This window comes from Dipodomys merriami, unplaced genomic scaffold (genome assembly GCF_024711535.1).
Source record: "Dipodomys merriami isolate MVZ:Mamm:240054 unplaced genomic scaffold, mDipMer1.0.p SCAF_3, whole genome shotgun sequence".
NCBI classification, from domain to species: domain Eukaryota; kingdom Metazoa; phylum Chordata; class Mammalia; order Rodentia; family Heteromyidae; genus Dipodomys; species Dipodomys merriami.
The window spans coordinates 110,395,363-110,668,813 of NW_027204492.1; the positions used below are offsets into that span (position 1 = coordinate 110,395,363).

The window sequence follows — 273,451 nt, forward strand, 5'->3', positions numbered from 1 at the left end:
ATCAAATATGGAAGCTTAGAAAACAATTTAAGACATACAGTTCATCTGCTAACCCTTCAAAGGGATTCTCTTGGATTACAAGAAACCCCACATTTAGTCTAGGCAGAAAAAAATATGTGGTAAGGGCATCGGTCAACAAGAAGTTTTCTATCCCTTGAAATGCCAGGATACTTCCTGGCTTTCCCAAGTTCACCAGAGATTGCACTAAAGCTGGAATGTAAGGGGGGGAAACTGGCAAGAATTTCTTCTTCCTCAATGGCACACTCTGTCCATTCTCACACAAGACCTGTGGGGAGTAGCAATCCCTAAGGAACTCCTGTGGCTCTAAGATCCCTGACTAGCATTTGTGGCTGTGAGGAGCCAAATGGCTCCACACATACAATATTGCACACACCTTCATAAAGCTGAAAATACTGGCTTACTACCCTGGCCCAGCCCATTCCCTAGCCCACCCACACCCTCCCTTCCCACCTGGCATATTACCCTTCCCCCCAGCACAAATTACAAGGCTGTCTCTTTTAAATCATTCAGATTTGGCATTCTTGAGCGATTCGTTCGGTTATAAGGGTGCCCATTTGGCCCACTCTTGGCACTCAGCTGTTCAGAATAGGAAGGCCCCTCTGTGGCACTCCTGGTCACAGAGGACACATGCCAACCAGGATCCATCTGACCTGGCAGCTGGAGAGCTGGCCTGCCCTTTGGTGTGGGCTCTTGCCGGATGTTGCTGCTCCCCCCAGAAGCCTGACTCAAGGGGTGAATCCGAATTTCCGCAAAGGAATTTTTGGTTTGTTGAGCTGTTAAGGGCTGGAAGCGGGGATCTGAGGAACCCGGGTGATTTGAAGATGAAGAGAGATGTAATAGCTTGCGCAGTGATTTTAATGGCTGGCTCTGAAAGGATAAGACACATAGAGAATTTAATTTAGACTACACAAGGGATCTAGGAGGATATGAAACTCAGATGAGAGACGATGATGCAGCCAGAGAGCGCAATCATTAGGTTAGAGAGGCTCGTCCACCTTTATCTGTTCTATGGATTTCTTCAAACAAGATTGCATTGACTGTCCCTTTCATATGAGAGCCTAGAAATTTACAGAAGATAACTAGTGTTAATGGGGTGCTGCTCTAAGGCCTAAATTTCTTCAATCTGGCTGCCACCTATCTTTATTCCAGTTTGCATACTTCAATCCCAGGAAAGAGAAAAAAAGAAGGGATATGCCTCTTCCTTTCTAATAAGACTTCCCCAAGCTGGGCATTGATGGCTCACACCTGTAATCCTAGCTACTCAGGAGGCTGAGATCTGAGGATCGTGGTTCAAAGCCAGCCTAGGGAGGAAAAGCCGTGAAACTCTTATCTCCAATAAACCACCAGAAAACCAGAAGTGGTGCTGTGGCTCAAATGGTAGAACACTAGCCTTGAGCTGAAGAGCTGAGGGACAGCACTTAGGTCCAGAGTTCAAGCCCCATGACCCACACAAAAAAAGACTTCCCCAAGGCTCCATATAATGCTTCTAGTTAGGCACATAGCCATATCCATCTGTAAAAGAAGTTTAAAAAATATAATGTTTCATTTAGGCAGCAATGCACTGAACTAAAAACTATATAGATCTTTTTGTTATATCTCTTACTTTCTCCTCTCCTTTTCTTCTTTCCTTCCTTTTCTTTTTTTTTCCTTATGTTTCTGGGGATTGAACCCAGGCCCTTGCATATGCTGAGCAAATATTCTACCACAAAGCTATATCCCTAACTCTCTTTTATTTTTTATTAAATATTGCAAAGCCTTAACATTCTTAGCTTTCTTTAGATGGGGTGGAGTAGTAAAATTTGGGCATTAAAACGTACCGCACAGACAAATATACAAAAGTTCTATAGAATCGAATATAATACAAACCAAAGCCAGGCATTGGTGGCTCACGCCTGTAATCCTAGCTACTTGGGAGGCTGAGATCTGATGCTCATGGTTCAAAGCCAGCCCCAGAAGGAAAGTTCGTGAGACTCTTATCTCTAATAAACCACTCAGAAAACCAGAAGTGGAGCTGTGGCTCAAGTGGTAGAGCACTAGCCTTGAGCTGAAGGGCTGAGGGACAGTGACCAGGCCCACAGTTCAAGCCCCATGACCACACACACAAAAAATACTAATCTAATACTCCTATAGAATCTACTCATAGAAGGCCTTCAACTCCTGACATGGGCTCATAAAAACCCTGCTTGCTTGTGTTCCTGTCTATGGACTAACTGCTGGCCTAAGGTATTGCACTATGGAGAGAGCCTGGTATCAAGCATAAGGAATGTCCTAGTTGGGGTCTGTCCCTCAATGGCCAATGACTGTTAGGCAATTCAGCCTCAGGCTTCTCAATGGTGAAAGGCAGCTCAAATCCCTCTTCCTTCACTTTTACTATGGGGTACATGATGATCACCATCAGAAGAGGCAGAGGAAACTCTGTGGGTATACACTGTTATCCTAGGCAGAGGCAGGAAGATCACAAGTTTTAGGCCAACCTAGGCAATTTAGTGAAAACCTGTCTGAAGAAAAAGTGAAAAAAAAAACAAGGCTGGGAAGGTGGCTCAGTGGTAGAGTGCTTGCCTTGCATGCATGAGGCCCTGGGTTCAATTCCTCAGCACCACATAAGCAGAAAAAGCCAGAAGTAGCACTGTGGCTCTAGTGGTAGAGTGCTAGCCTTGAGCTGAAGAGCTGAGGGATAGCGCCCAGGCCCAGAGTTCAGGCCCCATGACCACCACCAACAACAACAAAAAAGTGAAAAAAAGGCTGGGAATATACCTCAGTGGCAGATTATTTGCTTAGCTTGTGAGACCCAGAAACCCCTAGTACCACAAAAAAAAAGAAGAGGTATAGAAAGCACTTGGAAATACATAGCCAATTACTGCAGCCAGTTGTTGTCACTTAGGAAAAAACCCTAATCTTGGAGTGACATACATTTTAGGTTTTAGTAAAGTTTGAGCAATATAATGATCTCTAGGAACACTACAAGATTTGTAGGAACAGAACAATGGAAGCTTGAGGATCAACTCAAAGAAAGCTCCAGGGAGGGGTCTTCCATCATTATTCTAAAACCTTCCCAAGAAAGCTGTGGGGTCCCCCACAGGATGCAGCATAGGAACCTGCATACTGTATGTGCTCAAAAGTGTCTTCTTTATTAAAAAACGAAAATTATCATGATAACACCATGGTATATCTGGTATTTTATAGCCCCATTGGGCAAATATCAGTTATCCAGAATTAACTAGAAATGTGGTTACTTGAAAAGAGTTTCTTGGTAGGAAAAAAAGTTTCAGCAAAGCGGTTTTAAACATGAGATTCTCACAGTCTTGTGTTGTTAGTTTGGATACATATTTAATAAACATTAGATGTCTGGTTCTCTATGCTCCCCACCAGCCCACAGCCTGTATTATGTTAGAAGAGACAATGTAAAAGTTCAGCAAAAAGAATGGGAGTTTTAGAAACTGTTGTCCACAGCTTTGACTAACAGCTTACAATTAAAGAAAGCATATAGAAAACCTATTAAAAAGTCAAGCCTCTATACCACCAAATACCAGAAATTTTTGATATGGTTAATACCAACATGATTGACAAATGTCACTATTCTCATTATGGGATACTGAAAAGAAGTAACAATGAAACATTCCCAATCAAAATCGCTAAAACAAGTCTTGGGTCTTGAACTCAGGGCCTGTCTCTGAGCTCTTTTGCTCAAGGCCAGCACTCTACCACTTTGAGCCAAAATGCCACTTCCATTTTACTGCTGCTTAATTGGAGATAAGAGTCTCACAGACTTTCCTGTCTGGGCTGGCTTTGAACTGGGATCCTCAGATCTAAGCCTCCTGAGTAGCTAGGATTATAGGCATGAGCCACCAGCACCTAGCTCCTAGGTGTTTTTTTTGTTTTTGTTTTTGTTTTTGTTGGTCATGGAGCCTGAACTCTGGGTCTGTACACTGTCCCTCAGCTCTTCAGCTCAAGGCTACAGCTCTACCATTTAAGCCACAGCACCACTTCGGGCTTTTTCTGCTTATATGGTGCTGAGGAATCGAACCCAGGGACTCATGCATTCAAGGCAAGCATTATACCACTGAGCCACCTTCCCAGCACCTGCTCCTAGGTCTTTTTACTAAGATGTTTATGGATCTTTTTCCCCCTGGGTTGTAGACTACTTGTTGGTTACCATTACTTCTTGTTACCCCAAACATCCCTGCCGCCCTCTCAGCCAGGTAAGGGCTAATAGAAGCTCACTTTTTTCCTAATGGGACATGAATCACTGAAGCAAGATTCATTTGACCCCCAAGATGCATCTGGCTATAGTGAGGGTCTATCTGGAGGCATTTTCAGCCTTTTTTTTTTTTTTGTAACAGTGAAAAGCAAGGTTTGGTCTCCTATGCACACCCCCCAGGATTTGTTACAGACAGAAAATTTAGGAGTATAATAAGTTCCACTCACATGGATCTGCGGATCTGAAAGTTTCTCAGGGCGCCATTCCTTTGGTCTGCTGATTGAAGTGCTACCAGAGTGAAGGGCTTTCTGTAAGGTCAGCAGATCCGGGCCATCAGAATTGGGCACCTAGAGCAAAAGATGAACCAGGATTCAATAAGCACATCGATAAACTTAATTAAGATATGCAACCACACCCAAGAGGAGAATCAAATCAAAAAGCAAATCAAAACAAACCAAAACTCAAAAAAGGACCCAATAAAGAAAGAAACCAAACTCTCCCAATGTTCATAATGCATGTGATGCTAGTTAAAATTCTGCTGCCCTCTTAATAATTTTCCCTGCATTAGGAAAAATTGGCAGATGTCATGCAGCTTGGTTAAAAACTTCAACCCTTAAAGCATTCCCATGCTGTTAGTTTTAGTCGCTGTAAGAAAGAGCAGTTAAATGGGCTATACCAGGAACTGCTGTCGTATCCTCATTCCATATTGCAGTTAGGTTATGAACCAGTTCAATAAAACAAAACAAAAATCCTGCTGGGAAAATGATCCAAACATTGTATTTTATGATGTCAAAGAAGTCTAATTGTCTTTCAAGGACAGGGAAGTGACAAAGTATGGTTTGAATCATATTCCCAAACCACTGCCCAGTAAACTGGGTCCAGCAACATATATAAGGAAAACTTCTAGAAATTTGTGCCACAAATTTCAAATGAACGCAACCGGTCTGTCTATTCATCAATTTTGGTGAACTAAGCATAATTATGCCAAATGCCAAGCAAGAGACGTGGCTTTCAAATAAGTGACCAGCAAAAACTAAAGCCAGGCAAGGAAAAACAAATCACCAAGTACTGAAGCTTTTTTTTTTTCATAGAGCCTGTTAGCTCACTTAATTAGGCCAATTTAAACTTGGTTTCAAAGAATCAAACTGTCAACCAAATGTTAACAAACTTTTTGAGCCAAATGCAAAGATACTTGTTAACTGAAAAGGTTAAAACAAATTCTTTATAGAAGTAAGAGAATTTATGAATGGCTTCTAGCAATCCAAATTCATTTTTCATTTCATAGTTTAATAGGCTTTATGCTTTAATATCCTCAACAGATTTAGAAAACCCAAATAGAAAAAGAATTTATATCCCAGTCAATTTATGGAACTGGCTCAGGTGCTTAACTAGCATAAAGAGAATATGACCCCAGGAAAATAAGACATGCTGTTGCCATCAGTAAAACAAGTTTACTGGATCAGTTTTCAGGGCTACTATATGCAAAGATGGGTACCATGGGTGGAGAGACTACAGGAAGCTTTTTCAAAGAAGAACTAGGCTTTAAATGATTCTTTGAATTAAAAAGAGGAAAGAGGGATTTCTTGATGCTTGGATTCTCCCCGTTGGTGGAATCTGTCTGTAATATAAGATACAAATAAACTAATTGCAAAAAAGGTGCTTTAATAGAAATTACTAGCCATTGGCAGCCCTCAAATTACTATTTAACAGTCATGGAAAGAATATGTGGGCTGTGTGTCTCAAGAGGTTCTGTGTCATTTCTTACCTAGACACAATGAGGTTAATAAGGTAAACTCAAGATAAGCACAAACTTCTAAGTATGTAATATAGTTATGACCAATGACTATAGTAGGAATGCCTGGAGACCTATAAACATCCAATCACAGCTTATGAAATACATAAGAACCTATAATCATAAATATTACTATTATGAAGAATTATGTTTAGTGAGCTATTGATAAACTTCGATTGCTTCCTAATTGCTACAGGAGACATCAGCAACTAAATCTACCATGTGATTTGTTTATTAGTAGAGAAAAGACTACAAATACTCTTGAACTTGGTCAAGTCTTGATCTAGAACATAAAACTTGAAGAGGACTAGAAAGAACTGTTGTAGAATACTAATGTTAAGTAAGAAGTCTTGTCCTATACTGCTAGAAATATGTACCTGACTGAAAATATCTGGTACAATTCAGAATTCTGGTTTTCAAGCAAAGAAATAGGAAGTTTACTCTTTCATCTTTAAACTGAAACATCATTGCAAGTTGAGTTCCTAAGAAGGATACAATTACCAAGCTGGCAAAGTCACCATATGCTTTGAGGGCTTATGTAATTTCCCAGATATGCAACTGAAGCCAGATTCCAAGGCGGATTCCAGATTTTCTTGAGACACCTTTGTAACACAGAATTATTTGTGGCAACTCTAACCCTTTTCTCTCCTTTGGTTATCTCAATTATCAGAGAACTAGAGTGTATATATAAAGAATTCAAACCATCTTTTTTATTTATGTGTATGAAGAATTAGTGTAACATATCCCATGAATTTCCTTGTTCTAGTGAGGAAACCCCAGGGAGGAATTAAACTTGCATTACTTCTAAGGAAGCAAGAAGAAAGCTCTCAGAGGCTGTCAAGGGCCGGGGTGGGAGACCAGCTTCTTATTCTCCTAATTGATTGTGTGACTTTGGGCAGGTCACAACTTGCTTGGGCTGAATTCCTATACTAGTGACCTCGACTTAGGATTTGCCTCAGCCTTAAAATGTCCCATTTCTCTGTGTAATGGGAATCAGATTTCCGTTTCTTTAAATCTTATGCAAAAGCTTATTCAATGCCTTAAAATTTGTTTCATCTAATTTCCTTTTTCTGAGTTCTAGAAAGTGAAAACAAATTAGCTTTAATTATATTTGAATGCTTATTCAAAGGCTGAGTTAACACAAAGCCAGACCTACAAGCCCGAGTTCTGGCTGGCTCAATAGAGGACTCTTTGGATATTATTCTTAATTCCAAAGCCCTTATTTGTTACAGTTTAGCTAAAAAAATTCAGAGGAATAATTCTTTTTTTTTGGGGGGGGGGTGGAAAGCTTAAAGCATTTAGCCTATGGAAAGATACTTTGCAGTTACTTCAAATATCTGAAAGAGTAATTTTAAGTGGAGAGATTAATAAATTTTTATTTACCCTAACCAATATGATTTGTGTGTGTGGTATGTGTGCTGGTCCTGGAGCTTTAACTCAGGGTCTGGGCACTGTACTTGCGTTTCTTTTTTCCTCAAGGCTCTACCACTTGAGCCACAGCTCCACTTTTGGCTTTTATTCGGGGGAGGGGGTAGTTTATTGGGGATACGAGTATCATAAACTTTTCTCACTGGACTGGCTTTGAACTGCAACCCTCAGATCTCAGCCTTGTGAGTAGCTAGAATTATAGGCATCAGCCACCAGCGCTCAGCCAACCTATACTATTTAATTATTTAAAATCTGAACTGAATTCTGACTAATAAAGTCAGTTAATATGTATATACTCCATTTACTCACAATGAGCCAGGAACTTTTTGTTTAGTGTTGGTCTACCACAGACAGATGTAAAAATCTAAATGTATACACAAACACCTTCAATTCCTTGGTGTTTACTATTTTCTACCATGTAATCATCCACAATAGCTGTAGACCTGTAGTTAATAACAAGAATCCCAAAAATTTAAAAAGAAAAAAACTGGTCAGAGGCAGCAAATGTTTAATGCTCTTGATAGATAATATATTATATAGACAGTGGTAAAAGTTTTATTTATTTAGTAATGGACACATTTTAAGCATCCCTATGCTGAGTCATATTATTTGTTCACCCATTCTTAGTAATATGTATAGTAATATTTGAAAGAGTACCCTTTTCATTCGACACTGTCAAAAAATACAAAGGCAGAGAAAATTTCAACAATCTTTTGCAGGCCTTAAAATGAAGATAGTAAAGTTTGTGTAGCGAAGTGTCTATGTAGAAAAAGATACACTGTTAAAAGCCAGAATTTTAAACTGTACTAGAATGACTGCTATTTAAAACAGACTTCACATACTCACATATACCTTTTAAACTGTACTAGAATGACTGCTATTTAAAACAGACTTCACATACTCACATATACCTTTCTTCCAGAAATATATGCACAGGATTAAAATGATTTGGGGCAATATACCAAAATCCTAATGTTATAAGTAGAAGGGTGGCAAGATTAAGCATGATCTTTTCCGTTTTCACAATTTTTTTTAATGAGGTCATCTATTTTATAATGAGATACACAGGTTTAACAAGTGAGCAGGTAAAAAAATGGTCTAGAAAGGATGAGATCTAGTGTGTGTGTGTGTGTGTGTGTGTGTGTGTGTGTGTGTGTGTGTGTGTGTGTGTGTGTGTGTGTGTGTGTGTGTGTGTGTGTGTGTGTGTGTGTGTGTGTGTGTGTGTGTGTGTGTGTGTGTGTGTGTGTGTGTGTGTGTGTGTGTGTGTGTGTGTGTGTGTGTGTGTGTGTGTGTGTGTGTGTGTGTGTGTGTGTGTGTGTGTGTGTTGATCCTGGGGCTTGAACTCAGGGCCTGGGCACCATTCCTGAGATTTTATGTTCAAGGCTAGAGCTCTACCACTTGAGCCACAGTTCTGCTTTTGGCTTTTTTGGTAGTTTTAGTGGAGATAAAGAGTCTCAAAGACTTTCCTGCCCAGGTTGGCTTTGAACCATGATCCTTATATCTTGGCTTCCTGAGTAGCTAGGATTCTAGGTGTGAGCCACCAGTGCCGGGCTAGAGAGATTTTTTTTTTTGTTAAGTATTTTAAACATATCTCAAACATCATGAGACAAAAATCCTTATTTCAGGTTGTGTACTTTGCTACTTTCATCTATCTTAACTTACCACTGAGTCATAATTCTAGAATTTTTATGATGGAAGGGGCCTTAGAAGCATTGAGTCCAATCTACTCATCTTACATATGAACTAAATGAAGACCATTTGTACAGGCCATTTTAATTAAGTTGCTTTTCCTCTTCAAATAAATGAAGAATATATCATGCATGAAGTAAAACTAGAAACAAAACTATTCAAGATAACTAAATCAACATCATCTAGTTGTCAAGGTATAATGGAGCAACAGGGAAAAAGCATGCCTCATTTGGGTAAAGAACCACTCTTGATGCTATCCTGAAGGCCTGGTTCCTCTACCTTTTCTCATGTCACTAGTTAGCAGAATACTCAGTTGGGTGTTGCAGTTAAGTGATTGCTCTTGTGAGGCCAAGCCTTTGCTCCAGCTAAGGGTTCCTAGGAGCTAAGGCACAGTCTGACTTGTAGTGCAACTGCATGGAAAACCATGCCCCAAAATGTCAGGTGGGATCTCTCTATGATTATACAGACCAGGAACATAGTTGTCAACATGGGAATTCTACCACCATACAGGGGAGGATAAGGAAAGATGGTTATTTACAAATTTCAAGATTGAAACATAAACCAAAACTATTCCCTAAGTTTTTGCCCATTTTTGTGCCCCCAGAAAGAAACAAATTCTGCATCTTCATAATTTTTACAGGAATATGGATCTACATGGATAAGAAGTTTATTGAGGAGCTTATTAAACTGTTCTATCTCACCCAAATTAAAACATCTTCTACTCTTGGGAGATTTTACTAACTCTAGTAAAGGTACTGTGAATATAGAATCTTTGAAAGAGACATCTACTACATATGCATGTCAATTCTCAGTAAGAAATTAACTTTGATTGCCACAGTGTATAAAATGTAGACTAATGCAGAAACCTATGACATTATAGGTAGAAATTGGCTATGTACTTACTGTTTGAGATTTCTTCTTTTTCTTTTTCATTGACCTGAAAAAACCTTGCTTCTCCTTTTCTTTGAGCGGATCAGAATGACTGATATTTTCAGGACTTTTCCTAAATGGGAAGACATTATTTTCATATTGGTCTTTCAACCATTCTCTTAACATTGTGTGACAAACATAATGCATGACACCAGGTTCAAAGCCATGAACAATCAAACACATAGGTAAAAGTTCTCTAAAATCACAGGAGGAACTGAATCTAATCAGCATGGTTAATGGCTATCTTTTGGCACAGGCATACACACTAGCAATTTGAACACTATTATCCATGATCTGTAACTGTGCTAAAGGACCATGTCATGCTGTTGAAAGCCTCAGAATCAGAGATTCTGAAAAGTGCATGGCCTGGAGGATTGCTTTTCTGTAATTCTCCAATGGTAAGATCAGAAACAATTTCAATACCTTCATTTTTCCATTTACCTATTAAAAACCAACTCAATAAGTTTATTAGTAGTAAGCCAAGATATTGAACATAAAGTCAATGCCACCATAGAAATATTATAAAATTATAAAAAATTGCCAGAAAAATGGGAAATTCTTAATTATAACTTTCAACTATTTCTCAAAACTAAATAAAACATACTTTAAAATATAGGCATGATGAATTCTTTAATACAAAGCATTCATGCAAAAAACATAACTAAAATGCTGATATTAAGCTTAGTACCATATATACCATCAATTTAATTAACTTCATGAATTCTGAATTAATGAAATGAAGTGAATTTAGGACGTAGGCACTGTCCCTTAGCTTTTTTCCTCAAGCCTAATGCTCTATCCCTTGAGAGAGCTACACCTCCACTTTGGGCTTTTTGGTGGTTAACTGGAGATGAGTCTCATGGACTTTTCCTGCCTATAGTGGCTCTGAATGGTAATCCTCAGATTTCAGCATCCTGAGTAGCTAGGATTGTAAGTGTGAGCCCCTAGCACCAAAGCCACTACTAGGTATTTTAATAAAAATAGAAGATATTCAAAGATGGGAAACCATATCTTGGCAACAACAAGATGTTTGTATTTGCTTGTTAAAAGAAGATCTACATTATTTTACAATCCTTAAAAAGCAACTCAGTTGGCATCATTATTGAAAAATTCATTCCATAGACTTTCCTTTAAATACCAATTATCTATAATGATTGGGAAAGCCATTTCCTCAAATGATTGGATTTCATCTATAAGCTATTTCCTAAAAGCAAGAGCGGAATTATTAAAAGTGATAGTTCATTTATATTCATTGCTTTAGAATATCTAACAGTGATGTAGTGATTAAAACATGTAAGAAAATATGAGCAAAGTAACAGCCTGCTTTTATTTTATTAAACTGTGTGAAGGAATAAAGCATCTAAATAAACTGATTTGAATGACAGAAAACACCATGAATATTCAAAATAAAACACATCTTCAAAGAATATTCACTAAAATATTAAGCAAAATAATTAAGATTCAAAATTTTCTACATGGGATAAGTCCAATTGTACTTAATAAAATATATAGGTGTACATAATAATGCATTTTTAAAGGACAGGAAGAAATTAAAATTAAAAACACATGCCTGTAATCCCACTTACTAAGGGGACTGATGCAAGATAACCATTTCAGAAGAGTTCAACAGTTTGAAACTATCCTATCTAATATAGTGAGACCCCTATCTCAAAAATAACAAAACAAGCTGGGTGCCGGTGGCTCAAGCCTATAATCCTAGCTACTCAGGAGGCTGAGATCTGAGGATCATGGTTCAAGCCAGCTGGGGCAGAAAAGTCTGTGAGACTCTTATCTCCAATTAACCACTAGAAAACTGGAAGTGGCACTGTGGCTCAAGCGGTAGAGAGCTCACCTTGAGCTGAAGAGCGCAGAGATAGCACCCAAGCCCAGAGTTCAAGCCCCATGACCGACAAAAAAAAAAAAAAAAAAGAAAGAAAGAAAATCCTTCAATAGCTATCATGTTTAGATAGAATTATTGATAGCTTCTTTGTTTTAATTTTTAACAACAAACATGCACACAGATAAAAGAAAGGTTTTCTTTTCTTTTTTTGGGGGGGTGGGGGGGTCCGGTTGTGGTGCCTGAACTCTGGGCCTGGGCGCTGTCCCTCAGCTCTTCAGCTGAAGGCTAGCACTCTACCACTTGAGCCACAGTGCCACTTCCGGCTTTTTTCTTTTTGCTTATGTGGTGCTGAGGAATCGAACCCAGGGCCTCACGCATGCAAGGCAAGCACTCTACCACTGAGCCACCTTCCCAGCCCCAAAAGAAAGGTTCTCTAAATCATGGAATATTGATTTTAAAGAACAAAATCTGAATATCAAAGACAAAGAGGAGGGATGGACAGTGAGAAAGAGAGAAAATAATAGAGGGACGGAAGGAGAGATAAGTAAACCCATGTCTGCTTGAAGACCTAAGGAGCATTTTATAAGTGTTAAGCCTAAAACTTAATGGGAAGTAAAATCTTCTGCCATCGTCCAAATGTTTGTGTTGTTAACTCTTAGGTCTTAAGATTTTAAACATCACTGAGAGAGATCCCAGTTCTAAAGTAAACATTTACAATTCAACACAGCCATAACATAACTAGCTTTGGAACTCAGAACAATGCATTTATCCTTCTGGACTAGAAAACTTCAGACATGCTAGAAATGGTGCAAATGAGGTGGCAGACAGTGAAAAGATTCTATAGCTGGACTGTTGTAGAAATGACTCTTCTGATGAATGCAGTCTCAGAGGGGGAACTGAATTCTGGCAGAATTTTAGCACTGGTAGAAGAGGAAAGAAATCCTGCGACTGCACTCCTAAGAGGAAGCACGATTTTACCTGAGAAGAGGAGAGTACATCCAGGATGAAATAGAATGAATATGAAAGTGAGAGCCCAGAGAAGGGGATTGTAATAGGAAGAGAAGGAAAAAAAAACAGACAAAAGAGTTTTTTTAGTTTGGTGTTGTAGGAACTTTTTTTGTTGGATCCCTAAAGCACAGGGATAACAAAGATAATCTGCACTAGGTCTTCAGAGACATTGGATATACTACAGTGCAGGTAAAGCAGGCCAAATGTGAGGAAACATTTTTAAGCTGAAGCTGAGCAGGTAGTGGGGCTAAGATCTAGGCAGAGTGAGATCTCAAGGCCCCAAAGAAAAAGGAAATACATTGCCCTTGAACTAGATGAAAGCTAGGAGTGATATGTGAGTGTTTGATCATAAAAGAGAGGAAATGCTATCTGAGTGGAAAGAAGGGAAACGGGGAAAAGGGGAAGAAACAAAGCAAAGGAAAGGCTACACAGAAACATACCAGTTGGGAAAAAAACCTGAGAGACTGAGAGACAGAGAAAGCCAGGGACAAAGAGAGCACTGCTTAGAACAAGGCCTATGAAAAGCTGTTTCAGTGTACAATGGAAAGAAGTGGCCTTGGGCATGGACAAGGATCACTGAGCCAAAGGTTATTTCCCTTATCTGTGCATGATGGCTACTGGGGTTTCAGCTGGTATAGTCACTAGCTTTGTGCTGTATAGGGCAGCAAGAAGCAACACAGAAAGATAAGCAGGGGCTCACATCAGTTTGGAGGAACAAAGATTTTAGAAAGACTATCCATCCAGTCATTGGCGCATCATCTAGAGCAACAGCTCTGGTCAAATGTGTGTGTGTGTGTGGGGGGGACAATTGATTTAAAGTCAACCAAGATTTACTGAGTAGTTGATATATGACAGGCCTTGTATTAGACATTGGCCATACAAGAGATGAATTAAGTGTGTGTGTGTGTGTGTGTGTGTGTGTGTGTGTGTGTGTGTGTGTTGGGGGACAATTGATTTAAAGTCAACCAAGATTTACTGAGTAGTTGATATATGACAGGCCTTGTAGTGTGTGTGTGTGTGTGTGTGTGTGTGTGTGTGTCTGTGTGTGTGTGTGTGTGTGTGTGTTGGGGGACAATTGATTTAAAGTCAACCAAGATTTACTGAGTAGTTGATATATGACAGGCCTTGTATTAGACATTGGCCATACAAGAGATGAATTAAATAAGGAGCCTGACCTTACTTAAGGTGCTCCTGGATGTACAAGGGACAGGTATGGGATCAGGCAGCAGTGTCCAGACTTTGGGGTTTTAGTATAATCTCTATGGGAGTAGCATGGAAAATGAGAAGAGGTGAGGGGAATTTCTCTGTGCCACTTTCCCTACCACATCCCTCCTCTGGCAGCATGACTCAGCTGGTCAGTTAACAGGTGAGATGAGAAATTCAACAAATGAAACTCCAAGAGTAATTCTATGAGACAGGGTGACAAGTTATAATGAATGCAATATATTCATAACTATGTTAAGAGGAATAAGATTGGTATTATGCAACTGCGTCACACAATTATCTGAACTAGTGGGACTTCAAATTAATTTAGTTCATAGTATAAATGTCAACTTTAAACCCAATTTTATGGTCATCTTTCTAAACATATTTCAATTCTTTGAGAAAACATCTGCTTTTCCCCACAGCTATTGCTAGGGATCCTTCTCCCTCTGCACATTGTGTAGTTACTGGAGACTATTTCTTGTCCTGATGACCTTAGACCCAATTGCTAGAATCAGGCTCTGAGTAAGGGTACAGGTATCATGCTATTAGTAAGAGATGATGAATCTGGGCTGCATTAACTATTTTTCTTACTCAGATATATTTTGGCTTTTCTCCCAGGTCTTAAATGGGTTTGTGACAGCTGAGGTGGCTCTTGGTATTAAACTACAGTGTCTGTTTGCTGATTTAAAATATGACATAGTAGCCTGATTTTTCCATTGCAGGAAATAAGCACACTGCATAAATATTTTCTATCCAAAAAAATTTAAAGTACTACTGTTAAGGAGATACAGATTGCCCTTCAGCTACTTCGTAGTTTAATAGTGTTGCATCATCTTTGCTAACAAAGCCTTTTTCTAAATTTTCAAATGTACACTTCTTTCAACTATAAAGAACATGAAAAGCAAACAGAGCTTATGAAAAAAAATCAATACAAGTATAATGAATGATTGGATCACGTTAGAGGCATGAAAGGAGACATGTCATAGAAGTATTGTCAAAGGGCTAGGGAGCAAAAGAAGAGAGCCAATCTACCACAGACAATTCTGGAACCTTCTCAAGCCTAATACCAGCATTATGTTGGGATAACTTGATGAAGAATTAGCTAAAGTTCAATGTCCTGAAACAACCAACTTCATTTTCCATACAGATCCAGGTAAAAAATTCCACTCAAATAGATAAGCCAAAAGACATAAACATAGACCTAGGGTTATAGTTCAACAGAGCACAATTAGCATATGTGAGGCTTTATGTTCAATCCCCAGCACCAAACTAAACGAAACCTCTAGAATCAAAAAAGAGGGGCTGGGAAGGAGGCTCAGTGGTAGAGTGCTTGCCTCACATGCATGAGGCCCTGGGTTCAATTCCTCAGCACCACATAAGCAGAAAAAGCTGGAAGTGGTGCTGTGGCTTCAGTGGTAGAGCGCTAGCCTTGAGCTGAAGAGCTGAGGGACAGTGCCCAGGCCCAGAGTTCAGGCCCCATGACCGGCCAAAAAAAAAAAAAAAAAAAAAAAAGAGCTAGGTGCCTGTGGCTTATACCTGTAATCCTAGCTACTCAGGAGGTTGAGATCTGAGAATCACAGTTTGAAGCCAGCCCGGGCAGGAAAGTATGTGAGACGCCTATCTCCAATTAACCACCAGAAAACCTGAAGTGTTGTTGTGGCTCAAGGAGTAGAGCTGAAGAGGTCAGGGAGAATGCTCAGGCCCACAGTTCAAGCCCCATGACTGACCAAAAAAATAAAAAAAGATTAAAACAATAGATTATATATAACCTACATTTTTTTAAATTGTTTTTTGAGACAGGGTCTGGCTATGTAGGCCAGGCTGACTTCAACTCACAATCTTTCTGCCTCAGAATCCTGAGTATTGGGATTACAGTGCCCCTCCACATTTGCATTTAATTTTGATCAGATCGACTTAATTTTCATAGGACTGTGGTAATCAATAATTCATGCTCTTTTAATTCATCACCATTTCATTATGCAAGTACCAGAAGGAAACACCAATTACTTTCCTATTTATATATTCTTTTTAAAATTTTCTGTTGGATGTGGGGCTTGAACTCAGGGACTGAATGCTGTCCCTAAGCTCTTCTGCTCCAGGCTAGTACTCTACCACTTTAAGCCACAGTTCCACTTTTGGTTTTCTGGTGTTATTTGGAGATAAGAGTCTCACGGACTTTCCTGCCCAGGCTGGCCTCAAACCACGATTCTCAGATCTCAGCCTCCTGAGTAGCTAGGATTACAGCTGTGAGTCTATGGCTTATTTGTATTCTTAGACATTAGATACTATTCTCAGGGCTTGTCAAATCTATACCTGGAAACAGTCAGCACCACCAACTGAAAATGTACAGTGGATCTTACATACTGGGAGCAAAAACCCATCACAAGGATTTATCAATATAAGAAATTTATCAGCAAAGTTAGATGGAGAGGAAGACACTTGATAAATCAGAGGTTAATTGCATTAAAGATAATAACCATAGTAAATAATATTAATAAGCCCTTACAATCCCAGACCCTGTTCTAGTTCTTTTTGTGTATTGCCTCAGGTAAATACTAGATGATCCCATGAATGAAGTGCTATTTCTTCCTCCTTGCTCACATAGCTAAGGATCAAACTCGGACCTTGTGAATGCTGAGCAGGCATTATAAAATAACCATATTTTACTACTTTTTAAAGAATAAGTAATTTTCACCATAACTTACAACACTGAAACTTTGCTGTAATGTTTCCAAATAGAGCCCAAATTGTGAAGCCCTAAGGGTTAGGAGCACTGATACAAAGTCCTCACCAGAGATGGATTCTATGTCATCCTTGTCCTTGTTTAAATTTGGTATCTTATAGTGGTGTCCCTTTTCACTCCCTTGTTGGAGAGTGTAGTAAAATTCTATGGACACATTTTTTAAAAATACTCTTCACATCTCAATTCTGAGCAGTCTTTACTTGGCAGCTGAGAATAAAAATTATTTTTAAATGGGTCTTATTCCCCAGACAGACCTACTAATTCTTTCCCTAAACTTTTATTACACATGATACAAAAAGATAAAAGGGTAAGAAACTTGCCATATCCTTTGAACCTCTGACTACCATTATGCTTCCATGATAGCATAAAAGGCTATTCTCTTACTTCTGTCTTTTTCTGCAAATTAAAGGTAGAAACCACAAACTCTGGAGTAAAACCTTGAGGTCTAATCTTGGCACCTTCTACATGTTACCAGCCATCCAGCTCCAGGTAAGTTCCTCAACTTCCAAGCTTCACAGTATATCAAATGGGAGTAGCTTTACTATAAGTGCAGTTGTGAGAACTGAGACAATGAATGTAAAGGGCTATGCAAGGTGTCAGTGCTGGATTCAATGGCAATGAAAGGAGGCTCTAAAACCATCACTCATATCACAAAAATACAGTGAAAGACTTAGCAGGGAAGTGGTGCTGTGGCTCAAGTGGTAGAGCACTAGCCTTGAACTAAAGAGCTGAGGGACGGTGCCCTGGCCCCGAGTTCAAGTCCCGGGACTGACAAAAAAAAAAAAAAAAGACTTAGCAGGTACTTATTTTTCCAGAAAAGTTTTTATTTTCTTTTTTTCTTATTTTTTTTAATTGTCAGTTGTGGGGCTTGAACTCTGGGCCTGGGCCCTCTCCATCAGCTGTTTATCCCTCAAGGTGGGTACTCTACCGCTTGAGCCACAGCACTACTTCTGGTTTTCTGGTGGTTTATTGGAGATAAGAGGCTCACAGACTTTCCTGCCCAGACTGGCTTTGAACCACGATCTTCAGATCTCAGCCTCCTGAGTAGCTAGGATTATAGGCGTGAGCCACCGGCACCCAGCTTATTGTCTTTTATATGATACTGAATTGTTGAAACTTGAGAATTACAATACTGGGTTTTTTTGTTCTTTTTTGCTTTTTTGCTTATGTGGTGCTGAGGAATCGAACCCAGGGCCTCATGCATGCAAGGCAAGCACTCTACCACTGAGCCACCTTCCCAGCCCCAATATTGGGGTTTTAACTCAGGGCTTAGGCAGGCACTCTACCACTCCAACCATAAGTGTTGAAACTTGACAAAAAAAATCTTTACCAAAAAATGACAACAAGCATCTCAATAATTTCCCGAGAGAACATTAATAGGAGAAACAATGTTAAAAATTTACACAGAATTTCTCTGGATTCCTAAATTAACCATTAGAATAAAGAGGGATAAAAACCAAACACTCACCAGGGATCAAATCCTGGTTGTCTTTTCGAGTGATTGGTTCCAGAACTGCTCTCAGACGGTAAAGAAGAAACTCTTGTGGACACATTATTTTCATGAAAAGAATTGTCTGGTCGTGGAGATGGCACTGAATGAAGAAAAAGTAAGTTACTATTGTATATTTAGGTCAAAATAGTTATCAAATTATCCTACTGCATTATTCTATTGCATTGTTCTTTCAGAACAAACAAATAAAAATTCTTATTTGCCTCTCAAATAACTTGAGTTTTCTAAGAGTAGATTCATACCAGGGAATATTCATGCTTTGCAAACCTTACAATAGGAACCTGTAAAGCTCAGTTAACAGAAAGCAAGAAAGCTGAGAAATTGCAAAGCACTGTAGAATATTTTTAGTATGAATATCACAGTCTTCTCCCAACTGCTTCAATATTTTTGAACTTAAGGCTTTCTCATCATCGATCCAATTGTGTAGTATCTATTCTTAGTCTGAAATCATTCTTAACAATGTATACACTATGGTTTAAGTCTTGACACTTGGAAGGCAGTGTCATTCATGTACTTTTAACTAAATTACAAAGAAATTTATTTATTTATATAGAATATTTTTCTATACATTTTCAAGAGTGAACAGAAAAACAAACTATAATGTATGTAAGTATTCTTCTATTTTGGGAAAAAGGGTGGTTATTAACTTTTTCTGTCAATTTTTTAAACTTAAGTTATAAATTAAAACACACTATAAATTTCATCACAAAAGCAATATAAAGGTCATATATCAACCGACATCATTTCACTTGATTCTCAATCAGTAGGAATGGAAACAAAGTTCTTCTGGAAATATTTATCTTTTCAATAATACCACATTGAAATGAGAGATATCTCCAGGTGTTTCATTTAGTTGAACCTTTTCCTTCTGTTTCTGAACTTTTGTTTTTTGTTTTTTGGTTGGTCACAGGGTTTGAACTCAGGGCCTGGATGGGGCTTTTTTGCTCAAGGCTAGCAATCTACCACTTTAAGCCACTGCTCCACTTCCAGTTTTCTGGTGATTAATTAGAGATAAGAGTCTCACAACTTTCCTGCCTGGGATGGCTTGGAACCCTGATCCTCACATCTCAGCCTCCTGAGTAGCTAGGATTATAGGCATGAGCCACTGGCGCCTGGCTTATTTCTGAACTTTAAAAATTGAACATTTAAATTAAAATGCTCTACTGGCAAAATCCTAAAATGTATTACGAAGCAGACAAATGAAGCATTTCTTTGTTGTTAATGAATTTAATCCATTCACAATCAAAATAAAACTGCGTGCCTGGAGGCCAAATACTAACTTACTGACTTATAGCTCTACTAACATTTCATATTACAGAATTTTCTCTGGACATATAGAAACACTTCATCTATTGTACATTTTGGAAGTAAAATTCTCATTGGGAGAAAAAAAGGCTTTTGCTCATGTACAAAATAAAACTTAGCTTTTGTTTGAACTAAAAACTTAGCTCTGTAAGATTTTTTTCATTTGTTATTTTTAGTTTTCTTGATAATGGACATTCTAACTGGGGTAAGGTGGAATATCAATGCTGTTTTGATTTGCATTTTTTTATGGCCAGAGGTGTTGAACATTTCTTCAAGTATCTATTGACCATTCTCACTACTTCTTCTGAGAAATCTCTCTTTAAGTCTTTAGCCCATGTATTAATTGGGTAACTGTTTCTTTGAGAGTTTATTTTAAGGAGGTGTAATTTTTTGTTGTTGTTGTTGGTCGTGGGGCTTGAACTCTGGGCCTGAGCTCTTCAGCTCAAGGCACGCGCTCTACCACTTGAGCTACAACGCCACTTCCAGTTTTCTGGTGGTTTATTGGAGATAGGAGTCTCAATGTCTTTCCTGCCCGGGCTGGCTTTGAACTGTGATCCTCAGATCTCAGCCTCCTGAGTAGCTAGGAGTACAGGCGTGAGCCACCAGTGCCCGGCTAGGAGGTGTAATTTTATGAGCTATAAGTATATTTTAGATATAAGGCCTATGTCTAAAGCATAGCTAGTAAAACTTTTCCTCTTTCTCTGAGCTTTTGTGTTTTTCTTGCTTGCTGTGTCCTTTGATTTTTTTTTGTTTGTTGTTTGTTTTTGTGCTGTTCTTGGGGTTGAACTCAGGGACTGAGCACTGTCCCTGAGCTTTTTTGTACTCAAGGCTAACACTCTACCACTTGAGCCACAACTACACTTCTGGCTTTTTAGTGTTTAATTGGAGATAAGAATCTCACAGACTTTCTTGTCCAGGCTGGCTTGAAACTGTAACTAGGATTATAGGAGTATGCAACTGGTGCCTAGACAAAATATATTGCTAAGGCTTATTGCAAGTTCAATTAATAAATATTTGTGAAACTGTGCCACTCAGTGCTCTAGTTAAGAGAGGAAAAGATAAAGAATGGAACACAGGACTTTGCATGTACTAGGCGAGCACTCTTAACATGGAGCTACACTGGCAGCCCAAGAACTGGGAATCTGTGAGGGACTCACAAACTTGAAGAAAAAATGCACACTGAGAACCAGTTAAATATGGTCTATATTATTTCAGAGGCACTGACAAGGTACTCTGAGAGAAATAGAGGAAATACTTCATTTCTTCTGGGGTGAGCAGGGAAGATTTCATGCTGGAGAGGATCAAAGGACAAGGACACAAATAAGATGCACCAACAGGAAGAAATGAATATGTTTCAGGTCATTTTAGAGAGGCTTGTCTGGCTGGGTATCAGAAAGATAGGGCAGGGAGTTGGGTAGGGTACAGCTGGAGTGGATAGCAAGGGTCAGACTATGGACAATTGGAAATACCATCTTAAGTAATTCAGATTTTGCCCTGATATCACTGGAAAGCTACCAAGGGTCTCTCAACAAGAAGAAAGAAAGATATTGGTGTGGGGTGGTGGGGGATAATGGGTTGGTTGCCTTGCTTTGTTTTTTCTCACCAGTAACACCATTACCTTTGGCTGCCCTATAAAAACATTATATTTACAGATAATGTCTCTCTTCTGCTAAGAGAGTGAGGTCCATGACAGTGGAGATTTTTACATGCCTGTCCAAGATGTTCTAAGCCAAACATTATCAGGCACACATGTGACATTGGGAAGTATTTTATTTAATAAATAAATGTATGACCAATGGGCAGCTTCAGAATAATGATCCCAGGGACAATGGATGCCTTGAGAAATAAAGTAGGAAGCAATCCAAAGAGCCCAGGCATAGGCCAGGAGGGCCTGAAGATGGTAATAGGATCAGTGGCAGAGAGAAATGCTGGAAGGTGACAAAGCAGGCAAGAACACCATAGATCTGATATTTGTAAGGGAGTAAAAGTGGAGTCCAAGGCATGGGATGCAGATGCCTTCAGCAGCGAGAGGACGCTAGCGAATGAAAGAAGGTGGCTTACCTCTATAAAAGCTACCAACTCTCCTTGGGACAGGATCATTGTACAGATGTCTGTTTTCTTTGGGGGCTGTGCCATCATCAGAGTGTGGGTCATGATACACTCCACCCTAAGATAGGAAACAAGTTTGCAAAAGTTAAGCCATGGATTAATAATGATGCCACCTACAAAGTCTGAATCTTTACTCAGTGATATTTTTGAAAGAAAACTCAAAATGAGTTCATGAGGAAGACCTTACTTTACAAGCTAGTGTGACTTATTTGTGGGAGATTGGGGATGCATAAAGTTAAAAAGCTAGGCTGTACTCTCTCTCTCTCTGTTCTTTTCTTGCTCTGTCTGCTCTTTTCTAGCTCTTTCCTCTCTCTTTCCCAGCTCTCTCTCTAGCCCAAGCCCAGACTCTCTCTTTCTCTGTTCTTTTCTGCTCTCTCTCTGCTCTCTTGGTGCTCCTTTCTAGCTCTCTCTGCTTTCTCTCTGCTCTAGCTCTTTCCTCTCTCTTTCCCCTCTTTGCCAGCTCTCTCTCATTCCCAGCAGGTCTACTGAATAAACCTACCCCTTACCTGAAAAAAAAAAAGCTAGGCTGTAGTGATATTGAGCAAGTAATTCTTACAGACCATTTCATAATAAGCAATTCTGAATTCAGACCTCAGACTTCTGGCGAGTGTGGAATGAAGAAGTGCCTTCTCTAGAGGGTTCTTTAACAGAGGGTCTTGCCACAGTCATCTCCGGTGGGAGCTGTTCTCCAGGCTAGAAGTCAAATTTAAAAGGGTTGATGAGAGCATACTATTTCCAGAGATGAAAATCCTCATGTTCTCTACTTAATATAACTAGTACAATAGCTAGCCAACATTAAAAAAAAACTTGTCCTATAAATAAGTGAATTTCCTAATGAATGTAATATAAGTCAAACGTATTTCAAGAGATGGAGAGTGAAACTCTCATTGAAGTTAAAGCAAGGAAGAAATAAATTATTTCAAAAATAGTTCAATAAATTATTAAAAACAAAAAATTCAAATATCTAGACAGTCATGGTTTCTGAGCAGCATTCTGGTTGGAGGTTCTATCTAGCAGAATTTAAGATGAGTTTCCCTAAAAAGAACTGTGCAGAACCAAAATTGTTCTTGTGAGGATTTATACGACAGATGAAAATAAATGTTTCTTGAGTGCATTAAAGAATATTTTTCTTAAAATTGTAAATCCTACAACCTATGCACTTCAAATTCTCTTCTTTAATGCTCTTCAAGGTAGCAGTATTTTTGTTCCAAGTATTTCTTAGCCATAATTATGATGACGTGCATCTCCAGAGATGTTACTGCTACCTAGCTCTCTCAAGGAAGTGAGTCACAGCCCCAACACAACTTTCAATCCACAATGATGCCCAAGGGAGGAGAAATGGCACATTTTTCTATTCTTGGGGGGAAAAAAAGATGAAGGAAAATAATTATCAAGTCATTAGGGGGAGTTTGTTGTTTTGAGTATCTACGTATTACACAAGAAAGAGTTTTACCTAAAGTCTAGATGATATATAAAAAATGTTTTACTTAAAATTTAAAATGTCATTCTCTCCTCACTCCCCAGTGAATCCAGAGAATCCAGAGAATCAGGAATTCATCCAGTGAGGTACTTTCTTCAATTTCGTAATAAGGTCTCATTTGACTTTTACTACCTGTACTGTTTGTTCACAAAGACCTCCAGAAAAGTCTTTTAGAAAACAAATGACTTACATCTAACCAAAGCTCAGCAAAACTCCTCGTGTTTTTGAAGGGTCTGTAATACTATGTATGACAATATGCCCCATGATTCATTCACAGTTCTCTTACTACTAGTCTCTGGCTACCTTGGCACCTTTAAATGTGACATTGTGTGCCTGACATTGTAATTCTTGAGCTGAACTTCACTAACAGTTGGATCTGTGCTTAGCCCACAACAGTTGCTTATAATTAGCTAAGACCATCATTGTTTACACACATCCTCTTTTTGAATTCTCAGAGCAAGTCATTTTTCCTTTTTCTAAATGACACTGCTTTTTGAATTTTTACTTCTCTCTATCACACTATGATTAATGCTACACATTACCTGATTTTGCCCTCTATCTTATATGAGCAGCTACCAGGTCCCAGAGATCTTTGTAGACTCTCGATGTTCTTTTCTCTCTACAGTGAGTCTTCAGGGCCTCCTTTGATCTTTCCTGACTCTATTTCTGACCTCTGCAGATACTTAACTATTGCCCTTTCTGGTGTCTCTCCTCACTACCAGGCCACCACTTTTCCAGTCTCTTATGGGACACCTGGGCGGATCTGGAAACTAAAAAAATCCCAGCTTTCTCCATGTTAAACTAGTTGGGTAAACTTGAGCAACTCACCCTCCTTCTCTGAGCTTCAACATGATCATCTGTGAGATGAAAAGGTTAAAATTCAGGAGCTTAAAAAAAATCCCTTCTTCTACCAGGAAAAGGAATTCCAAGAAAAGAAACTCTGAAGGTTTTTTTTCTACACTTAACACTGCAGCTCACAAGTTCTATTGCTCCTACTTTTGAGCAGTCCTTGAGATCCATCGTTTTCCCACTGGTACTCAGTCTGGAACACATTCTCCTGACCTCATGCATGGATTAATGCAAAAGCCACTCCAACTCTTGGAACTTTCAGTCCAACAACATGGAACCTGTTGCAATCCTGGAAGATACCATGCTCTGTCAAGTCTATATTACTTTCCTTTTTCTTGGAATGTTCTTTCCTTCTTTCCTTTCAAGCCACTTTCTGACTGGTGCTATCACTTTCCTTCCCAAGTGAAATCCCTACCCACTTGGAAGTCCCTGCTTAGATGCCATCTCCTCTGTGAGTCTCCCACAATGCCTAGTCTGGACGGGCATTGTTCCTGCTCCCTTTGGCATACCTGCACACCTCTGCATAGCTGCAGGAATATGGCCTCATGATATCATAGTGACTGATCTGTTGGCAAGTGTCCCTAGCCAATTTCCTCCAAGGGGAATGGGATTCTGTCTCTCTAATGACACCTAGCTCAGGATATGCCTGAACACAGCTTCACTCTTTAGCCACATAGTGCTTGTCTACATACCCTTTTCCAGAACAAAACCTCCAGCTGCTCCTGAAGCCATTTCTCACTATTTCTGCTCACCATGATCACTCCCTGTTTTCAACGCCTATTTACAGCCAGTGCCCTATGAGTATAGGTCTTGATTATTTCATTGCTGTCATTTATAACTTACTCTCTGACAGAAACTAAGTTACTCAGGGACTGGAACCAACCTTATCTCAGCCTGTCCCATGTGCCTAAGAATACTCAATGGAGAAGGTACTCACTGTCTAAATAATAGCATCATCACTACAAATGCAGCAGCAAAAACTAAAACATTAGACCCTTGCTCAGTGCCATACACTGGTCACTGGGTTTTATACATGAAATCATGAAAATATGATCTAAGAATGCTATTTCTTCTCAGTAGTAGTCAATAAGATGAAGTATTATTCTAAAAACATAGCCTGAAGACTTCCAAGTAACCCCATATGCTCAAAATCAACATTTTGTCTGGCCTGAAGGTAAATTTACCTATAGTCCCCATAAATCAAAAACCATTCAATTCAGTTAAGATACTGAGGAATGTAGTTGAGAGAGATTAGAGAAGATGCCAGTAAATTCACTCTAACTGTTGAGAAACCATATAGCTGATAACTTCCATAATAAATCAGAATAGAACACTCTCAACAAAATATGCCCCAAAAGAATCCTTAAGAAGCAACTGGGTACAGTGGCTTATGCCAGTAATACCAGTTATGATTAGAGGGCAGGACAGGCAAAAAGTTAGCAAGACCCATCTCAGCCAATATGCCAGGAAAGGCAGAACATGTCTGTGGGTCCCACCTGAGGAGGGTAAGAGGATCCTAGTCCAGGTGGACCATAGGCAATAAAAACAAGGCCTTATGTAAATAATAACTTGAAGCCCAAGGGGCTAAAAGTATGAGTTATATAGTAGAATGACTGCCTAGCAAGCACAAGGCCTTGAGTGCAAATCCTAGTATTACCAAATTGTTTTTTTAAAAAACAAACAGCTTATATTGTTTCTTCTTGTTCACTCTATGAAGGAGAGCATGACCTATTACAGTAGGGAAAATTGCAATGACCCCATAAACACCCCCCTGTACCACCTTCCCAAGAGGAGCCATTAGATTGGGTCAAGGGGCTAAGCTATACCTGGGGTGATAAAAGTTGCAGGCTGTTGGCTCTGGCTGCCATCCCTTGCCCTATGCTCAAGCTTCCATCCAAGCCTTTGGCTCTCACTTTGTCCCGGGTCACATACATGGAATGTCTGTGAGGACGCTGCTGAGAGGAAAAGGGGCTGGTGTAGCCCAGCCCATAAGAAAACGATTCATGAGGTGTGGACAGTGAATGGGAATGGCTGCTGTCCATGTGTTCTGGCAGCTTCAACTCCTCCATGGTTTTTGAGTGCCTAGTGGTGGTTCGGCGGGAGTCCAGAGTGCCGTCGTTTCGATTATTTCTCCCCAAAGGGCTGAGCAAAGTTCTAGTGTCACTATGTCTGGTTGGGGTAGGGCTAGTGGGAGAGTTCAAGTCCAAGCAGCTGGATGGGAAGTACCTACTAGAATTAGTCTCTGGGATTTGAGCCCTGGTTTCAGAAAGGTTGCTCACAGACTTAGAGTCGCTCAATGCCCCATGGCTTTTGGCCTTGGTCCTGTAGGAGGGACTCCGAGACGACTGGGGAATGGTGTCAATATAGCTGTGCCGAGTCTGCTTCTCACTAGGCTGTAGCGTCCCAGCTTTGCTCTGAGAGCTTTCCATGAATGAGTGTCGGGTCTGTTGAGATCTGCTGCTGGACTTGAGGTACTTTGTGCCTGGACCTTCCGAGGGCTTTGAGTCCATGTTAAAATCAAACTCTGTTTTGGACTTGGCTTCTTTTGGGCTGAGAAGGTGAGGCATGTTGTTGTTGGTGAGATCTTTGCTGGTAGACCCAGGCTGGGTGCCTGCTTGGTAGGTTTTGGTGTGCATTGGACTAAGTGTAGCTCCAGCAAGGTTTCCATTCAGGAAGCTTTCATTGGCAGGAAGGCCTTCATCAGCTCGTGGCAGACCCACACTTAGGTTCTGAATGTCCTTGCTGTTGGATCTGTGGTGAGACTGTAAAGCAGCACCTTTGCTGGCTTGGGTTCTATGTTAAAAAAAAAAAAGGATGAGATTACTAAAGAATGCAGGCTGAAAAGAAAAAACAACACATGAAGAGTTCACAGAAAAAAAATAAATGAAAACAAAAGTTTCCCTCAATAGTAGGCACAAAGAAAAAGAGAATACATACTTAACACACTTCAGTGACTAAAAGGATTAACTATCTTAAATGTGTGACAGCCAATAACAAGGAACCTATTAGTCCCAACTACTCAGGATGCTGAGATGCAAGAATCTTGATTTGAAGCTAGACTGGGTAGAAAAGTCCATGAGACTATCTACAATTAACAAAACAATAACAACAAACATGGGACTGGAGGTATGATTCAAGTGGTAAAGCACCATCCATGAATGAAAAAGCTGAGCAAGGGCACAAAGCCCTGAGTTCAAGCCCCAGGAACACACCTACACAGACACACATGTACATATATGCACATGTATGCTCATGTGTATACATGCACACATGTATACATGCACACATATGTATACAAACAACACAAAGTTTCTCAGATTAAGTTGCTATGTATTTAAATGCATGGCTTAACTTGCTATTAACATAGTTTCTAACTGATAATCTAGTAAAATATAGTTCACTTCTGTGACTGTCCCAGAATATCTGCTAAAAAGAAGAGAGCTGATGTTCAAGAGGTGTGGTTCAAGGGATATTGAATTTGCCTAGAAAATTTGAGGCCTTAAGTTCAAACCCCAGGACCACCAAAAAAGAAGAGCTTCTGCTACACACACATACACCAATGAATCTTTTGTCTTTAGCCTATATAGTTAAGGAATGAGAATTTTAGTGATGTATTCATTAAAAAATACGACACTTGCTAGGCATGGGTGGCTCATGCCTGTAATCCGAGCTACTCAAGACTGCTAAAATTTGAGGATCATAGTTCAAAGGCAGTTGGGGCAGGAAAGTCCATGAGACTCTTATCTCCAATAAACTCAAAAAAGCCAGAAGTGGCACTGTGGCTCAAGTGTTAGCGTGCTAGCCTTGAGCACAGAGAGGCTCAGGGATAGCACCCAGGCCCTGACTTCAAGCCCCAGGACTGGCAAAACAAACAAACAAACAAAAAAAACCACCCAACACTTTAAAACAAATATAAACTGTGTGGTAAGACTTGTTGGAAAACATAATGATCTACGTTTCTGTTTTGGAGGCAATTGAGGATCTTCAAATATATGCTTGTACACTAATCAGGAATGTGTCACTACCTTTCAGGTACCTCTGTGCACACCAAAGAAAAAAATGTCAGGCTTATGAAAGTGATAATTGCTTTACAAAAGACACAATTTGTTCTCTTCTTCTTTTTTTTTTTGGTCATGGGGCTTGAACTCTGCCTGGGCGCTGTCCCTCAGCTCTTCAGCTCAAGGCGAGTGTTCTGTCACTTGAGCCACAGTGCCACTTCTGGTTTACTGGTGGTTAATTGGAGAGAAGAGTCTTAGGGACTTTCCTGCCTGGGCTGGCTTTGAACCACAATCTTCAGATCTCAGCCTCCTGAGTAGCTAGGATTACAGGCATGAGCCACCAGTGCCTGGCTTGTTCTCTTATTTCAAACTTTATTATTCCAAATGGACTGAGTATTCTTTAGGACTCAAAGCTTCATTTCCTACCTAGTTTAATTCACAGCTATTAATCCAAAGGAAAACCTTGCTCTTTATTTTAAAGTTGAAACTGACATCATAACAAAGTCTGCTTTTCTTTTCTTTTCTTTTTTCTTTTGGGTCTGGTCATGGGGCCTGAACTCTGGGCCTGGGCACTGTCCCTCAGCTCTTCAGCTCAAGGCTAGCACTCTACCACTTAAGCCACAGTGCCACTTCCGGCTTTTTTTCCCCTGCTTATATGGTGCTGAGGAATCGAACCCAGGGCCTCATGCATGCAAGGCAAGCGCTCTACCACTGAGCCACCTTCCCGAGCCCCAAAGTCTGTTTTCCTACTGTAACTAAAGGACTTAATTGTGTCTTAGAATACGCTAGGATGCTTGAAAATTAACATTTAATAATCCCATTATACTATATGCTCAGAAAATTTTGTAAATATTACTATTGCTAAAGATGATTTGATTTTGAAAAGTTTTATTCCATTATACACTACATGGAAGAAAAGTCTCCTCTTTCTCATGAATAATTGTAGTCCATGAAACTATGCCTTCTCATCTTCCCTGGGACACCGTACATGCTCAGCCATAAAATATAAGAGCTGCTTTCCTATTGGACCATTCAGATAGTAATCTTGCAAGAAATCTGCAAGAAATTTTGTTTTGTTAAAACAAAAACACCCAACGGATATTAAGCAAGCCCGCAACACCACAGAAAGCTTTATACCATAAATGCACTCCTTATCTTTCCCAGTTAGGTAACAAGAATTGCAATATTAAATATGAACTTAAGTTTGAGCTAACTTAATTTTTGAGCTAAATTTAGCAGATCCCAGATCTAGAAAGACATTACAAAAAAAAGGAAAGCTGAATTTCACTTTATGTAGATGGTATACTGAATCTATCTTCAGATTAATAAAGAACATTGTCAGCATCCTAAAGGTATCAGGCTTTAAAACCTTTAAAATGGTCAACTTACATCTTTGAAACTAAACTATCTCAGAACAATGCTTCAAAGACTCAACAATGATAGGCCATTTCATGTACAAATAGATCTCACTAAGCATGTTCATTTCATTCCACTAGTGCTATTCCCAATCCATTCTCTATGCCCAGGGTCCCAATGTGGGAGAATGTGGCCCCTTGGCAGGGGCTGAACAAGGGAGGACATTGCAAGACAAGAAGAAACAAAGGCTGGAAGTCTCTGCTCCTTCCTTGCATCAGCAATCTGAGTGTGATCCCTTCAAATGACAGCTTGCATGGGGTGGCTCCTAATGTCTAGCTCCAGCTCTATCTGGGCCCTTTGAATGCTATTTTCCCCCCTTTCTCTTTCAGATCTAGAGATAGTACTGGAAGAGAGGTAATATATGCAGATATTGGGAAATGCCTAAAGCTTAAAAGAGAACCAGAAGGGGATAGAGAACAGTGAAGACAACTGCCAGAGCTTCTGAAATCTTAGAATCTGTGCTATTGATGTTATGCACAGGCCTATACATATTCATGGCAATGTAAACTACAATTTCTAATATAAAAAGAGAAGCTGTAAAGTTAAGGTAGGAACATTTTTCAAAATTTTAGGTTTTTCCATAGATGTGTGAAGAGGCAAAATCACTATTCTGAGTATTTCTGCCTCAGGATTAATTGGAAGCCACTGAACTTTGTACATATAATAATTCCTATATAGAAAGGGTATCATACTATCTTCAAATTGTAGCTCTCCCAAAGCATAACAATAAAGAACAGTTTTGATATTTCCATAGGTCTCGGACACACAATTATAAAGAAGCTGTGTTAAAATGAAAACCACTGGAGATTTTACATATAAATTACTCTTAAATGGTTGGCAAGATATATAATGGATGGATAGTCAATACACTAACTTAAACTTTAAAAGGAAAGATTAGAGGCCCAAAGCTACATTTGTAGGGAAAGGCTGGTATAGCAGGACTGGTGAGAGTACAGTGTAGGCAGCTGAAGCATCATCATGCCATGCCCAGAGTGACAGGAATTTCAGAAGAGCCTGGAGCAACTTGCAGGAGGGTGAGTAATACCTAAGTCCACTGCCTCCTACAGAGAAAAGAATTTGAAAGACGGTGACATTGTGTCTCCAGGCACAGGGCAGGGGGTGCCTATAGTGGAAAACAATGGATATAGTGCTGTGAGTAGATCTAAATGGTCCTGGGAGGGCCAAGAGAGCCACCGTTTGTGTTATAAACTATAGTTGATATCCTGACAAGAAGAGCTTCCATGGAGTAACTATAGACCATAGATAAGAGTTTGGGAGGAAAGCCCTCAAAATCTTGCAAGATAAGGTAAGATTCCTAAAAGAGAAACCGCTTGGTACTTTTTCTTTAATATATTTAATACAGTGCTGAGAACTGAAAATCAGCTCTTCCAGAGATTTTTTTAAAAAAATTATTTATAATTTCTATTGTTATCTACTACAAAAGAGGCTGGAGGAATACTCAAAGATCCATACAAATCATCTCCTTTGTACTTCCTGAAAATACAACCATATATCCTCATTAAGAGATTATCCTAAAGAGACTTCCCAAAGGACAGCTTTGTGTCTTTGTGTCCCTGCTGGTTAACTGCAAGAACTCTCTCAAGGGAATCATTATAAGAAAAAACACAGGTCACATTTCATGATATGGATTATATCACTGGCTACAGAACAAATTTATCATCTACCATACTTTGTATCATTAAGGTAATTTTCTTTGTAAACATAAAATAGAAGAGCCAAATGCCATCTCAGGTAGAGGGGAGACCAAAGAATCTGAACTGAGAATGACTCCAGAGAAGCCACAGGAATCTGAACCAGCCAAATGCAAAGGAGTAGCCAAATAGTAGTAAACTCTCATGGAAACAAACAACAAATAAACCAGCTAAGGATGATCTGAAAGATGTGAAGGGAAACAATAACTAAAACCAGTAATTTTAAAGAATAAACAGCTCTGAACCACAATCAAATTTTCACAGCTAAGCAGAGCTAATAAAGAACCAATGATTATCACGAATTTAGGCCTAAATTGTACCAGGCTGTGAGTTTTCAGAATTCAAATCTATTAGAAACAATGTTCTATATAGAGGAAAAAATGGGGGGAGATTTAAATTTTCTTTTGCCAGTCCTGGGACTTGAACTCAGGCTTGGGCACTGTCCCTGAGCTTCTTTTGCTCAAGGTTAGCACTCTACCACTTGGGCCACAGCACCACTTCCGGCTTTTTCTGTGTATGTGGTACTAAGGAATCAAACCCAGGGCTTCATGCATGCTAGGCAAGCACTCTACCACTAAGCCTACACTCCCAGACCAAGATTTAAATTTTGCTTCATATTAAGAATCACTGTTTTCTATTTGTCTTCTTAAACTAGATAAAAAGAAACTATTTCTATTTCCCATATCTAAAAATCTCAGATGCTAGACCAGTCCTTGGGCGATGAAGGAAGATGACAAGGTTGTACCTATAAAATTGACTTACTGCAAATGAAGCCAAAATAATTAAAGAATGGGGTTGGGAATGTGGCTTAGTGGTAGAGTGCTTGCTTAATATGCATGAAGCCCTAGGTTCAGTTTCTCAGTACCACATACACAGAAAAAGCCAGAAGTGGCACTGTGGCTCAAGTGGTAGTTGCTTGCCTTGAGCAAAAGGAGCTCAGGGACAGTGCCCAGGCCCTGAGTTCAAGCCCCAGGACTGGCAAAAATGTCAGGTGTGTGTGTGTGTGTGTGTGTGTGCAAAAATGTCAGGGGTGTGTGTGTGTGTGTGTGAGATACGTGTGTGTGTGTGCAAAAATGTCAGGGGTGTGTGTGTGTGTGTGTGAGATACATTTTACCAAGACTGTGGAAAATAGGGAAGCACTGCTTTTAAGCATTGACCTTACAATTAACATATTCTTATTTTTATGTAAAATTAATTTCTCAACTGAATGATGAAAAGGCAAGAACAATGAACACACAAGGTCCTTCTCAAAGCTAGATACAGTGGTTCACATATAGCATCTCAGCTACTCATGAGGCTGAGATTGGGAGGATTACAGTTTGAGGCCATGCTGAGCAAAAAAAAAAAACCTTACCAGACCCCATTGCAGGAGAAAAATTGGTATAGTAGTACATGCCTGTTACCCCAGTTATAGAGGGAAAATGTAAATAGGAGTGTCATAGTTTAGGCCAGCCCCAGTAAAAAGCAGGACCCTATCTCAAAAATAACCAGAGCAAAAAGGGCTGAAGGTATGTCTTTATGAGTAGAGCACTTGCCTAGCAATTGTTAAGACCATGAGTTAAAATGCCAGCACCTCCAAAATAAAAGTGACCCTTGTAAAGACCTGGCTCATTTGGTTCAGTTGCAAAGACTGTCTCATCCACAGTTTTGTCATCTTTTTCTTCCAGGATTCCCTTTGTCCCCGTTTATCCCTCATCCTCCAAACATTACTCCTGGGTGCCATTTATGCAGAACCTGCTATCTCGCTAATTCAATGCTACCTTTCCAAGGGAATATATAGGTTTCCATAATACACTTGTTAAAGATATGAAAGTCTTTAAGACCCACACAATTCTTTAATTATAGTTCTGAATCATGTAATAAGCATAAGGAAGATATTTTTGAATTAAAGAGGGCTTTCCTTCTTTTTTTTTCTAATTGCATAATTTTAGCATCCACCTCTTCCACCTACTTGTAAGACCAATAGTACATCTGTATTTCCTTAAAAGGGAATATTTACCTATTAGACAATGTGCTGCTTTCCACGTGATAAGGTTTCCTTTTTGTTGACCTTGAAGGGGAACGATCCAAAAGTCTCTGGGTTTGAAATGTAGGGTGATTCAAACACTGTTCTGTCAAGTATCTGTCAGCTGGATCCAACTTCAGTAAATTCTTAGGAAATAAAAGTTTAGAAATGGAAAGGACTTAAAATGTCAAATTTAAACTCTGGGGAAAAATTCATTTTTGTTTCATAGAAAAGAAATACATGGTTAATGCAGAATATCTAGCCAACACAGTTCAGGGAGAAAAAGACTAAATCACCTTCTACTATAAAATCTAGGTAATATTATACATGTAAGTTTTATATTCTGTACTTTTTACTTATCAAAACATTTTTTGTAGCTGGATGCTGACGGCTGTAATCCTAGTTACTCAGGAGGCAAGATCTGAGGATCACGATTTGAAGCCAGCAGGAAGTCCATGAGACTCATATCTCTAATAAACTACTCAGAAAAAGCTGAAAGTACCAATGTACTCGAGTGGTAGAGCACTAGCCTTGAGCAAAAGAAGCTCAGGGATGGTACTCAGGACTGGAAAAAAAAGTAAAATACTTTAAATATCTTTTAAATAAGTATATATGCATTTTTCATCTTTCCTCTGTCCCCTAGATATCAGTAATTTTCTCTGAGGGCAGCTCAGGTGACCAGTTTCTTGTGCAAATTTCTGCAGGTATATTCTACACATATATCTCTAATTGATCTTTTAATTTTACCCAATGTGTACACTTTCCACTTGACATACAATTGTGTGTGTGTGTGTGTGTGTGTGTGTGTGTGTGTGCGCGCGCGCGCGCTGATACTAAGGCTTTAACTCAGTCTCAACATAACACCTGGCTTTCTTGCTCACTTGAGACATGCTTCCAGTATGGTATTTTGCTAGTTAATTGGAGACTTGCAAACTTCTTTGCCCACGCTGACTTCAAACTGCGACTTCCAGGTATCAGCCTCTCCAGCAGTTAGTATTATAGGCATGAGCCACGGGCATCTGGCTTGACATTCAATCTTAAGAGATCGTTCCATATTAATTCCACGAATGTCCTTTAGTTTGTTCTTAGCAATTCCCAAATGACAAACACTCAGGTTGTTTCCCTTTTAATGAACAATATGGCAACATATAATTTTACAACATTTTTGTTTTTATTTTGTTTTGTGATAGCCTTCTGCATGCTAGCTGGTGTGTTCTAACAGCATGCTACATCTCCAGCTCTTACATGTACATAGAAGTTTATGGTATGGATATATCATGATTTGTTTAGAGAGCATCCTACTGTTGGACATTTAGGTGGCAGCCACTTTCCACTATTATAATTAATGCCGTGACAAACACCTGAAATCTTCCCTAGGATAAATTCCTAAAGATGGAACTGCTAGGTATGGAAACTCTTAATGATTCTTTTTTGTGTGTTGCCAAATGACAGCCTAGGAAGAGTATACTCCTCTAAGCAATTTCTTGGTAACTTCACTAACAACAGGCTCGCTCATTCTTTTTAGTTGTTGTAAGATGAACATTTTTCCATGTTTATTGATTACTTATGTTTTCTTATTTTTCTATTTCTGTATCTATTTAGTTATTTGTAAAGGTTCTTTATCAAAGCACTAAACCTTTGTTTTAGGTTGCATACATTAGATTCTTTACAACTAAGATGTTTTCTTCCAATATTATTATTTAACTTAGTGAGCTGTCACACTTTTAATAGGTAAATCATAATTGTGACTGACTTACTCATACATGAAGCAAATACCTAACAAATCTATGTAGCCTACATGAAGCAAATACCTAACAAATCTATGTAGCCTAATACAGCAAAATGAAACCTATATAGACTAATACAACCTAAAGGGGAAATTTAATATGCACCTAAACTTGACCTCGAAATGACCATAATTTTCCCCTAGACATATAAAATCTCAGGATTCACAAATCCAGCTCTAGCTTACTTTTGGTTTTGTGCATAATTAATCTCTTTGCGGCTATTAAAATAAGAGCAAATTTGCTCCCAAATCAGCCAGATTTCAATCTCAGACAACCACCTTCGATCTAGTACCATAGAAAATTTGAATTTTGATACTACAATAATACTAAATACTTCTGGCCAAAAGATATTATTAAAACCCAAGCCACTAATTACATGCAAATATATTTATAACAATATTGATTCAAACACATCTCTGAAATTATCTCAGTCATTTCTTCTTCCTTATTATAGAACCGAAACTTTGGGAGCATATAAAATGATTTTGAACCAGCAGTTCAGATAGTTACCATAAAAAAGTATGAACTATAAGTTACTAGGTAAAAACAAAGGAGTCTGGGCAAGGAGGTGCATGGCTGTGATCCCAGCACTTGGTAAACAATATAGGACTCTGTCTCAAAAAGAAACCCACAATCAAGCAAATAAAAACCAAAAATGGAAAATCAGTCTTTAAGCAATCTTTTAAATTCAAAGATTTATTTTTTTTTCTACACATGGCAATTCAGAAGCCAAAGATCTATGAGCTTTAGAATTATTTAGGGCTTGAGGTGGGGTGCAAGTGGGAGAATACTTGACTTGCAAGTACAAGACCCAGAGTTTAAACCCCCGTACTATAAAAATTATAAACTATTACTTTATTTGATATCAAGGAAAAATTACTGTATCCAAAAAACTGTATTTATATGTATGAATATAGATATTAATTCCAAATTACTTAAAAGGATGAGGTCTTTATGAGGAAAGTATGAAATCTGTCCAGTTAATAGATTTAAATTCAGTATGTAGGGAAACATCCTCATCATCATATTTTTAAACTAAATCAGAGCTAATATAATTACTGTAGCTATTCTCTATATTGCTAAGCACATGAATTAATTTTGATTATTTACATTCCCATTAAAATGGAAAATATAGACAGATTCGAGATGAACATTTTAGTTATTTAATATATGTGGACATAATTACCAACACAGCTTTATAGAATGTCAAAGAGATTGTTTCTTTATGAAAGAATAATTGATGTTTTCACTTATAATTTATTTGTTTTTGTTTTGAGACGGTCTTGCTATGTAGCTCAGACTGGCCTCCAACAGGAGAACATCCAGCTTCAGCCTCTCAAGTCCTGGCATTACTGATGTGTGATACCAGGTTCAGTTATAATGTGTACCAATATGCCTATTATTTTTCTGTGGTGTGTGTGTGTGTGTGTGCAATTCAGAACTTCACACTTGTTAGGGTTCTAAAACTTCTTGACCCACGTCCCCATTCCTTTTGCCTTTTAGTTTGATTTACTGATAGGGAGGGTATCATGTTTTGACCTGGACTAGCCTCAGACTACAATCCTATCTGTGAATCTTTAGTAACTGGGATTACAGACATGTGCCACTATATCTGTTGGTTTTTTTTTTTTTTGAGGTAGGATCTGGCTAACTTTTTGCCCTCTGGCCTCAAATGGAGATCCTCCTACCTCTGCCTTTCAAGTAGTTGAGATTACAAGTGTGAGCCACCACACACAGCCTTATAATTGGTGTTTTTCATTATTAAAATTCATTTTCAAAAACAAGAGAGTCAAAAGGAATGACCCTATGTATATAACATTTAACAATAACAAGGCAATATTCATCAGTGACAGACATCAGCATTATGACTTCTGAGGCAGTGTAGAATAGAGGTATATAGCCTAAGCAGGATCATAATTTCATGTTTCTTGGCTTTTGTGTTATTTTAGTTAGAAAGAACTAAATGTTTGAGATTCCTGGGGTATTAATAATTTTCTGTCTCAAAATAGGTAACAGGCTATAATTACATTGTAAAAACTAAATGTGATATATATATATATAACTTGAACACTTTCTGAATATACATTTCAAAAAATATTTACTATTAGAAATTTGACTGTAAGCATGTTAAATAAATAGGAATTAGAATGTTTTACTCTCAAACTGGTAGTAGTGAATAAAGATTCAGGGTACTTTTTAACTTTTATCTGTGCTGGCATGTATTTAGTACTCAATTTTATTCAGGCACTATACTGATGACTGACAGTTACATTTAATAATTATATTCAAAAGTTTAATTATTTTTAACTAAAAAATACAAAAGGTAAGAAATATGAAATTGTATTTAATTCCATTTTCCTACCTTATTCTATTTACATCTTAAAAGTCACCAAACAACTAAGGCCAGATCAATAAGTATTGACTGTATGAAAGAATGTATTGACAAAACCCAAGTGATTTAAGTGATTACTTATACCTAATTAAACTGAAAGAGATTTGAAGGTTCTTTTTTGAAATTGTATTTCTCGATGTATGTTCGTTCAGAACATTGGTGCTTTCTTAAGAGTTTCATAAAATCAGTATTCAGTATTTAATTAAATTTGGGAACTGCTGAGACAGAAATACTTCTTTACTGTGAGATTTCTGAACGCCTCTGTATGTTAATGAATCTTGTGAATCTTTACTTAAGGTTATATGGTATGTGGCCTTTCCTAAAGGCCACACCTCCCTCCCCCACTTCTGCCCCCACGCCTGTTTACATTGTGTTCCCTTGAACACAGATTAATGTAGGTTAAAGCACAGCAAAGTTCTAAGAATGCAGCTTAGCAACTTCCAACTGTGCTAAATGTGTCTTTGAAGGCTATGTGCAATGTAGTCTCCACTGATTGTGATGGCTGACTGAAGGAATATAAAACAAAACTGATCCATTAACAAACCGTGCTTTTTGAAGACCTACTATCAAGCAACTAACACTTGTTTGAGCACTTGCTGAATGCAATGAAAGCTGGGGAAGTATGAAAAATAGTTCTCAAATAGCTAACTACCAGCTACTAGAAGATAAACATGAATAAAGAAATCTGAAGATGATTTTAATAGTCCAGAGCAGGCCTCTTCTAGAAAGAAGGGCTAGCATGAGGAACACTGAGGCCATAGTAGTGGTAGTGACCCTGATACATCTTAAGTGTCAGAAAGAGTCTTCTATTTGGGAAAGAAAACAGGTCAGAAAAAGAGAATTAGCTTCAAGGTTTCAACCTGTATAGGTTATCAGAAATCTTATAAATCATTTTGTAAAAATTATAGAATCTCTTTTCCTTCAATATTCACTTCTAAGATTTGTTTGAAAAACCTATACCTGTACAGCTCTTGAATGTCCACAGGTTGTGTTTTGTTTTTTTTTATTCTGCTCCTGTTAGGGAAATAATTTAGGAATCCCAAGTTCCTTGATAGATGGACTATGACAACACCAGATTCTGGTTACAATTGTAAATATGTCTTTTTACATGACATAGTTACCCCCCTTCCCCATTATTTACCACTATATGTCTACTAGCAGGCCATGGTCACATGTAGACAAAGAAAATCCATTAACTTTTGGTACAGACATCATCAACATCTCTTACCTTCATTAGGTCAAGTAATACACTATTTAAAATTCCAAGGTATCTTCTTTCCAATGACTGAGGATGGTTAACAGCAGGAAACTGTAAGGACAACATTAACAGCGATGTTAGCATTTGGGAAGGACATGCATGATCAAGTGAGCACTGCAAAAGTTATTGCTCCAGTGACAATCCAAACCAAATTCATATTTGTATATTACTTTTGGTATCTATGTATTTAAGTATGAATTAATAGGACTGGATGTTAAGTAACTTCTAGGAACTTGGAAGATAATATTAAGGCTTGTAAGATAAACTAAACTATAAAATATGATTTTGTATGTACACAGATTTATAGAATATTGTCTGCTTATACAATTCAGGTCTAAAACTATCTAGACGGAATTTGTCTACTTGTACTGACAACTTTGTGTGTGTGTGTGTGTGTGTGTGTGTGTGTGTGTGTGTGTGTGTGTGTGTATATGTGTGTGTATGCGGGTGTACATGCACGTGCATGCCAGTCCTGAGGCTTGAATACAGAGAGTGGATGTTGTCCCTGAGCTTTTTTTAACTTAAGGCTAGCATTCTACCATTTGAGCCACAGTTTTGCTTCTAGCTTTTTTAGTAGTTCATTTGGAGATTAAGCGTCTCACAGACTTTCCTGCCCAGGCTGCCTTTGAACTGTGATCCTAAGATCTCAGCCTCCTGAGTAGCTATGATTACTGGCACGAGCCAACAGCACCCAGCTTATACTGACAACTCTTAAGTGCTAACAGTAATTTGGGGCCTAAAAGAAAAGACATGATATGGTATCATGTAATATTTGTATTCCTTTTTCATAAGAACAAATAATACACTTCTAAAAATAGAGAAGTAAAAAAAGAAGAGGGCAGCAAGAGGCCCGAACCTGAAAAGTGACAAAAGTACAAATAGCATATTCAGACACATTTTTTTATTGCTCTTAATGTGCTCTTTAAGCAAACTATTTTCAAATTCCCACTTATTGTAGGCTGGAAAAAAGGGCAAATATAACCACCTAGATCAATAGTTTTTAAAAAACAAAATCAGAGGAAGGGTGAAGCTTATTTTGACATTTTATCCTTTCCTTTGCCAATTTACACGTGGAAGTATCTGAGCAGATATTGATGATACTGGGTAAGATGCTGGCAGAGTCCATTATTATGTACTCTCTTCTAAATGTGAGGGCCCATAGTATGTGTTTCCTTTAAACCAACATAAAAACAGTTCAAAGTACAGAAATCCCTCAACATGAGAAACAAGGACTAGTTTTGTAGTAAAATTCAAACAAAGTATTTAATTAAAGAATAATTATAATATTATCCCTGTGTGCTTGGTCAGGCAGCAGACACAGGATATAGTTAAGACTTAAACCCTGAACTTGGCAAATCTGAACATTCTACTGGAAGCTCAAAACAAAAAGTGAACAAAAGACAGGTATGGTAGGACATGCTTGTAATCACTTAGAAGGGAGAAGCAAGAGGATGTTGTCCTGGGCTACATAGCAAGTCACTGTCTTAAAAAACTGAAAATGATAAACAAGAGACCCACATGGTTTGTGACTATCTAAAGAAGTTGCAGGTAATATTTTAACTAGATTTGGAAAGAACATGAAAAGAAGGATAGCATCTTCCACACAATCAAAAACCCACAACTTATTTCTGAGGGAAGTGATGCTATTCAGGGCATTTCAGGCATTATTCTTACTTTAGAGATGAAGATGATGATCAGAAAGTTCAAATAACTGGTTCAAGGAAAGTTATATAATTAGTTATATAATTAAAAAGCAGAATAAGAGGATTTGCTCCTAGGCCCACTATCCAAGCCCATACTCTTTCTAATCTGAAGCACTTCTCCTAAGGCAGGTATAGAAGTTCCTTTTGATGTAAATGGAACATTAAATATCAGCCCCAAGTGAAAGAAAGACACCCGCCATGCTATGATAAAAGACCCTACACCAGTACACTTTAATTAGTACTTTAATTCTGTGATCTACCTTATACTAGTAGATATCCTCTCCTTTTCTTTCCCTAGAAATGACATTTAATTGAAAAGAAAATCCTGAAAGGCAAAAGTTAAGCTAATTTAGATTTTTAAAAGTTTAACAAATTCAGTTAAAATAGTACAATCACTCTCAGACTAAACTGTTTAGAAATATTATAATAAAAGGATCTCTGGATGCCAGTGGCTCATGTCTGTAAACCTAGCTACTTAGAAGATAGAGATAGGAGGATCTAGGTTCAAGGCCAGCTCTGGCAGGAAAGTCTGCTAGAGCCAATCTCTAAAAGAACCAGCAAAAAAAAGCAGGGCTAGAGGCATGCCTCAAGTGGTAGAGCTTCAGCAGAACAAATTCAAGACTTTGAATTCAAACTCCAGTATATAGTTGCAAAGAACTACTTAAAAGAGAATTAATGGGCAGTACAGACAAGATGTCAGCAGAATGTTATAGTTGCTCCAGAGAGGGATTTGCCTGTCTACTCGAAGGGTTTTATGGAGGAAGAAGACTGATTTGAGATAGATAGGAAATGCAGCACTACAGAAACTACGAGTTAAGGACTTGGCTGGAGGTTCCCGGTGGCACTCAAAAATAGAGAGGGTATAGGGAAGGCTAAGAACAAAGGATCTTTAATTTTACCCTAAGGAATTTAAACTTCAACAATCCTGTAGATGTTTTTAAGCAAAGAGGAGATAAAATGTATGATTTGAGAAATGTTAAGACAAGTGAAAAGAGAAAGTTCAAGGTATCGTTTCTGTATTTCAAGTAAATGTGACAAGGCAAAAGAAGCATGAGGGAGAGAGAGAAAGGAAATAAGCTTAGTTTGAGTGCTGATAGTAGACTGGTACTATTAATAACTCAGGTATTTAGTGAGTATCCACTAAATAAGCTAGTTTCTTTGTTCAACACAAGTGATGGAAAATGACAAACTGAAAACAGTCACCTTCCCCCTCCTGCCCCCCCGACAGCCATATCTTAGAACTGTCCTTCATGATAAATTATACAGGACTCTAGGCATTCACACATAGTGAGACTAAAGGAGGATACTCTCAGGGGCAGAATGCAAAGGCACAACGCCTATGTGGTTCTAATTATATAAAATAATATTTATCGAAATAAACTCCAGGAAATGGAAACAAAAAAGAAAAAGAAAAAGAACTGTCCTTGCTGCCAACTCCATTGAATTCTCTTTCCTCCTCTTTCCCCCTGAACAAACACATCTGGTGGTTTTGGAAGAAAGCCTGAGATCAAGGCCATGTCTGCTGCTGACGCCCCTAGTGGACACAGATGCTGTTGAAACCTTGAAACTCTACTCAAGAAAAGATTGGGTCCTGCCCACGTAATTGTAACTCCTCTGTACAGTATGTTCACAAATAAAATTAAATTAAATTAAAAGAAAAAAGAAAAGTTTGGGGGGGCGAGAGGGGGGAGTGATGGGAAGGAATAGGAAGGGGAAACAAAGGAGGAGGCAACAATGCTTGGTAAGAAATGTACTCCTTACCTTGCCTATGTAATTGTAACCCCTCTGTACGGTATGTTCACACACACACACACAAAAAGAACAAAAGCAAAAAAAGAAAAAGACTGTACTCCAACCCTGCCTTCTTCTTCTCACCTGGCTTCCATCTGCCCCACCTGACTTCATTTTTTCTGCCTAATATTTAAAGGAACCCTAGTTGAAAGGGGATGTGCCATTTCCCCTTCAGCCAGACTGAAGGACAAAGCCTGACTGAGACCAGGCTTTCCTCCTGAATAAAATCTGCGGGACTCTTGATGTTCGCCTTTCTGCTCTTTTTCTTTTCTCATAGAAAGTATAATGGTAACACAGATGATTTCTGTTCTTGGGGGCACTTCTATGCTACTGGTGGAGAATTAGACACTAATAATTAAAAAGTGCCATGTGCAGGTTGGCTCTTGCTTATAATCCTAGCTATAAAGCAGGCTGAGATCTACACAAGACTCCATGTCTGAAATAACCAGCAAAAAGTAGGGCTGGAGGAAAGGTCCATATTGTAGACTATCAGTTTAGCAAGTAAAACGAGGAAGCGCCAGGCCCTGAATTTAAGCTCCACTTTTGCCATAAAATGTGTTTGTTTCTCTCTTCCATCACTGTTTTTGATTTCTGAACCTCTGGTCTTGTATGTAAGCTTATCTGTTTTGGGAAGGTTAAGGAGGAACACAGAAATGGTGGGACAAAGGGTGAAAAAACAGCAGTTATACTCACTAGACACTATGTTGAAAATGAACTATACAACTTGTGTGGGGGAAGGGAGGTCAGGAGGGAAAAAGTAGGAGAAAATGAGGGAAGAGGTGACACAGTCTAAAAGAAATGTACTCATTACCTGACTTATATAACTGCAACCCTTCTATAGCACCTTTACAATAAAAATGTAAATAATAATCTATGTACATATGACCATATAAAATGATATTAAATGAGATGAATCCCAAGATAGGGACAAAACGTTTTTTTCTTTCTTGCTATTGCTTTAAAAGTATCTAAAATGTACTATGTAATTTTTTTGTTTCTCTTGTATGTTCTTCCCCCACGGTATAACCCCTGTTTTTATTGTATTTGATATTGGTACCCTGCATCTTGTATATATATCTTTCAAATTTGGGGAGGAGAAGGGAAATAACAAAATGCTGAAACAAGGATATAGGTTGATCCATTGTAACAATGAGATGTACAAGACACTATGTGGAAGAGGAACTTTACAACTTGGGGGGGAGGGAGACTTGGGGAGGTAGGGAGGGAAGGGATGATAGGGGAAAAACAAAGGAGGAGGTAACAATGCTCAACAGGAAATGTACTCATTACCTTACTCGTGTAACTGTAAACCCTCTGTACACTATTTTTACAATAAAAAAATTAAAAAAGGTTCCAACATAAATTTAACAAAATTCAAAAACAACAAAACCAAACAAAACAAGAAAGCCTGGTGCCAGTGGCTCACATCTGTAATCCTAGCTACTCAGGAGGCTGAGATCTGAGGATGGAGGTTTGAGGCCAGCCTGGGCAGGAAAGTCCGTAAGACTCTTACCTCCAATTAATTACAGAAAAAGCTGGAAGTGGAGCAGTGGCTCAAGTGGTAGAGTGCTATCCTTGAAAAGAAGAAGCTCAAAGATGGTACCCAAGCCCCGAGTTCAAGCCCCAGGACCAGCACAAAACAAGAACAACCACAAGGAAACAGATGAAATCATTCCATACTGTGGCAAGAAGTATAATGGGGGAAAAAAGCTATGTTAGAGAGGAGGAGGAAGTATGGAGCGTAGCTAGAGAGAGGAGACATTTCTTTTTGGTTGGTCGTGGGGCTTGAACTCTGGGCCTGGGCGCTGTCCTTCAGCTCTTCAGCTCAAGGCGAGAGCTCTACCACTTGAGCCACAATGCCACTTCCGGTTTTCTAGTGGTTTATTGGAGATAAGAGTCTCACAGACTTTCCTGCCCAGGCTGGCTTTGAACTGTGATCCTCAGATCTCAGCCTCCTGAGTAGCTAGGAGTACAGACATGAGCCACCGGCACCCGGCTAGAGGAGGCATTCTTTAGTTACAATTTACCAAATGACAAAGGGCCATGCAAGGGAAGAGCCTTCCCAGGAGAAGGTCCCAAATCTGTGAAGCAGAAAAACCTTTGAATGTTCATGGAGGATAAATAGCAGGCAAGTGTGATGAGAATTCAGAGGGAGAGGAAAATGAAATATGGCCAGTGAACCGGAGTCCGGATCAGGTAAGGAATCACAAAATGTAGGATGGAGTTTAGATGGATTCTCTGTAAAATAGAAATTCAGGAATTATGATTAACCTTATATTATTTGTGACTATGACAGATATTGCTTTCTGCTATACTATTGGTAAATCCTATTTATTGGTCACATTTTCAGCAGCTACTATGACAAATGTTCAAAATCCATAAAGCTAACCTGTTTAACCACATGCGCTATTTGCAACGTAACTAGTTACCATAATCTAGCTAACAAAGACCAAAACTAAAGGAAAAGAAAACTTATCTGAGGTAACACATTTGGAAGAGAAAGAAAAAGAGGGAAGGCGATGAAAGAGAAACTATGTGTACCGCTGCTTGTTCATTTCTTACACTTCCACTGAGCCCAGCAAGAGCTGAGGTTGTGTTGGGTACTTGTGTGTGAGCAAGAACATTCTCCAAAAGGAAATTAACTGAGGTCCAGAAAGTCAAAGGAAAAAAATCAAAGTGCTTTACAGATGGCAAGATAATATTGTTTTTAGAATTATCCTTTCAGAGAAAGAAAAGAAGTGATACTGATATTATTCTATTATTTCCACAATGACTATAAATTGACATGTTGGTCCAAAAGTGAGTTTAAAAATCTTATGAAGTTGCTTTTAGAGTACATGGAAGAGAGAAGCAGCCTATAATTCACTAGCCACTCCAATGAGCTATCTGCAGGCTAGATAATCCTCACTTGGGGGAAAGTTTATACTTGACAAGATGCTTTTTTTTTTCTTTTGTGCCAGTCCTGGGGCTTGAACTCAGGACACCATTCCTGACCTTTTATGATCAAAGGTAGCACTCTACTTCTTGAGCCATGGCTCCACTTCTGGCTTTTTGGTGGTTAACTGGAGATAAGTGTCTTATGGACTTCCCTGCCCAGGCTGGGTTGGAACCATGATCCTCAGATATCAACTTCCCAAGTAGCTAGGAATACAGGCATGAGCCACAGCTCTAAGATGCTTTTTATAATTGTATCAGAAAACAGGTTTCATACAAAGGTAGGAAAGCTAGGAAAGGCTGACAAATATAACACTTTGGCTTGAAAGGATTTAAGGTTTCATTGTCAGTTGGGAAGAAATATTTGCTGAAACAAGACCTTTTGAATCTGCAGAATGCAGGTATTCATGGCCTTCCTCAAAGAACTACAAATGCATTTGCTTAAGCAAGCAGCAGACATTAATATTCTAAATATTTTGGATAGACAATCTAAGATAATGATGATTTTGAATTATTAAAATATATATGGCAAAAAATTTTTGACTACTTTTTATTCACAAATACTGTGTAAGACTCGGGAATAAAATGAAGATAATACACATTATGATGGGAAAGGGAATTCAGAATATACCTTCACATTTCATTTGTAGCAAAAAAAATGAATTAAATACGACCATCTTGATAAATTTTGGGTTTTAATAAAACCTCTTACCCGGAGCCCATGGAAGCGAGGATTACTGTAGAAAAGCTTCATCTGCTCAGACGGAAGTGGTCCTAGCACCTTCTGAATAGTAAAAAGTTGGTCAATTTCACTTTCTCCAGGAAATAAGGGCTGTCCATCGCTAAGCTCACCAAGAATACAACCCACTGACCACATGTCTACAGACTTCCCATAGGGAGCTCTGAAAAGCAAATGGAAAGATTACCTTGGCAATTGAATAAACACAACAGTTTAACAAGTTCTAAACTATTTTGCTTACGTTCATGATTTAAAGCAAATTGTGCATTTAAGGGACTAAAGGACATTAGAAAAAATGAGATTAAAATAAGGAGCTACAGTTATTCCAGTAAATGTTCAGAATACAAGTAAACAACCATACACTCATACAGGTAGCAGTTTAATAACAACTTAGTTAATATACACTAATATGATATCTGGGTATAAGTTGAATATGATTGGCTTAATGAACCCTAATAGAGTACACAAGTTTGATGAGTAACATTTCACTTGTGAATGAAATGTTCCCAAGAAACATATTTTCTAAGTAATTTATACTTTAGCTCTCTAAATGTCATTTAGAGACCTTCTATCCATTTTAAAAATCTGGTTTAATAAAATGTACTAATGACTGTATTTTTTTTTCTCCCCGGTGGTATTAATCTTTTGACTTATTGTCACAATTTCTGATAATTAAGGTTATATTATTTACTTGAATATAATTGACCTCTTCATATAAGTTCAAAGTACATTTTTTAAGTTTACTTAGGGGTTTCTAGCTATCTTTTGGGACCTGAGGTTACCAGAGGGCTTTAGGAGGAGGAAAAGAGTTGCTGTTAAAATTGAGGCTATAAAGGAAAATCTAGGTATCTCTAAAGCAGTTTTAAATCTGTACTCTACACTCTAGTGTCAAATAAAAATTATTTCATTAATTAAGAAGGCATATATGCATACATACATGTATAAAATGTTTCAAACATAAATAATCTAAGCTTAAAGAAAGGAAAACAAAATAAAAATAGAATATCTGAAAAACAAAATGGAAGAAAATCCTAGAATATTATAACCCTATAATAGAAATATTAAAACGTTTACACTAAAGTACTATTAACATACAAAATGTTTCTAACATAATAAATCAATGCAACAATATGTCAGTATTTGTTATCTCATTTTCATCCCACAAAAACCTATATGAGAGAACCTTATAAAGATCTTTTTTGGTAGTTTATTAAGGAAGGAATGATTCTGATCTTCCCTTCATATGTGTTTGAGAGAAAGAAAAACATGTTTTGTGGTGTAAGATGGAGAAACCTGTGGAAAATGTCCATATAGCCACAACAAACTAATTTTCTTCAGCCATCTGTTCAAATATTTTAATGGAGCTCCAACTATCTTGAATATCAACAACAAAGTCCTGAGAATTTATGAAACATGTAGATTCTTAATGTAAAACCAAATATTGATTTTAGTGTATTTTTTATACAAATAGTGTGGTTCCTTAACTAGTACTTGAGAATCTTTTAATTAGCAATGTTCCACTTAGCTCAAGTTCATTGCACTGTTCTCATCTGGTATTGGCAGCTACCAAATATCCTTAAGCAGAACCTCAGTTTCTTGCTGGGTATTAATTAGGCAGCAAATACTCTCAGAAGGCTCAGTATATTAAGACTGCCTAAGAAGACATTTCCTCAGTGTGATCCCATAGACAAAAATCTTACAGTAATGAGTCTTTGTAACTTACATGAGAATTTGGATATGGTTCTAAGAATGATCTACTTCATGTTCCTTTCTCCCTCCCTCATCCTCTTCTCTTGCAATACTGGGATTGAACTCAGGGCTTCATGCGTGGTTGGCAAGCACTCTACCACATGAACCATTTCCCAAATCACTTTCTTTTGCTTTTCTGTCTTTCAGATGATGTCTGTCATTAACTTTTCTGGGACTGGCATTAAATGTGATCATCTTATATCCATTTCCTGAGCAGCTGAGATTACAGGTATGTGCCACTACTTAGCCCATACTCATTTCAACATTCAAACCCCAATCTCAAGAGGGGCATAGGGAGAAAGAAAAATAGACTCTGTAGGTGTGTGGGGATTAGTGATAGGGGATGGGTTGGCAGGGAGGGTAAAGGAGGTTGAATACTGTCAAAATAGATAATTTACAACTAGGCAAATGAAACAAGAAAACCTGTTGGGGATACCATTTTGGAGGGGGGAAACAGGTAGTATGATAGAGAAAGATTGATTGGAATACAATGTAAACACATATGAAGGAATAATAATGAAATCTTCCCCTGTGTAACTAATATAAACCAACAAAAATAAATCCCAATCTCCCCTGCTCCAAAGAATAATAACTACACATTCCAGTGAGCCCAGAAAGGTACCTTAAAAACATAGATAGACACAAAGAAAATTAATCTATTGTTGAGTAGTCTGAAAGCAAATACAACCTAATGGAAACAATTTTAAGAATACTACAACTTAAATAGTTAGAGCATGTCGGGCACCAGTGGCTCACACCTGTAATCCTAGCTACTGAGGAGGCTGAGATCTGAGGATCATGGTTCAAAGCCAGCTAGGGCAAGAAAGTCCATAAGACTCATCTCTAATTAACCACCAGAAAACCAGAAGTGATGCTGTGGCTCAAGTGGTAGAGCGCTAGCCTTGAGCTGAAGAGCTGAGGGACAGTGCCAGGCCCCGAATTCAAACCCCACGACCCCCCCCCAAAAAAATAGGTAGAGTATTATTTATTTTGCAAGTACTAGGATTTGAATTCTAGCCTTGGCACTTGCATGGCTTACTTGCTTAGCTGTTGCTCTACCACTAGAGCCATGTCTCCAGTCTGGCTTTTTGCTGATTGTTTTGGAGCTAGAGTCTCTGACTTTTCTGCTTGGTTTGGTTGGGTTCGAACTAAAATCCTCTAAATCTTAGCCTCCTGAGTATCTAGGATTACAAGTATGAGGCACCAGCACCTAGCTGGTAATAACTAATTATCTGGGAGAGAGGATGATTACAGGCCACTCCTTAGGCTCTAAAGTTAAATGCATTACAAAGAAAAGAACCTATCACAAGACTGCTGGTGTTAACAGAAAAATGACAGAACACTGAAAGTTTTAATAGTAAACATAAAGTGGATAGATAGGAAGATGTTGCCAAAAATAAAATCATGAGTGCAGTGCTAATTTGAATAGCCATTCACCACTAAATAGGACTTACACTCACTGTTCAGAAAAAAAAATGATAATTGGTTCCATGTGTCTAGATACTTAGTATTTGTTGAATAAGTGAAAAAAAGATGCAAGATGCAAGAACAGATAAGCCAGAATGCTAAACTATATGGATAGTCACATTCTAAATGTGGAATATTTTTAGCAAACATGTCTACAAAAATTCCTTTCATTTCTGTAATGCATGTCCCTTTTCTAATTTGACTCTTTAATTTTTCCCATCCAGGGGAAGGACTTATTTCTCCACACTTGGAATAAGAGCGTGGCAATGAAACATGTTTCAGCCAATAAAGCAAAATAGAGGCTTGGAAAGCACCTTTGCTTTGGGGCAGACCTTGTTGCTGCAGCTAGAACACTTAGAAAATTGAACTAGCCTACTGAAAGATAAGTCCCTGTGGATTAAAGATGGTCTGTTCCACCTGAAGTCCCCTATACAAACCAATCCCTAGGGGGGACACTTAACCTACCCAAATGTCCCCAAGAAAGACAATCATTCAGTTGAACTCAAATTACTGACACACAGAATCATGAGTAAATAATGGAGCTGGTTTCATAACATTTAAGTTTTCAGGTAGTATATTACAGTAAATACCTAATTAACATTTAGTTAAGTAAAATTCTTATTTTCCATAGGTAATTGCAAAGTCAAAGATCAAGAGATACGTAGAGGCCACTCTACTTTGGGAAAGTAACTTACCCAAGGAGAAGTTCTGGGGATCGATACCATCTGGTGGCCACATACTCTGTGTAGTTAGCATTATTGCCTTCTGAGAGATTCCGAGCAAAACCTGAAATAGTAAATTCATGTTGGCAAAATATTTCAGTGCTAATAGACTTTAAAAGAACATCGGGGCTGGCAAGGTGGCTCAGTGGTAGAGCGCTTGCCTTGTATACATGAGGCCCTAGGTTTGATTCCTCAGCACCACATAAGCAAAAAGAAAAAAAAGCCGGAATTGGCACTGTGGCTCAAGTGGTAGAGCACTAGCCTTGAGCTGAAGAGCTGAGGGACAGCACCCAGGCCAAGAGTTCAAGCCCCACGACCAGACCCCCTCCCAAAAAAAAGAACATCAAAAGAACATAATGACTGATATTGAATGGGTTGTTTATTATTAATGTCCTTGTTATCTAAAAAAAATTACTAGCTTTCATGTCAATTAAAATTTGCTCTCTTGCCAGGTACCAGTGGCTCATGCCTGTAATCCTAGCTACTGAGAAGGCTGAGAATGAGGATCGCAGTTCAAAGCCAGCCAAGGCAAGCAAGTCCGTGAGACTCTTATCTTCAATAAAGCACCAGAAAACCAGCAGTGGCACAGCACCACTAGCATCACTAGGGCTCTAATGGTAGAGCGCCAGCCATGAGCTGAAGAGCTGAGGGACAGTTCCCAGGCCGCGAGTTCAAGCCCCATGACGGAAAAAAAATTACTCTCTTCCCTATGCTAGAGAAATCCATGTCACTCTATCCAAAGTCAACCTATCCAAGTCCCTCCATAGTTTTCTAAGCATTCAAAGCTTAATTTCAAATTAGTTTTTCTAAAAAGGCAAATATTAGAAACAAAATTAAGAATCCACTAAAACCAAAAGTCAAAATTAAATAACATTTTGTAGACAGTTATTAATTCTGCTACCTGAAACATGAATTGTATTTGTACATCTCTTGGTGCTGATCAGTTTTAGCTATTATGTAAACAAATCAATGGCAGTACTAGAAACAAGGCAGACCAAAAATTACTTTCATTCCCTGATGTCTCAGAAAGCATGTTACAGTAATCTTAATGACTTTATAGACCCCACCATAACTTCTGTCTCTCTTCCTTTCAAAAGGTTTTGGAGCCACATCAAAGTCACAAAATTGAGGCAGCAGAATAAATTCATTACCTAGCTAACTCACCAAATGCGGTATAGTTTAATGATCAGTAGTTACAGAACTAAAACATTAAAATTAGGAGTAAAAATTAGATGTTACATTTGAAAAGCATATAATACTGTTTCTTAAAATGAAACAGTAAAAAATAAAACAACCACAGCAAAAAAATCCCAAACTTCAGCCACTCAATAGGTCTTTGTAAGACATTTTGTAGCATTTGTAGCATTTGTCTTTGTGAATGGGGTTCTTGAAGCCAAAGGAAGTGCCAGCTCTGGGAGGGAGAGCAATTAGGAAGTCCTTGTTAGGGTTGCACAGGGTACAGATCACCTCATATGGTGCCACTAGGAGGAACTTTCTGAGCATTTAAAAGTCTTCTCTTAAAGAAATAATGTTAACCCAAGAGTGTTTTTTCCTATTATTAGCCATTCTACAGTATTTCTTTTGTATTTCTAACTTGTTTTATAATTTCAGCTGCCTTAGAGATTTAAGCAGAAGAGTGGCCCATAGAATCATAGAGGCAGAGTAAATGGTGTATAAGGTGCGGACTCAGTGTTGGGTGGTAATCACAATTACCAACAGGAATTTGTTAGAGACACTGTTTCTTAAAAGCATAATGTCAAAGAAATGCTAAAATAAACATATTTTGGTATTCAATATTCCTTTTCATTTTTCTAAACTATTGTATAAAAATTGAAGGTATCTCAAGGCTCTTCTTAAAAAGTTACAAAGAACATTTAAAACATTTTCCCCTCAAGAGCTCAAGATCATAATTTCCAAATACTGAGTAAAATTGCTGAATTAGTTATATATGTCTCAAAATGTCTGAACAAAATGGGTCATTCTACAGAGTGAATTCTTACAACAGTCTACTATAAGATGCAATCTATCTAAAAGAACCCAACTTTTGCTTAAGATAAATAGAGGCTTATGTAGAGGGTTACATTGTATTTGTGATTGTAGTTGAATATATAAAAAGGGGGCTGAGTGTGTTATAATTTTAAAATAACTAAAAACTCTTCCAGACACATTTAATCAAGAACTGGCATATCATACATCAGTTATCAGATTTATTTATTGAACACACAATAGGAATAAGTGTTCTAGATATGGTTCTAGAACTGAACCTAGAGCAATTTCTATCAACATCTAAAATATTTTATCTTATTCATACTAGGAACCCATAGTGAGAGTTCCAAACAAACCCTTTCCTGGGATCATTAGGTGCTGGGCTTATTCATATATGCATATACATGTATTTACTTTGAATAAATTCTCATTAAGTCACATTTGCTAGGCTTTCTCCCACTTGAGCTGTGTCACCAGTCACTTTTCAGATAGGGTCTGTTTTTGTCCTGGGCAGGCTCTGAACCATAATCTTCCTATCTATACCTCTATCCTTCATCTGGTTTCTTGATTGAGCTGGGGTCTCAACAACTTTTTGCTGGACTGGCCTGGAACCATAAAGTTCTAAATCTTCTCTTCCAGAATATGTGTCACACACATGGCCAAATTACTTTTGATATGCATTTAAAAGCTATGTGCGAATTACATTAATTGTTTAAGTACTGAGATTTGATTTCTTTTTAACTTACCAAAGTCACATAATTTTAGAACCTCATTGTGGCTGATTAGTAGATTTTCTGGCTTTATATCTAGAGTATCAAGATTAGAAAACAATTAGTAAAAAATGTTCTAAGTTCTGCTGATTGACACATGGTATCTAATTAGAAATCTAGCATAATTTGAATAGATAACTGTAGTGAAAAGCAGAGTAACACACTTCATGCTGGTATGTAAAATTTCAATTTCTTTCTTCTTAAAACCATGCAGACCACAATTTCAATAATTCAGACAAGAAGTACATATTATAACATCTGATAAACATCTTTTATCTTCATCATTATCAATTTGTGTCTGGCTAGTATAAAACAAAACGCAAGAGAAACATCAGAAGATAAAACTTGAAGACATCTCAAGGCTCTTCTAAAAAATTACAAAGAACACTTAAAATATTTAGTAAAAACATATAGTAAAAAATAATGCTGAACAAGTGACTTCCTTTGATTATTATAAACCGTAGATTGTGGCAGTAAAGGAAAAGGTGAGACAGTTTACGGAAATACAATCATGGCCTTATGCAAATTTAGTCATGCCTATAACCTACAGACAATGGGTACTTTTGACTAATAGGGAGGAAAGTTAATAGGTGTAGACATACATTGGAGACTGCTGATCTAAGACACAATGAAAGATGAGTTCCAATAGGGACAATGACTTAGGGACCACCTATAAAGCCTGATTCTGAGTTGGTTCACATTAACTGGTATACTTGCAGGGCCAAAAGGCTATGGAATTGTTCTTTTGCCATTTCTCCTGGCCCCAAGTAAGTTGCAAAATTGGCTTTTGTTGAAGTCTTTTATATATTAGGTGTTTATTCATTTTGGAGAGGAATGGCTATATAGACAGAGATCTCACCACAACACCCAAATAAATTTGTGATTGATCCTTTCAGTGTACAAAGGAATATTTGGACAGCAAATGACTTCTTAGATCTTATACTTGAAAGATGTATTTAAATTTAAATAGAAATATTCTCAAGATAATAAATATTTTAGCTTTTTAAGTGTTTTCTTTAGTATCTTACATTTCAAAAATTCCACACTCACCTCTATGGACAATATCATTCTTATGGCACCAGTGAATAGCTTTGATTAGTTGATAAATGTAGCTTTTCACTTTTTCAGGTGGAACTCCGTTTGGCATTTCTTCCAATAATTCAAGCATATTCTAAAAAATTAAACAGGCCCATTTTATATTAATATTTTAAAAATGTTAGATGATTCAGCCAATAAATAATATTTGTTATTTTTGTTTTGTATTTTATGTATAACTTAGTTCATAATGCACCAGGATACAGCAATAAATCAAGGTTCCTTTTTTTTTTTTTTTTTTTTTTGCTGTTCGTGGAGCTTGAACTACTCAGGGCCTGGGCACTGAGAGAGAGAGAGCCTCTCTCTGCTCAAGGCTAGCATTCTACCACTTGAGCCATAGCACCACTTCTGGCCTTTTCTGTTTAGGTGGTACTGAGGAATCGAACCCAGGGCTTCATACATGCTAGGCAAGCACTCTACCACATTCCCACCCCCAAGGTTCCCTTTCTTAAGAAATGCAACTTTTACTACTCCTCTATACTGTTCCAAATAATAACTATGTGTACTTTTTACTTCCCTTAAAGCTTTCAAGCATCATTTTAGGATAATTTCCTTTGAAGAAATTCAATATAATGTGGAAAAATAACAATATCATGTATAAAAGGGGGTGGATCATTTTAATTTAGTATGCAGTATATTTTTAATAGAACCTTGTAATGAATATGATAGAACTTTGTAATAAAGTAATATAGATATTTCTGTTAAGAGGCTTGGAAACTACTCTAAAAAGGAAACAATTCCCAAGATTAGAAATGATCGATATATTTAGTGTAAAAATTAAAATAAGTATATTTTTTATAAATATAAGTTTTATAAATTAAATAGGATATGCTGTTGAAATAACATGTCGACCTCAAACAATTCAGCATTCAAAACTGTTAAAGTCAGAGACCATTCGAAATTCATGTTTTTGTTTTGTTTTGGTTAGTGGTAGGGCTTACACTCTGGGCCTGGGCACTGGCCCTGAGCTCTTCAGCTCAAGGCTAGCGCTCTACCACTTGAGCCACAGTGCCAATTTCTGGTGGTTTATTGGAGATAAAGAGTCTCATGGACTTTCCTGCCTGGGCTGGCTTTGAACTGCGATCCTCAAATGTCAGCCTCTCGAGTAGCTAGGATCACAGGCGTGAGCCACCAGCATCTGGTGTCCTGGGAGTGGAAGAGAAAAAGAGAGGGAGAGAGAGGGAGAGAGGGAAGAAGAGAGAGGAGGGAGAGAGAGAGAGAGAGAGAGAGAGAGAGAGAGAGAGAGAGAGAGAGAGAGAGAGAGAGAGAGAGTGTGTGTGTGTGTGTGTGTGTGTGTGTGTGTGTGTGTGTAGGTACTGAGGTTTGAACTCAAAGTCTCACACTTGCTAGGTAAGCACACTACCACTTAAGCCACTCTAGTAGCCCAATTATTCAAACTTTTTGTCAAGCAGAAACTTCACTTAGCCATATCCCATTAAATTTCAGATTAAGCAAAGTTTCTCCTTTTCTTTCTTAAAGCACAAGGAATAAGGCTCAAAATAGCTTATTGTTTGCAAGTTACTACACAGAACAGCAGTTCTCAAACTGTGGTTTGGGGATCTACAAGGGTCTTAAGAGACTGCAGAGGACCCTTGAAGTCAAACTACATCAGTTGTAACACTCAGGTGTTTGCCTTTTCCTCTGTGTTGGCATTTATACTGATGGTACAAAGCAGCAATGACTGCTCTCTTAACATATTAGCATGATTCAAGGGAATGAAATCATCAATTAGCCCTCTCCATTAAAAAAGAACAAAACAGCAATTTTAGTTAGGGATGTTCTTGATGAAGGATGTTACTTTGCTAAACTGCAATTCTTGAGTATTCATCTTTTTAAAAAATCTGCATGATAAATCCACATAAAGCACTTCTGCTGTGTATGTGCCATCTGAATCCTAGTTGTGGTTCCAAAAAATGCACTGGGTTGATGGAAGATGCAGGCTGAACTAGCTGCTTTTGTATGACATCTTATTTTTAAGTTAGAAGAATACCTGACTCAAAACATACTTATGTTAATATTAATGGCTTATTGTTGCTATTTTTAAATGATTTTGGGGGAGGGGTGCTAAGGATAGAACCCAGGGTGGGCCTTGCTCATGCTAAGCAAGTGCTCAACCCCTAAGCCATAACCCAGCCTCTCAAATTAGTATATTATATTGCTCAGCATGACCTTCTAAATGAGAAACAAACAGATAAAAGCCACACAAAAAGTTGTAGGGACCCTCAATAATTTTCAGAGCATAAAAGATTCCTAATATCAGACAGGTAGAATACTAGTGCTCTAACACATTGTATTGAAAACAAAGAAATCAGTTGTGTTTATCTTCATACCTATTTATAACAGATGTACTTATTATCTTAATATAACTAAATAAATCCACCAATGGAAGTGTTTTTAACAGGAGTTGCCATTCCCAAGAAAAGAAAGTTTAGTTTCTTGGGAATGGCAACTCCTGTCTCTTACCTTTGGTTAGACATTTGTGCTTTTCCTTTATGAAACATTGGCAAGGGGCTAGTGTTAGTAGTGCTAAGCATAAATACTGAAAGACTCTTTAGCAAGACAGTTCTGTGATTTTCAGCTTTGGCTTCACTTTAAGGATGCATTAATATATGCATTAATAACGTATGTTAATAAAGACCAATCAGAACTTCAACCAGAAAGGCAACATGCAAATGGCTTTGACATAGCTCTACAGAGTAGTAAATGTATATGTATGAAGCAAAATATTTAAAGAATGTTTGCATCATCTTTTATGTTTTTCCACTTGAATCATCTTTTCCAACTTAACAAATATATAAAAGGTGCCAAATGCACAGGAAGAACAGGAGGTATCCCTCACTTGATGTTCTGTAGCTTCTTTAGCGCCATAAATACTAGCCCTCCATAGCCATTCTTCTCTTAACTCCGCAGGAATAGTTTTCAATTGAAAACCTAGCAGCTCAGAATGAGGAGTGGACTTGTGCTCTGCCTTGTAGCTAGTGTGACCATGCAACTACTACATCTTGTCCAATGGGATGTGACAGTTGGCGATTATACTGTGAAAGACAAGGGGAACATCTCAGGAGTAGTGGAGCAAAACGGTAGAAGCCGCCAGCAGGAACTGCTCTCATGATTGTGGAGCACAGCTGCCATCCAGTTCTGTACTGCCTACCTTTTTATTTGTATATGAAGGAGAAACAAACTCCTTTTTGTTTAAGGGACTGTGATCATGAGTCTTTCTCCTCTTAAGACTCACTGTGGATTATTAGGCATTGCCACTGATGTGCAGGTGTGATGGTTACCTTCCATCTAAGAACACAGGGGCAAGGAGAGAAGCCCAGGAACAAGTTCTGGTAGCAGTTCTGTCACATCCTAGCAGAGAGATCTCTGAAATTACCTTTCCCAGTGAGAAACAAATACACAGAGGTATCTATCCATTTGTTATACTAAATGGTTATTTACCATGAACAATTACCATAAATAGAACAGAAATGGAAAAAAAGACATAATGAAACACCAGATTTTCTAAATTTTATTATTTAGCAGTAAAAACTGCAAACTGTGTATTTGTAACAACTAAAAATTAAGAGCTTCTGATTTTCCCTGCGATCCTAGTATAGCAATCCTTTTCTTAATATCTTTCAAAAATACCAACAACTTTAGTTTCATTTTGATAGCGAAAGTACTTCAAGGGAATACTTAATACTGAAAAAAAAACATGAACAAAATATTGGAAAAGAAATGTAAAAGCAGTGGTTTAAAATGACAAAAGGCTTTCTCATATTTTCCAGTTTCACTAGTAATGATATTACTATTTTTACTAAAAATAGTAATGGCTAAATAAATTTCAAGTTTCATTGGTGGTCACCTTGACAACATTGGTTTCCATTTGATGATGACAATGGAAATGACACCTTGTCATTCAGGGAATAACAAGCACCTGAGTGCTGACTTGCAGCAAACCTAACCTTTTCAGTTTCAATTTAAATTTGTTAATAGCATAGAAAATCAGCAGTCACCAATTGACTCAGAAACAAAACTTTCAAAAGGCTCCGCTGGTCCAGTTTCTTCTGTTATTCTAACCAGTCAAAACCAACAGCTGCAAGTCAGCTGCAAAGACATTCTGAGACATCTAACACCGCTTACTATAGCATACATTTTCCATTAGGTCATGCCATTAAGATTGTTATTAGTAAGTTGATTTTTGTTGTTTAAGTGCTAAGACAAGTGTGCAGTCAACTGGAAAAAAAAGCATGTCTTCTTGTTTTCTCTTATGCTCTCAATTCCTTACCAGTGGTCTAATCTGCTGCATTGGAGCCTTACCTCAAGCCTGTTAGCAAGCCTGCTTCTTCTCAAAGAAAACCAAAGCACAGGCAGTTCACAAAAGACTTACTGACTCTCTCACTACCCTAGGTCTGATACAAGCACCTAGCCTGTGCTGGTTTTGATCTGGCTTAAACCTGTATGATCCTATACCACCAAGCTTAATGTAAATAAATCAAATCTAGAAATGGTTTGTTGGATGTAGATTCTGAGACTTCAGAAGCCATATCAGTATACAGTAAGATTATGATTATCGGTGTACTATTAAATTGTAAAACCTATCTAAATCTGTTTCAGGACTTACAATGATTATGAAAAATGTTTTCATCGTAAGATCCTGAGATTAAGAATACATAATAAGTCATACTAATTAATAATACTTTCTTTAGCAAAATTACAAATAGCCCTAAATAAAAGATCCAGGAAGATAGGCAATTAATGACTTACTTTCTCAACATATTCAAATACCAAGTATAATTTCCCTCTCCGACGAAAGGCTTCCTTCAGCTCCACAATGTTTTCTTGCTTGAGAGTGCGAAGCATTTTAAGCTCTCGTAAAGTCGTTTCCTTGACTTCTTCATTTTCTGGAATGTAAACAATGGTGAAAACAGAAAAATTAGAGCTTTCAAACTACTGTTCAAAGAATTTTAAGAACATTGAAAACATCCCAATTTCACCTCCCACTTTTGAGTACTTCTACTTAAGAAGCCCATGAGTGGAATGTTAAATTACACATTTTTCTTGTTGAAAGGACCAAGAATAAGAAACTTAAAGAAAGAAAAGGCTTATTTGACCAGCATGAACCTGATTTTCTGCTTTTATTTTCTTGTATTCCTTGTTACAAAGCATATGTATAAAAACACAGATTTATAGACACAACATATGTATTTGCTATCATTTTAACTCTAATACGCTATACAGGGGAAGAAGGTGGTAAAAGGGTCATAAGAATCAACCATGTAAGTGTGCAGAAGAGCTTCTTTGCAGAAGAGCTTCTTTGCAGTTAGCATCTCTAGCAGTTGATGTCTTAAGGTTGGCTTAAAGGAACATTTTATTCATTAGGCTGAGTGTGAGTCACCTCGGTGAGCAAAGGTCATGTACCAAGCATTCACAATACAACTCTCAGCCAAATTGCTGGGAATTCTGAGTGTGTCTGATCTTCTTCCTGAACAGCTGCTGTTCTGTGTTCCTGCTGCCTTCCTGTGGCATGTCCATCTGTCCATCCCAGATGGGATAGCTGTTCTGGGACGGAGAACTTATGCTGAACCAATATCTGCTCTTCCATACCATCAACTTCACTTGTGATAACCTCCGAAGACATGGAGGAAGGACAGAAATAATTAACTTCAATAAATTAATGGGCAGGAAAGTGCAGAGCTAGTATTTCATTTTAAATGAGTGTTCATGACAGCATGAGACATGTTCATATGTATGTGTAAAGGTACATGTTAATAATCCTTCACCTGTAATTCGCAAATCACCAAGAGTCTAAAAAACTGAAACCTTCCCTAAATTTGTGCCAAATTCATTTAAAGGTAAAACTGCATTGACATCAGACCATGTTTTACCCACTTAATGGGAATGTTCATTACTACTTGATTATAAGGTGTTATATAATATGCCATATTTCCATTCTAAAATCTCAAAATTATGAATTCTAAAGCATATTTGTCTCAAGGTTTAGGAAACCCTAGCTTAAGAGGTAAATTGTTTGACTCTCAGTTTCAGGCATGTCTTCAAGTAGAGTTTGGTGATAGGGGTGAGAAAGTCTTTTTTAAGAAGACATGTTTGCTAAGCAAGGTACACTAGACAGAAAAGGTTGAATGCAGAGCTAGCAAGGTGGCTCAAGTCATAGAGTACCTGACCAGTATGTGCACAGCCCTGGGTTCAACTCCTAGCACTGCTAACAAAAAAAAAGGTAAAGAAAAGAGGGGTAGGGAAGTAAATGCAGAAAGGACAGTGAGAAAAAGAATTCTAAGTGCAGATTAAGGAGTACTTCTCAGATTATTTTCTATTCCAGTTCCCTCTTTAAATGCCCTTTCAAACTGAATTTTAAAAAGAGCCTGTAATAGAAACAAGGGTTTCAAACACTGGTATATCAGAAATAAATGGAACATAAAAGTCAATACACCTTTGGGAGAAGGTTACATAAGGGAGGTATTCTACTTCAGCCAGAAAATTGTTGCAGATTGCTGGAACACTGACTAGGAAAGGATTTAGATATTGCCTATGGGGAAGACAAGAACTAGTAGGAGGGAATGCAGTAGCAGCAGACACAGTAAACTGTCACACCATCTATGGAAAGAACATGGCAGTGGATCTCATGTGGCAGAAGGAAAAATGGGTGAGATGCAATCAGAGGATGTCTTGAAGGGGCTTAAAGAACTGTGATGGGACAGCTGTTGGTGGTGTTCTATGACTGCTGGGACAAAGTGATGATGAGATGGAAACAATGGACACTGACTTGCATGTAAGAATTTGAATTTACTATCCCTTATTGCCCTCTGACCCTGGATGTTTCTATAATATGTGACTATGGAAAAAGGAGGATTCAGAAAACACAGTAGTTAGGGTCTTGTGTCTATGTGTTTGTGAACAAAGTTCTTAAGTACATCCACAAGCTACGTTGGAGCAGGATACAACAGTTGCTACAAAAATAAATGCTTGGTGAATTCCTGGCATATGAAAAATTAACGAAAAAGAGTACTTTATGTGTGATCAGTGACAGTTTCACTTTTGCTAATGGATGACCAAATCAGAATGGCCTTAGTAGAGCTGAGGATGTGGCTTAGCTTGCCTAATGTTCACAAGGCCCTGAAATCTATTCCCAACACCACCTGCCACAAAAAGGCCTTTATAGAAGGAACACTGGGGCTGGGAAGGTGGCTCAGTGGTAGAGCGCTTGCCTTGCATGCCTGAGGCCCTGGGTTCAATTCCTCAGCACCACATAAGCAAAAAGAAAAAAGCTGGAAGTAGCACTGTAGCTCAAGTGCTAAAGCGCTAGCCTTGAGCTGAAGAGCTGAGGGACAGGGCCCAGGCCCAGAATTCAGGCCCCACAAACGAACCCCCCCCCCAAAAAAAGATAGAAGGAACACTGGCATAAAACAAAAGAGATTTAGATTTTGGACCTAGCCATGTAAGTAACTAGTGTTGTGACATGTAACTTTGGGCAAGGCAATTAAGTATTCATCAGTAAAGTAAGTAAATAAATGTCCTTCAATCAGGCACCAGTGGCTCATGCCTGTAATCCTAGCGACTCAGGAGGCTGAGATCTACAAGATCAAGGTTTGAAGCCAATTGGAGCAGAAAACTGTGAGATTTCATCTCCAGTTAACCAGAAAAAAATGTCATCCTCAAGGTGTGGCCCAAATGGTAGAGTGCTGGCTGTGAGCAAGATAGATGAGTGAGAGTAAGATCTAGTTCAAGCCTAATACCAAGCACAAATAAAATAATTGTACCATCCTCAAATCCTATGACCTTTCTAAAACTAATTATGTATTTTTTTGTATTAAAATCTTACTGATTACAAGCCTAAGCCTCACTAAATTTGGATAATTGTTACATATACATAATTGGAAAAAAACATACATATGTAATAAGAACAAAGACAAATGATTAATGCCCTTTCAAAATGAAGTGCACTAAATCACTTAGCATGTAGTACCAAAACAAATTCAACTGAACAGCATTTGGGGGCCTTCTTTACTTTATGCTAGTCTGAGGTATTAAGGTTGGAGTTAAGTGCTTCACCATTTAGTTTGTAATGACTGGAAATAAGGCAGGAAATTAAGTTAGTAATTGGTGAAGTGCAAGCAAAATGTGCACTCATCATTACTAGGAATAGCTTATATTATTTTTCTAAGTGCGTTACGCTTTTATCACAAAGTGCTTACACTTTGTGGTAAAAAAAATCATGGCAATAAATAATCAGATGACAGGGAAAAGGAATGCACATTCCACTTACACATGCTTCTCTCCTCAAACAAATAGAAAGTAGGAAAGCATTTCAATGAAGCAGCTTTAATAAGTGGTAGCACAGCCTACTGAAATAGGCACAAAAACCTGTCTTCTAGTTGACACAATCCTTGTGTGTTCTTGTAAGTTAACTCCTCCAGTTCAGAAAAGGAAAAAAAAAAAACCTAAGGCTAGAAGTATAGTTAACTTTCTCAGGGTAAGTAGACTGATGATACATTCTATCTAATAGCCTATCTAATATGCCATGCAGGGATATAGGTAGCATTAGGGACACAGTGAGCTTTGGAGGACTGTGTCATAAACACCCAGATTCAAGAATAGACTATATTACTAGATGTAGCCACTTGACTTGTTGCTAAAGGCAAGTGGCTAAGCAGGAAAATATTGGTAGAAGAAAAATTCAGATGTTCTAGGGTCTGTATTTTAGTCTCATTTAATCACACACAATCTCATCATCTGTGAATTGGGGCTGAGGGTATTTGGATTATTCTGTAGGTCTCCTCCAGTGCTAAGCAATACTTCTGTATCATACTTGCTAATGTGCATGCTGAATGACCTTTCATCACTTACCACTGAGGGGGTTTAATGAAGGCAGGAGCAACTCTAACAAAGCTAGGTGCAGATAAATGTAATTTCACTGAGTGAGGACTAAGTGACATGGTAGAGAAAAAGGATTAGGAACAAATAAAAAATCTGACCTACTTTTATAGGCTTACCGATGAGGCAAGTTAACACCTCTAAAAAACAAGAGAAACTCACCAAAATAAAAGGTAACAATTTTAAGAAGCTAGCTCATAGGGGCAAAGGAAATTCAAAGATAAGTCAGTGATGAAAAGAAAAATCTAAAGATGAGCAGAAACTCTCTATTGTAACTATATTTAAAGAACTGTGGGCTTGGGAAAGGAATCCAGGAATAGCTGTAACCTACTTTATGAAATCACAAACGACATTTTATATAGCCAAAGAGGCCCCCCAAACAGACCTTTAAACAGATATATTGTAAAAGAAAAGTCATTCCATCCTTGTACAAAACCATAGGGGTACCATGTGTGATTCTGGTTTTTGATTGAAGAAGGAACATCAGCAGCAGGGCCATTAATGTGGCCAGGGAATTTTGAACGCTGGTGCTACTATTTTATATACCAAAAAGATGAGAGCTCTTCAACCTTCAGAGATGAAGATCAGTAAAATGAAGCAGAAATTTATGAAATCAAAAAAAGTGCAAAATAGTCACCAAATCTTAAGAATCCCTGAGGTTTGAAAGAGACCCATTTGGGACATGAATAAAGAAAAATAATAATAATCTACAGGAAACATAAGCAGCAGCAGAATATATGATATAAAAGCAAGGATACAAACTACTAAATATGGACTGTTACACAGTTCCCTGGAGTGAGCCTCCTTGCCAGGTACCAAGGCCCAGTGAGGAGAGGATCCCTTCTCATCCCATCATCTAAATTTTCAACAAAGAATGAAAACTCCAAAAGGGTAAAAAGGCTAAAAAATTCTCACCATTTTTCCTAAAGTAAAGGTATGTTTTTAATTCTTACTGGTCCAAATCTATCTCACTGAAATCAATTGGAAGTTTAGTTTCTCAAGCAGTTTTCCCTCTTTCTAGCGGATATAATTATTCTCATTCTCTTATTTTTTAACATGTACATAGAGTACATAAGTAAATTGACATTTGGGTTTATAAAAAAATCAGTGCTCTTGGATTAGTTAATAAATATGGGTCAGCAGACATTTGTATGTGTCTATGTGTAAGAACAAGCCAACAGTGATAGGTTTTTAACTGAATATCAAATCTCATTGAAGAAAATTGGAGTTGCCAAAAAGGTAAGAAATTATACCTAAATTAATAATCATACAGTTTGTAATGTACCTTTTAACCAAATAATCTCTAATATTTTTACAGTCTATGGTCATTATATAAATCTAAATAATGAGCAAACTAATTCAATGGAGACATCTGATTGAGTATTTAGTAGTTAATGTTTTGTTGTAGAGACTTACCTTAATGGACAAATTCATAATTATGTCATTCAGAGAGTCACTAAGATTCATTGTCAGAGACCCCAAATTTATGATGAAGTGTCAGAAGTAGAAATCATTAGAATAAGAAAAAATAAACTAATAAAAAGTGCTCACAGATAAAAATTTCTCAGTCCTGGAGCTGGAAAGGTGGTTCAGTGGTAGAGTGCTTGCCTTGCATGCATGAGGCCCTAGGTTCAATTCCTCAGCACTACATAAGCAGAAAAGTTGGAAGTAAAGCTGTGGCTCAAGTGGTAGAGCACTAGCCTTGAGCTGAAGAGCTGAGGGACAGCACCCAGGCCAAGAGTTCAGGCCCCACGATCAACAACAACAAAAAAATTGTCAGTCCTAAATTTTTTTGGATTGAACTTACAGACTTTTGCATGTGAAACATGTAGTCTACTGCTGAGTTTTGTTTTGTTTTTGGTGGGTCATGGGCTTGAACTCTGGGCCTGGACACTGTTGCTCAGCTCTTCAGCTCAAGGCCAGTGCTCTACCACTTGAGCCACAGCACCATTTCTGGCTTTTTCTGCTTATGTGGTGCTGAGGAATCGAACCCAGGGCCTCATGCATGCAAGGCAAGCACTCTACCACTGAGCCACCTTCTCAGCCCATCTATCTACTGCTGAGTTTTATCTTAAGTTTGTATTCCTCCCTTTTTCTATCCGAAATGAGAGTGTAAAATCTTTCAGAGAGAATTATAGGCAAAGACACTGATAAATATGATTTGACAGAATTGAATAAGCTAACATCTAGAGAATAAAAACCTGAAGACAGAAAAATGAAGAAAAAAACTGATAAAACCTCTTACATATATATTGTCTGTGTGTGCGTGCATGCGTGTGTGCGTGCGTGCGTGCGTGCGTGCGTGCGTGCGTGCGTGTGTGTGTGTGTGTGTGTGTGTGTGTGTGTTTTGGTACTAGGACTTAAACTCAAGGCCTGGTGCCGTCACTTGGCTTTCTTACTCACAGCTGGCACTCTACCACCTGAGTCACACCTCTATTTCAGCATTTTTGCTGGCTAAGTGAAGATGGGAATCGAGACTCATAGGCTTTTCTTCTCACCCTGGCTTTGAACTGTGATCCTCTAAGTCTCAGCCTCTAGGAAAGTTAAGATTACAAGTATGAGCCACTGGTGCCCAGCTTAAATATATTTTGTGTGTGTGTGTGCCAGTTTTAAGGCTTGAACTCAGGGCTGGACACTATCCCTGAGCTTTTTGTGCTCAAGGCTAGTGCTCTATCACAGCACCATTTCTGGCTTTTGAGGTTTTTTAGTAGTTAATTGGAGATAAGATTCTCATAAACTTTTCTGCCCCAGCTAGCTTTGAACCATGATTCTCAGATCTCAGCCCCTGGCGTAGCTAAGATTACAGGCATGAACCACCGGTGCCCAGCTGAAATATACTATTGATAATTCTCTTTATTTTGTAGAAATTCATTGACCTAGTATATAATTTATTATAAGACCCGACTTTCCTGTTACCATTATAACCTAAATTATATTAACTATAAATTTATATTTACAATTTTAGTTTAACTTGTCTATCTTAGTGTCCCAATAGAATCTTTTATTTTTTAAGAAATTATGGTTCTCATTTTAAATAATGATGAATTAGTCTTAATAATAAGAATCTTTTCAACTAAAGTCTGCCTAAAAATGTAGCCTCAAAAACGTTTTATATAACATGGGTGCTCATTGCTCACACCTATAATATTGTTACTCAAGAGGCAGAGATCTGAGGATCATGGTTCAAAGCCAGCAGGGCAGGAAAATCTGTGAGACTCTTACCTCCAATTAACCATCAAAAAAGCCTGAAGTGGAGCCGCAGCTCAAGTAGTAGAGCACCAGCCTTGAGCAAAACAAAATCTAAGGGACAGTGTCCAGGCCCTGAGTTCAAGCCCAAGTACTGAGACAAAAAAAGTCTGATACACATTTGTGGATATATTTGACTTTAATAAGACAACAAGAGATTATAGTCTTTCAAAGCTGGGTGAGGTAGCACATGCCTGTCATCTCACCCAGTGACAAAATACAAAGAGGATCACAATCTAGGTTGGTCTAAATATGAAGCAAGACCTTATTTTTAAAATATGTAAAAAGGGACTAACAGAATAATTAAAGTAACAGAATGCTTATTTAGCAAGAATGAGACCCTAAGTTCAAACCTTAATATTGCCCCCCCCCAAAAAAACCTTACAAACTGAAGTGCTTTATTTTAAACTTTCTTGTCCATCACGGAGCAATTTTAATACTCCATTTGAAATAGTCTGGATGCATGTTCATCCAGTATGGTAGGTACTTTTCTTGAAAAGATTTTATTCCACAATGAGTGATTCTAAATATAAAATCACTCCCTCCATACTGCTTTCCATCAATCCTTATATTCTTGATTAGAAAATGTGAGGAAATGCTAATAACCAATACTGAAATCTTTCACATAGTATTCATTACTTATGTGACTCCAGAGTATGTACTTCAAATCACTCTTTAATTATAATTTATGTGGAACTATTACAGATAACTTGACTCCTATCTAGCCTTTGGAGCAAGATTTTTAATGTTGTTTGTATCCTAAAATACAAACTAATTGTTCTAAAATCATGGCATATAAAAAGATTCACATAGAAGGAACTAAATACTGCAAAGCAAACCCTGATAGGAAATAAGCTATAATTACTTCCTGAAATTATGACTTTAAAACCTTAGGAACAGCAAAGTCCCAAATAGTCTATGCTTTATGTTTACAAAATATAGAAGGGGGAAAATACACACACACACACACACACACACACACACACACACACACACACACACACACACACACACACACACACACACACACACACACACACACACACACACACACACACACACACACACACACACACACACACACACACACACACACACACACACACACATATATATACCTTCACAGTCCTTGAATTTCTTGATTGCCACAATTTCATGTGTTTCCTACAAAGAAAAAGGCAAAAGGAAAGTCATTTTCCAATGTTTTTTCCAACTAGGGATCCCAATTGTCCAAGGGACAGAGTAGCAAAAATCCTCATCCGCAGCTGCCCATTTCTTGGTTCCAAAATTGTTTCTTATTATCCTTCAGACATTTTCAAAGACGGAGAGGAGAAAGGAAAGAAGGAAAGGGGCAAAGAACACAGATGGTGATAGAACATGCATGAATCATAAACCAGAAGTGTCAATGTCTTCAGGCTACTCAAAAGTTCAGGATAAAAAAGGAACAAAATAAGTATAAAAAAGACTTTAAAATATTCGCATAACCCTTGCTAACATTTTGGAATATATTTTTCTAGTAAATTTGTCTAAATATGAATAATATCATGTATCTTCTTGCATGGTATTTTTATTCACTTGATATTATATAAGTAACATTTTGACATGCCAGTAAATGTTTTAAAAACACTATTTTTAATGGTTGGTTACTTAACCAGTCTGTTAGTGCACATACTTCAACATCTACACTTTTATTTCCATTGAGTAAATTCTGTAGTGATAAAATTGGTTCAAAGGTATAATGTTAAAGTCTCCTAATATATACTGTCAAACTGACATACAAAACACATCATTTCACTGGGCGCTGTTGGTTCATGCCTGTAATTCTAGTTACTCATGAGGCTGAGATCTGAGGATTGAGGTTTGAAGCCAGACTTAGTATAACAGATCCTAGAGACTCTTCTCTAATTGGCCAGTAAAAAAAACCTGGAAGTGGAGGTGTGCCTAAAGGGGTAGAGCACTAACCTTGAGCAAAAAGCAAAGGGACAGCACCCAAGCCCTGCTTTCAAGCCCCAGTACTGGCAACATACACACAAAAATACATCATTTTACAATTAGCTTTAGCAGTATATATCATCAAGTCTACAACCAGTGGCAAACATGGTTATTTCAATCATTTTCAAGCACTTTGGAATTTTAACAATTTCTTTCCTTAAATCTTACTCTCTTTGTGATTTAATACATGCTATGAAAAGGGAATGTAGATTTAATATAATTATTATATACTGAAGCAATTTTTTGCCATGCATTTTTAGTTCTCTGTTATAGCCATATCTGTCTGTCTGTGCCTATCTATCTATAGTCTAGATTTGTTTTTAAGAGTTTTGTAGTCTAGTGAAGGCTACTGGTCTGTTCTTATGACAGACCCAGTTTAAATTACTGGGACCTCAAACTTTCTTTTTCTTTTTTTTTTTTTTGGGGTCTGGTCGTGGGGCCTGAACTCTGGGCCTGGGCACTGTCCCTCAGCTCTTCAGCTCAAGGCTAGTGCTCTACCACTTGAGCAACAGCGCCACTTCTGGCTTTTTTCTTTTTGCTTATGTGGTGCTGAGGAATCGAACCCAGGGCCTCATGCATGCAAGGCAAGTGCTCTACCACTGAGCCACCTTCCCAGTCCCGACCTCAAACTTTCTAATTAGTCATTTTATAGATCCTGAACTTCTTACATAACTTCATTAAATAGATTTATTTTTGAGATTAGGTTTTGGCTGTTCAATCTAATTAATGATTATATAAACATGAGCTATTATATTTTATCTATATCTATCTACATATTCAGTTTGCTTCTGTTTACAATATCACATTTTCTCTAAGTTTTTACATATTTGAGTGCTCAAGTTATATTAATTTTTGCTTCATCAGAATAAATGATTTTCAAAGGAAGAACTACTATTTTCCTTCCATCTGACTTCCTCAAACATGTACAGCAAGTGTCAGGCACATAATTTTAGGGAAAGAAATCTTACATTCTTACAGATTCATAATAAGCTTCTAGGTACCATAAAGCCCTAGAGATTTCCATTTACATCAACACTGTAAATTTACATGCTTATCACAACAACTTTAAAGGGGATAGGAATAAAGCGTCTTACAACAAATCCATATATTAACTATTTTTTCCAAAAGAAAGTAAATGAAAAGGCTATAGAAGAATGGAGGATTTCTTGGAAAGACTTGGAAAAAAAACATATTAAGTGAAGTAAGCCAGACCCAAAGAAACACAGGTCCCATGGTTTCCCTCATTTGCAATAAACAGTATACATCTAAGATAATCATGGCAGATGAGCAGAATAGCTCAATAGCTATGTACATATGACCATATAAAATGATGCTAAGTGAGCCGGGCACCGGTGGCTCACATATATAATCCTAGCTACTCAGGAGACTGAGATATGAGGATCACGGTTCAAAGCCAGCCCGGGCAGGAAAGTCCGTGAGACTGTTATCTCCAATAAACCACTAGAAAACTGGAAGTGGCCAGTGGCTCAAGTGGTAGAGCGCTTGCCTTGAGCTGAAGAGTGCAGGGACAGCGCCCAGACCCAGAGTTCAAGCCCCATGACTGACAAAAAAAAAAGATGATGTTAAGTGAAATGAACTCCAAGACATGGATACAAGAGGTTTTTCTTTGTTGTTGTTGTTCTTAATGTACTATGTGATTTCTTGTTTCTTTTGTATGTTCTTCCCCAATCCTGTTACCACTGTATTTGATTTTGGTACCCTGGTATTGTATACATTTATCTGAGTTAGAGAAGGGAAGGGGAACAACAGAAAGGTGAGACAAAGGACAAGGGAGAACCAATGCAACAGCGATATACACAAGACAATATGTTGGAAGTAATCTGTACAACTCGGAGAGGGGATTGGGGGAGGAAGGAAAGTGGGAAAAAATGAGGGAAGGGGTAACAAGTTTGACAAGAAATGTACTTATTACCTTACTTATGTAACTGTAACCCCTCTGTATATCACTTTGACAATAAAAAAAGAATGGAGGATTTCTAACATAAAATTATAAGAACATACAAGGCTCTAAAGGATAACAATGCCCTAATATCTGGTGTATTTAGTGCTGTAGAAAAGAACTGTGCAGCCAATTTGGTTATTGTTCCAAAATAGGTTGCTTTTTCTGCCAAGATACCATTAGGACTTAACTTCATAACAGCATTTTTTTTGCAATAGTGTTGGTTCTAAATCTTCAGTGCCACTTTTATCTTGCCATTTCTTTCATTTTTTTTTCTAAATCGCATCCATACTAAGATGCAAAAACATCCAGCAGAACTGGCATTTGACAGCAAAGAAAGATAGTTGGAATTTCCTTACCACTTAACCTTCAAATATAGATTGATGCCTGATTTCAAAACCTGGATTCCTAGCAAAACCCTTCTCATTGGGGTTGGCTGGGCTGAGGAGACTGCCCAAGCAGGATTCTCTGAATAAGAAGCTGGTGGAGGGCTGGGAAAGTGGCTCAGTGGTAGAGTGCTTGCCTTGCATGCATGAGGCCCTGGGTTCGATTCCTCAGCACCACATATGCAAAAAGAAAAAAAGCTGGAAGTGGTGCTGTGGCTCAAGTGGTAGAGCACTAGCCTTGAGCTGAAGAGCTGAGGGACAGTGCCCAGGCCCAGAGTTCAGGCCCCATGACCGGACCCCCCCCCCAAAAAAAGAAGAAGAATCTGGTGGAGTACATGTCACTTGCTGTTTCCTGTGTAGACTACAGAGATCACATGACCTAGAATAGCCTGTTTGTACCCCACACACTTGTCCATGGAGGCTATATAACTCTTCCAAAATTTCCCTATCTCTTACCTTATCATATTTGGGACATTTTAGTGTCTGAAATGATTTGGAAATACAGATGCTAATATAAGCCAATGGGGGAACTAAGAATTCAACTACTTGGCAAGATGATGGACTGCCTGATTCAGTTTCTGTGAGAAAGCATAGGTTCAAGTCTTTTCTTAGTTCCTTTAGGTATTTTGGGGTGCACCAAGTAGAATAAATGACAGAATTTTAATCTTGAACCCAACTGAAGCTTAAGTCAAATTCTGCTGATGAAATACATTCTTCCTGGATTTTGCCAACAAACTTTGATTTTTAAAGCATGCATTAATACAAGAAGGTTTCACTGTGATAAGTCCAGAGCTGCACACGGTGTACTTTGAAAAAGTTTACCTTTTCTATTCTAGTACCTTAATCCCCCTCTGTGCCCCACCTTTTCAAAATTTTACTGTACAGAACTGCTTCTGTTTTTCTTTTCAAAGTTCTTCATGGGTATTTAATTAAGAGGTAGGAAGTGATAGGCCAAGCTTTATTACTTGTTCTACCACCATCCTGAGATATTATACATAATATAGGTATGGACAAAGAAAAATACATGAAAAATAACTAAAGAACTTGTGTTTTATATTCAATTTATTCAAAAAAGCATACCATTGCCCCCACAACGTCTGCAACAGAATGTCACCAGCTGTAGTTAGCAAGATAGGCATAATTTGGTACTTGTTTCAGTCTTTGGTACTTGCTTTATTTAAATAATGAGGTAGTTAAAACTTGACATTTTAAGCAATAAACTAAGAATGTGATAAAAATATATCATAATCCATTAGTGATAATTCCAAGCCTCATCCTTAATTCGACCAGAAAAGTAAATTACATTACTTTGGAATAAAAAATGCTAGGTAAGTTTTAGAAAATGGTTCCTGGATTCCATTACTCTATGAATGAAGTATAGAAATGCATTTAACATTTTCCAGAATAACATTTTTTTAGCTGAAAGAAAAAAATCAGAGAATGAAAAATAAATGTTATGAGTAACTAACAGATATCTGTAAATCTGTGGTTCTTCTAGTACCAAGATCTCTACTCCACAAAAATCAAGCCTCAATCACTAATCAACCATACTGGACAGAAACTTGTAACACAAACTCGGTACTGTTACTGTCTATGCCTCCAAAATCAATGCTTTATTCAATATAAATTTTCCTTTACTTAAGATTTTAACAAAGCAACTATTGGTATTAGCAGTAAAAAAAATTGTCATTTAAAAATTGTTATGTAACTCTACTCTGGAACAACAAAATTCTTTAAACTGATCATATGTTGTAAAGGAAGTAGCAGAAGTCATTATTTTAAATGTTTTTCTCTCTTGGTAAAGATGTACACTATGCATCATGAAACAGAAAATACTGATTGCATACATTCTACTATTCATACAGTAAGCCATTTCAGAGGTTATACTCTACAACTAGTTCCTTAATTACTGCCTGAAAAAATTCTTTCTAGGGAAGTATTTTCTTCATCTAAGTACCATGAAATACCACTCACTAAGTATTTTAAATACGTCAATCCACATTTCATATGCAATGATACAACACTCTAACCACAAGCTCCTTCAACAGGAACAAAAACTTACCAGCATGGACACTGTTACTTTATATATAATTATAGTACCTAAATTTATTTTATATTATTATTACTATTTTCATAACATCTGGCTAGGTCCCATGCTAAGTGATTGTTATGGGTTATCTCCTTTAATACTCAAATCACTACTCTTAGGAGGATCATATCATGCTCATTTTAGAGATGAGGATGCTGAGTTTCAAAATTATACTGTCCTGATTCAAAACCTCTTGAACTTGGCTAGTCTGGCCTCTTGTAGACATTAAAGACAAAATGTAAAACAAAACTGTTATTGCTTTATGTTAAAAATTTCTTTCATACAAGTATGAAACCCTATGTAGTACCTTGATCTCCATCTCCTTAGAGTTCACACAATATTTAGAAGGAAGCCAGGCACCAGTGGCTCATGCCTGTAATCCTAGCTACTCAGGAGGCTGAGATTTGAGGATCACGGTTCAAAGCCAGCCCAGGCAGGAAAGTCCATGAGACTCTTATCTCCAATAAACCACTAGAAAACCAGAAGTGGCTCTGTGGCTCAAGCAGTAGAGTGCTCGCCTTGAGCTGAAGAGTGCAGGGACAGCGCCCAAGCCCAGAGTTCAAGCCCCACGACCGACCAAAAAAACAAATACTTAGAAGGAAGTCTTAAACTACTTTTATTTTCATATTACAAGTTAAGGTATGCCATAAAGCTCTGAAGCTAGCATTTTGTGCCAAAAATGTAACAATAAAAACACATAAATGTTTCAGACTCCATAGCTGACTACATAGGCAACACACACACATACACCCCCAGTATACTTTTGAATGTACTAATATGGCTCAGAATAACTGTTACAATGAATTAGTATCAACCCAAAAAGGAAACTGGCTAATAATGTCAAAGGATTAGCTAAGGAGACTAACTCACATTGAAGTATATGCTGAAAATGACACTTCTTATTGCACATAAGTATGTACATCTTTTTTGGTTTATTTTTGAGGGCTAAGAATTAAATTCAGAGCTTTTCTCATGCTAACTATATGTGCTCTACCACTACACCCCCAGCCTAGATACACTTTTATATGCCTTAATTAGAATGATTTATGGTTAATTATTTAAAATTACTCATCTCATGGTTACAGACAAATACAAATTTACTGCCCTATGTCCATATTACAGATTAGGTAATTAATGAAATATTCAAAAACTAAAATCTAATTACAAACAAGTAAAATGAGATATCCAAACAATTTCTGCTAACCCTTTTGACAGAGAGAAAAACAACCATTTTTTTTTTTCACAAGAAGTGGGAGTTGGGTGTGGTGTTGCACATCTGTAATCCTATCTACTCAGGAGGCTGAGGCAGGAGGATTATGAATTTGAAGACAGCCTGGACAATATACTAAGACTAAAAAAAAAACAAAAAATGGAACATGTGGGAGAATGACAGGTAATTTTTCAAAACAATCATGCTCCATATACATAGATCATGTACAATTTGAAATATATTTGATTTTAATATAACTCATATGTTCATACATTACATATAGATGCCCTCAAATCTTGAGATTCAAAGTTTGGTATACAGTGAAAATTTCAAATACTGTGTGATATTATGCCGTCAGACTGCATTTCAGTTCAGTACTATTAACTATCACATCTACATTGAAGTTATTGTACAATTGTGGTACTATTTCATTTTGCCCTTATTTTATAACAATAAGGAGATAATGAGAAAATGAAAGCTCTACTTCTAGTGATCAAGTAATTGAGAAAAAGATAGCATTAATTTGGTATGCCAAATACAGGCAATCAACAACCTCAATCAAACAATCATTTGGACTTAAGCTATGTTCAATTGTGAATAAAGAACACAAAACTGAAATTTAAATACATAAAATATATCCTTAAAGATTACCTTGCTGTAGCGGGAACAATAATTTATAACACACTAAATATAAACTATACCAAGAAATTATAGCTTTTCAATTGTCGGTAACTGATTTAGCCTTGCTTTTAAAGAACTCACCTTGATTTTAACTAAAATTCTATTGTAGTTCAGTCCTTCCTGCTTTATATTCTCTTTCAGGTAAATGTTCAGATTTTCAGAACTTTCCCTGCCTCAATTAAGACAGCAGCTGTTGTGAGTGAAGTAGTAGAGTTTCACTGTAGTATCAGGTTTCCAAGAATGTTATGTCTAGGCGTAGACTCTACAGTGGCCTGATGCTGTGGTTGGATCCTATGGGGGTTATGGATTCTGATGTGCTCTCTTGGCTCAAAGCCCAGAAACCTTATCCAGTTGGTTAAGCTCCTTTTCAGCTTCACTGATGTTAACGCATCTATACTCTGTAAGGGCATTATACCTATCTCTGGCAGCCAACTATAGTGTTGCTATCAGCCTGCTCCTCAACACAGCTTCCCTGGCTCTCAACCCAGCTACCTAGGGTGGGTAGTAAGTACCGTTGGAATTATTAGAACAACTCACAAGCTGAAGGAGGCCCAAGAGGACTCTCTACCTAACCCACACCATACTTTTTTTTTTCTTCAACTGATGCTACTCCAATTGTAATAAAGCTACTTTATAAGCAGTTTCTTCCACAAGTTCCAGGAGGGGAACTAAGCCTAAGCTTCCATTACTTTTGGTTTTACCTCAACATACTCTCCCCACCCCTAATCCCTAAATTTCCTATTTATGAGGTTGTAGTGGTAGAGAATGCCAACATAAAACTGACAACTTGTTTGTTCTACTACTGCCTCCTTTCCCCATACTGCTTTGTCACCAGAAAGAGTTGTCTTTCATTTTTTTCTTTAATTCCCAAAGGAAATTCCTCTACAAAATGGCATTTGTGCTATTTTTCTCCTGGGGGCATGGAAGAAACACCAGGAGAGAAATACCAATGGGTTCGTCAAAGATATAGCACCAGTGATTCAAAAATTACTATCTGTATTAAATATATACATATTTAGGTATAGTGACAAAAGAACTACCAAATTCAGGCTTAAAACTATGGACTGATGATAATAATTAAAAAATACATGGTCCATGGGTTGGGATGTAGCTCAGTGGCAAAGCACTTGCCTAGCAAGTGTACATCCTGAGTTCAATCCCCAGTACAAAAAAAGACAAAACAACAAAACAAAAAAGCCATAATCTAGCCCAGTGCCAGTGACTATAATCCTAGCTACTTAGGAGGCTGAGATCCAAGGACAGATAGCTACTATAGAATAATTGGTCTCTATTTCCTTGAGAGCCCTAATTACTAGGCTGATAAGTATGAATATACTTTATTTTTGCTGAAGTCAGAAAAGAGTCCAGTTAAAATGGTTATAAATTAATGCTTCAGAAATAAATGTCTGATTCTGTCTTACTATTTTTTTTGTTGTTGTTGTTGGTCGTGGGGCTTGAACTCTGGGCCTGAGCACTGTCCCTCAGCTCTTCAGCTCAAGGCAAGCGCTCTACCACTTGAGCTTCAGCACCATTTCTTGTCTTACTATTATTCAACAGGATGCTAATATACTATGCATGCACTTAGAAAAATATATTAATCCTCGCTACTCAGGACACTGAGATCTGATGATCATGGTTCAAAGCTAGCCTGGTCAGGAAAGTCTGTGAGACTCTTATCTCCAATTAACCACTAGAAAACCAAAAGTGGTGCTGTAGCTGAAATGGTAGAGAGCTAGCCTTGAGCTAACGAGCTCAGGGACAGTGCCAGGGCCCAGAGTTCAAGCCCCACAGCCGACAGAATAAAAAAGAAAAATCTATTAGGTTTGGATTTTAGCAAATACCATATTACCCACCCTAGTTTTATGGTTTTCCATTTTAAAAATACAATGTGAATATTGAAATCTAACCCATCAAGGGTTAATTTTTTCCAATTTGTAAAAAATATGACTGGATTTTATAGAGACATGTTTAATGAAACTCTGCAGTTCAAAATAAACAAATTATGTTCTGTATGATATCTTCAGGCTACCTGGACAGAAGATCCTTAACAGATGCTGGAGGGGATGTGGCCAAAAGGGAACCCTACTGTACTATTGGTGGGAATATAAGCTTGTTTAACCACTCTGGAAAGCAGTATGGAGGTTCCTCAAATGACTACACATAGAGCTCCCCTATGACCCAGCAATCCCACTTTTGGGCATTTACCCAAATGATCACAAACAAGGCCATACTAAAGCTACCAGCACAACTATGTTTATCACAGCATTATTCACCATAGATAAGATATGGAATGAACCCAGATGCCCCTCACTAGATGAATGGATCAAGAAAATGTGATAGATAGATAGATGATAGATAGATAGATAGATAGATAGATAGATAGATAGATAGATAGATAGATAGATAGATAGATAGATAGATATAGAATTCTATGCTTCCATCAGAAAGAATTCCACCACCCCATTAGTTAGGAAATGGAAAGACTTGGAAAATATCGTATTAAGTGAAGTAAGCAGAACCAAAGAAATATAGGTCCCATGGTTTCTCTCATTTTCAGTAATTAGTATACATCTAGGATAATTTTATCAGATGAGCAGGAAAGCTCAAAAGCTATGTACATATGGCTATATAAAATGATGTTAAGTGAAATGAACCTTAGGATATAGACACAAGAGGTCTTTCTTTGTTGTTGTTTTTAATGTACTATGGACATTTTTTTGTTTCTTTTGTATGTTCTTCCTCCTATGGTATATCCCCTAATGACACAGTACTTGATTTTGGTACCCTGCATCTTGTATATATATTTGTCTAATCTGGGGAGGGGAAAGGGAGTAACAAAGCGCTGAAACAAGGACACAGGATGACCTATTGCAACAATGATACCCACAAGACAGCATATTGGAAATGAACTTTAAAACTTTGGGCAGGGGAGGGAGGAGTAAAGGAGGTGGGGGAGGGAAGGGATAGTGGGAGAACATCAAGGGAGGGGGGTAACAATGCTCGACAAGAAATTTACTCATTACCTTACTCATGTAACTGTAACCCCTCTGTACAGCATCTTTATAATAAAAATAAAAATAAAAAACAAAGACTGTGAAGTATAGCAAGAGAAACAGAAACTCCAGTGCAAGAAATTACCTCTAGGGACCATGTGATTACACCTGACAAATGTGCTATTCACATACAAACAGACAAGGAAACATAATGGGAGAACTAGAACCTGAAAAGAAGTTCTACATCACTTCTTTTTGCTATAGCTACACCCACATGAAAAACTGAAAAATACATTCGATAGAGGTAGGAATAATTTTTCTTTTCATAAAAACCCACTTTCAAAGTGCCTAGTTAATTGAGTTGGAAACCCTCTATATCTTATTATGCATTGGGTAGTAAACTAGAAAATGCCAAATTTGCTTTCGCTTGCAGCTACAAAAAAAAGAGTATAAAATATAAATGAGTAGACCATAACATTTCTGAGACAGCTTGGATCTAGTTTGTCTTTATGGTTAAGTACCAGCATTTTATCTTATATATGATAGGTATAAAACAAATTGTCTTCTGAGTTGAACTATGTCATGTATCACACAGGCTTGGAAAGGAACTATTTACATCCATCACATAAGGAAGCTTGACAACCTATACATGCCACCATGAGCACTAAAGCAAAACCAGAACAGTAAGAGGAAGAGGAAAAGGAAGAGGAAGAAGAGGAGGAGATAAAACTCCCCGCAAAGTGTATCAAGCAGTTCAATGCTTCAAGAGAGCTAGCCAAACAACATACTAATCTTGAAACAAAATTTTTGTGTTTGGTTACCTTTTTGTGTGGTGCTGGGGTTAAACCTACCACTTTGCCTATGCTAGGCAAGAGCTCTTCTTACCAGGTGAGCCACACCCCCAACCCTAGTGGATATATTTTTGTACATATATCACATCTCAAACCTTTTGAGATTTACTACAGCCCTATTCACAGCAGCAAAGATATGGAAACAATCTAAGTGTCCTTCAACAGCAGAAAGGGTAAAAAAGTGTAGCATACACTTTGTTTTTCTACGTGGGTCTTTATTCTCAGCTAAATGGTGCAGCTACCTGGGGCAGTATGGTGGCTTTTCACTTTCCTTCATCCTTCCTACCAGTAGCAACTGTTCTAGTATCTCCAATTTCAAGAGTCTCAGATGCTTTGGCATCTCCCGTCACTGTGCACAGGGCCAAGATGCACCAGATGTCCGCAGATAACACCCTTACAAACAATGCTGTGTCTCATTCATCCTAGCACAATAACTAGAATATTATAGGGACTCAGCATACAATAATTGAACTGTAATTAAATGAACAGTAATTGAAAAAAGACTCCCAATAATTAAATGAACAATAATTTTAAAAGGCTCCCAAATCCCAGTTCATGATCTGCTTATCTGAAGGAATACAGAAATTCTGACTCAGGGACAGGGGCAAAAAAAAAACCAATAGTTACCTACATTTTATGACATCCCACTACCTACTAGCTGACCCAAATTGTCTTCCACAAACCAAGGAATTTTATCAAAAAGAAGTCAATTACAGAAATATCATCATCGTCTTAACGTTGGTTTGTCTCCCCCAACCTTTTCCTGGAATCATTTTAAACAGAACTTAAAACTTAAAAATTAAAAACTTTCTAAAATGAAAAAAAATTTGTGGCACATATGGACAATGGGGAAGTATTCTGCCATAAAAAGAAGAAATCTTGCCATTTGAGATAATCTGTAATAACTGAAGACCATAATTTTAAATGAAATAAGCAAGGTTTGAAAAGACAATAGTACATAATCTCAATTATTTGTAGAATCTAGAAAAGTTGATCTCATAGGAAACAATAAGAATATTATTTCAGTATATTAAAATCTTCTCCAAAAATATATGAGGACTTCAGTGAGGTCACATGTTTTGTACATTATAGGTACTTTAAATTCATTCAGTTATCAAGAATTCAGGGAAAGGATGATGAACTACATACCATGCACACTGGTAGCAGTCCAAAACTTCCAGGATGAAATTCTAATTCTATGCTTTACCCCTATCATTTAAAGTAAACCCCCTTCATCCTGTCACATCTAATTATTTGTAGTTTCTCAACTGAGACTTTACATACACTTATTTCTATCTGTTCATGCTTTGCCTTAATCACTTATTCATTATGTACTTTAAAAAAAATAGCAAGTAGTTTTCTCAAGCTTCTACCACATAATCAGCACTATGCTAATCACTGTAAATACATAGGGAACAGGACAAAGAGGATTTTTTCTTATGAAGGTTACATTATAGAAGGACAAAGACATGTAATAGATAACAGAACATGAAGATAAAAGGAGTAGGAGTGTGGCACAGTGGTAGAGAACTTGTGTACGATATCTAAGTCCTTATGAGAAGAGCCTCATTTAAGTGTATGCCTATAACACCTAATGAAAAGATCCTCCAAACAGATGGGATAAATGCACTGGACCATTCAAGTGTTGTAAGTATCTCTGACAAATACTAGAGTGACCAATAAGGAAGAAGACATGGGATACATTGGGCAAAGAAAGGAGATGTGAACATTTTTGTAACTAAAAGTACTGCAACTGGGTACCAGTGGCTTAGGGCCTGTAGTCCTAACTATTTGGAAGGCTGAGATCTGAGATCTGAGCACTGCAGTTCAAAGCCAAGCAAGGCAGGAAAACCTATGAGACTATTATTTCCAATTAACCACCAAAAAAGTGGAAATGGCACTGTGGCTAAAAGTGGTGGAGTGTTACCCTTGAGTAAAAAAAAAAAAAAAGGAGCTCAGGGACAGTGCCCAGGCCCTGAGTTCAAGTCCTACAACAAACAAACAAACAAAAATTATTGAAATATTTTGTTAAAGGACTACTTACATTTTAAAATGAATGAAATAATTTTTTTTTACATTATCATTCTCTGATAACCTGTGACAGCCTCAAGATGAGAGAGCACATCCCATCATTGGACTTTCATAGGCTTTTTTTCTAGATAGTGAGCTCTCTAGAACTGACCATGCCTTCTTATCCTTTGTTGCAAATATCCAGCAAGACTTCCTACAGCAGGTGCTTCAGCAAATGTCAGTTTAGCAAATTAATCTGAAGTTTTAAAGTTCACTCCTGTGGTTTCTCTTGAGCTAGAACTAGCAATCTTTTTATATCAATAAATTGTATTCAAATGGAATGGATAATAAAGCAAAGAGAATATAAAAAACATGATCTGCTTCAGATAAATCACAGCATCTAAGTGCCTGAAGAAACTAGTCAATGATATGAAAAATGCAAATTAGTGAGTGACTTTAGGAGAAATTACGTATTATTTCCTAACAAAACAGGCAGAAGATTTATATTCAACACTGTTTACACATAATAAAACAAATTGTAAGATTCTAATAACAAGTATACAGGATGTGCCTGTAAACGGAACTTGGTTCCACATTCCTAATGAATGAAAAATTTTCAATATTTTCACTGAAAAAGGCAAGTGAAAAGCAGTATGAATCTTTTTATACCATGGGAACTTAGCTATAATCTAACTGCTTTACAATCAAGTCCCTAAAGTAAAATTTAAATCTACTGGCAGGGATAATAATGACATAATGGCTTGTGAATCATGTCCTTCTAGTTATTCTACTAGCTGTATTTGAACAAAAAGGAAAACCAAAGCAAAAGAGATGATCTCAAGTATTTAAAAATATGATTACATAATAAATGTACATAGAAATGTTAAGTTTTCTATTGAGCTCCAAATAACTAAACAAAGCATAGAACAAGATCATTATTTCCTACTTAAACAAACCAAAAGATATATGATTATTAGAGGGCTATGCTCCAAACATTTGAAAATGTAAGCTATGTACTAGCTATTTTTCATACTCTGGTTTCCAAGTACATCTATGTGGTTTCTTAAGAAAGAAAACAAAACTGCTTCTAATTAGAGCATTCTTTAGTAACATTTAATTGCATTATACCTTTTAGAAGCAGGGCAAGAACTTTAGCTCCAGAGTCAGACTGCTTGGATTTAAATCCGGACTCTACCACCACCTACTACCTGAGTGTGTGGACTCAGCAATGTTACTTGACCTCTCAAGTTTCTTATTGGGAAAGTTGGGTCTAATATCACATATTCCTAGGGATTAAGTGGGATGATACAAGTAAAATACTCAGAACAAAACTGAATTAAATAAATGTTATCACCATTATGCTCTGCTTTAAGGCATTTCCAAACCATACAAAGCCAAGTTCCAAAAGAACTCAAAGGGCATAGGTTATGTCTCCAAGTCTACCTTCTTTTCCTTCCCTAGGGGAAACTACTAGTCCTTACTGTTATTTGTGAGTACTACCTTACAAAGGCAGCAGAGCTGAACTTCCCTTCCAGTAGATCATGCCAAGTCAGAGCTGTGCCAGGACTGGGCAGGGCACAGCACTGCAGTGGTAGCCTAAGCCACAAACCTGTCTCAAGAAGGATTTTATAGAACTTATTTTGAAAGTTTTAATATATGTTGAACATAGACATCATTTTGATTCTGGTCCTTATTAAAACTAAAAATCTTTGGCTGCAACACACAAATAAGTCCAGGAAGACAAGAAGGAAAGTGCAGACTGCCTGGGGACTTGAAGAACAGTATAGTGAGCTTCCTAGGTTTCCATCTATCTCCAAAGGATACAGAAACTTTTAACCTGGTGTGGCCAATAGGCAAATGCAAACAAAACCAAAAACCTCTAAGGAAAGCCTGCTCCTCTAGCCAGAGAACCAGAAAAATCACACACACACACACACACACACACACACACACACACACACACACACACACACACACACACACACACACACACACACACACACACACACACACACACACACACACACACACACACACACACACACACACACACACACACACACACGAAGCAGGAGGCAGAATCAATTCCTTATCTAGGCTTGAGTGATAGATGATTATCTATCTGAATGCTAGATGATTATCTATCTCTCATTAGGTGGTGCTGCACTCTGTGGTCTCCCTGTCAAGGTAGCATCTACAGGATGGAGCTGAGGAAATAAGACTGATTTACTTCCACAGGGAAGGTGTTTATGGGGTCAAATGTGCAGCTGAGCATACATTCTACTTCACGCCTGCCAGGGTCAACTAGTACAATTCCCATGGGGAGCAGGAATATGGTAGTACTGCTACTCCCAGCTAAGATAGTCAACAGAAGCCTACTAGGGAGCTAGAATTATCACCCATAAAAGCAATGACAAGCCCATTCCACTGGGTGTTAATGAAGGTAGAATAAAGAAGCTGAAATTCTACTTTTACTTAGTACACCTTCTTGTCAGAACAGTGGTAGAAAAAGGCAGATAAAACAAAATAAGATCCAGAATCTAATTGTGTAATTTCCAAAATGTCCAGATTATAAGAGAAAATCACTCATCATATTAAGAAAACCCCAACATTCAGAAAAGGCTACTAAGAGATGTGTGTACTGCTGGGGATGTAGCTCAGAGGTAGTGTTTGAATAGCATGGGTTAGGTCATCAATGCTGCAAAAATAAACAATAGGACAAAAGAAAACTGTTAACAGAGGTTTTCAGAGATGTTCAATTATCTGACAAGAATCTCAAATTAGACAATATACAAATAATTCAATGAAGAATTATCAACACACACTTGGAACAAATGAAAAGGTACAGGAACTTTCAGCAAAGACAGATGACACAAAAAAGAACTTTATGAATAGCACAGTATAATGACAAAAAAACTTAATGAGTGTGGTGCATACCTATAAACTCAGCATTCAGAAGGTGGAGGCAGGAAGATCACAAGTTGGATACCAGCCCAGCTAAAGGTAGAGGATGAGAACTTTTCTCAGTAACAAAATAAAAACAAAGTGAAGAGAACAGCTCAAGTAGTGGAGTATCTTATCTGACTAGCATGCACAATGCTGAGTTCAAACCTGAACACCAAAAACAACAACAAAAAGCTTCATGAATGAATCCAAGAGGAAAAGACAGAGAAAAGAGTTAGCGAATTTAATGAGAGGATGGAAATTATCTTAATAAAAGAAAGGAAATTAGATGGAAAAAATGAACAAAGCCTCAGGGATATGTGGTACATGTAACAAAGGAACTAATATTCATGTCACAGGATTCTCAGAAAGAGAGGACAAAGCAGACTGGAAAAAAAATTCAAAGAAATTATGATGGAAAAAATTCCTACTCTAGAAGGAGACAGCTAACAGATCAAGAAGCTAGGCAAATTCCAAACAGAATAAACCTAAGGAAAACCTTTCTAAAACACATCACAGCCAGGTGCCCATGGCTCCTAGCTACTCATGAGGCTGAGATCATGATTTGAAGGCAGCTTGGGAAGGAAAGTCTGTGAGACTCTTAGCTCCAATTAACCACTAAAAAATTGGAAGTAGAGGTGTGGTTCAAGTGGCCTAGTGCTAGCCTTGAGTCAAAAAGCTAAGGGACAGCACTCATGCACTGTCCTTAACATTAACTCAACTGTCTGAATGACAACATATTACAGAATTTTCACCAAGCTAGAAAATACCCTGGGTCACAAAGCAAACTTTAACAAATCTTTAAGAAGAGATTTCATAGACTGTATTTTCTATGGACACGATACAATCAAATTAAATATCAATATAAAAAAGATGAAAAAAAATCTCCAAACACTTGGAAACTAAACAATCCACAAGTCAAAATAGTCTCAAAGGAAATTTTAAATGAAAATATACACCAAAATATATGGGGTACAACTAAAGCAGTACTGAGAGATAAGTTTATACTAAAAGGACAACACATTAGAAAAGATCTGAAATTAATAAACTAAATTTTTACATCAAGACTAGAGAAAAATCTAAGCAAGAAAATTTAAAAAGTAAATGATGGAGTCAATTAGGTTAAAAAAACAGAAAACTGATGAAGCCAGTTTAACTGAGAAACTTCTAGCAAGACTAATAAACAGAGAAGCAAAAATCAGGAATATCAGGAATGAAACAGAAGATCCCTACAGGTTCTCAGTCACCAAAAGGAATAAAGGAAAAATACAAATTTTATTCACTTATGAATTTGTCAACTTGGAAGAAATGGACCACTTTATCAAATTCTAAAGCCATAGGACTCGGCCAAGCTAAAATAAACAATTGAAATAGTCACATAATTGTGAGAGAAATGTAATATATAGTTATGTGCAGAAATCTTCAGGTTCAGATAGGTTCATTGGAGAATTCTACTGGACAAAGGAGTAACAGCAACCTTTCAAGATCTTTTCCAGAAATGAGAAGAGGAAAGAGAACTCATAGGTAGAACCATATATATGTATGCCCAACTGTTTTTTTTTTATTGCAAAAGCAATCAATAGGAGAAATTCATCAAATGGTAGTAGAGCATCTTTGGCTTGTATCTCATACCTTTCACAAAAACGAAATAAAATCAATTATATACTTAAATGACAAATATAAACTTAAAAATACTTTTTTTTTGGTTGGTTGTGAGGCTTGAACTCTGGGCCTGGGCACTGTCCCTGCACTCTTCAGCTCAAGGCAAGCACTCTACCGCTTGAGCCACAGCACCACTTCTGGTTTTCTAGTGGTTTATTGGAGATAACTGTCTCACAGAGTTTCCTGCTCAGGATGGCTTTGAACCATGATCCTCAGATCTCAGCCTCCTGAGTAGCTAGAATTACAGGCATGAGCCACTGGCGCCTGGCCTAAAAATACTTTTAGGAACATTCACAGGAGCAAATCTTCAGGATCTAGTTTACGTAGATTTTACACTTGACACGAAAGCACAATCCACAGAACCAAAAAAATGGGTAAGAGCTTATCAAAATTTTTTTTCTTTCAAAGACCTTGTTAAATATGATAAAGAGATAAGCTTAAGGGAGAATGAAAGTGGGGGTGAGACTGACATTGTGTTCCACAATGAGTAGAAACATCATAATGACATCTGTCCTGTACAACTGATTTTGATAATAAATAAAAAGACAAGCTATAAACTGAATGAAAATATCTCCAAACACATCCAATAAAGAAGTTAAATCTAAAAAAAAAATAAAGAAGTTAAATCTAGAGCTGGGTGCAGGTAGTTCACACCTATACTCAGCTACTCAAAGAGGCCAAAGTTTGAGGATTGAGATTTGAAGCCAATCTTAGAGACTTATCTCCACTTAACCAGCAAAAAGCAGGAAGTAAAGGTGTAGCTCAAGTGGTATAGTGCCAACTGTGAGCAAAAAAAGCCTAGTGAGAGCCCCAGAAAAATGTTACCAAGAACCCATCTTGATGAAAAAGCTGAATGTAGTGGTACATGTTACCACCCCAACTACGTGCCAAGCTTAAGGCCTATCTGAAAAACAACAAAAGCAAAAATGGCAAGGATTGTAGCTCAAGTGCCTAGGGCCTTGTGACTAGCAGGCACAAAGTTCAATGTTCAAACTCTCCATAACACCAAGAAATAAATGCCAGTCATCCCAAACATATACAGAATATAAGCTCTGAACTAATGACCATTAAGAAGAACAAAGGCAAGAAATAGCAGTTAATTGCCAAATTCATGTGAGCATATTTAATAGACTATCTCTAAATATTTCTAAGTTTCTTGCATTAATAATTACTGTTTACAGTACTAAAATTCTACCATTCAAGCATGATTACATTTCACAAAAGGTAATCATTTGTCAGCAAAAGGATCGTGGCTATATTCTACAAGAGAAGAAAGAAAGCTAATGATAATTAACAGAACTAATAAACACAACACAATATAGAGAGAGTATTTTATCTGGGAAAGATACTATTTACAGCTGGAATCACACGAGATAACCATAAAATTATCCCATATCACAAAATCCAAGAGAAGGGCTCAAATTTGAACCTTAGCATGTTCTTCGATAGCATAGTCAAAATATTTTATTTCCATTTCTTGCAAGCAAAATTTCTATTTCCATTTCTTATAAGCATACCTCCATGATACCATTAGTTTAAATAACTCTTAGTCCTCCTCTTGCTTGTTCAAATTTTGTTCTTTTTGCAGCACATATAACACTTGTGCCAAGTACAAAAGTGTGGGTACACACGCAAATGCGCTGCTGGACCAAGACATGCACGGGCAAAACTGGAAAAGACTGCTTACAGCAGATATTTTTACAACTTGGCTGTTAAGTTTTAGAACCAAAGACAAAGTGCTCATGAGTCCAGACTTACTAAACCAAAGTCCCCAGGGGCACAATTCAGAAAGTGAAAGTACCGAGAGCTTTACCTTCTCTCCAGCTATGGAATAGGCTTGAACCTTATCCAGGAGCCGGCCCTGAGGCATTCTGGTCACTTATGTTGCCCATTCACTGTATGTTCACTTAGAAAAAAGAAGTGGGCACACCAATGTACATGCCTTGGAGGTGAAGCAGAATGAAAGAGTAAGTTTAAGATTCACTTGAATCTTGACACACTATCTAAAGTTTAAAAGGCTGCTGCTGCTTGGTACCTTCCTCATTTCTTCCTCTAATGAAAAAAATTACTAACACCAGTAAAAGCTTACATGGATTCATTTCCATACATAAGTATATCTACACTAAGCTGCAGATTTAAAGTTACATAAGTGGGGGGTAACAAAACAGACCAATTTAAAGGTCACCTTCAATTCCAGAATAAAACAATCTCAATTCCAGAATAAAACAATCTCCAAAAATGAGTCTGCTGTTTAGTGTATTCATTTATATTCACTCACTGATGATTCATCTTCAAAAGAATTAGACCAACATATTCCAAAGAGAATGTGATATTTATTCAACTATCATTCATTCAGTGCCCATTAGGTGCCAGGTACTTTAATATGTATTGGTTCCCACTGATCAGTAAAACAGCCAAAATTCCTATGCTGGTGGAACTGACAATCAACTAAGGAAATAAAAGTTCCGTATTTTGTTAGATCTAAAGAATATCAAAATTTTACTTACCATTTGGAAAAGAATCAAAGCATCCAGTATAATATACATCTCAATTTCAGAAATGGGGAGGAAGCACATCTCAGAACCAAAGGCTCAGTGAGCACAGGAATTACATAATTGCAAAAAGAAAACGATGAGGCCAGACTAGTTAAGTCAGTCAAGTGAAAAGTCTTGCTGTATTTGGAAACAGCATATGCAAAGAACTTAAGGGTGAACAACTATTATAGTCAAAGGACTAAAAGGCAGGCAGTACAGTTAAGAAGTAGTAGGCAGAAAAAGCAGTAGCACAATCTGAAATTAGTGCTGTAGAGTCTACCTCAGGTATTTCTCATTAACCAGCAAAAAACCAGAAATGGGGGTATGACTCAAGCGGTAGAGTGCCAGCCTTGTGTGAAAAAACTAAGCCCTGAGTTCAAGCCCCAATACCATCAACACCCCCCCCAAAAAAGATGGGGTTGATCCTGAAGGTCTTTAGAGAGGGGAACAGGCAATCAAATACTGGCACTATGGTCCTAAATGCTTTGATGGATGAAGTTGTTTTTTTTTCCAAGGGTACCTACCAGCCATAGTAGCATGAAGTAGTAGCAAGATCAGGACAGAAGAATTGCTGCCTCCTCTGGAACTAGGAGTTCAGATCTCTCACAAAAGAGGTCCAAAATCAAATATTTACTGAATGTAGACCATCAATACTCAGTGTAATTATTACTACATGGAAGCTTTTTTGTTAAAACTAAATTACTGAGACACAAATCACTTTTGCGGGTTTCTTCTGTGACATATAAAGAGCTTAAAAAACATTTTCAGAAGAAGCACACTGATACTATCCTCTAATCTGCTGAGAGTGACTAGATCCAAGTATAATACATGAACACATAATCATGTCACCACTGGGGATCTACTAGTCTTCATCTTCATCCTTTTCCTCCCAACAGTCAGGGTTAGTTTTTAAGAAAGATCTCAAAGTAAAAGAACAGTAAAGGTTTTTGCCCTTAATTTATATCTCACTGTAAAAAGGGCCACAGATAGCTGATTACCGCATGGCCAAAAATATTCATTTTCAGCTAAATCCTTTCACTACAAAAAGCAATTCATAATATTTAACATTTTAATTCTCCTTCAAAATTATTTAATTTCCAAATACAGGTATTCATTTTAAACAACTGGAAATATTAAGAGAAACATATCTACCACAAACATGGTTAAGACTTTGCCAACTAAAAGCAATCTTAAGTATTATATAGCTAATTTGCCTCTTGGCTTAATGGCTGTTTCTCACAAGAGATTCAGTGATAAAAATGACATTTAAAATGAACCCTAGGGAAGAGGCAAGATTAACACAATTTATGTCTCAATCCCCTGCAGTTGGTTACAACTGTTATCCACAGGTAAAAATTGACTCTCCCCCTCCCCCAATTGTAGCAACAATCAAAATAAGTTTCAAAGTACATACAGTACCTTTTTAGTTGCTTAAATATCAGATTTCAGCTAAACTGTCTTATATTTCACAGATTCTCAAAGTAATCCTATTAAGCTAAAGTAATCCAGACCTATAGTTTCTAGTTAGCACATTTAAGGTTAATTGAAAAGAAGCTATTTTGGTAGCATAAGACTTCCACGTTATTTTCACTAGTTTTCCACATTTAAACAGTGTTTAGTCTCTAGAGGTTTCAAAGTGCCTTAGAAATTGAGAGAAGGATGGGGATAAGATGGCAGATTAGATACATCTTCCAGGTTCACTCCATGAATGAGAAGAATCAGATGACACAAAAGAGACTGGATTTTGGAAAAAAAAAAAGAGGAAGAGAATGAGAAAGCATGAAGGGAAGTAGATGGGAAGCAGAGAACTACAAAACTCAGCAGAAGAAAAGCAGCAAGGAGTTGCAAGAGGAAACTGACTTCAATACAAGGTAAAACCAATAGTCCTGGCAACAGACTAACCAATTATAGTTTCCCGAGAAGCCCATACAACCCACAAGCCTTAACCCCAGTACAGGGATTTAAGAAGCAGCAAATAGTGTAGGGAATTAGCCTAGGTGAAGAAAGGAATTCTGTCATTCCCTGTATCTCAAGGCACGAAAGTAAGATCTTGAGACAGTGCCTATTCTACTGATAGAGACTGAGTTGCTCTAGGGGCATGGAATAAGAAGCAATCATGGCTCAAGGAGTCACAGGATACCTTGAAATAGAATTTGACTTCAAAGCTGAGCACTGGTGGCTCATGCCCGTAATCTTAGCTACTCAAGAGGCTGAGATCTAAAGATGGTAGTTTGAAGCCAGCCTAGGCAGAAAAGTCCCCATGAGACTCTTATTACTAATTAACCACTGAAAAACCAGAAGTGGTTCTGTGGTTCAAATGGTAGAGTGCTAGCCTTGAGCACAAAGAGGTTCAAGAACAATGCCCAGGCTCTAAGTTCAAGCCCCACAACCAACCCCCCCCCCAAATAAAAGAATTTGAGTTCAAGTCAGTCACAAGAGGTGACTGAGAAGAGGAAAGAGGGTAGTACAACAAGGGCCCATAGGCAAGTTTAAACTACAGGAAACTACATTGACAGTTTGGACACAGAGGCTGAAGCTTGAGAGGCCTGCAGGTGACAGAGGCTTGAACTTCCTGCCAAATCACACAGCAGAGGCAGGCACTGGGACAGTGACCATTGCATTCACCTACAAAGGAGTAACTATGCTAGGGCACAAGTACCACTAGAGGCAGCACTGCTCCAGATGTCTGGCAGTGAAGGAACTTTGGAGCAGTTAAGAATAGCAGAGGCAAGGGTGTAGCAAAGCCACCATAAAAGGCACCTGGGACACTAAGCAGTAGTCTTAGCAGTTGTACATAGCTCCATCCAATCCTCCTATCACCTGAGGTCAGGGCAGCAATGAAACACTGACAAGTACTTACAATTGACAAGTACTCACAGTCTAGGCCTTCCTGTCTAGGTCTATGCACTGATTGATGAGTGCAACAGAGCCCTCCCACCCAGACCTAAACCACAAGATTTATTCAGATATGTTTATGTGTTAGGTAAGAACTATCAGAAATGCATGTTTTCTTTTACACAAGTTTGTCTTTGTTGCTGTTTTGTCTTTTTAAAATTGTTTTTGACTATACTGATTTGGTGTGTGTATGAGTGTGCGCAAATGCAAACATACACACACACCTGCCTACCTGCTTGCTTGCTTGCCTGCCTGCCTGCCTGCCTGTCTGTCTGCCAGAACTGGGGCTTCAACTTAGGACCTAGCATTCTTGCTGATTGAGCCCTGCTTCCAGTTGCAACATTTTGCTGGTTAATTGAAGATGAAGTCTCATAGACTTTTCTACCCGGGCTGGCATCAAACAACAATCCACAGATCTCAGTCTCCTCAGTAGCTAGAATTACAAGTTTTAAGTCACTGGTATCCAGGCCTGCATTTCTCTGTGTATATGTGATATAGACCATTTAAGTTTTACTTTTTAATATAGGCCTTTTTCTGCCTCCTATTCACTTTATTTTTGGTTGCTTGTGGGGCCTGAATTCAGAGTCTGGGTGCTGTTCCTGAGCTTTTCCACTCAAGGCTATGCTCTACCACTTTGAGCCAGTGCCATTTCCGGTTTTCTCCAGTTAACTGGAGATAAGAGTCTCACGGAACTTTCCTGCTAGGGCTGGCTTTGATCTGAGATCCTCAGATTTCAGCCTCCTGAGCAGTGAGGATTAAAGGCATCAGATACCAGGGCCTGGCTTCCAGTATTCAATTTTACATCATATCTGTCCCCTTTCTAATTGTCTTTCCCCATTTATAGTTTCCATCAATACACAAGTAGAAATACTCACTTGTTCATATTTTCTACCACATTTCTCCATTCTTGATCTTTCCTCCTTACCTACACTTTTAACTAATAACTAGATTGCCTAAACATCACTTGTTTTGTTGACTTTGTGTTTTGAACTTTGTTACTGTTGCTTTTTTTGTTTCTGTATGTGTGTTATCCAATTCTCTTCATTTTTCCTTTTTTTACTCCCTACCACAGCACAAGGTTAACTAGAGCTTTCTTATTTACCTCTACCTTCTCATTAACTATATTTATTAAATTTATCTCCCATCCTTTCTTTCTTATAAAACCAAATGCCCAGTACTACTCCCTAGTTGATCTCCCTCCTATTGTTTCTCTGGTTAACTAAGGTCTTCCTAGTTCATGAAAATACATTTTTGTTTCTTTTTTCATCTAAAGACATTGGAAAACTAGTGATAAGTAGTCTTCTTTAGGATTACCACAAACATAAGGTTCTGGTTTATCAACTGCATTATCTTTTATAGCCAAGTTTCCTCACCCTGAATGAAAAATAATTCCACACAGTATCTTGAGCATTGAAACTGAATATGTGACAACCAGCCACTCCCCTCCAACCTAGGAACAGGAAAATACAGCACAACTCAGCCATCACCCAGTCTTAAGTAACCTTTGAGAAATTACCAAAAGGACACAGGAGATTGTAATATCCACTAAAACTTGGCCCCAGAAATTGAAATACTTCTTCAAAAACAAATGAGGCAAAACAATGAATAAAGAAATGAACTCAGGAGGCGGCTAAGATCTCAGAATCATGGTTCAAAGCCAGCCTGGGCAGGAAAGTCTGTTAGACTCTTATCTCAACTAACCACCAGAAAACCATAAGTGGAGCTGTGGCTCAAATGGTAGAGGGCTCGCCTTGAGCTGAAGAGCTTAGGGACAGCACACAGGCCCAGAGTTCAAGCCCCAAAACGAAGAAGAAAGAATAAAGAAGAAGAAGAAAGAAGAAGGAGGAGGAGGAGGAAAGAAGAAGAAGAAGAAGAAAGAAGAAAGAAGATGAAGATGAAGACGAAGGAAGGAGAAGAAGGAAGGAGAAGGAGGAGGAGAAAGAGAAGGAGAAGGGGGCTGGGAAGGTGGCTCAGTGGTAGAGCGCTTGCCTTGCATGCATGAGGCCCTGGGTTCAATTCCTCAGCACCACATAAGCAAAAAAGAAAAAAGCTGGAAGTGACGCTGTGGCTCAAGTGGTAGAGCGCTAGCCTTGAGCTGAAGAGCTGAGGGACAGTGTCCAGGCCCAGAGTTCAGGCCCCACGACCGGACCCAAAAAAAAAAAAAAAAAAAAAGAGAAGGAGAAGGAGAAGAAGAGGAGGAGGAGGAAAAGAGGAGGAGGAGGAGGAGGAGGAGGAGGAGGAGGAGGAGGAGGAACCCCTAAACTACTTTAGCATGGTTTGTAAGAGGTATCTGATTTTTTAAAAAAATTAAAATAGTACTATGCAGGGAAAACAGAAAGTCAACAGGTTATAATTCTAGTTAATTTAGGGCAGAGTTATTGGTAATTTTCAAGAACTGAATGAAGTTCTTAACTTTTCAAATATTTTGTCCTGAAAAGTTCTTACTAAGCACATGAAAATACAGAGATTGAAGATTCAAAGGGATGAAAATAACAGGATGAGTCATCTCAGCTAAGCAAATGGTTCACAGGGAAGTTTAAAACCTCTTGCAGAATATTATTTTTAAACTGGACAAGATATTTCTAATTTTAAAATATAAACGTAGGACTTCAGTTTCAGCTCCAACACATGTGGTGCTTAGATATTATCATTCTGCCCTTACAACATAAAACTCTAACAAACTGAAAATCAGCAACTTCTCTTACATTTTCATCAGCTCAGTTCTTACAGAACTGAGGATACAGGGTAAACCACCTCCAGAAATCTATAGATGGGCAAATACAGAAAAGCACATACATCTATGTTCAGCTTACCAGGAGTAGAAGACATTGGAATAATACATAAGTAAGAAAACTTTGTGAATAAAAATGCCTTAAGATTAAACCTTAAGTAGCCCTCTCCATTCTTGCAGCTTTCCATTCAGGAATTTCATTAGAAATTGTGATGTTCTTTTTTAAAAAATTTCTTCCCTTTTAGCTAAGAAGAGAGCAAAAGCAGTCATTTTGAAACATGCCCAGGGGTAAAATACAATAATAATCTCTCCTTTTGCATAGGAGAACACTAACCATTTTTGACACGTTTAGTTAACAGTTTGAAACAAGTTTAGAATGTTCTTTGTAACAAAGGCCAACACATCAAGAAAAGATTTATCAGAGCCTTGTATGTTCTAATTAATCAGCTACATGGCCTTAAGCCTTGTTTCACGTAAAAGCAGGAAAGAAAAGAGAAGCCCTGAGAAATACTTCTGAAGGATGTAGCTAAGGACTCAGGGCCAATGAAAGACTGGGATTGCAGAACACCTTCCCTTCTTGATACTCTGCCACTATTTCAATAGGGTTCCAGTACAGTAAAAATGGATTGCAAATGAAAGGAGTTCTTAAGAGCCCAGAACTAGTGGCTCACACCTGTAATCTTAGTTACTCGGGAGGCTAAGATCTGAGGATCATGGTTCAAAACCAGATCAGTTAGGAAAGCCTGTGAGACTCTGATCTCCAATTAACTACCAAAAGCCTGGAAGGAGAGCTGTGGCACAAGTGGTAGAGTGCTATCCTTGAGCAAACAACAACAACAACAAAATGCTAGGCCCTGAGTTCAAGCCCCTGGACTAGCACAAAAGCAAAATAAAACAGACAAAAAGGAGTTCTTAGGAAAATCCAAAAACAACACAGGAAAAAGGAAACAAACAAAAAACAAAGGTACTTCTGTTTCAGATGCCTATAAAAACTATACTTATACCAAACATTAAAAATGACTCAACTCCTGGCTAGCTTAAATTTGCACTTCACTTAACTTTATCCCAGCAGGCTATTTACTGTAATTCCTATTGCCCAATACATCATATCCAGCTTGAGAACAATATACGGTATGCATGTTTGACACCAGTGGCTCATGCCTGTAATCCTAGCTTTCTGGAGCTGAGATCCAGAGCATCTCTGTTGGAAGTCAGATCAGGCAGAAATGTCCATCTCCAAAATAACAAGCAAAAAGGGCTGAGGATGTAACTGAAGACAGTCAAGTAAATCCTGCCCACCCCCATCAAAAAAAAGGTACGTGAAAAAGCAAAGAAAAATATAGTCTGAAAAGAAAGAACTTATCTGTGCTCAAATATGGTACAGTCTTAGGAATTATCACATAAGGAATTTAGAATATCTATGAATAAATTGATCATGGCGGTACATGGTTGTAATGCCAGCATTCAGGAGACTGAGGCAGAAAGATCACGAGTTTGAGGCAAGCCTTGACTATACATCTACCTCCTATTATAAACAAGCAAAACACTATGATTAATATGCTAAGAGCTCTACAAAAAAGACTGCTCTAAAAGGAGACAACATGCAACAACAGATAGGTAAGATAATCATACACAACTGTAAGGCTGAATTAAAAGAAAATGCTAGAAATCAGTATCACTGTAGAAGAAATTAAGAATGTCCTTAATGGATTCATCAGTGGATTGGACATGGTGAAGGAAAAGAATCAGTAAGCTTAAAGACATTTCCACAGAAAATGTTGGTCCAGTAGCCTCCTCTCTCACAGTTTGGTATACTCCTTTCCTAGGCAACACTGGACCCATTTAGTAAAGGCAGTAAATAATCAGCTTCCAACCCCCTTTGCCTTGAGATGGCACTCCTTTGGGTAACTATACCCATATTAGGCAGCAAAAGCCCCAAAGACTGACCAAGTCTGGGCAGCTGTTAAGACCTTATAGCAGCAGCCATAAATCCTACCTTGCCAAGATGAAGCCCCTGGTCCACACATCCACACTGGGGTCCTCACCTCCTAGTCCTTCCTAGCCCCTCCTAAACTCGTAGGTTATATCAGTCACCTCAGATAATAGCCAGCACTTCTTCTTTCTTCTGAGAAGGGGTCTTGGCAGTCTCTTTTGCTGGCAATAAAGGTTTTCTCTATTCTTTGTGCCTAGATGTCTTCGTGGTTTTCTGGCAAAGTCGAATAAACTCTAACAGAAAACTCCCAAACTAAAATGTGAAGAGAAGAAAAAATAAAATAATAAAGTGAAGAGAATTTCAAAAAGCAGAACATAATAGCCAAGAATTATGGAAGAGGAACGGACACCAAGATGGCGACGGGGCAGTAGGGAAACGCCACAGCTCTCTCCAACCAAAAAGAGAGTTCGAGTTCCAACGCTTAATCTCCCCAAGAGACCGACAACAACAAAAAGACGAACACTCAGAGAAAAACCAGAGGCGGAGAATAACAAAAAAAGAAAGAGAGGAAAAGAATTTCAAAACAGAGAAAAGCGAAGACCCCTCCCCCAACCTTTACTGGCCACGCGGCAGTGCGCCAAGCCGCCGGCCAGCCGGCCCGGCGGGGGCTGGGGGAGCCCCAGAGAAACAGCAGAGACACAGGGGGCCACTTTCAGAACATCAGGTACTGGTTTGCAGAACAGCAGATCGCCAGGAACAGAGAAACCTACCAGCCGGGAGTCTCCACGAGGATCCTACCCCCACCCCTCACTCTCCACCCGAGCAGAGAGGCTCCATCCCGCCAAAGCCACTCGGCATCAGCCGAGTGACAAAAGGACCTGCGGCAGACCACCCGGCCCGCCTGATCGCGATCGCAACGATCCAGCACTCTCCACCCGAGCAGAGAGGTTCCATCCCGCCAAAGCCGCTCGGCGCGACAAAGGGTCCTGTCTGCAGACCACCCGCCCGCCCGATCACGATCGCAACAACCCGGCGGGGTCACTTGGGCCCCAGAGGTACCGAGAAGAAGCTGCCTGAGCGTGGACACTCTTGACCCAACAGCTTCGACAGAGGCAGAGACAGAAAAGAATCACACAGAGCCACCACCGCCCAACCCAGCGTGGATTGCAACAACAACTGACGACCTACACCACACAGAAACAACCAGCTCCAGGGTGAGTACCCCACAGGGGAAGTGTATCCCTCAAGGGAGACCAGAGCTGGAGGGAATCCCCAGACCCTGACCTAGACTCCCTACCCCAGCACCCGGACCACAGGACCCACTAAAACTGGGAACTGTTTGAGAGCTCCACCAGCCCGTGGAGCACACTCAGCTGGCCAGGCTAGAGCAAGAGCACCCCTGGAAGGGAGCTTAAATGCCCAAGCCAGGAACAGCGCCCCTGGGTCAAGACTACCAACAGTAGAAGAAATTTGAACTGTGTCCCCCAGGCTGTATAACCTAGGTGGTATACACATCAGCACAGGCCTAACGAGCGCGCTCCAGGCTGCATAACCTAGGTGGTATACACATCAGCACAGGCCTAACAAGCGCGCTCCAGGCTGGGGCCGGAACCAGGCCCGGGGATCCGGTGCCTGAACAACACAACCAACTCCTCCCAATTGAAGTAAAAAGCTGAGCATACGCCTCAACAGAGGGGAGAAAACCAGGAAACAACACTCCCCCGGGAAGCACGCCTGTGACAACAAAAGACCTGGAGGCCCAGGACAAGAGAAGCCCAAACCCCACCAAAACTCACCCATATACCCTAGACTGGGAATTGGGCAACACAGGCTGCCAGCACCTGATAGTAAGCAGGAGCTCAGACTGTTAAGGCGGCTCAGCAATAGAGTGATAGTCTTGGATGTATGAGGCCCTGCATCTGATTCCTCAGCATCACAAAAGCAAAAAGGGTCAGAAGTGGTGCTGTGGCTCAAACGGTAGGGTGCCAGCCTTGAGCTGAAAAGCTGAGGGACAGCACCCAAACCTAGAGTTCAAGCCCACAACCAGCCCAAAACAAATAAACAAAAACACATCAGGAGCCCATAGCAGACTCCAGCATTTGGGAGAGTGCATCCAGAGCATCTGTTCTTCACAAGAGCACCCGTAGGAGCAAACACAAGCAGTCTAGGCTGCTCAACCCTTCCAAAGGCGGGAACTGCCAGCAATCTACAGCAGAGAGCTGAGAATCCTAAGTAAGTCAGAATAGCAGCTGGAAATAGGCTCCCAACAGAACCCAGATCAGGCACAGACTCTCTCTACCAATACAGAATCAGCAACCAAGCAAAGACAGACACACCAAAACAAAATTGAAGAGCAGTCTCCTGAACCTCCATGCGAAAATCACAGAGAAAAATCACAAGGTTTACTACCACCCAGGACAGCAAGCTCACCTCAAAAGCCAGCAGCCACACAGGGGAGAGCCCCAGTGGGAGCAAAGCAGGAATGGAAGACAAAGGCTACTTCCAAGGGTTGCTGGAGGCAATGACTCAAGAAATAAAGCGAGAAATTGATCAGAAATTGAAAGAGCACAAGGATGAACTATCCAAAGAGATACAGGGTATCAAACAAGAGATGCATGCAAAAATAGAAGCTGCACAAACCTCAGTAAGAAGTGAGATAAACGCCAAATTAGAGGTAATGCATACCTCATTGAGAGGTGAGATCAGTACTCTGAGAACCAACATTGAATCCATAAAGGGATCCATTTCCTCCATGCAAACCACAATAGAAGCCACTGTCAACAGAGTGAATGAAATGGAAGGTCGAGTGTCAGATACAGAAGACAGAATACACCAACTGGACCAAAAAGTGACAGATATGGAAAAATTACTCAAATTAAACCAAAGGGATATTCAAGAGCAAGCAGATAATGCTAAAAAATTTAACCTTCGCATAATTGGAGTGGACGAAGGTGAGGAATTCCAGAGCAAGGGAATGCACCACCTATTTAACAATATAATCAATGAAAATTTTCCCCACCTCAAAAACGACCATCTTAACTACATCACAAAAGCTTATCGAACACCCAACAAGCAAGACCCCAGGAGAAACACTTCTAGACACATTATAGTAAAAATGATAGATCTGAATAATAAGGAAACAATCCTGCATGCAGCAAAAATGAAGAAGGAGCTATACTACAATGGGAAAAAAATAAGAATTACTGCAGATCTCTCCACACAAACAATGAATGCAAGAAAAGCCTGGGAAAGCACCATACGAGCCCTGAGAGCCAATAACTGCCAACCCAGACTGATCTACCCGGCAAAGCTAGCATTCACATTTGATGGAGAACTGAAAACTTTTAATAGCAAAGAAAAACTAAATGAATACATAAACATTAAGCCAGCATTACAAAGAATTCTAAGAGGGGGGACACAACCTGAAGAAAGCAGCCAGGAACTGGGGCCTGCCCCAAACAGGCGTTACTCAAAGTCTAACTGAGCAAGCACAGGAGGAAAGGAAAAAAGAAAAACTTAGGAAAACGGAATGGCAGGGACAACAATGCATCTCTCTATACTTTCTCTTAATATAAATGGGCTGAATTCGCCAATTAAAAGAAAACGAACTGAGGACTGGATAAGAAAACAAGACCCATCCATCTGTTGCCTTCAGGAGACCCACCTCTCAGCCAAACATACAAACAAACTCAGAGTGAAGGGGTGGAAAAGGATCTACCAATCAAACGCCCCCAGTAAGAAAGCAGGTGTAGCTATCCTGATATCTGACAAAATAAACTTTTCATTAAAATCAGTACAGAAAGACAAGGACGGACACTACATATTAATAAAGGGAACAATCCAAGAGGAGGATATAACCATCATCAACTTATATGCCCCAAATATTGGTGCACCCAGATATGTCAAACAAATGCTCTCAAACTTACAGAATAAAATAGATCCCAATACGATAATACTAGGAGACTTTAACACACCACTCTCACCAAAGGACAGGTCTACCAACCAGAGGATTGGCAAAGAAGCTACCGAATTAAGAGAGGCCATACTGCAAGCGGAATTAACTGACATCTACCGAGTATTTCACCCTAAAACAACACAGTACACATTCTTCTCAGCAGCTCACGGAACTTTCTCCAAAATAGACCATATCATAGTTCATGCAAGGAACTTAAGCAAATACAAAGGGATCGACATAATCCCCTGTATCCTATCTAACCACAGTGGAATCAAGCTAGCTCTCAATAACAAAGCATACCGCAGAAATTTCTCCAATACATGGAAATTGAACAGCACACTCCTTAACAATGCCTGGATAACAGAAGAGATCAGAGAAGAAATAAAGCATTTCCTACAACTCAATGAAAATGAAAACACCTCACAAAGAAACTTGTGGGACACAGCAAAAGCAGTCCTGAGGGGCAAATTTATTGCCCTCAGTGCCCACATCAAGAGAATGGAGACAGACCAAGTAAATAATCTCATGTTGCAATTAAAACAGCTAGAAAAACAGGAAAAAATGGGACCTAAAGCTACTAGAAGAAGCCAGATAACCAAATTAAAAGCAGAGATTAACCAATTAGAAAATCAGAAAACCATAACCAAAATAAACCAAACAAAAAGCTGGTTCTTTGAAAAAATAAACAAAATTGATGGCCCATTGGCTAGATTAATTAAAAAAAGAAGAGAGGAAACCCATATTAATAGGATTAGGGATGCCACGGGAAACATCACCACACGTACCCAAGATATCCAAACAATTCTAACAGACTACTTTCAAAAGCTATACTCTCTAAAGGAAGAAAATCGGGCAGAAATGGATGCATTTTTAGAGAAATACAAGTTGCCCAAACTGAGCAAAGAAGAAGTTAACCAATTAAATAAGCCAATATCCTATAATGAGATACAGGAAGCTATCAAAAGTCTTCCAACAAAAAAAAGCCCAGGACCAGATGGATTCACAGCAGAATTCTATAAGACCTTCAAACAAGAACTAATACCCATACTCCTCAAGCTCTTCAGAGAAACAGAGAAGGAAGGAGCTATCCCAAACTCATTCTACGAAGCCAATATCACACTCATCCCCAAACCAGGCAAAGACCCAACCAAAAAGGAGAATTACAGGCCAATCTCCTTGATGAACACAGATGCAAAGATCCTTAACAAGATTCTAGCTAACAGAATCCAGAAACACATAAAAAAAATAATTCACTATGACCAGGTAGGCTTCATCCCAGAGACACAGGGATGGTTTAACATACGTAAGTCAATAAATGTAATCCAACATATCAACAGAGCCAAGGTCAAGAATCACATGATTATCGCTACAGATGCAGAAAAGGCCTTTGACAAAATTCAACATTCATTCATGCTAAAAGCTCTGGAGAAAATAGGAATAGAAGGAACATTTCTAAAAACAATAAAAGCCATTTATGACAGACCAATAGCCAATATTATACTTAATGGGGAAAAGCTACAACCAATTCTCCTAAAATCAGGAACAAGGCAAGGATGCCCACTGTCTCCACTCCTCTTCAATATAGTCCTAGAACCCTTAGCCAGGGCAATAAGGCAAGAAAAAGACATTAAAGGGATCCGCATAGGAAAAGAAGAAGTTAAACTATCCCTTTTTGCAGACGACATGATACTATACCTCCAAGATCCCAAAAACTCCATCCCCAAACTCTTAGAAATCATAAATCACTTTGGCAAAATAGCAGGATACAAAATAAACCCACAAAAATCAGTTGCCTTCCTATACACTGATAATGTACAGGAAGAGAGGGAAATAAAGGGAGCAACCCCATTCACAATAACCTCCTGAAAAATAAAATATTTAGGAATTAACCTAACCAAAGATGTAAAAGAACTATTTAATGAGAACTATAAAAAGTTAAAGAAAGAAATTGCAGAAGACACTAGGAAATGGAAAGACCTCCCATGCTCCTGGATAGGCCGACTTAATATAGTAAAGATGGTAATACTTCCAAAACTAATATACAAATTCAACGCAATTCCTATTAAAATCCCAATGACGTACATCTCTGAAATACAGAAAACAGTCCAAAAATTCATATGGAACAACAAAAGACCTAGAATAGCCAAAACAATTCTAGGGGATAAAGACAATATGGGAGGGCTATCCATGCCGAACTTCAAACTCTACTACAGAGCTATAATAACAAAGACAGCATGGTACTGGCACAAAAACAGACCCGAAGACCAATGGAACAGAATAGAAGATCCAGAAATAAATCCACAGGCCTACAGCCAGCTGATATTCGACAAAGGAGCCAAAGACATAAAATGGAAGAAACACAGCCTCTTCAACCGCTGGTGCTGGGAAAACTGGGCAGCCACATGCAGAAAACTAAAAGTGGACCCCAGCCTATCGCCATGCACCAACATCAACTCAAAATGGATTAAAGACCTTAACATTAAACCTGAATCTCTGAAACTACTGCAGGACAGAGTAGGAGAGACACTTGAACTAATAGGCACAGGAAGGAACTTCCTGAACAGAGTCCCAGGGTCACAACAAATTGGAGAGAGACTCGACAAATGGGACTACCTTAAAATAAAAAGCTTCTGCACAGATAAAGCTATCGCAACCAAGCTAATTGGGAAAAAATATTTACCAGCAATATATCAACTAATTGGGAAAAGACAACCAACTAATTGGGAAAAAATATTTACCAGCAATATATCAGACAAGGGGTTAACATCCTGTATATACAGGGAACTCAAGAAACTAATCCCTCCCAAACCCAACAAACCAATTACTAAATGGGCAAGGGAACTAAAGAGGGACTTCTCAAATGAAGAAATAAAAATGGCAAAGAAACACATGAGGAAATGTTCATCATCCCTGGTGGTGAAGGAAATGCAAATAAAGACAACCCTGAGATACCACCTTACCCCAGTCAGAATGTCCCACATCCACAAATCAGCCAACGACAAATGCTGGAGGGGATGTGGAGAACGAGGAACGCTATTACACTGCTGGTGGGAATGTACACTCATACAACCACTTTGGAAAGCAGTCTGGAGGGTCCTTAGAAAGCTAAAGATTGACCTCCCTTACGACCCAGTCATACCACTTCTAGGCATCTACCCTGAACAACAGGAACCAATATACAAAGACACATGCACCTCCATGTTTATTGCAGCACTGTTCGCAATAGCTAGGATATGGAAACAACCTAGATGCCCCACCACAGATGAATGGATCCAAAAATTGTGGTATCTATACACAATGGAATATTATGCAGCCATTAGAAATGACAAAATAATGGCATTTGCAGGGAAATGGATGGAGCTAGAAGGAATCATGTTGAGCGAGGTAAGCCAAGAACGAAGAGACAAACAGTACATGGTCTCCCTGATAAGTGGATGATGAATCCAAAATGTTAGGTGATATGACAAAACTAACAGGACTTAAGAAACAAAGAACTCCCACTCATCTGGTTGAACCACTACTAAATATCCCCATGCTGCTGATCACATATATGGTATATAACACATGAGCACCGTTATATATTACAGACTGTGATAGACAATTTGCTCCAGGAAAGTTAGAATGAACTTGTGACTTTAAATGAGCATCATTATTCCACAATACTGTGAATTTCCGGAAATTAAGTAATCACTTAATCACGATCAAAAAAAAAAAAAAAAAGAACCTTGGGGAAGGGAGGGAGGGAGGGGATGGTAGGGGGAAAACAATGGAGGGGGTAACAATGTTCAAGAGGAAGTGGAAGTGTACTCATTACCTCACTCATGTAACTGTAACCCTCTGTATAGTATCTCTACAATAAAAAAAAAAAAAGAGACAACCTATTAAATAAGAGAAAAAAAAAAGAATTATGGAAGAAATTTTTTAAAATATTACTGTAGTTCAACATATGTATGACTGGATTATCAGGAGAAACAGGAAACAAAGAAGAAATATCTGAAAATTCTTAAGTATAAATGTATTATTTTCAGGATTTCTCTTTTTTTTGGGGGGGGGTCCGGTCATGGGGCCTGAACTCTGGGCGTGGGCGCTGTCCCTCAGCTCTGCACCTCAAGGCTAGCACTCTACCACTTGAGCCACAGCGCCACTTCCAGCTTTCTTCTTTTTGCTTATGTGGTGCTGAGGAATCGATCCCAGGGTCTCATGCATGCAAGGCAAGCGCTCTACCACTGAGCCACCTTCCCAGCCCCCTATTTTCAGGATTTCTATGTTAACTACATAATGTTGTTGAAATAAATTAAAGATCTAAATAAGTGGAAAGATACTCTGTGTTCATGGCCTTGGGAGTTTCAATATTGTTCAAAGATCCATTCTTTCCAACTTGATCTATCAATTTAATAAAACTCTACTCACAAACCTAGGAAGTTATTTTACTAGCAGACTGACTTAAAAGATATATATACAAAGCCAAAGACCTAGAACAACCAATTACTGAAAAACAATAAAGTCAGAGTGCCAATACTACCCAACTTTAAGACTTACTATAAAGGTATAGTAATTAAGGCAGTATAAGAAAAGACATATAGACTGATGGAACAAAATAGACCAAAAATAGACAATACAAATACAGTCAACTGATCTTTGACAAAGGACCAGAGACAATCCAAAAGAGATGTCACTTTCAACACAGTATTAACTATGCATATATAAAAATAAGTTTAGATATAGACCTTACAATCTCCATGAAAACTAACTCCAAGTTAGTTACTTTTAAGTCTTAAAAGTAAAATGCAAAATTATATAATTTCCAGAATATAACACAGAATAGGTAACCTTGAAGTTAGTGGTCAGTTTTCAAATATAATACCAAAATGACTGACCACGCGAGGGGAAAAAATTGTTAAAATGAAGACTGTTGTAAGAATGAAATGTGTAAAACACATTTCTGGAGAACATTATCATGAAAATGGTAAAATAATAAGATCTAGGACTCCATCCCTTCACAGAAACAATAAGTGAGATCCCCAAAAGAATCAACTTTTCCAGATTCTGCTACTGAAAAGCTTACAATAATCAGGAAAAGGTCTGGTTAATGAGGCAACTAATTGTGATAAGAAAGTACAGGGCATTTTAAGCTGCCCACTTACCTTCCCCTACACACTATACCTATGAAGAGACCAGAAATAAAAGGCAATTTCCTCAATCTGATGAAAGGGTTCTGTTGTTGTTGTTGGCTTGTTTGTTTGTTTAAAGATGGAGTTTCACTATGTTGACCAGGCTGGTCTCAAACTCCTGGGTTCAAGTGATCCTTCCATCTTAGCCTCTTGAATTGGCCATGACTAAAAGACATGCTGGCATGCTTAGTTAAGAGCATTTTGAACACCCACAGCTAACATTATGCATGGTAACTGAAAGCCTTCTTCTGAACACCGGCAGCAAAACAAGAATACCTACTTTCTCCACTTCTATTCAACATTGTACCTGAAGTTCTATCTGGAGCAATTAGGCAAGAGAAAGAAATAGTAATTTTCAATGTACGCCCCACACCTTATTAACTTTAAGTCCTTAGACTCCAAGAGAAATTGGCCTCTCTACTCTTTCCATCATATCCTCCTAGTTAGGAATCTGCTTAACATCAATAATCAGAAAACTTGTCTCTGTAAAAGGTAAGATAATATTTTAGGCTTTGTGGGTCATATAGTCTCAGTGGCGAATATTCAGCTCTTTCACTGCATCAACTCTATAGAAAAAATCTACAGAAAATACATACATTTATGAGTATGGCTATATTCCAATAGAAGTTTATTTATAAAATACATTGCAGGTCAGAGCTGATCAACAGGAGCTCATTTGCAAACTATAGATCTATAGTGTCAGAGAAGATTCTCTTGCCCATTCTAATATGAGGGTCTTTAAGGAAATGGACACATTTCAAGGCTCTGTGATCCACAGGCTCCGACCATTTGGAAAAGGTTCTATAGCCCATCATTACTACAACAGGATTCCAGGTACCAATGTCTCAGACCTATAATCCTAGCTATTGAGGAGACTGAGATTTGAGGATCCTGGTTCAGAGCCAGCCCAAGTCAACAAATCCTCTAGGAAGATTGTATCACTCTGGACTCTGCTATACGTGCTGATATAACAATAAATATACTTTTAGCTGGCTCTGGAGGCTCACAGGTATAATTCTCAGATCTCAGGAGGCAGAGATCTGAGGATCATTGTTCAAAGCCAGCTCAGACTCTTATCTGCAATGAACCAGAAAAATGCTGGGACTCTAGAGATAGAATTCTAGCCATGAGTGAAAAGGCCAGAGAGTACTGAGGCTCCAAGTTCAAGTACGGTTATCGGTGCTTGTACAATGCTTGCTAAAACTAAACCTTATAGTGAAAGATAAAATTGTAACAACTTGGTAATAAATATCAAGAAAGCCTTCATCTAGGAGGAAATGCAGTAAATATTTAATGGCCTAGTACTCTCAATCTCAATTTCTCAACATTCAAAAGAAAAAAATGGCAAATTCTAGATTGTCTCTTTGTATTCTCTTCTTAACCTCAAATGATCAGGCACTCAACAGACCACTCCACTTGAAGAGATTAATAAGTAGCCCTCTCAATCACCATCATCTCTCAATCATCACCATCATCATCATCATGAAGCTTTCTATAGATTTTTATATTACTGATTAATACCATCTTTGAAAAATCTTTCTGCCTTACTCTAAAAAGGGCTTCCTAGCTCTCTTAGTCTCATCAATTTAAACACACCCTTCACTTTTCTCTGTACTCTTTCTTCCAAGATTCATAATACTTCACAGCTTCACGTCATACTCAAGTTAGCTATTTCTGGAGGCAGAACAATGCCTGGTTCCACTACTTAGCAGCCACATTGTATTGGCCTTGTTATATAGCTCCTCCATTAGTCATCTGTAAAATAAGTATAAGAGCAAGGTTGTTTGGACAATTAAAACAACTACAAGAGTGTCTACTATTTGGTTAGTGAACAGTATGTGCTATCTGTATCGTTTCTGTTTTCTTAACATTTTACTCTTTATTATAAAAGTTAATCTCATAATTTCTCCCACAAGTCTTATATATACCCTTTATAAGTTTTCTATTCAGATAAACAATGTCAATGTTTTTCCACTTTATCCCATTCAAATCTTTGGATCACTGTGAATATTTCTATAGGGATTAAGTTCCTATTATTCTATTATGTCTATATTTTTAAGTTAGTGATACCATTTTTGAACATTATAGAATGTACCCCAAAGTTTATAGCTTTGTACAATTAGCAATTTTAACAGTATGTCACCGACTACATCAAAACAAAAATTCTCACAGGCCAACCTCAGCCACAGGATAGCAATCATGTGAGTGGCACTTCCCTATCCCAGAGCCCTACAACCTCTCTGTACAAACTTCTCTTTCCTCAAGTTCTAATTGAATCCCTACCTCCTTTTTTTAAGTGGTGCTTGCTAGGCCACTGAATTGCATCTGTAGCCCCGAATCTCCCCATTGGCCTCATTCAATTCTCCCTACAGTGTAAGCATTACCTTTTGAGGCTTTTGCTCAAAAAATTTTCCTATAAAACATTCCATCCCTTTCATGTGCACTTCAAAATACACATGCAAAAAAAAAAAAAGAAAATCAGAAAAGTACATCTGTAAGATAATGGTCCAAACTAGAATATTTTCAAATTTCAGTAGTAATAAGGAGTCACAAATATCGGGCTGGGAAGTTGGCTCAGTGGTAGAGCGCTTGCCTTGCATGCACGAGGCCCTGGGTTCGATTCCTCAGCACCACATAAGCAAAAAGAAAAAAGCCAGAAGTGGCACTGTGGCTCAAGTGGTAGAGCGCTAGCCTTGAGCTGAAGAGCTGAGGGACAGCGCCCAGGACCCAGAGTTCAGGCCCCATGACCAGACCAAAAAAAAAAAAAGGAGTCACAAATAGAAGCTTAATAATCATTACCAACAGTTTTCAAATATATGTCTATATGCACATATAACAATAAACGCAAGCTTTTGTAAGAGTACAAGCTATATTTCACTATTTAATCAGAATAGCCCCAATTATATTTTGTTCAAAAACAGACACAGCATACCCATTTATAAATTTGACTCCTAAACTCTTACCAATAGTACACAGATTAAAACAATGACTCCCTTCCTACTTACTTATATACTCATTAAGCAAGGAATTATTCAATCATACATACCCCCGCCCCTGCCTTTCAAAAAGATATCCAATCTATGCTTAAGTAACCAAAGAAGACTTCTGACTAAATAATCATACAGACCTAATTTATATATTTTTGTAAGTAGTTCACTAAAATACTAAGGGCATGGTTATCTTCAATATAATCAATACAACAGGATGGGTTACATTTATTTTTAAATATAATATGAATTCCATTCGTGATTTGCTCATTTCATCCAAAAGTGTAAATTTTACTACAAACATCAGATTTTCTATTTTTGTCCAATAGGACATAGATTTGAAGGCCTGATTTTAGCTGGGAAAAGGATATACTATAACCAGTCTAATGACTAAACAGCTGCAGATTCTAAAAAGAGATTTATATTATTTTGAGTTAGGCACTCATTTGTGCTTTAAATTTTCTATCATGTGGTATCTTTTAAGATGCATGAAAGGAAAAGGAAACAAAACTTAGAATGTTGATCTATAAGACTCTCATTTAGTGAAAGACAGTAAGAAGGAAAAAAGTTGTTAAATGCAAGTTCATTTGCAGCAATTTCATACGTTTTTTTTGTTTTGTTTTGTTTTTTAGTAACTATTCTTCTATCTCTTCAGAGGGACTTTGAGCCAAATAAGGGCAAGAAAGCCATGGTTTATTCATCCTTGTAAGTCAAAGCACCCTACATACAAATATTAGAAATCAGAGTTTGTTTCCCAAAAATACAGACAGCCATCTTCAACTTTCCTTCAAGTCCATTTTGCAGGCACTAACAGGGTGCATTATGAGAACCACAGAGAATAATAAAGCAACTACATCTTCACAAACAAGTAAATGGGAAGATAAAAACAATATATTCAATGGATAAACTTTATTTTTACAAAGAAGGTAAGAGAACTTGAGGTCAAAATAGAGAGAAAAGTTTCACAGGTCAAGAAATGACAGTGGGAGAAAAAATATTTGCATTACATATAGCATATATTACATACATGTGCATGTATGTATTAAGATATGTATATATCGCAAAAATCTGTTTAGAAAAGTCAATATTAAAATGTTTCCATCTGTAATGCTGTACAAAAAGAGATAAAGTAGGGCTGGGAAGGTGGCTCAGTGGTACAGCGCTTGCCTTGCATGCATCAGGCCCTGGGTTCCATTCCTCAGCACCACATAAGCAGGAAAAAAAAAGCCGGAAGTGGCGCTGTGGCTCAAGTGGTAGAACGCTAGCCTTGAGGTGCAGAGCTCAGGGACAGTGCCCAAGCCCAGAGTTCAAGTACCACGACCAACGGAAAAAAAAAAGAGATAAAGTATAAAAGGAGGTATTATGTAAATAAAAGTCAAATTTAACTTAGAAACTATTTGTCCTTAATACTGATAAATTAATTCTATTTTTTAAGCTTCAGAAATTATTATTCACAAAAATACACTAAAAGAGGAACATTTAATCAGAAAGCTTTCCATTTGTTAAACTTCAAATATAGTATGGGGCTGGGAAGGTGGCTCAGTGGTAGAGCGCTTGCCTTGCATGCATGAGGCCCTGGGTTCGATTCCTCAGCACCACATAAGCAAAAAGAAAAAAGCCGGAAGTAGCGCTGTGGCTCAAGGGGTAGAGCGCTAGCCTTGAGCTGAAGAGCTGAGGGACAGCACCCAGGCCCAGAGGTCAGGCCCCATGACCAGACCCCCCCCCCAAAAAAAGATATATATAGTACAAGTTTTCAATGATATATGCAAGGTAGTACTAAAAGCCATTTTGACTATATTCATTATTTAAAATTCTTAATCATCTTTAATCAAGAACAAATAGTATTCAAACAACTTTTGAGGGTTTACTGACAGAGATATTCAGATAACTAATTAATATAAAAATAATTCATTCAATTTGAGTCACTGTATATCTAGTAGAGAAGCTAAGATTAGCACTATCACAGTTTGAGACCACCCAGGCAAAAAGTTTGCGAGACCCCCTTCAAAACCAATAGTGGAGTGCAGTGATGGATACCTGTCATACAAACTACACAAGAGGATAAGATCAAGAGAATTTTGGTTCCAAATCAGCTTGGGCAAAAAAGTGAACATGATTTCATCTTGATGCCAGAAGCTGGGCACAGTGGCACATACCTGCTATTCCTACTTATGGCAGGAAAAATAAAATAGAAAGATTGTTGTCCAGATGTACACCCAGGTAAAAAGCAAGATTCTATCTCAAAATAACCCGTGCAAAAAATAACCAGTGCACAGAGTGCTGCCTAACAAACACAAGACCCTGCATTCAAACCTCAGTACCACCAAGAAGAAAGTGAAGTCACTACATGGAAGTATATTTGTGATCTAAGACAGGAAAACATATTAACTGTCATGAATTCTTAAATCCAAAGGTAGATAGCATTTATAAGAAAAAGCAAACATGAAAATTATGTCATATATATATTATTGGCAGATGATATATTTAAGAGTTTAAATGTTTTAAATTAAATTGCTAACTTCCACTTAAACATGAACTCTCAGTATAACAACAAAAAAATCTTAAAACCTTGGACTTAACAAATTATATACAAAATAAAATGAGGTCAAATAGTAATAGTCAGACTTGGTATATTACAATAGAAAAATAGTTAACCTGTTTGAAACTAATGCAGTTTAAATACATACCATCTTCAAAGTTAGTCTGTGTGTAAAACATGCTCTAAACTGAGCAACAGCTATAGAAACTTCAAATAACTTTCCTGAATAATTTGTGATTATATTTGTAGTCAGATAATCTATAATAAAATTCATTTTAGGCTGTTCAAGAATGAGCAGCTATAGCCAATAATCCTAACTATACACTATTATCCTAAGTACGTTACTAATCAAACACCTCTATAACTACCCTTTCAAAATACAGAGTCAAACCCACTCAAGTTACTGAGTCTACATAAAAATACTGAACAAAACTTTTCCTCGTTCCTAAGAACTAGACCATAAAATAAATGTCATTATCAGGGCTGGGGAGGTGGCTCAGTGGGAGAGTGCTTGCCTTGCCTGCATGAGGCCCTGGGTTTGATTCCTCAGCACCACAAAAGCAGAAAAAGCCGGAAGTGGTGCTATGGCTCAAGTAGTAGAGTGCTAGCCTTGAGCTGAAGAGCTGAGGGACAATGCCCAGGCCCAGAGTTCAGGCCCCACAACTGACCAAAAAAAAGTCATTATCTTATTTCCTTCTTCCCATTCTATTACCTTTTCTCTCTTTCAATTAGGTAGCTTTTGACTTATATGTAGGTTGGCTGAAAAAACAGTTATTGACTACCACAGTTTCACATATCAATTCTAATTCATAAGTTATCAATATAAACAAACAGAACATTTGTTTCAAAATAATTTAAACATACACAGATATTTTCTTGTAAAAATCATGTACTTGCCTTGTGTCTGCATTTAAGTACAACTCCATAGGCTCCTATAAGTAAAATAGAAGTAAATAATCAGGAATGTGTACATAAATCAGTTCTTGAAACAATGAAAGTATATGTTAGAATAATGATACCTGAAATGACAATATTCTTAGATGATAATGCAATAATGAGTCACACACAAATATAGCATGGATCGCCTTTTTTTATAAATTAGAAATATAAAAAAGTCATTTCTCCCAACATTGCTTTAAATGTCTCTCTTTTTAAAGGAAATTTTACAAGGCATTTTAAAATTTATGCTTAAGATTGTAAGATTTTGTGAGTAAATAAAAACTCAAAAGGGTTCTAGGGAACTTCAAACTTAAAAGGTAGTAACTTCCCAAGAGTAAGCTCAAGCACAGAGAGAACCCAAATATACTATCTGTCCTAGGACTCCATTTAATACTCATCTAGTACACTGGAATCTTTCCTAACTAGAAAAATAGTGCAGGTTTGGGTTAGGAGTATAGATCAGTGGGTAGAACTCTTGCCTAGCATGTATAAGGCCCTGAGTTCCATTCCACCAAGCATTCCCAATACATATATGTACTGGTCTAAAACAATCCAATTAGTGACTAGGATAAGCTGTTTCTTTTTTTCATGAAGATTGAGTTTAGAGGCACAGGCTAAGAACACACCTCCTTTTTTTATGGCTGTACCTTGACAAGATCCATTCATATCTTTTGAGTTACTTATTTTACTGTGTTGGCAACAAACTGACTTTTTTAAAGGCAGAACAGAGAGATAGTCCCTTGACAACAAAATTGCAGTTAAAGATATAATAGGAAGAATTGATTTTAAGGAATCAAAACATAACATTAACATCCGATAACAAAGCCTTGAAGAACATCAAGAACATTTTCATTTAATAGACAGGCAACACCTGCATCCAACTATGAGATGGTGATTTCAGAGGGACAAGATCGGGAAATGTGTCTTCAACAGAGTCTAGGGGACCTAAAATCTCCCTCACTTTGATGAACATGGATGAATCTTATTATCATAGTTAAGAGTGAAACCAGCAATAAGAACCATCCAAATTAATTCCACAATCACTAGGCAATCATCATCTAATTGCTACACAATTGCCCGTGTTAGTTTTCTCTGTAATGTGAAAATGCAATGCCTATGCAACAGGAGTAGAGTTTGCGGACAGATCTTTTATTTTGTCTATCATGGGGCTTGTATTTATAGCCTGGACACTGTCCCTTAGCTCTTGCTCAAGGCTAGTGCTATACCACTTTGAGCCATGGCACCACTTCCGGTTTTTGAGTGGTTGATTGAAAAGTCTCATGGGGACTTTTCTGCCAGGGCTGGCTTCAGATCTCAGCCTCCTGAGTAGCGAGGACTATCGCATGAGCCACCAGCACCCAGCAGACAGATATATACTTCATATAAATGTATTTCTTAACCAAAAAATCTTAGCTGGGCCCCAGTGGCTCAAGCCTGTAATCTTAGCTACTCAGGAGGCTGAGATCTGAGGGTCACGGTTCAAAGACAGTCCTGGCAGGAAAGTCCATGAGACTCTTATCACCAAATAACCACCAGAAAACCTCAAGTGGTGCTGTGGCTCAAAGAGGTAGAACGGTAGCCTTGAAAGTCCTGAGTTCAATCCCCACAACCAACCAAAAAAAAATCTTAAGGAGCTTGGAAAGAAAAAATATAGCAAAGATAGTTCTAGTTATTGCTTAAAGTAACATTATAATTTATATAAGTCTGGTAATTTCAGTTCATCTAAGCCAACATCTGAAAAGATCATCACCATTGGGCATACTAAGAAAAATAAGATTATCCTGAAAATTTTACTCAGAATTTAGAATAATCCAATTTGTTATGTTCTATACACTATCCTTCTCCAGTCCTAAAAGCTTTATTATCTAAGTCTATCCTTGCAATACCTGTGAAAACTAAAATTTTAAAAGGGAGAGCTGGAGATGTGACTAAAGAGGTAGAGCACCTGCTCAGTGAGTATACAGTCCAGTGTTCAAATTCTAGTACCAAAAAAATAAATATACATGTTTGTGTGTTGTGTATATAAAGTCAACTGTTATAAAACAGACAGTAAATAAAAGACAGGAAATGAATTTTATTTGCATATTTAACATCAAAGAAATAGAAAAAGTTGACTGGTGAAGGAATGACCAATTATTTTTATATTATTTTATAGTTTTTATATGATTCCAATTTCAGACCTTAAAACAAGTATCTAATGAGTAGACTCTAATTATTTCTATTTTTAAAAGATTTGCTAAGTTATTATTAAAATCCTGAAGTGCTTTATTGGTCATGCAAATTTTTACAGCTTTTTAAATTCAAATTTTGAAAAATATAAAATCTTTGTAGCATTTGCTTTAAAGATATTAATGTTCCACCAGAAAACTGGAAGTGGCACTGTGACTCAAGTAGTAGAGTGCTTGTCTTGAGCGAAAGAGCTCATGACAGTGCCCAGGTGCTGAGTACAAGCCCCACTACTGACCAAAAAGAAAAAGATATAAATGGTAAGAAATTTAATTGTAATCACTCATTTCCTGTTACCAAAATCATTTACCAAGGTTTCCAAAAAGTCATCTGTAAATCAAAAGGAAATTACTAAGCAAGAACAATCAGAAACAAATGGTAATTTTTCTAAGAGCCAATTCAGGAAAAATAAATTTCCATACCTTATCAAATCAACCAATGATATTGATTTGATAAGGTATGGAAATTTATGTATGTACTACTAAGAAAGAAAACTCATGGTCAATGTTAAAATATAACCAAACTGATCACCTGAAAATGTACAAACTGTTTTGTCATTCTCAAAGGAAACAGAAGTTATTTACCCATTTATTTTCATATACTAAGTAAATGAAAATATTTTAAACAAATTTTAAGTTATTCAAAACAAGTTTAGTAGATAGAAAATTTAACAGAAAATATGGACTAATGAAACCATGATTACTAATGAAAAGAAAGAAATGAAGAGTCTTAAAAATTCTTGATTTATGAAACCTCAAAGAATCTTAAAATGTTATTAATTTTCAAGTGAGGTGTTAATACCCAAATAGTATACTTTTATTTTTAATACTGTACTTTCAGATACACATCTAAATTGATATAAGTTGAATTAACGAAAACTAAATAAGTAAATTTTTTAGTGATAGGTATAATTGCACATTACTCAAAAATTCCAAGGATATTAGAATTCTAACTTACCTTCACCTACAACCCCAAGGATCTCAAATTTATTCATCACATTACCAATGTTAGGAATCTTCATGAAGACAAACTGCTCTTTTGATGTAAGCCACAGAACATGGCCTCAAAGAAAAAAACTTCAAACAGCTAAGTATGTAGAAGCAAAAATGTCTGAAGAAAGAAATTCTCAGTAGTTGATTGGCACTTTTACATTATTTCTTCTAATAGTGAAGCATGAATGAGTCCCTGAAAAAACAAACACAACAAAAGTCCATTAGATTTTTACTATTTTACTCTGATCATCTATCCTACTTTTCATACTGTTTTTTAAATCCATGTTTCATATGCTAAAAAGAGAACAGAAAGAAAAAGAGGGAAGAATCTAAAATACAATGAACCTCATCGTAATTGGAATGAATAACCACAATAAAATAGACCACGGACGAAGAATTAGTCCCTGGCAATTTTTGGAAACAGTACTTTGTCTATTTTCCTCAAACTGAAAACATAAAATCAAATACTGTACTCAAACACATAGATATTTCCATATCACTGTAAGTGATGAAACATTTTTTGTGGGTATTGATTTTTTCACTCGGGACATTGTGCTTGCTAGACATTCTATTCCTTGAACCATATCCCCAGGTTTTTTTGCTTTAGTTATTTTCACATTAGGGTCTCTTGCTTTCACTTGTGTTGGCCTTGGAATATAATCCTCTTACCTATTCCTCTCATTTAGCTGCAATTACAGGTATGAACTAACATGCCTGGCTTACTGTAAGATAGAGTCTCACTAACTTTTTTTTGCCTGGGCTGGCCTCAAACCACAATTTTCCTATCTCTACCTCCCAAGTAGTTTATCTGTATTCTAGAATTGAACAAATAAGTAAATAAAGCTGGGCGCTGGTGGCTCACGCCTGTAATCCTAGCTACTCAGGAGGCTGAGATCTGAGGATCGCGGTTCAAAGCCAGCCCGGGCAAGAAAGACCGTGAGACTCCTATCTCCAATAAACCACCAGAAAACCGGAAGTGGCGCTGTAGCTCAAGTGGTAGAGCGCTTGCCTTGAGCTGAAGAGCTGAGGGACAACACCCAGGCCCAGAGTTCAAGCTCCACGACCGACCAAAAAAAAAAAAAAAAAAGTAAATAAATTATGGATTATAAGACAATAGTTTCTTTTTTTTTCTTGTCAGTCGTGGGGCTTGAACTGTGGGCCTGGGCACTGCCCCTGAGCTTTTTTGCTCCAGGCTAGTGCTCTAACATTTTGAGCCACAGCACCACTTCTGATTTTCTGGTGGTTAATTGGAGATGAGAGTCTCACAGACTTTCCTATATGGCTGGCTTTGAATTGCAACCCCCCGATCTCAGTCTCCTGAGTAACTACGATTACAGGTGTGAGCCACCAGCACCTGGTATAGTTTCTTATTCTTACAAGTAAGTTACAAATATGAAAATGGGGAAAGTGTGAAGTTAATAAAATGCACTGTTTTTAGTATCTTCAGAAGTAAATGCATATGTATATATAAGTCACATGCATACTTCCTTGCTCTGTCCCCCAGGAGGACCTAGGAGCAATGATACCCCAAATAGCAATCAGCACAGGCCCAATGAAAGCACCTAGAATTCTAGAGAAATAACTGGTTCAAAGGCTATAATATAACATGACTCTGGGATCTATTTTGGTGATACCAAAATAAAGAAACCTTCAAAGAATGAGTCTTGTGAAATGGTTGCAGGAGTCAGCTTTAGGTGACTCCCATTAGAGAAGTAGGTAATATTTGAGCAGCAAAATAATATTTATAATCTGTAGAATAAGGTTTAAAATGAAAAATAAACCTTACTGACAAATAAACGGGGGCAGGGTAATGTTTTTATAGTCTAATGTAATAATGGATTAAGGAAAGTACCATTTGGCAATCATTCTGGTAATAATTATTTTGGGCAAGTATCATCAATGTGTGCTAAAACTAACAGTTCAAAGTTTGATGGAAAACAAGATAAAACTAATAGTTCAAAGTTTGATGGAAAACAAGATACTTAGTCTCAAAGTATTTCCCTATAAAATACCTATTTTAAATTAAAAAGAGAAGCAGTAATTTCTTCATGAAGAACTCTGCCAAATACAACTTTAATTGAGTGATCAAAGTTATTAACAGCATCAATAATGTAACAAACCAGTATTATATGCCTCCTGATCAGATGCATTGCATATCAGTACTTCTATGCATTTATGCCAGCAATGTTATATCTGAATTTAACTCCAAGAAGCAGCAGATACACCCACGCTGAGAGACATTTTACTAAATAGCTGCCCTGTACTTATAAATATATGATTCTAGACTAGATTCTATTTTGGTTGGTCATGGGACTTGAACTCTGGGCCCGGGTGCTGTCCCTCAGCTCTTCAGCACCAAGATTAGTGCTCTACCACTTGGGCCACAGCTCCACTTCCAGTTTTCTGGTGGTTTACTGGAGATAAGTCTTACAGACTTTTCCTGCCCTAGCTGGCTTTGAACTATAATCCTCAGATATAAGCCTCCTGAGTAGTTAGGATTACAGGCATGAGCCACCAGCGCCCGGCTTCATTTCATTTTTGAGTTAACATACATTTGTAATAGTGCAGGATTTCATTTTAATATTTCCACATATGCACACAATATACTTTAAACAAATTCACCCCAACTATACTCCCTTTCTTATCCTCCCACTTGCCCCAATTTTTTTCAAACAGCATTTGGTGGATTAAAATAGGGAATTTTTGAAATTGTAAAAGACAATAAATTAAATAGAAATTTCTATAGGTTATAGTACTGATTTTGCTAATATTGTGGTTATAGAAAACAACGTTCTTTTTTGAAAAATAACATCCAAGTTTTAAGAGATAATGGACACAAGTTTACAACATGAAATATTCAGAAAAATATAATTATGTATATGCAAAAGACAAAAATAGAGATAATAAAACATACAGTAAAATGTGAACATTTAGAAAACCTGGGTCAAGACAATAAGAAATAAGTTCTTTGTACTACTTTCAAATTTTTTCTTGATATCTGAAATGCTTTCAAAAGAAGTTCTTTTATTTCAGAAAAAATATCTATCCTGCTTTTACAAAGAGTAGCAGAGTAACAAAATATTGATTTTAAAGGAAATAGTAAGTTTAAACAAAGAAAAATTTCCTCATTATCAAATTTGAAACTTTTAAAAAAAAGAACACCTCATCAAGTACCGATAGATTGACAAGGTGTCCTTTTATACAAGGATACCAGTGAGAATGTAAACTGGGACAAGCTTTCTAAAGAATAATATGTCCATAACTAGATCTCACATGTTCTGATAAAGATATGACATAAAAACCTACAACAAATATTCTTAAAAAGGAAGTATCAGCTGGGCACTGGTGACCCACACCTAGTAATCCTAGCTATTCAGGAGGCTCTGAAGTATGAGGATCAAAGTTTGAAGCCAGCCTCAGCAGAAAATTTTGTTAGATTCTTATCTTCAGTTAGCCACCAAAAAGCTTAAAAAGGAACTGTGGCTCAAGTGGTAGCATGCTAACCTTGAGCAAAACATCTCAGGGAAAGTACACCAGCCCCAAGCTTCATTACCAGCACACACAAAAAAGTGAAATATCACAGTCCCTTCAAAAATTAAGTACACAATAAGGAGTTCTACTATTAATACTTATTAACATTATTACTAAGCATCGTGGTAAGTTCTAATCCATCCCAGTAAACAATGTAGAGGATTGGAAAAATGGATATAAAGCAAAATTTGCAGATATGACTATATACATAGAAAATTCAAAGGAATTTATGCATTGTAACTATGTTTTATTTAGCAAGGTAGTTGAATATATGCTTAATGTATGAATATCAATTACATTTGTAAATATCAGTAAGAAATATAATTTCTGTTCTATTGTAAATTACATTTCCAATAAAAACAAAGTACAATTAGGATTTAAAATGACAAGATTATTCAAAATCTCTAGTTAAATATGCAAAAATTTATTCAAAGGCCATTAAAACCCATCTAAATAAACCAAACTATCCAAACTTTAAGTCTAAAATAATTCGGTACTGAATCACAGAAATGGTCAGACAAAGGACAAAGGGTGAACCAATGCAACTGTGATACTAACAAGATACTATGTTGGAAATAAACTTTACAACTTGGAGGGCAGAGGATGGGGATGGGGGGGGGGATAGCAGGAGAAAAAAAGGGAAGGGTAACAATTTTCCACAAGAATTGCATTCATTTCCTTATTTATTATATCTGTAACCCTCTGTAGGTCACCTTTAAAATAAGAAAATTAAATAAAAATTAAATACTTCAGTACTATAAATTCCGTGATATAAAAACTTCTTTCCATGTTGACTCATACAATCAGTGCAATAATAATCAAAACCCCCAATTAGTTTTCTGAGGAATTACAACCAGTTGATTTTAAAATATATACAGAAGAGCAGAAAGTATAAGCACCATTTTCTCTTTCTATAAGGAGAAAAGAGTAAGAAAAGAATGGAGGCATAGTGTTTAGAATAGGATCTGGCAGGATGCCCCTTGAATATATGTAGGGTTATAATAAAGCTACAGAAATTAAGACATGGTGATTTGGGCACCAAGGTTTACAAATCAGCCAGTTGTGGGAGCCTAGAATAGGCCACACTGTAATATCCTTATAGCTTCATAGTGCTGACTGGATTCAGGATAATTGTATGATAATTTACTTCCCATCCAAACCCTCTAATGGTATGGCTTTCCATACCACTAAGAGTAAAAGCCAAGGATCCTCCTAAGCCTGAGGGCTTGACTTTCCTCCTCTGATATTCCTACCAGTCTCTTCCTAAGCTGCCCTTATTGTAACCACACAGACCTTTCCATATACTTATTTCAGAAAGCTTAACTTTACTTTAATGTAACCATAATTTTTTAAGAATTACTGTGCCAATCAGAGAAAAATGTCATAATTTGAGAAGAAAAAAAATGCCTATTCTATTTGATCATTCAACAAATCAATCCCTGATTGCCTCTCATGGGTAAATAAGACATACAAGACAAGTGGTAAACAAAGTATGTAAAGCCCTTGCCCTTATGAAACTTTATACTTACTGAGAGAAAAAAATATAACTTTTATCAGATACTGATCCACATTATAAAGAAGAAAGAGAATGATTATTCAAACATGGAATAATCAACTTCCTAAAAAGGTGATTACTTGTAATGACAAGTTAGCCATATAAAGATCCACCTGTCATATTCCAGGTATATCCGCTCAGAGTGCTTCTGAGAATTAACTGTCCTTTCATTTTCTAAGCTGGTTTGGAAGAATCCCCAGAAAAGGTTTAAATATTCTATTCTTTGCCAGTAACTGTATAGCTTTTTTCAAAGGAAATGAGAAAAAATGAAAGCCATTCCCAGTAAGACCCAAAACACAGAACCCAGAACATTCTTTATGTAAGTATAGATAAAGAACATTTGGTCCCACCTAGTCTCTGGGGCAATCAAAACAGCAATGTAAATGGAGACTGAGATTTAAAATATGTGAGTGAATTCATAACATCAGTGTCAAAAACAGTCTTTTAACTACCAGTATTCATAGAGAGAAAAAAATGATGTCAAATTGGATTTAGCTGCAATTTTATATGAATAACACTGATTAATCTTTAAAAGAAAAAATGTTATAAAAACTGAAATACTAAAAAAAAAAAACTGAAATACTTTAGCTTCTGGTAATGACAAATTACATAACTTGGATGACATGTCCCTTTGAGGATAAGTACAAATGGCTGAAGGAAATGCTTTTTTTTTTAAATAGCATGAAAGATCCAAACATTTAACAAGATTGTGAAGCATTACCTTAGCTAAAATAAAGGGGAATGAATAGAACCCACAGAGGTAATCCAAACCACGTCTAAACTATTTCATCCCTTTAGGTATCTGAAGATTCAAAAATAAATAAATAAAAGAAAAACAGGTTGCTCTTGAAACCCTTTACAGATCCAGGAGTACAAAAATCAAAGCCAGGGTGTTTCATAAGGAGAAAGTTTAAGCCACCACTCATTGAAACTGAAACCTCAAAGAGCTATACTCCCAGGATAAGGGAAGCTAGCAATAAATCAGCCTTTGGATAGACCTGAATTGTGGCTTTATGTCAACTAAGTGACCCAGATAAAAACTCTATGTATCTTGAATTAAGGTGGTACCGCATTCAGACCAGTTGTCTGGTGAAGCATGGGGGGGAAAAAAAGAAGCAATTTTTTAATGTAAAGACAATACTAATTTTTATCTCATGATACTGTTACAGATTTTTTCATTCATAGGGTACAGTATACATATACAAAGATGGCCATATATACCAGGTGAGATCCCATGAACAGGAGTCAATAGAAATAATGCAAAAAGGATATTATGCAGAAAAAGACTTGTGTTTGTAGAAAGGTCAGCAATCGTGTATAAAACAATTACAAAATTAAACTAATAACAAACAAGGTTAAGCATTTTACAGAAGTGAATAGTCCAAAGGCTTATAGACAAAATATGAAAAATAAGCTAGCTAGAATGTTAGACAGAGTAACACAAGAAGAATGCAACAGAAAAGTATCAGCATTCAGAAGATTTTGAACACATTTTTAGAACATGACCAATTGAATATATAAACTAAAGCAAAGAACTGTAAGAATACCTTTTTCTATCTCCAAGTACTAACAGATCTAAAGAGTGATCACATGCTAGGCCATAATTCAACTCAAAAACATTACAAGGATTAAAATCAGAGCACATTCTCTCTCCACATGAAAAGACATAAGCAATCATTCACAAAAGAAACTATTAGGTTATGCTTATGTTTGAAATTAATACATTCACCAAACAATCCATTACTGAGGCAAAGAAGAAATGATAAGACACTTAAAGTAAGAAAAATACAAATTTATGGGAAGAACTGAAGCAATAGAGAATTGAGAATCTTATATGTATCAGAAAATATAAAATGAAAATAAATCAACTAGACAATCTCAGCAGTTTTAAAAAAAGAAATCAATGAAAAATATAAGAAAATACTTAGAGTAGAAATTCATGAAACAGAAATAAAGTAGAAATTCATGACAATGTAGAATAGAGTAGAAATTCATAATAAAGAGATAAAAAAAGCACTGGATCTTGGAAATCAACATTAAAGTCATCAAAACTAAGATAGTATGTATATACATGTTTCATGTATTTATATGTTTTATACCTCAATAAAACAAGCTTGTTTGGGCTGGGAAGGTGGCTCAGTGGTAGAGCGCTTGCCTTGCATGCCTGAGGCCCTGGGTTCAATTCCTCAGCACCACATAAGCAAAAAGAAAAAAGCTGTAAGTGGCGCTGTGGCTCAAGTGGTAGAGCACTAGCCTTGAGCTGAAGAGCTGAGGGACAGCGCCCAGGCCCAGAGTTCAGACCCCACGACCGGACCCAAAAAAAAAAAAAAAGACAAGCTTGTTTGTTGGTTGGTTTTGGTCGTGGGGCTTGAACTCAGGGCCTGGGTGCTGTCCCTGAGCTCTTTTTGCTCAAAGCTAGTGCTCTACCACTTTAAGCCACAATGCAACTTCTGGTTTTCTGGTAGTTTATTGGAGATAAGAGCCTCGTAACTCATTATCTTGCCCATGTAATTGTAACCCTTCTGTACAGTATTTTCACAATAAAAAAATAAAAATTTAAAAAAAGAGTCTCATAGACTTTCCTGCCAGAGCTGGCTGTGAATCACAACCCTCAGATCTCAGCTGCCTGAGTAGCCAGGATTATAGGCATAAGCCACCAACACCTGGCTAAACTAAGTTTTTAAGAACTCATAATGATTCTGAAAACCACATCATATATAGTGATAACAATTGTTATCAAAGATAAGCATTAAAATATTACAAAAAATGTAAATGCATTGTTTGTCACAGAGGCTCAGATTCCAAATAATGTACCATGTCCCAGGGACAGAAACCTGGACAGTGACCACCACTCTCCTAAAAACACAGGGGTACGAAAGCTCATGAGAAAACTATGTTTGGCTTCAGTGAGAGAAAACTGGCATGACTAATTTCAGGGGAAAGAACTAAGAACTAAGATTAGAGGTTGAAGTGAAAACAAGATTGATTTTAATTCAATGGTGACTGGATAATGATCAACCATCAATGGTTATTCATTCATGCTTATATTTCTCCTATTTGTCACATGCCTCCAACAGATCAGTCACTATGATAGATGCTTCAGGATACAGTGGCAAATAACACAGGCCTAGCTCTTGTTCCCAAGCAGCTAAGCAGAGGCAGATAATCATTTCAAACCAGGACAAGTGATGTTAAGAAAAGCAAGAGCTGGAGGCATGGTAGAGTGCCTGCCAAAATGGCCTGTCTGAGGAGGCAGTATTTCAGATATTTCAGAGAAATCTGCTTCATGTAAAGAAGCAGAACACAGTAATGAGATGATCATTCAAGGCAGTACAGAGTCTTAAAGAGATCAGTTAAGTTGAAGAAAGAAAGCCTATATATATCTAAAGCAGCGCAGATGGGGAGGAGACCAGCAGGTGGCAGGAAGGGGTGGCTGTAAACAGTGTGTCCCTGAAAGAAAGGAGTCTTGTACTGAACTACATGTCCTCTATGGTTAACTTTGGAAGTGAAGATTTTGGATTACTAACCATTAACCTTGTAAACAAATAACTGAATACATTTTAAAGTGGATTTGTCTCACACTAAGAAAAAAAAACTAGAATTAAACAATTCTGTCTGCTTTGGTGAGGAAGCAGGTAAGTAGAAGACTGACATAAAGGTAAAGCTTATAATTTATTTCATAAATTAGCATTGAATTTAAGAGCTGCCTGTTCCTTGAATATTTCCTTTGTTGCTGAAATTATAATCTTCATCTCAACAGGCCTTTTCTTCTTCTCAAAGAGAATACAAAATCAGTTGAATCATGAGTTTTGTTTTTGTTCCTTGCATTGTTTTACACATACAAATGAGAGAACCATTTTGTCACCAAAAACTGCACAAGAATAAATTAGGTACGTGACTAATTTCTTTTATAAGGAGTCCAAATGGTTTGCAAGCATTTTAAAACTCAGGATCCATGTATGGAAGGAAATCATTTCTGGTGGAAAGCACAGCCTTCTGAAAAGCATCTTAATTAGCCTCTTATGGAGACTTCTCCACAATGAATGCCAGTTAGGAGATAATGAAGTTCTACTTAGTTTTCTTCCTAGATGAGAACACCTGACCCATAACTAATAAGCTCTTCCTTTTGCTTTCTCACTCAATAGCACAGAGTAATTTATCAATCCATCTACTGTATTCAGCTTCTATTATTAAATCAAACAGGTACTTAGCCATCATGAATTACACACAATTTTCTCATGATGGCTATGTACCCAGAGATACTTACAATACATGATATCAAACCACCAAACATGTATCTTATCCTTGACCTTTACAATCCTTCTGTAAGGAAGGAGGTCCAATATCAGTTTGATAGTCTTTTCCCCAGCATTTCCAATCTTATTAAATTCCAAAGAGTTAGTAAGATTTTGATGGCCTTTTAGTTTGGATTTTTAAAAAGAATGTTAAAGTGAGACAAGAGATACTTTGGAGATCATGCTAATACTGCACTATTTAAGCTTTTGAAGATACCTGCATGAAAATATCAGAATTAACTTTAACATAGTTACTACTGCCTTCTATTCCAAGCAAAACCTTCAGACGAAAAAAGATGGAATGCACTGAGATCAAAACTTGTTGCAGAGGGATGGGAATGTGGCTTAGTGGTAGAGTGCTTGCTTGCATAGAATGCATGAAGCCCTGGGTACCACATTCCTCGGTACCACATAAAAGAAAAAGTCAGAAGTGGTCCTGTGTCTCAACTGGTAGAGTGCTAGCCTTGAGCAAAAGCAGCTCAGGGACAGTGCTCAGGCCCTAAGTTCAAGCCCAGGAATGGCTAATAGTACAAGTAGTAGTAGTAGTAGTAGTAGTAGTAGCAGTAGCAGTAGAAGTAGTAGTAGTAGTAGTAGTAGTAAACTTTGGAAATTATTAACACTATAGATCAAATGGACTTAACAGACCTCTACTGAATATTTCACCCAAAAGCTGTGCAGTACACATTCTTCTCAGCAGCCATGTAATTTTCCCAAAAACAGATCATATTTTATGGCATAAAGCAAGTCTTAAACAAATATCAGAAAATTGAAATTGAAATAATTCTTGGTATTCTAGCAGGCCACACAGAATAAAATTCTGTTCAGGTGCCAGTGGCTCACACCTGTAATCCTAACTACTCAGAAGGCTGAGATCTGAGGGTCAAGGTTAGAAGCCAGCTCAAGCAGAAAAGTCTTTGTGACTATTAACCACCAAAAAGCCAGATATGGAGGTGTGATTCAAGTGGTGTAAAACCAGCTTTGAGTGAAAAAAGCTAAGGAACACTGCTCAGGTTCTGAATTTAAGCCCCAATATTGGCACAGAAAAAAATATATATATATATACATATACAGAGAGAGAGAGAGAGAGAGAGAGAGAGAGAGAGAGAGAGAGAGAGAGAATTAGGAGCCACCAACAAAAGAAACTACAGAAAACATTGAAACACATGGGCTTAAATAATACATTGTTGAATGAGATCAGAGGGTCACAGAATAAATAAGGGGAGTAGAAATTTAAAAATTCCTATAATCTAATGAAAATGAAAATACAACTTACCAGGCCCTCTAGTATACAGTTAAAGCAGTGCTAAGAAAAAAAGCTTGGGGAAGTGGCGCTGTAGCTCAAGTGGTAGAGCGCTCGCCTTGAGCTGAAGAGCTGAGGGACAAGCGCCCAGGCCTAGAGTTCAAGCCCCACAACCGCCAAAAAAAAAAAGCTTGGGCTGGGAAGGTGGCTCAGTGCTAGAGTGGTTGCCTCGCATGCATGAGGCCCTGGGTTCGATTCCTCAGCCCACATAAACAGTGAGGCTCAAGTGGTATAGAGCTAACCTTGAGCTGAAGAGCTGAGGAACAGTGCCCAGGCCCAGAGTTCAAGCCCCAAATCGGACAAAAAAAAAAAAAAGGCTTAGAACTAATGATGCACAAGTCAAACCCCAAATTAGCAAACAAAAAGGAATAATAAAAATTAGGGAAGAAATAAATGGAGACTAAAAACATGAAGAATCAATGAAACATAAAAGTTGATTCTCTGAAAAGATAAATAAGATTTATAAATCCTTAGTCAAACTGACCAAAATAAGTGAAAGACTCAAATTAAAGAGATGAAAATGAAGTATCATAACAAATACCAATGAAATCTAGACTTCTCCACCAAGATAAACTATCAAATTTATTGTTGACCTCTGCTGGATGACCTCTCTGAAGCTCCTAGCTTTCATGTCCTGTCAGTTCTTTTCTAAGCACTAGGAACCTTTCAGATTAAACATGGATGCCAAAATTCCCAAGAACTAAATGTCAACTCATAAGTGACATATATTTACATACATAGCACAGAAATTAGGCTACACACACACACACACACACACACACACACACACACACACACAGAGGCATGTGTGTGTGTGTGTGTGTATGTGTGTGTGTGTATATCCCTCTCTTCATTGTAATGCTAAATCATTTACACTAAGGTAAGTCTGCAGAGTGATTGAGTATAATCATTTTAGAACAAGGAAAGAAATGATGTTATTATTATTAAGAAAAATAGCAAAACAAGAATAAATGGAATACTACTGGTTAAATAGCTGGTGATTAAGCTATTCCTGTGAGGGTCACTTTTGTTAAAGAGAGAAAACAAATAGTAATAATGACTAGACAGCAGCAACTTTGCAGAGCAGAGAGGAAGCTTGGAATATTTTCCAAATGGATTAGAAGTTATTTATTGGGATATTTGTGTCCTACTTAAAATACTAAAGAAAATTAAGTGAAAATCTTATACTTCCGCAACTGTCTGTGCTGCTAACTTTGGAGGATTTGATAGAATTACTTTGAACAGTCAAAAATATAAGCAATTTCATGAAAACTATTAACTAATGAAAAAAAGTGTTCAGTTAAATTCAAGACATCTAAGCACATGACCAATAAATAATAAAGATCTAATTCATTAAAAGAATAAACAAGTTGTTTCCCTCAGAGAGATTACAACTTCAAAAACACACAGCAAGATGTGGCTAAGAGATTATTGAGTTACAGCTCTCTCATATACTCCCTAGATATAAATAGTCTAGAAGCTTTGGTTTGTTTCCATTTGTAAACTGGAGAAATCTGTGCCAACCTGAAGAGTTTATTTTCCTCCTGATGACAAATATGGCTCCTTTTTTGATATCAACTGTCTATGACATCAAGTGAGGACCCTACAATCCAGTCCCTGGGCTTAAGTGCTCAGTTCAGTAAGACTGCCTTGCTCATCTATACTAGTCAGGAATCCCTGATCTCCAGGCTACTGTCCTACTTGAATTCAAGAGGAACAACTTCTCCCATGGTTTAAAACTTTCCTAGAATGACTCAAGAACTCAAGGAGACATTACTTAAACAGTTTCTTATAAACGAACAGCCAAATACCAGGATTCATTATACTTATAAACTGATCTCTTGAATTGTAACTCCTTTTTACAACTACTTAAAGGTAATAAAAATATAATTTAAAAGCCAGACACCAGTGGATCACACCTGTAATCCTAGTTACTCAAGAGGCTGAGATCTGAGGACTGCAGATTAAAAGCCAGCCAAGGCAGGAAAGGCGGAGATTCATATCTCCAATTAACCACCAGAAAACTGACTATGTGGCTCAAAGTAGTAGAGTGCTAGCTAGCCTTGAGCAAAAAAGCTCAAGGACAGCACCCAGACCCCCATTTCAAGCCCTGCATCCAACCAAAAAAAAAAAAGATGAAAAAAGAAGAGATTCACAGGAATGTTGTTCAGGTGACTTCAGAGCTTAAGTGCCTTCTCAGGACCCAACACTGTCCCAGAACCTTTGTGTAAGTCATCAATCCAAAAGCTCTCCCAAACACTTGTTTAGGAATGTAGGCAAAATAGTTATGACTGATGAAATCATTGGCCACTCAATCTCCTACCCTCAGCTCCTCCTTGTGCATGTGGGGAGATCAAGGGGAGGGGAAAGAAGAATGGGCAAAAAGTCCTAATACTCAACGTACACATGCAAAGTTGAAGTAGGCAACCTGATGGCATGGGTGAGGTTGGGAGAGATGAGGGAGAACGATGGAAGAGATGACAAGGTTGATCATATACTGTACTCATAAACATATAATTGAAACTCCTTTGTAAAAAAAAAACCCTGCATTTGAAAATTTTTTGTCATTCATATTCATATTAAATTATGTATGCATATACATAAAAATGAATAAACACTTCTCTTTTTTACTGATATCAGTGCCTGAACTCAAGCTGGTCTCTAGCCCAGCTTTTTTGCTGGTTATTTTGGAGATAGAGTCTTTTTTGCCCTAGATGGATTCAAACCATAAGCCTTTAAGTCTCAGCTTCCTAAATAGCTAGGCTTATAGTCATCTTCTACCTGGACCCAGCCAATTATCACCATCATAATCATCGTCATCATCATCATCATCATCATCATCATCATCATCATCATCATCATCATCATCATCATTATCATCTTGAAAAGCAGCACGAGGAAAAACATCTTGTAACATACAAGAGATCCACAGTAAGATTAATGTAGCTGCCTCAAAACTTGTTGCAGAGGGATGGGAATGTGGCTTAGTGGTAAAGTGCTTGCCTAGCATACATGAAGCCTTGGGTTCAATTCCTCAGTACCACATAAACAAAGAGAGCCAGAAGTGGTGCTGTGGCTCAAGTGGTAGAGTGCTAGCCTTGAGCAAAATAAGCCCAGGAACCTGTGCCCAGGCCTTGAGTTCAAGCCTCAGGACTGGCAAGAATATAAAATAACAAATAAAAATCAAGGTCAACTTTGCCTAAGTACCAAAAAAATGATTCCTTAGCTTCTATTTGGACCTTAACAACCATAACTGCCTAATACACTTTCATACAGCTCTTATAATTTATCAACTATATCCTTCATAACAATGACATTAAGTACCTTATAGTTAGCCTGACACATTCAAGGACATAATTAAAAAGACATTCTGTCCTTAAGAAGCATAATGAAATATCAAATCTAAGTATGATTTCTAAAGCACTACTTGTGATTAAGTACATTCATTATATATGAAAATTCTACTCTATAAGGACTAGAATATGTATTGCTGGTTGGGAAGGGGAAAATCAAGAGATGTTCATGCTAATAAACAAACTCTTAATTTACAAAAGAATTCACCTCATACTATATTTGAAAGAATGATTCCTTGAGAAATCACTTCATCTAGATAAACTCTGGAAATAAATCATTTTAAAAGATGTTGCTGAGCTGGGAGGGTGGCCCATGTACTAGAGCACATGAAGAGCAAGCACAAGGTCCAGAGTTCAAACACCATTACCACAAAAAAAAAGGAAAAAAATCATTATATTAATTGTCATTAATTTTTTTAATATTGCTATTCTATAAAACATGTATAAACACAAAAGCCAACATTTGGGATTATTAAACTCACAATACTGGATTCCTACCCACAAAATAGTATAAAAGTTGCATTTGGATAGGAAGATTTTGCTCAACTCCCTGTGTAAATTTCCAACTCAGGAAGGGTACAAACAACTAATAACATGAGTCAGCAAAACACTACTGGAAAAACAAAAACAATGATACTTTATTCCATATGGCTTCCTATAAAATCCTTTAATTAACTGCAGAATATACACTTAGTTTACACTGATTATGAAAGAAATTTTTACTTGCAGTATCAGTGCATTCTGAAAAGAATCCAAAGCATTCTGAATTAATTAAATTAAGGTCACATTTTAACTTAAATCAGTCTCACATCCATTAATTTGCTGATAATAATTACAGCTTATAACTATTTTTTTCAAGCTGGAAAACTGCAAAGGGAATTCAAATATATCATGCTCTAAAATTAGAATAAAATTTTCTTATAAATTTTATACTTTTTTATCTACAGAAAAAAAGTAGCCAGCCAGCTTGGTCAAAGATAGCATTTAAAAAAAATTGTCCTCTTTTTTTTTTTTAATTTAATTTTATTTTATTTGTGAACATACTGTACAGAGGAGTTACAATTACATGGGCAGGATAATGCGTACATTTCTTACCAAGCATTGCAGCCTCCTCCTTTGTTTACCCTTCACCTCCCTTCCCAGCCTCCCCCCTCCCCCCCAATCCCAATCCTTCTCCTTCCCCCCCTTCCCCCCCCACCGAGGTTGTAAAGCTAACAAAACAAAACAAAATTGTCCTCTTTTGAGCTATTACTTTAATAGTTTCTGAAAGTTTTAGTTTGAGACTTTCATCTTAATGATGATTCATGAACACAACTGACATTAGTCAAATAGCTATCACATATAAAGTGCTCTGAAAAGCCAAAAAGGAGGAGAAAGAAAAAAATACTTCTTTCTCAACACTAATTACAATTATTTTTGGCTTGCCCACTCATAAACTCCCAAAATAGTCAATGGAGCCCTTGCTCATTAAAAGTGCCTTTTCCTTGTCAATTTTTTTTAAAAATTATGCCAATCCTGTGGCTTGAACTCAGGGCCTGCATGCTGTCCCTGAACTTTTTTGCTCAAGACTAGTGCTCTACCACTTGAGCCACAGCTCTACTTCCAGTTCTTAGGTGTGGTTAATTGGACATAAAGACTTACCTACCCAGGCTGTCTTCAAGCCTAGCAATCCTCAGAGATAATGTCTTCAAGCCTAGCAATCCTCAGAGTTAAGAGTCTCAACCAAAATCCTCAGATCTCAGCCCCCTGAATAGCTAGGATTACAGGGGTTAGTCATCAGCACATATTCTTTTAATAAACAAAAGGAAAAATGGAAAGCCTAGACATAGTAAGCTATTTTAAAAAGAAGTAAAGTAAGGGAAAGACTATGTCTAAGTAAGTCACCTTGGGGTTTCTGGTTGTTTTTTCCTTTTTCTGCCAGTCGGGCTTGAACTCAGGGCCTGGGTACTGTCTCTAATGCTCCTTTTTTGTCAAGGCTAGCACTCTACCACTTTAGCCACAGCACCACTTCTAGCTTTTTCTGTGTATGTGGTGCTGAGGAATTGAACCCAGGGCTTTGTGCATGCTAGGCAAACACTTTACTGCTAAGCCACATTCCCAGTCCAGTCACCTTGTTTTCACATGGGTTTTCCACCCAGCTCCAAAGGCCTAGAGTTGAGACAAGCCATTCTTCGAATTGCAGATGCGCAATTCAGTAGGTAGAGAAAGGAGAGGTTCAGAGGATATGCAGATGTCATGTTGGTTAATAGCAAGGAAGCTGCTCCTTGTGCTTTTATGTTTTGTCTCCACCCAAGCAAGTGATTTTTATCTTTAAAAGCTTTGTGTAAGGTCTGGGGGTGGAGGGGGTTGCTGATCTTTGAGACAATAATAGTCCACCTAGCAGACACTGACTCTCCAATAAAGACTCCCAATTTGACCTCTCAAAATGTGGCATCTCTGTATCTCACAGACTGAATTTACCTTACAACAATACTTTTTTAAAAACTAAAGGAAGGAGAGATACTGACCAAATACACTGTACTCATAATCTGACTTCTTGAATTGAAATTCCTACTTTTTAAAACTAAAGGAAGGGGAGATACTGACCAAATGTATTGTATTCATAATCTGACTCCTTGAATTGAAAGGCCTTTGTACAATTACTTAAAATTTTAAAAAATAGTAATAATAAATTTCAAAATAAAGGACACCTGGAGCTGGGAGGGAGTACACCTCTGTGGTAGAGCACTTGCCTAGCAAGGACCTGTGTTCAATCCTAACAATGCAAAAATGATTGATAAATTAACAATAGGAAATCTAAAAAGTGAATAGATGTTCCATTTAAACATTTAACATTGTAAAGATATCAGATTGGTCCAGAAACCCAAAACAATGTCAGTCAATCCTAACTTTTTTTTTTTTTAACTCTGGGCCTGGGCACTGACCTCAGCTGTTCAGCTAAAGGCTCAACCACTTGAGCCACAGCGCCACTTCCAGCTTTTTCTGCTTATGTGGTGCTGAGGAATTGAACCCAGGGCCTCATGCATGCAAGGCAAGCACTCTATCACTGAGCCACCTTCCCAGCCCCTAACTTTTCTCTCACTAATGAAGACAGTCCACTGGACAAGCAAATTAAAGAAAAAACAAAAGGGCAAGAGCATATCATTCATGAAATGGATGCTTCTTGTACACAAAGTTGGTCTACAGACAAGATCTTTTCAATAAATGATACTGTCATTTGGATGTCCATATGGGAAAAAAAATAAAATGACCTCTGATTCATATACTGTTTAAATATTAATTTCAGATAGATTATAGCTCTAACACCAAGCAAGTACAAAGCCCTGAGTTCAAACACTAGTAGCATGTAAAAAGATATTAAAAATAATGAAAAGGAAAAGGCAAAAGGAATTCATTAACTCTCCATGAGAAGTGCTAAAATAAAGATATATGCAGAATATTTCAGATGCCCAGAAGAGACAGAAACCACTGCTGGTAAATGAGGAGACCTTTTCTTGGGGAAAAGGACTCACAGAGCTCTTAGGTAAACAAAGTGATTTTCTCCAGGCATTATGAACAATAGTTATCTTCTATTAGACTGGACAAAAAGCCTGTTATTCAGGGAAAATAGACTTTTGAAAAGTATAAAATGCATTTTTTTAAAAAGCCCATTTGCAATGCCATCCAAGCCATATTGGCCTCCAGCAGGTCTAACAGACCTGACATAACTGTTACCAACCGCTGCCCACTATCTCTTCACTACAGACTCACTAATGCCAAGAGAACCAATGCATTTTAGCTACTCAGTAACTGTTTAATAAAACTTCATAAATCTGCTCCCTAAAATTTAACAGTATGCTTACATCCAAGCGTCTACTGAATTGCTTCCTAAAACTGTCTGTCAATTCCTCTTTTAATAATCATTACATGTTTTTCAAATTAAAGAGTATGCAAACCAACTAGAAGAGAGTTGCCCTTTTGGTAAAAGTTACATTGGGTGCTTTGGCAAGATTCAACAAAGGTGATGAATCACTTTTAAAATGTGACTGTCAAATTAAATTAAAAGACAACAGAGAGCTGTAAAAATCTATCATTCTGTACTTAACTGTTTCATGGGTAGTCTGAATTACTGCTTCCCTTTCAGGAAATCAAAACTGGACCTACTACAGCATTAGGACATAATGGACATGGATCATACAATAAAGTTAACATGGAGCCTAGTTCAGCTGAAAAGACCTTCAATCTACACCAAAATACTAGTGAAGAAACTTGTTTTACAACAAAATAGTTGTACATGCATTCTTATGCAATTATCTAGAACTTTAAGAATTAATTTAGCTAGGCATAATGGCATAAACCTGTAATTCTAGACCTCAGGAAGCTGAGGCAGGTGAATTAAAGCAAGTCTGAGGCAGGATAGACTGGGGAAATGAGGTATGGTAAGCTTACAGCAAGAACAGAAGATACTCATTTATCTACTTCCCTTAAGATTAAGGTACCAAAATGATTTAGGCAGGATAAATTGAGAAAAATGAGGCTCTGTAAAGGTAACTCAGAAACATGGAATTTAGAAATACAGAAGCACTATCTTTGCTTCAAAGATAGTGAAGAGAGACAACAGGATTAATTCCTTCCTGAGAGAAAAACTCCAAAATGTAAGCAATCTCCCATCCAAAATGCAGACAGTAGGAAGCCTTCCTTGTCTCAAGGATAAGCATCTGTTGTTTTATGGCAGGATGTATTCTTACCTGGAAGAAATGCCCAAAACATCCAGGAACTCAGAAAGTGTAACACCAGGAATTATCAGAGTAAAAATAAAGCATCCATCTTTGCAAAACTTTAAAATCAGACCCCCTGCCTTTACCATATAAATACCACTAACAGCCAAGGAGCTGTGTGTCTCTCTTTGAGAGCACCCACTCTGTTATGAGTGTCCCCTTGCCTTTCTGCTTTGTCTACTTGTCTACTTGCTTACTCACTCACTAAAGCTCCAAGTTTTCTTTTTTTGGAGGGGGGTGTCCGGTTGTGGGGCCTGAACTCTTGGCCTGGGCGCTGTCCCTCTGCTCTTCAGCTCAAGGCTAGCGATCTACCAATTGAGCCACAGCGCCACTTTCGGCTTTTTTTCTTTTTGCTTATGTGGTGCTGAGGAATTGAACCCAGGGCCTCATACATGCAAGGCAAGCACTCTACCACTGAGCCACCTTCCCAGCCCCTCCAAGTTTTCTTACCACTGTGACTTGTCCAGAATTTCTCATTCTGTGATTGAAGTCAAGGACCCTAGGTGAAGAGCCCCTACTTTAAAAGGGAAACTTCACAAACCTTCACCTGCATCTTGTGACATTATCTAAGCTTCAAACTACATGACCATCTCAAAAAAAAATATGATCATCTCAAAAAAATTAACATTTCAGTTATTGTCTCCAAGCCTCAAACCAAGAGAAGCATTCTTCCCATTCCACTCATTCCTTCAAGTCTCAGCAAAAAATGCTACCTTCTAAGAAAAGCCCCAAAGTGCTAACTGCCTCTTCAAATACCCTTAACTGGTGCTAGAAAGGTACAGGTTCTTACGTTAAGCCATTTTTAGAAGCCAACTTCATCATGGATACTAAAAATGATGTTAATTTCTTCCTCTGATCTCAATTCTCAAAAAAGTAAAAACAAGATGGGACCAGTGATATACCTCGGTGTAGCACTTAACAAGTACACAGAAGTTTGTAGGCTTGATCACAAGCATAGGGATCACCATAAAACAAAACATCTCAATAAATCAGTGCAAAGACAGATCTTAGAATAATGATTTACCATTTTTTCCCTAAAGGATCTGTGAAAACACTAAGCAATTTAAGAAAGTGGTAATTTTGCCTAAATGGAAGACAAGTAAATTAGAAATAAGTAAAAATATGTAAAAACAAACTGAAGAAAATAAATATGGACCAAGCTTTTAAAAATCCATATTTTCTCTCATATGTGGAAGCTAGATCTAAAATAGAGCTATGTCTAATAACATCTACAAAGCCCAATGCATTTACACACAAACTGACTAAAGGAGAGTATACTTAAGGGAGGAATCCAAAGGTTTAACTCCTCTGAACAACTAATGTACTGTTTATCAAAATGAATATTAAGAAGTAGAAACATGTTTGGGGGTGGGCAAAATAGGAGGGGTACCCTTCTGGAAGAAGAGTGAGTAAATGTATATTCAATATACGCTACATAAAACATTATGTAACGATGAACAAAGGAAGAAGTGACGCTGAATGAGTCACCCTCACTTCATAACCCGAGGTACATCAGGAAATATCTGCCTCTGGGTAAAGCATTCCTTTCTGGAGGTTCAATGTGACACATTCCCAGGTAAGACATTCCAGGCCTAACCACAGGTCCTCACCTCCCCAGGTTTTGAGAAAAAAAACAAGGCCTGTCAGGATATGCCACCTACTCCCTTGAGTCACAAACTACTCCTAGCCTGACCCATAACCTGAGCTCAGGGCCTCATCCCCACACAATCCCATGGGAAGGTTGCTGCCCCTCGCTGTTGTGCCTTAATAAACAGTCCTATCCTATTGAGACTGAGTCCCACCTTTTCCTTCCTCCTTCATTTTCCTAACACTGACCAAGAAGCATTGTATTTATAACCTGATTTAGGGAATTGTAACCCTTTTTATAAGTATTAATAATAATATATCCAATTATCACAAGTGCTAAAAGAGAGAATATTTTCATTTTGAAATGCTTTCATGATGAAATGTTTTCATTAGTTGATACATCAACCAATCAGTTATATATTATGGTGTAAAAAGAAATTATTCATGAAACCCAGAAATACACAGTCTTGTAACCCAAGTTGTAAAAACTGGATCGTATGAAAACTTACCTCAGATTAGGACTGTTAGGAAACTGACTCATAAGAGTATTAGAATAAAGAAAGAGCAGAAAGGGCTGGGAAGGTGGCTCAGTGGTAGAGTGCTTGCCTTGCATGCAAGAGGCCCTGGGTTCAATTCCTCAGCACCACATAAGCAGAAAAAGCCAGAAGTGGCACTGTGGCTCAAGTGGTAGAGTGCTAGCCTTGAGCTGAAGAGCTGAGGGACAGCACCCAGGCCCAGAGTTCAGGCCCCATGACTGGCAAAAAAAAAAAAGAGCAGAAAATGACCTCAATAGACCAGATCAACTTTAATGGAAAGTTGAAGAGAGACTCCACAGTGACCTGGGGAGAGTTAGAAAACACAAGGCATATGTTGGGGCAAGGGTAGAGGGACTTAAGAAGGGTTAAGGTTAGGAGACGTCGTCACAGGTAACTCAAGGATTCAAAGAGTATAGGGAAGCTACTGTTTGAGCAAGTCTCCTGCCCCTCTCTCAGGTGCCTATCAACTGAGAGGATGGGGGAGTGGGCTTTCATGTTTAGATTCAGATTATAGGCTACAAACTGAGCTGGAGGACAGTCAGTGGACCAAGTCATGGGAACAATATTGAGTTATGAGAACAAAGCAGATTTCCATCAAGGATAATATAGGTGTTCAACAAATTTTTGCTGGTTTCATTATGCACTAACCATCTCAAGATGTTAATTAGTAGAAGATAACAGGGAAGATGAGACCATTAATAGACTCATAATTAACAATGAGCTATACAAATACAAATTTTACCAAATGTTTAAAGAAAAAAAGCACTCATTTCATACTGGGACAGTCATGTTTTACAGCAGAAATAGGATGTGAACTCGTCTGGGAAAATGGATACAGGATTACAGTTAAATTGTGTGATCAAAAATATGATTAAAAATTCTTGAGAATAGTTGTATAGAGACTTATGTTGAAGTTTGGTACATTCTGACCCCATTTTGTATTCATGACAAACAAAATGTAATAGGAAAAACCCTTATAATAACCAGTATTTTAACTTTATTAATAAAGCTTGGAACTTCAAAGTATCAACAGATGATGCTGAAAATACATTTTACTTTTACTTTGGTCAGATGACTACAATCTGATTTCTTAATTTCTACATTCAAACTATTTTGAATTAAGTATATAATTAAAACTTAATATGAAAAAATAAGTGGAATTCAGCAATATAATTCAAGAACAAAGTGTTATTTTCTGGATAAGATATAGTTTATTGTAGCAAATTTAAATGTTGGCTGGGAATGTGGCTTAGTGGTAGAATACTCACCTAGCATGCATGAAGCGCTGGGTTCCATTTCTCAGGACTACATAAACAGAAAAACCCACTAGCCTTGAGCAAAAGAAGTTCAGGGGCATTGCCCAGGCCCTGAGTTCAACCCTCACGACTGGCACAAAAAAAATTATTAAATGTTACCTTATAATCATAAATTCCTTAAATAGAATATTTAAATTATTGAGTACTTCCTACCCCTCCAAGACATCAAAACATTGTAATCTTGGATTAACTAATCTTCTGTGTGAATTTTGCAGTATTAAACATTGTGCCTTATTTTATTAAGTTTTGTTGAAACCTAGCTCTATATTTTGGGGAAAATAGCATTATATTCTATTTTGTTGTTGTTGTCAGTTGTGGGACTTGATCTCTGGGCCTAGGCGAGGTCCCTGAGCTTCCCAGCTCAAGGCTAGCATTCTACCACTTGAGCTACAACACCAATTCCAGTTTTCTTTTTTTCTTTCTTTTTTTTTGGTCAGTTGTGGGCCTAAACTCTAGGCCTGGGCACTGTCCCTCAGCTCTTCAGCTCAAGGTTAGCAATCTACCACATGAGCCACAGCGCCACTTCTGGCTTTTTCTGCTTATGTGGTACTGAGGAATTGAACCCAGGGCCTCCTACATGCAAGGCAAGCACTCTACCACTGAGCCACCTTCCCAGCCCCCACTTCCAGTTTTCTGAGTGGTTTACTGGACATAAGAATCTCATGGACTTTCCTGTTTAGGCTGGCTTTGAACCACAATCCTCAGATCTCAGCTTCGCAGCGTCCTGAGTAGGTAGGATTACAGGTGTGAGCCACCAGCGCCTAGTTAGTATTTTTTTCTTAATGAATAAGAATTTACTCTTAGGGGCTGGCAAGGTGGCTCAGTGGTAGAGCACTTGCCTTGCATGCATGAGGCCCTGGGTTCGATTCCTCAGCACCACATTAAGCAAAAAGAAAAAAGCCGGAAGTGGCGCTGTGGCTCAAGTGGTAGAGCGCTAGCCTTGAGCTGAAGAGCTGAGGGACAGCGCCCAGGCCCAGAGTTCAGGCCCCACGACCGGACCACCCCCCAAAAAAAGAATTTACTCTTAAAAAAATCTAAAATCCTTATAATGTTTGTATTTGCCTATCATATCATTGCTTATCTGTTTATTGAACTTAATACATGGATGCATAAAAAATTTTTTGAGAATAAGCCAGGCACAGGAGACTCACACTCCTAGCAACTCAGGAGGCTGAAATCTAAGGATTGTGGTTCAAAGCCTGCCCGAGAAGAAAAGTTCATCAGACTCTTATCTCCAATAAACTAGTCAGGAAAAGCAAGAAGTGTTGCTGTGACTCAAGCAGTAGAGAGCTAGCCTTGAGCAAAAGATGCTCAGTGCCCAAGCCTTGAGTTCAAGACCCAGGACTGGCACCAAAAAAATATTACTTATAAAGTAGTGAGAATGAGATTATGTAATTTCCAAAGTTCTTTCATGTTTACTATTTTATAGACTGGACATCCTATCAACCCAGTGAACTGGTGACCCAGAGAATCATACATTTGAGATAAAAGGCAGAAAAAGGACATCTGGAACAAACCTTATATACAAAAAACAAAACTAAGTACAGGACAGTTTTATAGAGATTTTTGTGTGTTATAATTTTTAAGACAGATTCTCACTATGTACCCTCAGATTGGTCTTGAAGTTGAGATTCCCAAAACCCATGTACAGGAAGATTCGATAGGGCTTTTTGTGTGTATTTAAAAAAAAAACAAAAAAACAGAATTTCACTATGTAGCCCAGACTGGTCTTGAAGTTGGGATCCTCCTGCCTTACTTAGCCTGTTTAGTGATGGGATTACAAGTATGCATTAACATGCCACGTTCAATTTTGGGGGACAGTATTAGGGATTGCACATGCTAGGCAAGGCACTCAAGCCTCACTCGTAACCCAAAAATTTTATAGGTTGTTGAATGCAAACAAAACTAAAACACTTGGATTTCCAACTGTAAACTTTGAAAAGTTATTACAAGTTTTGTTGTAATTTTTTTCAGTGATGTAATAAAAAAATAGTTGCACTAGAATGCTGTAAATACAATTCAAGGAAAAGAAAACATTAATCATTCATTCCTTTATTCCACAAATATTTACTAAGTACTCTGCTATCACTATACCAGATGTGAGAGATAATGTAGTGAACAAAAAAACAGGTCAGACCTTGGCCTCATGGGGCATACAACCAATCAAACATGATACAAAATACTCCAGTGGAACACAATATTTCAAAACCTTTAAATTTGGTAGCACAAATGGCACTTTGTGATAAATACTATTCTGTCTTATTTATATTAATTTATTTAATGCTCCTAGAGACACTTTTATGATTATTTGTTGCTAGAAAAATTCATGTTACCCACAAGGAAACTAAAGGAGAAATAAGGAGCTTACCCAATATCCAAAAGCCAGACAGTTGCAGAAATAGAATTCAAAATCAGAATATCAAGCGCCACTTAAGAGATAACCCATACAGCTTAAAACTAGTGCAGAAGAGCCAGGCTACAGTGGCTCATGCCTGTCATACTAGCTACTCAGGAGGCTAAGATATCAGGATTGCAATTCAAAAAAGTCTGTGAAACTTATCTCTACTAAACTATCAAACAATCTGTAAGTGAAGCTGTGACTCAAGTGGTAGAGTGCTAGCCTTGAACACAAAAGTTCAGGGACAGCACTCCAGGCCAGAAGCTCAAGTCCTAGGACTAGCACATGTGCACAAGCATGAACACGTGTGCATGTACAGCACACACACACACAAATTAATGCAGGAGTATCTGCATATGATAGGGATGAATGATGCTATTTTTTCACACATTACAATATTTAAGCCTAATTCTGTTTTAAAAGAAAACAGTCCCAAAATTGTTAAGTACCTTGTCCTTGAGCACACAACTAAGAAAAAGTAAAGCAGGATAGATGAAGGACATGAGGCATGGGAGATAGCAGCTAGGAATTAAAAAATACTGTATTAATGAACAGGTTAATTAAATACAAACAAGCACTACTTTCTTTGCTTTAGATTTACAATCCCTTATTAAGCTGCAAGATACAGGGTTTTTTGTTTGTTTGTTTTGTTTTTGTTGGTCAGGGGCCTGAACTCTAGGCCTGGGCACTGTCCCTCAGCTCTTCAGCTCAAGACTAGTGCTCTACCACTTGTGCCATAGGGCCACTTCCAGCTTTTTCTGATTATGTGGTACTGAGGAACTGAACCCACGGCCTCATGCATGCAAAGCAAGCACTCTACCACTGAGCCACCTTCCCAGCCCAAGATACAGTTTTTTAAGAGTCAGTTCTCTCTGACCTTGACTGCCTAAATAATTAGTGTGTTCTGGGAATTGAGCAAAGATACCTTTTTTGTTTTTGTCGGTTGTGGGGCTTGAACTGAGAGCTGGGGACTGTCCCTTAGCTCTTTTGCTCAAGGCTAGTACTCTACCGCTTTGAGCCACAGCACTACTTCAAGTCTTCTGGTGGTTAATTGGAAATAAAAGTCTCACAAACTTTCCTGCACAGGCTTTAAACCCCAATTTTCAGATCTCAGCCTCTTGGGTAGCAAGGATTACAGGCAAGAGCCACCGGTGCCAGGCACAAAAATATCTCAAAATGTATTGGGGAAAAACATTTGGTAAAATTACTCCTTTTTTTAATTCACAAATGTGTTTCTGAAGGAAAATATTTATGCCAAGGATAGACATCTGTCTTGAAGGGAGAATCTGTCAGACACTCATCCTGTGTAAAGGGATGCTCAGACATATACCTCATAATGACTCAAATTTAATAGCAGACCATCCTTGAGATTTCAGGGCCCAACTGATAAAACAGTGTAATAGCAAATATGATTAAATGTACCAGATTCTCAAAACAAAGGAAAGCATTTATCCTATGATGGATTTAAGCCAAACCCCCACACTACTTTTCACACAGACCTCTGAAGTTAAAATAGTCACTGCACATGTGCCCACATCTATTTCTGAGTAGGGACTATCTTTCTATCTTTGGGCTTTACCTAGATGTGTCTTAAAATTCTTTTTCTGCAACATCACAAAGTTGTTATACAAATGCTAGGTAAAGCCTCACCAAATGTAGCCTATGTAAAAGTGATCTGGAAACTAAAGACTGATAAAATTTATCAAAAAAATGAATGTGGCAAACTTAAGACTAGATATGCAAATGAGAGATATGTTATTGCTATTCAACTCTGCAATAAATACGTGAATGTCCTACCTCTAATTCTGTAATAAGTCTGACCATTTTTACTAAGGGCCATTATTTACTATGAAAAAAAATCAACTACAAAAAGCTAAATACAGTTTAAACATTAAAATTGAATGGTTGGAGCCAGTTGTGAATGCACATACTTTAATTCCAGTCTTCTGGAGATTGAGTCTGGAGGATCTCAAGTTGGAAGACAGCTTGGGCTCTATAGTGACAATCTGTCTCAAAAAAAATAGTGGTTGACAGGGATAATATTGAAAGCTAGACGAGCAATACCCACATTGTCTTAGTATAAAGATAAGATGTTTTGATGAAAGGTGTGCTAATACTGATTGTATTTGCCAATTTAACTTTTTACCCTGGAACTGATGCTTTGCAAAACATCTTTTCTATTTTCTGTAACAGCTACAGGGGGCTTCCCAAGTTTTAGGCTAGGGTAAATGACCCAACTTGCTGCACTTTAATGATAACTGTGCTCTTAATAGAGTTTTCATTTTAATCTCTGGTGAAGTAGGGGAAATTAGCAATTATAATTAAGCTTGGAGATAAAGACAAGTCATTTTAGATGAATGAACTAGCAAATACACAAACTTTAATGGAGTAACTGATTACTGTCTCAGAATTTACTCTATTATTTTATGTTAACCAGATAAAAAATGAGGTTTTGTAAAGCAGGTAGAAGTAGAGAGACAATTTAGAAATGGGCTTGCTTAATAATAGATTATTTATTCATTCAACAAATATTTCTTCAGCACCTATTGAGGTCAGAAATACAATGTTTAACATTCTTCTGTATCCCTATGTATTTATTATATTTTACCTCTGTCAAGAAGCTGGGCCCTTGGGCTGGGAAGGTGGCTCAGTGGTAGAGCGCTTGCCTTGCATGCATGAGGCCCTGGGTTCGATTCCTCAGCACCACATAAGCAAAAAAAGAAAAAAGCCAGAAGTGGTGCCGTGGCTCAAGTAGTAGAGCCCAAGCCTTGAGCTGAAGAGCTGAGGGACAGCGCCCAGGCCCAGAGTTCAGGCCCCATGACCAGACCTCCCCCCCCAAAAAAAGAAAGAAAGGGGTGAGGAACCTAGAAATGTAAAAAGCCAATGTTTATCTATTCCTCAAGATATTTGGCACACTTTCTCTTTCTCTCCCTACCCCCCCTTCTTTCTCCCTTGTCTCTCAGGTATGGAGTTCTATAGTTATTTTAATCTGGCAAAGAGAATGAACAAAATGAACTAATATTTACTGCTATATATTTGTGCAAAGTACATACAGTATGTACTGAGCATTCACCTATGTTATTTCATTTAATTTTAGAGCCAACTTATCAGGTATTATGTACTAACTAAAAATACATGAGTGAATGTTCATTTTACAAGGATCAGATTATAATAAATCTAAACTAAAAGAATCGAGCAACACAACTTAGACTTAACACTATTTCACATAACAGAACCTTGCAAAAGGCTATTAAAGGGGAAAAATATCTTTATTAACATGCAAAAATGCCAAAATGTTCAATCATACAAGTCATTTTCTTTTTTGTTGTTGTTGTTGTTGGTCCTGGGGCTTGAACTCAGAGCCTAGGTGCTGTCCTGAACTTCTTTTTGCTGAAGCCACAGCTCTGCCACTTGAGCCATAGCTCTATTTCCAGCTTTTTGGTAATTTATTGGAGGTAAGAGTCTCACAAACTTTCTTGATAGAGCTGGTTTTGAACTGAGATCCTTAGGTCTCTCTGAGTAGCTAGGATTACAGGCATGAGACACTAGTGCCCTGCCTTACAAGTAATTTTAAAACAAAGAATGGCCAACACAATACAAATTTTTTTTCCTTCAAGTGACTCAGCAGTATTTCCTCTCCAATTTTCACAGGTGTGGCATACATTCATCCCAATCATCTACCAATGATCTACCCAATCATCCCAATCATAACCTTCAGTGACTTTAAAAGGGGATACAAGACCAGTGTTTTTTTTTAAATGATCAAAGCTGTACACAAGAATCTAAAAGATATTATATGCCATGATGTCTACTGTAGGGGAAAAAAAGAGAAATCACATGAGGTATGGGACTCTCAAGTTCTATTTTAGAACACATAGGCTTACCTTTCATCCCACACTGAAATCCAATGAAATAAGCAAAAATAAATTCAGAGTAGTTCTGAGAACCTAAGAGATGCTTACAGCAGACAAGTGAGGTAGAATTAATTCCCAAGGAACTGTGAAGCAAGTTAAGATAAATGGACAGCAAAATTCAACAGAGCTAAAGAACCCCTAACTGGGCTCGGAAGGTGGCTCAGTGGTAGAGCGCTTGCCTTGCATGCATGAGGCCCTGGGTTCAATTCCTCAGCACCACATAAGCAAAAAGAAAAAAGCCAGAAGTGGTGCTGTGGCTCAGGTGGTAGAGCACTAGCCTTGAGCTGAAGAGCTGAGGGACAGCGCCCAGGCCCAGAGCTCAGGCCCCACAACCAGACCCCCCCAAAAAAAACAAGAACCCCAAACTTTGTGTAGCCAAAGAGTCCTTTCTTCAAGATACAAATTTTTCCAGAAGAATCCTTGAAAGATAATAAGATGAGAAGCAGTGAGGATTAAGTAAAGAAAAAGCCGTAATAAGTTATATGATTACAGAGCTAGAAAACACAATTGCCAGTAAACTTTCCTACCCTCTCAACCAGTCTTGGCTCTTTAAAATGATAAGCAATATTCCTTGGTAATAGTGAGGCCAGAGAAGTAGAGCAAATTATCAATTAGCTATAGCTTCCATGAGGAATGGGGAGCCCACCAACTCAGAAAAGCAACCCACATACTCTACAGAAACATATGGCATCCCACAACAAATGGGTAAGCTAACTGAACAGATAGTTCTCACAAGAAGAAATATAAATGCCTAATAGATACATGAGAAAGTCCTCAACATCGTTAGCTATAAAGAAAATGCAAATGAAAATCACATCAAGATTCCATCTCAGTCAGGGTAGCAGCCAGCAAGAAAACAACAAATGCTAGAAAAGATGGGAGGGGAAAGAAGATCCCTCACGCACCTTTGCTGGGACTAGTGCAACAGTTTGGAAATCAGTAGGAAGATTCCTCGAAAGTCTAAAAATAGATGTTTCTTATGACCGCCACCATTCCACTATTATGCATATATCCCAAGAGGAATAAATCAATTCACCAGAAAGACACCTGCATATCCATGTTAATCCCAACACAGTTCACAATAGCCAAATGATAGAATCAATCAAGGTGCTCAACAACAGGTGAATGAACAAAGAAAATATGTCTACATACTATACATATTCACATACATACTATGAACTATTACATGGACATAAGAAAATGAAATCATGTCAGTTGCAGGAAAATGGATGCAATTAGAGGACAATTATATGGACCAAGACCAACCAAGCTTCAAAAACAAAATATAGTATGTTTTCACTTACATGTGAATGCTAAACCTAGAAGACATTCATATTCATGGACATGTACTTAAGTATAAATATCCACATACATAATTACACAGATGGTTAAACATAAAAGATGAATCAAGCTAAGAGGTTCAGAAGAAAAAGGAGAGAATGGAAAATGAAAGAGGGTGAATAAATGTGTAACACATCGCAAGTATATATGTGTGCAGTATAGAGAAACAACACAAGCAGATGATCAATAAGAGGATGGTGGGAAGAGAAATCAGACCCTGTAGGTGGGTGGGGACAAGCAGGAAGAGAGTGTGCTAGTGGGGGAGGATAAAGGAGGCTGAATATGTTCTAAATAGATTATTTGTAACTATGAAAACAAAGCCAAAAAACCTGCAAGGGATGCTATTTTTAGAGGAAAGAGTATGTAGGGAACGTGATAGAGAAGGTGAAATTGATTGGAATACAGGGTAAACATGTGTGGAGATGTAATAATGACCCCCATATATACGTGATATAAGCCAATTTTTTAAAAATACATGGTATTCTCAACAAAGGAGAAAATATGAAACAGAGGCATCAAGTTTGAAACAGAGTTTTATAAGGAAATGTACCTGCAGGAGCATAGTATTTGAGGCAGTCAGAGAAAAAAATGTAAGGCAAGAAGGCAGAAAATGGATCAAGGATTCTGAAAGGCCATAAGGGTATTCAGTCTCGGTCTTTTCTCTTTTCTCCTGTTTGCAAGACAGCATGAATGTACTTTCAAGCTGGTCAATGACATGACCAAAATCGCATTTTATATCATACTGGCAACTCTAGATAATATATCCAAGTTGGACAAGACTCAACTATCTACCTTGAAAGCCTGGGGTGAATGGCAGAGCCATTAATAGAAGTGTTAAAATAAAGAGGAATAAATTTTGAGTAAATGATGAGTTAGGAGTAAGAGGATCAGTAAGGGTCTACAGGGGTGGCAGAGAAAGAAATGTAAGAGAAGGATATAGAGATCAAAAAGGGCAGGAGACAGTGATTAACAATGTCAGGTGCAACAGAAATGCCAAGTAAAATTAGGACTAAGTGAATACACTAGATGTAGTATAGAAATCATAAGCAAAATCACTCAGCAAAAACAAGGTAAGGGGTGATGGGAATGGAAGCCAGAAAGCCACAGCTGAAGTTTCAGAAGTGAATGAGAATGGAAAGACTATATATAGACCCTTTTTAAGTAGTTCAGAAGAGAAGGAAGGTTTTGAGAATCTTAAGAATAAGAAAATGGACAGAAAGAGCCTGGGGCTGGTTGTTCACACTTGTAATCCTAGCTACTCAGGAAGCTAAGCTGAGGATCACAGTTCTAAGCCAGTCCAGACAGAAAAGTCTACAAGATTCTACCCCCAATTAACTAGCAAAATGCAGGACTCAAGTCCTACATGGCTCAAGTGGCAGAGTGCCAGCTGTGATCAAGATAGCTGAAGGAAAGCTCAAAGCCCTAATTTCAGGCCCTAGTACCAGCACAAAAATAAAGAAAATGGGCAGACTATATGAAATCAGAACGAGGAAGCCTGTTGAAAACAGACAAGGGAGGAGAAAGAGGGAGGCAGAGAGAGGAAAACTGAAGGAGGGGATATGATTGATGGGGTATACCAAATGCATGTATGAAATCATTACAATGAGCTTCCCTGGGCAACTAATATATGCTAATATGTAAAAAAAAAAGCAAAGAAGAAGCGCTGGGAAGGTGGCTCAGTGGTAGAGCGCTTGCCTTGCAAGCCTGAGGCCCTGGGTTCGATTCCTCAGCACCATATAAGCAAAAAGAAAAAAGCCGGAAATGGCGCTGTGGCTCAAGTGGTAGAGCGCTAACCTTGAGCTGAAGAGCTGAGGGACAGCACGCAGGCCCAGAGTTCAGGCCCCACGACCGGACCCCCCCCCAAAAAAAAAGCAAAGGAAGGAAGGAAGAAAGAAAAGAAGGAAATGGGCAGAAAACAAAAATGAATTGAAAAATGCTGCAAAGCACTGCTAACATGTTAAATTTAAAAGTATACTTGGATGTTTTTAGTGAAAACCTTAGTAAGTGGATTAACAAATAGAGTAGATACAGCTAAAGAGGAAATTAGTGAATTATTGGTAGATGCCAAGAAATCACCCAAAAGGTAACAATGTAAATATTAAAGAGCATTTAAGTAACATGGAGCATACAATGACATTCCAACATTATAACATCTAAATAATGGTTCCAGAAATGAACAACAGAAGAGAAACAATACTTATTAAGGATTTTTTTTAAAGCAGGGTACCAGTGGCTCACACCTGTAATCCCAGCTATTCAGGAGGCTGAGATATGAAGAACACAATTCAAAGCCAGCCCAGGTAGTCTGACAGACTCTTACCTCCAGCTAACCACCAAAAAACGAAGTGGAGCTGGGGCTCAAGTTACAGAGTACTTGCCTTGAACAAAAATCTAACAGCACTCAGGCACTGAATCCAAGCACCTGTACCTACACATACACACACAAAAAGATTTTCCTAAAATATCACAAGACCTCAAACTCATTGGATATACCAAATAAGCATAGGCTATGAAAACAAATCCATCCCTAGAGATATTGCAAGTAAACTTCAAATTGAAAAGGAAAAGGGAATGCTGGACACATTGGTTTGTGCAGATAAGGCCAGCTATTCTGGGAAAACTGGAGGACAGATCCAGCAAAACTCCTATCTCAACGAATATGCTGGATGTGGTAGTGCGTGCCTGTGATAGCTGACAGGACTGCTGTCTGAAGCTGGCCAAAGCAAAAACAAAATCAATAAAAAGCGGAAGCAGAAGCTGAAGCTCAGGTGGTAGTGCTCCTGAATAGCAAATACAAAAGACCCTGAGTTCAAACCCTAATCCAGAAAGAAAGGGGGGGAGAGGGAGGGAGGGAGGGAGGGAGGGAGGGAGGGAGGGAGGGAGGGAGGGAAGGAAGGAGGGAAGGAAGGAAGGAAGGAAGGAAGGAAGACAAGATTGATTAAAAGGGAGTCCAAAAGAAAAGATAATAACCTTCCTACAAAGAATTTGCAAGGGAAAAACAACAGTCTTCTCATTAACAAATAAGTCTTGTCAAAACACAAGAGAATCACATTACCAAATGCAAAATGAAAATTATTGTCAATCCAACTGACCTACCTAGTTCAACATTCAGAGAAAAAGTGAAGCAAAGACATGTTCAGAAACATTGAGACTAAAGTTTACTATTAAAAGAACCTCATGAAAAGAACTACTTAAGAGCATTCTTTATTAAGAATGTAAACTGACGTTCTCTAAAGAACTTGTATCTGTATTAAGCATCCTGGAGACTGCTTGACCTTACCTAAGTAGAACATTGTGACCGTGGACAAATGGAACGTTGTAGGTCAAGAGCCAAAATTACCCTGAGCTACTTTTAATCCCATTTTATTCTTTATTGTTATTTTTTGGCGGGCTTTAATCTATTTTGTGCTTACTAGGCAGGCACTGTACCACTTGTGCTATGTCCCCAGGTCTTTTCCTTCTAGTTATTTTGGGGGTGCATTTATGCTCCCACCAGCCTGGATCATGAACCTCTTGTTTATTTCTTGTATAGCTGAGATGACAAGTACACACCATCATGATCACCTTTTATTAAGAAGGAATTCTCGGAACTTTTTGCCTGTGCTGGTCTCAAACCACAATTATCTCAATCTTGCCTCCTAAGTAGATTTTTCAGTCCTTTTCAATAACCACTTATTACCAACCTTTGTACCTGACCTAAAACCTACTGACTTTTAGGTGAAATTCTTGGAATGTATCTGTGAGCCTGACAACCTAGCCTCCATCTACTCTAAAGCTAAAAATGTGATAAAGACAATATCCAAAGCCTACAGATTTCCCAGCCTTGCTACAGCCCACAAGATAGCCCCTACTTACGTATTTTGAAAGCACACTGATTTATAACTCTTTGGCTATAAAAGTTCATGTTACCCTTTCTGTGATAGAACATGTCATTAAGATAACTTAAAATGGGGGGAGGCTGGGAAGGGAGGTGAAGGGTAAACAAAGGAGGAGGCTGCAATGCTTGGTAAGAAATGTATGCATTATCCTGCCAATGTAATTGTAACCCCTCTGTACAGTATGTTCTCAAATAAAATAAAATTAAATTAAAAAAAAAGATAACTTAAAATTACATCTTTATTTCCAGACTACAGGCACTCATATTTGGCTCACATTAAACTATTTTCTTTTAAAGCAGAGTTGGTATTTTATATCGACAGAAGTAAACTGAACCAAGAAGAAATGGGATGAGTGATGAAAGCTGAGACAAAAAAAAACCCTGAATATTGATGAAAATGAATTAAGCAACTCAAAGGCAGTGATGGGAGGGAGGGAATAAGAGGGAAAGAGGTAACAGCGTACACTGAGCAAGAGGAAAGAAATGTACATATCCGATTTGGAAAAAATATTTGTATTGCCAAAATTTGTAGAGTTCATAAACTTTATAGACCATGATAATGACAATTCACCTTGTAAAGGTTAAAATGTGTTTGTGACTTTGGCTAAGTATCACTATTCCACAATACTGTAGAATTTATGGAATCGCTTAATCTCAATAAAGATTTTTTTTTAACCTGAAGAACACATTAGTGAATATTTACTACTTTTATAGGCTTAAGGTAGCTTAAACAAGGTAAAAAACTAACACATAAATAACATTAACAAGAAAAGAGAGAGAAGGGTTAAGAGGAAGCCATTCCAAAAATCTCAGTGGGTAAGTTTAGACTTTAAGCAAATGTATATATTAAAATGTAAAGGGTAACCAAATTTCTGGCTTCAATAATAAAAGTACTGGAAGAAATATATCTGTCCCACTTAAATGAAAAAGAGCTTAGCTAATTGCAAATGCAAGATGGTGTGTGTGTGTTTGTGTGTACCAGGATGGTGTGTGTGTGTGCGTGTGTGTGTGCATGCGTGCGTGCGTGCGTGCGTGTGTGTGTGTGTGTGTGTGTGTGTGTGTGTGTGTGTACACCAGGGCTTAAACTCAGGGCCTCTCCCTTGGCCTTCTTGCTCATGGCTGTAGCTCTACTAATTGAGCCACACTTTCTGTCCAGTATTTTGCCAGTTAATTTGAGATGGAGTCTTACAAATTGTTCTGCCTGGGCTTGCTTCAAACCTCGATGGTCTAGGTCTCAGCCTCCAGAGTGGCTAGGATAACTGGCATGAGCCATCAGTACCCAACTTAGGAATTTCTTTAAATTCAACAGAGAGCAGCAAGTTAGCTTGAAAAGGAGTGTCCCTGTATTTACCTGGGGTAAACTGAACACCAAAGAAAATGTAAGATAAGATAGTTGGCAAAGTAGTACAAGCCTACTGTAACTTGCTAAAGGGACTGTGTTAAACCACTGGAAGTTGCAAAAATGAAAGAGCTTGCAAACTTCTGTAGGATTTTCCTTAACCAAGTCACCTACTCCCTGCTCACAAGCACTCAGAGAGAGAAGAGAGCACAGAGGGCACCCATTATGGTTCAGTGTCATACACACTTGGCTGCTGTTGCAGACATGTACAACAGCAGCCATGTCTAAAACAGAAGACACTTCCCCTAGATCATTCCCCCTATCTCCATCAAAGGACATAGACTGCTTCTGGAGAGAGGTAGAAATCCAAACAGCTTACCACAACAGTCAGGAGAGTGGCAAGACTGGAAGTAAGTCCTAAAACCAAAGTGTAATCAGAATAACAAATGCCACAATTCATTATTGACCTTCAAGCTAAGAAATTTTCAAGAAAAGTAACAACAAAATAGAAAAAGGAACAAGAGAAAAAACAAGGGCATGTCAAAAGATACTCATTAAGATACAAATGAAGAGAGACCTGAAACTCAAAATGTAGCAGTGCTACTGCTGAAGGGACAATGTGAAATAAGGGCCATCAGCATAAGCCATGAGCCATTAGCAAAACAGGTTCTTTTGTTCTGATTTAAATTACTAAATATTAATTCTCTGAGAACACATTACAATTCACTCATTACAAAATGGCTAAGAAAAGGTTCAAGTGGTTATAGGTTTAAAGGGAGGGTCTTGCTAAAGACAAGAGCAGAAGCTGCTATAAATGCAGTCACTGCAGACAGTTATATTAATATAACAACTCATTCAAAGAGCTGTTGAAATGTGGCAGTGTCCAAATGCAGCTGGCACAAGGCTTAATGCTGGTTTGAGGCACAGAGCAGTTTGGCAGTTCAAGTGGGTCAGGACAAGCAAAGCGAAGGCCTAGAGACAGAATTAAGAGTTTGCTACCTGTCAATTTATGATCCATGCACTGGATGGTGTCATGAGAGGTTAGTGGGTGCTGCCATACTCTAAAGTTAGGTAATGTTCCTTTTATATGATCCAGGTGAAGTTTGCATCCTTTTGTTGATTTGGTACGTTTGAATAGCCTGAAAGCCACCGTTTTATACAATATGGAGTAACTTTGGAACAGGGCATAACCTGGTCTTCACAAATAGACCTTAATTTCCACTCTAATCACAAAGTATCTATATGAAAATTTGATGGGGTTGGGAGGGAAAGGGGGAGAATGATAAAAGAGGTGACACTGATCAAGAAGCATTGTACTTATAAACTGACATGTTGAATTGTAACCCCCCCCCTTTTTTTGGTCAGTCATGGGGCTTGAAATCTGGGCCTGGTCGCTGTCCCTCAACTCTTCAGCTCAAGGCTGGTGCTCTACCACTTGAACCACAGTGCCATTTCTTGTTTTCTGGTGGTTTATTGGAGGTAAGAATCTCATGGACTTTCCTGCCTGGGCTGGCTTTGAACTGTGATCCTCAGATCTCAGTCTCCTTGAGTAGCTAGGCTTACAGGCATGAGCCACTGGCACCCAGCTGGTAACTCGCTTTGTACAACTACTTAAAGATAATCTTTTTAAAAACATGAATTTGAAGCCTGAAATACTCTGGCAGTAATCACAACAGAAAAAATTCAAACTTAGCCCAACTGTTAACTACATTAATTCAAAACCTGGCACTAAAGGCCTAACAGAAAATACATGCCAATTTAAAGAAAAATTATATACCTCAGTCTCTATCATTCTACACAATAAGTCAATCTTATAATAACAATTTTCAAAAATCATAAAGTATAAGAGAAGGTAAAGAAAAAGCACTCAGAAAAGATAAAGAACCTACCAGAACTAGACAGAAATAGATATTGGAAACATCTAATGTGAAATTTACCATACTGTTAAGCCATATGTTGGGGGCTCTTAACACACACACACACACACACACACACACACACACACACACACACACACACACACACAATGAGATGGTTAGGTTCAGCAGAGAAATGGAAAATGTATGAAGGAGTAAAATAAAACTGCTAAAAATGGAAATCACTTAAGAAATCAAGAATACCTTCAATGGGCTCATCAGTAGACTCAACTCTGCCAAGGAAGGAATCAGGGAACTTGAACATGGTTCAAAATAGATAATACCAACCAAAATGCAGAAAAAAAAATCAAGAGTAGGGGGACAGAACCATCAAGCTCTGTGAGATACCAAGGTGCTAAAAATACTATCATTAGAATCATAGGAAAAGAAAATGGCGCAGAAGAAATACTTTAAGAGATAGAGCTCAAAATATCCCTAAATTATACAACATCTATGATTTGTAATCAGATAAAAGAAAAAATGCAAAATTTTATACACAATTCATTGCCACCATCATTTAGCAATACTCAGAACTAAATCTACCTGGGTGCTGGTGGCTTATGCCTGTCATTCTAGCTATTCAGGAGGCTGAGATCTGAGGATCACAGCTTGAAGCCAGCCTAGGCAGGAAAGTCTGTGAGATTCTTATCTCCAATTAACCCCAGAAAACCAGAAATGGCCCTGTGTCTCAGAGTGGTAAAGTACTAGTCTTGAGCAAAAGAGCACGGGGACAGCACCCAGACCCAGAGGTCAAGCCCCAGGACTGGCAAGAAAAAAGAACTAAATTTATAAGCCCTGCCATTGCTACTCCTTCAAAACCAAACTTCTTTGTGACACAATCATCAGGTCATTAGTTCAACTCCACGACTGTCACTTCACAAAGGTTACTTCTATACACAGGTCTCCTCTAAGTCTCATGGTTTGAAACCAGCCCAGGCAGGAAAGACCATGAGACTCTTAACAAAAAGTTGCAAGTGGAGCTCAAGTGGCTTAAGTGGTAGAATGCTAGCTTCAAGCACAAAAGCTCAGGGAGAGAACCCAAGCCCAGTGTTCAAGCCCCAGGACTAGCAAAAAAAAAAGTTAAATAGATAGAATAAAGATCCTAGTATATAGCTGAAATAACAAGGATCAAAGCAAAGCACATATGTTCACATCATATTTTGCAATTCTCCCAACTAAATATGATCATTTTTAGATCCATGTCTTGAACATACCCTCTGCTTGAAAAACCCTTCACGTCTCCTGACATTCTGGGCCTCCCTTGAGACTCTTCACATACACTCAGAAATCACAGCATGTCCTCTATGTTTGTGTTAAGTTTTCTTCTTCTGACCTAGGGAATCAGCATCATGCATTTCTACTAGAGCAGAACTAGACACTCAAAACATTACCTAAACATAAGGTTAGACCAAAAAAAAAGACAGTCTAGACCTCATTTACCAACCCTAGACATAGGGACAGACTTGAAAATATAACCTTAAGGCAAGGACTGAAACCCTGTTTGCTAGAAAAAAACAAACCTACAAAAAAGTGGTGTCACAGTCTTAAAATCTGATCTGAGGCACCTACTTTCAAATAATGCCCTAGGCTGGTCAGAAAGTAGACAAAAGTAAGAACACAAACTATTTCTAAACTCTTCAAGTTACTAACACCAGAAAAAAAGATTTAAGTGAAAAGAAAAGAAACCTGAGCAGGTATGGAATGGTTGGAAAAGCCTAAGAACTCAGTAAATACAAGTTAAAGGGTGCACCAAAATGTAAGTTTCAATGCAAGCAGTGAATGGCATGATGCTGTCATTATTCATATGTGGAGGGGAAGAAGTGGGAAAAAAAAGTACTCTACATCACCATGAAGGAACAACTTTCATTAAGGAAGACCTTGGTGGGGGAAAAATGCTCAATCTTCAAGGCATGTGAAAATTGAGCACTGCTGAAAATTTCCCTTAAAAATCAACAAAATAGAACACATTAGGAGGCTTACTATAGAAGAAAGAAATCAGTATATAAGAAACAATACCTTTACAGAATTTTCATACACATAGGCTAGTTTGAACACGCAAAAAAATGATGGAGAACTGTTTAATATAAATAAATGACAAGGTCACAAAGTGTAAACCAGGTTGAAAATCTGCCCCTGAATCTTGGTGCTCCTAAACATTATCAAAATACCATTAAAAACTGTGTATGTTCAAATGTTATTTCACAGAACATGAAATAGCATACATACATGTTAAAAAATATTAAACTAGATCTGATTGTATTTGTTTAAACAATAGAATAAAGCTAAATTTAATATTAAATGCAACATTTCAATAAAATATTAAATATCTAGTGGATTAAAGGTGTCTGGGAATGAGAAGAGGCAATTAACAGAGTTTCAGGTTTAAATATGGAGGAAAGCTAAAATTGCTAAAAAGAAATATTTTAATTCAGTTATAAATAGAAATGACATTCCTATATAAGGTTAACAGAATAAAGGATAAAAGAAGTCTTTAGAAAATTAATTTCTATAAAAACAATGAAAAGAGTACCACAGATGACAATCAATCAAGGAAGCAGTTAAAAAAATTTAATGAGTTGAGGGGAGAATATTTTACCTTGCAGAGATTATGGTCTCTAGGTTAATTATTAGGATTCTATTGAACTAAAACTCGACTTTCTGTAACATTTCATGTCTCACTCTGCTTAAAACCTCCCATGGTTTCTCAAGAGACAAGTTAAAAAATAAAAAGCTAGCAATGGACTACTAAGCCTTTTAAGATCTTGTCTCTAAAAAAAAAAAAAGATCTTGTCTCTATCTACTTCTGCTTCATGATCCACTTCCCTACTTTCCAGCCATTTTGAATTTCTTCCAGTTCTTTGAAAGACCTTGTTTTTCCAAAGTCTCTAGGTCTCTTACCTTGCTTCAGGGTATTTGCACCTTCTGTCAGGAAATTTTAGTTCCCCAACTCAATCAAATACTTCCTATCCTTCAAGTCTTACTTTTTTGGTGGGGGGGGGGGGTTAGTTGGTTGGGTTTTTTGCCAGCCCTGGGGATCAAAGTTAAGGCCTGGGCCCTGTCCCTGAACTTCTTTGTTCAAGGCTAGCATTCTACCATTTGAACCACAGTCAGACCACCTCTGGCTTTTAGGTGGTGAATTGGAGATAAAAGTCTCAAGTACTAGTGGGGTGCCGGTGGCTTATGCCTGTCAGCCTAGCTATGCAGAAGGCTGGGATCTGAGGATCACGGTTCATAGACAGCCTGGGCAGGAAAGTCTGTGAGACTCTTATCTCCAGTAAACCACCAGAAAACCAGAAGTGGTGTTGTGGCTGAAGTGGTAGAGTGTTCACCTTGAGCTGAAGAGCAGAGGGACAGCGCCCAGGCCCAGAGTTCAAGCCCCACGACCAACTGAAAAAAAAAAGTCTCATACTTTCCTGCCTGGGCTGGTTTCAAACTGTGAGACTTAGAGGAGACATATACAGAAGTGACCTTTGTGAAGTGACAGTCATGGAGTTGAATTAATGACCTGGTAATTGTGTCACAAGGGAGTTTATTTTGAGTTTTTTTGAACTTGGATCCTCAGATTTCAGCCTCCCGAGTAACTAGGCTACTGGCATCTGGCTTCAAGTCCTACTTCCTCAGCGTAGCCATTCCTGTCAATTTCACAAGGATAGATTTTCAGTCTAACCTTCTTATTTCTTCTCATAAGGCTTTGTATTCCCTCTCTGCCTCCATGTCAGAACTAAAAATTCTTTAAGGGCAGGGCTGACTTCCATTTCACTTGCAACTTAATGCAGACTCTAGTGAAGTTTGGCACACAGTAAGTACCTATGAAATACTTGCTAAATGAACACAGGCAGATCCTCATGATATAAGACAAGTTATTTTAGAAAGAAATAACTGATAAAGAAATATAAATTTGAGCCAGGCGCCGGTGGCTCACGCCTGTAATCCTAGCTACTCAGGAGGCTGAGATCTGAGGATCGTGGTTCAAAGCCAGCCCGGGCAGGAAACTCTGTGAAACTCTTAACTCCAATAAACTACCAGAAAACCAGAAGTGGCGCTGTAGCTCAAGTGGTAGAGTGCTTGTCTTGAGCTGAAGAGCTGAGGGACAACACGCTCAGGCCCAAAGTTCAAGTCCCATGACCCACAAAAAAAAAAAAGAAAGAAATAGAAATTTGCACAAATGTAGCTTTTATCTTACCTCCAACCAATTTCAATAAGTGAAATTAAGTTCAACCTTTTTCTTTTTGTGTGTACTGAATTTATTGGTGGTAATAATAATAATTAGTTACTCACAATTGAAGTTAACATGTCCCACAAGCAGCTGACAAACCAGGATGACATACCTGGGTGTGTGGATAAATTCTAGAATATATCATATCTGCACCTGCTCTGAAAGGCTCTCTGTTCACTAGGAAACTAAATTCACAACTGGCCAATGTGAGAGTTAATTGGTCAAGTCCAAGTCAGTAACTTGTTTTTCAACTATTGCCATTTATTAATCTGCCATATCTTCTTCATCTATGTGTGTATGTTCAATCTGATTATTATAATACAATCTCATACTATCAATAACTTAAGCTTAGGATTAATACAAAATCTAAAATTAAGTTCTAAACTCCAACTTAACTAAATTAATGTAACACAAGCTTTAAAAAATCATAATGTATTCCTTCATATGTTTTAACTTCCAGAAACCAAAGCTGTCCTTAATATCAAAATCACTATCTCCCTCTAGATCAAAGTTATATTGAACCAGGCACCAGTGGCTTATGTCTGTAACCCTAGCTACTGAGATCTGAGGATCGGAGTTCAAGCCAGCCTAGGAAGACAAATCCAAGACTCTCATCTTCAATAAACCAGTAAAAAAAAAAGCTGAAATGGAGGTGTAGCTCAAATGGTAGAGTGCTAGACTCCAGTAGAAAAAGCTAAGTGACCTCAACGAGTCTCTGAGTTAAAGCCCTAATACTAGAACACTCAAACACTCTCTCTCTCTCTCTCTCTCTCTCTCTCTCTCTCTCTCTCTCTCACACACACTCTGGGCCTGAGAGGCATGTCTCAAGTGGTAAAGTTCTTGCCTAGCAAACTCAAGGTCTGGAGTCCAAACCCCAGTACTGCCAGAAAATTACACTGTAAAATGCACTTCCCATCTTACTATTCCACATTAGCTCACAAAGAATCACACAGCTATAACTGTCAAACAAAAAGCAAGCCTATTCTGAAATCATTTTGACTGAATTCACAGTAAACTATTCATGTTATACCAGTCCTATATGTCTAATTTGTTCATTATCAAAAATACAGACAAACCTACCACACACAACCTATCACCTGTCTGGCACTTGTAAGAGCAACTTTCATAAGAGTATGAAAATTAGATACAATTTCAAAGCACATTCCTCTATTTTACAGACCTCTCCAAAAATAACATCCCTAAGCTATCCTATGAAGCAGTGGCTATCTATACAAACCAACACACTGAGAAAGACAAACATGTCATAATAGGGCAGAGAATAGCTAGCCTGTGTGTATACAACAATGCCCATCCACATAAGCAATACACTGAGCAAAGACAAACAACTTGAAAGATGGCAGAGATTAGCCTGTTTGTGTAGAACAAGTTTATCATATTCAATGCTCCCTGCATGCCCTAAAAGATAATAAGAAAATGATACAAGCTATTCCTAAACTCTTTCTAAATCTTACAACAATCTAATCTGAAGCAATGCACAAAGTGGAGGTTGCATTTAAATATAGGAATGAAGGTTACTATACAGCATGCACCAGTAGACACGATTTATCAAGGAAAATTAGACCTCAAATAATAAAATGCACAATGCCATTGGCTTAAAATCAAGAAAACCAATGATCCTGCCCATGATCTTAAATTTGAAAGTATATTTTTGTTGCATAATAATTACATTAGTTTTACCTTGATTCTTTCTTTCCTTTGCATCTCCAATACATCACCAGAAACCTCATTATTTTATTTGCTTGAAAAGCAAAATAAAACTGAGCCAGACCTGGTAGTGTATACCTGTAACAGGAGGTACTGGTAAGGAGAGATCAATAGAATGGAGGTTCAAGGCCTGCCTGTGTAAAAATTAAGTGAAATTCTATCTCAACAAATGAGATGTCTCTGATAGCACATACCTGTAATCCTACCTACATAGATAGGAGGATCTGCAAGTCAACACTGGCCCAAGGTAAAATTTGAGACACTATTTGAAAAATAATTAAAGGAAAAAAGAACCAGGGGCATGAATCAAGTGGCAGAGCACCTGTCTAGCTACATGTATAAGGCCCTGAATTCAAGCCCCATTGCTTACAAAAAAAATTAAAAATAGAAATACAAGGCAATTGATATCATTTGTAGTGGTCCTTCATAGTCTGCTATGTGTTATACTTTGGCCAAACCTGAAAAGGTCTATACAAGAACACATTTTAAAGGTATCTTTTAAAATTTACATTTTGTTTAGCAGTATCAGATTATTAAAGGAGCTAAGCAAAGCAAATAAATACAGTTACAAAACAATGTTAGCAGGAACAGGGTTTGGGGAGGGGTAACATAATTTAAAATTGTAGTAGTAATTATAGAACCATAAAATTTACAGAAGTACATGTTAAAAGGGTGAATTTTATGATATGTAAGTTACACCGCAATGTATGCTTTGTAGGAATTTTTAAACTCTATGGATAGACCTAAATCTTCACAGAATCTCCATCTGGCTTTGGCAAAGAACATTTCTGGCCCTAAGACTCTACAATATTCTTGCAAGAAGCTTTAAATAGAACTTTCAAGCAGAAAATTTTTCATTAGTGTCCAACTTCCATGTACTAAGAAGTAAGAATACCACATCTCTGTAGACTTATCTTCATATTTTACTGAAATCATAATTACAAAAATCTATGCCTACCTACAAATTGCAATAGCTACCTTTTTACTTAAGAGTACATCTAGAGCTAGAAGGAATCATGTTGAGCGAGGTAAGCCAAGAACGAAGAGACAAACAGTACATGGTCTCCCTGATAAGTGGATGCTAAATCCAAAATGTTAGGTGATATGACAAAGCTAACAGGACTTAAGAAACAAAGAACTCCCACTCATCTGGTTGAACCACTACCAAATATCCTCATGCTGCTGATCACATATATGGTATATAACATGTGAGCACCGTTATATATTACAGACTGTGATAGACAATTTGCTCCAGGAAAGTTAGAATGAACTTGTGACTTTAAATGAGCATCATTATTCCATGGGCTGGGATTCCACAATACTGTGAATTTCTGGAAATTATGTAATCACTTAATCACAATCAAAAAAAAAAAAAAGAACCTCGGGGAAGGGAGGGAGGGAGGGGATGGTAGGGGGAAAACAATGTTCAAGAGGAAGTGTACTCATTACCTCACTCATGTAACTGTAACCCTCTGTATAGTATCTTTACAATAAAAAAAAAAGAGTACATCTAAACTACAAAATTCAATTTAAGGAGTATCTTCATAGTCTTTGTGTAGCAAAGTTAGTCACAGTCCAAAGTTACAATGAAACGTAGAAACAGGAAATACTAAGTGGTTAATTAGAAACAGTTACCTCATTTTGGACATAAATGATTATGTCCCAACCTTCATTTATGCAGAAATGAAACTAATGACCCTGGGTTAGAAGTTTGCACTTCCATAGTCCAGCCCCTCCCCAATGTCACAAAAGGTTAGGCAACCTTGCCAATGTAGACCTTTAGATTCAGGAAGCATATTTATACCTGTAGTACCTCCTCAGCAATGATGTATAGCAAGAACTCAAAACATGCGTAGAGAATCAGAGTCCTAAAGAAAAAACAGAAAGCATAATTTTGAAGAGTATGACTTCAAGTCAGACCGGTTTGGATAGCAATTTTGCCTCTTAACGCTGACTAGCTGACTAATCTGTACAAATTATTTCTCTGGGCTCATTTGCCATGTATATTCAAAATAAGAAAAAACATCTACTTCACTGATGCTGGGAGAACAAAGAAATTCGTGTATTCATCTAAAGAAATAATTTTCCACAATAGCTGTTATTTAGTATGATTCAATAAATGTAATATTGTAAGAATTATAGAGAAGATTCTCCAGGAGACCACACCCAAAACTTGACCCTGTTGAGAACTGTCTCAATGTTTCTAAGTAAAAGTTTAATTCAAAGTGCTCACAATCAATTTCAAAGACCTGAATGAGCTAGGTATTTTTAACTTCATAATTTTCTGTTAATTCCCAAATCTAAAATGTTTAAATGTTCTCTCTCTCTTTAGATAGAAGGTCTTTACCCTCAGTTTTCAACACCCACTGACAGAAGAATTAACCCTAAACTTATACCTCCATATGAAAAAAATGTACAAACTAGAATTTAAAAATTAGGCCAGATCTGTAATTCTATAATTCAGTCAATAATTTGTTGTTCCGTTTAAAGGACACATTATAAACACTACCAAAAACTTAAATACAAATATGAAAATTGTGAATCATCAAAAGATTTTAATGTTGAGTTTAAGACTGAAAGCAAAGTTGAAAAGCCTTCAAGCAGAAAGCTTAAATGTAATCTCTAGAACCGCCCCAACCCCCAACACACACACACTTTTCCCTGCCCTGCCACTCCTATGCTAGAGATCAATTAGAGGGCCCTGGCCTTCATCACTGAACTACATCCTGAAACCTAAATGTATTTTAATTGCATTAAGCTGAAATATATGATCCAATTGATCATCATCATCTTTATCATCTGATAAAGAACTTTTGAGATTCTATCTTCTCCTTTATCAAGGAATTTGATGTGGCCAAAAATAAAACTCAAAAGCGTAAAATTATAATTCTGAGTTAACAATTTGATACTTCAAATTTTGCTATTTTGTACTTATGTTAAGGATTATATAAAGGATTTCCCTCACATTTAGATCTATGCATGTGGATAGATTCATTTGTTCTTAAATGCCTTGTTACTACTGGCATCAATTTATTACATGAAAAAGTCACATCCTCATGTAACTGATGAAAACAAAGTACTAAATTAGCACACTTCCTAAGATCTGTAAGAAATAAAGATAACCACCAAAACTGTTAAAGGAGGAGAAAGTGAAATTTTAACAGGCATACTAAAGAAAACATTCCTCTGATCTCTTCTTCATAAATTCCCCACTGTTCAATTTCTCAGTTATAACTGAATTTTGTTACTAAGTAAACTGAAACATAAATCTTAATGAAAGGTTAACTAACGTTCTCCAAAAGAAGCCAGCGACTGTCATTTCCCACAATGCAACTATTGTTGAGAGTCTCTCGTAGATTCTTGGCCAGTCTTGAAGCAAGGCAGTGGGAGAAAAGCACACTTAGAGGAATTTCTCCATCTCTCTATTTCAATTTGTAATGTAAGAATATTGCACCTTCAAACTGTAAAATCTGGTTCTTGTTAAATGAATCTGTCTTTATCCCCATGCAACAAATTTGAAACAGAATCCAACTTACTTGCAGTTAGCCAACCTTCCATTACTTATCTATGGTGAGATGGCCCTCCAAATTCTTTCAATGGGAACCTTTCCTTTTAAAAACCCCGAGGGAACACAGTAAATGCAACTCTGATTTAAATAACTTCAAGAACGTTACAATGAAAACAATGGCAGATTCATTTAAGGACTAGCATAAATCAAAATCAAGAACTCAAGCTAAGGGGCTAAGATATTCCTTACAGCGTGAATAAATATTAAGGCTAGGCAGGAAAAAAGTAATGCTCTTTGGAGAAAGAATGCTATTTCTAGGGTTTTTGTCAATGTATTACATTTTCGTCTTAAAAAAAACAAGCTTACAAACTATGCTGACTAAACAAAATTAGGACATTAATATCTTTATATTTATACATACATATGTCAAATTAGCCTTAGCAATGATTGTTAGAAAGGCAAGACCATTGATAAGGGTCTGATACCCTGTCCAACCAGAGAACCCTCTAATTTGAAATGGCAGATTATTTAACATTTTTAAGTGGTTAACTTTGTTTAGTATGCCTCTTTTGGAAGTCTATTATTTAATACGCTCAAACGGAATTTTTTTTTTCCTAATTAGGTTTCCTTGTACTTGTGAAATCTCAGCATCCACAATGCTGGCAGCTTCAATTCTACAGCCTCTCTCTTCTAGCTCCTTCCACTCCTCATACCCCTCCTCCATAAAAATAAGATTTCCTTCCCAAATGTTCTCTTCTATGCATTTGTCAACAGAAACACCCACGGTGGTGTCAAGCTGGTAATACTGGTGCAGGCTTCCTTACTCTGGTTCCAGTGTCAACGCCAAAAATGCTCAAACCTTAAAATAGTACATTTAATAACAAAATTAAAATGCTTGCTATCTACATAAATATCACATTCTCAAAAAAAAGAGGCACTCTTCTTAAATTTTTTATTATTAATAGACCTTAATTGGATTGCTGGATGTAAGATTATACTGCCCGCTTCAACGTGAAATACATAGGGACTAGCAATAATAGCCTCTTCGCAATTTTTGAAAATATCTCAAAACACGTAAAGGAATCAAAAGCAAATTTACACCTAAATATTTATGCATACGTAATTACAGATAGTGTTGGTAAAGATGTCCTTTTTGTAACCTTACAGCAAGAATGGAACAGGCTGGAAATATTCTAGCAGATTTTACCTAAAACCATAATCCTATATTCTATTCACTTATATCTCCTGTTTCAGTCAAATGCTCTCAAATTAATTTGTGCCATCTTTTACATTAGCTACATAATCATTACGCTCAAACAAATCTATTTCAGATGCACAGAAATTATTCTCTGCCAAGAATACTCTCTAAAATCATCTTAAATTTCAGCCAATTAAAATAAATTGTGTTAAGAGAAGACTGATCTGCAAGTACTTAAATATCACAGCATCGTCTTATCTCAGTAGAGATACTAAGGTCAGGCTTTTCTTATTCAAGCATCTGTGCTGGAACACTAAAGTGAAGGGAAAAACAAAACCCTCAAAGAAGATCTGCCTTTACACTGAAATATGTTCAGGTTATTTTTTACCCCAACGTGGGCACAAAACGTGTCAATGCTAGAAGGACCGGTTCGTTCTGGAAGACGGTTCTAAAACCCAGAATTCGATTTCAATGAGAGTCCAAAGGGTTAGGAGGTCCGAGAAAGGGCCAGTTTTTGCTTGCCCCCCGACCAAGCCAGTGGTGAACTTCATAGGAATGCCTGAAACTTGTTGGGGAGGGAGGGAGGTGGTTTAAGTCGCCGGGCCAGAAGGCAGAGTCTCTCGCCCACCCTCCCGGGCACCCAAGGTCAGAAGGGCCCGGGGTCGGGGTCGTAACTCACAGCCCCCAATGAGTCCCAGGTTCTGTTGGATCTTAGGCTGGGGACTCTGACGCTCAGCAAACCCTCCGCCCCTCGGCGCCGACGGAAAAGGGCTTCCCTCGCCTCAAGTCCCCCGGAGCTCGCGCCGCGGGGGCGGCGGGGCGGGGACGCCGCAGACCCGTCGCGGAGGGGAGCCCCGCGGGGCGGCCTCGACCCGCGGCTGCTCTTTCACACCCTCTCGCCTCCCTGCACCACAAAAATATCACCTCAGACCTCGGAAAGCCCTTGCAAAGGTGCAATGGCTTGCCAAGGAAGGGCTACTCCAGGTTGGGACGCCCTCGCCGCGACGCCCGGTTCTGAGGGACCGGAGGTGCCGCTGCTTCTCTCGCCCACCCAAGGGGACCGAGTGGGTTCGTCCCTTCGCTCAGAAGAAACTGGAGGATATATAGGCGATGTAAGAATAAGAAGGCCTGGGGGGGCGGGCGCGACTACTCACCCCGCGAGACCCCCACCTCTAGCGTGGGACCCCACAGCTCCGAAGGCCGCCGTCACCGCTTTACCTTCCCCAGCAGCAGCGACAACTAATCGACTCCTCCAGCCCCGCCCTCTCGCAGAAACGAACGCGCAGCCTAATATGCTAACTTCCCCGCCCCGGCCTGCCCATTCGGACCAGTAAAGAAGCTTCTTCGGACCCTACAGGTACCGCCTCAGACCCGCCCACTTTGAGTAGCAGCCAATGAAAGCAGAGCGCTCGGCCGCGGCCTCGGGCTCGAGCGCCCCTCCCGCGCCGCTCGTTCTCGAGTCGTCGAAGTATTGCTACGTTGGTTTCTGGTACAAGCTCGCCTACTCGCGCACGCGCGCGCCGCGCCTCCTAGCGCACCAGGTTTGGTTGCCTTTCCAGGCCCTAGCAACCTGGGCTGAAAGGCTGGGAGGGGCGGGGCCCGAGCTGCGAGCAGAAGCGGGGGAAGGGGGGCGGTGAAGGGAGAAGATCGTGACTGAGAAAGGGGTGGTTGCGGGGGTTGGGGAGCCGAGGAGGCCCGGGAATCCGCTTGTCACTGCGGAAAAAAGGGGGGAATCCTGCCTGCAGCGCAGCTATCCAGACCTCCCTCCAGAGGGACCCATGCAACGGGAGGGGGAGCACATTCAGGGCGGGAGCCGACGAACTGCTTGGAAATAAAGGATGGAGGATGGCTTATCTCTGTCATTGGTAAAAATGATCATCGAAGTCCATTGTTGCTGCTGTCTTAACTGTTGTAGCCATGCGTGCACACACAAATGCGTGCGCGCGCGGACACACACACACACACACACACACACGGGGAGAGAGAGAGAGAGAGAGAGAGAGAGAGAGAGAGAGAGAGAGAGAGAGAGAGAGAGAGAGAGAGAGAGAGAGAGACAGAGACAGAGACAGAGAGAGAGAGAGAGAGAGAGATTGAACCAGCAGGCTGCAATCCCCGGGTGACTTAAGAGCAAAGAATTAGCAGCCTGAGGATTCCTTCCACAGAAGCTGGGCGCATGCGAAGGGCTGCTATGCAGCAGCCCCCATAACTCTACTTCGGTCTGATGCTGTCATACAAGATTCCCTAAGTGGTGAGAAAGCAATGAAGTCATCGCCTGGCCAGTAGAAATGTAAAGATTTTAATAACCACTTTGAATCAGGTTTCCAATGAGCAGGAAGAGGTGATGAAATAGGAGATAAATTTCCAATGCCACTTCTTGAAAATTAAGACACATAATGATTTTTGAAAGACAGTGCAAACAAATCTACATAAAACTGTATAATGATATTCATTCTAAAAACAAAAACAAAAAAACAGAGACAACAACCAGGCTATGTTTTCTGGTTTTTAGTAAAACCACAAAAGCTAGGTAGTGTATAAGATCCTACCAGCCACCAACTTAGAAATAAATATGCAATATTGTAAAAGGAAATAGATATCTTGGATAAAAATCCATTTAATCTATTCTTGTCTTGAATCTGGTAACAATGCAGAGCAATATGCTAGGCTTGGCCATTCTGTGCCAAGCCAGTAAGGTTTTCTATTCATAGCATGGTGAATATGTGATGAGGAAACGACAAGAACCTGCTTTCTCTTAAGCTTTTTTCTGGAAGCACATTAGAAAATTTTACAGGTAGGAGCAATGAATTAGCAGTGAGGGATAATGGAGTCAGTATTAACAGCAAGTGGCTTTATAGGGGCTCCTGCTCCCTCCAGAAGCAAAGTAACAGGGCTGTGACCTGAAGCTCCACTCGTGGAGACAAAATCCCTGGGAAAATCATTTCATTTTCACCCGTCGCTATCTTTGTATTTTGAAAAATTTTAGCAGCATTGCCTTTGAAGCAAATGAAAGGCGCTACAGCAGTGCAGATTCAGAATAAGATAAGGAAAAACCAATAACTGGCTATCTATTGATATGTAAATGCATTGTAGTTTCAAGATGGAATATCAAATGGTCTTCCAACGTGCCACCCCATATGTACAAATATGATCTTCCTCTTAGGGATATTTTCTTTTATTTCCTTTGAGTATTGGTGAAGAGATTCCTGAAGCCACATCCAGTTTAATTAATTCCCCTTCTGAGCAAACACTAGACATTTTAGAAGGTTATTAACGATTTTTAAAATATCGTGCTGTGACACTAAATGTCTTCTAGGTGCTAAGACCTCTACTTACACTTAAAGGCTGCCAGATGAAATACAGAGCAAATCAATAAATTTCAATTTCAAAAAGCAATGAGTTATTTTAATATAGCCATCTATTTTTTTTATTCCAAATACATGAAAGACAAAGCTAGAAGACTGAGTAAACTTTTTAATCATTGTCAAAATAAAGACAGTTGTGAAATGCTCTCTTGGGTTTAGACCTCCCAATACAATCAGGATTGTAAGAGAAAAGCTTTAAGACCAAACAAAAGAATAAATTTGTAGTGTTTGTAGAAAGAGATGAGCATACTTATACTAAAAAAAAAAAACCCTGATTTGCTGTTTATCTGAAATTCAAATTTAACTGTGCAGCCTCTATTTTTATTTGCAAAATCTGACAGCTTGCTAATGTGACACACATTATCTTTAATCCTCACAATTTTTTGCAAGATTCTCACCATTTTCCAGATGAAGAACCAACTTCAGAGCCTCCTCAGTATCTAGCTGTTTCCTGTCCTTTTAATAATCCCCACTGTGTTCAGATATCCACATATCCAGGAGCTGAGTCCCAATTAATCTCAGTTAATCAATGTATAGCTTGTTTAGACTAAAGGGGGAAAATCTCATGGTTTGAGAAATTTTCTTTCCTGTCTGTCCTGCTAGATGAAGAAGGAAGCAAGTATCCTGGTTGCCAATGGCAGACATTTTGTCACTAATAAGAAACCAGCTTTAGGTCAAAGCCTAAACACTAAGTAAGGCAAAGTTGAAAAATAGAAAGAAAAAAGTGGATTCTTGATGACACCATTTAGCTGCCTAATTAAACATCTGCCCTTTCCTTATGTTTAAGACAGCTTGTGTCAGAATTTCTAGTAGATGCAACAGAAGTATCTTGCTACAGATGTCAGAACCCTTGAGTGCTATTCATCATGGCTGTCTATAATAAATATGCAAGCAGTAATCAAGATGGAAAACATTTTTATCTAGGATATTTGGAACAAGTCTAGAAGACTAAATGAGCCTTTTATTCATTGATTGTCAAAAAAGTATTTATGAGGGGCTGGGAAGGTGGCTCAGTGGTAAACCACTTGCCTTGCATGCCTGAGGCCCTGGGTTCGATTCCTCAACACCACATAAGCAAAAAGAAAAAAGCCGGAAGTGGCACTGTGACTCTAGTGGTTGAGTGCTAGTCTTGAGCTGAAGAGCTGAGGGACAGCACGCAGGCCCAGAGTTCAGGCCCCTTGACCGGACCAAAAAAAAAAAAAGAAAGAAAGAAAAAAAAAAGTATTTATGAAATGCCCATCTGGACCTAACCTCATAATACACACAGAGTAAAGGAAAAAAGTTCCAAAATCAAATTAAGCCTGGTGTCTTTGGCTCACAGCTATAATCCTAGCTGGTCAGGAGGCTGAGATTGGGAGGACAATGGTTCAAAGCCAACCATAGGCACAAAAGTCTGTGAGACTCTACAAAATAACTAGCAAAAAAGCAAGCCTGCAGGTGTGACTCAAGTGCTCACTCTAGTTATATCTTTGGAGACATTGCTCTTAATTTCTTTGTGCCTCAGTTTCTTCCTCTATAAAATGGGGAAAAAGAAGATAATAATAGTGCTTACCTTATCATTTGGGTGAAAAATTTTGTGAAATACAGAGAAAAGTACCTGGCCCGTAGTAGAGATTTTATAAAGATTATTATTATTATTTAACAGGCTCTATTCCATTTCATTAAACTTGAAGCAATTAGTAAGCATCTTAATATCCCTCCCTTAATTAGTTTTGATCATTTGAAATGATCCTTAGTGATGCCTTTCCCTTGAATATATGTAGATAGACTAAGATGAAATATATAATGTTACCTCATGCCAATATTTTCATTAAAAACAGAAAACCATTTAAACCTGCACTTAATTTGCCTAGGAAACAAATGAATTCATAGTATAAGTACTAAAAAGTAATAAAAATGGCTGTGCCTTTTATTTTCAGGTTTTAATATCAAACCTGATTCAATGTAATTTTACAGGCTTTTTATAAGGCATCTTGGAAAGTTCTATGAAAAAACATATAATGGAAAACATTGATCTTGCTGCTTCTTAAATCTATGAAACAATTCTTGCTTTTGTGCAGTTTTGCAATATAGAAATTAATCATTAGCATAACATTGGTCTTCTGTGTGTACTCCTAGTCTATAAAGTATAATTTATAGATAATATTTAGATATCTACACAATAGAAATGAAAGGGAAGCTTTGATAAACAACAATAGCTATTGTCTTGGGACTGTGAGTATTGTAGCTCAGTGATAGAACACATGCTTTCCATATGGGAAGCCCTGGGTTCAAAGCCTAGCCCCACACAAAAAAAGTTACTGTCATTGGAAAAGTAGGAATTCTTTTTACTTTTCTTATTAGCTTCAATTGGTTGCACAAAGAGGTTTCATTTTGACATTGCTATTCATGAATATAATGTACTTTGGTCAGACTCACCTCCTCCATCAATCTCTTTCATGCCTCTTCTGCCTTCCCAAACCAATCTCAATCAGCTTTATTGTTCTACTTTCATATATGAACATAAAGTATTTTGACCAAATTTATCCTACTATGCACTCTCCATATGTCCTACAAATTAGTATCTATACCCCACATAAGACTTGTTTTACATTCCTGTCATTCAAAGGAGTTTCTTCATAGTATTTCTTTTTTTTTTTTTTTGCCACTCCTAGGGTCTGAACTCAGGGCCTGGGCACTGTCCCTGAGATTCTTTTGCTCAAGGCTAGTGCTCTACCACTTGAGCCACAGCACCACTTCTGGGTTTTTCTGTTTATGAGGTACTAAGGTGTCAAACCCAGGGCTTGATGCATGCTAGGCAAACACTCTACCACTAAGCCACATTCCCAGCCCTCTCCATGGTATTTTATACTAACAGATCTCACTGATTTAGTTTTGTCCCCTTTGTTGATGGATATTATCAGCTTTGCATTAAAAATAAAAATTGTTTCTCTCATTAAAAAATTTGTTTTCTCAATGCCTAGCTTGGAGCATGACAATCACTAAGCATTTGTTGAATGAATGAATGAATGAATGTATGAGTAAATGAATTCATCAGTAAGTTCCCACATCATTTCTTGTTGTGTTGACATAATAGAGGGACATTAGGGATCCAGACAATGATTTTAAAAAGGAAAAAAAAAAGACAAATACAAAGTGGCCATTGAAATTGACACTATCCAATTTGGAAGAAAAAGTTGGGGACAAAAAAGCACAGCACCTTACTAATAACAATAAAATTACATTTTTTATAAACCACAGAAGTTTTGGGGTAAACCTGCTGCCTGTACAATTACCTCGAAAACAATGACTAGATGAATACGTAAGCTCACACTTATAATCCCAGCTACTCAAGTAGTGGAGATCAGAACTGTTCATTTGGGACTAGCTTGGACAAAAAATTAGCAAGGTCCTGTTTCAATTAATAAGCATCAGCAGTGTGTGGTGGCACATCTGGCTTCCCAGCTTCCCAGCTTCCCAGCTATGTAGGAAGATTGCAGTTCAAAAGGCCAGCCCCTGGCAAAACAGGAAACCCTACCTAAAAAATACATAAAGCAAAAATGGCTGGGTATGTGGCTCAAATGGTAGAGCTCTGCCTAACAATCATAAAGTCCTGTGTTCAAACCCCAGTATCATCCCCCCAAAATCAAACAAATGCTAATTAATTTTGTCAGCTTGATTGGGCTAAGGGATGCCCAGATAGCTGATAAAATACTTGGACATATGTCTGTGGGAGTGTTTCCAGAAGAGATTAGCATTTGAATCAGTAGATCAGTAGACTGAGTGAAGAAGATCCACCCTCACTGATATGGATGTGCACCAACCAATCTGTTGAGGACCCAAATAGAACAAAAAGGTAGAGGAAAGTTGAACTCACGGTCCCTCTTTCCCTGAGCTGGGACATTCACCAGTGGTTTCTGACTAAATTACACCACCACATTTACTGGTTCTCTAGCTTGCAGATGGTATATCACAGGAATTCTCAGCCTGCAGAATTGTCTGAGCCAATTCCTATAATAAATTTCCTCATATATCTATAAATGTTCTGTTTCTCTGGAGAGCCTTGACTAATATACTTGGGTCTTGATAAGAAATTCTTGACTGAATTTACAGATAAAATGCTAATATTGCTTCCAAAAGTACAATATTTTATTCATTAGCCAGCTTTTTACTATTAGAGGACAAAGTGATTGCTTTTGTAGTTCAAAATACAGATTTTTATTATATTCCCAAGCCAAGGAAAAGATGTAATCTGAAGTACATTAAATAAAAACAGGCAGCACAGAGCATAATCTTTATAGTTTGTTCCTCCAGCAACTTCTCCACTAAATTCTCGAACATTTCATTTCAATGTAATGAAAAAATATCAAGCCCACCTGGTTTTATATATTTTTAAATATATAACAAGCTAGATTGAAAAAGAAAGAAAACTGTTCATATTTTTAAACAGAAGTAGTAATACATTAAATCTTTTACCAATGACTACAACTTAGTTTGAAATGTAGTTTAAGAGATTGATTGATTGATGGATACAGAATTAGATAAATGAATAGATGTATGATGGAGTAAATTGAATAGAATGTCAATTGTAGAATCTGGGTGACAGATACATGGGTGTCTACTACGTAGTTCTTTCCACTTTTAGCATTTTGAAATTTTTGATAATTTGCCATGATAATCCCAAAGTAGACATCACTTATTATTTCCCACAACTGTTAGATCTTACTTGGAATCTATCTATATCTACCTATCTACCACCTGTACTTTAGAACTTTCCAAAAATGGACTTAAAGATGCCTCCAGACAGTATATGTACATATAGAGTTTGTTTTCTCATTTATTCTATTTATTATACTCAGATCAGACTTAGAATTATGAGGAAAAAATAAAATTACCAGGACATAATCTCTTTCCAGAAGGATGCAGTACATATAATATAACTTTAGTACATATAACGACAATCTTCCATACCACATAACATTTCAAAGAATGTTAGCTTCAGGGTTGGGGGTATAGCTCAGTAGCAGAGTAACTGTCTTACATGTAGAATGTCCTGGATTCATTCTCCAGCACTGAAAAATTAAACAAATAAATAAAGGTTAGGCTTTGAAATGTTGTGATTATTGAATTTAGAGGAAGCTGCTGAAAAAAATGTCAAGACAAATAGAAAAACATTCTTTAAAATTGGTCAACTGGGGCTAGAAGAAAGATTATCAATAATCTCAATGGAAGATTGTACTCCCCCCCAAAATAAAACAATGGCCAGAATAATACCTCTCATCTCTTATATATTTTTTCTTTCCCCCTTTCCCCCTTCCCTCATACTGGGGTTTGAACTCATTGTCTCCCAATTGCTAGTAGGCAGGCACCCTAAAACTTGCCTCAGTTCTTTTTGTTTTGCTTAGATTGTTTTTCAGGCAGGGTCTCATAATTTTTTACTTGGCTCAGATAAAATCCTCCTACCTACCACCTCTCATGTAGCTGGGACCACTTTTGGGGCCATCAGCTTATTGACAGAGATGGGATCTTGCTAAGTTTTTTGCCTGGGCTGGCCTTTAACTGCAATCCTCCTGATCACTCTCTCTGTAGTAGTTGGGATTACAGATGTGAGCCACCTTGCTTGACCCACTTGTCCTTTTTAAAAAGATTTAACTCCACCAATCAGACTTAACTTCCAAGCTGGGTGCCAATGGCTCATGCCTATAATCCTAGCTACTCAGGAGGCTGAGATCAAGGATCACGGTTCAAAGCCAGCCTGGGCAGGAAAGTCCGTGAGACTCTTATCTCCAAAAAACCACCAGAAAACTGGAAGTGGAACTGTGGCTCAAGTGGTAGAGTGCTAGCCTTGAGCTGAAGAGCTGAAGGACCGCGCCCAGGCCCAGAATTCAAGCCCCAGGACTGACCTGCCCCCCAAAAGACAACTTCCATCAAGATATAATGTTTATGTTCCCTCCCTTTGAATCTGGGTGGGATTGTGCCTGTGATGAAAGTGACATTTCGTGACATCTAGGGCTTAATTACCAAAAAAAAAAAAAAAAAAAGCATAGGTTCCACCTGTTTCTCTTGAGATGCTCACTGTTTTACCCTCACTTTGTTTCAAGCTACCTTATAAGGTGGATAATATCCAATCCTAAATTCCAAGACATGTAAGTGATGTGGCACCAAGCCCTGATTGAACTGTAGGCTTGCAATCAAAGGAACTAACTGGAATCCACTGAAATCTAGGGATGGTTTGTTATACCATGACATAGCTGATGCAATGACCAAGACAAAAACCATGTGGATTTGCACACATTGGCTTCCAAATGTAAGCGAGCAACCATATCACTGATTTAGTAGGTGAGGTTTGAAAAACAATTGACGTCTATCAAGAATCCAACTATTCCACTCAAGCTAGTTCTGTTAGTCTGTCACATATAAAACCTTTTGTATTTTTCCCCACAAGAATTGCTAACAAATGGCCAGGTTGACTTGGGTTCATCCACTCAAGGAAGAATAATTAGCACCTATTATATGGAAAACACTGTACTTCTCACAGTGGAGACATACAAAAGGAACAGCCAATCATCATAAGCTGTATTTTCCTGATTATTTCTCCTCCAAACTGCTCATAAACAGAGACATAATCAAAATGTAATCACGAAAAAATTAAGGGAAGAAAAATCTATTGCTTTACTGATTCATAAACAGGGCAATCAGCTTGTGAAAACATTTTTCATAGACTAACCAAATAAAAACAAAAGTTTATTTTGCTTTTTTCTTGTTGGCAGTACTTGGGAATTAAACTCAGGACCTCTCATTACCAGGTAGGCCAGGCAGGTGATTTAGCACCTGAGCTACCTCTCCAATTCCTTTTTTTTTTTAACTGATGGCTTTTGAGGTAAGGGCTCACTTTATCCCCCTGGGTACTGGGCTACAATCCTTCCCTTTGTGTTCCCTGTATCTTTGGGAACAATAGGTGTACATCCCTGTACCCAACTATTGTGCTTCCCCATGGTTGGGATTATAGTTGCATAGAAATGATGGACTGACATATAATCTCTCACATTTCTTTTTGCCCATGGTCTTAAACCTTCATCATCCTACCTCTACTTCCCTAAGTAGCTGGGATTATAGGCCACACCAAGCTAAAAGTTTATTTTCTTATTAATGAACTTCATTGCTATAAACTATGTAATTTAAAGACTTTGTAGATAGGAGAGTTCAATCTCTTAAAAAAAAAAAAAAGACTTGTTTCCAAACAAAGAGTATCTATTGAGAAATGCAATTAAACGGCCTCAATATCTCGGGCTTTTTTGGAAACTTTATCTATAAATGCATTTACACCATGAAAGCTCCAGGCATCTGTGGCTAGTAGGTGGGAAGGAAGCAGGTGGGCCATCACCATGTGTGGCTAGAGAGCCAAGATGGAATTGGGGAGAATCCCAGGTTCCATAATCTCCTGGTCCATCCCTGACCATTTACTATATTGCACACCTCTGCTACTATTAGAGAAGGGACACTTATTTACTTCCCTTCGGACTAGAAGGATAGGAGGGTCCATGAAGAGAGAGCTCTTGGGCATTCCAAGTCAGAATCTTTAGTGCATTTTCCCACAGGAGCACTACTGTCATAAACTGCCTGGGCTTTGTGAAATTACCCTTAGACCAAGAAATTGGTCACATTCTCTTTGCCATAAAGTGTCATTTGAAATATAAGCTTCTGAGAGCAGAGGAAACAGATCAAGTGGTACAGCATCTGCCTAGCAAGTCTGAGGACCTGAATTCAAATTCCAGTAGTAGCAAAACAATCACATAAATAAATAAACTAACAGCTAGCTTGGAACAGTACCTGCTTTTCCTCCTCCACCATCTTCTCCTTCACTTCCTCCTCCACCTTTTGTTCTTTTCCCTTCCTTTTCTCCCTCCTCTTTTTCCTCCTCCTCCTCCTCCTCCTCCTCCTCCTCCTCCTCCTCCTCCTCCTCCTCCTCCTCCTCCTCCTCCTCCTCCTCCTCCTCCTCCTCCTCCTCCTCCTCCTCCTCCTCCTCTTCCTCCTCCTCTTCTCCTCCCACCTTCTTTCTCAAGAGAAATTAAACTTTCTGGCACCTTGATTTTGAACTTTTGACTTCCAGAACTGGGAGAAAATAAATTTTTGTTGTGCAAGCCACTTAGTCTGTCACATTTTTTTTAGCAACCCTAGCAGAATAATATTTAAGGACTGGGCTGGGAAGGTGGCTCAGTGGTAGAGCGCTTGCCTTGCATGCCTGAGGCCCTGGGTCCGATTCCTCAGTACCACATAAGCTAAAAGAAAAAAGCCGGAAGTGGCGCTGTGGATCAAATGGTAGAGTGCTAGCCTTGAGCTGAAGAGCTGAGGGACAGCGCCCAGGCACAGAGTTCAGCCCCACGACCAGACCCCCCCAAAAAATATTTAAGGACTTAGGGCAACAAGTTGGTGTAGACACCCCCTCTTAAAGACTGCATGTTCTCCCCCACAGTGTAACCCCCGCTTTCACTATATTTGATGTCAGTATAACATGTGGAGGAGATGGGGACAAACAAGTCGTTTAAGGATTCAGGTGGACCTGTTGCAACAATGAGAAGTACAAAATGTCATGTCAAAACCAGCTTTACAATGTCGGTGTGGGGGGGGGGGAGGGGGGTATGATTGGGTGGGGGGGAGGGGGGAGGCTGGGAAGGGAGGTGAAGGGTAAACAAAGGAGGAGGCTGCAATGCTTGGTAAGAAATGTATGCATTATCCTGCCCATGTAATTGTAACCCCTCTGTACAGTATGTTCTCAAATAAAATAAAATAAAATATATATATATATATAAAAGAAATGTACTCATTACCTTGCTCATGTGATTGTAACCCTCTGTACAGTATTTTCACAATAAAAAACTTATTAAAAATAAAAAAAGGGGGCTGGGAAGGTGGCTCAGTGGTAGAGCGCTTGCCTTGCATGCTCAAGGCCCTGGGTTCGATTCCTCAGCACCACATAAGCAAAAAGAAAAAAGCCGGAAGTGGCACTGTGGCTCAAGTGGTAGAGCGCTAGCCTTGAGCTGAAGAGCTGAGGGACAGTGCCCAGGCCCAGAGTTCAGGCCCCACAACCGGACCCAAAAAAAAAAAAAAAAAAAAAAAAAAAAAAAAAAAAAAAAAAAAAAAAAAAAAGACTGCATGTTGTTATCAACACAATGGTTTTATTTAGGATATATATGTATATATATATATGCATATATATACATATATAAATATAGTAGCTCACAAAAATTGAGAGCTGAAGAGATTATTTGGTCTCCCATCCTCAATCTCTTCTTTCCATGACTAAATCCATATAAACCCCATCTTTATTACTTGGAGCTATGTATTTGTTCACTTTGTGACCTCATTTTTTCATTATTTCTCAACTCTGAAGCCTGTTCTAACATAAAAGTGATCAAATCTGCCTCCTAACCCCTTTTGCTTCAGCCAGTTATCTTTTTTTTTCCAGTCCTAGGGCTTGAACTCAGGGCCTGGGCACTGTCCCTGAGCTGCTTTTACTCAAGGCTAGCACTCCACCACTGGAGCCACAGCACCACTTCTGGCTTTTTCTGTTTATGTGGTACTGAGAAAAAGAACCCAGGGCTTCATGCATGCTAAGCAAACACTCCACCACTAAACCACATTCCCAGCCAGCCAGCTGTCTTTGAAGACTGTCCAAAATACACTTTAAGGTCCTTCTTGTGTCTTTTCCATCAAAGAAACACTCTTATAGGAGAATCGTTTCCCTGTAAGACACTAGTAGTCGATATGTTCAAGTAAGAAAGATGTATACATCTGTATACATCTGCTGAAGATGCTGCAACAGGGTACCACCCACTGAGTACCCTAAGCAACAGAATGTATTGTCTTGAAGTCTGAAGGCCAGAAATCTGGCATGAAGGTGAGGGCAGAATGGGTTCCTTCTAAGGGCAGTGAGGGAGAATCTGTTCCATGCTTGTTTCCTGGCTTCTGGTGTTTTGTTGGCAATCTGGTATTTCTTGGCATGTAGATACATCAATCCCATTTCTGCCTTCATCTTGACATGCTGTTCTCCCTGAGTTCTATCTGTGTCCAAATTTCTCCTTTTTGAAAAGACATTAATTATATTGGAAAAGGCAGTCTGTCCTACTCCATTATGACTTCATAATGGACTTCATCCTAACTAACACATCTGCAATGACCCTCTATCCAAATGAAGTCGTAGACTCAGGGGCTGAGGGTTAAGACTTCAACATACGTATTTCTAGCAGCATCATTCAATCCATAATGCCCACTTTATGCAAAAAAAATACTCATGAAGAGGGGGAGGGGACTAAAAGGCATATTATGTCCAGCAGAAGAGATCCAGCTGAACTCCAGGTCGTTCTTGCTGCTGAGTAGTGCCAGAGTGGACTGAGGCCTGAGACTCCTGGCATGGCTTTCTCCTCTTGCTGTCACCACTTTTTCTCAGCCTGTTCCACTTCTTCTGTCCCTCATGCTATCCTACAGGGGCTGATCTGTCTCAACTTTCTTGTGGGCCAGTACTACATTCTAGATCTAATTCTTTTTTTTTTCTTTTGCCAGTCCTGGGGCTTGAACTGAGGGCCTGGGCACATCCTTGAGCTGCTTTTTGTTCAAGGCTAGCACTCTACCACTTAGAGCCACAGCACCACTTCTGGGTTTTTCTGTTTATTTGGTACTGAGGAGGCAAGTACTCTACCACTAAGCCACATTTCCAGCCCTCTAGATGTGATTCTTTGCTCTCTCCTATCTCCATTTCCTGGTCTTAGACAAAGCCTGCATCTTGCAGGACTCCAAGTCTCCAGGTCTCCAAATTCTCCCATAATCATACATGAGAATGGGTCATTAGAAAATAAGCATCTCATTCTTGAGTTACTGCTCAGGAGTTTAGGCTCCCCAATGGGTATTTGGCAGGACTAAAGTGAAAGGTTAGGATGGGGGCCATAGGAATTGGGAAGCAAAGCAGGTTTTTGTTTTGTTTGTTTTGGGGTTTGGGGTAGTATCAGGATTTCCAGTCAGGGCTTTATGCTTGCTAGGCAGGCATTCTACCACTTCAGTCATACCACCAGTGCTTTTTGCTCCCGTTACTTCTGAGATAGGGTCTCATTTTCCCCCACACTGGGCAAGTCTGGTTCACGATCCTCCTATTTACCCTTTCAAGGGTGGTTGGGATGAGAGGCATGCACTATCATGCCCAGTTTCTTCTGCTGAAATGGAATCTCATGTGCCTTATTTTTCCTGAGCTGGCTTTGAATGTGGAGATAACAAGTGCATGCCACCATACCCAAGTCTTGTTTGAGATAGGGATCTTGTGAATATTTTTGTCTGGATTGGCCTTGAACTGTGATCCTTCTATCTTCACTTCCTAGAATTATAGGTGTAAGACATAAGCACCTGACCCAAACAATTTTTAAGTGACTTTTTAAGTGATTATGGTATAAGTTTTGATACACCAGAGGGATGGACCTAGTTTATTTTATTTTTAAAAATTCAGTAGTGGAGAAGAAATACAGGGTTTCATACATGTTATGGAAGTGCTCTACCACTGAGCTAATCCTTAGCCCTAGCTCAATTTAGTTGCTATCATGTAGTATGAGGACTTGAATTCCTTTGTTTTGAGCACCATAACAAATTGCTTACACTTCCATTCAATGGATATATAATATTGTTTTTTAAATTATTAAACCTTTTATAGCATATATACCATACTAATGTATATACATTTATCAGTTCATGCATGAAAATTGCAAGGGCTCAGTGAAGGAACCGTAATGATATATTTGGTATGATGACTTTCTCAGCTAATTGCTGCTAATTGCTGTTTAAGAAGATTTTTTTATTGCTTAAAAAGAAGTAAAAATACATTTTAATAAAGGAAAGGCAAATTCCTTTCTTGGTACTCATGATTTTAATCCTTCTTGACACTTCATCCCTTATCAGCCCTGCAAGGTTCTATTCATTCCCAGCATTTTTTCCCCAACACAGGAGCATGATACTCTCAGATTGATTGCTCATAGCTGGTGCTCTACCACTTGAGGCGCTCCAGCCTTCTGCTGATTAATTGGAGATGGAGTCTCATAGCCTTTTCTTCCTAGGGTGTATTTGAACATCCATCCTCCAAGTCTCAGCCTCCTGAGTAGCTAGGATTACAGGTGTGCACCATTGGTGCCTAGCATCTTTCCAGTTTTAGGACCTACATCAACTCTTGTCCTCTTCTTTTCAACTACACAAGAGTGTTCACTGTTTTGGAAACTACTTAACTCTTTTCGTTAGCATTCTACTTTCTCTCTGTTCCCTTTAAAAAATTTGTCATTTTCATTATCTTTCAATAGCTGTACAAAGGGGTTTTATTTCAACATGTCAAGTTATGAGTACAATAAATCTGGATCAATGCTGTCTCTTCTATCATTCTCCTCTCCCCCATCTATCCCAATCCTTCTCATTTCCTCAATCTCTGTTCTTTACTGCTCACTTCTTGAACATATGATTAATATACACCTAATTTTCTACTAAAAACATCATGATGCAAGCCAGATGCGAGTAGCTCATGCCTGTAATCCTAGCTACTCCAGAGGCAGAGACCTGAGGATCATGGTTCAAAGCCAGCCTGGGCAGGAAAGTCCATGAGAGTCTATTTCCAATTAACCACCAAGAATCTAGAAGTGGAGCTGTGTCTCAAGTGGTAGATCACGAGCCTTGAGCAATAAACTCAGGACAGACCCTGAGTTCAAGCCCTTGTACTGGCATTAAGAAAATCATAGTACAGATAGAATAAATATATGAAGGCAACAGAATAAATACATGAAGGCAAAAATACATTATACGTATGTGTGCAAATACCAAGTGACATTCATTTGTACAATTATTATATGCTAATAAAAATAAGAAATAAAATTATGTATCATGCTAACTACAAAAAAAGAGAACATGGTGGCAAAGCAAGAGTCAATGTAGAGTCCAGTTCTTCACAATCAGACTCAACTCAATAAATATGAACTGCACTCATCACTATACTACACCACTGGAATACAAATGGAATCAAATGTAGCAGGTTCAGTGACTGGGTCAAAGTCACAGATAGTAACCAAGTAAGGAGGCTGAGCCTCAATTATTTCGTGCAGCTATCCAGGTGCCTCTTGCTGAGGGGAGGGACTTGTCTACCCAGTGCTGAAAAGCCTAGAGGTGAGACGCCATTCACTGAATGCAGATGCCTAGCTCAAGGTAAGCTAGGAGGGCTCTGCTTCAGAGAAATGCAGATGTCATAGCCTTAGGAAAGCTTTGGGTATAGAGAATGCTCTGTCTGATTCTGCATTCATTTAAGGTCTGGCATCTTGTCTTCATGGTGGGAGAGGGTGACTCCTCCCCGCCCCCCTTTAGGTGATAGGCATACCCGGATCCCTGGAGACAGGGGAGGGCACTTAGCTGATAGCTTGCTGGACCTGTCAGTCCAGTGCCTGGGACTAGGAATTTACTGTGATCCTGCCCTGTGCCTGGACCCTATTTAGGCCCATTTGAGCACAGGCACCATTACGCCATGCCATGTGTCTCTGTGTTTGCCTCCCGTGTCCTGTCTCCTGGCTCCTTTCTGGTCATCATGACGCCCCAATTCAGCTTTCCATCGGAGCTGAATTGCTTTGTTGGTATTGTTTTTGTTCTTCTTCTCTCTGGCCTGTTTCCTAACTGTGTTAAGTGTATTTGTGGGCTGCATGCCTTTGTTACAAGATTCGATTTCCCAAAATGTGGCTTCTCTGATAATTTACCTTACAACAGTAATGGATGGAGCCCACATTGAAACCCAGATATGTAATTCCAGAATGTCCCTTAGCAGAATTATTTAATGGCCCATGGAGGGTCAAGAAATGGGCTATGGGTTTGCAGAGAATGACAGTTATTTATTTGGCCATTTCAAGATAGATAAGAAATGAGAGGGCTTGGGATAAAAACACAAGCAGAGAACGCAACTCCAGCCTGGGAATGAAAGTCTGTGACACTTATCTCCACAGCCACCAAAAAAAACAAAAACTAAAGGGGCCGGGAAGGTGGCTCAGTGGGAGAGCGCTTGCCTTGCATGCATGAGGCCCTGGGTTCAATCCCTCAGCACCACATAAGCAGAAAAAGCCGGAAGTGGCGCTGTGACTCAAGTGGTAGAGTGCTAGCATTGGGCTGAAGAGCTAAGGGATAGTGCCCAGGCCCAGAGTTCAGTGCCCATGACTGACAAAAAGAAAAAAGAAAGAAAGAAATGAGATAACTGGCAAAATGGAAGCTTCCTGAGAGAATTTAAGATTGGCAAGGATTCCATCCAGGTCCTAGGCACCTGTGGTTAAACAGGGCTAAGAGAAAACTAGAGAAAATTATACGTTCATTAGAACCTGCTTCTCAATGAATTCTGAATGGGCAAACAATTGCCAAAAGACCACAGAAAGCTGGATCTTTCCTTATGTGGGTCTGCATGGCCTCTTTTGACACAATTCTACCTCTTTTACATGGTTCCTTTTGTGGTCGGTTGTGGGGCTTGAATTCTGGGCCCAGGTACTGTCCCTCAGCTCTTCAGCTCAAGGCAAGCGCTCTACCACTTGAGCCACAGAGCCACTTCTGGTTTTCTATTGGTTTATTGGAGACAAGAGTCTCATGGACTTTCCTGCCTGGGCTGGCTTTGAACCATGATCCTCAGTTATCAGCCTCCTGAGTAGCTAAGATTACAGGCGTTAGCCACCGGTACCCAGCTACATGGTTCCTTAGAGTCTCTTGCTCTCTAATCTCCAAGAAAAGGCCTTTAGTGCACCTTTTCCTTTCTTAGTCATTCTTCTCAAAAAGTGTGAAGCATCCCAATCTGAATTGACACCTTTAATTTGTACCCCAACACCTCAATTTCAAATCTTCTACTTAACTAACTAACCACTTAGATTCTACTGTAGGCTAGAAATTTATACAAATGAAAAAAAAAATTAATGCTGGCTTAAATCTGTTGCTGAGACTGACCTCAAAATCCTTTGCTCAAGCAATCTTCCTTCTTCAACCTCCTAAGAAACCGAAACTACAGGCATACACCAGTATGTCTGGCTCAAGTGCCCTCCTGATTTTCTCAAAGCTGCTAACCTACCTCTTGAGACCACTTAAGGTACCATTTGTATCCCAACCTTTAAGGTACCATTTGTATGCAAACCTTTTGATCTCTCTTTTTAAAAAAATTAATTTTTTGGAAGTACTGAGGTTTGAACTCAAAGCATCTTGCTTGTTAGGTGGGTTACCTATCACTTGGGCCAAGAATACCTTAGTTATTTTTTATGTTTTTGCCCTAGACTGTACTCCTCCTACCTATGCCTCTGGCATAGTTTAGGATTACAGATATGAATCACTGAGCTTAGCTTATTTGTTGAAGTGAGATCTTGGTAACCTTTTGTCCAGGCTAGCCTGACTAATAGAAGACTAAGAGAAATTAAAGAGGGTTCCCAGGGCTGTGTACAGTGGCTCATGCCTGGAGTTGCCAAGGGAATTTGCCTGGATCATGTCACTACTTAGCTAAGAAAAGTTTATGACTGCCCATACGCTACAAAGAAAGATGCAGGCTTCTCCTGGGACTTTGGGGGGTCTCTGACATGTAAACCAAGACTTGAGCAGCATAAGCCTGATAGGTAGAAGTTCTGGGCTTAATGGAGTCTGTGCTCAAACCAATTCTCTATACTGAGCCCTTCCTGTGGATTTCCACACACTTTGCTGTCATTTAGGATCCCTGATGCACTCTGGATTCACTGTATTCTACAAAATGCTTTTCAACAGATAGGGACTAATCCTCTTCTACAGCCCCTATGTAAATGCTAGCAAGTCTCCAAGACCTCATTCCATTCCAACTTTTCTTCAAAACTTTCCCAGGATCTCTAGTTCAGAGTATTTTCCCTTTCTGAATGTCTCCATAGTACTTTTTATTTATGTCAGGATCAATCATGTAATGCCATCACTAGATCTCACCCAGCCATGCCAAATCATCTGTTTTCTCTACAACTTTATATTTTTTGTGCCAACCAAGTATTGAGAGATCACACGAAAAAGTTATATTTGACAACTATGTGCACATAAAATTATCAACTTTTTAAGTATTTAAAATATTTCAAACATATAGAAAAGGCATCAATATAACAGAGCCATGATATTCATTCCCAGATTTAAAAAAAAAATTTAATTTTTTTAATCTTTATCTTTTTGGTTGGTTGTGAGGCTTGAACTCTGGGCCTGGGTGCTGTCCCTCAGCTTTTCAGCTCAAGCTGAGAGCTCTACAGCACCAATTCTGATTTTCTCGTGGTTAATTAGAGATAAGTCTTATCGACTTTGCTGCCCAGGCTGGTTTTGAACCGTGATCCTCAGATCTCAGCCTCCTAAGTAGCTAGAATTACAGGCGTGAGCCACCAGCACCTGGCTCAAAACAATTTTTTTTTAAAAGGAAGATTTTTTAAAATAAATAAAGAACATAAAAACATCATAGGAAACAGTTAAATCTCACCCCCTGTTCCTACCCAGGTGTATCCTTGTTCCTCCTTTGTCTTTCTAGAGGCCCCAGGACACCATCAACAGGAGGCTTACTGCTAAAGACTACAACCTTCAGGCTTCTTTGTCCTAGCTTCCAGAAGGGAGATCGTCAGGGAGATCTAATAGGAGATGAGACAGGAGATGAGAGAGCCCTACTCTGCCCTGCTCCTGCAGACTGTAGGGCTGTCAGATCAAATACAGGCTACCTGGTTATGTTTATGAGCATCCATTGGTTGTACAGGGCAGTTCATTTTGATATGTCCCTACATACATACAATGTACTACCATATCTTGATCAGACCCAGACCTCTTCTACCTCCTTCCCAAACCTATCTTCACAGCTCCATTTTTCCCATTTTCACACACACACACACACACACACACACACACACACACACACACACACACACACACATATAAGGCATTGTGACCATATTCTTACTCTTTTAACTTTTTTTTTTTTTACGGTATTGGAGCTTGAACTCTGGGGCTAGGCACTGTCCCTCAGCTCTTCAGCCCAAGGCTAGCACTTTACCACTTGAGCCACAGTACCACTTCCAGCTTTTTTCTGCTTAAGTGGTGCTGAGGAATTGAACCCAGGGCTTCATGCATGCAAGGCAAGCACCCCCCCCAGCCACCTTCCTAGCCCTCTTTTACCCTTTTTGATTGTCCTCCCCCTCTCAATAGTGACCCCACCTCAGACAAGACAAGTTTCACCTTCCTAATACTCATTTTTGTTACAGTGCTTGTTAATTGTTCAAAAGGGTTTTTTTCCTGGCATTTCACACATGTACATAAAATACTTTAATCAGATTGATCTTATATATGAAGGATTGACACCCTACCCTGTTTTCCCGGGGTGTGCAGATGGCCTGACACAGACAGGACAATCTACCAAAGCCTGGTTATAAGCATTCCATTTGGGACCCAACCAAAAAGCCCCCTGTAGTGGGGACAGGCAGTGAGACCACTCAGTCCGCAGTGAAAATGTAAAAGATTTTATTGAGGGAAAAATGCTGATGCGCCAGGAACTCACCTGGAGTTGGGATCCCAGGAAATGGCCCAGAATGCTAGCCCACATGGGCTTTTAAGCATTTGGTGTAGGGCAGAGAAAGGGGGAGGCTGGGTGTTGGTTTTAGCCAATGATTGCTACAAGAAGTTCACAATTTAAGTTTAAATTTCCCACCAGGATTTTGCTGGCAGGTAGCAGGGGAATAGAACAAAGGGTGGTGAAGGTTCAGCTGGGTTAGGGCTGGCATTGCTCAGAAAACAGCAGAAGCAGCATTACAAGAGTTACAGAGTTACAGTTACTAGCTAAAATAGCTAGTTAGTTCCAGGGAAATCTTATCCACAGAAGGCACAGTTACATTTATATCTTAAAAATCATTTATTATCCTTTTTATACAATCCAAGTTAAATATTATATTCTTCTTACTTTCTCCACCATAAAATCCCCCATCTCCCTAGATCTAATGGCTTTTTCATTAACCTCTCCCTCCTTGCTCAGACCTCATAAAAACCCAACTCCTGGCCCACCTGTTCACAGTCTTCAAGCCTGTGGGAAGGCTGTGTCCCTCACTGTTATATCTCAATAAACAGTTCTCACCTGTGGAAGATCGAGTCTGGCCTTTTTCCTTCCTTTCTCCTCCATTTTCCTAACAATTTGCATATATGTATACACACACATATATGTATATACACACATATACATATAATCCTTTATATGTTCATGTATGTTAATATATCCTTTATGTGTTTATCTTTTATGTCTAGCACCCCTCTCCCCATATGAGAGAAAGACATCGTCCTTCAGAATCTGGCTTACTTCATTCTAGATCCATCTATTTCCCTAAAAGTGACATAATTTCTTTCCTCTTCATGGCTAAATACTACTCTGTGTGTGTGTGTGTGTGTGTATTACATTATATGGATCCATTCATCAGTTGTGGGCATCTGGGCTGTTTTCATAGCTTGGCTATTATGACTAGTGCTGCAATGAACATGGGTGGGAAAATGCTTCTGTTGTATCCTGCCTTACATTCCTTAGATATATGCTCAGGAGTGCCATCATTGAATTAGAGAGTTGTTATAGTATTTGAGACTATGCCAGAGATCCACACAGTCATCTAGGTACAGAGAACAAAGAAAGGTTTATTTCTGGGGAAAGGGGGCCGGCAAGACCCCTTTTCACAAGGGAGAAGTGAGAAGCACCGGCTATTGTCTGATGTCACCTATATAACCTAGGAGGTTTAGGAGGGGCTAGAAGCAGCTAGGAGGCAAAGACCCCAGCGTGAAACGTGGGCCAGGGGCTTTATCATGGCAGACTAGGATTGATGGCTGCTGCCCAAGTAGTAGATAAGGGGTCCTGCAGCTGCCCAGACCTGAAGGTCACTCTAAGGCTCTTGTTGCCTTCTGTGGTGGTAGCTGCCCCAGAGAAGTGCCATCCCAAGGTAGAGGGGGGTTGGAGGCTGATTATTTACTGCCTTTACTGCATGGGCCTAGTGTGGCCTAAGAAAGGAGCATGTAAAGCTGTGGAGAGGGGAAGGAGCATGCTAAGCTATGGGAAAGGAGCTGATTGGGCTAACAATAGTAGTTCTAGTTTTAGTAGTTTTGAGGAATGTCCATACTGATTTCCATTATAGGTGAACTAGTTTACATTCCCCAACCCTGCCAATAGTGAATAAGGATTCCATTTCCCGTTTCCCTTTTTTCCATGTATTAGGTGAAGACATGGACAACTCCCCGAAAGCCAGGGGGAAGGAGGCACGGCTGTGAGGTGACAAGGGGGAAACTAGGACCGTCTGTGAGGAATCCATAGCGGTGGCTGAGGATCTTGCTCCTGCCTCAAATTCTGTCTGGATTCAGTATCCCTTTTATCTGAACACTAGCAAATGTTCCTTAACCAAACAGCAAATGTTCCTTAACCAATCAGCAACAATTCACCTTTGGGCCGGGCGCTGGTGGCTCACGCCTGTAATCCTAGCTACTCAGGAGGCTGAGATCTGAGGATCACGGTTCAAAGCCAGCCCGGGCAGGAGAGACTGTGAGACTCCTATCTCCAATAAACCACCAGAAAACCGGAAGTGGCGCTGTAGCTCAAGTGGTAGAGCGCTCGCCTTGAGCTGAAGAGCTGAGGGACAGCGCCCAGGCCCAGAGTTCAAGCCCACAACCGACAAAAAAAAAAAAAAAAAAAAAAAAAAAAAAAAAAAAAAATTCACCTTTGGAACTAGGTTCCTACTGTTGTATGGTAAATCAGATACGAATCCAGTTACAAGAAAACCGAGAAGCCACATTTTGAAAGATTGAATCAGGAGTCTTTATTAAAAGGCCGGTGACTGCATGGTGGACTCCTGTCTCAAAGACCAGCAGCCCACAACAGACTTTTAAAGACAAAGACCACTTCTTTGGTGATGACAAAGCCCAAACATAAACAAAGGAAGCAGGAGAGGCTGGGGAGCCGGGCTTCCTGGGGCTAAACAACCCAATGCATTTGTATATCCTTTCTGGGACTAAACAACAGGTGCATCTCATCTGCATATCCTCTAGATCAGAGCCCCTCCTGCTCTATTGACTAGCCATCTGCTAGTTCAAAGGATGGCTTGTCTCACCTCTAGGCTTTGGAACTGGGTGGACTGCCAAGTTAGGCACCAGGATGGCTGTGAAAAGAAGGTGACTTACTTAGACATAGTCTTTCCTTTACATCATTACTCTTCCAAATCTCCTCACACTAGCTAGGACCCATCACCCAGAGACCTGACTGATGTATCTTAGGCTGATCCCCATTAGTATCACTTTTTATCTCCATTGGCAAGTCTTGTCTGTTTGTGGGAGTTTCTCTCCTACTCAGGGATTACAAAGCAAGGTTACAAAGATTAATGCCCAGGAATGTGTTAAGGGTGGTGAAATGGATTGCTTCCTAGGAGCATTTGTATTTTAGCAATCTAAATGGCTAGATTTTAAGACTATTTCAAAGGGACTTTCTAGTGTAATGTAAAAGTAACCTCCTGTCTTTCTAGAGGAAAATCCTTGTCTCTCCCCCTTCCCACCATTTTGTCCATAAGCTTATATTATCTGTCTTTATCTTGAATTTCTTGGAGATGTGGGTTTTAAAAAGATGAAGCAAATGATTGCTGTTTCCTGTCTCCTCCAAGCTGCAGTTAACACCGAAGTTGCCTCTAGTTGTCCCACAGAGCCATCTAGTGGCTAAAAGTAGCAGACACTAAGAAGTTTCTTCACAGTGTATTTTGTAAGAGCATTTTTCTTTTCTTTTCTTTTCTTTTTTTTTTTTTTTTTTTTAAGGGACAAGAACCATTTGTTGTCTTGGTTTGGCTAAGTCAGGACAGATCAGGTTTGCTTTGCTTAGCTGTATAATACTAATAGAATGTTTCAAGTTCTATACAACTGACAACTTATTAAAAGCTTTAAATCCATTAATACGCATTGCCTAGTGAAGTGGATTCACCCTCAGGAGGTATAGGTATGAGAGTATGGGTTTTTTAACAAACTCTCAGGTGATTTAAATTCTGCTGATCCAAGGGATATATTCAATATGGTGGGGGAAAGATAGATTTGAGGTGTACCTTTACAGCACAATCCTACTGGCTGCATTTAAAAAAAAGTTCTCCAAGGTTGTGGACTGAGCCGAGGAATGTGTTTAAGGTACTAGGACACAGTTCCTCCTTCATCCTTCTATTATGAGGGGCCTTTTAATTAGCACATGTCAAAAACAACTGCTTTTTCTTCCTTCACAAACAAGGTAAGTTTGTCATTCCATTTTCAGAAAGTTTCTTAGTCTTATGATTTTTGGAGATGTGAATTTTAAGTAGGTCCAGATCAAGCAGAAAATTGTTGTGTTTGAATTTGTTTGCTGTCTTGTCTTTCTTCAAGCTATCTTCAAACAATCTCCTTCGTAGTGTTTGTACATGCTTGTAATCCCAGTGCTTTGGAGGCTGAGGCAGGAAGATTCCAGTTCAAGGTCAGCCTGGACTGGGGTATATAACTAGTTGAAGGTCAGCCTGGACTATGGGGGAGACCCTGTCAAAACTCACCCCCACATATACCAAAAACAGACTACAACAGCAAAAGAAGCAAAAACCAAAACAAACTGCCCCAAACTCACTTTTTAGTTGCCCCACAGTGCCATCTAGTGTCGTAGATGGAGGAATCCCCAAATGGCTTCACTGAGGTATTTTCTGAGCGAATCTTTCTCTTGAAGGGAACAAAGGTTATTTTAAGGGTTTGGGATTGGATGATGATGGGGGAGGGGGGAGACTTATTTTGTGAACCAAACAAGATTTCTGAGGTTGTGTAGAACTAAAACTTTTTAAAATCATGGAAGATCTAGGAGAATTTAGATAAGAATTTTATTTATTTATTTTTTTTTAATTTTTATTTTTGCCAGTCATGGTGCCTGAACTCTGGGCCTGGGCACTGTCCCTCAGCTCTTCAGCTCAAGGCTAGCGCTCTACCACTTGAGCCACAGCACCACTTCCAGCTTTTTCTGCTTATGTGGTGCTGAGGAATCGAACCCAGGGCCTCATGCATGCAAGGCAAGCACTCTACCACTGAGCCCTTCCCAGCCCCTTAGATAAGAATTTTAACATTTCTGTGAGCATGTTAATGATGTAGACTTTGGTTTGTATTATATCTTCATTTGATGGTGCTAGAAAGGATATAGTCAGTTAATGATGCCTCTTCACTCACCCCGTCAATTTTTCTGGGCTATGTCGTGGCAAAGGTCTGCATTTGGGTCTTTGCAGGGCAAAGCTTTCCTAGAATGGGACTGCAGCAGCACAAAATCCAGCTGGGATAGGAGGGAGCTCAAAAGGGCTTCTAAGGGTGAAAAGAAATGAAGACTGGAGGGACACATTGCCCTTCCACCCAGGCCCAGAAAGTGATGAATATTGGGAAACATTTCTTCTCCATAGCCCCTCTCACCACAGCAGGTTATGACATTGATCCTGGTTTGTAAGTCTAAGAAACCTATTGTGTTTTCTGCATACATAGTAAAAGCATTTCTCTTTCTGTTTGGTTTGGCTGATGATCATAAGGAAAAAAAATTTAGGAATGCTTTTGCCCCACATGCTACAGAATTCATAATTAAAATATTTCCCCATTTTTAAACTCTCTAACAGGCCTCTAGCCTGCCCAAATGAGTTTGGTTATGGACGGGGTGAGTCTGGGCTTTACTTACTACTTTGAGAATATGTATCAGATTGGGTTTGTCACCTATGTGACTGTGGAGATGTGACTAAGACTTGTTTCCTCATGCAGAAAATGAGTAACAGTACTACCTACTTCTTGGGTGACAATGAAGATCAAATGAATATTCCTGGAACAGCACTTCCATTTGATTAATCCCATTCAATGTTGAGTTAATATTATATATTATATTATGTTAATATTATATATACTACAAACGTATGTACAAATATATATAAATACATATACATACATATATTTGTATATATATTTGTAGTACATACATATATATTTGCATATATATTTGTGTAGATATACTACACATATATTACATATATATTTGTGTATATATAGTACATACATATGTGTGTGTTTCTCTCTCTCTCTATATATATATATATTTGTAGTAGGCAAAATAATATTCTTCAAAAAGTCTGGTCTAGGCTGGGTGCCAGTGGCTCATGTGTGTAATCCTATCTACTCAGACGGCTGAGATCTGAGGATCTTATTATGAATCCTGTCCATGCAGGAAAGTCCATGTGATTTTTATCTCCAATTAACCACCAGAAAATGGAAAGTGAAGGTATTCCTCAAATGAGTAGAGCACTAGCCCTGAGCAAAAACTAAAGGACAGCCTCAGGCCTTGAGTTCAAGCCCCAGGACATATGCACAAATATGTCAGATCTCATCTCTGGAGCCTAAAAATGCTACCATAGATCACAAAACCTGCAGAAACGATTAAGCTAGGAACTTGAGAAATTATAATGGATTATCTGGATTTTCCTTTCATGTACATCACAGGGGTCATCGTAATGGAAGAAGGAAGCAGAAGGAAATCAGGAGTAGAAGGCAACATGAGCACAAAGGCAGAGGTGGCTGTGACATCGCCACAAGTCCACACATGCTAACAGCCACTAGCAGCTGGAAAAGGCAAAGAACCAAATCTGTCCCTCATCTTTCTAAGAAGACACTTTGCTTTCAACCCAGTGAACAGATTTCCAACTTCTGGCCTGCAGAAGAATAGACTTTTTTTTTTAATTTAAGCCACCAAATTGGTTGCAATAACTTTTGGAAATAAGTACATCACTTTTATGTAGAAAATCACCTATAGCAGTCCAGACAATACCACAATATAAAAGATTTTTGTTGTTGTTGTTGGTCGTGGAGGGGCTTGATCTCTGGGACTGGACGCTGTCCCTCAGCTCTTCAGCTCAAGGCTAGCACTCTACCACTTGAGCCACAGCACCATTTCCAGTTTTCTGAGTAGTTTATTGGAGATAAGAGTCCCATGGACTTTTCCTGCCTGGGCTGGCTTTGAACTGCGATCCTCAGATCTCAGCCTCCTGAGTAGCTAGGATTACAGGAGTGAGCCAATGGTGACCGGCTATAAAAGTTATTTTCATTATTTTTATTTATTTATTTATTTTTGGGTCCTGTCATGGACCTGAACTCTGGGCTTGGGTGCTGTCCCTCAGCTCTTCACTTCAAGGCTAGCGCTCTACCACTTGAGCCACAGCACCACTTCTGGCTTTTTTTTCTGCTTATGTGGTGCTGAGGAATCGAACCCAGGGCCTCATGCATGCAAAGCAAGCGCTCTACCACTGAGCTACCTTCCCTGCCCTAAAACATATTTTTAAAAGGAACAATTTAGAAATCAAATGTTTTCTGTCTTCCTGACCTTTCCTACCAAATACATAGAAATATCTTTTTTTTTTTTTTTTGTCGGTTGTGGGGCTTAAACTCTGGGCCTGGGCACTGTCCCTGTGCTCTTCAGCTCAAGGCGAGTACTCTACTGCTTGAGCCACAGGGCCACTTCCGGTTTTCTACTGGTTTATTATAGATGAGAGTCTCACGGACTTTCCTGCCTGGGCTGGCTTTGAACTGGGATCCTCAGATCTCAGCCTCCTGAGTAGCTAGGATTACAGGTGTGAGCAACCGGCGCACGGCAGAAATATCTTATATTACATGAATGCACATACTCTTTTTAGTTTGCAACTTAAGAAGATAAAAGGACTTGTCAGACATTTTGTTCTGAAAATGCTAAAGAGGGAAAACACATTTTTGAAAATGTTATTCATGGATGTGAGACTGATTGGAATACATTATAAGTATTTGTGGAGATGTATCAATGAAATACCTCCTATAACTATTATATGTAAAACAAAAGATGCTGCATGCCATGGGTGTGGGGAGAAGCAGGAGCTAATGGTACCCATGCTTCTTTAATACCAATGACATAAACTTCTGTGGCATCTATTCTCCTAAAATAATAACAAATTTAAATTTTATTATCACACATTTTCCATTTTCTGATAATCTACTCTAGAATGCTCCTTTACTAACCGATTTTTTTCTTTTTTTGGCCAATCCTGGGGCTTGAACTCGGGGCCTGGTCTCTGTCCCTAAGCCTCTCCATGCTCAAGGCTAGTGCTCTACCACTTGAGACACGGCACCACTTCTGCTTTCTCCGTTTACATGGTACTGAGGAATCCAGCCCAGGGCTTCAAGCATGCTAGGCACTCTCTATCACTAAGCCACATTCCCAGTCCCTAACTTTATTTTTTAATCGCTTTCAATTTTTTTTTTGTCTGTCATGGGGCTTGAACTCTGGGCCTGGGCACTGTCCCTGTGTTCTTCAGCTCAAGGCGAGTGCTCTACCGCTTGAGCCACAGAGCCACTTCCGGTTTTCTACTGGTTTATTGGAGATAAGAGTCTCAAGGACTTTTCCTAGTTGGGCTGGCTTTCAACCACAATCCTCAGATCTCAGCCTTCTGAGTAGCTAGGATTACAGGTGTGAGCCACAGGCACCTGGCTTCACCTTCAAATTTTGATAGATTGAAAATATTGCTAGTAAAACTTATCAGTAGAACAATTCTTCTAAGCTATCTATTTAAATCCCATTTGCAAGTTTTTATTTCAGAAATGTAATTAAAATCAACCACAGCAGCTTGAAGTCTCCCTGGATATAATCTCTGTAGGCCAAATTCTTTCTGTGACTCCATTTAAATTTTCTATTAATTACAAGTTCCATCTAATCATGACTACTATTCTTCAGTCTGTCACCTACTGTCCATGCCTTGATATTTGAAAGTGGATTTGACAGCAATTAGAAAGTACATACATTGTATACTTCTGGGAAACTCTTTAGTGTAGACAATTTGAAAATGTATCTTAATAGTTCATCTTGTCTGGAGGACTCTTTCCTCTAAAGTTGCCCCCATTTCAAGGAGTCTGCAGCTCTGATGCCTTGGTTCTCATTAGGCCACCCTATTGTGGCACCCATCAGCAAAGGCTGATGGAAGTGCAAGCATAGTCTCCTGGGAATTTCAGGGACAACAGTTGAGATAGAAAAGCCATTAATAGGGGCTGGGAAGGTGGCTCAGTGGTAGAGCGCTTGCCTTACATGCATGAGGCCTTGGGTTCGATTCCTCAGCACCACATAAGCAAAAAGAAAAAAGCTGGAAGTGGCGCTGTGGCTCAAGTGGTAGAGCGCTAGCCTTGAGCTGAAGAGGTGAGGGACAGCGCCCAGGCCCAGAGTTCAGGTCCCACAACTCGACCCCCCCCCCAAAAAAAAGAAAAGCCATTAATAGCCGGGTACCCGGTGGCTCATGCCTGTAATCCTAGCTACTCAGGAGGCTGAGATCTGAGGATCATGGTTTAGAGCCAGCCCATGCAGTAAAGTCCGTGAAACTCTTTATCTCCAATTAACTACCAGAAAACCGGAAGTGGCACTATGGCTCAAGTGGTAGAGTGCTCTCCTTGAGCTGAAGAGCTGAGGGACAGCGCCCAGGCCCAGAGTTCAGGTCCCACAACTCGACCCCCCCCCCAAAAAAAAGAAAAGCCATTAATAGCCGGGTACCCGGTGGCTCATGCCTGTAATCCTAGCTACTCAGGAGGCTGAGATCTGAGGATCACGGTCCAAAGCCAGCCCTGGCAGGAAAGTCGTGAGACTCTTATCTCCAATAAACCACTAGAAAACCAGAAGTGGTGCTGTGGCTCAAGTGGTAAAGCTCTGGCCTTGAGCTGAAGAACTGAGGGACAGTGCCCAGGCCCAGAGTTCAAGCCCCATGACCCTCTCCCCCACAAAAAGCCATTAACACAGCCACTCCTGCTGCACTTTGACACTTAATTGTCATGCATTGATACAAAAAATATGTTTCCTATTATGACTTTCCACTAGCAATATAATGATGGGAAGAAATATCAAAATTACAGCTTAAAAGTTCTGATTTCAGTTGGGCACCGGTGGTTCATGCCTGTAAATCTAGCTACTCAGGAGGCTGAGCACTGCGGTTCAAAGCCAGCCTGGGCAAGAAAGTCCGTGAGACTCTTTGTTTTAAAAATTTTTATTGTGAAAATACTGTACAGAGGGGTTACAATTACATGGACAAAATAATGTGTACATTTCTTGTCAAGCATTGTAGCCTCCTCTTTGTTTCCCCTTCCCATCCCTTCCCATCCTCCCCCTGCCCCCCCCATAAGTCTGTGAGACTCTTATCTTCCAATTAACCACCAGCAAAACGGAAATGGTGCTGTGGCTTAAGGGGTAGAGTGCTTGCCTTGAGCTGAAGAGCTCAGGGACAGGGCCCAGGCACAGAGTTCAGTCATAGGGCTTGAACTCAGGGTCTGGGTGCTGTCCCTGAGTGCCTTTGCTCAATGCTAACATTCTACTACTTTAAACCACAGCTCTACTTCCAGTTTTTGAGTGGTTAATTGGAGATAAGAGTCTCCCGGGGACTTTTCTACTCAGGCTGGCTTTGAATTGAGATCCTTAGATCTCAGCCTCCTGAGTAGCTAGGATTGTAAGCGTGAACCACTGGCTTAAACTTGCACTTTCACCCTCCTATATTTTATTATCTTGTGAGCAAGAAAATCTATGGAGGCACAGTTAAAAGGGACTGTAATATCTGAGTTGCTATTTACTGGCAGAAAGTTCCTCCTATTGTCTGTCCTCAGTCCCTCCTGCTGTTAGAAATTTACTCTCTCCCTGAACTCCCTTTTCCCTGGGAAAAGAATATCCATGGGAACAACAATGTGAAGTCAGAAAACAGAACAAAATTATTGTTAAAGGGCAAAACCTCTTGGTAAAGAAAAACTCCAGACAATGGCTGTCCAAGTAGTCAGCTTTTGTCCCTTCTCTATCCTTGCTAAAAAGCAAAAGAACATCTCTCCCTCACTCAAGTTTACCAAGCTGGCAGCTTTGCAGAAGGCTACCAAGAACCCTGAGGCTTATCACCAGCTGCACTAAATTGCTGTGTTAGTCAGGAGCTTACAATAAAAATCATTTCTGTGATAGTGTCAATAGCATTGATAGTATTAGTCATGCTCACCAAGTCAAGATTCTGTTTTGCCTACGCTCTTGTGTCTCAAGGCTATGTTTTTGCTATGTTTTGCTTCTGTAACCTTGCTGGCTGGTGTCAGTAACAGGGCCTTAGGCCCACCAACTGAAGATGACCACTGAGTGGTCCCACTATGGGCAGCCTATTGCAAATTATTATGTATGATATTTACCACAAAGAACAATGAATTTAAAGGTCCTATAACATATGAAAATGTCCAAATCTGCCTTGCATAGCTTGTCTATATAACTCTGTGTAACCAACCCCTATAAAAACTCATCCTACCCTGAGCTCAGTGTCATTCTCCTACTTTCCCAGTAGTAGGAAGCGGACCCCACTTGGCTGTAATAAAGTTCCTAGCTCCTTTAACTGGGAGTCTTGGAGTCTCTTTTGGATCCGGGATATAATAGGGACAAAGGAGTTTTATTAGTTGGTGTGTAACCCTATCGTGGGTTACCTCAGAACTAAGAGCAGCTGCAACCTCCAAGGGGGCACGTTTTTTCCCCCTTTTTCCTCCTTCCCACATGACCTTCCACTCTCCACAGGCCTCTCCACCTCTCTGCCCGAATGTGTGATCCCCACGGGCCTTTCCGATCTCCATAGGCCTCTCTCACTCTCTGCAGGCCTCTCCACCTCTCTGCTGGCCTATCCACTAGCCTCTCAGCAATCCACAGGCCTCTCTCATCTCCAGTCTCCAGCTCTCCACCAGCCTCCCCGCCTCGCTGCTTCTCCATGGGTCTCTCTGTAGGCCTCTCGGCCCTACACAGGCCTTTCTGCAGGCCTCTAGAGCTTTCCTGGGCCTCTCTTCCTTGGCCTCTCTTCCAGACTGGGTCTCTCCCCTCAGGCTGGCCCTCCTAGACTCCAGGGAGCAGTGTCCATCTTTAGTCTCCTCCTTGGAGTCCCCTCCTCCAGTGGCCTGCCCCCCTAAGCCGCCCTTTGACACTCTGCCCCCCAGTGGTCTGGCGTGCATGGCAGTGACGTCATCATGGGGCGGGACTTCCCGCCCCACAGGTTCTCATAATACCAGAGCTGGATTCTGCAAATCATGTTTTCTCTATCAGCACTGGCTTCTAGATTATGTTGAACCAATGCTGCTCTGGGTTACACTCAGCCAATAGGAGGCGCTGATGCAAAGGAATACTTCCGGTTTGCTATTTCTGCTTTGTGACTAGATTGGGGTGGGGTTCGTTAGAGAACTCCGCTACTCAGAACTCTGTTGGTAATCTCTAAGCAGGGAGCCCTGCTGCGTGGATTCTACTGCGTTTCTTCTCACTATGGAGGTAGGTGAAGTTTCCTAAAGTTGCCTCTCATTCTCCTCAGGAATCTGAATTTAACGGTTGTAGATAGGGGTGGGTGCCTTTTTGAAGTTTCTAGAAACTTTTGTCGTCAACCAGCCGTCAAAATGGCGGACACTTTCTGATGGAGCTATTTGAGTTTCCTAAATGTGCTTCAGTTACCCTTATTCTTTAGCTACTAAATAATTCTTTCAATGTTGACTTATTTATTTACAATCATTTATTGCCAGCTTGAACTGTGGTCAATGGGGGTGGGGAGGAGGACTTAAGTTCCGCTTAAGGCCTAGCGCCCTGCCAGTTGAGCCATACCTCTGATAACGACGTTTTCCTTCGATTAGTTGGAGGTAAAACTCTCATGGACTGTCTGGGCTGGCTTCAAACCATGACCCTCAGATCTCTGACTCCTCAGTATCTAGGATTAAAGGCATGAACCACCTGTGCCGGCCCTTATTTATTTATTTATTTACTTACTTACTGGTCTTTATGTGATACTAAGATTTGAAATCAAAGCCCATCTATCTCTATGTGTATATATATATATATAATATTATATATATATATAAAGCTCATTAATTGTATGATGTATTGTTGTTATTGTTGCTGCTGTTTTTCCGTTCCTAGGTCTAGGTTTTCAGGTTTGAGCCTTTGGTACTCGATTGTATTTATCTGTTGGTTTACTTCAGGTGATACTACAATTTGAAATCAGGGTTTCCGAAAAATGCATGTATTATGTATTAAAGCTTATTAATTGTACAGGGTGGTGGTTTTATTGTGATATTTATCTATTTTTGGTGACTCAAGTTTGAAGTCAGCCTCTCATAAATATATTATTTATTAAAACTTTACTAATTGTGCAGTGTGGCTTTTGATTATGATATTTATATATTTTTGGTAATACTGCGGTTTGAAATCAGGGCCTCTCAAATATGTATTATTTATTACAGTTTATTAATTGTATGGTGTGGTTTTGTTTTGGTTTCGGTTTCAGTCCTGAGGTCTGAACTCAGAACTTGAGTGCTGTCCTTGAGCTTTTGCTCAATGATAACATTTTAACGCTTGAAACACAGCTCCATTTCCAGCTGTTTTTTTTGTTTTTGTTTTGTCAGTCATAGGGCTTGAATTCAGGGCCTGACCACTGTCCCTGAGCTCTTTTGCTCAAGGCCAATGCTCTACCACTTTAAGCCACAGCTCCACTTCCGGTTTTTGAGTGGTTAATTGGAGATAAGAGTCTCATGGGGAGTTTTCTGCTGGGGCTGGCTTCGAACCTCCATCATCAGATCTCAGGCCCCTGAGTATCTGGGATTGCAGGTGTGAGGCACTGGCACCACTCCAGCAGATTTTTTTTGAATTTTATTTTATTGTAAAGATGCTGTACAGAGGAGTTACAGGTTACATGAATAAGGCGATGAGTACATTTCTTGCTGAGCATTGTTCCCTCTTCCAGCAGTATTTGAGTTTGAGTCTGACTGACTTATATACCCTAGTAGGCTTTGTGCCATGATCCTCAGATCTCGGCCTCTTGAGTAGTTAAGGTTACAGGTGTGAGCCACTAGTGCCAGGCCTAGTATGGTGTTTCTATTGAGGTATCTATTTTTGGTTTGAAATCAGGACCTCTCAAAAATATATTATTTATTAAAGCTTATTATTTGTGCAATGTGGTTTGTGTGTGTGTGCACTCCTGTCCTGGGGCTTATACTCGGCCTGGGCACTGTCCCTGAGCTGTTTTTGCTCAAGACTAGCACTCTATCACTTGAGCCACAGCTCCACTTCTGGCTTTTTTTTTTTTTTTTTTGGTAGTTTAATAGACATCAGAGTCTCACAGACTTTCCTACCCTGTCTGGCTTGATCATCAGATCTCAGCCTTCTGAGCAGCTGGAATTACACTAGTGCTCTGCTATAGTGCGGTGTTTTTATTATGGTATTTTTGTGCACACAGGAAATTTTTGTTTTATTCACACCCTGTATTCTTTCTTATTTCTCCCTCTCTTTCTCCCCCTACCCGGGGCTGAGGACTGAACTCAGAGCCTTGCACCTGGCAAGTGCTCATCCCCTGAGCTAAATCCTTAACCCTTCTTCTCCTTTTTAAATCTACCTTGCAGCCGAGTGCCAGTGGCTTACGCCTGTAATCCTAGCTACTCAGGAGAATGAGATCTGAGGATCACGGTTCAAAGCCAGCCTGGGCAAGGAAAGTCTGTGAGACTCTTATCTCAGAAAACTGGAAGTGGCTCTGTGGCTCAAGTGGTAGAACTCTTGCCTTGACCTGAAGAGCTGAGGGACAGCGCCCAGGCCCAGAGTTCAAGCCCCACAACTGACAAAAAAAAAAAAAAAAAACAACTACCTTGCAGTGGTTTTGTGTTTGTTTTTGATAATACTGAGGTTGTGTATATAATAGAGATATGTTATAGATGTATATTAAATAATATTTAATATATGTACATTAAACATTTTAAACATTTATATGTTTAAGTTCATTTCTAATGTATATTTATCATATAATGTGGGTGTTTCATTTTGTTATTGCCATGCATGCCCTATACTATGGTTTGATTATATTTAACCTATTATTCTTTCTTATTTCTCCCTTTTATTATCTGCCTAGAAATTTTTTGGTGGTTGTAGTGATTTAGCTTGGAGCCTTTGGAAGTGGTACTGTGGTTGCTTTGAGCTGAAGAGCTCAGGGACAGCGCCCAGGCCCAGAATTCAAGCACCATGACAGACAAAAAAACTTGGAGCCAAAGAAACATAGGTCCCATGGTTTCTCTTATTTGCAATATCTAGTATATGTCTGAGTCAAGCAGAAAAGGTCAGATAAGTTGATGTTAGGGAAATGAACCCCAAGATAAGTATTCAAATGTTTTTTTTCTTTCATTTGATTGTTTCTAACATTTTTATAAGATATTTCTTTGTTGCTTTGTATGTCCCTCCCCCATGACATAACCCCTGCTTTCACTGTATTTGATGTTGGTATAATTTGTGGAGGGGAAGGGAAAAAAATCGTTTAAATAGGGATACAGGTGGACCCATTGCAACAATGAGATGTACAAGTTTTTATGTCGAAAAACGAACTTTACAACTTTAGTGGGGGGGAGAATTGGCTTGGGGGTGGGGGGGAGGAACAAAGGAGGAGGCAACAATGCTTGATAAGAAATGTACTCATTATCTTGCCCATGTAATTGTAACCCCTCTGTATGGTATTTTCACAATAAAAAAAGAGAAAGAAACCTTGGAGCCTTGGGGTTTTACATATATAAATATAGAATTTATTTATTAGTGTATATTGTGTAGCATGGAGAATTAATTATGGGATTTTCATACACATCTATTTCTTAAATAATATTCACCCTTTCTATTACTCTATTTTTTTATCAGTCATGGGGCTTGAACTCTGGGCCTCGGTGTAGGTGTATACATATATATATATATGTGGGTATAAGTATGTATATGTATGTATATATGAATTTAGCATATAATAATTACATAGTGTGTGCAGGTTTACTTCATTACAGATACATGCATATTTATTCTTTGATTATATTTAGTCTCTTAGTGGTATTGACGTTTGAACTTGAGTCTCCTGTCTCTCTCTCCCTCTCCCCTCTCTCTATAATACTTTTATGTACATATACATACTTTACATATATGTGATTAAATTTATTTGAATATAGTAATTGTGAAGTGAAGTGTGTGTGCTTTAATATTTTACTTGCATTCGTTCATGTAACATTCCTTGATTGTATTCACTTTCATGTACTCTTTTTTTTTGTTTATTTATTTATTTATTTTTGTTGGTTGTGGGGCTGAACTCTGGGCCTGGGCGCTGTCCCTCAGCTCTTCACCTCAAGGTTAGCGCTCCCACTTGAGCCACAGCGCCACTTCCGGCTTTTTCTGCTTATGTGATACTGAGAAATCGAACCCAGGGTCTCATGCATGCAAGACAATCACTCTACCACTGAGCCACCTTCCCAGCCCATACTTTCATATACTTTTTATTTCCCCCCTTCCTGTTACATTTTTTTTCTTCCTCCTCCTCCTCCCTTCCCTCAGTACAGGGTTTGAATTTAGTGCCTTGTGCTTGTGGTGGTAATATATTAAAATTTATATAAGCATATATTACATAGTATGTGGGCTTAATTGTGGTATTTTAAAACATGAAAATAATGTTCTTAGATCATATACACTCATTTTATTATTCTTATACTCCCCTCCACTTATTTGGATGGTTTTGGGGATTGAACTCTAGCCCTCATGCATTTTTCTTTTTTGCTGGTCCTGGGGCTTGAAGTCTGAGCCTAAGCACTGTCCTTGAGCTTCTCTTGCTCAAGGCTAGCACTGTACCACTTGAGCCACAGTGCCACTTCCAGCATTTTCTGTTTATGTGGTACTGAGGAATTAACTGAGGGCTTCATGCATCTTCATGCATGCTGCATGCATCTACCACTAAGCCACATTCTCAGCCCCCTTCATGCATATAGATAGATAGATAGATAGATAGATAGATAGATAGATAGATAGATTGATTGTGGGGCCTGAACTCTGGGCCTGGGCACTGTCCCTCAAGGCTAGCGCTCTACCATTTGAGCCACAGCACCACTTCCGGCTTTTTCTGCTTATGTGGTGCTGAGGAATAGAACCCACGTCTCATGCATGCAAGGCAAGCGCTCTACCACTGAGCCACCTTCCCAGCCCAATAAATATATTTTTAATTTGTTCATTTAGTAAAGCTTAATGTGCAATGGCTTTTAATGTTTTGTTTTTGCCAGTCCTGGGGCTTCAATTCAGGTCCTGGGCACTGTCCCCAAGCTTCTTTTGCTCAAGGCTAGCACTCTACCACTGGAGCCACAGCGCCACTTCCAGCTTTTTCTGTGTATGTGGCACTGAGGAATTGAACCCAGGGCTTCATGCATAGTAGGCAAGCACTCTACCACTGAGCCACATTCCCAGCCCTTAATGTGGTATTTTGTACATGTTGTTAATATTTTTTTTTGCTCATAATCATCACTTTCTTGATTTCACAACAGTATTTTTCCTTATCTTTCTTAGAAATTTCCCTTCCCCTTCTGTAGTACTGTAGATTGAGCTCCAGGTTTCATAAAACCTTTATAATTATTTAAAAATTATGTATAGTGAACTTTCATTAAGATTTGGTGTTTCTTTGAGGTCATTCCATACATGCATATTACGTTCTTTGATCATACTATGCCCCTCTATTTCTATTTTTTATCCTGCTTCATAATCTCGTACTGAAGGTTGAACTGGGTTGAACCTGGTGCCTATATTTACAATTTGAATTATTTCATTAAAATTCATTAATTGTATGTGGGATTTTCATTGTGGAATTATGATACTTATATATGATATTCTCTGATCGTATTTACCCTTTCTTTTACTCTTTGTAATTTCCTTCTTTGCTTTTTAATTATTGCATTTTTTTCTTTTTGCACTACTGGGAATTGAACTCAGGTCCTCATATATATATATTTTCATATACACACATGTATATATGTTACTTTTAGTACATATTAATTGCATAGCATGGGGGTTTCATTATAATATTTCCATATGTGCATATGATATTGTTTGCTCATATTCATCTCTTTTATTCTGTTACTTCTCCTCCCCCTTTCCTGATTATCCTTTTTGTATTTTTTGGGGATTGGAACTCATTTATTAGTGAATGTTAATTGTATCATGTTGTGTTTTCATGTATGCATATAGTATACTTAATCATATTTATCCCTCTAATACTCTTTCTTATACCTCCTCTAGCCCCAATTTTCTTCTGGCCCATACTAGTGATTGAACTTAGGGCTTCACCCTTTGATATATGTACATTTTCATATTTGTATATTTGTATTTCATTAATTGTATAATGTGGGGTTTTGATTGTGGTATTTCTATACATATTCTGTTCCTTGCTCATGTTAACCTTTTCTGTTAATTTTCCTTATTCTCCTAGATTCTCTTTTTTTAAAATGTTTTTTATTGTAAAAATACTGTACAGAGTGGTTACATGAGCAAGATAATGAGTATATTTCCTAACAAGCATTGTTGCCTCCTCCTTTGTTTTTCCCCTACCATCCCTTCCCTCCCACCTCCACAACTATACTTCCCCCCCACCCCTGCCTAAATTGTAAATTCATTTTTCAACATAGTGTCTTGTACATCTCATTGTTACAATGGGTCAAACTATATCCTTATTTAAGTATTTTCCCTTCCCCTCCCCAAATTAGAGAAGTTCTTTTTTACAATCCGTTTATACTGGGGCTAGAACTCAGGGTGTACACTTGCTTGTCTGTCTTGTTCATGGCTGGTATTGTAATACATGCACACATTTATTAGCACATGGTAATTATACAGTGTGGGAGTTTGATTGTCATATTTCTATCGAACTAATGCTCATATTAATTCCTCCATTACTTTCTTATTCCTCTCCCTCCTCTGCCCCCATATACACATACATATTACAATTTTTGGACAGATTTTGGGATGAACTTACATATATACATATTTTATTATATTTATCGTACAATGTGAGGGTCATCTTATGGTATTTCTGTATATTTATGTAGAATTTTTTGATCTTATTCACTTCCTGTATTACTTTTTCTCATTCTTCTTACTCTTTTTTAAAAATCTTTATCCAGATTTTTTGGGCAGTACTGATGTTTATATTCAAACATGTTAAATGTGCAAAAACCCAAGACTTTGATTGACTTATACTTAAACCTCAAAAAGTAATAGATGCCTTTCGTTGGTTGTTTTCTGTATTTTGTGCAAAGATTCGTGGCCCATTTAAAGGCAGTTTTTTTGCCTCCTCCTTCTTGGTGCCTTGATATGACCAACTCCTACCTTATAGATATTCCCGGAGATTAGATAGAGGGGACTTCAAAGCACAGTCTTTGTAAGGCTGCTGTGCATCCTCGAGTATGTGAGGAAATGATTGCCCTCTCTGGGTTTACTTAGTGTCTGTTAACTCTAGCCGAAGTTGCGAGAAATGAAGTAGATCTGCAAGAGGATTGCTAGCAAATAGTTATGGCAGGGGAGGGAGGGAAGCAGTTTCAGGGAATATGCTGTAATCCTTCAGGTGGTGATTTTGGTCAAGCTGTCTTCACGGAGCGTTTCCCTTGATGCTTGGGTTTACTGTAGATTCTAAAGCGCCTGGTTTGAGAATCCGTGGTCAGGGTGAGTGCTGGCCATGAGTTGAAGGCGATGGTGCGGACCCCAGGAGGCTTGGGGACTTGTTTGGCGGGGAGGAATGAGGGAAAATTGGTAAGGGCTTTTCCAGCGTGCAGTGTCTCAATATTGTCTATCGCTCAGTCTTTGTAGGAAAGCGATCGTCCCCGATTTGGGCCTCGTAAGAGAGGCAGTCGTGGTCTTCGGGAAGTAAGTGTTTGCAGTAACCGCAAGGTTGGGGGCCGGCGGCTGGGGTTGGGGTAGGAGTGGGAGGAGAAAGTAAAGGGGGGGGGGAGGTTTAACAGGGCATGCGCGGCTCCTCGCGCGCGGCTCCTCAAAAATGGCGGCGGCGGCGTGAAGTCCGGTGCCTGCTGTCGGGACTAGAGTGCTAGAATTTCGTTGCTCTTGCTGACTAGATGCAAGGTGCGTGGTGCCCCTGGGCCCTGTGAGTTGCAGAGAGACAGAGAAGTGCTGCGCGAGCCCTGGCTGGCGGCGGGGAACCTTAAGCGGCGTGTTGCATGTGAGGAACGCCCCCCTCCGCGGGCGTTCCTCCTCCGCTCGGCCCCGCATTCTGATGCATCACTCCCCGCCGCCCCGCCGCCGTGCGGCTCCAGCTTCCTCTATCCCACGTAGCGCCCTCGGCAGACCACTTTAGTTGCTCTAGAGATGCCCCTCACAACCCACTGGAGCCCTTGCACCGACCACACGCCCGCATGTTGTCCGCGGCGTTCGGGCGCTGCACCGCCCCTGCCGCGGTCCCCTGGCCCGCAGCTGGGACAGCGCTTTCCTTTCAGCCTACACGGGATGGGAGGGGCCGGGCTGGGGCCCCGGGCTTTGCAGGTAGTTGGCGGGGTGGAAGGGCCTGGTGACTTCCAGGGGGACGTGGGAAGTTACTTTTTAGATTTTTTGGGGGGGAGGCGGGGGGGAGGGAAAGTCGGCCTGTGGCCGAGAGTGAACACGGGGCTCAGTTCCAGGTGGGAGCCTTGGGGCTCCTGGTAGGGACCAGGGTGGCGGTGACTGACCCTAGTGTCCAAGCTGGACCGCAAGACAAGGCACGGGACTCCAGGTTTTGCTTTGGACCCCAAGACAGCAGCGGTCGTCTTGTCGCGGGGCTTAGAAACAGGGCGCGATTGTTTCTTTTCTTTTTCTTCTCACTTGGGTAGTGTTTATGCTGTATCTGAATGTGAAGAGCCAGACGGAAACGGAGGCATTGGGGAATTTGAGCAATTTTTGTGCCTTGAGCTGTACGGCTTCAAGGGCTGAGCGTAATCGACTTTTTCCAATGTTTACGCAGCTCACATATTTACTTCCAGGTTCCCATTTTAAAGTATTGGTTTTTTTTTTATAAGGGTGTTAACTTTTGTCACACATTTCAAAGTGTGATTACAATTTGAAGTGCCTGTTTTGGAGAGACTTACCCGAGGCCAATGTAGAACACCTCTAGGATGCAAAGTGATTGTTTTGCACAGGGAAACAGGCAAAGTAACTTGCTTATGACTTAGGCTTTTCAAATTTGCTGAAGCTGCTTCTTCTCCACCCCCCCGCCAAAATCAACTTCAATTATGCTGCATTTTAATACCTCCACAGCTACTAATATTTAAAAGGGAAGATTAGTTTATGGAGTACAACATCCTATGACTTATAACAATAGTTCTAGAGCCACTTTTATTTTAAGTAATTTCTTGTGGCTGGTGTTCTCTGAAGAACTACTTCCAATGGTAGATATTCTTCCAGGTTGTTTGTGAGTTCATATTTTTAATGAGAGGAATGTGAAAATAAGCTTCTGGGAATGAGTCCAGACAGGATTTTCAGAAAGGACTGAGTTTGTGAGCACTCACCTGATGCCTGGTATTCATTTTTCTACAGCTTTATAATCTTTATTTTTTCATTTTTCCTCTTTTTTGGTGTGTTTTCTTTTTGAATTATTTGTAATATGAAGTTGGTTTCATTGTGATATTTTCATACATGTAAATACATCCATAATCTTTAGAAGTCTAAATTTTAAAAAATGACTTTGTCAAACAATATTTAAATGGCTCTGAAGTTTTTGGATAAGCTTCATAAACATCAGACATCCTAATATATTTCTTAAGGGTGTATACTTGTTAACCTCAGAGAAGTTGATTTATTTTGGAACTGATAGATTGGGAAAAAAGATCAATGTATGAGTACTGCATTATTTGTAAGGATACCTTAAAACTGATGATGCCCTAAATGTACAAAGAATATTGGAATTGGTCTTAAAGATGTGCTATCAGTATTTCTCATGGGGCAGTTCATTAGGCCTTTTTTTTTTCCAGTCATGGGGCTTGAACACTGGGCCAGGGCCCTGTCCTTGAGCCCTTCAGCTGAAGGCGAGTGCCACTTGAGCCATAGCGCCACTTCCGGTTTTCTGTTGGTTTATTGGAGATAAGAGTCTTCTGGAGCCTGGCGCTGGTGGCTCATGCTTGTAATCCTAGCTACTCAGGAGGCTGAGATCTGAGGATCATGGTTCAAAGTCAACCTGAGAAGGAAACTCCGTGGGACTCTTATCTCCAATGAACCACTAGAAAATTAGAAGTGGTGCTGTGGCTCAAGTGGTAGAGCTCTGGTCTTGAGCTGAAGAGCACAAGGACAGCGCCCAAGCCCAGAGTTCAAGCTCCACGACCGACCAAAAAAAGAAAAAGAAAAAAAGAATCTCACAGACTTTCCTGCCTGGGCTGGCTTTGAACTGCAATTCTCAGATCTCAACCTCCTGAGTAGCTAGGATTACAGGCCTTGCCAGCTTCCTTGGGCCTTTTATGATTCAATTAACACATCCTTATTAAACCTTGGTGCTGACTTCCATATGGAGTTCATTCAGCTCAAGGTACGTTTATTTAGAGTAGCCTACCATGAGTAGTGGTTCCTGGGTATTTATAGCTTTTCACCAGTAGTTTATTCTTGGATATTTCAAGGCTTTAGCTAAGAAAATAAGTAGAGCAAATATTCCTTTTATTTAACAGGCATAATTTTCCAAGCAAAATTCTGGTTGTAACTATGAATTATTTTTGATTTGTACCATCTTTGTGCCTTTTTGTTGTAATTTCATAAAGCTGTACATCTTTTTGAGAGATAATTTTCTGAGCTAAATAAATATTGGTTAGACTTGAGGGAAAAATTAGTTGCTAGTGTAAATTGAAATCAGTATGTGTGCTAGAGATTGGTATTAATTACGTTTCTATGACTAAGTAGTTGAGGCTATAACTAGACTTAAACTTACTAATATTTTAAAGCAGTTTCCTTTTTTAAAAGCATTTCAGAAATTTCTATCTTCAAAAATAAGACTTTTGATATTAGCCACAAACCAGATGAGGCTCTCATTTTCTTTTGCATTTTGTTCCTTGTTAGCGGTCTGCCTGTTCCTCCCAGATGCTTCCTTTTACCCCTCTTCCTGCCTCTGTTTTCTTCTGTTCATGTTTGTTTTGGAATGGTCAGGCTAATCAATCCCTTTGCTGTCTCATTAAGAAATAATCAGGGAGGTGGGGAGGGAAGGGATGGTAAGGGAAAAACAAAGGAGGAGGTAACAGTGCTTTATAGGAAATGTACTCGTTACCTTACGCATGTAACTGTAACTCCCTCTGTACAGTATTTTTACAATAAAAAACAAAAATGAAATAATCAGATGGTGCCTTGAATAGGCTGAATAAATAACCAAGTATTTTGGATGAAAATGATGTATTCCATTATTCCATATAAGGAACATCCTAATTCCAATTTCAGATCTCAGTTTTAGTTTCAATTTTTAGGGGGTGGGAGAAGAAACTTTCATTAGAATATTTTTTGCCCTCTTTTTGGGTTTAGTAGAATACTGGTGATGGTGCAAGGGACTTTTTGTTTTTGTTTTTTGGTCGGTCGTGGGGCTTGAACTCTGGGCTTGGGCACTGTCCCTGCGCTCTTCAGCTCAAGGCTAGCGCTCTACCACTTGAGCTACAGCGTCACTTCCAGTTTTCTAGTGGTTTATTGGAGATAAGAGTCTCACCCTGCCCGGGCTGGCTTTGAACCTCGATCCTCAGATCTTACCTCCTGAGTAGCTAGGATTACAGACATGAGCCACTGGCACCCGGCTGGATTTTTATTATTTATTTTTATTATTGTTTTTATTTTGACCAGGTTACTTCCCTTTTCCCTTTATGTTAGTTCATTTCTCATTAAAGTTGTAAATGGAAATCTGAGCTCATTGTCTCTATTAGTTCCCCTCTGTGAATTTCACTATCTCCTCAGAGTCATATTTCTGGTTTTTAGGATACATAAAATAAGAACAAAATGAACTCTGACAGCTATCAAGAAAAGAGCTGTAGATTGTGTTAAGAATATTGGTATCACCTTTCCAGATATTTTGTGATTTGAAGTGAGAAAATAAGCCCCCTTAAAAAGTTTAGTTAAAAAGTTTAGAACCAGGGGCTGGGAAGGTGGCTCAGTGGTAAAGCGCTTGCCTTGCACGCATGAGGCCCTGGGTTCGATTCCTCAGCATCACATAAGCAAAAAGAAAAAAGCTGGAAGTGGCGCTGTGGCTCAAGTGGTAGAGCGCTAGCCCTGAGCTGAAGAGCTGAGGGACAGCGCCCAGACCCAGGGTTCAGGCCCACGACCGGACCCCCCCCCCCCGGTCATATGTACATAGCTTTTGACCTTTTCTGCTTGTCCCAGACATATACTAGTTATTGCAAATTAGGGAAACCATGCGACCCATGTTTCTTTGGGTCTGGCTTACTTCCTTTTTTTTTTTTTTTTAAAGTCTGTTTCTCAGACAGGGTTAAATAGTGCAGAATTCCAGACATAAACAGCTTTTTTTTTGTTTGGTATATACCTTATAGCCTTGACAAAGTTATTTAAGCACTTGTATTGGCAGAGGTTTTTTTTTTTTTTTTTTTTTAAAAACATTTGGTTACTTTCCCCACCTTTTGTCACTTTCAGCTGGTGTAAGATTTTCATTATATATTTTGAACTTAAACACTGAATCAAATGTGTTTAAGTTCTCTTGCCTCTGAATATAGTTGAAAACATGCTTTTTTTTTTGCTATGAAACCATTATTTTTTTCTTTAAAAAGAATTTAAACTTTTTGATTTATTTTTTGCTCAAAGCTAGCATTCTACCACTTGAGTCACAGCTCTAATTCTGGTTGTTTGTGGTTCTTAATTGTAGATAAGAGTCTCACAGGATGCCAGGTGCTGCTGGCTCAGGCCTATAATCCTAGCTACTCAGGAGGTTGAGATCTGAGGATTGCTGGTTGAAGTCAGCACAGGCAGAAACGTCCCCGTGAGACTGTTAGGTCCAAGTAACCACTCAAAACCTGCAAGTGGAGCTGTGGTTCAACGTGGTAGAGCACTAGCCTTTGAGCAAAAAGCTCAGGAACAGGGCACAAGCCCTGAGTTCAAGCCCCACAACTGAACAAAAAAAAGCACAATTAAGTCTGTAGTGCTTAATTTCTAAGTACCTCGGTGGAGTTTTTTGTTGTTGTTGTTTGTGTATGTGTGTGAGTGTGTGTGCACACATACAACACACTAGTGTCAATCCAACTCAGGGCCTGTATACTCACTGAGCTTTTATGTGCAAGGCTAGTATTCTACCATTTGAACTACAGTTCCACTTCCAGCTTCTTTGGTAGTAAATCAGACATAAGAATATCACAACTGCTTAGGCTTGCTTTCAACCATGATCCTCAGATTTCAGCCTTCTGAGAAGCTAGGATTACAGATATGTTGGCAGCACCTATGTTGACAGAATTTATGCATTTGTGATTTAGGATTTTTAAAATTTAGGATGGATTTATCAGAACAGAACTCCATTTTAAGTCAAGGAGTATTTATGTAATATAGTTAATAATCTATATTAATAAAAATTCAGATATTGCTAGGTGTGGTGTTACACATTTGTATGGTGGAATACTCTCCTGTAATCCAAGCCCTGGGGAAGTTGAGGCAGGAAGATTGAAATTACCTCATTCTATAACTGCTTCCTAAATATTAGTACCTTTTAGAAATGTATCATGTTAAAAAGGGGCTTTTATTTTTCCTTACAGGAAACACCAGAAAAGGATACCATGGGACAAACGGCGAATGAAGGTAAGATGATAATGTTTTTAGTTATTTGGGATGAATAATTTATATGAACTTTTTAATAATTTTAATAATTTAATGAACTTTTAAAAACAACCTTAAAAAAAAGAAATAGGAGATATTAGCTGGGCACTAGTGTCTCGTGCTTATAATCCTAGCTATTCAAGAAGCTGAAATCTGAGGATTATGGTTTGAAGCCTGCCTGGGCAAGAAAGCACATGAGACTTTTTTTTGTCAGTTGTGGGACTTGAACTCAGGATATGGACACTGTCCCTGAGCTTTTTTGCTCTAGGTTAGCACTCTACCACTTTGAGCCACAGCTCCACTTATGGTTTTCGGATGGTTAATTGGTAATAAGAGCTCACAGACTTTGCTGAACTGTGATCCTCTGATCTCAGGCTCCTGAGTAGCGAGTAGTACAGGTGTGAGGCACTGGCACCTGGCCTTCCTGAGACTCTTCTCTCCAGATATGCACCAAATAACCAGAATTGGAGCTGTAACTCAAGTTGGTAGAGAGCTAGCCTTGGGCAAAAAATAAAATGTTCAGGGACAGTGTCCAGGCCCTGAGTTCAAGCCTCAATACCAGCACAAAAAAAATAAGAGCTAGTAGGTGTTTAGAATAGGAAGTTTTTGAATGGAATCGCTGTTAGAAGTAATCATATCTTTTTCTCCTACTTCTATAAATAAAAAAAGCCTGAAACTCAGGGAAGATAAGTAAACAGGTATTAAAATAATCTATGAAAAGCCAAAGTTAGAATTCACATCGTCTAGGTTTGGGGGTAGTTCACTACTATTTTCTTGGCATGTGCAAGGCCCTGGGTTTAGCCCCCAGCATTACCAAAACAATAAACACAATCACATACTCACTCTTCCTCTGGTTAAATGTAACTAATTTTGTTTAATTACTTTGTTTAATTACTTAGTTTAATGTAGTTTTAACACTAGTATTTTTATTTCTCTAGAACAGGAGCCATGCCTTTACATTTTTACATTACTCTTAGAAAGCCATACTGTAGAACTACTTCCTAAATTTAAGTGTGTAGGTTTTTCAGCCAAATAATTTAAACAGAAAGCAGCTCACATATCTTTTTCAAGTATTCATTTATCTTGAAGGGTCTCTCAGTCAAAACAAGTAGGTAGATATATTACCTTGAAATACAACATTTAAAAGTCTTTTAAGAGGGGCTGGGAAGGTGGCTAAGTGGTAGAGTGCTTGCCTAGCATGCATGAGGCCCTGGGTTCAATTCCCCAGCACCACATAAGCAAAAAGAAAAAAGCCAGAAGTGGCTCTGTGGCTCAAGTGGTAGAGCGCTAGCCTTGAGCTGAAGAGCTGAGGGACAGCGCCCAGGCCCAGAGTTCAGGCCCACGACTGGACCCCCCCCCAAAAAAAAAAGTCTTTCAAGAAGCTTATGACTTGACAGAGCATCTATAAGTTTAAAACAGTGACAGAAATAAATCAAGAATGTTTAAATCCATGAGTTCATGATAGTAACAAATCACCTACTAGTGATTTGTGGAGAGTGTTAAGAGCTCCTACAGGCTGGGCACCAATGGCTCACACTTGTAATCCTAGCTACTTAAGGAGCTGAGATCTAAGGATCACAATAAACAATTCAAAGCCAGCCCAAGCAAGAAAGCCTGTGAACCTTTTACCTCCAATTACTGCCAAAAAAGGCAGAAGTGGAGCTGTGGCCTAAGTGGTAGAGTGCTAACCTTGAGCAAAAAAGCTCAAGAATAGTGCTCATGCCCTGAGTTCAAGCCCTAGTACCAGCACCAAAAAAAGGTCTCACTTGTCATTTTGAAAACTGGAGAATAAAGGAAATAATGTATTAGTAGTACATAGTTGAAGACAAGTTTCATAGAAGTTGTCTGGATTATTTAGAAAGGATGATAGTCCTTCCATTTTGCTGCCATTAATAAACCAATGGATCTAGGTAGTAAATTCCAGACTGGAAAACGGAAAGAACAATTAACTTTATTGTCAGTGAAAAATTTATAACGACAAAAAAGAAAAAAAAAGGTGAAGGAACTACTTTAGAGTAAAAGAGAACTAAGAGATATCAACCACTGCTGTATGGGAACCTGGCATCTGAATTGGAGCATATACTTTTAAGATAATGGTACATTGTCTGTATATATGGACATATTAAAATCCAACCCCCTTATGTAACTGATGGTAATGAATTTAAAATAGAATGAAGCAATAAGAGAAATAAAAATACTGACTGGTTATTTGATGATTTTAAGGAATCGTGATTAATTGTTTAGTATTATGCTTAAGTTTTTTTTTTTTTTTTGGTCGGTCGTGGGGCTTGAACTCTGGGCCTGGGCGTTGTCCCGCAGCTCTTCAGCTCAAGGCGAGCGCTCTACCACTTGAGCCATAGCGCCACTTCCGGTTTTCTGGTGGTTTATTGGAGATAGGAGTCTCACGGTCTTTCTTGCCCGGGCTGGCTTTGAACCGCGATCCTCAGATCTCAGCCTCCTGAGTAGCTAGGATTACAGGCGTGAGCCACCAGCGCCCGGCTTATGCTTAAGTTTTAAAAACAAGTCTGGCTGGGTGCCGGTGGCTCATGCCTGTAATCCTAGCTCCTCAGGAGGCTGAGATCTGAGGATCACAGTTCAAAGCCAGCCCGGGCAGGAAACTCCATGAGACTCTTATCTCCAATATACCACTAGAAAACCAGAAGTGGTGCTGTGGCTCAAGTGGTAGAGCGCTAGCTTTGAGCTGAAGAGTGCGTGGACAGCGCCCAAGCCCAGAGTTCAAGCCCCACGACTGACAAAAAAACACCAAAAAAACAAGTCGGTCCTTTCAGAGATAGGTACTATGATATATGTGGATGAAATGAAGAGGTGAAGTATCAAGGGTTCAATGTTATTTGAATTCTTTGCCTACTCAGTTGAATTGTGTCATATTCTAGTTTTCGCATTATATTTTTTACACTCAAAAGCCTTTTAAATTCACTTCTTGAGTATGTTATTTTAAAGATCAACTCATTTTTATTTATTAATGCATTCATGTAACAAACACTTGAGTTTTTTGTGCTAGGTCCTATTCTGGACACTGTGAATACAGCAGTGAGCAAGATGGAAAAAAAAAATCAGTTCCTGATGTTATGGATTTTTCATTTGAGTAGAATGAGACCTATAGTAAGTGAAATTAAGGAGTAAGTTACAAAATGCATGGTATATTATAGAAGTGATTAGACCTATGTAGAAAATAAAAATACTAATCATAAAATTAAAATTGGTCCCTAATAGTTTATATTTTGTAGTTGCTCTTTCAGGTTGTTGGAATAGCCTTGTGGTATTGTTATTTTCTTTTTTGTTAGAGTCGATGGCTGTCAAGAAGGTTGATGAAGAGAAACCCTCTGATTCAAGCAGATCATCTGTGCAAAGTGGTAAGTTTTAAAGTAGTTTAATACAATGTCAATTTCTTTCTCCTTCAGTGTTAAAAATGGACCCTTTTGTTATTGCTTTTGGTATAGTCTGTATATAGTAAGCTCCTGTAAATAGCAAATCTAAGCAATAGCAAAAGTAAAACAATTGATTCAGGTGTTGAATGGCTCATCCTTGTAACCCTAGCTAATTGGGAGGCTGAGATCCAAAGAATCAAAGTTATATCTCTGCCTGCCTATCTTGGGACTTAAACTCAGAGCCTAGGCACTGTCCTTGAGAGATTTTTTGCTCAAGGCTAGCACTCTACCACTTTAGCTATAGATCCACTTCTAGATCTTTTGGTAGTTAATCAGAAATAAGATTCTTACCGGCTTTTTGCCCAAGCTGGCTTCAAACTGTAATCTTCAGATCACAGACTCCTGAGTAGGTAGGATTACAGGTAGGCGCCACCAATGCCCAGCAAAGAAACAAAGTTTTAAACCAGTTTGCAAAGAAAGTTGTAGAGACCCCGACCCTAAAATAAAACAACACAAAGCTGGACTGGAGGTATGGCTCAAATAAATGGTAGAGTGCCAACTAACCAATCAAGCAAGCTCGGAAAATGTGAAATTATGAGTTTAAACCTCAATACTGACAAAATATTATACTTTAAAATTCTATTGTTTTAGCTGGGCATTGGCAGCTCATGCCTGTGGTCCTAGCTACTCAAGAAGCTGAGATCTTAGGATCATGGTTCAAAGCCAGCCTAGGCAGGAAAGTCCCTGAGACACTTATGTCCAATAAACTACCCAGTAAAAGCTGGAAGTGGTACTGTGGCTCAAGTGGTAGAGTGCTAGCCTTGAGTAGAAAGAGGCTCAGGGACAGTGCCCAGGCCCTAAGTTCAAGCCCCAGGACTGGCAAAAAAAATTTTGTTGTACTTGAGATAAGTTGATATAGATTAAGTGAAATAAGAGCAGTACAAACACATTTATACAAACACATTTACTGAATAAATGTGTATTAGAATCAGGTAAATAAACTGCTGTTACTCTATCAAAATTCCTTTATTTGTTTCTAGTGTTCACCTCTTTTTTAAGTGTTGGTGATCAAATCCAGAACCTCATGAATGCTAAGCAAGCACTCTGCTACTGAGTCACATTTTGAGACCGTATTTTGAGAATCACTTCGAATTGTTGTACTTTAGTGCTCAATTCATTGAGAGGATCTGGGTTGAAATTTATACAGAGACATTATTATCAGAAAAGTTTTTTATTTTAAATGTCATGGTGATAATCAAATATAGACCAAGAATTGAACCTTCTCTTTAGAAAGTATTTTTGAAAGAGGCATGGAACAAAAACCCATTTTATTCTGAAAGTTAGTATAGGTAATATATACCCCAAACCCATTTCGTGTATATATATATTTTTTTCAGATTATTTTAATTGGGATGAATATTTGAAAGAAACTGGATCCATAAGTGCTCCTTTAGAATGCTTCAGACAGGTATGCCAAAATTCTGTAGATGTTGTATGTATTAATGTAAACCATTAACTTGTTGAAGGGTTCTGTGTGATTGTGAGGCTCTGGAGTTTGAGGAGAAAGTAGATTGTGATAGTACCACATAGAAGTCAAATGGTCTCTGCATTCACTCATGAATTTACTCGATGTTAAGTATATATGCTTGCTTATCTGGAGGGATATACAGGTATATACATAATTATAAGAAATGTGATAACTTTATATGGGAGACTTCATAGAAAAGATGCTGTTCAGGATGGTTGGCATGGGGGGAAAGATGTTTTATGAAGAGGAAACACTTGAAGCTAAAGCACAGGAGTGTGAAAGAATCTTGACTGTTGGAACATGCCCTAGGATAGCTAGAGCACAGAGTAGATAGAAGTAATAGTGTGGGATTAGGGTTAAAGGTGTGAGGGTGTTTAACTGTGCAGAGATTTTGGACTTTATCATAAGCAGTGATGAACTACTAGTTGGCTTATTTTTAGGGAGAAGAGCCTGGTCAGATTCTTCTTTTGGAAAGGCACTCGAGGTGCATTTTAGAGGTCTTGTTTGGGCTACCTGAATGTGGTCAGGTGAGAGAGACTAGTATGGGCAGTGTTTTTATTCTTCATGTCAAGCCAAGAAGGAAGCTGGGAGCAGTTCTTTTTCCATAGCCCTTGGAGTGTTAACTTCATTTACACTTTGCTGATTACTGTGTGCTGTTTTTCTTAGAGTTCATGCATTTGTAACATACTTATATTTATATATAGTCTGAGATTCCACCAACTAATGACTTCAAAATTGGCATGAAATTGGAAGCCCGTGACCCTCGGAATATGACTTCAGTATGTGTTGCCACCGTCATTGAATGTATTGGGGCCAGAGTACATTTACGGCTGGATGGTAGTGATGATAAGAATGACTTTTGGAGACTTGTTGATTCCTCAGACATTCAACCTGTTGGAACATGTGAAAGGAAAGGACAGTTTCTTCAGCCTCCATTAGGTAAGGATTAGCAATATTTCTTTAAAAAATAATTTACTTTATTGTTATTATAGAGATGATATATTAGAGGAATTATAATTGCATGTCAGGTAATAAGTACATTTCCTTTCAAACAGTGTCTTCTGATCTCTCATTCTCTCCTAGTCCCTTCCTCCTGTCTCTCACTTTCATCAGTGTCCAGTGCCCTCCACTGTTGCACTTTTCCGCCCCTTCCCCCTCAAGTTCTGTGTTCTCCCTGAAGATATACATATGAATCCATCATGCATAAGGTAAAGAAGACAGAATCACCAAAAACTAAAAACTAAAGTCTATTGTTTTCATGTCTTGGAGTTTGTTTCAGTATGTATATTATTTTATATAAATATGAAGAGGCACTTAGGCATTGTGCCTCTTGTGTTTCTTGCCTAAGAGTAGGATAAACAGTTTTTGGCTTTTTTGGTTGGTCATGGGGCTTGAACTCTGGAGCTCTTCAGCTTAAGGTAAGTGCTCTATCAATTGAGTCATAGCACCAGTTTCAGCTTTCTGGTGATTAATTGGAGATAAGAGTCCAAAGGACTTTTGGCTTTGAACCATACTCCTAAGATCTCAACTTCCCGATCCTCAGTTCTCAGCCTCCTGAGTAGATAGGATTACAGGCGTGAGCCACCAGCACCCAGCAGGACAGTTTTAAAATAACATTATTATTGTTATTTTTGTTTGTCAGTTGTGGGGCCTGAACTCGGCTTTTTTCTGCTTATGTGGTGCTGAGGAATAGAACCCAGGGCCTCATGCATGCAAAGCAAGCACTCTACCACCAAGCCACCTTCCCAGCCCTGTACTTTTATCTTTTTGTTATTTTAATTTATGTCTGACTTTAGGCAATTATAGAATTAAGAAAAATGTTATACTTAGAAAAATCTTGAATAATAGCACAGGATAAAATGGGAGTTAAGAGAAGCTGTGTCAAGTAGACTCTGGGTTTCAATTATTTATTTTACTGTGCTTACTGGATTTTTAAAAATCACCTTTCTATTGATTTATCAATTCATCTTTAGTTATTGATGTTATTGACATTAGTAAACTTCTCTTAATTACTTCAGCATGTGTATCAGTAACCAGAATAAATATTTATAGTTTTTTTAAATTGGTGGCCCTAAGGTTTGAATCTCAGGCCTTGCACTTGTTGGCAAGCACTTTGCTACTTCAGTCATGCCCCTAACTCTCCTTTTTACGTTCATTATTTAAAAAATAGGGTCTTGTTTTTTGCCTGGTCTGGCCTGGGTGCAGTTCTCCTATTTATGTCTCTCATGAAGCTAAGATAATAGGTGCATACCACTGTGCCCTGGTTTTTGGTGGTTGAGATGGTGCTTTCTAAGCTTTTTGCCCAGGTTGGACTCAAACTGTGATCCTCCCATTTTCAGTCTCCTGGGTTGCTAGGATTTATAGGCATGAGCCACCTCACCTGGCTGTAGGGTTTTTATTGCCTTGCAATAACACATACAATTAAATGCATTGCTATATGTATAGTTTTAAGCCAGGGGTTCTAAGGAGTCATTTGCAACCTTTGCCTATGGCTTTTTGGTTGTTAATGGTAGAATGGAATCTCTTTCTGGGGTCTGACTTTACTATTATTATGATCCATCTCTAAACGTGTACATGTTTGTTGGTGAACTGTAGCCAGTAGCTCTCTGAAATGAAAGTTTCTAAAAGTAACAAAAAGAGAATGGATCTGTTCTTTTTGTCCATGTCCCTAAGTCCGTAAAAAAGAAACAAGAGGAAAAAAACTGGGAGAGAGCCAGGTAAGGGGAGACAGGGTTAAAAAAGAATTGTACTCATTACCTGATTTATGTTACTATAACTCCTATCAACCTTACAATAGCAATACAAATACAAATAAATTTAAAAAGTCATTCTCTTAAGAGGAATGGTGAATGAAATCTATTTTTTAAAATATTTAACCTGCTAGCATCACTGGGAAGTTTCTTCATGATACCTAATTTATTTTTTGAAATAGGATACCAGATGAGTGTGTCATCTTGGCCTATGTTTCTCCTGAAGACATTAAATGAAGCTGAGATGGCATCTGCTACATTATTCAAGATGGTGAGGAAGGTGTTATAATACTTCTTAAATTATTAGATTAGTAAGGTTATTAGTTTGTTAGGGTCACTATAAAAAGTACCACAGGCTGGGTGGTGTAAAATTTTATTTTCTCACAGTTCTGAAAGCCTTAAGATTAAAGTGCCTTCAAGGTTGGTTTCTAGTAAGGCAATCATTGGCATATAGGTAGCTGCCTTCTTGAGTTTTTGAATGGCATCTTTGTGTGCACATCTTACAGGTTTTATCCTTGTTCTATTATACCTGTCATGCTAGATTAAAGCCCTGTCTCTGAATACTATTGCTTTGGTGGTTAGTACTTAAACATAGGAATTTGGTGGTGGGATACATGTGTCATAATTCAGCTCTTAGTATTAGGTTAGATAATTGAAATTTATTTTGTCATAGTTCTGGAGGCTCAGAGTCTGAGTCAAGGTATACGCTAGCTTGGTTACTTTGCAGCCTCTTTGTAGATGCTGTGTTCTGTGTATTTGTACATGGGCTATGTGTCTGTGTTCTACTCTCCTTGTATAATCTTGCATATTAGAATCCACCCTAATTAGACCTCATCTTAACATATTTTATTGAAGACCCCATTCCAAAATAAACAGCCCACTTTATTTGAGGATTTTTTTTCTTTGTGGGCCTGTAGTTTGACATCAGGCTCCTAATAGTTTCTTGGCATATGTTCTGCCATTTGAGCCTAGGCTCCAGTCCTTTGTGGCTTTAGTTATTTTGGTAGAGTCTCATGTCTTTTGTCCTGGGCCAGCGTCAGGTGTCAGTTCTAGCTGTGAGCCTCCCATTTAACTGGAACCACAGGCATTCAGCATCATACCTGTATTATTGAGATAGGAGTCTTGCCAACTTCTTTTTTTTTTTCTAGACTAATCTTGAAATGTGGTCTTCCCAATTTCGGCTTCCTGAGTAGCTGGGATTACAGGGGAACTTTATTTGTGGATTTATTACAAATGGTATTGACCAAGTGCAGTCAAAAATAATAAGTTAAAAAAATAAAAATTTTGCTGGATGCTGGTGGCTAATCCCTGTAATCCTAGCTACTCAGGAGGCTGAGATCTGAGGATCATGGTTCAAAGCCAGCCTGGGCAGGAAAGTCCGTGAGACTCTTATGTCCAATAAACCACTCAGTAAAAGTCAGAAGTGGAGGTGTGGCTCAAGGGGTAGAGTGCTAGTCTTAAGCACAAAGAGGCTCAGGGACAGCACCCACGCACAAATTTCAAGCCACAGTACCAGCAAAAAAAATTAAAAAATTTGAAAACAAAAAATTTTAATTCCTGCATGTTCATTACACAGTTCATTTGATGTGGAGAAACTCTCAGTGCTGCATTATTGTCAGTTGTGTTTAAATTGTTACATAACCTGCTAAGTGGTTTTTTTTGCCCTTAATTTTGTGCAAGAGGTTTCTGTTGAATTTCTTTTTTTATTAGTTTGTGTGTACCCTTTTCAGCCAAGCTTGAAACTTGACCCTGGCATCTAGATAGCCAATTAATCAGGAAGCTCTACCATGTAGCTTCCTAATTATTTCTTTGTTCTTTCTTTCTTTCTTTTTTCTTTTTTTTATTGTGAAAATACCGTACAGAGGGGTTACAATTACATGGGCAAGGTAATGAGTGCATTTCTTATCAAGCATTGTTGCCTCTTCCTTTGTTTCACCCCTTCCCATCCCTTCCCATCTTTCTCCCACCCTTCCCCCCCCCCGCTGCCGCCACCCCACCCCCGCTCATCAAAGTTGTAAAGTTCATATTTGACATAATGTCTTGTACATCTCATTGGTGCCATGGGTCCACCTGTATCCCTATTTAAACAATTTGTTTTTTCCCTTCCCCTCCACAAATTATACCAACATCAAATACAGTGAAAACGGGTTATACCGTAGGGGAGGGACATACAAAGCAACAAAGACATATCTTATAAATATGTTAGAAACAACAGCAAGAAAGAAAAAACCATTTGAGTCCTTAATTTGGGGTTCATTACTTAACATCAACTTATCTGACCATTTATGCTTGTCTCAGATATATACAAGTTATTGCAAATAAGGGAAACCATAGGACCTATGTTTCTTTGGGCCTGGCTTACTTCACTTAATATAATTTTTTTCTAAGTCTTTCCATTTCCTAACAAATGGGGCAATGTCATTCTGTCTGATGGAGGCATAGAATTCCATTGTGTATATATACCACATTTTCTTGATCCATTCATCTACTGAGGGGCATCTGGGTTAGTTCCATATCTTAGCTATGGTAAATAATGCTGCAGTAAACATAATTGTGCTGGTAGCTTTAGTGTGGTTTTGTTTGTGATCATTTGGGTAAATGCCCAAAAGTGGGATTGATGGGTCATAGGGGAGCTCTATGTGGAGTCTTTTGAGGAACCTCCATACTGCTTTCCATGTTCCTTTTCTAAAAGTACCACCACTGTCTCTCATGCAGACTTCACTTGACTGTTAAATTAACCATTTAACTCTTCCTAATCTTCAACTGTTCCACACAACTGCTGGAAATGTGTTTTTCTGACACAAAAATCTTAACCATAACATTCATTCCTGTGCTTTGAAACCCAGTGACAACTAAGATCAAATGCAAATTTCTCGGTATAACTTTTTATGTCCTGTTTTATCTGGTTTGCAGTTGCCAGGTTTCTTTTTAAAGCTGTTTTACCTCATGATGATTTTTCCTGGCTGACTTCTTAAAACTTCTTAAGTCAGGCATTAAATCCTTCCCCTAGATCCCCTTCTTAATTCATTTTTTTTAAAGTATCTTTTTTTTCCTGTTTTTATTTTTTATTGTGAAAATACCATACACAGGGGTTACGATTACATGGGCAAGATAGTGAGTACATTTCTTTCTTTCTTTTTTTTTTTGGGGGGGGGGTCCGGTCATGGGTCCTGAACCTTGGGCCTGGGCACTGTCCCTCAGCTCTTCAGCTCAAGGCTAGCACTCTACCACTTGAGCCACAGCACCACTTCCAGCTTTTTTCTTTTTGCTTATGTGGTGCTGAGGAATCAAACCCAGGCCTCATGCATGCAAGGCAAGTGCTCTACCACTGAGCCACCTTCCCAGGCCTGTGAGTACATTTCTTATCAAGCATTGTTTTCTCCTCCTTTGTTTCCCCATACCATCCCTTCCTCTCTTCACTCCCCACCCCCACTCCTCTTTTTTTTTTTGTCTGTCATGAGGCCTGAACTCTGGGCCTGGGCACTGCCCCTCAGCTCTTTAGCTCAAGGCTAGTGGTCTGCCACTTGAGCCACAGCGCCACTTCTGGCTTTTTCTGCGTATGTGGTGCTGAGGAATGGAACCCAGGGCCTCATGCATATTAGGCAAGCATTCATACATAAGTTGAATGTCTACTATGCAACAAGCTTACTCTCTGGTTAGGAAGAAAGTCAGTCAAATTAAATAATAAAATAATGAGAATATATAATTAACCTTGAGAACAATAAAAGTTTGGAATAGTTACTATATGGAATTGAAGGGGAGACAGTCTAGGGACACATGCCATTATTTTGGATGGCTCAGCTGAAAAAGCATGAAAATACATCGCACTATAGGTAGTAAGCATTTGAGACTTTTCTCCAGCAGTGCTTAGCAGCTAAATATATAAATAATTGAGTGAAACAGATGCTGGTAATGAACTAATAAGTTTTTGAGATAATAGGGCAAGAATAAGGAAATACCTTGGTTTAGGGTACTAAGAAGAGAGTAATGACATGATGCTCTGTACTCTTGTTTTGAGGGGAATGATGGAATGTTTGGATCTTTGGTCCTCTTCTGTATCAGTGGTTCTCAGTGAGAAGAGGAGGTAATTCAATTCCCATTAGGGATATCTTCCAGTTTTGCACTGTGAGAGGGTTGGTAGTATTACTGACATCTAGTGAAGAGACCAGGAATGCTGCTAAACTCCTACAGCACATAGAAAGGTTCCCACATCAAAGGACATTCTTTCCCCAAATGTCAGTAGTGCCAAGACTGAGAAACCTTTAATCTGCATTCTTTGGAATATATTATATTTCCTAGATTTAAATATAGATAATACGCAGATGACTTTCAAATTTATATTTCGTATCCAGACCTTTTGCTTCTAACTTAAACTTCTCTATCGAGCTACTTACCTATTGAGAGCATCTCCACTTGGATATCTAATAGAAATTTTAGACTTGTACCTGCAATCTCCCCAGCTCAGGACAGCCATCTTTCCAGGTGATCAGGACATAAGCCTTGGTGAACACTTCTTTCTAACAGTCTAAGGAAATCCTGTTGGCTCTACTTTAAAAATATATCCCAAATATTTTTGGGATATATATTTGACCATTTCTCCTTGTCTCTGCTCAAGTTTCTTGTTGATTACTTTCCCTTGTCCCCAGTCAGGCCTTACTAGTACTACTAGAATGTACAGTTTACCAGAGCAATGATATTTGCTATTGTTTTTCACCAATGAATCTTAATATTCCTGGTACATACCTAAAAGAATGTATTTCTTGAATGTGAATGGATTAGTCTGATTTTATTTCTTTCCAGGTTCTTAGCTCTGCAGGGAAAAAAGTGAGATGTTGGAGAGCAGAGTTTCTAATCTGTGAGAAATTCTTTCTTCCTGTATTAATTGATAAATATGGAATTTAGTTTTTGGTTGCTAAGGTTTATAAGAGCACATTTGAGATAATGTTTCTTAATATATTTACACAGTAAAAAGCATTTTTTCCCTAAAAATGTCTTGGTAGGAACCACCAAAGCCACCCCTAAATAATTTTAAAGTGGGGATGAAACTGGAGGCGGTTGACAGAAAGAATCCTTTCTTTATCTGCCCGGCAACCATTGGAGATGTTAAAGGAGATAAAGTCTATGTTCAGTTTGATGGTTGGAGTGGAACATTTGATTATTGGTGCAAGTATGACTCCAGAGATCTCTTCCCAGTTGGGTGGTGTTGCCTGACAGGAGATGTATTACAGCCAATTGGAAAAAAGGGTAAGCTAATAAATAATGATACGGGTTTTTAAATTTTTACTGGAATTAAATCCAATGACATTATGTTAGCATTAGTAGTGTTAGTACTTCATTGCCCAACTAGATGGTAGAAAGGTTAGCAAGATCACTGTCTAGTTTGGAGAACTAGTGATCAAGTGAGGGTCTGATTAGAATTCTTGAAGACCTCATCATCATCTAAGTTCCAGTTCCCTACTGGAGATTTGGACAAAAGCTAATGATCACATTTGAACCTATGAAGTCTTTTTGCTATAGTAATTGAATGGAGAGATGGGAGATAAGCTACTCTTGTACTTATTCAATTAAAAATTGCATATGAAGTCTGGGAATAACTAAATGGTAGAGTGTATGAATAGCATTCATAAGACCTAAGTTGTATCTTCAGCACCCAAAAATATTTTTACACCTGTTATTCCATTGTTCTTTTTGTTTTTGGTGGTGGTTGTAGGGCTTGAACTCAAGGCCTAGACGCTGTCCCTGAGCTCTTTTTGCTCAAGGCTGGTACTCTAAGCACTTAAAGCCACAGCTCAACTTTCAGTTTTCTGGTGGTTAATTGGAGAAAAGAGTCTCATGGACTGTCCTTCCTGGGCTGGCTTTGCATGAGCCACCAGCACCTGGCCCATTGTTCATATCTTTGTTTTTTCTGTTCTTGGGGCTTGAACTCTGGACCTGGGCACTGTCCCTCAGCTCTTCAGCTCAAGGCTAGCGCTCTACCTACCATATGAGCCACAGTGCCACTTCTGGCTTTTTCTGCTTATGTGGTGCTGAGGAATTGAACCAAGGGTCTCAAGCATGTGAGGCAAGCACTCTACCACTGAGCCACCTTCCCAGCCCCTGTTCATATCTTAAACATAAATTTTGGGCACTCCTGGGATTAAACCTAGGGCTTCATGCTTGGTGGGCAAGTGCTTTAGGACTGAGATATGCCTCCATTTTTTTGCACTGGTTATTTGGAAATAGGGTTTTGTTTTTGCTCAGACTTGTATCTAAAGTTTGATCTTTTTTTTTCAAATTAAATTTTATGCCAGTCCTGGGGCTTGAACTCAGGGCTTACACTGTCCGTGACCTTCTTTTACTCAAGGCTAGCCCTCTACCACTTGAGTCACAGCTTTACTTCTGGCTTTTTTTCCTAAGTTGTGGGACTTGACCTCTCGCCCTGAGTGCTGTCCCTGAACTCTTTTGCTCAAGGTTAGTGCTTACCACTTTGAGCCACATTGCCACTTTCATTTTTTTTTGGTAGTTTATTTGAGATAAAAGTCTCATGGACTTTCCTGCTTGGGCTCGTTTCAAACCGTGATCCTCAGATTTCAGCATCCTGAATAGCTAGGATTACAGGTGTGAGCTGCTGGCACATGGCTAGATCCTCCTATTTTATGCTCCTGCTGTAGCTTAGATGACAAGTGCACCACACTCTGCTTTTTCTGTTAAGATGGAGTTTCATGAGCTTTTTTGCTTGAGCTGAATTACAGTTTTGGTCCTACTGAACTCAGCCCTCCAAAGAAACTAGATTGATAAGCATGTACCCCTATACCAAGCACTTAGTTGAGAAAGAGGTCTCATGAACTTTGCAAAGCTAGCCTTGAACCATGATCCTTCTGATTTTAGCCTTCCGAGTGGCTAGGATTGTAGGCATGAGCCATGGAGCATGGCTGTTAATTTTTAAATGTTGAGTTTAACAACTATTGAAAACAGGGTTTATAAGATTTTTGTCCTACTTTCAATTTACATCAATAATTAGATAATCTTAAGTAGAATCTACATGTGAGTGAAAATTTTTAATTCTCTAGAAGCCATTTTAGATTTCTATGTTATTTTAGCTTTGGTAATGTTTATCACTTGTAATGTTAGGTTTCCTAAGTTGAATATTATGATTATATTTTCTTTCAGAGAAAAATCATCAAAATATTGAAGTTCCTTGGAGCTTCCAAGGGCTGAGACATGTCTAACATGGTCTTCAGTGATAGAATTAACTCCTGAAGGGCTGGGAAGGTGGCTCAGTGGTAGAGCGCTTGCCTTGCATGCCTGAGGCCCTGGGTTCGATTCCTCAGCACCACATAAGCAAAAAGAAAAGAAACCGGAAGTGGCACTGTGGTTCAAGTGGTAAAGCGCTAGCCTTGAGCTGAAGAGCTGAGGGACAGTGCCCAGGCCCAGAGAGTTCAGGCCCCATGACTGGACCCCTCCCCCCCCCAAAAAAAGAATTAACTCCTGAAATTTAAATCAGGTCTAAGCATAGAACCAAGTCACTGGCCTAAGTTTAATATAACCAATTTTAGACAAAATTTACCTTGCTAAATGTATTCATACCAGAAAAAAGATAAATATAGAAAATAAGTAGGTGAGGTATGCAGAAGAGGGTAGACTTTATTATATGCTATTATACTGCAGTACTATATATCATGATTTTTTTTGCCAGTCCTGGAGCTTGAACTCAGGACCTGGGCTCTGTCCCTAAGCTTCTTTTGCTCAAGGCTAGCACTCTACCACTTGAGCCACCATGCCACTTCTGGCTTTTTCTGTGTATGTGGTACTGAGGAATTGAACCCAGGGATTCATGCATGCTAGGCAAGCACTCTACCACTAAGCCACATTGCCAGGCCATCCTGATTTTTTTACTCCAAAACTTTTTTTGTGCCAGTACTGGGGCTTGGACTCAGGAATACATGTTCTTGCTTGGCTTTTTTGCTCAAGGCAAGAGCTCTACCACTCTAGTTTTTATGATGTTCTTTTTATTAGGAACCTCTTTTACCAGTTTCTTGCTGCCGTAACTCTAGGAAGTAGTAACTAGTGGCTGATTTTGTAAAATTTTATATGATACAGATCTAGGTGCATATGATGCTAAGATAAAGCATACTCTCTGTTCTCAAGAAGTTTACATTCCAGTTGAAGGGAGATGGAAAGATAGACAAGTAAAATACAATGAAGAATTAATAAAAAAAATAAAGATGTGCTATTGATACAGAGGCAATCAAAAACTTCTAATCTGAGCTAGAATGAAAAGTAATTGGGTAAAGGAAAAAATGACGGGGCTGGGAAGGTGGCTCAGTGGTAGAGTGCTTGCCTTGCATGCCTGAGGCCCTGGGTTCGATTCCTCAGCACCACATAAGCAAAAAGAAAAAAAAAAGCCTGAAGTGGTGCTGTGGCTAAAGTAGTAGAGCACTAGCCTTGAGCTGAAGAGCTGAGGGACAGCACCCAGGCCCAGAGTTCAGGCCCCACGACCGGACCTCCACCCCCCCCCCCCAAAAAAAAAAGAAAGTAAAAAAAAAGAAAAAATGACAGGTGATATGACTATTAAGAGAGATGTTAGTGTTAGACTGAATGGAAATGCAGGTAAGGTGAACCTATCACAAAGGTATAAATTTTCACTTTATCATGAAAACAGGTGAGTTTTTGGGGGGACACAAATGGAATGTGAGATTGGGAATGTTGTTGTCCTCCAGTAAAAGTTCCTACCTTTTTTTTCCTTCATGATACAGTTTATATGCCTAGCATAATGACTATATTTCCTGCCCCTAGCAGTATGGTACACCTATGAGTCTTAAGTACACACAGTGTGTTCCACTTCTAGGAAGTATATTATAGAGAATTGAACTGTGTCCTCCTTTATTCCTTTTTCCTGCTTCTATCCTGGTACTAGAAGTGTGGTTTTGGCTGTGAGTTACTTTCCCAGACCATGTGATAGGGACTCATAGGTAATACAGAGTGGAAAGCAAGAAGGAGTTGTAGTTCCCTGTAGGGCAGAACTTCATATTAGTCTACATAGTTCATTTCTAGACTGTTCTTTGAGAGAGATAAACTGAAATAACTAAATATTTAGCTATACTATTTTAAGCGTTTTCTCTTACTTTTAGGTTAACTTAATTCTAACTGATACAGCGTAACTGGGGCATCCAAATACATAAGTCCATTGGATAGTAGCATGTACAGATGTGAACCCTAGAAAAAAGACAGTGGCTAGTTAAGCAGATTTTAGAGTTGTTACATTCACTATAATACTCTGTGACAGGTGGGAATGTAGATGCTGGGAGGTTAGTGGGTATAGCTTACACAGTGTGTTAATAGTAACAAATAGTAAAAGTTTTGAGTCTTTTTTGTTTTTGTTTTTGTTTTTGTTTTGCTGTTGTTGTTGGTCATGGGTCTTGCACTCTGGGCCTGGGCGCTGTCCCTCAGCTCTTCAGCTCAAGGCCAGCACTCGACCACTTGAGCTACATGCCACTTCTGGTTTTCTGGTGGTTCATTGGAGAAAAGAGTCTCATGGACTTTTCTGCCCAGGCTGGCTTTGAACTACGATCCTCATATCTCAGCCTCCTGAATAGCTAGGTTACATGCATGAGCCGCCAGCACCCAGCTTGAGTCTGTTTTTAATTGTGTGTATGTAATAGGAAGAGATAGGACAGACTAAGACAGAACTTTGTGAGCTAAAATTTTGAATAGTAATTCTTGGATTTGAATCACCTGGAGGCCTGGATTGGCCTCCATCTGTGAACCTTTCTGTTTCAGCCTCCCAAGTAGCCAGGATTATAGGTATGAGCCACTGCCACCTGGCTAGGTGTTCATATAATTTTTTTAAAATTAAAGGTGAGTAGCATATTCCCTGCTTATATATCACACACCTTTAGCAAAAAGATGTTTTGTGCCCTGAGCTTTTTTTGCTCAAGGCTAATTCTCTACCACTTGAGCCACAGCTCTACTTCTGGCATTTTTGGTGATTAATTGGAGATAAAAGTCAAGGATTTATCTGTCAGGGCTGGCCTGGCTTCCAACTATTTGTAAAACCAATGGTGGCAGTTAAGTGTCCCTTTGCCCTAGCAAGTGAGGGGGTGTGTTACTCTTACTCTTTCTTCTTGGATTGCTAAGTGTTAGAATGTGGATAAAAAGGTTGCAAAATGTAATGTTTTCTGTCACAGGCGAAATTTACCACATACTAGTTTTTGAATATGTCAGCAACAAAACAATAGACTGTTGAAATTGTAAAATGAAGATCTTTAAAAAAAAAGTAGTTGGAGGCCAGGTCTAGTGGCTCACACCTCTAATCCTAGTTACACAGACTGAGATCTGAGAATTGTGGTTTGAAGTTGGAAGTCAGCCCAGGTAAGGGAATCCGTGACTCTTATCTCCAATTAACCACCAGAAAACCAGAGGTGGAGCTGTGGCTCAAAGTGGTAGAGCCCTAGCCTTGAGCAAAGAAATTTGCTCATGGATAGTTCCCAGGGTCTTAGTTCAAACCCCATGACTGACCAAAAAAAAAAGTAGTTGGCTTTATTTTTTCATTGGGCTTGAACTCTGGGGCCTGGATGCTGTCCCTGAGCTCTTCAGCTCAAGGCTAGCACTCTACCACTTGAGCCACAGTGACACTTCTGATTTTCTGGTGGTTTATTGGAGATAAGAGTCTCATGGACTTTCCTGCCGGGCTGGGTTTGAACCTTGATCCTCAGATCTCAGCCTCCTGAGTAGCTAGGATGATAGGCGTGAGCCACCAGCACCCAGCAAGTAGTTGGCTTTTGATCAGGTAAGTAAATAGTTTCATAGCTCTTTCTATAAAGAAATTTTATTTGGCACAAGTATGTAAAATTTAATTTTAAGTGCTAATACAATTGTCAAGAGATATGTGTACACACACACACACATACACACACACACACAGACACAGACAGACCGACAGACAGACAGACACACACACACACACACACACACACACACACACACACACACACACACGTTTGCCTCAAACATGGACAAAAGTAATCCTGGCAGGTAATCTCTGTTCAAGATAATAAAATTGTCTAATTAGGCTACCAGATAACTAGTAGTTACAGATCATTTGGGCATGATAGTAGCCTTTCCATGATAACATTATGTATTAATTGTAGTATATGAAACATTTATTTGATATACATATAGGAATATAATGTATTATAGCTTTAAATATGTATAATTTTTATTTTTCAATTATACCTCAATAAAGCTAAAAAAAAAACACCCAAGAGCAGAGGAGTGACCAGACCTCTAAAAGATGAAGAAGAAGCCATAGGTAGTTGCTTTGCTTTGTTTTTTCTATATTGATTTGCAAGATTATTACTATATATGGAAAAAATTGTTTAGCATCTGAAAGATTTCTGAGTTAAGAAAAAAAAGAAAGTTGTCAAAACTGCTAGAAATTTTCAATGTTTCAAAGCTAACTTTTTATAAAAGCTTCTTCCTGCAATCCTAACTACTCAGGAGGCTGAGATTTGAGGATCGCAGTTCGAAGCCAGTCTGGGCAGAAGAGTCTGTGAGACTCTTATCTCCAATTAACTACCAAAAGAGCCAGAAGTAGAGCTGTGTCTCAAGTGGTAGAGTGCTAGTCTTGAGCAGAAAAGCTCAGGGACAGCACCCAAGCCCTGAGTTCAAACCCTAGTACTGGCTCACACACAAAAAAGTCTCTTTAAATTTTCAGATAATGTGAAATCTTAATATACATTAAACATTTTAAATAGTATCTTTGTTTTATTTTGATGAATAAGCTTTGGGAATGAAGATTAAGTTAAACACTTAAGTATTCATAACAAGATAATGCCTTAATTATGTTATTTTGTTTTATTGTTATTTTTTGCCGTGTTGTTCTCTCAGTTCCTGATACAAAGGCTGTAGCTGAAGCACAATCTTCTGCTTCTGGAGAGACCCAGCGGCTGGTGCAAACTCTGAAGAAAACCATGGCAACACCAGAAACAGCGTCAACAAGGAAATCTGGTAGAATTAAAAAATCTAAATCTATTCCAGTTCCTAAGAAGGGGAGCTCTGTTAAAACTACCACTTCAAAGAAAACCAAGGTTAGTCATATACCTTGCTAATTTATATTTCTCTGCCATGCTTTATTATTTATTACATAGAGTTTAGAAATTTATTAAGAATGTGCTGAGGTCTTTTTTGCAATACACTTTTATTGTAAAGGTGTTAAACTAAAGCCACACACATATTTTTTATTAATAATTTTGAGTACTTGGGATCTTTTTTTTTTTTGTCAGTCGTGGGCTTCTGAACTCTGGGCCTGGGCACTGTCCCTCAGCTCTTTAGCTCAAGGCCAGCGCTCTACCACTTGAGCACAGCACTACTTCTGGCTTTTTCTGCTCATGTGGTGCTGAGGAATCGAACCCAGGGTCTCATGCATGCAAGGCAAGCACTCTACCACTGAGCCACCTTCCCAGCCCCAAAAGGTTTAATTCTTGTGTAATTGGTGGAAAAGAGAGTAGCTGGCAGAAAAGAAAATACTGAAGAAATAATTTATCAAAATTGCCCATATTTCATAAGTGATAGAAATATAATAACAAAATATTCAACTAGGGCTAGGAAGGTGGCTCAGTGGTAGAGCTCTTGCCTTGCATGCATGAGGCCCTGGGTTTGATTCCTCAGCACCACATAAGCAAAAAGAAAAAAAAAGCCGGAAGTGGTGCTGTGGCTGAAGTGGTAGAGTGCTAGCCTTGAGCTGAAGAGCTGAGGGACAGCGCCCAGGCCCAGAGTTCTGGCCCCACGACCGGACCCCCCCAAAAAAGAAAAAAGAAATTTATAGACTTTTATTTAGCAGTGTGAAAAAAATTTATTGCATGGAAGGAACCTCAGAAAACTAAGTTCTATATAGTGAACTATTTTGACTAAGGCGTAATGAGTTGAACTAGATCAGAGAATCTTGGCTTCTTGATCGCTTCCTGCACATTTGAGGAACTCTGAAAAGTACTGCAGTTCATGATACACAGATTTCCAACCTGAGGACTTCTGATAACTAGTTTTGTGAACCAGTGTTGGCTATAATTTTGAGCATAATGTAAACTCATGTTCTTTGTTTTTAACAGGAAAAATTTATTCCTGTATTGTGTTCCACATCTTCAGCTTCTCTGCGTTCTCTGACCAGAGGCCGTGGCAGTTCTAAGGATGCTAGTTCTGGACCATCTAAAATAGTGATGTCTACAGGTAATTTAGTATTTTTACAGGTTGTAAAATTCCCTTATATTCTGTATTGTTTTCAGTATCTGGAAATAATTCTTGGGAATAAGAGGTAAAAAGGTGATAATAGTGAATATTTCCTTAAGTGTTTTCACATTAAAGCATTTTATAAGTCATCATGACTGTAATAAGGAAAAATGTCTGTTTAAATATGTAAAGTCAGTTGAAAATTCAGTGTCTTAAAATATGTTAAGATCTATAACATTTATGTTGTTGATGAATTGATTCTCAATTTCTTTTTATTTTGCCACTGTATAGTGTGTACTTTTTGTTGTTATTTTGCTAGTCCTGAGGCTAGAATTCAGGGCCTGGACTCTGTCCTTGGACATTGTTGCTCAAGGCTAGTGCTCTGCCACTTGAGCCACAGTTTCACTTCTGTTTTTTTGATGCTTAATTGGAAATAGGAGTCTCATGAAATTTCCTTCCTGGGCTGGTTTTGAGCCACGATCCTCAGATTTCAACTTCCTGTGTAGCTAGGATTACAGACTATGAGCCACAGGCACCTGGCTATTGTCTGTATTTTTACAGCTACTTCAAAGTTTTAAAAATTTCATTTGAGTCAGGCACCAGTGGCTCATACCTGTAATCCTGGCTACTCAGGAAGCTGAGATCTGAGGATCGAGGTTAAAAGCCAACCTGGACAGGAAAAGTCCATGAGACTCTCACCTCCAATAAAACACCAGAAAACTGGAAGTGGTGCTGTGGCTCAAGTGGTAGAGTGTTAGCCTTAAGCTAAAGAGCTCAGGGACAGTGCCCAGGCCCTGAGATCAAGCTACACAACTGACATCCACAAAAAATTCATTTGAAAATACTTACTCTTGACAGATCCTTTCCTTGCCTGTCAGGTGTTGTGACTTTGACTGTTCTTTGCTATGTAAAGAATGTGAAAGAAGACAGACCCAGTCAAGTCAATTCCTCTTATTTCCTATGCATATTTCCTTATTCCTTTCCTGTTTTTAAAGAACATGTTCTAGGGCTTCCTCTCCTAGGTCCTTAATTATTTTCCCTCTACTCTTCTATTCCTTGGACTTTTCCTTTTTTTGGTCGTTCATAGGATTTGAACTCTGGGCTTAGGCGCTGTCCCTGAGCTCTTCAGTTCCAGGCTAGCACTCTACCACTTGAACCACAGCACCAACCACTTCTGGTTTTCAGGTGGTTAATTGAAAATAAGAGTCTCATGGACTTTCCTGCCTGGGCTGGCTTTGAACTGCGATCCTCAGATCTCAGCCTTCTGAGTAGCTAGGATTACAGCCGTAAGCCACCAGTGCTCGCCTTTCCTTGGACTTTTTCCTTTTTCTTTCTTGACTAAAATAAAATTACATTGTTTATTTTTTAAAAGAGAGATCACCTTAAAAAGTATTATTTTAGCATACCTTATTTTACAGTTTATTTTTGACTTTTAGTCCATTATTAGGAGAGATTAGTTCAATAAATACAGGCTGATCATATGTAAACTGAAAATCTGAAATCTGAAATGGTTTAAATTTTAAAACTTCTTGAGCCCTTAGTGTGAAATCACAAGCGACAAACCCTTGACTTCATGTGGGGGGTTGCAGTCAAAACACAGGTGCCGAAAACATTGTAAAAGTATTGTCTGTACATAATTTATTTCTCACATATGAGATATAAAAGAGTTTTGTGTGTAATTTATTTCCCATATGTGAAATATAAGAGTTTTGTGTTTAGACCTAACTCTTACCCCAAGATATTCTCATTGTGTAATCTGAAGCACTTCTAGTCCCAGCCATTTCAGATAAGATATAATTAACCTATATAAGAAAGAAGAGATAAAACATTGGAATTCTTAGCAGGCAGTGTGTGGCTCACACCTGTAATCCTAACTACTCTGGAGGCTGAAGTTGTGAGGATTATGGTATGAAGTCAGCCCAGCCTAGGGAGGAAAGTCAAAGAGATTCTTATTTCCAATTAAGCACCCAAACAGGAGAAAGTTGAGCTGTGGCTCAAATGGTAGAATGCTAACCTTGAGTTAAAAAGCTCAGGGGGCAGTACCTTGGCAATGAGTTTAAGCCCTAGGATGGGCACAGACAAAACATTGAAATTCTTGTTCACCTTTGCTTGTGTTTGAGAGAATGTATCTGTAACGTCCATAACTCTAGTTTGAGTTTTAATCACCACTGCATCTCTATTTCCTATATTGCTACAAAGTTGCATTACCATGTGTTTCAATGTAGTAAAACAGATTAATGAGTTTTTACAATAATAAATACAGTCTATGAAAGTTTGCAGTCGAAATTAATGAGTTAAAAATAATGTACCTCTTGATTTAGTTTTGATAATGGTTGGTATACCTGCATGGTTTTTTGTTTGCTTTTTGGCCACATAGGGCTTGAACTCAGGGCCTTAGCACTGTCCCTGAACTTTTTCACTCAAGGCTAGCACTCTACCAATTTGAGCCACACCACTTCTAGTTTTCTGGTGGTTAATTGGAGATAAGAGCCTCTTGGACTTTCCTGCCCGAGGCTGGCTTTGAACTGTGATTCTCGGATCTCAGCCTCTTGAGTAGCTAGGATTACAAATGTGAGCCACTAGTGCATAGCTTACCTGCATGTTTTTACAGTGTATATTGATGTATATTTATTGATTCTGATAAAAAATGATTAATTTGAGATTATAATTGAATTCTATATTAGGCTTTTATTAAGGAGTTTTAGTTTTCCAGTGAACCTTGCCATATATAGAATGGATATTTTTATAGTCTTTATTGTTATTGTTGTTATTGTTGTTGGTTGTGGTGCCAGAATTCAGGGCCTGAGTGCTGTCCCTGAGGATTTTTGCTCCAGGCTAGTGCTCTGCCACTTTGAGCCACAGCTCCACTTCTGGTTTTCCAGTTGCTAGTTGGAGATAAAGAGTCTCATGGACCTTCTTGCCTTAGCTGGCTTTGAACCAAATCTTGGCCCTCTGAGTAGCTAGGATTACAGGTGTGAGCTGCTGGCACCAGGCTTTATTTTTATATTCTTAATAAATATGCATGATTAGAACTTAGTATGGAATATACTTTAAATATTTGGTTATTTTAGAAAATACAACTGAAGTACAATATGGTGATTTAAAAGAAATTCAGTCTGAAAAAGGAATATATCAAGATGACCAGTTTCACAAGGAAATTAATGTTGTTTACAATTAAATAAGAAATATATTGACCTCTCTTTGTACCATGTTACATAATATAAAAATATATGAAGAATATTCCTAAACTTTATATACTACAGTTTTTATATAATTTGAACAAAACTCTAAAATATTGAAGACATATTTTGACTTTTTTGTTGTATATTTAATATATGTATTCAAATATGCTGATAAATTTGCCTACATATTTTTAGGTAGCAGAAGGAACACTACTATTAACCATATTTAGTTTTTCCTTAAATGGAGTGACAAATGGGATATAGTAATTGTGTACTATGTTCGCAAGGCTTCTTTTAATCAATCTCATTTATTGTTGTTGTGTCGATAAACACATTTTTCCTCAAGTCTGTGTCTATATAAACAAACATGGAAACACTGGCCCTCACCTGGATCCAAAGAAAATCCAGAATCTTCCTGATCACTTTGGCCCAGGCCCTGTGAATGTGATACTTCGTAGGACTGTGCAGTCCTTTGTGGATTGTGCCTTTGAGGCAAAGACTGTCTTTGGATTTCTCAAGCCAGATAATCGTGGAGGAGAAGTGATAACTGGTATAGTAATCTAATCCTTTACTCAATTTTGTTTCCAAAGTTGATTTTCAAATTAGGCAAGGTAGGATTTTATGACATGTAGACTATAATATTTATATTCTATTAATGTGCTATAATCTTTATTACACTTTTGTAATGAGATATGTACAATAGTTACAGAATGTTTATAGACCTAACACTGTTTTGGGAACTTTACTTGCCAAATGGACAAATGATGTTAGAGTGATTACTAATATCACGCTAATGAGGTATGGAATTTTCTTTTTATGTATTCGTACCTCAGTAATTGAACATTTTACATTTATATAGCAAACAGATTGCCCTATAAGAAGTTTTAAATATAAATATAACTCAAGAACTCATTGAAAGATAAGATGCAACTTGTGATTTCTGTGATTCTGTTATTAGACACTACAACATTTGTGCCAGTAGAGTGTTTGGAATAGAAAAAAATGTTTTTACCAAAGGATTTCTATTCTGTTTACTTTCTAAATATTTTAAAGTAAGACTTTTTTTAACCAGAGCAAGCTCTGGTTAAAAATGTGTTTGAATGAGAGAAACATTTTAGTATAAGATTATTCCTTTATTAATTATAAAAAACATGAATTATACATTTCCTAATATGAGGCAATTTTTGTTACTATGTTTTATTTCTCTCTCTGTGAGATATTGACATCTCTTCTGCCCCAACAGCCTCCTTTGATGGAGAAAATCATGCCATCCAGCTCCCTCCAGTAAATAGTGCATCATTTGCTCTTCGCTTTCTTGAGACTTTGTGTCACAGCCTGGAGTGTGATAACCTTTTGAGTAGCCAGCCTTTTAGCTCTTCTAAGGGTAATATTCATAGCCCTATAAAGCAAGATAAACCAGGTGAGACAAAAATAAAGATTTTTATGCTATGCTTCTATTTTATATTTTATACGTGAGGATCTTATATAGCAGAGTTTCTCTTTCTGTCCTCTTTTTAAAGTAAGCATTTTTGCCAAATGTATAATATATAGTTAGAAAGTAATTTCTTGATGTGTTAAATGGACTTGAGAATTAAAGCATAGGGTTATTTTGGCTTTTTTAAAATGATTATTCACAGAGTTACACATTTTCTATTATATTGAAATATGGCTTTAAAGGTATTAGCCTTATACATATTTTCTCTTACGTGTGGAAGCTTGATCTAAAATACAAACATGCATGCTAACATATACATGGCTCTCTGCATATACACAAAACTGACTAAAGGATGGTATATTTAGGGGAGGAGTCCAACGTGTAACTCCTCTGAACACCTAATGTACTGTTTATCAATTTTGACAGAGACACATAGGGGGAGCACATGAATGAAGGGAAGAAGGATGAACTAATACAGTCATTATAGTCAATGTACATTATGTAGAAAATGAGAGTACGGATTTTTAGGATAAAATATTCTGCTTAGGTGGCTCACACCTGTAATTCTACCTATTGAGGAGGCTGAGATCTGAGGATCACTTTCCTAGCCCAGGCAGGAAAATCTGTGAGACACTTCTCTCCAATTTAACAACCAGAAAACCAGAAGTGGCGCTATGGCTCAAAGTGGTAGAGTGCTAGCCTTGAGGGAAAATGGTCAGGCCCTCAGTTCAAGCCCCATGACCAACAAAACCACCTCAGGAACTTTTGTCAAATGCATTGTTTGCATATTTTAGCAATTGTCAATTTTAGGATATTTCAGTGAAGTAGAAAATATATAGAGAAAATTCATTGTTTACAAAGTAAGCACAGCTGTACAGTGAAATCTTGGTTGAAAAAATTAGCCATTACTATTACTCTAGAAAAACCCCTAATGTGTCAGTGCCACTTTCTATCTGCTATTCCCTAGGCTCCTTGTGAGGATAACTCCTGTCCTGACTTCTAGTATCATCTTTCTTTTGCCTGTTTATGAGCTTAGTACAAATGGAATCATCACAGTATTTCTTTGTGGCTAGCCCTCTTCACTTATGTTAAGATTTGTTATGTATTACGTATTAAGATTTGTTATGTATTAGAACATTTCATTTTCACTGTTGTATAATATTCTATTATGTAAATATGCCTTTATTATTGTTTGTATACATTTAGGTACTTTCTGTTTGGTGTGATTATGAATAGCATGATGGTGAACTTTCTAGTACATGTGTCTTGATGAAATATGTATGTCTTTGTATCATGTTTCTATCTAGGAGTAGAATTACTAAGTCCTAGGAAATGCATAGGTTCAGCATTAGTAGTTACCATTAAAGCAGTTTTTCTCAGTGGTTGCTTCAGTTTACTGTCCAGCTGACTGGTTTGCTACCAAGAATAGGTTCTCTGGTGACATTTTTTTATTGTGCAAAATTATAATCCTTGTCTACTGATGCCAGTAGTGTTTCTACTGGTTTATAGTGTTCTTTGCATATCTGTTTTTTTCAGTATATTGAATATTATGTATAAAATATCCATAGATGTTCTAGATTTCTATCTGTTTCTTTTCCCTTTTAGACAGAAAGATACAGGGGCTAATTCCAGTCAGAGACTCAGCTTGTTTGGGACTGAAGCTTGTTTGATGGTAGTTTATTGGTAGAGTGATTGGATAGCATATACAAGGCCCAAGCTTGGTTCTTGGCATTGTCAAAAAGAAAGAAAAATAAGGAAAAGGGAAAAAAATAATTCTATTTGGTTCTTCTCCAGGAAAACCTAGCAATTCTGTAGTTCCTAAGCCCTGAAAGACTATAGGACATTATGCCTTCATTTTTAGAAATTTGCAGCTCAGATTGTTAGCCTTCTTCTTCATTCACAAAATTGAGACAGGCATGGTGATATGTACCTATGATCTCAGTACTCAGGAGGCTGAGGCAGGAGGATCATGAGGTCAAGGACAATCTGAGCTATATAATGTGTTCAGGCCAACTCAAGCCACATAGTGGGACAGCGAGACTGTCTCAAAACAACAAAAAAGGGCTAGAGGTTGCACAGTACAGCATCTTCCTAGCAATGCAAAGCCCTGAGTTCAAACTCCAGAAGAACTTAGAAAGTAGGGGTGAGGATATGATTCAGGTGGTAGAGAGCTTTCCTAGCAAGCTCAAAGCTCTGAATTTAAACTTCATTACTACCAAAAAAAGTTCATGTTGAGTCATAAACTATTGAGTATTTGAGTTAGTCCTTTTCCTTGGGTGAGTCTTTATTTCCTGAGCTACAGAAGGGTTTTGGAGATTCCAGTACTTTTTAAGAGTTTTCAGCCTTACTCATTTTTGTATATAGTCCTAGAACCAGCAAAGGTCCCATAGGGGAAAACCCCTCAAGATTTTTATTTCCAATTTGTCACTCTACCTGTGTGGCTCAGCTAAATCTAATCTTTTCTTTTTTTGGTTGGTTGTAGGGCTTGAACTCAGGCTCTGGGCACTGTCCCTAAACCACTTTGGGCTCAAGGTTAACACTTTACTACTTGAGCCACAATGCCACTTCGATTTTTTTTTTTGTCAGTTATGGGGCTTGAACTCTGGGCCTGGGCACTGTCCCTCAGCTCTCCAGCCCAAAGCAAGCACTCTACCACTTGAGCCACAGTGCCACTTCCAGTTTTCTGGTGGCTTATTGGAAATGATAGTCTCACAGACTTTTCTACCAGGCTGGCTTTGAACAGATCTCAGCCTCCTGAGTAGCTAGGATTACAGGTATGAGCCACTGGCACCTGGCTTCCATTTTTTTTTTTGAGTGGTTAATTGGAGATAAAGAGTTTCATGGGGACTTTTCTGCCCTGTCTGACTTTGAACTGCAATCCTTAGATCTCAACCTCCTGAGCTGTTAGGATTACAGGCGTGAGCCACCAGTGCCCGGCTAAATCATTTCCTGATTTATTTTTGCCTCCACAGAACCCTCTGTTTGGGTCAAATCCTAATTTTAGCTCACTAACATGGATCAAGAATGTAATTCTTGGGAAAAAGTGATGGAAATACTTAAGTTTAGCCTAGAATAGTTCTTCCACTTCTGGAATTTAATTTTATTAATTTATTTAGAAGTACATTTGATTAATAAGTAAGCAGTAGACTCATTATAAGAGTAGCCTTAGACGGAATCACCTAGAAAATAGAGTATCTACTTTTCCATATCTCATATTAACTCCTCTTACTCTTGGGAGCAGTTTTTTCAGGTCTTCTTTTTTCTTTTTTCTTTTTTTTTTTTTTTTTGTCGGTTGTGGGGCTTGAATTTAGGGCCTGGGCGTTGTCCATGAGCCTCTTTGTGCTCAAGGCTAGCTAGCACTCTACCACTTGAGCCACAGCACCACTTCCCGTTTCTGAGTTTAATTGAAGATGAGAGTCTCACAGAGACTTTTCTGCCTGGGCTGGCTTTGAGTCACGATCTTCAGATCTCAGTCTCCTGAGTAGCTAGGATTACAGGCTTGAGCCAATGGCGCCCAGCTTGTCAGGTCTTTTTATAATGAGTTACTTCACTATCATCTTTCTTAGGTATTTAGAGAGATCAGATGAACCCAGAATAAATCAAGTGTAGGCATATTCCTCTTGGAAATACATTGAATTATTTTGGTAGAAATATGTAATAGGATGCTGTAAACACATGCTTATGAATAATTGAATTACTGCCATTGTTGATAAAGTTATAGTATGCAAACAGTTGAGAAACATTTCATACTGATACAAAAATGTTTGAATATAATAATATAGTAATTACCATATATAGAATATAGTAATTAGAACACATTTTTTCAAAACAGTGACTGAGGAACCAAGTGAAACTCAGAGAATGAAACGACCTCAGGAACCAATACATTTTGAAGCTGCCCCTCTTAAGCTGCCCAAATTAATGATACCTCCCTCTAAAGGTAAATAGCATCTACATGCTCCAGGATTGGGAAAGGAAGTTCTTTTGCTACCACTTATGAATGCTTTGAGATGATGTTCTTGGAGGTAAGGAAGTATATTTTCCCAAGTAAGTTTGGCAGTTAGGCTGTAACTTTTACAGCTCCAGTACTGCCCTCCCTTTAGCAGTACATACCATCATTTCTCCCAAGATAAAAAGAAATGTAATAACCTTTTTCCATTCAGCCTTACTTGCTAAAAACTGATAATGGAGTTTTATCCTTACTTTTCTTCAGTGAAACTGTTCATTGCTCCAGTAGTAAGCAAGTGTTAGGAACCAACCTTATGATCATGTTATAATAAGTAGTTTTGAAGAATTAAACTCCTAAGTACCAGTGCTTCTGTACCCCATTTGGTACTGGGGATTAGACTGAGTTTTGTGCATGCTAGGAAAGTGCTTCACCACTTGAACGATGCCCTTAGCCCAGAAAAAATGCTTTTATGAGATATTAACATCGTTGGTAACAAGACTGGCAAGAACTTTGAAATTAACATGAGAAATTCAGGTGATAACATGAATCGATTTGGGTTTCAAAACAGTATCCATTACTATATGATGAAGATGGGATGGTCAAGTGCTTTGTGCTAGAAATTTGTGGTTCAGGAGTTGGCGGCATGACTTATGTGGTATAGTGCCTGCCTGCCAAGCACGTCAAACCCCAGCCCAACAAAAAAACAGTAGTTCATAGTTGATTCCGTATAGCATGGATTAAGTAAATCATTTCTAGAAACGAGTTTTTTTTGCCTGTTTAATAGTATTTGAGCAATAGCTGTGTTGAAAATAGCCTCCTTTTATCTATTTCTCTATAGAAAAATTGTTGCTTGAAGGACCTGATATGCTTCGAGAGGAAAAAACTCTTGAAGATCCCAAGAATCTACCACTAAGTGTAGGAGATTGTTTGAGTTCTGTCTGTGAAGTTGTGTCAGCTACCTCAAGTTTACCTTCAGAGGAGAAGAAATCACCTACCAAGAGCAGTTACTTTGACTCTCCATTTCAAATACAGAGCAAAAGTGAAGGTATATTCAAATATAGTGATCATCAGGCAATGAATTTTTTTTTCTCGAAGTTTCTTCATTCAGTAGCATCTCCTGAGAATGTATTATATTGGAGAAAGTGCCAAAATTATGGAGGCCAAATTCTTCTATTCACAACACTGCCAGAGCTAAGCCATTATGGCTATTGAAATACTCATGGCATCACGTTATCTGTGGAGATTTGAATCATCAACTATATTTCTGATAGAGATTTCTCAGATTAGTGATTTTCTAGCAATTGCAATTTGTCATTTGTTTGAGTACTGTTAGATCTTTGAAACCACTAGTGACTCCAAAGCCTAGAAAGACATATTCTCTTTCCCTTTTTTGTTTTCTTGAGACCTTTCCTATCCATAGCCTGTATACCTCCTATGCCAGAACAGAGCTCTGGCATCCTGTTTGTGAAGCTGGATCTTTTTCCCATTCTCCAGATTCTCTGCCATTCACTGTCAGACACCGGTGCCCAGTAGCCTGGGTAAACAAAGCAGCATCTTGTTGCCATTTGGAAAAATCTGAAACAACCATCATGTTCAAAGATGATTATTCCTCTTGCCCTTTTAAAGGTTAAGTGTATAGAAAAGAGAGGGTAGAAATAAGTGGGCTTTTTTCTTTCTAGCATCTAAGCTAGATTGAGTAATGAATGAAGTAGAAACCAAGTAACTCTCTTCTTTTTATTATTGATGCTATCTCTGGACAACCTCACTGTGAGCATACTGTGACACATTTGTTATTGTCACTTCCGTCTATCTTATTCCTTTAAAGATTGTCTCTGATTTTAGTTATTCTATATGTGGTAGACCAGTAGTCTTTTTTTCAATTGTTGTTATAGAGTTGAAATACAGAGGGGTTATAGTTACATGAATCAGGTAATGAGAATGCGTACAATTTTTTAGTTTTAATATTTTCAAAAAAGTCTGAGCTTTTGAAGAAAAGCCTTAATAAAAAAATTCTAAAAGATTTTTTTTTTTTGGTCAGTCATGGTGCTTGAAATCTGAGCCAGGGTGCTGTTCCTGAACTCTTCAGCTCAAGGCAAGCTCTCTACCACTTGAGCCACAGCGCCACTTCTGGTTTTCTGGTGTTTATTGGAGATAAGAATCTCACAGACTTTCCTGCTGGGCTGGCAGATCTCCGCCTCCTGAGTAGCTAGGATTATAGGCATGAGCCACTGGTGCCCAGCTAAAAGATTATTTTTAATGTTGAATATCTTATTTCCAAATGTATGATTAATTTTATGTTAAAGTATCCTATATTTGAGTTTAAGAATTTTGCTTCTGATCTTCTTAGGAGTGGAAACTTAATAGTAACAACATTATTAGTAATTCACTTAGTGGTTATAGAATTTATCATCATCTTCATTACTGTATGACATTATACGCCAGTCATATAGTATTTTATATAGCCTCATTTATATAACATTCTAAGAATTCCATGAGATGAAGGTTGCTGATAAACATTTTTAGGTTAAAAAAAATCCCAGAAGTCATTTGGGTAAGGTTTCCAAACTAGAAATAAACTGGGCCAATCCTTGAATCCACTCTGGCTCCAAGGCCATACTCTTTTATATACATACATTATATACATACATACACACACATATATCAATAAGATATACAAGATGTTATGTCAAAAAACGAACTTTACAACTTTGGTGAGGTGGGGGGTGGTGGTGGTAGGGGGATGTGGGAGTGGGGGGGTGGAGAGGGGAAGGGATGGTATGGAGAAACAAAGGAGGAGCAACAATGCTTGATAAGAAATGTCCTCACTATCTTGCCCATGTAGTTGTAACCCCTCTGCACGGTATGTTCACAATTTAAACAAAAAGTTATTTCCAAAAAAAAAATTGTAAAGATACTGTACAGAAGGGTTACAGTACATGAGTAAGGTAATGAGTACATTTCCTATCAAACATTGTTACCCCTCCTTTCTTTCAAGGCCATACTCTTAACTACTGTGCTACTACATTTCTAGAGAACAAGGGAACATTTCATTTTGAAATTGTCTAGCAATGTCACTATTGTTATTTTCTTTAAGGTACTACAACTGTTATTTAAAACTGAGTTTTCTTCTGGTAACTAGTGATGCTCATACAACTTCCTGTTGTACTTTGCCCCATTATTTGAACGACAAAAATTTCTAACCGTTATCGCAGCTTTCTCTGATTTTTTTTTTCGGTCGTGGGGCTTGAATTCTGGGCCTGAGCGCTGTTCCTCAGCTCCTCAGCTCAAGGTGAGCTCTTTACCACTTGAGCCACAGCACCACTTCCAGTTTTCTGGTGGTTTATTGGAGATAAGAGTTTCACGGACTTTCCTGCCCGGGCTGGCTTTGAACCTGATCCTCAGATCTCAGCCTCCTGAGTAGCTAAGATTACAGGCATGAGCCACCAGTGCCCTGCTTCTCTGATTTTTTTTTTGAAGATACAGACCTACCTAAATTATTTTTCCATATAGACTAAAACAAGAAATACTTGTTTTATTTTTAATAAAGTCTTATTCAAGAAATCAGATCTTTTCATGTATTTTATCTGTAGTAATCTAAAAACTAGTTACATGTTAGTCAAAACATGAATATACCAGATTCTGCTGACAGAAACTACAAACACCACATAAATAAAAGGTAATATAGCCAGGCACCAGTGGGTTATACCTGAATTCCTAAGCTACTTTAGGAGGCTGACATCTGAGGACTGGGGCTTAAAGCTTGCATGGGTAGGAACGTCTGTAAAGCTCTTTTCTCCAATTAAGTAACAAAAATCCATAAGTGGAAGCCGGGCGCCAGTGGTTCACGCCTGTAATTCTAGCTACTCAGGAGGCTGAGATCTGAGGATCTCGGTTCAAAGCCAGGCCTGGCAGGAAAGTCTGTGAGACTCTTATCTCCAATAAACCACTAGAAAACCAGAAGTGGCACTGTGGCTCAAGCGGTAGAGCTCTCACCTTGAGCTGAAGAGCACAGGGACAGCACCTAAGCCCAGAGTTCAAGCCCCACGACCGACAAACAACAACAACAACAAAACAAAAACAAAAATAAAAACAATCCATAAGTGGAATTGTAGCTCAAGTGGTAGAGCACTAGCCTTGAGTCTAAAAGCTATGGGGGACTGCATAGGTAACTTAGAAATATGATTAATCTTCCTAATGTCTTTTTTGTTTGTACCAGTCCTGGGGCTTGACCTCAGGGCCTGGGCACTGTCCCTGAGCTTCTTTTAAGCTCAAGGCTAGTATTCTACCACTTGAGCCATAGCACCACTTGGGTGTTGAATTGAAAGAGATAACTGTTCTGTCTCCACTGCCAAAAGGGTTAGAACATTCATTAAAATAGAGTAATGGAGAAGGTTATTTGACCCTATATAATTTAATCTATGTAACATCATATGTTTTAGTTGAGTGAGGCCTGAGAGATCTTGTATTCCTGCATCTATTTTATTTATGATCTTAAGAGCTTTTTTTTTTGTCTGTCATAGGGCTTGAATTCTGGCCCTGGGTGCTATCCCTCAGCTCTTCAGCTTAAGTCAAGTGCTCTAACACTTGAGCCACAGCACCACTTCTAGTTTTATGGTGGTTTATTGGAGATAAGAGTTTCGCAGACTTTCCTGCTCAGGCTGACTTTGAACCATGATCCTCAGATCTCAGCCTCCTGAGTAGCTAGGATTACAGATGTGAGTCACTCGTGCCAGCCTGGTTCTTAAAAGCTTTTTAAGGTGCTTTCTGTTGTTTGGGGTAGATCAAATGGGATGTGATCATCATTTTTACCTGAGTTGATACAGTCCAGCAAAAATTTGTATGCCATTTTTTTCTCTGATAAGAGGGTAGGATATATTTTAGTATAAAGATTTTATTTCACAATAAGTTGTAATGTTGTAAAGAAAAGACATGAAATCCAGAGTTACACATAATAAAAATATTTATTTTATCTTCTTTGTTCTTTACCTATTCCACAAGTAAATACTCAAAATGCTCCTGAATGTTCATAGCCCAAATTATGGGAAAGAAAAGCTAAGTCACACACAAATAGAACAAACTTGTTTTAACTCTTCTTGGTTAGAGAAACAAACCTTTCTCATAAACTATAAAAATCCCTTAAATATCATCACATATTAACTTTAAGAGTTGAGCACCCTGAGTTTGTTAGAACAAAGAACTTTTAGAACAATTTAGTGAAGAACATAGATAAAACCTTGTGAAGTATGAGCCCCTAAATTGTTTCATGTTTCAGATATTTATTGATTAATAAACTTTCAATCAGAACATCTGTTGGAATTAAACTAAAATCGACATAAAATGAAATCCCCTTTCTGTAAAAGGAATTTGAGCTAATAAAAACTAAATATTAAAGTTACTTCTGATCTAGCTAATAAAAATATAACTTTAAAGTTTAGCTTAAAAATAAGAAAAATTTAAAAGTTCAGATTAATGTTTAAGCCATGAGATATAGTAATCTAAGGAGTAAATATAATGCTAAGAATATCCATATTGAATACATTGGAAAGATTTGGTAAAAGAAGTAATCAATCGCTTGTTTGCCCAACATGCTCAAGGCTCTGGATTCTATCCCCAGCAAACCCCACAAAAAATGATTCAGTTTAGGCAATTATAAACATGTAACTTTGGGAAAATTCCATATATTTAGTAAAATAAAACTAATTTAGATAGAAATTGAGAGTAGGAGAAGCTGGGCACTGGTGGCTCATGCCTGTAATCCAAGCTACTCAGGAGGCTGAGATCCGAGGTTCAAACCCAGTCTGGGCAAGAAAGTCCGTGAGACTCTTTATCTCCAATGAACACTGGAAGTGGCACTGTGGCTCAACTGATAGAGCTTTAGCCTTGAGCTAAAGAGCTGAGAGACAGTGCCCAAGCCCAGAGTTCAAGCCCTTGACTGACGAGAGAGAGAGAGAGAGAGAGAGAGAGAGAGAGAGAGAGAGAGAGAGAGAGAGAGAGAGAGAGAGAGAGAGAGAGAGAGAGAACTTCATTGCAACATTTGGAGTAGGAGATTGCTGAACCAAATTTAATCTAAGTAACAAATCTCTTTCTGTTCTTATCTGTGGCCCAAGAAGCCTTGTGTTGTTGCATCTATTTTCATGATCTTTAGAGCTTTCAGATGTCCTCTGAAGCTGCCGTTTTGGGAAAGTCCCATGAGGGTATTCTTAGATCGCCAATCATCTTTATTTAAGCTTTCACTAGATTTTACAGTTGGAGTCTTAAATCCTTTCTTGAGTACTTAAGGTTCCAGGAATGAGACCACTACTCACTCCCAACCTTAACATCTCTTCTATATATAATGATCAGGTTAAGTATGATTTGTTTTTTTTCCCCTCCTCATTGAAGATCCAAGTTATATAGCTGTACCTGACCCCAGTGTCCTGAAACAAGGCTTCTCTAAGGACCCTTCAACCTGGTCTGTGGATGAAGTGATACGGTTTATGAAACATACAGATCCTCACATATCAGGCCCCCTCGCCGACCTCTTCAGGCAACATGTAATGTATCTTTTGATCCAGTTTTCCTGCTGCCTTAATGCCTTTGAATGACCTGTCTTCAAGCCTTTCAGTTGGATACTGACTTGTGTGCTTAGTGAGGGAACCTTATCAACTGGTTTTTCCATTGTCAAGAAAGGTTATTTTGCCAAAGATCCTTAAATGGTAGGTTAAAATGGTCTACTCATTAAATGTATATCCAAGTGCCTGCAATACTAAACAGTGTCAAGTTCTCAAGAGATGTGTTTCAGTCTACCATTGTGAGGCTGCCAGCCCTTTCCTGTTTGCCCCTCCAATATCACCCCAACCTGTTTCTTGCTTGCCCTAGGATCAGTACTTGGAGGAGAAGACCTTGTTGGGCTACCCAGTGAATCTAGCTATTATGTAAGGTTAATTGTAACTTTATTTTAAAACAGAGATTCATAGCCGGGCGCTGGTGGCTCACGCCTGTAATCCTAGCTACTCAGGAGGCTGAGATCTGAGGATCGTGGTTCAAAGCCAGCCCGGGCAGGAAACTCTGTGAGACTCTTATCTCTAATGAATCCCCAGAAAACCAGAAGTGGAGCTGTGGCTCAAGTGGTAGAGCACTTGCCTTGAACTGAAGAGCTCAGGGACAGCGCCCAGGCCCACCAGAGATCAAACCCCACGACCAACCAAAACAAACAAACAAACGAACAAACAAAAAACCAGGGAATCAAGATTCCAGTAACATAAATTGATTTATAAAAGTAATAGAACTTTAAGAGGATGTCATCAAATAAGTAATATTTCCCTAATGTTTTCTGACATTAGTGATCTATTATATAATATGTCCTTTTTAATATTGTATGAAAATTAGTAACTAGCTTAGATAACTAATTGTTTCAGCATAAAGATAACCTTGTAGACTATGTTTAGAGTTTGCATTAATGTTGACATATTCTTGGTTGTTCTTAGAAAGTTAATATCATCTGAAATTTACTTCTACCGTTCATAGCATTTATTTAATCAGATAATTTGATACAAAGGATACTTATTGAAGATAATGGGTTAAACTTCCTTTTTCTTAAGATTTGAAATTTCCAAATTACCAGATGATGCTCCACTATACATGTTATATTTTCATGAAAAAATGCATATTCAGAGAATATGTATCTGAAAAGTACAACTTCTCTCTCTTTTACACATTCTTATATATGTAACTTTTGAAGCATAATTAATATGGGAACATTAATTATAATAGTTTTCTTCTCTCTGTAGGAAATTGATGGCGATGCTCTGCTTCTACTGAAGAGTGATATGATGATGAAATATATGGGGTTGAAGCTGGGACCAGCATTAAAACTATGTTACTACATTGAAAAACTTAAAGAAGGAAAATACAACTGAAAAAACGCACAAATATAGTTTAAAAATAATTCTCAGGTGTTCTGAAATCATTTTAATTTAGAAACATTTGTCTTCTCTTAGAAGATTTTATTTCATGGAATATTACTATAAAATGTATTATCAGATTTTTAGAACTACATTTTACATGTTTATAAAATGTTTAAGACCTTTGGGACGTTACTCAACCAATACAATGACTTCCTAAGAATTACAAGGCACATAGTTGAAACTCGAATACTTTTAAAAAATAAATACAATAAAAACCATTTAACATGTTAGCACTACAATACTTAAATTGGCAAAGCATTTGTCTTTTTACTATTTTTATGGTATAGTTTACAAATATACTTACATGTAGTAAACAATAAAAGTCTTTGATTCTAGTTAATCTTTAAAGCCAAAACAGCTAAATCCCAAAGGGGAAAAAGCTTTTATAAATAATCTGTGAGAGTTTTTATCAGAAGAGAATGTAAAGATGCACCTATTAGCTCTAAAATATTTTTATTTTACAGTGTTCCGCTAGTTTCATGAAAGAGAATAGCCATCTACATTAGTTTTCTTTCTGTTATTGCGGCCCTTGAGATTTTATTTGCTCATATATAAAGGAAAAAAATCAAGCTTATATGAGCTTTCATAGAATATTCTTAATCAATTTTTGATCATTTAAAAAAATTATACAATAGAACGGTCACTTTGTGAAGAAAAAGTTTACACTACAAGAATGGTTTGAATGGATCTGGATTTAAGTTTTTCAATAAAATACCTACTTAAAACTTCCTATATTTTTGCTAAGCTTGGACATGAGGTATCAGTCTCGGTAACAAGATGCCTGTGTCCAAATATTGTAAAGCTATATATGTTTGATTGTGTTTATTCTTCATATGGATACTTTACCATATCATATTATTCTCTACCTGTATGGATACACACATGAGTGTTTTCTTCTTGAATTTAATATGGCACTTTGCACTGCTACATGATGAACTATCATGTAATTAGAAGCGTTTATTCTGTAAAAATATATATGTATTACCCATACCTCAGTTTATTCTTCAGGTGATAAGAAACAATCCAATCAGCTTCTTTACAGGGACAGTCTCTTTCCTATGCAATGGTTCTAGTTAATTTGCTTATTTCTGAGCCATTTATTCTTCCATGTTTTGAAAGATACATTAGTTCTGACTTACAGCTCCAGGTTTTATGAATTAGAACTTTAAAGAGGAAATGGTGCTATATGTCTATTGGCATTACTTTATATAACTTTGGTGTAATGTTTATAAGCTATGAGATTTTTCTAAATACCAATAAAATGTTCATTAGGGCAAGAATGTATAGTTTCTTTTCAGAAAACCAAGTGAATTTTAGTCAAGGATGCAATTACTTAAAGCATCACTTCATCTGTTATTCTTTGTAAGAGTAGATTCTTACTTAAATTTGATCTTCTTTCAAATTGTTTGTATGAAGATGCTGTGCCCAGTTGAACAATCCTCAGGTATTTGTATAAATACTATGTTTTGAAATTTCCATATTTTAAAATATTATAATAAAGTTAATTGCAGCAATTAATGCCAAAGTCTCAGTATATTTGTGTGTGTGTGTGTGTGTGTGTGTGTGTGTGTGTGTGTGTGTGTGTGTGTGTGTGTGTGTGTGTATCTGTGTGTTTATAGTGGCACTTGGGATTGAAATCAGGGCCTTGAGCTTGCAAGGCAAATACTCTTTTTTACTTGAGCCATACCCTGAGCCCCTTTTTGCCTTGGATTATTTTCCAGATGGGGGTCTGGCTTTATTCCCTGACTGGCCTGGGCTGTGATCCTCCTATTTGTGTTTCCCTGAGTCTCTGGGGATGACAGGTATGCTTTTCATGGCCATTGATTAATTGGAGTCTCCTGAATCTTCATGGTTCAAGCTTTTGTGCCTTGAACCATGATTCTCCCAAATCTGGCTCCCATCAGATTTGATTTTTCTTCATTGTGTGAACTTGTTAGACTTGAAAGACTATGACCAATGTACCTAGGAGGAAAAGCACTGGCTTTTCATGCTGTGGAAGAAATTGTACTTTCAGGTGGCTGAATATATGAAGTACGTTTAATTTTCTGAGACCTTTTCTACAGGCTAGTGCTGAGAAATGTTACAAAGTCCCCTGGTACTGATTCAGGCAATGAGGTATTCTTTAGAGTTGGATAGGTTATACGCACAGGAATCCAGCTTTGAAATGCATGGCAGTTTTCTTCTTGAAATGCATAGAATTTCAGTATATCAGGAATAAATCTTTAATTTCCTAGAGGGTTTTTTCTTTATGATGCTGGATCACATCAGGGCCTTGCACATGCTAGCCTATTATCACTAATCAATATTCTCAGCCTTTGTTTTGTTTTACTTTATTTCAGACAGAGTTTTACTATGTAACTCAAAGTGGCCTGAAGCTAGCTGTGTGACACAGGCTAGCCTGGAACTTACTATGTAGCCTAAGATGACCTAACTTGAAATTCTCCTAACTCAAGTCTCCCAAGGGCAGTGATTCAGGCATAGTGATGCCTAGCTTAGAGGTTTCTTAATATTACCAACTGAAGTGTTTAGTATTGAGAAATGCCTGTTCTTCCTGATATTTTTTTTTAAAAAAAGAACAAATCTATCCATTAGTATGGCTATATTTTTAAATGAAAGTAAACATTGGTGAGGATATAGTGATGTGTAGAACCCTTGTACATTGCTGGTGGGCAAAAAGGACCCAGATACTGTGGAAAACAATGACGTGCCATGTGGTACATCAGTTCCATTAGGTATATGCTTCCAAAAAATTCGAATCAGACTCACCAGTTATTTGTACTGTACACCAATATTCAGTATAATTTTTATCTTGAAAGGTTTGGCAAAAACACAAAGCAAGTGCTTTAAGTAGAAACAGGTCAGTTTGTGTGTTTTGAGCCAGAGTCTTGATATGCATTCCTGCCTGGCCTTGAACTTACAATCTTCCTGTTGGGATTTATAAGAATGTGCCTTAGTGACTAGCAAAAAAAAGAACTTAAATTTTTTTGGGGGGGTAGGTCATGGGCTTGAACTCAGGGTTTGGGCTCTGAGCCCTTTGTGTTCAAGTCTAGTGTTCTACTACTTTGAGCCACAGTGCCACGTGTGGTTTTCTGGTGGCTAATTGGAGATGAGTCACATATTTTTGTGTTTGAGCTGGCTTTGAACCGTAGTCCTCAGATCTTAGCTTCCCGAGTAGCTAGGATGATAGGGGTTAGTCACAAGTGCCAAGCTAACCTTAAGTTTTAGTAAAGCTTCATTTTCTGTTATAGCATTATCTAACAGAATTATTTGAGCCATGTAATTGTAAATTTCCCAATAGCCACATTAAAAAGAATAAACAGGTGACATAAATTTAGTAACATTTAAGCTGATATAGCCAGAGTATTTCCTGTAGAACATGTAATCAATATAGAATTATTGGGAATATTTTACATTTGTGTGTGTACGGGGCTTTGAAGCCCAATGTGTAATTTTTGCATTGGGAATTTGCTCGTTTTGAGTGCTGCTGTATGCAGCTGGTGACAAAAGCATGTGAAGGACCAACTCTTCTTTTTTTTTTTTTTTGCCAGTCCTTGGCTTGAACTCAGCACCTGGGCACTGTCTCTGAGCTTTTTTTGCTTAAGACTACTGTTCTACCACTTGAGCCACAGCACACCTCCCTACCTCTTGGCTAAGTTTCCTCCCAATGTCTGTTAGCTAGTTAACTGGCACACCTGGAAGCAGTCACCTCCCCCTGGGCTGCCTCTGGTCACACGCCTCCCATCTGGCCATTGGAGGTTTCCAGGCCTGAGGTCACATCCAGATTCAATGTGGCCACACCTTTCCCCACCTGGCCACACCTCTTCCTATCCTTAGCCTAGATAAGTCCTGGCCTGGGGGTGGATCTCCCTTTTTGGACTTGCCTGTCAACTATGCATAGCTTGCTCAGCAGTTCGGTAAATAAACTTCTTTTCCTGCCTGAATAGTGTGTGGTGTTCTCTCCATCGGCTACCTAATGAAATCTACCTACTTCTAATATGTCTTACATGTGGTGCTGTGACTCAGATGGGGTTTTTGAGTTGGAAATGTTAGAATTTCCTAACCACCCCTTTTCTATGAGCCGAACTGCTTTGAGACACCATGTGAGACTTTTCACCAATACGATTGCTGCCCTTCACATCCACATCCACAGCACTACTCTGGTGAGTGAAGCTACTCTCTATGGTTCTCTGTTGCTCAGTCTCTGTCCAGATGTGGCACCATGCCAGAGAGCTCCTACAGCACTTCCGAAGCTGAGGACGCTTGGTTTTGGGGGCATGGCCATTTCTTTCTAGAGGGCTCTGGGGGAAGTGGGGATGCCGCTTCTGCATGGTCAGCAATCCACTCACCAGACTGACTCTCCTGTACTTTTAATGGGGTGTAGTCTCACGCCTGAGCTGGGAAGCCCCTTTGAAATGCCTCCTGCGCTCCCTGAAAAGCCAGAGCGCCTCATTTTTATGCCATTCTCAGATGTAGACAGTTTTTGCCACTGCAATGGTAAATGGTCAGAAGTCTGTTTACTTTCAGGCTCTCTTTGTTCTCTCTCTGCCAATCGTGTCCAACTTTCCCTATCTCTCCCTCTTTCTCTTTTCTCCAACCTTTTGGCTTGTGCCCTGAAGAGTGCGACCCCCCTCTAGGTTCCCTCTCAAAGGCTAGTCACTCTAGGTTTAACAGTTGTCAGTTTCCATAGGTTCAGGTTTTCTTTGCCTATCCTCTGGCTCACTAAGCCCTTCACCTCTGCTGCTTCCCAGCCATCTCCTCTAGAAAGGTAACTTTCCTTGTCTTATCATTCAATCTTTGTCTTTCCTTGAGAGCCCCCACACTCTGTTAGAGGTTACCCCTTCCTTTCTGCTTCTTTGTCGGCTTGTCGGCTTGTCTGCTTGCCTGCTTGCTTATTCAACAAAGCTCCACCAAGTTTTCTCATCATGGCATTTTCAGAAATTCGCCATCTTGGCCACATGGTGGGTTAAGGGTTTGGCCTCATCTGACCCTTGCCTTTCCACCAAGCTTAGTACTCCTCCACCCATTTATTCAAATGTGCCTTGCTAACAAATTGCTGCCTCTTTTCACAGGCTGTGGAAACAGAGGCCTGACCATCTGATGTACTTTGTTAGTAAAGATGTCTAAACATTGTCAAAATTTTTGGGCTTTGAGTTTTGCCTTTTTTGTTTGGATTGCCTATTCTAGAACTGACCACGTGGTTCTAAAATATTGGGCAAAATAATGTCATCTTATTGTTGGAATTCCAAGAGTCTACGGCTGTTATTCATGTTTGTGCACTGTAAAACTTCATGTGTACAGTGTGTATATATTTGTGTGTGTGTGTGTGTGTGTGTGTGCATGCCTATGTGTGTATATCCGTGTCTGTGTAAACTTGTTATCTAGCATTGTAATCAAGTCATTTGGCTCACATGGTCTGAGATTCCTGAAGTTTGTTCAGTTTGGATTCGTAGTTCAGAGCCAGCCAGTCTACATGCAATCTAGATCCAGTCCATCTCTTCCAACCTGGAAAACAGGCCTCACTCCTGCCTAGACCATCCTGACTACCTCCACCATGGTAAAAGTAGACTGGACTCCTGCTTGACTCCATCACACACAGCTGATTCTTGGTGAAAGATTGCTTTAGGTTTGCAAAACCTAAGACTGTTGTGTTACATTAGATTAGTGAATCTTATCCAGCCTGACCTGGAAAAGGCTGGCTATGTGTAGGCCAGGAGAGCCTCTAACTTGAGTTAGCTTAAGCACTGTTAGGGTCACCAGAAATCAATACTATATCTGTGCTAAAACTTTCCTCACATCTACCGAGTTTTATCATCGCAGAATATTTATTGGTCAATTCTTGATAAGGAGCAGATAAGCTCTACTTATTTCTATTTGATCTCCTTGTTGCTTTAATTGGGAATAATAAAGGTTTTTTGTGGCAAAGGTTGCAGTTTAAAGCCAGCCCAGGCAGAAAAATCCCTAAGACTCCATCTCCCAACTAACCAGCAAAGAGCCAAGCCAGGCTGGAGGCATAAGTCAAGAGACTCTTATCTCTAACCAGCCAAACACTGGAAGTGGTACTATAACTCAAAGTGATAGACCAATAGCCTTGAGCAGAAGTGCTCAGGAACAGTGCCCAGGCTTTGAGTTCAAACCTCCATGAATACCAACTGGGAAGAGCCATCCCAGCAATGAGCACCTAGACTCAACCAGACTAGGGAAGAAGGGGGCCATGGAGAGGAGTAAGAGGAGATGTCACATTAGCCACTTTGTGCCTGCCCTTTCAAAATTAACCAGAGCTGGGGAAGTCAATAGAAGTAAGAAGCCTGCCCATCTAATGTCCTTACCTGTCTACCTTTCAACTGGACAGGAAATTACATTCTTACCTTTGTTACATGATGCTCTCCCCTACCTAGTCGCCAGATGAAATGCTAGGGACATTTCTACCAAGTCCAGGACAGCCTGAAATGCAAGAGATGAGAACTAGCCATTCTAGCCAAGTCATCTAATTCTTAATTTTCTGCCCCAAACCTTTCTTCCTGCCATTTGTTTGCTCTCTAGTATTTTTTTTTTTGCCCATACCCTCAATGCTTCATGGGATTTCTTCCAGACTTCAAGGACTACCATCAAGGGACAGCTGCTGCCTTCTTGTGGAGGGGACCACATCTCAGCCTTTTACCCCTAATGTTGGAGCCCCTTGCCAGCAGGAAGTAGCCAGAGAGAATCTTCATTCTTTTTCATAATTATCAAAAGTCTGGAATGTAAGGTCTGCCCTCAGCCACCCAGGCCCTGTGCAGACACCTTCTTACCTCTTGGCTAATTTCCACCCAGTATCTGTTACCTAGGAAACTGGCACACCTGGAAGCATTCACCTCCCCCTCCTGCTAGGTCACATCCTGGGCCACCTGGTCATGCCTCCCATCTGGCCATAGGAGGGTCCTAGGCTCTGAGGTCACATCATACAATGTGGCCAACACCTTTCCCCTACCTGGCCACAACTCTTCCTTCTCAATCACAGAGGGGGGGCAGCAGTTCTGTAAATAAACTTTTCCTGCCTGAATAGCATTCATTGGCTACCTAATGAAAACTACCTACTTAATATACCTTTCCCTTCCTTCTTTCCTTTCCTTCCTTCCTTCTTTCCTTCCTTCCTTCCTTCCTTCCTTCCTTCCTTCCTTCCTTCCTTCCTTCCTTCCTTCCTTCCTTCCTTCCTTCCTCTTTCTTTTCATGGGGCTTAAACTCTGGGCCTGGGCGCTGTCCCTGAGCTCCTCAGCTCAAGGTGAGCACTCTACCATTTGAGCCATAGTGCCACTTCCGGTTTTCTGGTGGTTCATTGGAGATCAGAGTCACACAGACTTTCCTATCTGGGCTGGCTTTGAACTATACTCAGATCTCAGCCTCCTGAGTGGCTAGGATTACAATTGTGTGCCACCAGTTTCCAGTTCCTCCCTCCCTCCCTTCCTCCCCCCTCTCTTTTTTACGCTGGTACTGAGACATGAGCTCAAGGCCTGCATGCTGTCCCTTTTGAACCATATATTCACTTCTGGCTTTTTGCTGATACTCAGATCTCAGCCTCCTGAGTAGCTAGAGATCTAGATGTGAGACAGAAGCATCAACTATCCTTTAGTATTTTATTAGCATTTCTTTAGATTTCTGGTCTGACCTAGCTGTTTTTTTCTTTTGGGTTACTGGGGTTTGGATTTGGGGCCTAGAACTTGCAAGGGAAATGCTTTACCACTTGAACCATATTCTCTGCCCCTTTTTGCCGTATTTTTAAGGCAGGCTCTCACTTTTTTGTCTGTAGCCTGTCTCAGACAGTTATTACCTTTGTAACTAGGATCACAGGCACACACAGCCATGCTCATGCATGGCTTATTGACTGAGATGTAGTCTGCTAACTTAAGACTAAGTTCCTCCTCAGCCTTCCAAAGGGCTGGGAGTTCAAACCCTAGGCACCAGCACCTGGGCTTTTCCTTCCAGCACTTAAATGCTAAGTGTGCTTTTGTTAGCAGTATACTGTTCTCTCTTTCTTGTTGGTTGTAGGGCTTGAACACAGGGCCTCACACTGTCCCTGAGCTTTTTTTGCTCAAAGCTAGCACTCTACTACTTTGAGCCACAGCTTTACTTCCAGCTTTTTGATAGTTAGAGATGAGTCTCAGGGGCTTGCCTGCCTGAACTGGCTTTGAACTGCGATCCTCAGATCTCAGCCTCCTGAATAGCTAGGATTACAGGAGTAAGCCACTAGTACCTAGTTTAGCATATTTTTTTTTATGTTATAATTTAAAAATATTCTACTTGGGATTTTTTGAGGTTAAATACAATATATATCCCAAACTGGTCTTGTACTTGTAGTCCTCCTGCCTTAGCATCCTGCATGCAGAGATTGATTACAGGTGTGTGTGGGAAAATGGAGGAGAAAGGAAACAGGCCAACCTCGATCTTCCACAGGTGAGGACTGTTTTTTGAGATATAGCAATGAGGGGCACAGCCATCCCACAGGCTTGGAGACTGCGAAAACTGGTACAGGAGTTGCTTTTTTTATGGTGTCTGAGCAAGGAGAGGGGTTACCTGAGTTTAGTATGGGGCGTGACTGCAGATGCAGGCAGAGAATAGGGTAAGTATTCCCTATGCCAAGGTCTCAAGCTTTTTTTTTTTTGAACTTTTTTTTGTCAAGCTGATGTACAGAGGGGTTACAGTTAAACATGTAAGATTGTGAGTACATTTCTTGTTGAACTTGTTACTCCCTCATTTCCTCCCATTTTCCCTCCCCAATTATCCCCTCACCCAAATTGTACAGTTCATTTCAACATATTGTCTTGTGAGTATCACTATTACATAGGTTCACCCTTTGTCCTTTGTCTCATTTTGTTGTTCCTCTTCCTTTCCCTAATCCAGATAAACATATATACAATACTAGGCTCTAACAGCTCTACATCTGTCTTGTCTAGACAGTTTGACCTTCACAAGATACAGTTCTTAGTCTTCCAACCTCTTAACCCTTTCCTGCCCTCCCGGCTTGGCCTCCGAGTTTTATAGGCTAGGCCCACAATGGAATGTTTGCACCAGGCTCAGGTTGGATTGCCCTGTCTGGGCCAGGCAGTCTGAACGTATCTTTGGCGGCTTGCCTCGTATCTGTATGCACCTGGGAAAATAGGGTGGGAGTTAGTCCTTCAGTGTGTACTACCATGCCAGGCTTGCTACTCAGCTTTCTTAATTGTGTGTCTGGGGAATGACTGCTCTTCATGGCCCAGTCCATTATTACAGGTTGCAGAACTTCTGGGTGCCATACAATCCTAGCTATCTCTCCCTCAAGTTATCTATCTACCTTGCACCTGAGAGTAGGGAGAGGGAATTGTATCCTCATATCTTCCCATTTTTCTTTCTTCTGGGCCATCACTCTTGCATATTGGTTACTATTATTCTGCCCTATTTAGTTTTTTTTTTTTTTTGTCGGTCGTGGGGCTTGAACTCTGGGCCTGGGCGCTGTCCCTCAGCTCTTCAGCTCAAGGCGAGCGCTCTACCACTTGAGCTACAGCACCACTTCCGGTTTTCTGGTAGTTTTATTGGAGATAGGAGTCTCACGGTCTCTCCTGCCCGGGCTGGCTTTGAACCATGATCCTCAGATCTCAGCCTCCTGAGTAGCTAGGATTACAGGCGTGAGCCACCAGCGCCCGGCGTGCCCTATTTAGTTTAAAGCAGCTTATAAATGGAAAGCTAGCCTTAAGGGTAACTGCAAGAAAATTGTTTCCTTCAGTCTATCTCTCTCCTATAGAGAAGATGGGTCAAGCAAATAAATGAAGAGGTCAGAAATGGAACTGAGCAGGATTGCTGAGTGTTTAATGACTTCAATTGTACTCCACAAACAAGTTGTATATATTGAGTGCTTGGTGCTAGAAGGAATCCAGGAACAAATGGATTAGTTTGGGCTTTATGGAAAGGAGAAATACAGTAAGTTAAGGAGGAAAGTTTATTTTTTTTATAGTTTTGGAGCCTGGGCACTGTCCCTGAGCCTCTTTTGCTCAAGGTTAGTGCTCAACTCCTTAAGCCACAGCACTACTTCCAGCTTTTTCTGAGTAGTTTATTGAAGGTGAGGGCCTCAGACTTTCCATTTCCAGGCTGACTTCAAACTGCAATCCTCAGATCTCAGTCTCCTGAGTAGCTAGGATTACAGGCATGAGCCACCAGCACTTGACAGGAATGTTTAATATTAAGAGTATTAAGTTGAACAGAAGACTGGAGTGGGTAGAAATTGGCTAGTAAGAAATAAAAAGCCAGGCACTGGGTAGCTATGCCTGTAATCTTAGCTACTCAGTAAGCTGAGATCTGAAGATTGTGGTTTGAAGCCAGCCTAGGCAGGAGATCCCATGAAACTCTTACCTCTAAATCACGGAAAAATACAGAAGTAGCACTGTGGCTCAAGTAGTAGAGCATTAGTCCTGAGCAAGAAGGAGCTCAGGGACAGCACGCAGGCCCACAGTTGGAGCCCCAGCACCAGCAAAAAGAGAGAGGTGGGGGGAAGGAAAGAAAGGAAGAAAGAAAGAAAGATTAGCACAGTGCTGGTGGCCCATGCCTGTAATCCTAGCTAATGTGGAGGCCAAGATCTGAGAATCATACTTTGAAGCCAGGACAGGCAGGAAAGTCTGTGAGAATCTTATCCCCAATTAACCATCAAAAAGCTGAAAGTAGGGCTGTGGCTCAAGTCGTAGAGCACTAGCCTTGACCAAAAAAGCTCAGGGACAGTGCCCAGACCCTAGAGTTCAGGTCTGAGCACTGGTGCACACAAGCATGTGTGTGTGCACACATATACACACACATGATGATTACAGGAATTATAATTGTAAGGGAAAGGCACTATCCTTAAGGTTAAGGTAGAGTTCCAAAAAGAACACAACTATAACATTGAATGATGGTCACTGTGGTGCTGCTGTGGTGGCATTTGCTGTAAACTCTTTCTCAAATTTTATAGGAACATGTTCTTTAGAATTTGCCAGCTATCTATCTGCTTTTTATAGTGCTAGGGAAGCTGCACTCTGCAACAGCCTATCCAGAGAAAGCACAGGAGCACCTTGGACCCCAAACCTTTCTCCTACAGTTTCTCTCCAGTATTTGCTTTTAACAAAAGTTTGGATTGTGTCACTTGCAAATGGAAAAGTATTTAACAGACTCATATTCACTCTAACATAATACGTGAAAAAAGGATTAAGCTGGAATTGTAACAACCAGCTACTGTGCCAACCTAGCTTAGTACTTTATCTATGCACCATCCTACCCATATGAATACAAAAGCAAAACAACTTTGCTTTTTTTTCTATGCTCAGCATCAAACCCAGGACCTTGCATATGCACTGTACCTCTGAACTATTTTCTTCTCTCACCTCCTCTGATAACCAGCCTGGGTGCTGGTGATTCTCCTCCTTAATCCTCCCCTGGACCATTGGGTTTGTGGGCATGTGCCACCATACCCACCACATCATCACATTTCTTTTTTTTTTTCCCCAGGGCTGAGGACCAAACCCAGGGCCTTGGCACATGCCGGGCGGGCGCCCTTCCACTGCCCCAACAACATCACATTTCTATCTAGCAAGATATATATTTCTCTTATACCCAGGGATTTTTTTTTACTCCTCTTGCAAAGGAGGAAACACACAGTCCCACGAGTCATTGCATAACTGACATAATGAGGAAATAGAAGCAACATCCCAGGCATCGTGGTGCTGGGTGTTTATATTTTCTTTCTTTTTTCTTGTCAGCCATGGGGCATGAACTCTCAGCCTGGGTGCTGTCCCTGAGCTCTTCAGCTCGAGGCAAGCATTCTACCACTTGAGCCACAGCACCACTTCTGGTTTTCTGGTTTATTGGAGATAAGAGTGTCATGGAAGCTGGCACCAATGGTTCATGCCTGTAATCCTACATACTCAGGAGGCTGAAATCTTATGGATCACAGTTCAAAGCCAGCCCAGACAGGAAAATCTGTGAGAATCATCTCCAATTAACCACCAGAAAACCAGAAATGGAGCTGTGGCTTAAGTGGTAGAGTGCTAGCCTTGAGCTGAAGAGCTGAGGGACAGCGCCCAGGCCCAGAGTTCAAGCCCCACACCCAAAAAAAAAAAAGAATGTCATGGACAACTTCCTTCCTGGGCAGGCTTTGAACTATGATCCTCAGATCTCAGCCTCCTCAGTAGCTAGGATTATAGGTGTGAGCCTCCAGTGCCCAGCTCTGGGTGTTTATATTTTCTAGTAAATATAAGTAAGATGAAATGCTGCTCTTCTGGAACTTCAGAGACAGGCATGTTGGCAAGGATTTCTAGTATCAAAATAATTCAAATGTTATAAGGATGGCAAAGATAAACTGCTGTGAGATTGTATAGGAATGACTTGTGTGTGTGTGAGCACTGGGGGTTGAACTCAGAGCCTCAGTACTGTTCCTTGGCTTTCTCACTCAAGACTGGTATTCTGCAACTTGAGCTACAAATGCATTTTTGGCTTTTTGGTGGTTAATTGGAGAGAAGAGTCTCACAGGCTTTCATACTGAGGCTGGCTTTGAACCAAGATCCATAGATCTTAGCCTCCTGAGTAGCTAGGATTACAGGAATGAGCCACTAACACGTGTGTTAGGAGCAATTTATTCTTACCAGGGAAACTACAGGAAAATATCTTGGCAGAGGTATTATTAGAAAAGATGAAGGACTTGTAACAGACTTTGAAGGATATGAAGAATTTTCAGATGCAATTGACCTGGAAGTGCTCCCACTACAGATGAATGGATCAAAAATTGTGGTACCTATATACAATGGAATATTATGCAGCCATTAGAAAGGACAAAATAATGACATTGACAGGGGAATTGATGGAACTAGAACAAATCATTTTGAGTGAGATAAGCCAAGAGCAGAGACACAAGTGACACATGGTCTCCCTGATATGTGGATGTTAAATCCAAAATGCAAGGAGATATGACAAAGCAAACAGGACTCGAGAAACAAACTTGTATCTTTTCTGAATGACTCCATGTTCTTGACAACGTGTGTGTGTGTGTGTGTGTGTGTGTGTGTGTGTGTGTGTGTGTGCGTGTGTGCATGCGTGCACACACACGCACATCTGAGGGAAGCTAGGGGGAGGGCACAGAATCAGAGGGAAACAGAGGAAATTCATACAGCAGGGGGCCCAACAGCTGCACTGGACATTGATGAAAACTAAGAACTCAAGGGCAGCAATGGGAGGGAGGGAATGAGAGGGAAAGAGGAAACAGCTAACACTAAGCAAAAGGAAAGAAATGTACATATCACCTGATGTAGAAGAAATAGTTATATTGTCAAAGCTCATAGAATTCACAAACATTATAGGCCATGATAATGACAATTTCCCTTGTGAAGGTTAAAATGGGTTTGTGATTTAACTAAGTATCACTATCTCACAATATTGGGAAATTTGTGAAATTTGCAGAGGGGAGACAAGATGGCGATGGAACAGTAGGGAAACACTACAGTTCTCTGCAGCCAAATAGAGAGTTCAAGTTCCAGTGCTCCGTTTCTCCAAGAGACCGACAACAGCAAAAAGACGAAAACCCAGAGAAACACAGGAAGTGAAAAAAGAAAAGGAAAACAACTTCAGAATCTGCACAAAACCGAAAAGTGTAAAGACCCTTCCCCCATCCCTTGCTGGTGGTGCAACTCTGCACCAAATGATGGCCCAGCCTGGCCCGGGGCTGCCAGAGACCCCAGAACCCCAGTGGGCCATCTGCAGAACACCAGCACAGAAGACCTCCAAGGTACCAGTGCCTGACCTGGAGATTGTAAAGAGACAGAAACCTCTGAGCTTAGAACATGCACAAACACCCTTCTCCCACCCCTCACTGGCAGAGTGGCTCCCTGCCATCACCCCAGAGTGGCCTGGCCTGGGGCCACTGGAGTAGGAGGCCAGGGCAAAATATGCCCTTGGCATCAACCCAGACAACATAAACAGAGGCAGAGACAGTGTGAAACCCAGACCTGGAGCCCCCACCACTACCCAGCCCAGCCCACGACCATCTCAATGGAACACACAACATGGTGAGGACCAGTGACCTAGAGAATACAGAAACAGCGATCTGCCGCAGCACCGGTGGACAGCTTCCAACCAATTCCAGGATAAGTGATTATTCCATGGGGGATGGCCTCCTCCCCCACCCCCAGGAGACTAGTACTTGCGGTAACCTCCAGAGCTTAACCTGGACTCTTCCCCCTACCACCTGGCCTACTGGGCCCACTGAAGCTGGGAACTGTGCAAGTGCCCCACCAGCCTGTAGAGCACACCCAGCCCACCCAGCTTGACCAAGAGCACCCCTTGGAGGGAACACGAACACTCAAGCCAGGAATAGCATCTGCAGACCACTGCAGCCAGCAGCAGAAGAAATCTGATCTGTGTGCCCTGTGTGGGAGACCCAGCAGCCCGGGTTCCACCAGAGCCCCAACCAGTGTGTCCTGGGTTGGGTACCGGGAGCCCAGGCTGGCCTGGGAAGCAGGAGCCCCAACTGCCTAAACCATCTGTCCTGATTGAAGTCAGAAGCTGAGTGAGTGCCTCAGCAGAGAGTGTAGTGTGTGTGCCCACCAGAATCTAATAAGAGTGAGCAGCTGGAGGTTGGCCCCTCCCCCAGCAGAAACAAGACCAGGTAAAGACTCTCAGCCAACCCAGGGCCAAGAGCGAGCTTCATCAATTGATCCAGGAACCAACCCAGAACCAAGCAGACAACCACCTATTAACCAAACAGTCAGTTTGAGATTCATCTCTAATAATTCCTGAATCCCTATGCAGAAATCACAGCAAAAAAATTACAAGATTCATCAACAGCCAAGACAGCAAGTGATCCCCAAAGGCCTGTAGCCACCCAGGGAAGAACTCCAATGAAAGCGAAAAAGAAATGGAAGACAAACACAATATCCAGGAGATGATAGAGCCAATGACTCAAGAATTAAAGTGAGGGCTGGGAAGGTGGCTCAGTGGTAGAGTGCTTGCCTTGCATGCATGAGGCCCTGGGTTTGATTCCTCAGCACCACATAAGCAAAAAGAAAAAAAGCTGGAAGTGGCGCTGTGGCTCAAGTGGTAGAGCGCTAGCCTTGAGCTGAAGAGCTGAGGGACAACGCCCAGGCCCAGAGTTCAGGTCCCATGACCGGACCCAAAGGGAAAAAAAAAAAGCGAGAGGGGGCCAGGAAGTTGGCTCAGTGGTAGAGCACTTGCCATGCATGCATGAGGCCCTGGGTTCAATTCCTCAGCACCACATATAGCAGAAGTCAGAAGTGGCAATGGGACTCAAGTGGTAGATTTTAAACAAGAGATGCATTCAAAAATAGATGCAGTACACCTAGCTCAAAGACAATATTAATATTCTGAGAACTGACATAGAAATCATAAATAGTTCAATTTCCTCCATGCAAACCATAGTTAACTGAGTGAATGAAACAGAAAGTAGAATATAGGTTCTGAAGACAAAATGCAGCAGCTGGAAAAAAAGTTACAGATATGGAAAATCCACCCAAAATACGACAAAGGGAAGTTCAAGAACAAGCAGACTGTGCCAACAAATTTAACCATATAATTGGGGTGGATGAAGCTGAGGAATATCAGAATAAAGGAATGCAAGAATTCTTCAATAAGATTACCACAGAAAATTTCCCCAATCTTAAAAGAGAAAATCTTACCTAGATAATAAGCATATAGAACATCTAACAAGCAGGATCCCAGGAGGAACACTTCTAGGCACATTAGAGTAAAAACGGTAAATCTGAATAATAATCTTGCACACAGCAAAAGTGAAGAAGGAGCTATACTACAATGGTAAAAAATTGGAATCATGCAGATCTTTCACACAGACACTGAATGCAAGGAAAGCCTGGGAAAGTACCATCTGAGTCCAATAACTGCCAACCCAGACTGGTATATCTTCTGAAGCTAGCATTCACATTCGACAGAGAAGCTAAACATTTTTTTTTTTTGTGAAAATACTGTACAGATGGTTTACAATTACATGGGCAAGATAATGAGTACATTTCTTATCAAGCATTGTAGCCTCCTCCTTTGTTTCCCCTTCCCATCCCCTCCCATCCTCCCTCCATCCCCCCACCCAATCCTCCCTGCCCCCCACACCAAAGTTGTAAAGTTCGTTTTTGACATAATGACTTGTATATCTCATTGTTGCAATGGGTCCACTTGTATCCCTATTTAAACGATTTGTTTAAAAAGTTTAATAGTAAAGAAAAACTAAATGAATTCATAAATAAGCCAGTACTACAAAGAATATTAAGAGGGGGAATATAATCTGAAGAAAACAATCTAGACCAAGGATCCACATCAGATATCACTAGAAGACCAACTTAGTAAGCACAGGAGGGAAGAAAAGAAGAAAAAGTTAAGAAAGCAGGAAAATGACAGGAAACAATGTACCTCTGTACAATAATCATAAATATCAATGGGCTCAATTCACCAATCAAAGGAAAAAGAATTGCAGATTGGATCAGAAAACAAGATCTATCCACTTATTGTCTTCAAGAGACCCATCTCACAGCCAAAGATAAAAACAAACTTCGAGTGAAGGGATGAAGATCTACCATGCAAATGCTACCAGCAAGAAGGCAGGAGTACATTAAAATAAAAAGTTTCTGCCGGGCGCTGGTGGCTCACGCCTGTAATCCTAGCTACTCAGGAGGCTGAGATCTGAGGATCGCGGTTCAAAGCCAGCCCGGGCAGGAGAGACCGTGAGAATCCTATCTCCAATAAACCACCAGAAAACCGGAAGTGGCGCTGTAGCTCAAGTGGTAGAGCGCTCGCCTTGAGCTGAAGAGCTGAGGGACAGCACCCAGGCCCAGAGTTCAAGCCCCACGACCGACAAAAAAAAAAAAAAAAAAAAAAAAAAAAGTTTCTGCACAGCTAAAGACATAGCAACCGAACTAGGAGGACAGCCAACTAATTAAGAAAATATTTACCAGCAATATCTCACAAAGACCTAATATCCATTATATACAGGGAACTCAAGAAACCAATCTACCGCAAATCTAACAAACCAATCATTAAATGGGCAAGGGAGATAAGGAGAGACTTCTCAGAAGAGATAAAATGGCAAAGAAACACATGAGGAAATGTTCACCATCCCTGGCTGCAAAGGAAACACAAATAAAGATAACCCTGAGATACTACTTTGCCCCAGTCAGAAAGGCCCACATCCTAAATTCAGCCAATGATGAATGCTGGAGGGGATGCGGAGAAAGGACCCGTATTACATTGCTGGTGGGAATGTACACTAATACAACTGCTTTGGAAAGCAGTCTGGAGGCACCTGAGAAAGCTACATATAGACCTCCCCTAAGACCTAGCCATACCACCCCTAGCCATCTACTCTGAGCAACAGGAACCAGGATACAAGGCCACATGCACCTCCATGTTCACTGCAGCACTGTTCACAATAGCGAAGATATGGAAACAACCCAGCTGCCCCAGTATGATGAATGGATCAAAAAATTGTGGTACCCATATACAATGGAATATTATGCAGCCATTAGAAAGGACAGAATAATGGCATTTGCAGGGAAATGGATGGAACTAAAACAAATCATTTTGAGTGAGGTAAGTCAAGAACAAAGAGACAAATGGCATATGGTCTCCCTTAATATCTGGATGTTAGGTCCAAAGTGCAAGGAGATAGGACAAAGTAAACAGGACTTGCGAAACAAAGGACCTCCACTCATTTTTTCATATCATTACTAAATGACTCCATGTTTTTGACCACATATATGATTGGACATAAATAGGCAAAGGAGCAATATTAGAAGGTCTTATATTGCAGACATGCTATGTTTAGGGCAGTTTAGATGGGTGGCATTGCACAATGGGTATTGTACCTTTCCATATGAATTAAGAGGTACAATTTTTTTTTAAACAACGACTATCCCTTTAAAAGAAAACGGGAAGTAGCGGGGGTCGGGCACCAAATTTGGCACTGCCCCTTCCCCCCTCGTGCACACAGAGTTCCGTACCTGCGCTGAGCGCTACTGCGCAATCCCAGAAGCCATCTTAGAAGTGGGAGGTTCCCGCCGCTTGGGTCCGGCGCCTCAGTGTTGGGTGCACGGCGTTGGAGGTGCACGTGCAGTCCTGCACGCGTCTCCCAGCCGCTGGCATTGAGACCTGTGCCTTCGCGGGCACCATTGCCCTCACTTTACTATGTCTGAGCAGCGGGGTAAGTGACCCTCTTTGCCGTCTCATTAGCGTTTGTCTCCGGGGGTGCGAGGGGTCCAACTGCACCCAGTTTTTAATGGCCACACAGGCATGGTTAGGCTTTTCTCCATGCAGACCTCTGGCCTCCAACAGCTCTGCCCCTAGTTCATGGGTGTCCGGGACTATGGGCACCATGGGGTGGGCGAGGTTATTTTGGAGCATTAGTTTTGGGGAGTCCGGGTGCTTGAGGTTGTGAAGGCTCTGGGCGCACCTCAAAAATTTGCGTCATGGGGTTGGTAGCTCGGCGTCCCGGGGTTGGTGGGCTGGAACGGTGTTGGGTGCTCCTGGAGTTTTAGGGGTTTGGGTGAAACTCAAGCTGGCGGGGTTTCGGGGAGTGGGAGCCTAGGGTTTGCAGCATGTAGGGTTTGCAGTTAATCTTGGTTTCATGGCGACTTGGGGTTTCAGGTGGAATGTCGGAGCTGAATCTGGGGTTCGTGGTGCCCTGCGGCACCTCACGGCGCCTCGCGGCTCTCAGTGTAGCTAGGATTTATGGCGTCTGGGGACTTAGGAGGCAACTTGGGGGTCATAGCGCCACCTGGCAGCTCGTGGCATGAGGTATAGCTAGGGTTATGGCGTCTTGGGACTTGGGGGAAACTTGAGGACTTTGGCGCCTCATGGCGGCTGGCGACACGTCACGTGCAGCTGGGGCTCGGGCATCTCGGGACTTGGGGGAAAGTTGGAGGTCTGGCGCCTCATGGCGGCTCGCGGCACGTGACGTGCAGCTAGGGGCTTAGAGTGTCTTGGGACTTGGGGGTCAGGAAACTTGGGGGTTGGGCGCCTCATGGCTGCTCGCAGCGTGTGATGTGTAACTAGGACTTTATGGCGTCTTGGGACTTGAGAAACTTGGTCTGGCGCCTCATGGCAGCTCGCAGCGCATGATGTGTAGTAATGGCTTATGGCGTCTTGGGACTTGGGAGTCTGGCGCCTCATGGCGGCTCGCGGACTGTGGTGTGTCGCTAGGGCGTATGGCGGCTCGGGACTTGGGGGCAAGTGGGGGTGGTGGCGCCTCTGCGGGCTCCGGTGAATGGCGTCTCAGAATGTTTGAAGTAGTCGTAGGGCATGCAGTGAATGCACGTTCTGCAGGGAGCGTCTGTTCTGAGGCGAACCTTGAGTTTGCACTGTCCTGAGGTGAGCGGTAACTGGGCCTGGTGATTTCCGGATATGGAGGCGGAGCAATACTGGATTACCCAGGAGCCTCTAGGGATGGGTTGGTTCTTCCAGCTTTCATGAGGGCTGGAGGGCGGGAAGCTGGAAGAGCTAGAGAGTATGAGTGCTGCAGAGAAGACCGGAAGCAGGAAGGCGGGGCTCAGGATTCCATTGCTCCAGCGCTCTAGTCCCTAGCGCTGCTTCGCTAGCGCTGCTTCGCTAGCGCTCTAGCGGCTGGACTGTCTGACTACCTTTTTTTTTTTTTTAATTTATTTTTGGGTCCGGTCATGGTGCCTGAACTCTGGGCCTGGGCGCTGTCCCTCAGCTCTTCAGCTCAAGGCTAGCGCTCTACCACTTGAGCCACAGCGCCACTTCCGGCTTTTTTCTTTTTGCTTATGTGGTGCTGGGGAATCGAACCCAGGGCCTCATGTATGCAAGGCAAGCGCTCTACCACTGAGCCACCTTACCAGCCCCCCTTTTTTATTTCTTGGCAACCAACCTTTTTATTCTCCTGCCTCCGCCTTAGTACTGGGATGGCAGGCATTTGTCAACTTTGAGCTTTTATTTTTCTGGTTCTGAGGTTTGAATTTTGGGCCTCAGCGCTGTCCCTGAGCTCTTCAGCTCAAGGCTAGCATGCTGCCACTTGAGCCACAGGCCACTTCTGTGCAGCTTTTTCTGTGATTAATTGGAGATAAGTCTAACAGACTACTGATGGGCTGGCCTTGAACTACCATCCTTACATATCAGTCTCCTGATTAGCTACGATTACAGGTGTGAGCCACCTGTGCCTAACTGAACAATTTCTCCCCCCCCCCTCGTTTTTGAGACAAAAGCTTACCATTTAGCCCAGGTGCCTTAGAAACCCCAGTCCTCCTGCCTCAACTGCCCAAAAGTTGAGATTACAGGCTTGTACAACCGTACAAACTTAATGTTTCGTGTGTGACTTTTGGGTTTAAAATTAGAGCCTCTCTCTGTGTATATATACATGCACAGATATGTACAAACATGTATATTTGCTAAACTTATTAATTGTATACCACAGTTCCATTTCAGGCTTTTTGGTGGCTAATTGGAGATAATGAAAGATCTGCCTTTCCCCTCTTGGCCCAATCTTTTTTTTTTTTTTTTTTGTCAGCCTGAACTCTGGGTCTGGGTGCTGTCCCTCAGCTCTTCAGCTCAAGGCTAGCACCCTACCACTTAAACCACAGCACAACTTCTGGCTTTTTTCTGCTTATGTGGGGTTGAGGAATCGAACCCAAGGCCTCATGCATGAGAGGCAAGTACTCTACCACTGAGCCACCTTCCCAGTCCATTGGGCCAATCTTTTTATGTATCTAAAGATGGAATAAGAAAAAAAAGATGGAATAGGAAGGATTGATTCCTGCCTTATTCCTCAGGGTCAAGCAAAGCACCAGGTATGTGCTCACATGCTTGTCCACAGGCAGGTCATTCCAATGTTGGCCCCCAGAAGACCATAGCCTCCATCCCAATATTCCACTGTGGATCTGGCCAAAGACATTGTTCTTGATCCCAAGGAGACCATAACCCATTTTTAAATTCTCTACTTCCTTGTTAAGCCTTATATAAGCCCCCCCCCCAATCCAGTTCCTTGTATAACCTCAAATCGTGCAAGAAGGTCTGTGCCCCTTGCTGTTCCTCAATAAACAGTCCTTGCCTGTTCACCATCTAGTCTGGACCATTCCTTTTCCATTTTCCCTACAGGTAAGTCTCATATACTTTGGTGCCCAGCCTGGGTTTGACTGCAGTCCGCCATCCTCAGCCTTCTGAGTAGTTATGAGCCACCAGTGCCTGGGCTCATTTTTTTTTTGGTGCATAATTTTTCTTAAATTAGAAGATATTTATTGCTCCAATGAAGAAATTTATTGCTCTATTGGAAATACTAGAAAACAATAAGCTGTGTTTATATGCAATGCATTTATTTTTCAAAGCTTCATCTTAAGTGATTGATTTGTTAGCTGAATTGGAATGCTTATAGATATAAAATTGCTTTGTACAGTTTTTCAGCTAAAATATGTTTTTAAAATAACTCAGAACTTTATAGAAACTGTTTAATATGGTATCTAATTTAATCATTCTTTTGTCTTATACTTAGATTATATTGTTGTAACTGTTGAGAGTGACAGTGATGATAATAGCAGTCATGGCCATAGTGAAGTCATGCTGCTACAGGAGTCTGCATCTGTGGCTTTGTCAGACGGACACACTATGGGCACATCCAATGATGAATCAGCAGTCATACAAGCAGATTTCCAAGACTATAACCATCAGCAACAGTTCCAACTGGCATCTGGTAATTTTGTTAAATTTCCTTCTGTGTGAAATTTTTGTATCTGATCTTCATTTCTAGTAATCAGTTAAATCTTTGTATAACCTTTACAATAGTTTGTTGCAAGAGGATTGAATTTTGTGACAGTATCATAACATTTACTTGTGCTTGAATTTTCCCTTATTTAAGCTTTGACATATCTCACTTTGCACTTTACTATATGGGGAATAGCCTCAAAAAGCAATGGAGGGAATGTAAGTCTTTCTCTGAGAAATCATATTTATATCTGGCAGGTATAGTTATAAAGATTTAGTAGCAAAACGAAAGTGAAAAGTAAAGTTGAACTTTTAGGAAAAACAGGTTGGGTGGAATCCATGGAAGAAGGAGGGAAATGATTACTGATGTAGAAAATGTCAGAGAAGCCACAAAAATATTCTGTATCTAAGAAGTAATTATTTTTTGTGATATATAAAAAGACTTTACTACAAAGGAGCAGTGAACAACTAGAGTTTCAAATTAAAAAAACAGTAGCATTTACACTAGCAACAAAAAGTATCCACAGGAAGTGAAGTCCCACAATCTGAACTGCTGTAGCTACTTGACCTTCTAGTTGTTGCTTCTCACCCACAGTAATGAAGGAAATGCATGACCATTTGTGTCTTTAGTTAAGAAATTGGGTTTTCAGCTGGGCATTCGTGGCTCCTGCCTGTGAGATTCTCAGATACTCTGGAGGATGAGACTTGGAAGATAGCAGTTCCAGGTTAGCCCTGGCAGAGAAGTTTGCTAGACTCCATCTCTATAATAACTAGCAAAAAACAGGGTTGGAGGTATGTCTCAAATGGTACAGTGTCAGCGTAACAAGCCAGATGCCTTGAGTTCAAAACCTAGTACTACCAAAATTAAAAAAAAATAAGTTTCCTATCTTTAAGTCATTGCTTAGGTGGAGATTTACAAACTTTTTCTGCAAAGGTTCAGAAAAATTTTAGTCTTAAACTTTTAACTTCCATTACAGTACTAGAAGCTGCTGACATGTAAACACATAGGTGTGACTGTTTCAGTAAACTTTGAATTTCCTGTTTTTCCCATTTTGTGAAACCTCTGCACTCTCTTCTCCCATTCTCTTTCCTCTCCCCTCTCTTCTTACCACTCCCTTTCCCCTCTTCCTTTTCCCTTCTCCCCTCCTTTCTTTTCTATGTTCTCCCTGCTTGAACTCAGTGCCTCATGCTCTCTCTGGGCTTGTTTGAACACAATGGTACTCCTGTTTCTCTACTACTTGAGCCATGCCTCTGGCCTGGCGTTAGTTAGTTAATTGGAGATAGAATCTCATAGACTTTCCTTTTTATTATTAATCTTTTTTATTTTTGGTCGGTCATGGGGCTTGAACTCTGGGCCTGGGCACTGTCCCTCAGCTCTTCAGCTCAAGGCGAGTGCTCTACCACTTGAGCTACAGCACCACTTCCGGTTTTCTGGTGGTTTATTGGAGATAGGAGTCTCACGGTCTCTCCTGCCCGGGCTGGCTTTGAACCGCGATCCTCAGATCTCAGCCTCCTGAGTAGCTAGGATTACAGGCGTGAGCCACCAGCACCCGGCTTTATTATTAATCTTTAAGTTGTTGTACAAAGGGGTTTCAGTTCAACGTGTCAGTTTGAGAGTACCTTGTATCTTTTTTTAAAAATAAGTTTTTTTGTGTGAAAATACTGTACAGAGGGGTTACAGTTACATGAGCAAGGTAATTAATACATTTCTTATCAAGCATTGTTGCCTCCTCCTTTGTTTTTCTCCTACCATCCCTTCCCTCCAACCTCCACAACTACACTCCCCCGCCTCAGTACCTTGCATCTTGATTCATGTCAACCCTCTCATGGATTTTTCTGCTTGGGCTAACTTTGAACTGGAATCCTCCAGGTTTAAGTCTTCTGAGTAGCTAGGATGAAAGGAGTGAAACACTAGTGCTTGGCTATGAAAGATTCTTTAAAAAAATTAAAATATGAAGGAAAAGACTCAATATTTTTAGCTTATGGATTATATAAAGCAGCAAGATGAATTTGATGTCCAGGCTATGCTTAATGATATCTGATCTAACTAATGCCCAGAAGTCATTTGACACCACTTGTCTATTTTATTTATTTTTATTTTTTTTATTGTGAAAATACTTACAGAGAGGTTACAATTACATGGGCAAGATAATGAGTACATTTTTCTTTTTCTTTTTTTTTTTGGGTCTGGTCCTGTGGCCTGAACTCTGGGCCTGGGCGCTGCCCCTCAAGCTCTTTAGCTCAAGGCTAGCGCTCTACCGCTTGAGCCACAGCACTATTTCTGGCTTTTTTCTTTTTTGCTTATGTGGTGCTGAGGAATTGAACCCAGGGCCTCATGCATGCAAGGCAAGCGCTCTACCACTGAGCCACCTTCCCAGCCCCAATGAGTACATTTCTTATCAAGCATTGTAGCCTCCTCCTTTGTTTTTTTTTTTTTTTTTGTTGTTGTTGGTTGTGGAGCCTGAACTCTGGGCCTGGGTGCTGTCCCTGAGCTCTTCAGCTCAAGGCTAGCACTCTACCACTTGAGCCACAGCGCCACTTCCAGCTTTTTCTTCTTATGTGGTACTGAGGAATCGAACCCAGGGCCTCATGCATGCAAGGCAAGCACTCCACCACTGAGCCATCTTCCCAGCCCAAGCCTCCTCCTTTGTTTCCCCTTCCTATCCTCCCTCTACCCCCCCACCCAAACCTCCCACCTCCCCCCCCCCCTGCACCAAAGTTGTAAAGTTCGTTTTCGACATAATGACTTGTACATCTCATTGTTGCAATGGGTCCACCTGCACTTGTCTATATTAGTCTTAAGACTGTGCAGGAGCAGTAGGACATTCCCTTTCTGTGTCATAGAACATCTGACTGACTCTAGCAGACCTCTTTATTGGGAAAGACCTGGGGGAGAATCCTTACCTATCAAAATCACCACATTTCAGAAACATATGAAAAATATTCAACTGCATTTATAATGAGAGATATGCAAATTAAATGGGGGCACAAACTGTAAATCTTTATCAGGTTATCATTTTTTCCTATTTTTCAATTAAGATTTTTTATTACCACATAGTAAATGCACAAGGGTGGTTTTATTGTGCCATTTTTACACATTCATATAGTACAGTACATCTGCCTTATCCCCCTCCATCACACTCCCATATACTCTTTTTCCTTCTTAAAACAATTTCAGCAGGTTTCAAGAACTTTCGTATATGCACATAATATTAATTCACTTTAATGGTAATAGAATGAGCTAGTACAACTTTTTTTTGACATTTTAGGAACATTTGTCAGAAGCACCTACAATATTTCTAGCCTTTGACCTTATGATTCATCTAGATATATATTATAAGGAACTCTTCAGAGATAAACAAGAATGTTTCATCATATGAAGAAATAGTGAAAAATTAGAAGCCATATAAATGCCCATAATAATATAACCTATGTCTATCTGTAAAATGAAATACTTTGCAGACATTAAATATTTTAAAAATTATGTGACATGCAAAATTGCTTAGAATATATGTAGTATGATTTAAACTATATAAGAAAAGGAGAGGGATGCTCAATGTAAGTGGCTCATACCTGTAATTCCAGCTACTCAGGAAACTGGAATATGAAGATTGTGATATAAAGCCAGTCCAGTTAGAAAAGTTTGTGAAACTCTTGTCTCCAATTAACTACCAAAAAGCCAGAAGTGGAGCTGTGGCTCAAGTGGTAACAGTGTCAGCCTTGAGCACAAAAGCTGAGAGATAGTGCTCAGGGCTTGAGTTCAAGCCCCAGGACTGGCACAAAAAAAAGAAGAAAGAAATATCTAAAACTTTATATTTATTGATGGTGACTACTTTCTCAACTTAGGTTTTGAATTTCTTTTTTGTGCCAGTCCTGGAACTTCAACTCAGCCCGGGCACTGTCCTTTAATTTTTTTTCTCCTCAAGGTTGATGCTTTACCACTTCTAGCCTTCTGGTCCTTAATTAGAGATAAGAATCTGGTGGATTTTCCTGCCTATGCTGGTCTTAAATCATGATTCTCAGATCTCAGCCTTTTTTTTTTGCCAGTCCTGGGGCTTGAACTCGGCCTGGGCACTGTCCCTGAGCTTCTTTTGCTCAAAGCTGGCACTCTTATCACTTGAGTCACAGCGCCAGTTCTGGCTTTTTCTGTTTATGTGGGACTGAGGAATCTCTACCACTAAGCCATATTCTCAGCCTCAGCCTTAATAGCTAGGATTCAGGCATGAGCCACTGACTGGTGCCTGATTAAGTTTCTGAATTTTAAAAAATAAGTAGCTGAATTGTTTTCTACATTATTCCAGGGCTTGAATTTAGGATCTTGTATTCTACATCAACTTTTCCAGCTCAAAGCTGGTACTCCTACCACTTGGGCCATACCTTCAGCCAAATGAGGCTATCTTTTGGTGCTGGTCCTGGGGCATAAACTCAGAGCTTGGACATTGTCCCTGAGTTTTTGTGCTCAAGGCTAATGTTCTACTACTTGAGCTATTGTTCTACTTCTGTCTTTTTGCTGGTTAATTGGAGATAAGAGTCTAATAGATTTTCCTGCCTGGGCTGGCTTCAAACTATGATTCTCAGATCTTAGCCTCCCGAGTAGCTAGAATTACAGATGTGAGCCCCTGGTGCCCAGCCCTGCCTGGCTTTTTGCTGGTTATTGTGAGTTGTAGCCTCTCATTTTCTGACTAGATCTGAGATTCTCAAACACTGAGGAGTATTATAGTTGTGAGCCACCAGTGCTTGGCTAGGAGCAGAATATTTAGATTAAGTTTTTGTAAAAAGTATATTACAAAATTTTATACACAGCACACATATATATAATATATCAGGTAATTTTCATATTAATGCATGCGTATGATCAGTACCAATAACAACAAATAGAAGCCTATGAGCTTTGCAAATTCTGTTCTTGTTCTCTTCTAGTCACTAATCCCATTCTCCTACCATAGATTACTTTTGCCTGTTTTAAAGCTTTCTGTAATCCAAACCATTTACAGTTTTCTCTTTGGTGTCCGAATTCTCTTAGACAAAGTCAAAGTTGTGAGATTCATCATTGCTCAGAGCACAGTTTGGCTGTTTATTATCATTTTTTGAAATTTTCTTTGTATAGATCTGCTGCAGTTTAATTACTCATAGCTCTTATTAGTTTCAACAGAAAAATTCAGAGAACCAAAAAAGGGATGGAAATTTCATACATTGGAAGTGTTTAATCATTTGAAAAATTTATATATTAGTTTGTATTTATCTAAGTTGAGTAATAACTCTCCCATCCTCTTAATCTTTTGGTTTCTCTCCTGTGGCTTGTACATTAGTATCTCCACTATAGCAGGAACAGAAAGCTGTGCATGGGATGGTTGGGATGAATTAGCTTTTTCACTAACACATCTCTCACAGTAACTATGGAGCAAGTGTTCAGATCACACCCTGTAGTACAAGGCAGATGACCATGTGGAATGAGTCAGTGTCTTGTTCTATTTCATACCCTAGTTAAGACTCAGGCATAGTCTAACCTTCAGAACTCGTTGTTTACTCATATATTTATTTCACATCCATTTCTTCAGGCTCATTATAAAAGCTAGCTAATAAAGCATCCATAACTTGGGGCAGAAGTGGACTTAAAGATATTTTAAACAATGTTCTGGGAGGTAAGGAGGTGTACGGTATATCCCAGATGTTCAGGCTCCTTGCAGTTGTGGGGTAGGGGAGGGGCCACCAGGACTGGACTCCTGGGTAGGCACCCCTATGAGCTTCTTCATAAAAAAAGGCCTAAGTAGTAATTTTCTGGTTATGTTTCCAGCATTTGCTGTGTAGACTTGAACTGTAAAGCGCTTGCTTCCCAATTTGGAATTTCATTTAACTGTCAGGTGCTTTGGTACTCTTTAGTTCTGACGGTAGAGCTCAGCAGGGAAAGTGCCCGACTAGCTTGGCATGGACAGCACTGGGTTTCTTTACATCTCTGCAAAACAACAGTAACAAGGACTTCTAAGTTGTTCCTGGGAAAGTTCTTGTTTTGTCAGTTTCTAAAATTCAACCAGTATGTAAATTGCCTTTCTTTAATGGGTTGTTTTTCAGGAGAGGGTACATCCCAAGATGACCAAGCAGTGCCCCAAGTGAACTTGGAAACATTAAAAAGACCTAACACTAACTTTGTGGATGTTCCACAAGCCAAAAGAGGACGGCAGTCTACTGAATTAGAGGATAAAATGGTTTGTATACGAAAGTGAAAGTCCTTTTTTGTTTTCATTATGCTTAATTTAAAAAATTGAGCTTAATTTCATAAAGTAAAATGTGTGGGTCTTACTGTGTAGTTCAATGAGTTTTCATATGTCATACTCCTTTTAAAATAAGGAACATTTCCAGTCAGCTCATAAATTTCCCTCTTGCCTCTTCACAGTAAGTCCCCATTCTCCCTAGTCTTAGGGAGGAGTAGTTTTTCCATCCTATGTTAGTTTTGCCTGTTCTACAACTTCATATAAATAGAATTGTAGAACATGTATAAATAGAATTGTCTGTTTTTGGTTACAGTCTCTTTTTTGGTACTTTCTTTTGTGGTATTAACACTTCATTCTCATTTATTGTTCAGTAGCATTACTATGAATATTCATAATTTGTTGTTCTCCCTGTGATGGACATTTGAGTTATTTCCAGTCTTTGAGTAGTATGAGTAAAGTGGCTTACGGAAATTTCTTTGCAAGCATACCATGTTTGTTTGTTTTTGATTGGTCGTGGGACTTGAACTCTGAGTCTGGGCACTGTCCCTGAGCTCTACTTGAGCCATAGTGCCACTTCTGGTTTTCTGGTGGTTTATTGGAAATGAGAGTCTCATGGACTTTCTTGCCAGGGCTGGCTTTGAACTGCCATCCTCAGATCTCAGCCCCCTGAGTAGCTAGGATTACAGGTGTGAGCCACCAGCGCCTGGTGGCTTGAGCTTTTTCGTTCAAGCTAGCACTCTACCACTGAGCCACAGCCCCACTTCTGGTTTTCTGGGTGTTAATTGGAGGATAAGAGTCCAAGGTTTTCCTGCTGCAGCTGGCTGTAAATTGTGATTCTCAGATCTCAGCCTCCTGAGTACTTAGGATTATAGGCATTAGCCACTAACACCCAGCTCTGCAAACATATATTTACATCTAATTTGATTAATTAGGAATTGAAATGGTCTCGGAATAGGTGAAAGCATCACTTTTTAAGAATCTGCCAGTTTTCTGAGGTAGTTGTACTATTGTAGACATCTATCATATTTTGCTGTGTTTCTCTCTAAAGTTGAATAAAATAGATTAAAGTATTTATAGTTTATCTTAAAGGAAACTCTAGTTTCATAAAAATGTG

The 273,451-nt window shown here is 39.0% G+C and overlaps 2 protein-coding genes across 6 annotated transcripts; one reads left to right on the forward strand and one right to left on the reverse strand.

Moving 5' to 3' along the window:
• Nucleotides 1-473: 473 nt before the first annotated feature.
• Cdkl5 (cyclin dependent kinase like 5) lies at nucleotides 474-162,342 on the reverse strand. Of its 3 annotated transcripts, XM_070040788.1 has the most exons (20): nucleotides 162,248-162,342; nucleotides 158,192-158,255; nucleotides 113,397-113,624; nucleotides 110,172-110,206; nucleotides 66,871-66,916; nucleotides 58,382-58,518; nucleotides 53,588-53,708; nucleotides 52,514-52,573; nucleotides 49,755-49,845; nucleotides 45,817-46,006; nucleotides 38,647-38,727; nucleotides 33,234-33,385; nucleotides 25,935-26,901; nucleotides 22,371-22,472; nucleotides 21,732-21,837; nucleotides 18,324-18,447; nucleotides 10,032-10,131; nucleotides 5,715-5,837; nucleotides 4,447-4,566; nucleotides 474-888 (listed from the first exon to the last, which is right to left on the reverse strand). In XM_070040788.1, exons 3-20 carry the CDS (start codon nucleotides 113,458-113,460, stop codon nucleotides 502-504), a joined length of 3,006 nt encoding a protein of 1,001 aa, XP_069896889.1. In that variant the 5' UTR covers nucleotides 113,461-113,624; nucleotides 158,192-158,255; nucleotides 162,248-162,342; the 3' UTR covers nucleotides 474-501. The 3 variants fall into 3 exon arrangements, with proteins under 3 accessions (XP_069896889.1, XP_069896888.1, XP_069896890.1); XM_070040787.1 differs by lacking the exon at nucleotides 158,192-158,255; XM_070040789.1 differs by lacking the exons at nucleotides 5,715-5,837; nucleotides 158,192-158,255.
• Nucleotides 162,343-193,687: 31,345 nt separating this feature from the next.
• Scml2 (Scm polycomb group protein like 2) lies at nucleotides 193,688-245,870 on the forward strand. Of its 3 annotated transcripts, none has more exons than XM_070040790.1 (16): nucleotides 193,688-193,772; nucleotides 206,999-207,041; nucleotides 210,365-210,433; nucleotides 211,846-211,916; nucleotides 212,681-212,915; nucleotides 214,909-214,997; nucleotides 219,727-219,970; nucleotides 225,951-226,016; nucleotides 226,595-226,794; nucleotides 227,812-227,929; nucleotides 231,458-231,661; nucleotides 232,355-232,531; nucleotides 236,379-236,486; nucleotides 237,334-237,540; nucleotides 242,877-243,028; nucleotides 244,265-245,870. In XM_070040790.1, the coding sequence occupies exons 1-16, from the start codon at nucleotides 193,767-193,769 to the stop codon at nucleotides 244,391-244,393; spliced, it is 2,118 nt and encodes a 705-aa protein (XP_069896891.1). In that variant the 5' UTR covers nucleotides 193,688-193,766; the 3' UTR covers nucleotides 244,394-245,870. The 3 variants fall into 3 exon arrangements, with proteins under 3 accessions (XP_069896891.1, XP_069896893.1, XP_069896892.1); XM_070040791.1 differs by lacking the exon at nucleotides 193,688-193,772 and adding an exon at nucleotides 201,314-201,383; XM_070040792.1 differs by lacking the exon at nucleotides 242,877-243,028 and having other exon boundaries at nucleotides 244,265-244,347.
• The last annotated feature ends 27,581 nt before the right edge of the window (nucleotides 245,871-273,451 follow it).

What these genes read in the sequence shown, in the direction of transcription:
- Scml2 (XM_070040790.1), top strand. An exon ending in CTTTAGAATGCTTCAGACAG is followed by an intron (nt 211,917 to 212,680) that starts GTATGCCAAAAT and finishes ATTTATATATAG; the next exon opens with TCTGAGATTCCACCAACTAA. An exon ending in TATAAAGCAAGATAAACCAG is followed by an intron (nt 232,532 to 236,378) that starts GTGAGACAAAAA and finishes TTTTCAAAACAG; the next exon opens with TGACTGAGGAACCAAGTGAA.
- Cdkl5 (XM_070040787.1), bottom strand. Translation starts at nt 113,460, where the DNA reads ATGAAGATTCCTAACATTGGTAATGTGATGAATAAATTTGAGATCCTT. An exon ending in TCCCCAGAACTTCTCCTTGG is followed by an intron (nt 46,007 to 49,754) that starts GTAAGTTACTTT and finishes TTTGCTTTTCAG; the next exon opens with AGCTCCCTATGGGAAGTCTG. An exon ending in ACACTCGCCAGAAGTCTGAG is followed by an intron (nt 21,838 to 22,370) that starts GTCTGAATTCAG and finishes TTCCTATCTTAG; the next exon opens with GGTGGAGTGTATCATGACCC.